Consider the following 283,640-nt stretch of genomic DNA (forward strand, 5'->3'; position numbering starts at 1 on the left):
ATAAGAACGTCTTGAATGATTACATTAGTGCAGATTAAAAATGAATGGGTGTTAACCTCGTAAAGTTTACCTCATCACTTGGCAACAAAAGTGTAACCTAATGAAATGTGACTTCTTTGCCGTGCTTATATAGTGTAAAAAAACAAAAAGGATTTCTGAAGCAATAGCAGATCAAAGAAGCGAAGTCCACACTGCTGTTTTATTTTAGCATTCATTACCATGTCAGTATCCCGTTGATTAATGACTGGACGTGAAAATACCGACTTACAAGACCTGGTCAAGCCTTACTTGCTCTTTTGAGGAGCTCACACACTTCACTAATGGCGCCTACTCATGTGCCTTAACTCACTGGACTCGCTTTTCCCTCAGCCTTGCTGTATAGTTCACCATGAAATACACAGTTTACTATGAAACACTCACTGTCCTGTACAACTAGAGCCGTTCCCCCCCGCACTGTTCCATTTGGAAAAGCAGTGAAGTTCTGGGGTTTTGCAGCGGGAACAACAGACACGTCCTGACACGTACCATTATTTACTTGCTAAGCAGGCAACCCACACATACATTGACTGAAGCCGCTTGTCCCTAACGGGGTCGCGGCAAACTGGAGCCTAACCCGGCAACATAGGACATAAAGCTGGAGGTGGAGGGGACGCACCCAGGACGGGACGCCAGTCCGTCACAAGGCACCCCAAGCGGGACCTGGTCAAGCCTGCTGTGCCACCATGCCCCCCCTAAACAGGTAACCATGCAGATAAAAATTAAGAAGTTACAGCATTTACTGTACAACTATTGCTATACAACTGGACATTTCCTGCAGCAGGTCCTCTGGCAGACATTGTTCTTTGATAGAACAGCAGCACTTAGTTTGAGGTTGGAACCTGCAGCCACCTGGCCACTAGTTTTTATTTTTAATCATTGTCCTACAATGAATTCTCCAGACACACTCGAAAGGAAAAGTGTCCAATAATCAGGAATACCCCATACCCCAATCAGAAATATCCATTCTATTTGCATGGCATAATCACTATAACCACTTGGGATATGCATACTAGTCCACTTACTAAAATATAGGCACCTTTTTGAATTAGAACCTTAGCATAGTCTGACCTTGAAAACAAAAGAGGAGATAAGCACCCTTGTATGCATTCTCTAAGTCCCAAAATAGACAAGAATAGAAGCTCCTGCCTAATAGCCAACATTCCTAACAGAGATAGGCATGCTGTCAGGGAGCGGCCCGCCGTTAAAGAGCCATGGCACTTTTCTGGAATACTGTAAGAAGTAAAGATGCAACAAAACATATCCTCAAAATGTGCTTTACCAGAACATGAGAGTGTAAAGCACTACTTTAAAATTCTCTAAACACTTTCTTCTTCCACATCAAGTATTACTGGGTGTTCACAAATTGTAAAAAGGTGTTCGTAACTTATTGAATGCAAAGCCATATCTTGGAGATCTAAGTGGATTTGTGAGAGAAACAATGTGGAATACTGAGGTCGAAAAGGTGTAGAGTGAATCGAGCAGCATTAGTAATAATGGGGTGAGCAGGTCATCGTCTTTGCAGATGACCGTATCTGGCATGGGCAAGCACTCTGTTTGATAGCTGGAGCCTCAAGAATTGATTAGATATAGACAGCCTAATTCTGGGTGCTATTCTTGGATGACTCTTCACAAGGGGAGCTGTGCAGTGTAAAGATTCACAGGCAAGGAGGTCTGCATGATTAAAGATAAAAGCTGGCTTGGAGATGAAGCTGAACAGGGATAATGAGAAAATCCTTACTGCTGGATGAAAATGCATTTAAAAATTCAATTTTCTCATAAAGGTAAGAATGCAGTCTTCAAGCTGAATTTCAGTCTTCAGTCATTTGCAAGAACAGGAAAATCTTCTTTTTTCACATTCTAACTATTGTATTATCCTTGTTTACCTTCTTTAGTTATCCTTTTATTTACTGAATGTTAATAATAATGGGGGCAAAATACACTCCTGATACATATGTACATAAATAGAAATTGTAGGAATTAAGAATAGATGGTGTTTATATGTTTAAGCTGTTTGAAATCACCAAATACCAGATAAGTGATACACGTGTAAAGAAAATTGCAAACAGCCCAGAAATTTGCAGCAAGACTTTATTTTTATGCCTTTAGAAAGATATTTGATCATACTGACTCAGTCATATTCTTGGAAGAAAGTTATTTGTTTGTAAAATATACATGGAGACAGACCAGCTTTGCTTTGATGGTCATCTCTAACTCACTCTATGGTGTAAATTAATGATTTAACTTCTCCTGTTTCGATCTGTTTTAAAAGAATGTATATAGTACCAAAGGGGCTATACTGAAGTACATATCCAAAGAGCAGGTTTTGAAGGATAACAAAATCTTTCCTGAAACCTAAGACAATGGTCACCCCTTATTGGCAGACAAAAGTAGAGCTAATCAGACATTTAGCAAGCTGTTTAAGAGTGATGCGGAGCCTCGCAGCCTATCTGCACTGTGTTAGTCTCAGCTCTCAGCCCTCATATGGCACCTTCAGCTGTCTTTCTATTTCCAGCATGCTGAGGCATACTTCTGAGCCAGCACCCAGTGCAAACAATGGACACACACTCACATACTTACAGCTCAGTCAGAGACAGAGCTGATTTTAGAGTGCCGCTGCCCTCCATCTGCCACCCCTCATTAAGCTCAATGAAAACAGTCCGATAAAGGCTAACTTTTACTACATGTTGAACGAGATATTTTAATGGATAATGGACAACAAACCATTTCTATCCAGTATACATACATTATTACATCCCTCTGCCTGTTGGTGAAATGACTTTTGTTTTTTTCCCCCAAGTTGTACATTTCTTTGGAGATAAGTGTCTTCTAAATGAATAAATGAAAATGGTTAACCATTATAATACTACCAGTACGATTAAATGTAATCAGATCTCACAAAGCTTACTGAAATTAAACAATTTAATGCTTTCCTGTCTCACCTTTATTGTATTTAACAAGAGAACATTAAACAATACCTCCTTTTTTCAGTTTCCCTAGGGATTATCACACATGTAAAAAACTGTTCAAAATAGTTTCTCAGATAGTATTACAGGCCTATGGGATCCTGAAGTGACCCACAGGGCTGAGAGACATGGTAAACTGGGAATGGCGCTGCATTTGTCCCATGGCCACAGCACTTTCCCCTTGATATTTAGATAGGAAATCTCTGCGAACAGTGAGGCATTCCTCAAAGCTCTGGCCCCACTGCTCTTCAAAGTGCCAGGGAATGCAGGGGGCTCGAGAGAGCCACTTCGCGGCTTACACAGAAGCCCCCTGGAGACGACAGCACCTGTCTCCCATGGCAACTGTTCAAGCACAAACGCAGCGGCCCTACTGGTGGCTTCAACGCACGCAGGCGTGTGGCCCATGACCTGGTCACCACACACTTAATGTATGTGGAAAATGGGACATGTTGTAATGTTCTTCTGGAGCAATACATACTGAATTTTGAATGTAAATGATTCATGGAGACAAGTGTATTCAAAGCTATAATACAGCACATGTGATGACAGGGGCTCTGTGTTCTATGGTACGTTGGCAGGATAAGCGAGCAGGCACTGGCTGTCTCACTGTGACAGGCCTGCAAAGGCCAAGCGCTCCAGCCAGAGGAATGTGCCTCTGCTCCGCCGTCGACTCCAGCCAGCTTTTCAGTGATGGAAGATGTCTTAATTAATTTGCATTCTTCTTTTTCTGAAACATCTCCTTCCTGATGGTGACAGACCGAAATGTGCACCTGGTGCAATAGCTGAGAAAGGGAACAGTAGTGGGTTCAGCGGGAGTGTCTCTGAAACCAGACGCCTCCCTTCCCATTGCCCTCGTCCTCCTCTTGTGCGGGGAGCTGCATGTCCAGCCAGAGTGGCGGTGCCCTGGAAGGGGGTGTGGCTTCACCGTCCCTGTGGCAAGAGCTGCAGAAACACTGAACTGCTCCCGGCAGCAGGCAACACACTTGACCGACCATGTGTTCCAAAGTCACCTCTCGCTGCATGCTGTTCCAAAGCCACACCTCTCCAGAGCAAATGCATGAAGATTTACTGTCATTTTAATGAAAAGCCAAGAAAAAGTTAAAGGTGAGAAAGAGTACTAAGACAGTATTGTGAAACATTCTGTTTCTTCCGGTGCTCTGTAAGTCAATGCCATTCTAAAGAATTAACAGCCACTGGACATGGCAAACAGAGAGAAGTGTGAGATACCTGTGGTTTCACACTTAACTGCTCATCACACATGACTTGCAGCCATGAGCAGAACTACTTCCCTCTTTATTACAACTTGGCTTTGGCCTCTCTTGTATGTATTACATATACAGATACATATAATGTTCATGTTCATAGAGACATATATTCAAAATAGAAGTTACCGGTTAAGTTGTTAGCCTTTCACAAACAGGCTCTGTTGGCATGGAAATTAATTTACAAGCACAATTTTTCTCCAAACTGGTATTATATATGGAACAATGGTGAGGTCCTGGGGGGTGTGGTGGCGCAGTGGGTTGAACCACAGTCCTGCTCTCCGGTGGGTCTGGGGTTCGAGTCCCGCTTGGGGTGCCTTGTGACGGACTGGCGTCCCGTCCTGGGTGTGTCCCCTCCCCCTCCGGCCTTACGCCCTGTGTTACCGGGTAGGCTCCGGTTCCCCGTGACCCTGTATGGGACGAGCGGTTCTGAAAATGTGTGTGTGTGTGTGTGTGGTGAGGTCCTGTATAAGGGTATGAGAATCTTTTTAAGGAGTTGGTTCAATGGAAATATTCAAGATTATACACAAATTCTACCCTATAAAGCATTTTCTCAGGAAATTCAAAGATATAAATTGTTCTTTTTGTAACTTGCACCCAGAGATGGTGCCTCACCTCTTTTGGCACTATTGTTATACCAAAAAGCTGTGGAGAGATGTCTCTAAATTTATCTTGATCAACTGTGTGAGGATTTTGCTTTGGACCATGAATATGTAGTTTGGATTCTTACATTTTGATAGAAGTACAGAGAAACAGGCATATATCACTAATTGTCACGTCCCACAGGGTCACTGCCCCTCCTGGTCGGAGGCGGCGCCACTCAGTGCCGCTAGGTAACACCCACGTATCACCTCACAGTCTCATAGGACACGGAGGTATAAAAGGAGCCAGCGGAGCAGAACCAATTTCAGATTCTTAATCAGCGGTTCTATTGTGCTCTCTTGGCGATTACACACACACACACATTTTCAGAACCGCTTGTCCCATACAGGGTCACGGGGAACCGGAGCCTACCCGGTAACACAGGGCGTAAGGCCAGAGGGGGAAGGGACACACCCAGGACGGGACGCCAGTCCGTCGCAAGGCACCCCAAGCAGGACTCGAACCCCAGACCCGCTGGAGAGCAGGACCCGGTCCAACCCACTGCACCACCGCACCCCTCATTCCTCTTGGCGATTAGTAGTCTCTTATTCCCTCAGTCTGTTTCCTAGGTGTTCATGTTCCAGTCCCGAGTGCCTGTCCTGTCAGTTCCTGCCTCTTGTTCTCCAGTTCTGGTCCAGTGTTCCAGTCCGGTATTTCGTCACGTCTCGGGGTTGCAGTCATACTCACAGAGTAGCGTTTTACTGTTCACCGTAGTTCAAACACCGTGTGTGTGTTTCCTGTTTCACTTCCACCGAGTTTCTTACAGTACGCACAGTGCACTTTTAACATCACCCTGCACGTGAGGTCATTTTACGCTTCGTCCGTGTTCGGACGTAATAGCAACGTGCCTCCGTGTCAGACTCCAGTCTGGACGCTGCAGAAGAATCCGCTTGCTAATATGACTTCAGCAGAATGGCGTGAACTGGCTGAGCTGACAAAGGTGAACCAAGAACAACTCCAGGTTTGTACAAACGTCGCTCGCCGCATAACGGATTGCTTGGAGTGGTTGACACGACTCATCAGTCGCCATGGGCATGGCGCCAATCCGACCAGTTCACAAACACATTTTTGGCAGACATGTCTTCTTGCTGCCTCCTCGTGTCCCGCGCTGAGCCTGCGGCTGCCCTATGTGACAGTGAGCTGGCACAAGCACGCAACACTGTCAGCTATGTAATGCTCAAAGAACAGTGCGTCAGACAGGGAGCAATATGACTCAGTAACAGGCGTTTGACAGGAGGCGCCGTTTTCTGCAACGCTTGTGCTTTTACTGTGGAGCTGCAGATCACGTTCAGGTTTCCTGTCCAGTGCGGCCATCCCGTGGATCCCAACGGACCGACTTACTGGTAAGTGATGTATCTCTCAGTACCTCCCTGTTGATATTACCAGTTACAGTATCCTGGGGTTTGAAGCGGCAGGAGACAAAAGCTATGGTAGACAGTGGCGCTGCGGAGAATTTCATAGATTGTGATATTGCTGTGTCCTGGGGCTTGCCCTGTGCCCCATGCTCTAAATCCCGGGCTATTAAAGCTATTGATGGCGCTCCAATCGGGTCTGGGCGTGTAGAGCAGCACACAGAGCCTGTTACTTTGCAGGTAGGGCCTCTCCATAAGGAACAGATATGGTTTTATTTGATTAAGTCCCCTGATCACCCCATTGTTCTGGGATATCCGTGGTTAGTCACCCATGACCCTGTTATTTCTTGGAGTGCTGGGAAACTGCTTTCTTGGGGAAAGCAGTGTCCCAAACATCTGGAGATGTCTTGCAACTCCACATCCATAGAGAGTCCTAATGCAGATCTGCCCCTGCAGATTCCGAGGGAGTACGCAGACCTAGCGGTGGTGTTTAGCAAACACAAGGCTGCAGAACTGCCCCCTCATAGACCTTGGGATTGCGCTATAGATCTTTTGCCTGGCACCACACCCCCTAGGGGACGGGTATACCCTCTTTCCCGACCTGAACATCAGGCAATGGAGGCTTATATAGCGGAGGCACTAGAAGCTGGACTAATCCAGCCATCTACTTATCCAGCTTCTGCTGGCTTTTTCTTTGTTGAGAAAAAAGACGGGGGTTTGCATCCGTGTATTGATTATTGGAGGCTAAATGCCGCTACTGTGAAGTACCCGCACCCCTTGCCCCTTATCATGTCAACCCTCGAACAAGTTTCCGGTGCTAACATCTTTATGAAACTGAACCTTAGGCGCGCATATAACCTGATTTGGATTAGGGAAGGGGATGAGTGGAAGACCACCTTTAGCACCGCCCTAGGCCATTATGAGTATCTGGTCATGCCTTTTGGCCTGGCTAATGCGCCTTCCGTATTCCAGGCTTTTGTCAATGAAGTACTCCGAGAGCTGATTAATCGCTCAGTGTTGGTGTATCTAGATGATATTCTGATCTTTTCTCGGTCCCATGAGGAGCATATTGTACATGTCAGGGAGGTTTTGCAAAAGCTAGCAACGCATAAGCTGTACGTGAAAGGGGAGAAGTGCCAGTTCCATGTGCAATCTGTGGATTTCCTGGGGTACATCCTAACACCCAATGGGGTTACGATGGATCCAAAGAAGGTCTCGGCAGTTCTGTCATGGCCCCAGCCAAAGACAGTAAAGGACCTGCAACGGTTCCTAGGTTTTGAGAATTTCTACAGGCGCTTCATAAGGAACTTCAGTTCCGTTGCAACCCCGTTGACTGCTCTGTTAAAAGGAGCACCTAGTCGCCTGACCTGGACCCCTGAGGCTAGTCAGGCCTTTGAAGACCTAAAGAAGCGTTTTACCTCTGCCCCAATCCTGAAGCACCCTAACCCCAAACTGCCCTTTATCGTGGAAGTTGATGCATCTGAGGTAGGGGTAGGGGCGGTGCTCTCACAGCGCCAGGGAAATCCCCTGAAGCTCTATCCATGTGTGTATTTTTCACAGAAAATTTCACCTAGTGAAAGGAATTATGATGTAGGAAACAGGGAGCTCTTAGCCATAAAGATGGCCTTGGAAGAGTGGAGACATTGGTTAGAGGGGGATACTCACCCGTTTCTAGTGTTGACTGATCATCGGAACCTGGAGTATCTGCAGAAGGCAAAGAGGCTCAATTCTAGACAGGCGCGGTGGGCCATGTTCTTCACCAGGTTCCGTTTCACGGTGACCTATCGTCCTGGCTCCAAGAACGGCAAGGCCGATGCGCTGTCCCGCTTGTTCGAGGTATCACCTCAGCTCTCCCCACCAGACACCATCTTGTCCCCGGCGCAGTTTGTGACTCCCATCCGTTGGGCTTTATTTGACGATATCCAAGCGGCCCAACTTCAAGAACCCGGTCCCAATGAGCAGCCCCAAGACAAAGAATATGTCCCGCCCGCTGTCCGGTCCGAGCTCCTACACTGGGCCCATGATGGTCCCAGTACAGGACACCCAGGGGTCAACCGAATGTTGAAGCTCCTCTCTGAACGCTTCTGGTGGCCTTCCATGAAACAGGACGTAAGAGACTTCATCCTTGCCTGCACCACATGTGCCCAGGCCAAAGTCCCACGACAGCTGCCAGCAGGGTTTCTTGAACCACTCCCAATTCCAAACCGTCCATGATCCCATATAGAGGTGGACTTCCTTACTGATCTACCATGTTCTGATGGAAACACCACCATACTGGTGGTCATAGATCGCTTTTCCAAAGCCTGTCGATTGATCCCTCTGAAAGGTCTGCCCACTGCCCTGGAGACCGCGGAACTGTTGTTCCAACATGTCTTCCGGCTGTATGGCCTGCCAGAGGATATCGTCTCTGACAGGGGACCCCAGTTCACCTCAAGGGTCTGGAAGGCCTTCTTTGCCCGCTTAGGAGTCTCAGTCAGCCTCTCCTCCAGTTATCATCTGCAGTCTAATGGGCAAGTGGAACACTTCAACCAAGAGACTGAACGTTACCTGCGGAGTTACTGTAATCAGAATCAAGCCGATTGGAGCAGATACCTCCCCTGGGCAGAGTATGCCCAGAACTCCCTGATCTATTTGTCCACAAACTTAACTCCTTTCCAGTGTGTGCTCGGTTACCAGCCTCCGCTATTCCCGTGGACGATGGAGACCAGTGGGTTGCCAGCGGTGGACGACTGGTACAAGAGGAGTGAATCGGTGTGGGAATCCGCACATGTCCGTCTCCAGGAGGCGGTGTCCAGCCAAAAGTAGAAGGCCAACAAGAGGCGCAGGACTGTATTGTACCAACTGGGGCAGAGAGTGTGGCTGTCCACCCAGGATCTCAAACTGCATCTGCCCTCGAGGAAGCTCGCCCCCCGTTTCATTGGCCTATTCAAAATCCTGAAAAGGATCAACCCGGTTTCTTACCGCCTTCAATTGCCCTCTCATTATTGTATCTGTCCCATGTTTCATGTTTCGTGCCTCAAGCCCCACTGTGTTTCCGACCAGCAGAGCTCGGGAGTCTCTCCACCTCCACCATTAGATGTGGACGGTTCTCCTGCTTACTCCGTCAGGGCCGTCCTAGACTCCAAACAGAGACAGGGTATACTGTACTATCTGGTTGACTGGGAGGGCTATGGGCCGGAGGTGCAGTCTTGGGTACCAGCACGGGACATATTGGACCCAGCTCTTATAGCAGACTCCAATAGGTCTCACCCAGATCCATGACGGCTGGGGCGGCCACCTACCCGCCGGCGTCCTGCGGCTGGAGCCGCCCCTGGAGGGGGGTCACTGCCCCTCCTGGTCAGAGGTGGCGCCACTCAGTGCCGCTAGGTAACACCCACGTATCACCTCACAGTCTCATAGGACACGGAGGTATAAAAGGAGCCAGCGGAGCAGAACCAATTTCAGATTCTTAATCAGCGGTTCTATTGTGCTCTCTTGGCGATTAGTAGTCTCTTGTTCCCTCAGTCTGTTTCCTAGGTGTTCATGTTCCAGTCCCGAGTGCCTGTCCTGTCAGCTCCTGCTTCTTGTTCTCCAGTTCTGGTCCAGTGTTCCAGTCCGGTATTTCGTCACGTCTCGGGGTTGCAGTCATACTCACAGAGTAGCGTTTCGCTGTTCTCCGTAGTTCAAACACCGTGTGTTTCCTGGTCTCGTGTTTCCTGTTTCACTTCCACCGAGTTTCTTACAGTACGCATAGTGCACTTTTAACATCACCCTGCACGTGAGGTCATTTTACACTTCGTCCGTGTTCGGACGTAATGGCAACGCACGTCCGTCTCAGACTCCAGTCCTGACGCTACAAATATTTTATTAATGTTTTAGCCAAATATCATGTACACACTCTTCCGTGAACCGCCACCTTACCGTGGTGGAGGGGTTTGAGTGCCTGAATGAGTCCAGGAGCTATGTTGTCTGGGGCTATATGCCCCTGGTAGGGTCTCCCATGGCAGACAGGTCCTGGATGACAGACGAGACAAAGCGCGGTTCAAAAACCCCTTATGAAGGAAAAATCAAGGCTTTCGTTTACCCCGCCCGGTATGGGGTCACCGGGGCCCCACCCTGGAGCCAGGCCTGGGGGGGGGGGGCGCCTGGTGGCCAGGTCTATGCCCACGGGGCCTGGCCGGGCTCAGCCCGAAGCCATGACGTGGAGCCGCTCTTCGGTGGGCTCACCACCTGCTGGAGAAACCGCAAGGGGCCGGTGCATTGTGATTTGGGCGGTGGTCGGGGCCGAGTGCCCGGCCGACCCAAACCTCGGGCGCCAACTCTGGTTTTTGGGACTTGGAATGTCACCTCACTGGCGGGGAAGGAGCCTGAGCTGGTGCGGGAAGTTGAGAGATACTGTCTAGATATAGTCGGGCTCACTTCCACTCACAGCTTGGGTTCTGGAACCACTCTCCTCGATCGAGGGTGGACTCTCCACTATTCTGGAGTTGCCCAAGGTGAGAGGCGGCGGGCTGGTGTGGGCTTATTAATAGCCCCCCAGTTCAGCCGCCATGTGTTGGAGTCTACCCCGGTGAATGAGAGGGTCGTCTCCCTACGCCTTCGGGTCAGGGAACGGTCTCTCACTGTCGTTTGTGCTTATGCGCCTAGCGGCAGTGTAGAGTACCCGGCCTTTTTAGAGTCCCTGGGGGGCGTGCTGGAAAGCGCTCCCACTGGGGACTCTGTCGTTCTACTGGGGGACTTTAACGCCCACGTGGGCAGCGACAGTGATACCTGGAGGGGCGTGATTGGGAGGAACGGCCTCCCTGATCTGAACCCGAGCGGTGAGTTGTTATTGGATTTCTGTGCTAGTCGCGGTTTATCCATAACGAACACCATGTTCATGCATAAGGGTGTCCATCAGTGCACTTGGCACCAGGACACCCTAGGTCGGAGGTCGATGATCGACTTTGTAGTCGTTTCTTCTGACCTTCGGCCATATGTCTTGGACACTCGGGTGAAGAGAGGGGCTGAGCTGTCAACTGATCACCACCTGGTGGTGAGTTGGATTCGATGGCGGGGGAAAAAGCTGGACAGACCTGGCAGGCCCAAACGCATAGTGAGGGTCTGTTGGGAACGTTTGGCGGAGGCCCCTGTCAGAGAGGTCTTCAACTCCCACCTCCGACAGAGCTTCAACCAGGTCCCGAGGGAGGTGGGGAACACACACACACATTTTCAGAACCGCTTGTCCCGTACAGGGTCACGGGGAACCGGAGCCTACCCGGCAACACAGGGCGTAAGGCCGGAGGGGGAAGGGGACACACCCAGGACGGGACGCCAGTCCATCACAAGGCACCCCAAGCGGGACTCGAACCCCAGACCCACTAGAGAGCAGGACTGTGGTCCAACCCACTGCGCCACCGCGCCACCGCACCCCCTAGGTGGGGGACATTGAGTCTGAATGGACTATGTTCCGCGCCTCCATTGTCGGGGCGGCGGTTCGGAGCTGCGGCCATAAGGTCTCCGGCGCCTGTCGCGGCGGCAATCCCCGAACACGGTGGTGGACACCGGAAGTAAGGGATGCCGTCAAGCTGAAAAAGGAGTTCTATTGGGCCTGGCTGGCTCATGGGACTCCTGAAGCAGCTAACAGGTACCGACGGGCCAAACGGAGCGCGGCTCTGGCAGTCGCCGCGGCAAAAACTCGGGCTTGGGAGGAGTTCGGTGAGGCCATGGAGGAAGACTTTTGGTCGGCCTCAAAGAGATTCTGGCAAACCGTCCGGCGACTCAGAGGGGGGAAGCGGTGTTCCACGAACACTGTTTACAGTGGAAGTGGTGCGCTGCTGACCTCAGCTGAGGATGTTCTCGGGCAGTGGAAGGAGTACTTTGAGGATCTCCTCAATCCCTCCGACACACCTTCCGTAGAGGAAGCTGAGGCTGGGGACTTGGGGGGGGACTCGTCCATTACCCTGGCTGAAGTTGCTGAGGTAGTCAAAAAACTCCTTGGTGGCAAGGCTCTGGGGGTGGATGAGATCCGCCCTGAGTTTCTCAAGTCTCTGGATGTTGTGGGGCTGTCTTGGCTGACACGCCTCTGCAGCATCGCGTGGAGTTCGGGAACGGTGCCTCTGGACTGGCAGACCGGGGTGGTGGTCCCTCTTTTTAAGAAGGGGGACCGGAGATTGTGTTCCAACTACAGGGGGATCACACTCCTTAGCCTCCCTGGGAAAGTCTATGCCAGGGTACTGGAAAGGAGAATCCGACCGATAGTCGAACCTCGGATTCAGGAGGAGCAATGCGGTTTTCGCCCTGGCCGTGGAACACTGGACCCGCTCTATACCCTCACTAGGGTGCTGGAGGGTTCGTGGGAGTTTGCCCAACCAGTCCATATGTGTTTTGTGGACCTGGAGAAGGCATTCGACCGTGTCCCTCGTGGCATCCTGTGGGGGGTACTTCGGGATTATGGGGTTCGGGGCTCGTTGCTACGGGCTGTTCGTTCCCTGTATGACCGGAGCAGGAGCTTGGTTCGCATTGCCGGCAGTAAGTCAGACCTGTTCCCGGTGCATGTTGGACTCCGCCAGGGCTGCCCTTTGTCACCGATTCTGTTCATTATCTTTATGGACAGAATTTCTAGGCGCAGTCAGGGAACGGAGGGTGTCTGTTTTGGTGGCCGCGAGATCTCGTCTCTGCTTTTTGCGGACGATGTGGTCCTGTTGGCTTCATCAAGTCAAGACTTGCAGCGTGCACTGGGGAGGTTTGCAGCCGAGTGCGAAGCGGCGGGGATGAGAATCAGCACCTCCAAATCCGAGGCCATGGTTCTCAGTCGGAAAAAGGTGGATTGCCCCCTCCGGGTTAGGGGGGAGTTGCTCCCTCAAGTGGAGGAGTTTAAGTATCTCGGGGTCTTGTTCACGAGTGAGGGAAAAATGGAGCGGCAGGTTGACGGACGGATCGGTGCGGCGTCCGCAGTAATGTGGTCATTGTACCGGTCTGTTGTGGTGAAGAAGGAGCTGAGTCGTAAGGCGAAGCTCTCAATTTACCGGTCGATCTACGTTCCTACCCTCACCTATGGTCATGAGCTCTGGATCATGACCGAAAGAATGAGATCGCGGATACAAGCGGCAGAAATGAGTTTCCTCCGCAGAGTGGCTGGGCGCACCCTTAGGGATAGGGTGAGGAGCTCGGTCACCCGGGAGGAGCTCGGAGTAGAGCCGCTGCTCCTCCGCATCGAGAGCTCGGGCATCTGTTCCGGATGCCTCCTGGACGCCTCCCTGGGGAGGTGTTCCGGGCTTGTCCCACTGGGAGGAGGCCTCGGGGCAGACCCAGGACACGTTGGAGAAACTATGTCTCCCGGCTGGCCTGGGAACGCCTTGGGGTTCCCCCAGAGGAACTGGAGGAGGTGTGCGGGGAGAGGGAAGTCTGGAGGACTCTGCTCGGACTGCTGCCCCCGCGACCTGGCCCCGGATAAAAGCGGAGGAAGATGGATCATGTACACAGGTCCAAATTTGCTAATAAAGACCCTATAGTTTACGTTTTTCTTAAAGAATTTAAGCAGCACATAAACCCTATTGAGCAATGCATTACTGTAATAAGAAGGCCATTAAGACTGTACATTATGTAATATTTTTAAGGCATTCATGTAATGTACTCTGGTTATTGGAGTGTTTTTGTCATTTTTTTGTGTATTTATTTTTTATTTATTCAGTTTGTTTATTTCCCCTGGGCTAGGTTTGTTCTGGATTGTTCTTGTAGTGTGTTTGAATTGTTTAATTAAAAAAAAAAAATAATGTTTTAAAATTATTCCAATCCATGTCTCTGTGCAATTTGTTTCGATTTTATAATACGGGATGAGAAACTAGCTAAATTATCTATCTTGAAAACCTAATATGTTATTCAAAAAGCGTTGCAGTGTGACGTTCCCTCCCCTTGTACCGCTTTCCTGCTACTGTGAGGCGCGCTAATATATTTGACACGTAGTACGTGAGGCGCACGCGTTCCGGTTTCCGTGCGTCCTGCGGGCAAGAGAGAGCCCATTGGCTGACATCCAGAGACCCGCCCCCTGATCCTGGCCGAGTGTAAAGTGGAGACACGTGATGGTGCACCATCTTGCGTGAGAGCATCGGCGGTTGTCCGGTAAGGCTTGGGTACCTTGCGCTCTCGTGAAATAACCAATGGCTGAGTCAGTTGTTAGTGTGACGTATGTGGCTGCTCGCGTGCTGCTGGGCTTGTGCCGCAAGTTCAGTTCCTAGCTGCTGGCCGTCTGAGTCGGCATTGATTGATTTGTCGTAGTTGTGTTCCACACACAGCCGTGTCGTTACTGGTTTTCTGTCTGTGCGTGTGTACTTTTTTTTATAAAAGATACGCGATCATACAGCAAGCTCATACGCCGTACGCAGCAGGTGAGTGAGGTGGTTTTCATATTCTTAGCTCCACCTCGTAGTTTTTATTGTCATTCATTTCGTCCTGTCTAATGAATGAAGTGTCGATTCAGTACGCAGGCGATTTTAATAAAATGTGGAGCTACTGAGAATTTGAATTATCTAGTTACTCATGCGGAGCAGTTCTTATCCTGAGCTTGGGCTCTAGCCTACCGGGAATTCGGACCTGCGACCTACTAGCGCTACCTGTCGGCCGCACTGACTCTTACGGGGACTCTCTTGTGTCAGGATGAGTTCGCAGTTTTCTTGAGGCGCCGTCTGTAGGCGGCACGAGTAGCGCTGCTCCCTCACTCTGTGTGTGGAGTTTGCATGTTCTCCCCGTGTCTGCCTGGGTTTCCTCCGGATGCTCCGCTTTCCTTCCACAGTCCAAAGACGTGCTGTTCAGGTTCCCCATAGTGTGTGAGTGACAGAGAGAGTGTGTGTGTTCCACTGATGTATGGATGAGTGACCCAGTGTAAGTAGTGTATCTAGCAGTGTAAGTCACCATGGTGAATAAGGTGTGTGGGCTGATAACACTAAATAGAGTTCGTTGGAAGTTGCTTTAGATAAAAGCATCTGCTAAATAACTGTAACTCAATGTGTCACAAAACTCCTTATTCACTCTTTTAAATGTCCATGTTTCAAATATGTCCAAGTTGGCAGTGACTTGTACTGTACTCATGTCTGTGTATGATGTGATATTACATACAGTGTAGAGAATTGGTCTCAGACATAAAGCCAGTGGAGGTGCAATGGCGGCCGAAGCGGTTCCAGAGGAGGTGCTCTTGAACAATGACCTGATCAAGGAGCTGGTGGAGGTGGCCAAAGACACGGCTCTTCTCCATGGGCTGCTCTTAAGGACCAAGGAGAGCCCCTACTCTTCAGAGGTGAGCTTCTCTGCCAGCCCAAGCGCTGTACCTAGTACACCTGTCATCTTCACCATCCCCCTAGTTGAATGAGTGTGTAAACAGGTGCAGGATAGATTAGTGCCTACAAATATTCACTGTTGGCCTTTCATCTCCTGCACTTGCTTGTTGTTTTGCTTGTTGGAGTGTGGCATGTTGCTTTTCATGGAGTGCAATGCTGGCTTCGACTGAAAGTATCAGCCATTGATGCAAAGAATATTAACAGCCTGCTTTGTCCAGGTTTGAGTTGCAGTACTGGTGTCTGTCATTGTGCAACTGAATCCACTCTAGTCGGTGGGGCGTCTCTAATGTAGGCACACCCCTGGAATGTTGTTGATTTTGCCTGTTTTCTTTGTAGGTTTCTGAAATAATATGCCTTTCACTCTACTTCAGCTCACTGAGAAATCTGTTAGAATCAAAAACATGCAAAGGGTGTGCAATGCATGCAGAAATTATTTGTAAAGGCTACAGCTATGTGGGTTGTGCATTTCTTTTCATATAATGCCTGCAAACAGACCTACTGTACCAAAAGACAAAGATACAAACCACGTTTGTTATTGCAGGTGGTGAGCTACATCCCGTTTACCCTTTTTCCGACGCCAGTTCCCAGAGACCTCTTCCAGCAGGCACTTCAGGTTCAAACCCTCTTCAACCAGCTTGTGGACAAGATCAGCAGGGATTCCTGCTTCCTGGAGGAGGCTCTGGCTGGGTACATACAGCACATGCACAATTTTAACTTCCTTCATATTGCAGCACATAACTGATCTGTCATTTTGGTTAATATAATGCTAATAATACTGTATTATATTTTCTTAACATTCATATGAAATGTCTTACGATGACAAACGGCAAAGCACGTAGTGCCTGAATGAGGACTATGGGCTGATATATGAATTTGGCAGTGGTAGTAATTTGTTATTCCTTGCCGGTCTGTATATTTGCTTGGCTAAACACCTAAGCTATGGTCTAGTTACATTGTTTCTCCATTTCAAAATTAGTCCCCCTTATAAGCCTGCTGCAATCAACCCTCTCCAGACAGATGTTGAATTATGGCATCAGCTGGAATTAATTGGATAAATACCCTTTTGAATATTTATAGATGATGTATCTAACCGCAGAACCACTGGATTAGTATTCATTTTGCCCTGAGAGGGTTATGGGCACGAGCTTTTAACCAGAAACTTACCAGATTGAGCCACAAATACTCCTACTGCTTTAGTATCATTGAGCAAGGTATTTACCCTGAATTGTTATGGTAAGAATAACCTGCTGTATAAATGGGTCAGACATTGTGATCCTCTTTGGGTCGGAGTCAAGTGAGCAACAAAGTAATGATTTGCACTAGTGATTGAGAAAGGCAGAAGCTAGTGCCTCCCAACTGATATTTACATTTATTTATTTAGCAGATGCTTTTCTCCAAAGCAACTTCCAATGAACTCTCTGTAGTGCTATCAGCCCACACACCTTACTCGCCAAGGTGACTTACACTGCTAGATACACTACTTACAATGGGTCACTCATCCATACATCAGTGGAACACACACACTCTGTCACTCACACACTATGGGTGAACCTGATCATCATGTCTTTGGGGTGTGGGAGGAACCCAGCAGACAGCATGCAAACTCCACACAGACTGAGTGGGGATGGAACCCATGTCCTCTCACACCACCCAGGCACTGTGAGATAGTAGTGCTGCGCACTGTGCTGCCGTGCCTCCCAATTGAGCAAAAAAAATGACGGCTTGACCTTAAAGAGCATCAGGGCAAAACAGAAAAATACAGAGCACCCTCTTTATACAGTGTGTGTCTTCCTGAACTCAGAAAAAGGTTTTTTTATATAGTGTGTGTGTGTGTGTGTGTTTCAAGGAGTTTGAGGTCCAAGCCCTACCTCCAAACAAGTGTTGTCATTTGAAAACATAGAATTCCTGACATGAGATGTGCGAGGACTCAAATCTGAAGCATTTTGTTCTTACTGAATTGTGTGTGTGTTCATGTTCCCAGGCCGATCAAAGTGGATATGTTCACAGCACGGCTCTTCCAGATATACCGTACTGTACAGCAGGAGGCCTGTGCTCAGGTATGGAAAATGTATTCGATTTTCTGGTCTTTGCAACTAACTGTGTGACCTGGTGTGTCTGTTACATGTGAAGTGAAGCATTGCCTCTTGAGAGCTCTCCGCTGTCTGTGCTTGGGTGTAAGCAAGTGGTAATCCCAATTAAATTTACTCAGCTGATGCCTTTCTCCAAACCACTTATGCCAAAGTACCTATAATTGTTTACCCATGTATATAGTGTAGCTGGGTCATTTTTGCTGGAGCAATTGAGGGTAAGTGTCTTGTTCAAGGGTATGACAGCTAGAGGTGGGATTTGAACCTGTAACCTATAGGTCTAAAGGCAGCTGTAAACACTTTGCTACCAGCTGCCTCACTTAGCTTTTGATTGTTTATTCTTAAACACTTTTGCTGTAAATGTGTCAGTAATTTCCCCACATTTCTCAATGTTTTCCTGCACACAGTAGTGGCGAAAGCATGCATTCGGTCAGCTTAATTTTGCATGAGCAGTCTAGCATTAACTCAGGACACATGTCCATTAATGTGGACTTAACACAACGAAAAGACAAGCAGCGTGAAACATTTGCATACAGCTGGATGTTGTGGCCATTTAGACTCACAAGGACCCAGAGTAACATGAAGACGGGAAACTAGGTGTTCATAGGTTTATCTTGTGTGGATTTCAGTTTTTTTTTTTTTTTTTTTTCTTCTTTCTTCCAGGACATTTTTATAAATGTGTTTATGAAAGTAATGTCCATTTTGATTGGATTTGGTGATATTTTGGTATAAATGTGTTACTTTTGGGACTTTGGAATGCAGTTTTTTTTTTCTTCAGTTGGAATTAATGGTAGTTATTTATTTGAGTTATGACAATTCACCTGCAATGGAGTTTTTCCAGGAACTCATTTCCTTTGTAAGGTGGGGGAAGCCTGTAGTCCTAATTTTTATTAAGTGCTGATGCAAAAATACCAATGACTTCTCACTGAGACTTTTATTTTTAAGTCAATAGCTTTGTGCTTGAATCGCTCTGACTATATGCTGGACTTGAGACCGGATAGAAACGCCACGCTGAAGCAGATTGAAATCAACACCATCGCTGCCAGCTTTGGTGGGCTCGCTTCACGAACCCCAGATGTTCACAGGTGCGAAGGGGCTCTGAAGCTCAGTGTAGCTTTGCAAAATTTTTTGTAACCAATTAAGTAGATGAAGAGAAATACTGGTTGTTGCAAGAGTGGCTCGTCTGCCTGCCTAATTAGCTGACGACCTCTACTTTCCAGACACATCCTGAAAGTTGCGGGTCTGCCGGAGCACTCGAAGAGAGTGCTGGACAACAACCCAGCAGCTGGGCTCGCTTCCGCTCTTGCCAAAGCCTGGGAGTTGTATGGCTCGGTGAAGTGAGTACACACATTTAGGCAAGGGTTCCATGAACAGCCTTAAATGAGATATTTTGGGAAATCTGTTAGCAGATCATGAGGTAACATAACATCTATTTAATCTGTTTTGACGAAGGAAGGGGTGTTTTGAGACCTTAAGGTGTCTAGTTTTGAAGTTGCATTTATGTTTTCCCCTAGTTCACAACATAACAAAGGGTTCCCAACAACAGAGAAGGCCAATACAGAGAAATCTAAATGCACACAATTAGAGGTCAATTACAGCACAAGGGCAAACAGTTACAATATTTTAAAGGATGATCATGTACATTTGTCAAAGTTTGAAAAAAAGGCTTAAATATTAAAGGCAACCAAATATTTGTGAAGAGACTGGTTTCTGGCGTTGACTATCAGAATGTTTTCATGACAGATGAGATTTTTTTTAAACTTTATGTAAAGTTTTATGAAATTCAGTATCAACAGTTAAAAGGAAAGCGAAGCTGCATACATGTTGACATTTTTCATTCATATCATGTCTGTAGTTTACATTCTTTGTTTTGTAAAGAATGCATTGTTTGCTGTCAGTGTATTAAGTTTGCAATTCTTAATGCAAAAAAATGGGGGAAATTGTAAGGCCTGAAATACTTCTGCAAGATTCCCTGTGTATTAAATTCTCTCCACTACTGGTCCTGATTTATCAGTGTAACATTTTTCACAATGTAATTTTAATTTGTTACAGGGCTGTGGTTATGTTTCTGGTGGAGGATATCCAAAGGAATATCTTTGATCATCGATGTATAGAAAATGAGCTATGGAAGAGGTGAGGCAAAGTACCCATCTAAGGGTACAGGAAGTTATTACTCAGTGTCATTTATAAATTAAAGGCAGCTCCAGTTCTAACTTCTATAACTAAACTTTTGACATAAGGCAATAAAGTTATATTTTATTCATTACCATATTTTTTTTTCTTTTTTTCTTTAATGTATATCTGCAGGAACATTCCAGTAATACGGAGGCGGTTCAGTGATGTGTTTAAGACAGGATTGCTGGATCAGGACAAGAAACTCTTTGTGTTGGTATCCAGTGTTAATAAGAGCATTCTTTTAAAAAAAATTCTTTTTAAAGAATAGTGTTTTTCTGGGTTTCTGTGCATGTAACTGCTCCTTGTATAAGTATCTTTATCACATACACTCTAGCACGGCGTAAATATATTGATATTTTTTAATTATAATTTGCCATTTTTGAAAGTGAAACAAATTTGTTTTTCAATTTGTGCAGGGATGGCAAAGAGGTTGCAATTGTTTATTTTCGCCATGGTTACATGCCTGATAACTATACAGAACAGGTATGGATGCAATTTCTTGTCACCTACCTTTTCCTGTAGCTGTAATTCTCTAATCCTATCCTTTTGTGACTGTAATGCAAAGTATGACACAGAAGACAAGTTGGAGTCTGTGAGCCCCAGTGTAGAAGTGTGCTTCTGTGGTTCATTGTGCATGCAGAGCTGGGAAGTCCGTCTTATGATGGAGCGCTCTCAGGCTGTGAAGTGTCCTGATATCGGCACCCAGCTGGCTGGCACTAAGAAGGTCCAGCAGGTACTGGCCCAACCTGGAGTTCTGGAGAGGTTCTTCCCCAATGAGCCAGAAGCTGTTGCCCGAATCCGAGCAACCTTTGCAGGCCTGTACACCATGGACATTGTGAGTGAATGAAGTCAGGTTTGAGTATGTCTATACACACACACACACACACACACACAGATATCACTTGCCCTGAACAGGGTCAGAGTGAACCAGAGCCCATCCTGGCAAAAGGGGGCGCAAGGCTGGATGGGGAGGGGATGCATGTAGGATGGGACACCTGTCTGTCACAAGGCACCCCAAGCAGGATTTAATCCCCAGACCCACCAGAGAGTAGGCACAGGCCAAACCTGCCAGTGTTTTGCCTAAAATTTGGATGTAATTTGCCTTCAGAGAAAGTAATGAGCATCTGGATACTTGGTCATTGATCTTATTTACAGGGAGAAGAAGGAGACAGAACAGTGGCCATGGCCTTGGCAAACCCTGAGAAGTTTGTTTTGAAACCCCAGAGAGAGGGTGGTGGTAAGACTCAGCCATTCCCATCCCCCTCCCCCCCTTTCTCATTAAATTGTTCAGTAGTGTATGTGATTCCTACAATTATGGCTCTTGTGCTACATGTCTGCTTGAACTGACGACAACAAGCTTGCTGCTACAGGAAATAACATCTACGGCGAGGAAATCTGCCGTGTGCTGCAGGAGAAATCTGAGAGGGTAGCCTACATTCTGATGGATAAGGTTAATCCCCAGCCATCAAGGAACTATCTGCTGCGCCATGGCAGTCCTGTGAAACTCGCCACCTGCCTGAGCGAACTGGGTATCTTTGGTGCCCACATCAGGTTAGCACCACTGTCGTCAAGAAACTGTCAGCAAAGCTGTTTTGCTGAGCTTGTGGTGACCTTTATGCTTAAAGTATGTCATATTTCGAGTGAAATGCCTAAACTTAATAATGTATCTGAAAAATGCCTGCTATTATTTTGAGCCAGATAACCACTGCAGTGTCCCTTTAGTATACAATTAAAGAACACAGTAGAGCGTAGTTAATGCACACTGCTAAATTGTTGCATGATTTCTGTCTAAAAAGACAGGGGACTGATGTGGTGTGGAACCAGTGTGCTGGACATCTGCTTCGAACCAAGAGTGCTGAATATGCTGACGGAGGAGTAGCAGTGGGGGTGGCTGTGCTGGACAATCCCTTTCTAGTCTGAGGAGTTTTCACACACTAACTTCACATCATGTCTAACGGACCAGAAAATACCAAAGGTGCTCTTTTGTAATCTGATGTAGTGCCGATGCATCCTGCAAATGGTGACAGATAAGCGTGAAGAAAAATCACAATGAACTTTTTTTTTTTATATATATATATATATATCAAGCACTTTACCATTAATGGAATTTCAAAAATTGACTTTTTATCAAGTGCTTTACCATTCATGACATATTTACCTTCTCTTTAGAGGAAAGCAATTAAGACCAGTTAATTGTGAACAACCTCTAGTGTCGAACCACTGCTTAACTCACCATGGACGTCATATTTCTCCATGTCTATAAACAGTGATTGTCTAACGGTTAAGAGTTTGGTAAAATAGTAGAAAGGCAGCATGCTGTGAGCTAAAGTGGTGCATCTTATTTTAATGCTGAACACACACGAGTCATGACATCACAGGCATTTTTACTGTTGCGTTAATCCTTATTTAATTCGCATCTCTTTCTAAGATGACTTAAAATGGTTCATGTGTACAGTACAGAAGTACTACTTACAAGGTCAACCATGAGCTGCCTTTGTGCAACCAGAAAGCAGTCTGACAGTGCCTCTTACATGCGGTAATTGTACAACTCAGAACTTAAGAAGAAGGTGGGGACTTTAACATTAATTTTGACCTTTTTCTCAGAAAATGCATGACTAGAAGATGGAAAAGTTTTGTAAATGCTGCAGAACGTGATAAAGTATACAAGTAGTCTTTAATGCCTGATTACCGTTCCATCTGCTGTACGATCCGCTGTCAGGTTAAACCCTTGTTAGTGTCTGTGGATTGTACAGTTTTGGTGGTGTAATGGTTTAATCAGACATGGAGAAATTGTGTATAAATTTTATTGATTTTGACATCTGTCAATCATGTAAAAGATTTGACAAAACAGAAAAATGAAGAATAATTTATTGAAAATTTGTAGTGCGGCTTAAAACATTTCTGCATCTGAAGATTTTGTGCCTGTGGGCTAATACAGCACATTCAGAAAGTATTCAAGACCTTCACTTTTTTCACATTTTCTTTGTTGCAACCTTATTGAAAAATTGTTTAATTTTTTCCCCTCAATTTATACTCTACCTCAGTGACATGGTGAAAACTGAATTTTAGCATTTTTTTTTTTCCCAAATTTATTAAAGTTATATCCCATTGCCATAGGTCTTCAGACTCTTTGCTATGACACTTGAAATTTAGCTCAGGTACATCCCATTTCTATTAATCATCTTTCAGATGATTCTATACCTTGTTTGGCACCCACCTGTGGTAAATTCAATTGATTGGACACAATTTGGAAAGGCGCACACCTGTCTTTTGATATAAACGGCTTTTCACTTATATGAGCAGACAGGAGTGGAAATTCTGGAAAAAGCCGGTGAGTGGGAGGTATGTGTTTTACATAAATGAGCAATGGTGTTGTCAATATTCTGTTAAACTGGTATTATGTAATAATGACTTTGAACTGCTGGGTATTGGGTTGAGACTATTTTACCTTCCTCGGGAATTTGGTTGCTTATGTTCCACCAAGTAGCGTAGTGCATCAGGCTGCTGCTTCAATACCGGGTAGTGTGTGCAGTTTACAGCTACAGTCTCCCGATGCTCCCACCATTGTCCTTGGTGATTTTAACACCTGCAACCTGGAGAAAACTTTGCCAGGATTTCAACAGGTGGTAGCGTGCAGAACGAGGAAGGATAACATACTGGACAAATGTTACATAAACATTAGTAAAACCTACCAATCTAGAAGCAAACCCCCAATAGCCAATTCTGATCATAATGTGGTGCATCTTCTTCCAACTTATCGGACCAAACTAAAAAGCAGTAAACCTTTGAAAAGGGTGGTAAGGCACTAGACACAAGACAGCAAAGAGGTTTTGGGAGCCTGTTTTGACTGTACGGACTGGGAGGTGCTGAGGGAGGGCACTTTGGACTCAGCATGCTCAGTTACAACTGATTAATTTTTGTGTTGAGTCTCTTTTTCCTATAAAAACAATTAAGGTGTACCCTAATAACAAATCCTCCATAACTAAAGATATTAAATGTATAATGTATCAGAGGGAAAATAGCCTTTAAAAATAAGGACAAACTGGAGCTGAAAAAGAGGGACAAGGAGGTGAGGCAAAGAATATTCATAAGAGATATCTAGAAGAGTCTTTTAAGGCTAATAACCCCAGAAAAATGTGGGAGACCATGAAAAGCATGGCAGGTATGCCCAGCAAACAACGGAAGTCGTTGGTAACAAACAACGAGGTGGCCTCTGCTGTAGAGCTGAATACTTTTTTCACCTGGTTTGAGACCTCTAGGACTGTAGAGAGTTGCAGTGATGTACTGAGATCAGTACTTATAAGGCCTGGTGATAGAGTGAAAATCTCAGTAGGACAGGTGGCCAGCGCATTTAGAAATCTTAATGAACGTAAGTCCACCGGCCCCGACAACATCAGTGCCTCTGTTTTGAAGAACTACAGGGAGGAGCTCGCCCCTGTGTGGCAGCCCATTTTCTAGCAATCGCTGGATATACACACGGTCCCCACAGCCTGGAAAACTTCCCATGTAATACCACTTCCTAAGAAAAAATGTCGTAAAGAGTGTAATGATTATCGACCTGTAGCTCTTACTTCTGTATTGATGAAATCTCTCGAAAAAATTATCTTCCATTTGCTCTCTGTCTATTCAGGGAAAATTAGACCCTTACCAGTTTGCTTACAAGCACAAGCGCAGTGTTGAAGATGCAGTAGCCACCCTCATGTATCTTGTTTTAAAGCATTTGGATACACCAAAAAGCAAACCCTAGGCTAGGGTATTGTTTATCGATTTTTCTTCGGCATTTAATACAATCAAACCAGACTTGCTGCTCTCCAAAATGCACCAGTTGGGGATAAATTCATGTCTCATTCATTGGTACAGTTCTTTTCTCACTAACACATCAGCTGGTTAAAATTAATAACACATACTCCCCCTTGCGTATAACAAGCACTGGTGCTCCTCAAGGTTGTGTCAGTTCACCGCTGTTATTTACTATTTACACCAATGATTGTGTCATCAGTACGCCTAATCATCTCATCAAATTTTCTGATGACACAGCATTGGTAGCACTGATGACTGAGGGGGAGAAGCCAGACTCTTATTCTGACAGTGTGAACACAGTGGTCCAATGGTGTACCCAGAACGCCCTTATTTTAAATCCCCATCAAAACAGAGGAAATCCTTTTTGGATCCACACGGTTCACATCAGTCCCCGTCACCATTCACAACAAACCTATAAAGCAGTCCTCAACTTCCAAATAGCTGGGAGTGTATGTGGATAATGCCCTATCTTGGTCATATCATGTGGATTACATGTGTAATAAGGTCCAACAGAGAATCTACTTTCTGAGGAGACTCATGTTTTGGTGTCAGCAAGGAGATTCTTTATTCTTTTGTTCCACAATTTGCAGCATTCTGCTATATGGAAGCCCGGTTTGGCTAAGCAGAATTTTTCTAAGACTGCTGAGTATTTGCTCAAAGATGGTGGGTCATTCTTTGGTAAATTCTTTCTTCGACAGTTGCACCAAGCATACCCTCAAATTGGTGGAGAAGATCAGTTCAGACCATTCTCGTGTTCTACGTGAGCAGTTTCAGCTTCTGCCCTCTGGGAGGCGTTTTAGGGTGCCAGACTAAGAAGAATAAGTACAAACATTCTTTTATTCCTCATTCTATCACATTACTGAATCAACAGAGCAGGTCAAGGAGGTAAACCCCCCCTACCCTATGCATGCATATTTGCGCGCGCACACACACACATATATACATGCACATACACCCCATTGATTGTTTGGATTTTGATTGATGTATCTGCACTAAATGCAAATGCATATTTATTCATGCTGTTTCTGTGGATTTGTATTTATGTAATGGCTTTTTATTGTTTTGTGTGATGTCTGAGGTAAATTGATTGCTGAGCTGGTGAAGCAAGACAAATTTCTGTGCAAACAGTCTTATATAAGGTCCCACAGTGACAGTATGTATCAGAACAAAAGCTAAGTGATGAGGTCAAAGGAACTGCCTGCAGTGCTGAGACAGGATTGTGTTGAGGTACAGATCAGTGGAAGGCTACAACAAAATTTCTGCAGCATTGAAGGTTTCTGAGAGCCCAGTTGCCTCCACAATTCTTAAATGATAAAAATTTGGAAGAGCTACAACTCCTCATAGAGCTGGCTGTCCAGGCAAACTGAGTACTCTGGAGAGAAGGGCCTTGGTAAGAGAGGTGGCTAAGAACCCGATGGTCACTCTGGCTGAGCTCCAGGGATGCTGCGTGGAGATAGTCCTTTTAGAAGTTTCTCCTATCATCACTGCAATAATCCATAGATCTGGGCTTTATGGCAGAGTGGCCAGATGTAAACCTCTCCTCAGCAAAAAACAAAATTGCGCTGTTTTGCCTCAGTCCTAAGTATCATGCCTAGAGGAAACCAGGCACCACTCATCACCTGCACAATACCATCCCGACGAGAAGCATGGTGGTGGCAGCGTCATGCTGTCAGATTGTTTTTCAGTCGAGGGAAATGGAATGGATGGAGTAAAGTCACAGAGATTTCCTTAATAGAAACCTGCTCCAGAGCACTCTGAACCTCAGCTGGGCCAAGGGTTCACCTTCCAACAGGACAGTGACCCTAAGCACAAAGCAAAGATAACACAAGAGCGACTTACGGACAACTCTGTGAATGCCCTTGAGTGACCCAGCCAGAGCCCAGAGTTGAATGCAATTGAACATCTCTGGAGAGCCCTGAAAACAGCTGTCCAATGACAGTCCCCATCCAACCTCACAGCTTCAGAGAATCTGCGGAGTAGAATGGCAGAAAATCCCCAAATCCAGGTGTGCAAAGCTTGTCACGTCAGACCTATGAAAACTCAAGGCTGTAATCGCTGCCAAAGGTGCTTCAGCCTTTGAATGGCATGCTGTCTCTATCACTGCCACAGTCGCTCTTGTTGTGGTTGTCCTTTATCGCTCTCCTGGCCCTCATGGCTGCTTCTTGGATGACCGTGACATCTTGTTGAGCTCTTTGCCAGGGGACAATTCTCCACTGATTCTCCTGGGTGACTTCAATCTGCATGTTGATGACATTCATGCAAGCGGCCTTCTGTTGCTCCTACAGTCCTTTGATCTCTCTCTATCTCAATCCCCTGCTACTCACAAAGCGGGCAACTGTCTCGACCTTGTATTTTCTTGCAACTGTGGCTGTCCCGTTCTCTCTGTCACTCCGCTGCATGTCTCTGACCACTTCTTAATTTCCTTTCAACCCTTCCTCTCCACTAACTCTTCGTCTCTTCCTGCACCCGTTGTCACCTTTCACCGCAACTTAAAATCTCTCTCACCTTCCTGCTTTGCCTCTCCTACTCTGGCCGCTCTCCCTTCTGCTCCACAATTCTCAGATCTATTTACAGATAATGCCACTAACGCTTTCCTCTCCACCTTATCTTCCTCCCTTGACTCTCTCTGTCCTCTGTCTTTTAGACCAGCATGCCCCATTGCTACCCCATGGCTCTCTGATACATTATGTGCTAACAGGACCAAACTGCGGGCTGCAGAGCGAAGATGGCGTAAATCCAAAATTCCATCGGACCTGGATGCTTACCAGTCACTCTTAGCTGCTTTTCAGTCTGCTGTCTCTTCAGCTAAAACCTCCTTCTTCCACAACAAAATACAATCTGCATCCAAAAAACCACACAGACTCTTTGCCACCTTCTCATCCCTTCTGTGTCCCCCGCCACCTCCTCCTCTCTCTTCTCTCACTGCTGAAGACTTTGCTTTGTTTTTCAGAGACAAAGTCAAAGCGATCACTGATAAATTCTCACCATCAACCTGCCTGGTTCACGCTGGACCTCTCTGCAAAGCTATCCTCTCCAACTTCAAGCCGCTCTCCGAATCTGAAGTCGCTGACCTCCTGATATTGCACAGAGCCACCACCTGCTCGCTTGATCCGATCCCATCATCACTCCTTCAGAACATTTCCCCGCAACTCTCCTCCTCCATCTCTAAGATCATCAACTCCTCGCTCTCCTCTGGCTCTTTCCCAGCTGCCTTTAAAACTGCTCTCATTTCACCTCTGTTAAAGAAACCCTCCCTGGATCCCAACTCGGTCCAAAACTACAGACTGGTCTCCCTCCTTTCCTTCCTGTCTAAAGCCCTAGAGCAGGCGGCCTGTGATCAACTGTCTGATTTCCTCACCCGGAACCATCTCCTCGATGGTTATCAGTCTGGTTTCAAAGTTGGTCACTCCACTGAGACCGCCCTTCTGGCGGTATCTGACGCTCTCCAAGCTGCTAGAGCTGCCTCCCTCTCCTTGGTCCTCATCTTTCTTGATCTGTCTGCAGCGTCCGACACTGTCAATCACCGGATTCTACTCTCCTCTCTTAACCAGCTTGGGATCAAATGTGCAGCACTAAGATGGTTTGAGTCCTACCTCTCCGCCAGATCCTATCAAGTGGTCTGGCGGAGCTCTCGTTCTTCTCTTCTGCCTCTCTCAGCCGGTGTTCCGCAGGGCTCGGTATTGGGTCCTCTTCTTTTCTCGATCTACACCTCCTCCCTCAGTCCTGTCATAGCCTCCCATGGATTTAAATACCACTGCTATGCTGATGATATCCAGCTCTTCCTCTCCTTTCCACCTGGTGCGTCAGACATCTCCGCACGCATTGCTGCCTGCCTGTCGGACATCTCTTCATGGATGTATGATCACCACCTCCAACTCAACCTCTCCAAAACAGAGATTCTTTACCTCCCAGCTGGCCTGTCCTCCTGTCATGACCTGTCGATCAAACTGGACAACTCACTCATTTCGCCTAGCTCCTTTGCTAAGAGTCTGGGAGTAATGATAGACCCGTGTCAATCATTCTCTCAAGATATCAAAGCCACAACCCGGTCCTGCAGATACATTCTGCATAATATTCGTAGGATCCGTCCCTACCTCAATACTGACTCCGCCCAACTACTTGTCCAGACCATGGTGACTTCCACTCTGGACTACTGCAACTCTCTAATGTGTGGCCTTCCTGTTAATGCCATCAAACCTCTGCAGCTTCTACAGAATGCTGCTGCACGAGTTGTTTGATTTGCCAAAGCGTTCCCATGTATCTCTACTTATTTCTCTGCACTGGCTTCCTATAGCTGCCTGGATCAAATTCAAAACCCTGGTTACTGTGTACAAATGCATCAATAGAACTGCTCCCAGCTATTTACAAGACTTAATCAACCACTACACCCCAGCTAGGCCCCTTTGCTCGTCTACTTCTGCTCGCTTGGTGGTCTCGCGCATGAATGGTAAAGCTCGGAGGTTCTCGGTTCTGGGTCTGTTGTGGTGGAATGACCTTCCTCTGTCACTCAGAACTGCGGAAACTCTGCCTTCTTTCAAGAAGGGTCTGAAAACTCACCTTTTCTAGATCCACTTCGCCCAAGATCTCTCCAGCTCATTTATGGCGTAACTGTTCACGCATCGTAACTCCATAAGCATCCCTAGATACAACCTTTATTCAGCCACTTCTCTGGTATTGTACTTGCCTATTTGTGTATCTTATAATATTAAAAAAAAATAAATAATATTGGTGGGAGGGTATCAGGATTTGTCTATCCTGTGTTTTATACACCTACTAAAACGATGAACCTCGGTGCAGCTTGTGGTAGGTAACAAACTAGGTTTGCTTGAGACTTTGTCTGCAGCTATGTCTCCTTCTCAATGTAATGCATAAATTGTACTTTTGCTGAGATGTATGTCGCTTTGGACAAAAGCATCTACTAAATGAATAAATGTAAAGTGAGTACTAAGTAAAGCATCTGAATACTTATGTCAATATATTTCAGTTTTTTATTAATAAATTTGCAAAAACTTTCTAAAACCCTGTTTTTGCTTTGTCATTCTGAGGTATTGGATGTAAATTGATGAGGAAAAATGAATTTAAATGATTTTTGCATATGACTGCAACGTCAAAAAATGGAGGGGTCTGAATACACTGTATACAACTTTGCTCACCACTTAAGATATTAAGATGACATGGGTTGCTGCTACCATGCAAACAAAGTTTAGTGTGGGGATTAAAAGCAATTGCAGCACACTCCAACGCAATTTTTTAGAAAATGTTTTTGGCACATAACCCCTGATATGAATGTAACCTAGTATTGTCATGTTAATTTCTTACATATATATGTTGTAGAATATAATAGATTTCAATATGTGACTGTATGTGATACACACACATTTTGTGAACCACCTGTCCCATATTGGGTTGTGGGGAACCGGAGCCTGCCTGGCAATACAGGGCATAAGGCCGGAGGGGGAGGGGACACACCCAGGACGGGATGCAAGTCTGTCGCAAGGCACCCCAAGCAGGACTCGAACCCCAGACCCCCCCGAAGAGCAGGACCTCGGTTCAACCCACTGGGCCACTGCACCCCCATTGTATGTGATACAACTAAAAGTAAATATCTGTGAAGATGTATTAATTCATGACATATCTTTGAGTAAAATTCTAGATTTAAAGTAGAAAAAACTCGAGTCATTTTTAATAACAGCATTTTTCTTCAAATCTGGGAATGGATACATAGCTTATTTAGATACTGTAACTTCAAAATGCTGTTTAAGTGAGAATGTTTTGGTATCACAATTGAACTGTGAAATATTATTATAGTGGGGTGATTTTCTAATAATGCCTTCATTTATGTTTAGCTGCTTTGGTTTTTTAAGTGTATTGCTACTCTTACTTTGTAGGAATAATTATATCTAACTTCCTGTATGAAAAATCACTATTATAAAGTTTCATGTGCCTGATTCATCAGTATAAATCCTATAAATAGATGACTTCCTCAAATCATGTGTGACAAAATTTTAATATTAAAAAGTTGTCAGCTTTATCATAAACTTCATTAATGTGTCCAGAGGTATTTGCAGAGTAATGATACTGTAATCTTCACTACACTATACAAGTATGTACATATACATTGAGTCTACAGTGGTACTTATTCACCCATACAGCTGGGTAAGTGCCTTGTTCCAGGGACGTGGTACTCCAACCTGTGACCTTCCACTACATGATTATGTGCTGCCCTGTTTGATAGTATTGTAACAGCGCTGAGGGGAGTAAATGTGTAAATAGTTGGCATTAGTGTTTATGTGTGTGTACATAGTTGTGTGTGGTTTCTGATTGGTTGTTGTTCTATTTATGTTCGGTGTTCCAGAGTGGAATTCTGGGGAGTCTCCGGGGGAACCCCTTAACCATGGGATGCAGCAGGGGGGCTGGGAGTGACCCAGGGGGATTCTGAAGTGTCCTGTGTCTTGTACTGTCTGAAGCGTCTTTGTTAAGACTGCTGCGGGGAGATATGTACGTTTCTTTTACCCCGTCTGTCGAGCCGGTTTCTAGTAGCTCTGTGGGGGGACGCTACAGTATTTTCTAACAGAAAGGTATATTATATTTTTCGAAATCAAATAAGTTGTTTTTCCCTACATGTCCTGAAGTCGAAAGCACCGAATAAAGCCTGCAACGCAAACTGTACAGCTGGTGAGTCCTATTTTTAGCACACCATTTACGAAACGTCAAAACGCTTCAACGCAGATTGTACCATCGGGGCCACCGTAGTGCACCGTTGTTTGTCCCTCGCGAAGTGCTAAAGAAAGAACAGGGTGCCACGGGAGTTCTTCGCTTCAGACCAATGGGAGGCTTAAAATTTGTCGAAGGTGGAGCTTCTCCGGGTGCCGGCAAAATTAGGCAGCTCTGAGCGCAAAAGGCGCTCCTGATTGTGCAGCGCGCGAAGACGAATGGATGGCAGAAAGCGTCCCCGGGATGGAGCTTCGAGCTCCGACTCCTTCTATACCCCGAAGAAGCAGCTGGCTGACTGCCGCCCGCCCATCCCCGACTTCAGGGAGTGGGATGTTGAGGGAACGTGCCGGTTTCTGCGGGAAGAGGGGTTCGCCGGAGACCTCGAAGGGAAGTTCCGAGGTGTGTTTGTTTTACTTTTTTTGCTGTTCTCCATAATTAGCCGAGCGCGGTGAGAGTCAGTCGGCACGGTGTGGCTGACACATTTTAAGTAGCATCGAAAATGGACCTTATTGCATTGATCGTGCGTGGTCGCGGTGATGGCGTGATAGCCACGGGCGGCTGCGCGCGCTGCGCTGGAGTGGAGGTGCGCAGGTCCGAGAAGAGACGTACGTACTATACGTTTCGCCGCGTGCCGTGTCGCGAGAGCCGCCGGTGTCTGGGGTTGCTGTTGTTGACGCGCTCCGGAACACAAACGCGCTGCTGTGATGCAGTTATGTAATGCACATCGTCATTGTGTCTTGCTTAAATAATATGCACAAAATTTGTGACAAATCATGACGAATGCACAGCTTAGTTTCACCGCCTGCCGTTAATTCTACGGGATCCTGCTCTTATTGTCAGTTTTATTTCCGACTCGAACCGGTTCAGCACTTGGCTTCTGTCTGTGTTGCACGCAGCGCAGGGAACGAAAGGCTCATATGACATATAATAATCTTAGTATTTACTACACGAGTCCTGCTTCCAGTTTAATAACAATCGATCAATGTGAACTGAAACACAAACTCTTGGTTTGCGTTTTTTGTGCCGAATCGCACTCAGCACTGGCTGGTCCGCGGCAGTCCCGGCGACGACGGACGCTTTAAAATTCATGCATTTTTCCTGGCTATGTTATGTATGCATATGAGAACCTTGTTTACATAGTCTGGCTGGATAAAAACTGTTAAGACATTTTTATTCAACTGTAAAACTGATGTTTGTAAAAGAGGAAACGTGCACAGTGACGCAGTTTCCAAAGCTCTGTCATAATGTTTCTTCTTGTCATGTCTTTGAAAGAACCGCAGTGGAGCCTTTGGGTTCTGTACCCGCCTTGGGTGGAAAGTTGAATTAGTGCCAGTAAGCCACTTACATTATTTATTCATTTAGCTGATGCTTTTCTCCAATGCAATTTACAATGATTTACCCATGATTTATACAGCTGGGTAATTCTACTGGAGCAATTCAGGGCAAGTACCTTGCTCAAGGGTACTGCAGCTGGAGATCGAACCTGCGACCTTCGCATCCAAAGGCAGCAGCTCTAACCACTGCGCTACCAGCTGTCCCCGTTCGCCTTTACGTTTATTCATCATAAATGAACGTACGTACAGTACTTTGTCTAACATTAACCTGTGAAGTTTGACAGCCAGGAAGAAGAAAATATGCAGGAAACGGTCACATCCCAAATAGGTATAACGACATAGAGGTATAACAACCGCGTTTGTCCTCCCTGCCTCTCCAATGATCTTTCCCCTTCTCCTGATGTCTTCTCTCCCCACAGCGGAGAAGATCACTGGGGTGTGCTTACCGTACCTCACGGAGCCGCAGCTAGAGAACATGGGTATCGGGTGAGTGTCGTAGCAGCGAGAGGAGATCGCATGCATGTGTCTGCATTGTGAATAACTGATGATTTCCGACACCTGTGGGAGGATCTTCTTTTGCTCTTATTTGTATTTCCGTGTCTATTCATCTTTTTATCTTTTACCAACACAGAATTCTTGTACAATGACTCCTCACATTAGGAACAGATTCTTTTCAAAGTTTCATTTTTTTTTTTTTGTAAATTCACAGTCAATTTTACACAACAAACTCAGTCCTATAAGCCTGATATCTATCGGTTCAACTTAGGTGCTGCAAAAACCTCAGATGAAGCTGTAAAAATTTTCAATAATTCAGTGAGACTTTTTCTTATTTTATACAATGCATAACTGTGATTTAAAATTAATGAAAATAAAAGCTCTGTTCATTCTGAGTGTTGACTCGTTAAAAATGTGCAACATTCACCATTTTATTGCTCCCCAGCATCTGGTGAATGACAGAAACACAAGTCACTTTCACTCCCAACAGAAATTTTAGAAAAAAGCAGGGTGAACAGAATACAATCGAAAATGAATTGGAAAATGTTTGCATCTGGGAGATTCGTAAGTCATTTAAGAGACACACTTCTTTGACAGTAGTGTATAAAAAAGGATGTTGCTGCTATAAGTGGCATTTGTCTTTCTCACACACACACACACACACACACACACACACACACACACACACACACACACGCAACTGCTTGTCTTGAGGCGAACCGAAGCCTAACCTGGCAGCGCAGGGCCGGAGGGGAGGGGAGAGGACACACTCTGGGCGGGGCGCAAGTCCGCTGCAGGACTCGAACCTTAGACCCACCGCAGAGCAGGACCTGGCCAAACATGCCGCGCCACCACATCTCCCCAGTATTTGTCACAAAGTGAAATAATATGTGAATCCAACAGTTAAGCCAGATGTTATATCCTGCAGGTGCATGTAATTTTTATCTAAGTTGAATAATTGGCTAAGAAAACTACAGTCTCACAGGGACTGGGATTAAGACCCACCCTGTTAGATGTCACACTGCAACAAAAAGCATTCGTGTAATACGTACGTAACACTGTTTAACACTTGAAGCTGGATGATGTTTTGGTGTGGTTGCTCTTTGGTTTCATTTGTCAGTATTTCATGTTTCCTGTGATTTTGCACCCCCCCAGCCCACTAGGGGTGCGGTTGCAGCTTCTCTCCTCCTTGAAGAAGCTCTGGCAGATATTTGCTGATGCCATTAAGGTAAAACTAGTAATTTATTGAAGCGTCACAGTGACACCACTGGTGCATGTCGGGCGAATCCTCCGAATCCATTCTCTCCTTACAGGTGTTCAATGACCCCATCCATGGCCACATCGAGATGCACCCTCTGCTTGTGCGCATCATCGACACCCCACAGTTCCAGAGGCTGCGCTACATTAAACAGCTGGGTGGCACCTACTTTGTTTTTCCTGGAGCCTGTCACAACCGCTTTGAGCACTCCATCGGGTGTGTGCCTTCGCTTTTCCTTTTTTCATCTCCCTGTGGCAGAAAACATTTCTTTTTATAAGTCACAAGCCAGACCTCTCTAGTAAAGTCAAGTCACAGAGAAGCCATGGTCTTCGACACTACAGTCCCACCTCCCTGTTTAAAAATTGATATTTGTTCCGATGTAATCGATTTCCATTTGAACGCATGACAGAACTGCACTTGAAATCCAGCGTACGCCTACAAGCACTTAATAAAAGCCATTAAAATGGTAGCTGTTTTTATGGGAAAACAAAACTGCCGTTGCAGCTTGCAGTGCCTTCAGCTGGTTTTATTTTCCCACGCTTGTGTAAGTGCTGTCTGGGTAGGAGGATGCCGAGTGCCGTGAAACCTGAGACCTGAACGTGTCATAACGTGCACTGGTTCTCTGACAGGGTGGGTCACCTTGCTGGCCGCTTGGTCCAGGCCCTGAACGAACGTCAGCCGGAGCTGCTCATCAGCCCCAGGGACATGCTGTGCGTGCAGATTGCCGGCCTGTGCCACGACCTCGGTAATTTGCCGCCAGCAACTCTCCTCTCTGGCACAGCCACGCAGGGACGCATGGGTTACTGTTTTCCACCAATAACACTTTAATTATATTGCTCACAGTACATCAGCTTTTTGCATGCTTAAACTAGCTTTATGAAATTCCATTGCTGCTGTAAAAATCTTTCTTTAATAAGTTGCAGCGATATGTTGCAGTGACTGATTTGTTTTTCACTGAGACTTAAACAGCGGTATTGCAGTTTGCAGTCAGTTATACCGGACTCTGCTCTGTCATTTCATAGCAGCTGCGGCGCACCATTTGATTATGCTTGTTTTTCTTCACTAAAAATAAATTGGTTCAAATTATTATGTTCTTTCTCCTTTCTTTACTTCTCATACTTGCCTTCAGGACATGGCCCCTTCTCTCATATGTTCGATGGAATGTTTATCCCAAAAATGCGTCCTGATTACAAGTGGAAGGTAAACGAGGGAGCAGATCATTTCTTCTTTTATTCTTAAATTTGTCTTTAAATCATTATCTGCACAAATTTTTTTTTTTTTTCTGTTTTACAGATAATTTGTACTGGATTTATTGTTCCACATTGTTTAACATACAATGGTAGAGCTCTCCAGATGAGTGCATCTAAGTGCCTAAATTCAGCTCTTGTTTCCTATGCATCCCAATTTTGGCATGTGTGCATCTGTGCGCGCGTGTGTTTGCATCCTCCAGCACGAGATGGCGTCTGTGCAGATGTTCGACCACATGGTCAAGGTGAACAGTCTGGAGCCTGTCATGAAGGAGCATGGTCTGGTACTTCCGACGGACCTATTGTTCATCAAGGAGCAGATTGCTGGACCCCTGGACCCCCCCCACCCAGGGACAGCCAATCAGATGGAAGGAGTGAGTCACTACTAAGTTTAGAACAGCCAAATTACAGAGAAATATATCTACACTCATAATGCTTTTAATGGAAAGTATGCTATGTAAAAGAGCCATTATTCAGAATAATCTGTTCTCAATACTGACAACTCTAAAATATGTAAGTAGCCAACCTGTGGCACATCAGTATAGTGAACCTCAAAGTGTCTGACATAACCATTGTATCTCTGCAGCACATGACCGTGATATACTGGTCACACCTGTTGTCCATGTGCACAGCAGTATCCCAGAGCTTTTAAAGTTATCTTGAGACATATGAGGCGTATTACTGAAAGAAACCAGCCCTGTTTTCTGCACTGGTATAATGTGGAATCGTGACTCTATTGCATGAGTCTAAATCCTGTTCTGTGGGCCTCGTTTTGCTTTGTTTGGTTCATCCTGTCTTATCTTTCTGCTGCTTCATCTCCCCAGTGGCCGTATCAAGGTCGCTCAGAAGAAAAGGGCTTCCTCTACGAAATTGTGGCAAACAAAAGGAATGGCATCGATGTGGACAAGTGGGATTACTTTGCCAGGTGAGACCGTAGAGTCTGTTTGCCCTGGACTGGAACAAACAAGCACAGGTGGTCTGTGACCATCACAAGTCATCAGATCCTTAAGCAAGGATTAGAAATATCACATGCACCTTTTATTTGTTCTGCTGTCAATATATTTATAGTTTAGTCTCCTTTTTTTAAAAAAAAAAAAAAAAAAATCCCTTTATCGTGGCATTTACACACACACATTTTCAGAACCGCTTGTCCCATACGGGGTCGCGGGGAACCGGAGCCTACCCGGTAACACACGGCGCAAGGCCGGAGGGAGAGGGGACGCACCCAGGACGGGATGCCAGTCTGTCGCAAGGCACCCCAAGCGGGATTCGAACCCCAGACCCACTGGAGAGCAGGACTGTGGTCCAACCCACTGCGCCACCGCACCCCTCATGGCGTTTATTGTGACTTAACTTACACACCCCTGTGTGTTTATGTATGTGAAATTAATATCGATTTGTAACTGCTGCAGGTATCATTTGATCTTCTTTCCCTCATCCTCTGTTCCATTAGGGACTGTTATCATCTTGGGATCCAGAACAATTTTGACTACAGGCGCTTCCTCAAATTTGCACGTGTTTGTGAGGTGGACAACAAGAAGCACATCTGCACCAGAGACAAGGTAGTTCTCACAGTATTAATGAATCACAGCAACAAGAACACACTCTGAATGGGGGTTAAATGTAATTAACTGGGAATTAATGTATTCTATAGAAGATCTACTACGGGATACAACTACTAAGAACAATTTCCTTGGTAATCGGTACTTCTTCACATGAATTTCTACAAGTATGGATTCAGCAGAAGGTTTTGTTCCAGGCCGCATACATGTCAGAAAAATACAATGAGTGCATTCCATCAGCAGAAGGAGAGATTTGGATTCTTCCGAGTACAGTCAATTTGTCACATACTGCCATATGGACCAGTATAGATCACACAAATAGCTACATGAAAGTTTATCCATTAAACAGTTTATCAAAAAAGTTCAACCACAAACCCTTAGAGATTACATGTTTATCATGCACAGTCAGCCAAAATCTTCTCTTCTACTTATTTATTTTTTAGAATTATGACTCGCACTTAAATCTTGACCTTGTTGCGCCAGTATTTTTCAACATTCTCAGTGAATTGCCTCTATAGCTTTGTTATAGAGCTGCATGTGCCGTAGTGCAGCAATGAAATAATGAAGTAACTCTGAGTTTGTGTCACTAAAAGATGTCCTATTCTGGATTGGATAGTATCAGGATAATGTAACTATGGCACGGCGAGTAGCGCTGCTGTCTCACAGCGCCTGGGTGGGGCGAGAGGACATGGGTTCGATCCCCGCTCAGTCTGTGTGGAGTTTGCATGTTCTCCCTGTGTTTGTGTGGGTTTCCTCCCACAGTCAAAAGAGATGCTGATCAGGTTCACCCATAGTGTGTGAGTGACAGAGAGAGAGAGTGTGTGTGTGTGTTCCACTGATGTATGGATGAATGACCCAGTGTAAGCAGTGGATCAAGCAGTGTAAGTCACCTTGGTGAATAAGGTGTGTGGGCAGATAACACTACATAGAGTTCATTGGAAGTTGCTTTGGAGAAAAGCATCTGCTAAATAAATAAATGTAAATATAACTGAATGATTATTCTTCCAAATGGTTTATTTTCCAGGAGGTGGGGAACTTGTATGACATGTTTCACACCAGAAACTGCCTCCATCGCAGGGCGTACCAACACAAAGTGGGGAATATCATTGAAACCATGTGAGTAGAGCCACTCTTCAGGTCCATTTGCTGCATTCTTGGAGAGAGACCACTCCCTCTTTTGTCTGTCTGGGCAGCGGAAATGGAAAACTGTGACACATACACTCAAACGTCAGGATTTTTTCTGTGTATAAAAATAACATTGTGCGTGACATTAGATTCTCTGTGGCAGCCTGGAGAAAACTACCATCCGAATTTATTGTTTTACCGTTCTTCTCTGTTCAGGATAACAGAGGCTCTTGAGAAGGCTGATAAGCACATCAAGATTTTAGGCTCTGGGGGCAAGATCTTCTCCATCTCCACTGCTATAGATGACATGGAGGCCTACACCAAGCTCACAGGTTTGAGATTTCTCAACTCTGGGAATCCTGGGCATTTTTGGAGTGCCATGGATAAAGGGGAAGTGTTGAGCTGTGAGGCTCAGCCTTGTTCCCAAGTCTCCACACTTCTCTTGTAATTAAGTAACCATTGATTGAGTTCCTCATTGAAACAGCCCCACATCTTAAACCTCACTAAACTCGGTGAGCTGGCTGAGCGCTCACTATAGTTTGTGTTGGCCAAAGAATGCCGATTATAAATAGGAAAACATGTAGTTATGAAATTATAAAAATTAATGATTTAAATGGCTCTGTGGTTACAGTGAACATATACTCCACTGCTATTAGGCTTTGATCATGTAAAATAAATCTAAATTTGTTGTATGGAATCTGTGCGATTTTGTTTGGAGTCACTAAGTTTTTGTCAAACTGTCTGGAATACTCAGTGACTTTCAGAAGACTTATTATCAATTTATTAATTTATTCAGCTACAAGTTTTATATGCACAATCCTTTAACATCTTGTAAATATCACCGACAGGTTATCCTCAGCAGAAGTAATGTTTATTATTACATAAAAGTTATAGCAGTGTCTCAGCTAACATTTATTTTTGCATAGTTAAAATTGTCTGATGGATTTAGTGAACAGTAGAGTCACACTTAAATGTATAGTTATTATTAATTATGAGAATTAACAAGAGTGTACATAAGGGGGCTGTGGGACCTGGGCTGCGTGTGGTTGTACAGAACAGTAAAATAAGGGTTAGGGTTTTTTTTGTTTATTTTTCCTGGATGAGTGGTTATCATGGTAACTTGCTGCTTGTTGGCTGGCTTACCTTCCTGTGTCCCTCTCCTAGACCATGTGTTTGAGCAGATCCTGTACTCCTCAAGCAAGGAGCTTGCTGAGGCACGGGCCATCCTCAACAACGTCGTCGTTCGAAAGCTCTACAAATGTGTGGGCCAGACGCAGCCCAAGCGGCCCCTGGACATCACAATGGTGAGGGACTCGGAGGGAGACCTCTGTTTCACGATGGCGTCACAGGCTTTGTCTCCTACACCCTGAGCAGTAGGATGTGTGACAGTCACGCTTCTTTTACCCACATTAATTAAAAATGTTTTCTCTCAGAACAACTTGCTTCAGTGGGCCAAGGATGTTTCCGTTGCCAAGCCTCGTAGCGGCACAGACGTGACCTTTCAGGGGGAAGACTTCGTCATAAGTGTAAGTCATTCAGACAGGGAGGACCGAGGGCTCTTGCTGGCATGCTTCAAAAAATATACTTTGTTTGCAGTTTGTATTTCTATTTGTTCATCTTTAGGGCTCTTTTTTTTTGGCTTCTTCATCACAACAAAAGTAACCGCATCTGCCTGTGGTTAACCAGCAACTTCACACACAGACATACAGTTTCCTCCCACATCGGGGCACCTGGCCAACAACCTGTCTGCGCTTCTCTCCCCTTTCAGGTTATCGACATGGACTATGGCATGAAGGAGAAGAACCCGATTAATAACGTGCGCTTCTACTGCAAGAATGACCCCAGCAAAGCTATCAAGATCCGGAAGAACCAGGTATATGTGCAGTCAGGCTGCTAAGAAAGGAAGTGCACTGCTTATATGATGGATTTAGTGAAGAGGGCTTTACAGGATTGAGGCTTAAGAGTCTGGCTGCGCTGCGCTGCTCTGCTACTTAGTAAATGTATATTTATATCTGCATAAGTAAGATCATGTAAATGCTGCCATTGTCACCTTGGTAAGATTCTTTCGGTCAAGTATTCTATGAAGCAAATTTGTATGAATTATTTCAGAAACAGCTGTGATGTTAAAGCAGTATAAATTGGCATAGTCCCTCCTACTGTCAGTATGCACATGTGTTGCATTGCGTTTTTAGGTTTCCATTTTTTTAGTCTATATCCACTGGTGTTTTTTTTTTCTCCTCCCCCCCCTCCTTCCTCTTGCTTTAGGTCTCCCAGCTCCTGCCTGAGAAGTTTGCGGAGCAGCTGATCCGTGTGTACTGCAAGCGGACGGACGCCAAGAGCTTGGAAGCGGCAAAGAAGTACTTTGTACAGTGGTGCATCAACAAAGACTTCATTAAGCCGCAGGTGACTCATTAAGCCTCTGGGCTCTCTTCTCCTTCTGTCCCATGACTGTCCCTCAAAGAGGAACAGCTGTGCTTAAGGGAACACCATCACCCCACATGACTGGGGCAGCAGACAGTGTTGTGGTCAAATAGGTGAATGGATACCCAGAAGGTAGCAAATTCAAGCCGTGAACAAAGCAATGTGGTCATATTGAAGAGTCGCTGTAATTTACACTTTGTTTCCTATTTACAAACTTAACTGGGACTGAGGGTTGGTTTGTCACTCAGTCTGTACATCAAATGTAACATGGCATGGACCACAGGCTCATTATCAATTCTGTGTGTCGCTACTAGTCTAATGTGTGTGGGCATGAAAGAGTGGTATTGGACTGAGTCCCTGTGCTTGGAGAACCACGGGTCGGCATCTATACCGCTGTCTCTTGATGAAATGCGCTTTTGTTGTACGGCTTTGGAGAAAAGTGCCTGATAAATGAATAAATGTACATTTCAGCAACTCTGACAGCTCCACAGGGCAGGAGGTAAGTTGGAAGACGCTTTTCTCCAACGCAAAGTACAGTTTGAAGCAGTGCAGGTGAATTTCAGCTGGTATGATAGCTGTCGTCTTTATGTAACAATAAATCCTGAGTAGTTCAGTAATGACATCGGTCCTGCACAGCCACTGAACTTACTCAGAGTGCGCTTTGCATTGAATGGTAGAAGGAGGAAACACAGGAGAAATTATGTGAAAGCGCAAGCTATGGAAGCCATTCCTGAATGGCCTTGTAGGGGGTGACACATTCTGGGGTGCGAGTGTGTGTGCTGCAGACCTGCAGTAATTCCAGGAGTCGGTGTAATTGCTCATTGGTTCGTTGGTTTTAGGCTGCAACCACCTCAGACAATGTGTGTGGTACACCAGCCAAAATTAGGTGAATTTTTCCTTCTGTTGGTTAATTTTGTTCCTCCATTCCACGGCTGCAGAGAAACGGACGTTTAACCAAAATGTCTAAACATCAATCTCGACTTTTACTGGCTTTTTTTTTTTAAAAAACTCTCAGGATGGGGATGTGATCGCACCTGAGCTCACCCCGCTGAAGGACAGCTGGGTTGCTGACGACAACAGCGATGATGACGGCAACTCCCAGGATAAACACCACCACCCTTCCAGGAACGGCATCCATAGTGTAAAAGTCCGACTTTTCTAAACGGTGGGAGATGTGTTTGAGAGGGGAGAGGGGGTGAGAGGAGCAGGTGACTGGGGGAGACTGCCACCAGATGGATATGGAGTGATAAAGAGAAGGGGTGGGCCTCTTCTTCAGGGTACTGATAAAGACCACAGAACTGAAAGTTGAGTGGGTCCCAGCTGGAACAGTGCCCTCAGCTCATTTTTCTAAGGCATGGTACTTTACCATGTTTTTATTAAAAAATTTATGTTCGATTTTTATTTTACGTTTTTGGTTTTATTGAGTTACTGTGCAGGGAGCGTGTGTATAGTGTCCCCAGCAGAGGGACTGAGTTTTATAACCCAGAACACAGGGGTCATCTCAGGTCTTGTTCCCTGTTCTCCCAAAGCAGGACAGAGAGCAGGAAGCACGAGCAGCAGAATGTTCTATGAAACAGGTTTCACTCCCACAGAGTGAGTGGCGTTAGATTCAATCCTCCAAGGTGACTGGCAGGGGTTTTTCTTTTTTTAAAGTAATAGTCTTACCTTATTTTATGTTTGGACTAGCATGCCTGCATTTAAATTTGTTTAAATGTGAATGTATATTTATATTTTAAGCTCACTATACCCTTTCCAGGGGCATACATTATAACTGTAACAGGTGCATGTTTATAAAGGGTTACTTTTTGTGCAGTTAGTGTATCTGCAGTTCACTTTTTTGGGAGGAAATATCCTGTCTGTGTCTAAGTCCTGAGTTCATTCAACTTGGGTTTGAAATGCATCTCCCAATGGAATGGGATCCAGAGGCAGCAGCACTTCAGTATGTAGCACTTAGTGAAGCACAATTGAGTTTACTGTGGTGTTGGGAGTAATGGGTACAAGGAGTACTCTCCATTTAGTTTGGACTATGCGGTAGTTGTGATATAACAACACTGCTTGTGTGTTTGGGTTTTTTGTCTCTTCTCTGCTGATTCATTTGGTCTCTTCTGCTGCCTGTTGGTGCTGTCTGGGTTTTATCAGGAGACAGAGACTCTTGTGTCTCAGGGGGAAAAGGGTTTAAGCTCAAACTCTACAGGCCTTTCAGTAGACCTGCCACTGGTGGGCTGCACTTTGTGGCATAAAACGTGGTTCCTTGTCAAAATTATGCATTTTAAAGATTGGTATTTAAAAAACAAAAAAACCCGAAGGGATAAAAAAAGCTAGAGAGAAGTTTTATCCAGATTTATATTGACACAATCATCTATAAGTGAAAATATACTTTAAAAATGTAGATTGTTATTGGAAATATATGATGTTAAAAAAAAAAAAGAAAATCAGTGTGAACTGCTTTGTTTCAAATTGTAACCTTGACTTGGGCTTTTCTTTCTCTAGCCGAAAAATAAAATCTCATCCTGTTGCCACTTGTTTTGGTGCATTTTTTACTAATGGGCTCCAGGTGGCGCTGTTCCCAAGACACCTTCTAGTAGGATCCACTGTCAGAGTCCAGTGGGGCAGAGGTAATGAATGACTTCAGGGTCCTGCTCAGTGATTTCTGTTTTTTTTCTTCCCTGGCTGGGATTTTATAGCATCTGAGATTTTATTTTGTATTTTTCTCATTTTTACACTTCAAACCCTTTACCTCCCAAGAAGGAATTCATTAAAGTGAGGCTGTCCAACCTTCAGTAGAGGGCAGTACTCCTTCAGTTGTTGTCTCAGACCCTTTTTCCTATTAGAGCCCTGTGTCCTGAGCGAGTGTAGGACAAATAATTAACAAAATTTTTATTCTTCTGATTATTTGTAGTTTATGAACACTTCTCTGAATTGTGAAGTATTACATTTATTATATAATGAGACTGCAATAGTTTATTTGGAAAAGATTTTCCTCTGTTGGCTGATAACCCTTCTGTCTTTCAGGACAATCATCCTGAAGTTTTTTTTCCCCCCCCCAGTTAAAAAAAAAAAAAAAAAAAAAAAAAGGAAAAAAAAAAGGATTTAAATCTGGGAGTTTGAAAATAACAAACATGTGACGGAAATTATAAAAAATGTCATTTGGGACTTTTTGTGTTCTGACACCAGCAAGAAAAAAACTTGGAAACACATCTGCTTTTCAAAAACCTGTGATTGAGTCCCTGTAGACAAAGTGATTGGATCTGTTTTACAAACATCTGTTTCATGTGGATCTGGAAGGCAGGCAGTGGTGTAAGAATGCTGACATACGGACCATATGGAGACGGTCCTGAAACACGGTAATCACATTTTTCCTACGGTCTCGGTAAGCTGTAGCTGCGAGGCAGTCGCTCAGGTAATCGAATGAAGCAGGTGGTTCGGCCGCTGAAACGGCACAGGTGACTCGCTGTTCTGCCAGGTCTTAAGCCTGCTGCTCCTCTGTCCCCTTCTCCGGCCAGTTAGCGCACTGACACACGCGATCCCAAGTCAATCTGGAGAGTCATTATTTTTTGAAGACCGAGATTGAGGCGGACTGGGTTTTGTTATGTGGACAGGAAGGTGCTATCTGGCAGGAAATGGAAGTAAAACACCACCCAGCGCACACACTCCCCCTCCCTCCCTGCTGTCTCAACATCCTGTGGCACTGATTCACTGCACCAGGCCAGGAATACCCTACCAAAACACACACACACACACACACACACACACACACACACACACACACACACACACACACACACACACACACACACACACGCCTGCTGTGCACCTACCACAGGGCCAACTGCCTGATTGTATTTTGATAATCTTCATCCTCCCTGACCTGTTGCCCCCCTCCTGGCGCCAGTGGTCTATGTCTCCCCCGTGTCCCCCCCGCACCTCCGTTGCCCCCTGCTTGGATAATGGAGACCAGCTGTTGCAAGGTGCCTTCTCTCCGGTACGGCCCCCTAGCCACCCTTTGCCCCCCCCCCCCCGCGTTTTTCCGGGCAGCTCTTTCCTCGTCCGCTGCCCTCCCGGGAAGCCGTGTCTCCTCCTCGTCCTCTGCCTGGGACCAGTTGCCCTCACTTCTGACCAAAAGCATTCACAGTTTCACCCGGCGGCCACTTCCCTCCACTGACCGCTGTAGGGCGTGGTGTGCGAGTGTGGTGCGAGTGTGCGCCGGCCGCTCGCTGCAGGGTAAATGTGCAGTTCAAAAGTCCTCCCAGCTCTAGCTCTGGCGGAAACAGGCCTCTGCTGACAATTAGCTGAATGAGCACACACACACACACACACACACACACACACACACACCTCGGAAGGAATGTGGTGTGAGCTGGGGGAGGGGAAGGAGCTGCATGCCTGTAACCCCCGTTCCTCCACACCCCCTCTCTGTGGCTGCAAGTGCCGGGGTGCCGGTGGGCGAGGTGGCTCTCATTAGCCCCTGTGGAAGGGCTGTGAGGTGAGCCTGCCGTGAGCCCATCGCTTTGATCGCCACCTACCCCCCCCCCCCCCCGCCAAGTGTCTGATGAGGGATTGTGCTGGATCTGCGGGGGTGGGGGTTGACTCAGCCTGTGGGGTTGGCCTCAAGGGAATGAAATGCAGGCGGCAGAAGAGGCCACCAGAAACCTGTGAGGAGTCAGGGAGGGCCTAGAAGGGTATGGAGGTGAAGTGTGTGTGTGGGAGTGTGGAGGTTGACGGGTAAGGGACGGTGGTTGGTGTCTAACTCGTGGAGCTGGAATGAGGCTGGAAGATGGATTGGCATCCGTGTATGTTGAGGTGGACGGTGGCTGAAGCAGTTTCGGTCTTAGCCCTTGCCCCAGAAAAAGTCACCTTTGGCACCTGCGGCTTTCCTCAGTCGATGGCTTTTGTGAAACTCCCTCTTCGGCTCCGGTCAGATGCAGCTCGTCGATCCGGCGCAAAGTGCGATTGATCCGGACGGCATTGTGTTGCAGGCGGAGATAAGAGTAAACGGAGCGATCGGCCCCAGACCAAGGCGATCCTCCGGAGTTCACAGGCAAGCGATTACGCGATAAACGTTGATCAGCGTCGTCAATCTGATGCAAATTTCCCAGAAAACGGTTCGTAATGTAATGAAAGAAACCATTGTTGAGGCTGTCATTTCCTACAGAACAGACTCATGCACGTCTGCTAAAGTCATGGAGCTCAAGGGGAGCTTTTGTCTTTAATGCAGGCCTCACCTCTTTGGCATGGGCCTCTGTAATTTCTGTTCCTGCGTTGATATATGGGTGTTAAATAGGAGCTGCAAATTTTTTTTTTTTTTTTTTTTTTTAATAAAAAGAAAAAAAAAAAAGGTAGACCAGGTGGGGGGGTGCAGTGTCCTGGCTTTATTGGTGCTTTGATCTCAGGTGTCACTGTAGGGACGGGCAATCAGCCGTTTGTTGTTCATTTAGCACCCTGGTGAAAGCGGCCTTTTCAATCGGCCGCCCGTTGTGTCTACAGCGGGAAAGGCTCCCATGTCGTCTGCTGAAGGCCAAAGCTGCGAAGCAGATGAGCGTCTCCCATGGCAGTCGCATCCCACAGCCTGCAGGCTGCCAGCTCAGCTGGAGTGGCTGTCTGCCTTGTTTCCTTCCAAATACTTGAAGGATAACATCAGGGTGGACGCACAGAGCGGTCCTAGAAGATTCGGCGGAGGAGGCGGGCCGTGCTTGGGGCGGCCGTGGTCGAGGTCGGCGCCGGATGGTCCGTTAGGACACGGAACCCACGGTCACCGGCCTGCAGCGTGACGCCAGTCACAACAGTAGGGTCAAAATTAATTCTTCATCAACAAGCGCTTCTCCAGGGCAGGGTCGCTGTGGTCAAGAGCCTCTCAAAAATAGCGGAAGGCCGGATAAACGCTGAACGGAAAGTCGGGCCGTCGTAGGGCAATCGGACATACCCGCTCATTCACGCGCGCGCACCGAACCAAATTCGGACCCGTGTCTGAACGCACTCCCCAGGCATTCCGAGGTATCGCCGCTACCTGCGGAGCTATCGTGCTGTAGGGTCACAACGCTTGGAGTAAATGTGGTGAGGAATGGTCACGCCAGCTCCAGTTCATACCCCTGCCCCTGACAGAAGGCTGCTTCCTCCGAGGCACCACGTGGGCGCCCCCGGCATGTGTGTTTCATGCGTGTATGTGTGTCGCTGGTGCCGTAGGACGGATGTGAGAACATCTGGAAAGGCTTTGTCTGGAGCCGTGGGGGTTGCTGTCCCTGCACGGCTCTTCTGTCCCAGCAGTCGTGTGGGAATTCTCTGAATGTTCTCCTTCAGGGGCTCTTTTGAGCTGGGAAAAAAAACAAGCTGCACAATAATGACTTCAGTGTGTGTGTGTGTGTGTGTGTCTGAAAGAGAGAGAGAGAGAGAGAGAGAGATGGAGAGCAGCTCCAGAGTACACCTCTCGGGTCAGTTTGTTCATCTGTCTTTCTGACATCATGTTTATGCGAGTTCTCTGGCAGGGGTCCACCTCCTCTGCCCGCGCTGCCGGGGGTTTTGCGGACAGTGAGGTGAACTCGTGTCTCAGAGGCTGGGCTCATGGCAGTGGCCTCTGGGGCACGTTTTGCACGCGGAGGAAAAGGAAACCAAAGGTACTCCGCAGGAGGCCCGGCCGAGCGGCAGCGGCGGGGGACGGAAACGCTTTTTTCCCCAGTTTCGCTCTCCCGTCGGGCTGCGATGCGGTTCCGGAGCGGGTTTTAAAAACGCATTTCAAGATCCTGCAAACGTGGCGTTTAAGCTGAAGGCTCCCGAGACGGGGTGCGCTGCCTCGCCGGTCCAGGCACGGCGGCCCACGCTGCGCCGAGGTACCAGGCGGGGTCGGCGAAGGGGGGTCGGCGTGAGGAATCCTGCCTGTTGTTTTGACTCCCCGAGCAGACGGCCACCCGTAAGTGGCCTTCGCTCAGGTGGAGAAGGAGTTAGTGTTTCAGCGTGACAGCTGCGGCCATGCTGTTGGGGACTTCAGCCAAGCTGGCGGGTTCCGAGGACAGGGTGGGTCTGTTCCAGCTCAGCGCTCCTCCTGTGAGCCTGTCAGCCTGTGTGTGTGCGTGCGTGCGTGCGTGCGCGTGCGTGTGTGTGTGTGTGTGTGTGTGTGTGTGTGTGAGCGGCGCTCCCGTTGAGGTGTTTTTTCTTCCAGCTCTCCTATGTAACTGGAGTCCTCTGTGTGAGCGGGGACAGGTGGGCTCCAACCTGGCCACACCCCAAGGCCAGAAGGCACCTCCTGTCTCCAACACCTGTCTCCCGCTTGCTGTGAAGGGACCTGCTCCGCTCTCGGCGCCTTTCTCACAAACACCGCTCTGAGATTAACCCTTATTCAGGCACTACGTGTGTGCTGTGCTGGAAGAACAACTGCGTCATCGTAAACATAATAGTTTCCGGTGGCGCATTCGGATCTCGTGCGGTATAAGATCTCAGGAATCGGGTTATAGCCACACTTTCACAGTCTGGTCATGTGAGTAAAGTCTGTGAGGATTCTCAATTATCCAGATCATGATATATCTAAAAGCAAAGCTAAAACAAAGGCAACTGGACTTGCATGAGTAGGAGTTTCCTTGAAGATGTTTCACCACTCATCCAAGTGGCTTCGGTGAAATGTCTTCAAGGAAACTCATGCAAATCCAGTTGCCTCTGTTTTAGCTTTGTTTTTTTTTAGATATATGTGACTGAAGATTTACCAGGATTTGTCTGCGGGGACTGATTATCTGGTTTAGGCTTCATGTGTCGTCCATCAGCCAATTGCAAGCGGATTAATTTAACGCTCATTGGATATGTTAAAATGTAATCAATTCCTGAGAAGTTTTTGCTTCTGCTGCAAGGCAGCTTTTTTTATTTTGTGTAAATAAGGAGCTCTTTCCACGATTCATTCGTGACGCACGGGGTGCGGAAACTCTTCGCTGTATTTGTCAGAGTTCAGGGCAGTTATATGGGCCGAGCTCCTCTGAATCGATCGAGGAGGAATCCCGGACGAGGAGAACGTTAAATTCGACAGCTCATTTGCCTGGGTGCCTGGGGTGAGAAAACAGGGAGGATAACTTGTTCTTGCGCAATAGTTTCTTTTTTTTCAGTTTTTTACGGCCGCTGCGGCCGCTTCGCGGAGACGGGCGGCGAGGAAAGGGACCCTGTGGCGGTTCCGCGGCCCGTTTCGGGCACGTTGGGAAGGCTTGAGGGTCGAGAGCTCAGGCGCAGGTTCTGGAGGTTGGATTTCGGGCAGGTGCGTTCGTGCCCGGGACGGCGGGGGATTGCGCAGCAGTGAATCTCTTCCCCCAAGCGTGTCCTGGCCAGAAGCCCAGCTCCTCACCACACGTTGCCTGTGTCCGCGTGTGCGCAGCAGAGTGGAATGCAGCAGAACAATGGAGCTCGCAGCGCTCCTCCTTAAATCCCTCCAGGCCTCAGCAAGCAGTGACAAGAGAACAAAAGTGCACCTTGCGCTTTCACCACCCCCCACCCCCCCACCCCCACCACATCGCCCTGCTCTGCAGCACCTTCACCACCACCAGCAGCCCATCCGTTCCCTCAGCCGCACCAGTATCTGCCACGTTCTCCAACTGCGCGGTACCAAATTATAGACCTCGTTCTTGCCAGGTGCAGCAGAGAGAACAGACCTTCTCTTCAGAGCTTCACAGGATTGTGAATCCTGGGGCGGGGGGGGGGGGGGGGGGACAGGATGCTCGGAGAGAAAAACTTCTCTCTTCCTTTTTTGGTCCTCCTCTCATTCTGTTGCTCCCCTGTGCCTCTCCTCTCTTCCCTCTCGCAAAGACGAGAGATGATGTCACGGCCTGGAACAGCCCTGAGATCCTGTCTGTGCAAAGCTGGAGGCCAGAGTTCCCAGACTGAGACTCTGCAGCTGAACTTACATGTGTATAAGTAGTTATAGTTCAAGCAAGGCATCTGCCGCAGATATCAGGACCCCCATATCTATAGACAAGTTTCGTTCAGGGTGCACGTAAAGCTTTCTTAAATTAATTTCTTTTGCAGGTGCTTCTGTCCAGCACCTCCAAATAAGGCAAAGACTATTTGAGTTAAGCGTAAGTGCACGGGGAGGTGCAGAACCAGTCAAAAGTTTGAGTACACCTGGGCAACGTGGGCATCATGGGACAAACTCTAGAGATGCGTGCGAGCAAAGCTACTGAAAAGCATCCTACATCTTTAGGGAAGTGCCGCACAAAAGGTGAGAAGACGTGTTGGCCAATTTTGTGCTCAAACCAGTTTCTATCACGCGTTCTCATACTTTTCCCTGCCGCTGTATTAAGGTGAGGGGGGGTGCGGTGCCACAGCGGGTTGGGCTGGGTCCTGCTCTCCGGTGGGTCTGGGGTTCAAGTCCTGCTTAGGGTGCCTTGCGATGGACTGGCGTCCCGTCCTGGGTGCGTCCCCTCCCCCTCCAGCCTTATGCCCTGAGTTGCTGGGTTAGACTCCGGTTCGCTGCAACCCCATATTGGACAAGCGAGACGTGTGTGTGTGTGTGTAGAAAGGTGAATCAGAGGATAAAGTGGCTTGACCAAAGCTTGTGACAGAGCCTCAGTTTGCAAGGCCTCAAGTGTCACAAATGCAGTTTAAGCAGTGCACTGCAGCGCAGTGTAGAGCGTCCGCCTTTGGTCATAATGGCTCTGTGCGACACAGGAAGCAACAGCGAGAGCGCGGGGGCAGGATGCAGAGCGAACCCCCCTTCACTTTGTCCGTTTCCTGTTTCTGTCTAAATTGGGTTTATTTGTCCAGACAAAAGAAAAAAAAAAAGGTGGATGGCTCACAGCACGCGCAGTGCCGAGATGGCAGAGACGTGGTGCCCCAGCAGAGGTTTACGTTCCCCTCGGAATGACGGGCTTTGCTTCAGCCAGTCACTCCTTTAATTACGCTTTGTTGTACTGGAGATAAACGAACGCGTGGCGGAAATTTTCAGCAAAACGTCTGTCTCTTGAGCCCTTGATCAAACGCAAGGAATCGCTGCAATCTGGGAGAGAAAGCAGGAGAGCCCTGGAGTCATAAGAGACACCTGCAAGGAGGGAAAGGGCCTGTCGCTGGACTGCAGTCATTAGAGCAGGAAGGGGGCAAATTTTTGTGGGCTGTGACATGGAAGGGCAGGGCTTGTGGGAGCTCCACCGAGTCCTGACCCTCTTGGCTTCCCGCTTCCCTCACCCCCACACCCCCACACCCCACAGGAGCAACAGGGCTTCTTGAAGCCTGGCCAAAGCTCTTTATCAACTGTTCAGGATGAGCCTTGTTTATAGGAGGCTGACAGGCTCCTTCCTGTGTCCCAGGCCTTCGCACAAGGCACACGGCTACTCTATGCTGGAGAAAAAGTTGAAATTGCCAAGTGCCGAGATGAAGGTTGATCTGAAGTGCTTATTTCCTCCCTTGGACCCGAATCGCCTCGCTGAGATCACCGAGAAGCTTCAGATCACGTGACGTAAGATTAACTCGAGCAGAAGTGCGGTGAGGTATAGATGCAGAGAAACGCAGAAACATGTATGGAGGTTCAAGTCAAGTGCTGTTTGACATTAAATTAAAAAAAGGGGTGTGAAGGCAGTAAGGTCAGAAGGGTTAGCCATTGAATAGTGCCGTTTGGGGGGTCTTACAAGAAGGGCCAAGGGTTTTTCGTGTGGATGAGCTCAGAAAGGCTGAGCAAAGTCTTCAAAAGACGCTTTGTTGTCCGACACAAGCGTGGCAGTAAAAAGAACCGTGCCTCTGTGAAATACGGTGTTTGCGGGGAGATACCTGTGACACGTCAATGATGACCCAGGGTGGTTGTGTTCCGGTACGTGATGTAGTGATACCTGAACAAAAATTCACACTGAGTGAGCTGGCCAGCCTGATCTCCCACACACTGTGTACACTTTCACTCAGCATGCAGCAATATTCTGTGTGTGAGCTAATATTATTATGGTTTATCATATAAACAGAAATTTATACTGACCTACAGCAGTGCATATACTGTATGTGTGTGTGTGTGTATAGATATATATATATATATATATATATCTATACACACACACACACACACACACACACACACACACAGAGATTGAAACCCTTTGTCCCAAGCGAGGTCAAGGCGAGCCAGAGCCTGACCCAGTAACACAGGGCGTAAGGCTGAGGGTCCATCACAAGGCACCCCAAGCAGAACTCGAACCCCAGACCCACCAGAGAGCAGGCACAGGCCAAACCTGCTGGGCCACCACAACCCCTGTGTATGTATATGTTTGTGTAAAACATTTTCTGCTGTGACTGTTTGGAATCAATACATTTTATTCTATATATAATATTTACAATCGCATCAGTCGGTTCCCCGGTGATAATCGGAAGTACACTCAGTGGCCACTTTATTATGTACACCTGCTCATTAACCAAAACAGCCTGCACCTTCAAGCAGCAAATCATGTGGCTGCAACTCGGTACATAGAATGAATGCGGCCGGACCGGAGAACTTCAGTTGCTGTGGGACTATGCATTAGATTGGGTAAGATGAGTTATCTAAGCGGTTTTGAATATGGTTTGATTGTTGGCACCAGATGTGGTTGTTTCTGATGTTCTGGGACAGCCACACCCCTGAAGTTTTTGCACACTACAGCATCTAGTTCAAAGAATGTTGTGATAAAGGGAAAAAAACTCCACTCAGCGGCATTTCTGTGGGCAAAAACAGCATGGTAATAAGAGAGGTCAGACGAGAGTGACCAGGTTTGTTAAAGCCATATATGAGAAAATAACAGCTTAGTACGGTGGAGTGCGGAAAGGCGCAAATTTTAACGTTGATATGCTACAGCAAGAGAAGACCGCAACACATTCAGTTCTTGTCAAGAACTGGATCAGGCTGAATTGGATAATTACAAAATCTACAGGTCTGATGAATCTTAATTTCCGTGCAACATGCTGTTGTTGGGGTCACAATTTGACGTCAACAGCATGAATCTTCGATCCAGCCTCCCTTGCGCCAAGGTTCAAGGCAGTTGGTGGTGGTGTAATGGTGTGTTAAATGTTTTCTGGGCACACACAAGACACCGGAAGACCAACTGAGTATTATATGAATGCCAAGGCATTCCTAAGTGTTGTTGCTGACTAGAGCACCCCTCATGTCTACTCTTTCACAAATAGATAGTTCCTGCAATGACTCCAGTGCTATGTCCCAAAGCTCACATCTCAGGGTGGGTCCAGAACATAAAAGTGAGGTCGGTTTACTCCAAGGTCTGTGCAGCCCTCAGATTTTAACCAAGCTCAGTATCTTCAGAACAAGAGATCTGCAGCATGAATGTGTGCTGGAAAAATCTGCAGGAACTGCTTGATATGCTCAAGTCAGTATGGACCAAAATGAATAAGGAACGTTTCCAGTTTCGTACTCAATCCATGCCTGAAGAATTCAGACTCCTTTGGCGGTGAAAGGGGTCCTACCCAGCTCTACATAGGTGTACCTGTATAGTAGGCACTGAGTGTAACTGTTGCGCTCATGAAATGAGAGCACGTGTATAACATTTTCTTATGGTATCGTAATATAAGCAGTAGAATGTGGTTATGGGTCATGTTTCTTTCGTTTGTCTGAGGAGGAGAGCTTTGTGGCTTTGGAAGCCCAAGTGTCGGTGTTGTGTGGATGTCACGCATGCAGGCCTTGACTAATGTGACATTCCTAAGCCATTAGTGACAGACATGTAATACAGCCCCCTGGGACAAGAGAGGACTGAACAGGCCTCCTACATGGTGGGCCAGGGAGAGCCCAGACAGCCAGCAGCTCTCACATACCACACGCACCATACACTGCATCTTGCTATGTTTTCTTCTGGGAAAACAGTTTTTTTTTTCTCCTCTTTTTTAAAAGCCAAACAGGTGCTTTTAAGTCTCAACGAAAGGTTTTACAGCAGGTCCCTCGCCCACACGCTCTCTACTGTTACCAGATTCGGCGCTGGTGGTTCCACCATGTCTTAGTCACTGTCTGCGACTGCCCTCCACCTCCCTTCCCAAGGGCAGAGCTAAACTTGAGACCCACAGCCTGGTGCATTAAAAAATGCTTTGGACATGCAGGCGGCAAAATTGTTAGATCACATGTCAGACAAAGCAGACTTGGCCTTTGGCCCTATACTTGAAGCCAAACCTTTCATCCTGGAAGGAAACTCTTTGTTACTGCGCATGTCTTGGGTCAGGATGGGAGTCTCCAAACCTTGGGGAAGCAGTGTGATGGTAGGAAGAAGGTTGGGATTTCTGGATTAGAACAGTGGTCCAACTGAGAAATGTGCAGTGTTAGGCACCGTATGACTGTATGTACACTTGTCAGCAGACCACTGCTCATGTCCTCAATGACTGAAAGTTGGAAAATGCCGCTTGACAGCCCCGCAACACAGGTGTTCTGTCTGTCGTTCCACCAATTCACCTGCTCGCTTCCATCAAGTACCATCTCTACCCCTTCTATTAGCCATTTCTGCCGCTAATACGCATTATAATACATTTTTTGTGTTGTTACTTTTTATTCATTCTAGGAACTAGTAGTTCCACCAAGGTTCCAGGTTCAGCAGCCTTGCCAAGGGTACCGGTGCCTAGAGCAGGGTCAACCATAATCCCACCAGCCATCTTACACTGCATTATGCTCCTGAATGCTCAGATAGCTAGGATGAAGTTTTCGTAAATAACAGAACCAGGCAGTTTAAAAACATAAATTATTTTATTGGCTACTACAGTAATTCAATACAAAAAGTGTACAAATCTAAAGTGTGGAAGAGATTGCACAGCATTTTCAAAATGCCGCCCCTATATAACTTACACCTCAAAAAGGAAGAATAAAAAGCAAACCCACAAACACATACCATCTTAACAAGCCTTACTAACCCTAATTTGCATAGTTTGATAGACACATACAGTCAAGAGAGCAAAAAGTAACCTTTTCTTGTATGGTCCACATCTTGGCCCTCAACTCGTCAGCCTATCATACCACGAGATAAAATACTGCAGTATTAGCAGTTGTTTAAGACCAGTACTAACAAAATGTGATAATGTCATCTAAAGTAAGGCACATCTTTAGCTGGGGTGTATAGTCAAGTTAAAGGTAACTGAATAGTGTTGGGGGGGAAAAAAACAGAGAGGCAAACCCTTTCTGTTCATCAAGGATTTTAGAAACAAAGGAAAATGTTAACATGATGTAACCCAGAGAGCACTATAATAACCTGGCTTAAGAAACCAAGACACAACAATATTTGGAAGATGTCAAATAGTGTTCACACGCATCTGGACTTGGCTCAACACAGGAAAATGTGTTGAACTGTACAGCATTTGGTCAGCACCGACAGCTCAAGGAGAGCAACACACGTTACACTGGACGAATGGCCAAATTTCCCCATGAGGGCTCAATATTTGCTTCCTGAAGGGGAAGGATTAAAAAAAAAGCAGGCGGGGGGGGGAGGTCACCTGTTGGTGGTGCACTAAAGGTCAGGGCTGGTGCATTTGTCAGCACCCAGCCTCCACAGCACTGCACCAGAGCAGCTGTCTCAATAAATTCCTGGATGTGTGTGGAGTATGCCCCCCCCCCAAAGCCCACACTCCCACACACTTCAGCAGCTGCACGAGGCCACGGTCCCGGGCCAGCCGGCAGCCCCAGGCATCATGGGACACGCCATGCATCCTGCAGTTAGTGTTCCAGCCAGGCTTAAAGCAAACTGTGCATGAGCACGCTAACAAAAACCACGGTCCTCCTGTGTATACCATCTATCATTATGCAAAGTTTTCCTTTTTCCCCCCTCTAGAGGCTATAGTGTAAAAAAAAGGCACTTGTGGTCTTCACAACTGGCGGTGTTCCTGTTTCATCATCCGGGTCTCCGCTGTGAGCCCTGGCCAAAGACTGCAGTCTAGGTGGAGGGACAGCAGCCGCTGACCGTGTGTTTGTGCAGCAGGGACATACGGCTGAATGTACGGGAGCAGGTGGGGCACTGATACTTCTTCACCTCGGAGTGGGTCTGCAGGTGGGCCCGCAGGTTAGAGCGGTCCGCAAAGGCACGGTTACAGTGTGGGCATGAGAAGGGACGCTCACCTGGGAAGGGGAACAAGGGTGTCAGTGATGGTGGGGGGGGAGCCATCTAGCAGGACTCTCTAGGACTTGTACTGTCCATTTACACACATGCAGGACCCCCCCCCCCCTCCAACCCCCAACCTGACACAATGGGAATTAACACAGCAATCGTTGTAAACTAGCAAGCGTCCCACTGCACGGGACTAGTGATTCAAATGCGCGTAGGAGATAAGATTACCCTGAGTGGCATTGTAGCCTGATGTTGACGCAGAAAGCTATCAATGAATAACCAGCCACAATGCTGATCTCACACTCAACTGACAGACACTATGAGCAAATCCTGCTGCACAATCAATGTCTCCCCCAACCGCGGGGCAGCTGGGTACTCACCTGTGTGAGTTCGAATGTGGCCTCGCAGCAGCCAGGGCCGGGAGAAGGCCTTGCCGCACGTGGGGCAGACGCAGGGAAGCGTGTGGGAACGGATGTGCATCTTCAGAGCCCCCAAGCTGGTGTACTCCTTGGAGCAGTGCTTGCAGCGGAAGGCCGGGCAGGTGGCGGGTGCGACCGCCTTGCCTTTCCCGCAGCGGGACAGCTGGTGCCGAGACAGGGCGGCAGCCCCGCTGTAGCTCTTGCTACAGTGTTGGCACCGGTACACCTCGACCGGCTCCGGGCTGGGGGGGTCTGACGTGCGCCCCTCGTCCTCCTCGCTGCTGCAGGACTGCAAGCTGCTGAGGTCCAGCGGTCCCGCAGCAGGGGGCGCAGTAGCGGGCGTCGGGGTGTAGAGGGCAGGCAAGAGGCCAATGTCCCACACGAGGCCAGCTGAGCTGCAGCCTGCAGACAGACTGTCCTCCCCTGTAGGGAGCGTGGCCAGAGGGTACTTCTCAGGCACACCTGCTGAGGACGGGCCTAAAAGCAAACAGGAGCGAAAGGAGTGTCAGGTAACAGCTTTCGGTTTGCTCATTCATTATCAGCATCAGAACTTAACAGCTCCTACTGACCTGCTTATTACTACAAAGAAAGAACCATAATAATTACACTATATAAACGTACGTGACACATTCTACTGTACTTGACATACTTTCTTACATGGATGCTGGAGTTCTTCTAGAAGGAATTTTACAATCAAGAACTAAAATCAAAAGGAAAAAAAATGATACATTTCCAAGCGCAGAATTCTGATTCATCATGTCTGACTGCTTATTTGTAACGGGACATTTTAATATGATTCATGTTTAAAAAAGCAATGTCAAAACAAACTCTTCATATACCGGCGGTTACTTACTAGTTTGGCTCTCCAGCTCACTGTAATTCGGCTTTTTGCTGCTGAAATACTTCTTGATGAGGAAAGATCGAGGCATTGTGATGCGTCCTTCTATCTAACGGTAGGAGGAGTCGAAGATGTGCTGCTGGGTGGTGGATCTTGTTGTACCAGCAAGATTTTCCGTTCCCGCAGTTAGTGCGAAATAAAAGAAGGCCCAAGTGATAAAATTTCCAAACATGAAGTCAAAACCCCGCTCTCGCTGGAGGAGCTGTGCTGTCTGAACGAACGTTGCTCATCGGATCCATACGGCGCTCGTACAAAGACACGTTATAACTCGTCCGCCAGTCTCTCTCATATAGCCACGCTGGATGGTCCCAGTCCCCGCCCCCTCGGACCGCCCACCGCGGTTCCGCAGCCAATCAGAAGGTGCGGGCGGCACTCATAAAACAGGTGCCCCGAGGCGCGACAAGGTTTGAAGTCTACATCCGTTTTCGCGTGCGCGGAGCAGGGGAGGATGGTCAGATGGCAGGGTTTCAAGCAGAGGAAATCGTTACCACCAACAACACTTATATTTTGTCGAATTGCTTCTGGCCACATAATTTCCTGCCAATAATCAACATAATGACGTCATGACAAAGAAAAGACGATTTCCCTTCAGAAACAAGCAAGGCATAAGCACAAACACCAACAGGTTTTGTTAATTAAATGCTAAAGAATCATGTATAATACAAAAAGCCAACACTAAATAACAAATCCGACTGCTTTAGCCTTATTTAGCTGATTAAATATTTAAAACGCTAATTTAACTTTGTAATATTTTCTGCAGTCTACATGTCAAGCTACACTCGGAACAAGAATAATAAAGCATCAGGAAAAGTTCACGTTTCTTAGCATTTTCAGACGTATGAAGTACAGAGTCGAACTAAGGATCCAGCGTGCGAGGTGCGGGTTTGAGTCGAGCGCAGGGAATACAAGTGCTGATGGATTAAACTTTGCTGTCACACTAATTTAGCAGCAGCAGCACTAAGCAATTATTAATTTCCAAAACCTGCAGCGAAAGACTCGCAGGTAGGTGTCCTCTAAGCTCCTGGCGTCCCCTGTCGGTGCCACCTAAACTGTTTCTCGTGTCTCGCATCCATATAACTGAGTGTGTGAGTGTGTGAGCGTGATTTTCTTTCTTCTTTTATAAAATAAAAAAAGAAAAAAACAATTGCAACCGACGTGCTGACTGTGACTTTTAATTAACTGGCTCGCAGCTGGAATGGAAAACGGTTTGACGCCCGACGCACGACTGCGACACTCAGGGACCCACCTGAGGGGTTCCAGCGAAATCAGATGTCGCTTTTTTTTTTTTTTTTTTGGTCAAAGACAACGTTTTGAGTGCGGCCCCTGTAGCGGGACATTTACATTCTCCTGCAGAGCCGCCGAAGTCTTCAGACTCTATTGACATGCAGCCGAGTGCTTTCACGCACACGCATTCGCGCAGACCGAGTGGATGAGATAACAGCTGTAAAAGCAGCGGGCAGTCGCTCCTCCACAATCGCGTGTAAACAATCCCCCCCCCCCCCCCGAACTGAACAAATGACGGGTGCAAATAATAATAGGCACCCCCCCACCCCGGCCCTTCCCCAACACCTCAATTCCTCTGCGGCCATTTGGAAAAGAAGCGGCCGCCGCTGCATCTCCACAACAAGGGAGGGGCGCGCAGGGGCCAAGGAGCCGGTCAGTCACTCAGTGTGTGAAGAGTTCCAACTGCGCTGCACCTCGCATTGGCATTTCTTAACATTTATTCATTTAGCACCTTCCAGAAGAAGCGAGACTCTCGGCGGGTGAACACCACTCGCTACATTTCACTTAAAATGACAATAAAAAAAAAAAAAACCAAACAAACAAAGCTGCACTGAGTCGCTGGCAAAGCAGAATACGACAGAGTTTATTAAAATGGTCAGAGATCAACACGTGTAACAGGAAATTGCGTTTTAAATATGTAAAAATGCCTGAAAATATATCTAACTAATATATATAAATATATAAAAATGTCTGTGTAATGTTATAGATGTGTAATGTTAATGCATCGTTAATATATGTATATATATATATATATACATTAAATTAATAACGATCTTTCCAGCTTTCTGTGCAGATCTTATAATAACTCCTTCCTTGGCTTTGACTTTAGGTTTTGTATTGCTTTAATAATTCCACAGTTATTCTAGTAATTAAAAGTATAGTCAACCTTTTATTTATATTAATCCCTCTGATTCTTTGTTCAGTGCTGTGTGTCTGTGTGAGAAGAGGTATAAGAATAAACTGAACTGATTTAAATGTCCTTAGAAAATTATGTGCAAAATTCAATTATGTACATTTTATTTAGCTGCAAATGTGAAACATCCTAATGTCGTTTGAATAAGTATGACACTGAAGGTTCTTTTGTTTGGTATCATTTGTTTTTCAAGATTTTGTTCTGTGTCTGCAAGTCTGTCTGGATAGGAAGGTCTCGGCTTCAAGTGGCTGTGTTTAGCATTTGAAGGGGAGAGGTGCTGAGCGCCTTTGTCGGCTCAGTGTCTGTTTGAGGAGGAGGCCACACCTGAGGAGCCCATTGTTCCTGTTCTCGGGAATGTTGGCCTCGGCATGGCTTTGTGCATCTTTCACACACCTGAAGAGATATTACAACCAATGGGTCTCATGCATATACATTTCTAGCTTTTTAAAAGCTTCATTGTTTTGTTTTCTATATTAGAGTCTTACATAACAGGCGTATGTTGCATAATTTGTGCACAGCTGTGTTATAATACATTCGTGCTACAGGTGGTCTCTATGGTCAAACCAGTATGTTCTCCATTTCCTTAGAGTTATTCAGGCCAATGCTTATTCAAGCGATAATGGTCACGAAGTACAGCAGGAATGTCTCTCCTAAGATTTTATCCTTAAAACTTTGGCACGATTTCAGACTCTTTTCTGCTTTTTGTCCAAAACCTTACAATTTTGAACTCAAAGTTACATTTTTTTTTCAGAACAAGGAGTGGATAGAGAATTTAATATCAACAATCAATTAATTTCAATACAGGTGCTGAAATACCTGCGAATAAAACCAGCAGTTGCCTGTTATCTACAAGCAAAGAGTGCAAACATGCTTTTTGCAGGTGTGATGTATTTTTAAATACAATGTTCTTGTTACAGACACTGAGATCTCTGATGACTGCAAGAACCCCTACAAGCAACAGTCAAGCCATTACATCTTAAAATCACTCACTGCTTTTACACAAACTTTTAGGCACATATTAAATCTCTGCTTTCCAATCCAAGGAACTGAATATTGACCCTCTCTTATTAATTGCACTGTTACAAAATAACAACACACGCACACGCGGGTGTCTTAAAACAATTAAATACCCTTTATCGTAACATAAATACAAAAGTGCATCAGTGCATCTGCGAAATAAATTAAAATAACCAACATTAATCTCTCCTAGTGCAAAGAGTATTGATAAGCGGATGAACAAACTGCGCCCCCTAGAGGACTGTGAGTGTAACACACATTGATCCCTGGCAGGAGAAAAGCGACCAGCGAACCCAAGCAGATCTTCGTTAATTCAATGCTCATTAATTACAAAAAGCCAATTAATTGCAATAATTTTTAAGTGTTTTTAATGTGACGTTTCTTTTTAAGAGCTTTCATTTTGATAAGTCGAAATCTGCTTTTGTGTTGCTCATGATCAATTAGCAACAACAGACATTCACTGCCAAGCACTTCAATTCATTTTGAGTCCTGCTCTTATGAACACAATAATATTAAAATAATCCTATAGAGGCATGCAGCGATATGAAAATAGTAATCAGAAGCTAATTACAGAGGTACTCCCTCTTTGCAGACACGCTTTGAACTTCTGGCGCTTTGGAGAAGAGCAGACTGATGAATTGAGACTCCAGAATGTTCCTTCTTAGGCCCAGGAGAGCAGAGCACTCTTTCTGAAGGTCTCACTTCAGCTGTGAGGTTCTTATAAATGTGAACCTGTGCATCCTTCCACATGGAGAAGGTTCCAGAACAAGTTGGGACAGCTGGTAGCATAGTGGTTAGAGCTACCTATGGCCCCAAAGGTCACATGTTTGAGTCTCACCTCTATCTGTAGTACCCTTGAGCAAGGTACTTATCCTAAATTACTCCAGTACAAAATTACCCAGCTGTAGAAATGGGTAAATTGTATGTAGATTAACACTGTAAGTTGCTTTGGAGAAAAGGATCAGCTAAATGAATAAATGTACAAACCTAACACTGTTAGTTGGTTTGCCTAAGAAATCAATTAAACGAATAAAAGAATGGCAAGGTACTTACCCTAAACTACTCCAGTCAAGTTACCCAGCTGTATAAATGGGTAAATAATTGTAAATAGCTTAACACTGTAAATCGCTTCGGAGAAAAGCGTCAGCTAAATGAACGAATGGGAATGTAAGCTGCAGATGAGTTCGCAAGCAGGTGTGAATGAGTGCTGCACGACGGGTGTGCTGGGGAGCGCTGATTTAAATGAGGAGGAAGAAACAGGGCGGACAAAATGGAACGAGCCGTTTCACGAACCCGCGTTCCATTTATATAGTGGTATTTCTGAGGCTGGAGCTGCACTGCTGTTTTTATGATTGTCAGCACATGGTGCTCGGCTGGTGGCTGTGAGCTGGCGCATGATTCCCAGTAAAGGTTCAGCTGGACACGGCGGTGTGTGGGCCAGAGGAATGCACGCGCTGGGTCAGCTCAGACTTTTAACGCAGGACTGACTCACTGACGCTGAAAACAAAGGAAACAGCCACTTTCATGAGTCATCTGGGCAATTCAGATGTATGAATGCCCATGTGTAATTTTGGTTTAATAAAAATGTTCCAACAGCTTAAAGGAGTGGAAAAAAATGGGAATAAATGGCCTGGGAAACCAAACTTAAACTATATTTAGTTTAAATGTACTGTTTTATTTGACGAGCTGTTCCTCTGTTCCTGCAGTCAGTTCCCAGTCAATGAAGCGGCTTGTTTCAGAGAAGCTGTCCTTTAACAGATTTAAAGATGAAAATAAGTCGTCTGGAAGGTTGAACCGCTAAATTATTAAACTGTCATTGGCAGAGAGGTGAGAAATAATGAGAAGAGTTCCCTCGGTTATTTTATGGTAGGAGTTTTTGGACATTAGTTTTAACAAGATTTTATTAGATATGGATGATTGGTCACTGATATTACATTTACATTTATTCATTCAGTGGATGCTTTTCTGCGAAGCAATGTACATCTCAGAGGAAAATACAATGAGTGCGTTACATCAGCAGAAGAAATTGATGTTGGGTATTGGCTTTTTTGTCCCACTACCTTTCACTGCTGACCGGATTTCATGGTTTTCTCCACAGTACCATTTCCTCTGCAACGAGCAGCTGCATCTGCGTGACTGAGCTCTACATTCTGTACTCTAAAAGTTTAAACAGTTTACAACAAAGTGTTTTTTTAGCATCCCAGTGGGCCACCACACATTTAAGTAATGATTCACAGCGATGGAAAGTCTGCTGTGGTAAAAGTCCATGGTGTGACACCCTCAAGCTGTACTAATTTCAGCTAATTAGAGAGCAGGACCAGAAAGAGCCTTTCGTTCAAATTTAGGACGGTGTCCTTTCAAAAATCATGCAAGATCGATGTGCATGTGGGCAATCCGTTTCTCTTACAGGAGATTGTGTTTCAAACTGTACTGTAAATAAATGCAATGAAGCAGTATATATGCCTATATCGTATCATGGAAAGGGCCACAAATACTAAGGTGGAGTAAATGTGTATGTAAAATGAAGACATTTTTACAGAAATATTTATATTCATTATTTTTAAACAAGAGGGGGCACAGTGGCGCAGTGTTTTGGACCGGGTCCTGCTCTCTGGTGGGTCTGGAGTTCAAGTCCTGCTTCGGGTGCCTTGTGATGGACTGGTGTCCCATCCTGGGTGTGTCCCCTCCCCCTCCAGCCTTGTGCCATGTACTGCCAGCTGGGCTCCGGTTCACTGCAACCCCACTTGGGACGTGTGTGTGTGTGTGTTTGTTTGTTTGTTTGTTTATGTACTTTTAAACATATCTATAACATTTTAAATCCAAACATCATACAACTGCAAAGAGGCAGTTTTTTCCCCCCAGTAACTTTTTTTTAATAAAGTTAATCATTTCCACATTAGAACTGAACAAAGACAGATACTGAGAGGCAGTATGCTACTCTCAATTTACTTATCCAGAGCAGGGACGTGGTGACCTGAAGCCTATCCCAAAAGCATTGGGCGCAAGGCTGAGGGAGAGGGGGGCGGTTACACCATGGACGGGACACCAGTCCATCGCAAGGTAGAGACACACAAACACACACAAAGGGGCAATTTAGTGTCGCCAATTCACTTGGAACTGCATGTCTGTGGACTGTGTGTGGAAACCAGAGCACTTGGCGGAACCCCATCCCGCACAGACACGGGGAGAACATGCAAACTCCACACAGACTGAGCAGGGATTGAACCCATGTCCTCTCAGACCATCCAGTTGCCGTGCACCACCATGCTGCCCTCTTTGGATTCAAACGCAGAAACCGTTTGTTGTGAAATGGCGCCACCAACTGTCTCCATCGGCACGATGGAGCTATACATATATACAGTACGTAGGCACAGATACACTTGTACCTCAATTTAAGAATGCAATTGGGACTGGACCTGTAACTGTTCCTAACTTGGAAATGGTCCTAACCTAAGCACGCCCACTAGGTCACAGTCAATAAAAGCATACAAATACAATCCTTCAATTTATTCATGGGTTAGGCACTGTTTAAAAATGTCAAACAAAGGAAGCTAAAAAGATTAGATATTCCCTATAAGACTTTTTTTTAAAATTTCAACAGTTCATATAATGCAGTTCATATGATGCAGGGTCTGAAATGACTAAAGTAAAGGTGACAATTCTCCACTCCTTTATATTCAAAGCGTTGTGTTGTGTGACACGGAAACAAGTTCCTCAGACAAGTGAGTTAAAGAGTGGAGTGCAGTCGGGACGAGTGGAGTGTAATGGGGCATCGACTGGGGAGAATTCATTTTCAAAAGTGTCTCGTGGGAAACTAACAAAAAGAGGCTAAGGGGGGGGGGGAAATCTGAAAAAAACTGATGATAAATTAAAAATATGCTTTACTGTCTCTTTAAGTTCCATTTTATGTGGGTGCGTTTTGCTGCCCCTAGTGACCAAAAAAAAATGGAGGGGGGGGGGGGGGGGGACACTTGGCAAGTGAAATTTTTGTAAATAAAGCAAATGCAAATACACACACACACACACACACACACACACACACACACACACACACTGTGGCTGAAACCACTTGTCCCAAGCGGGGTCACGGCGAGCTGCACCACCGCACTCCCACCGAATGCAAATAAATAAAGAATATTTATGACAGCTACTGGGATGGATTGTAACAGGAACTATTTGAACATAGTTACTGGGACTGGCAGTGGGGGATGTGGTGGTGCAGCAGGTTTGGCTGGGACCTCCTTTCTGCTAGGTCTGGGGTTCAAACCCTGCCTGGGGTGCCCTGTGACAGACTGGCATCCTGCCCTAGGTGTCCACCCCCACACCCTGTCCTGCCAGCCTAGGCCTCGGCTCACCGCAGCCCCACCGGGATGAGTGTCCTCGGACAGTCTGTGTGTGTGTGTGTGTGTGTGTCTGTGTGTGTGTGTGTACGTACGTACTGGGACTGGCTGTTACACAGCTGCTGAGATGTACTGTAACACAGTTACCTCCAGAGCCACAAAGTGGTTCTGAATATGTGTATGTGCTGCTGTCAGGACTGTTGTTTGAACAGGTTACAGCGATAATGTTAATAAATTTTTTTTTCTGTGTCTATGAAAGAATCTACACCATTTTCCACATGAATACCCAGTAAATCCAAGTTAAAGATAATGCATACTCTTATACTGAAAATAATCTTACATTTTGGGACTAAGCGGTAAAATTCATTTTTATTAACTTCATTACTTTAAGTACATGTGGGTGACAGCAGGTAGGTGCAGTGGGTTGGACCGGGTCCTGTTCTCTGGTGGGTCTGGGGTTCGAGTCCTGCTTGGGGTGCCTTGTGACGGACTGGCGTCCCGTCCTGGGTGTGTCCCCTCCCCCCCTAGCATTATGCCCTGTGTTTTTGGGTTAGGCTCCGGCTCCCCGCGACCCCGAATGGGACAAGCGGTTCAGATAGTGTGTGTGTGTGTGTGAGACAGCATTGAGTGCATGGGAAAGAAACCTAAATCCATACAATAAAAATACTTAATCTCCCAGATGAAATGACAGTACTGCAGCTAATTTTTCATTAAACATTACTTTTCCAACTGGTGTTTCTGGTGATAAAGTGTGGGCTTTCTACTGTGTTAGAGATGATTAAAAAAAAATAAAAATTTTTGAAAATTAAATGAAAAAATTTAAATTATTGAATTTTGGCCTAATTTAGTGGTATGGACTTTTTTTTCCATGAAAAAATTATGAGGATCTATGCATGTATGCGTCCTCACTGCCCAGACAAGCAGGCTACTTCCATGTGCAAAAAATATGTAATAGCAGTGCTTATCTATGACTGCAATGCAGTCTTGCGTGCATAAACGGAAAGTGTATTTGAGGTGTTGGCAGTCCGGGCAGAGGAAGGACATGAATCATCATAAGCAGAAATGTCATCACTGTGATGAACACACCCATACAGAGCTCTCCTGCAGCACCACACCTGCTGTGAGAGGCCTTTACGTGAAGACAAAAATACATGATGAACAAAGACAAGAATGTGCATTAAATTCCTAGCCTTTCCCCTGCAACATAACAAAATTATTGCATCAGAAAAACAGTGCATACATTTTCTGAGGTTATATTAATCATTAAATAGCAGGATTGTATTTTTTGGGTATGGTAATGCAAGCTTCATTCAGCATTCTGCACTGGGTTTTTGGATGGGAAAAGGGCAAGCTATGAATCTATAATCTGCATCTCCTGTGTTTTAATGTGTTTACGTTGACTAAAAATTTATGTTCGTTTTACTCTTCCCAAAGCATTAGCTCTCATTAGTTTTGTTCAATTTCTCAGTGCTAAGCCACCATTACCTCTTGAGTCATATTTACATTTACACGAGGTCTTTTGCATTTGTGAAACTAAAACGGAGCAGCGCGTAGTGTACCGGTCAGAGCTGTCATGATGAAATCACAAGGTCCTCACTTCTAATCCCTTCTCCTGTTGGGTAACCTTCAGAGACTTACCTTATATTGCGCCAGTAAAAAATCTGTACATCATTTTGTTTCTTACAATTCACTTTTTAATTGCCCCTGAACAAAGGCAACAGATAAATAAAAGTTAATAATAATAAAATGCACATCACTAAGCAAAGCGCATCATTTTGGTTTCACCTAGTTATCTGTGACTGGTTAAGAGTACTCTGTGGCGAGCAGTAAGTGAAGGAGTCGAAACGCATGTAATGGGAATTATCTATTATTGATGGCATACTCCCGTGTAGCTGTCTCACCTAGGTGTGCCAGAAAGTCTACGTTATAAATATGTGTAAGGGGAGCTGGCTGACCAGCAGAGATATTTTAAGCCCATCTGAAACAGGTTATGTAATATGAGGCTGGATCTAGGCTGCTTTGAACTCTTGCACTTATAACTTAATTATAACTCTGTACAAATATATATGTTATACATATAAATATTTGTACAGAGTTATTTATATATATATAAAATTATAACGGTTTAAATATATATATAGTTATTTGTAGGTATTCATTCAACTTATACAGTAGGATAGAACAATGTAATACGAACCAGTTGCTTGCTGAGGGAGCAAATAGTCTGTTTATTACAGTTGAGAGACCCTTAATCCTACAAGGATTAAAATAGCTTGCTCTTTAAGTTATTCCCAGTGGAACTGTGGTTTGCAATTTACAGTGCACCATGTCAAGGTCAAAGCCAAGTCAGATCACCTTGCTGCCCTTGTAGGGTGCAGGTGCTGTGCAACTTTAGAATAAAAGTCATGTACGGTAAAAAAAAAAAGAAAATTATACATTATGACACTGTTGAGATTAGACAGAAAATTAATTTTTGTTTAATAAAAAAGCATATTTAGTCGAATGAACGGTGTTTATACTCTTTAATATAACACAGCTTGGATGTAAATACACACACACACACACATTTTCAGAACCGCTTGTCCCATACGGGGTCACGGGGAACCGGAGCCTACCCGGCAACACAGGGCGTAAGGCCAGAGGGGGAAGGGGACACACCCAGGACGGGACGCCAGTCCGCCGCAAGGCACCCCAAGCGGGACTTGAACCCCAGACTCACCGGAGAGCAGGACTGCGGTCCAACCCACTGCGCCACTGCACCCCCCCTGGATGTAAATAATGTACTAAATAATTCTTGTTTCTTCCTTACAGCTGGGATTATTATTAGTATATTATTATTGTACCCGTTGCGTGGCAGGTCTGGGGGTTTGAGCCCCACTTGCGGTGCCTTGCAATGGACTGGCGTCCTGTCCTGAATGTGTCCCTCCCCTTTCAGCCTTGCGCCCTGTGTTTCCGGGTAAGGCTTCAGTTTGCCGCTACCCCCACTCGGGACTGGCGATTGCAGACATCGGTTGGTTGTTAGTGTGCGTTAGAATGGAGTTTGCATGTTCTACCCGCGTCTGTGTGGGTTTCCCCCAGGTGCTCCAGTTTCCTCCCACATTCCGAAGACATGCTCTCCCGCTGGATTGGTGACTCTAAAAAAATTCACCCATAATGTGTCAGTGAGTGAGACAGAGAAAGTGTTCTTCACTGGTGTATGGAGTGACTCATTGTAGGTAGTGTATGCAGCACTGTAAGTCACCTTAGGTGAATGAGGTGTGTGCTGATATTACTATATACTGTTCATTGAAATTCGCTTTCGAGAACAGCGTCTGCTAAATAAATACATGTACAGGCAGTCCCCAGGTTAAGAATGTCTGACTTACGTACAACCCATAGTTACGAATCACCCCCTTACTGACCGGAAGTTAATTTTTTTGTCACCCTTAAGTAACAATCAAGTGAAAACTTCATATTAAGCCTGTTATTTTAAAAATTAAAGTTACATACAATGATTCGCAATAATGAACATTGCTACTTTTGCACGGGTATCAAAACATTGTGCATCTATAGCGGTTTGTCGACTTGTGGGGGTGTGAGCCCAAGGAAGGACAAAGACTTGGTTCTTTTCAGTTGGACCATGTTGCTGTTAACAGTGACTCGTGTGTTACTGTATTTGGCTTTCATTTTTTTATACCTCTAACCATGGCACCAAAGCGTAAATGTGATGCAAGTGATGGTGATGATGCATCAAAGAAAAGGGAAACGATGACGACTGAAACTAAAGTGGACATGATAAAGCAATCGGAAGAAGGTGAAATGCCAATAAGCACTGGAAAAGCAAACATTAAAGTTTCTTTAATGTTTTGCGTGCACACACACACACACACACACACTCTATCTCTCTCTCGCTCCCTCTCTCGCGCATCTCAAACAGCAGCTTCAGTCGAGGCAACCCCCTAAAGACACTTCTTAATCTCTTCCCAGTTGCGGAATCTCACTCGACACAACCGTCCCCTCTGCGTTCTCAAACCTACCTTGCTTTGCTCTTCCAAGTCCTGTCTCTCATCGTTCCCCAGTCCTGTTCCACATCTTTTTGATGACAACTGCCCGCCTTGTCCCTTGACCGCGATTTCGAATCCTCGCCTCTGTTAGTTCGCCGATGGACCGACCGAACATTAGCCCATCCCCAACCACGAGAACACGTCTAGTCCTTTGATTCTGAATAAACGATCCCGCACTTGGGCCCAGCCTCCTGTCCTCGTGTCCTCTGTTGATCATGACGGTAGTAACATTTATTGTTATCTCTTTCTGTGTCTCTCTCTATGATAAATACTGTAGCTATAATAATAATAATAATAATAATAATAATAATAAAGATGTTTTAATGTATCCGGAAGTGTTTCTTTAATATTTTTTACACATAGAAAGGTACATGATATATAATATAATAAAAGAAACATTTGAGAAACTGCTGTTAGATACCCACCATACCTAAGTTTTCTGACTTATGTCAAAATCCGACTTAAAGACAGACTGAGGACATGGAAATCGTTCAGAATCCGGGGACTGCCTGTACATGTAAATGTTCTACATTTGTAGAAACTTGTTGCTTAGCATAGTATGTTGTAAGGGAAATTTATTTGCCTCACATGCATTTCCCTGTAGAAATATGTGTACCTGGATATTTTTACTGAGGCCTGCATTTTAATATTTATGTTTCTTTATGTCTCTAAAGAAATTATCTGCCTGTTAGGTTTTGCTGCAGTTGAGTTTAGCGCTGAATAAACTGTTGCCTCCCTCAAGTCACGTGTGCAAAAAAGAAAATGTCGTCAGGTTTACTGTGACCCACCAGGGTCTAAGGCCCAGAGCTTTCGCAACTTCTGCTCAGCTGTGAAAATCCAAATCAGTCTGTTTGTAACTGGATGGGCTCACTGAGTGTGACAGCAAAAGTTTTTAGTGTTGGCAACCTTGAGGTATATACAAACTTAGAGGGTTACGTGACTTGTTGTTGCTGGTCCTGAGAAGTCAATATGTGCGAAGCTATTGCATGAGCACCTGTAGAAATTAGCGATGTCCTCATTTTAAGAATTTCACATTAAATCGTCAGACCAGCACATCAGCAGACACCAAAGGAGCCTAAAGAGCAATAAAAGAACAAAACAAGAAAATATCACTCTCAGCAGTTTCCAGTATGTACACACTTTTTTCTTTCATTTAAACAGTTATTTTTTATTTGTTCTACATTATACAGCAATGCGCCTCCACCACTACCTTAACCTGTAGAATAGCTTCCTGTGTTACAGAAAGTGCAAAGTTATACTGGCAGTAAATACTGCCTTGAGGGAGAAAAATTGTTTAAAGGAGAGTACAATAAAGAAGTATTTCTGTTCACCTCAAGTGCTTGTTGCTTAGCACCTGGTCAGTGTAGAGACTGAAGCCCATTGTAGCATAGTGTGATCACATTGCAGCAGAGTATAATTAATAGGACTAGAGCTTTTCTTTTTTGTGTATGGCAGCCTTGAGGGATGCAAACACATACTAAAAGACAAAGAAGAGTTTAACATTTAACATTGCCTTAGCTTTCGTTTGGTCTGGAATGGTTTCGATATAGTCAAATCTAACATGAGACTTGTAAACACACACACACACACACACATACACACACACACAAACAGGCATGCATAGGTCTGAGAATCACCATAAGCAAAGCTGAGAAGATTGGCAGTGTTCATTTATTCAGTGCTTAGGTACTTGAATATACACACACACACACACACATTTTCGGAACCGCTCGTCCCATACGGGGTCGCGGGGAAATGGAGCCTACCTGGTAACACAGGGTGTAAGGCCGAAGGGGGAGGGGACACACCCAGGATGGGACACCAGTCCGCCGCAAGGCACCCCAAGTGGGACTCGAACCCCAGACCGACTGGAGAGCAGGACCTGGTCCAACCCACTGCGCCCCCCCTACTTGAATATACCATTAGCATATTTATTAGTGATATTATATACAGCTAAGGGGAGCTACACTTTAAAGAGAGCACTGAATTATTTTTACAGAACGCCACTTTACAGCAAAAATATATGTATGTAGATAAAAAGAGTCTGGAGACACAAAATAATACATTTAGTGACTAATAAAACTATGTTTTCTTTTGGAATGGCTTCGGCTCTTCTTGGAACGTTATTCTTCCTCTTACGTCTTGATCTGCCCTTGTTGGTGAATTTGGACTTGTGATCACTGTTCGTGTTATAAAACCCAGTTGTCTGATATATGCTGTCATTATTCTTGACCTGTTTAAATAAATGAAGTAAAAATTTTAAAAAAGTCCAACATCAAACATCCGAGACTTACTATATATCTTAGGGAAACATTATGAAGCCATGAAGTAAGCTGACATCTACCACCACAGTAGGGAAATACTACTCCTATTCTTGTTCAGTTTGCATAGGTTATTAGCATCACAGCAACTGGTGAAGGACCTCTTTTGGAGTAGGTGTAGGTTTTTTAATGCTAAACACTGGACCATGTCTTACTTATGATGAGCAGACCCATGACCCCTGACTGCTAGCTACTGCTTTCTCAAATGATTGCAGGCAGACCATGAGAGATGGCTAAATAATGCAATCGCTTTGTTGAGGGTACCAGTTCTCTCCATTTCCACATGGATCTTGTCACATAAACCAGTATCTTGGAGGAGGTAATAATACCCTGGCAGTCTCCAGCTAACTTTCAGCTTCAGTGAATCATGTTTGTCCTTCCGTTGAGCCCTGACAGCTGCACGAACTGTATAATCTCATCTTAACTTAATGTGCAGGGTGGGCCTTGACTTTCTGGACATTTGTCAAGGTAAACACTGAACTCTTGAAATAAAGTACATGACTGGTGTTCAGGATGTGGTTTTGTGAATCCAGGATTATTTATTATTTAAGTTTTTCTTTGAACAAGCTTTATACTGTATATACTGCACATTTTTAGTCGACTATTTTGTCTGTAGCGGTCAATTTAGTGCTTCAAGACATTCGCGGACTGCGGTAGAAAGACAAACACTGAGCACAAATTGCTTATACAACCTTGACAGCTTATTGGCTGCAAAAATATTTAATTGAAACGATATTTTTGTTCAATTGGTTTTTGTCACGGGGTGCGGTGGCGCAGTGGGTTGGACCACAGTCCTGCTCTCCGGTGGGTCTGGGGTTCGAGTCCTGCTTGGGGTGCCTTGCGACGGACTGGCGTCCCGTTCTGGGTGTGTCCCCTCCCCCTCCGGCCTTACGCCCTGTGTTGCCGGGTAGGCTCCGGTTCCCCGTGACCCTGTATGGGACAAGCGGTTCTGAAAATGTGTGTGTGTGTGTGTGTGTGTGGTTTTTGTCACCAGCAGCAGTGTAGATCCCTCCAAATGACATAGGACAAAGATAGAAGGTTAACAGAGATTGTACACAAATATAGTTTAAAGCAACAGTACATTTAGCATTACTCAGCTCTGGTTTCTGTGGGTCACAATGTTTGCAAGATTTTCTTCCAACATTCATTACGGGACATTGCACTGAAGAAAGCAAATGTTTATTTTGCTCAAGAGCCAAAAATAAAAATGCAATCGAAAACTAAATTTTCATGAAATTACACAAACACTTTATGCACCAAATCCAATCTTCACCTTGAAAATTCATTGTTCTAATGGTACTGGCAAGATTAGTACTAAAATGAAGTTCTAACAAAAACTCCCATGTGCTGTGGAACTGAAGCAATAAGATTTTTTTTTTTTAATGGATCACCAGCCCACCAAGGGTGTCTGGTTCAAAACACTGCTCAACTGGACAGGAATAAATTTCTCCATTAGAATTGCTAACTTGTAAATATATCAGGACTTCTTTAAAAATTTCATCAACCGCTTGTCCTATGCAGGGCCACAGTGATCCAAAGCCTGTCTCAGAATCTCGTGGTGTGAGGCGGCGAACACCATGGCATGGCCGGGATACCAGTCCATCAAGGGCACCCATCCCATATGAACACTCATTCACACTCTGGATTTAGAGTTAAGTAGTTTGCTGCTGTCTTTCATCATTGTTTCAACAGAACGGTGCTTTCAACGTCTTTGAAGACCCTAATGACATAATACAGTATTAGACGTTGCAGTGTTGCTGTGCGAGTGAAATCACGTGACTTAATTAGGGAAAAATGTAGTGGATTTTTTAATTACTTTGACATTTTAGTCAACGGAAAATTATGTACAATTACAGTTTATTATAAACTTATATAAATAAAATGGGAACAAGGTGAATTGGTATCGCGTAATAACATGGATTACTTTTCCAGTACAACGTAAAATTAATTAAATTATTAGAATGTTAAAAAATTTAAATGTAAAAATTTTAGTTCACTTAATAGATACTTGTAAATACTCGTAATGTATAAATACTCGTCTTCCCATGCTATTCAGGGTCGCAATGGCTTCCGCTCTCTCTCTTACGTCACACAAAAAGCCGTTCTATTCAACAAACTGCGAATGACAGCTTGCTCTCCCCTCCCCCACCCTCTCAAAATGGCGTCCAGCTTTTGGTTTGTGTAATATTTTGATTGGTTGTGAAGCTCCAGTGGGCGGGGAAAAGGGCGTTACTACGAGTGCTGTGATATCACAATCAGCTGTTTGGTATGTTCTCAATTCTGATCCAAGGATCAGCTGGCAGCAGCAATAACAGCACAGAAATCCGCAGAAAGACGTGTAAAACTGCGGGTTTTCATAGTATGACCCACAGTATAAATGCAGTTTAACGTAATTCACTTCTTCTAAGAAGAAGCCCTTTTTTTTAAAAAAAATTTTTATTTTTATTGCAGAACACCTACCTCATTTAAGCTACCTAAAGCTGTGCTTTAAGATATTTTCGTTTTTACTGAATCCGTTAGGGTCATTAAGTTTACATCCAGAGTAAATTTTGCGGAGGCAGGTAAGCCTTGTTTCATATTTTGGAATCGATTCTTTTCCTCCGTTGATGAGAATATTTTAAAACCACCGGCTGTTTTATGTGTTGTACTGAAAAGGTCCGTATCTGACCGGCGGAGGAATGCAAATATCCGGAGTGGTGACATGATCCGTCTTGTACGATATACACAATTCCTCACAATTCGAAGACTGTGTGTATCTTTTAATAAAGATCAGTTTACAGATATGTTTACGCATATATTGTGACGAAAAAAGGTTTAGCTTCTGAGCTGTTATGTCACGGGATGCCATGATGATTTAATCCGCTCGAAATACTTTTATATATTACATATTCATCGTACATGAAGAATAGTGGGAACATAACAGATGGATACTTATCGCCTGTTAAATAACACTACAGTGTTGACGACCCTAAGTAGTCTTTCTCTTCAATGGATCGCTTGTCTTACGGGGTGTGTGTGAAATGGTTAACCGTCAATTTTCCGTGAAAAGCTATAATGTGCATGAAGGGCAGAGTAGGACCGTCGACGAGGCGAGGGTGCTGTGTGGTGTGAGTCTGTGTCATTGCCTTGACCCCTTCTCCCCGTCAGCCTCTTGGGATAATTCCTGTTTATCCCTCTCTGTATTCGACAAGAAACGATCGATTTTCTGTGTTTTGCTATGAAATGTATTGATGACAGGCGGAGTATTCAGTTTCCAGACCTGTCCGTCTGAGGGTTTCTGATGTAAACACTGTGTTCGGCTCTGCAGTGCATCAGACTGCATTTTCCCTTTTTTTATCCCATGGGATACACGGACACACTCGATCAATCATCACGAGCTCGAACCGGACTCACTGAGTGACTGACACAATTCTGCCCTTCAGAGAATACGGTTCTCAGGGTTAGTTTTCGTCTTATTTCTGTGAACTGTTGTGACAGAAGCCTCTCTTCTCTTTTTTTTCCGTTTTTTTTCCCCCTCGTTTTATTTTTTTCCCCGGACTACGGTAGGCTGGGCTACAGCAGTCTGGGTGACGTTTGACTGTCGTCACACCATACGTCAGAGGTCTAGTTTGTGTTTAGGCTCCTCCCACTCAGTGGTTCAGCAACTCCTCCCACTGTGACGTATTCCGTCAACGTCTAAACAATAATTGTCACAACTACAAGAGAATGAGAGAAATGTATATTGTGTGTATATACATACATGCACACACACTCGCACTTTTTTATATATTGGGCCGAGTTATTTACGTTTTAGTTTATCCGAGGATTTTGCCTGTGTTTTACAACGGAACCTTTTTAAATTAGCCTTCTATAGACTGTTTTAATACAACACATGGCATATTTGTTTATTACATATTATGAAATATATATTTAGTACTGCCATAATTAACGTATAAATTTGATCACATTTATTATCTTGAAATTTACCTTTGTACCACCAGTTAGTTGATAATTGTTAGTGTAATAATGCTAATACACTGTGCTTTTGGTATTTCAACTTTTGACAATGAGTATTAGGATGAAATTTTTAACAAATAACTTCTAAGAGAACCATGTTTTTATGTTTCTCTTCATCAGTGCTCTGGAATGTCTTCTAGAAAGAATGTGACAAAAGGAAGGGGAGCAGAAATTAATATAAATTAACATTTCTCGGTAGGATGAATAATTCAAATTGTCACAAGATTTTTATTTTTAATTTTGTTTCTCTGTGAGACTTGTCATGGGTCTCCTCAGACTTCAACATTTTTAAAAATCTTTTTTTCCATGCTGACTGTTAAAGCCATCAAACTCCCAACAGAAAGTGGCTTTGTTTCTTTGGTATGGGGCACATGATTACTGCACATTTTTAAGTGTTTACCAGTCAACAGGTCAAAATTGTCTCCAGGAATACTGGTCCACAGCTTGTCATGTGGTCTTTTTCTGGAATTTGGCATGAAATTCTGACTGAATACAAGAAGTATCTTTTTGAAATGGATGAAAAGTGGAGGAATTGCTAACTGACAATGTACAGTGTAAGAGAACCTATGTAAATGGTCTTGTTTTCTGTACTAATAGAGGCCTGTGATCAAGAAACTGCTGATTAAAGGAGGTTTGCAATTCTATTGTGCTTGAGTGACTTCAAAAATGTTATTTATTTTTAAATGTACAATTTCTAACTGTAACTGGGCAGAGTACAAAATAGTATACCATGTGCTAAGCAACTAATAATAGTACATCTTCTAGTCATTCTCCCACACACACACACAAACTCCATCCCCCTGTTCAATGTGGTTCTGTTTCAGAATATGCTGTACTTTCCAAAGCAGAAGGCCTGAATGTTCTATTACATACTGACAGGAGCATCACAAAGGTTTCCATGCAAGAGTGGGTGTTTTGAATGATTTAACTGGTCTGATGGTGGTATGATAATCCACTGTAAGGGCAATGTGTGGAACCATAATTGCTCCTGGCTGCAGATTAGCTCCTCTTTCTGCTGCTGATCTGCAAACTATGGGATGTGGCCTTGATGCCGTTGATTGACATCAGCCAAAATGTCTGCCTGGAGGTGGTTACATGATGTGCACAAAGCTAAATTCTTAATTGGTGACCGGACTTGGTGAGAATAGACACTGGGGACCTTCATATGTATTCATTTGTTTTATTAATTTTAATGCATGTACTGTTTCCTGGCCAGATGGGGTCAAACATCCAGGCTCTGTTGGGCAGAGTCCTTTACCTTTTAGACCTTGTGGGCTACAGCACATTTTCTGTCTTTGTTTATTCCACTAGAAGCTTCCAAATGGGGTTAAAATGGTTTGAGGCAACAAGTTGAACCAGGTGGTTCATCATCCAAATGGGACAGAAACCTCTTGGACTGCAATTGGATAGCCTCATGGTAGGGACAGAGTATGTATTGTCAACTTTGAGAGAGCATGTGGTGGTCTGGGAATGTCTGTAGATTTGCATCTGAGTCTTCCAGGATTATTTTCTCCATCAGCTGACTCCCTGGAGCTGGTCAGAAAGGGCTAGGCTGTCATTGCATATAAATGGCAGCTGTATTTAACCTCTCCTGTCAGGTGCTCCACGGTGGATACCAGATGAGCTCAGAGAGGGGCACTGTAGGATCACTGCCCACTGTGATCCCCTTCACTGAATGTGTCCACTCACTTACCATGGAAAAAACCAAGATGTTCTCATTCTGTGGGCAAGCCAATATTGGTACACAGCTCATAATTTCTTGCACAATCTACATTATCTCAAACCTCAAATATAGTTGTCCACACACACTGAAACCACTTGTCCCAAGCAGGGTCGCGGCAAACCGGAGCCTAACCTGGCAACATAGGGCGCAAGACTGGAGGGGGACCCAGGATGGGATGCCAGTCTATCCCAAGGCACCCCAAGTGGGACTCGAATCCCAGACCCACCAGAGAGCAGGCACAAGCCAAACCTCCTGTGTCACCATGTCCCCCACTATAGTTGTCTAGCAAAAAAATTTAACATGTATCACCTTTGACTATGACATGTTGGCTAAGGTCCAATATTTAACTTATGTGTCTCTGAGGATTTCTGTTACAAATCAGAAATGCATTAAATTATGCAGTCCCTGATCACTGTAGACCACATCACATGCCCACAAATGATTTTCTTTTTCTCCTATGACTGTGAAGATTATACAGCTTGAAACTCATTTTGAGACTTTGGAGGGGGTGAATAATTCTAAAGGCTGCTTAACACACAATCTTCAGGGATGAAAGTCACAAGATGAGATGGCCATGGATATTTTGGGACAAACCTTGACCGGTATATGAAAGCCTTGCAGGACACCATCTTAGTAGCATTAATTTCCTGCACAGACTGTAATTCCTTCAAAATGAGGTATGTGTTAACACCTCCAGATAGAAGTTAGCCAAGTTCAAGGTAGGAATAATGGCTATTCCTGTTTTCATAATTATTGGCCAAGAGGTAGGAGTGATGGAAAATAGAAGTGGACTGATGCAGAAGGTATGATTTGACTGGGTTGTTGTAATCACCTGATCATCTTCCCTTTGCTCACCCTAAACAAGAACTCCATGTTTAGATTCACAACAAATGCCTAAATATGAGTCCCTCCCTCTTACCATGGTCTGAGCTCACTCTAGTGAGAGTACAGTTTAACTCTAGTTTCATTGCAGAAGTGGGAGGAGATGCATCCTCACTTAAATTTTACCTCCTAGCAAAGGCACAGCAAAGGAGCTGGCAAGACACAGGATTCAGATGTGGGGACCCTGTGGGGTCATAAAGACCTGCTTTTGGGCAGCTTGTTTTGGGTTTAGTTGCAGAGTGAATAGATAACATTTATGTAAAGGTGAATCGAAACTGTTTATCCCAAACTATAAAAGTCATAAAGGCATACCTTTATTATGTCTGGACTGAGAGATGTAAGTCATACACTATAATACTGAGGTTAAAAAAAAATTGAACCACTGCATGGTGGTATAAGAGTAACACATTTATTTTCTCTGTTTTGTCTATGAAACCAACAGGCCTTTGCACTGATACCACAAGAAACCTTACTTTTGCACTACCAGCATCCAAGCTCCTTCGTGATCTTGGCTAAGAAGACCAAGAAAAGTGCTCAAACTGTGTGGAGAGGAAGAGAGAGACTGCAGAGCAACTTGCTTGACTTCAGCTTGTCCTAGAAAAGAATTTTAGCTGAACATCTAAAGCAGCTTTCATCAAGGGCCACCACAGTCGAACCCACAGCACCATCAGCAGGAGCCAGAATGTTCAAGAGACTTAGCAGCCTTTTCTTCGGTGAGGTGGAGAATGTCTCCACGGAGATCACGGGACCCAAGCCCTGCGTGACGGAGGCTGACGAGGAGGGCTGGCTTCTTGTCAACTTGCCCGGTGAGTGTTTGGGTGGTAGTGGTGAAGTGTTGAGGAGACCCTTTCCGCACGTGTGCCTGCCAATTGCAGTAACTCTCTGCAGAAACGGGCCTGCTTGCTCGCTTCAACAGCTCTGTCCATTTCTCTGCCTTGACTGGTACAAATTTTTGTGTTCTGGATAATATCCAGCTGTATCACAGTGAGGGGCATGGAAAGCAGGTGAAGGGGAAATGAAATATGTGTGAAATCAGGAAAAAAAAAAATGCTTATTTCCTTGTATGTTCTTTTCCCATGTTTTTTTTTTTTGGTCTCAAATGGAATTCAAGCTGAAATTATGCAATGACAATAATTCCTCTTGAAACTTCCTGTTTTACAAGTAAAAAATGATTAAAGGCTGATCTTTGACAAAAAGAGTATCAGTTTAAAAATAATTATTGTGTGTGTGTGTGTGTGTGTGTGTGTCTGTGTTTTTAAAATCCTTTTCCTGTTTTCCTTTCATTTTAATTGTACCCCATAATTCAATGCTTGGGGGTGTGTGTGTGTGTGTGTGTGTGTGTGTGTGTGTGTGTGTGTGCGCGTACTTTCATTTTGCTTGCACCCCTAAACCTGCATGGCTTTTCATATTCTCCCCTTTTTACCACACCTGGAAAATGCAATCACATTAATGGATGCTCCCTGTCCGGTTGCTTCATCCCTGGGGCCGTGTGTGTTAGGGCATGGTGACTGGGTGGAGATCAGAGAAGATGGGGCTGAAGCACCGGCATTGGCATGTTCTTCTGCCCAGTGGGACTGTCTGGGTGTGGAGGTGGACAGGCCTTCCTGGACAGAGGGATCAAATCTTCCCTCTTGCAACCACCGCAGGACTAAAACGGGCAGCTCAAAAGCAACAAGCCTGCCCTCCCTTGCTTGTCCAAATCCTTTGGTGGACCAGGCGGTGCTGCCTGGTTCCATTCCATTCTCCAGAGGCTCCACCCCTGTGTCCCCAGGCTCTCAGAGTGACTGTAGCTGTGGCCCTGAACGCTGCTGTATGGATGAGAGCTGGTTCGTCACCCCTCCCCCGTGTTTCACTGCAGAAGGGGCCACTGCTGAGACCAGCCCCATGGAAGATCTCCTTATTGAGCATCCCAGCATGTCCGTCTATGTTTCTTTGGGAAACCAGCCTGCTGTTGAGGAGAGCGGGCCCAGCCTGGCTGGCAGTGTCAGGTGAGAAGAGCTGCCAAGATGTCTGAGAGAATGACAGCTGTTATGGGAGCACATGCCTATCACGTTTTCCAAACTGTACTGAATGAAGGCTTTTAGTTTTTTGCCTTCATTACATGCTTCTGAGCTGCTGTTACACTAATTCCCACTTCCGCTTGTTATCTCTGCCTTATCCTTCTGATCTGCAACAGGGCAACAGAGACAGCGCCCTCTGCTGTGAGGAGTGCCATGCCCAGCAGGGTTATCCGTGGGGCAGCCTCCAAGGCCGGTGCCCTGGCTAAAGTAACCCAAGTTACGCGCATCCAAAGGGCAAAGGCGGGGGCCGATCGCCGCCATCTCAGCCGCAACCGGCTCCAACGGCAGAACCGCACCCGGGAGCAAGTACCTCGCCACGCTGCCCGCATACGTGGCACTTTCCTGCACCAGCCAAGCCAGCGCAGCTTCTGTCACTGAGGCACCTGGATGGGGGCCTTGTTTACACTGAGGGCATTAGTACTCCCACCCATCCCCTTTGCCCCCTTGGTACCTTCCTCCCTGAGCCCTCTTTTTAATCCTTGTAGTTCTGTTAGTTTTAGCAAACCTAGATACACTTTGGATCACGTACTGTTTAATGCACAACTAACATGTTAAAGATGTCCGTTTCATTCGAGTAGCTCGATTTCCTCTTTCCTACACTTCTCCTCCTCCACTAGGGGGCAGGCAGTTGATCATAACAGCTGTTTAATTTTGAATGAGTGCTAGAATTAATGCGTTAGTAACTGTATAAAATTCGTGTTCTTCTGACATGCCATTGACACAGCTAACAGTTAATTTGGAGGGGGACTGAGAGATGGTGGCAGTCTCTGTGCAATGACAGGCTTCCCCCTCCGACACAAAGAACTACTAGTGCGATCGTCTTTCAAGGTAGAAACAGGTTCTTCATGAATGGCTAAGATAGCCGTCCCAACATTTTTAAGTACTTTGTGGCAGTTTCAAACAGGGTTTTGATTTTCTTTTTGTATTAAAATGGAGGGAAAAGCATAGCATGAGATGCATTTTTTTCGGCTTTTTCTGCGTTCCTTTCAGATGTCTCGTCTTATTTACTTAAGTTGCCTAATCTCTACAGACCAGGAGATGTGAGATGTATTGTAGTGAGAAAAATGAATACATCCCAAAGAAGCACAGATACACTGGTTCCTTGTGCTACAAACAGTGGAGTTATGGATTTTCAAAGTTAACATTTTTCAGTTTTTGATGAGCTTTTCCTCACCAATTTTGTAAAATTTCTAAATTAGCAGTTGGGTGGGTACATAAACTGTTTTCCAATAAGTGGCAGTAAAATGCACTCGAGAGTGTGGGACCGATGAATATTGTACATATTTATGGGAGGGATCCATCAAAAATCAGCACTGGATATTAGTTTGTGGAGCCATTTTTATTTTCAGTAATTTTCGACCAGTTCCAATGGACCTCCAAGTTAATATTCAGATTGACATTGCTTTAAAAAATTGGTTTACAGTACCTAATTTGATAAATAAGTGAAAGGACATGTATTCTGCTTTTATTAATTGTGATTGAGTAAAAATGGTGTTTGTTGGGTGAGGAGCCAGTATGTAGGCCTTTTTAATGTACACGGTTGGCAAAAGCATGTTGAAGAAGGTGAGCGGAAGAATGAAATGGAGAGAAAGGGAAGGGTGAAGCAGTTAAGTGTTCAGTGTAACTCTTTGGGTGGCTAACATTTTTTAATTCCTTGCTGTTTTTTGCATCACTGCATCTTAACAAGATGCTTGTCATATCTTAAATGTATAAATTAAAATGAAGCGAATCTTTTACAAGATGAGAAATGTTAGAGAAGGTGAAGGATGATATAGAGGCCAGATTCTTATTTTAGCATTTTAATACTTCATACATGGTTACTGAACTGCCTACATTTTCACTATCCAGTGATAACATTATAAAAGCCTGTCATTATAATCAGAGGTTATTTTCAATTGCAGCTGATACTGCAGGCAGGAAATGTGCTACAGGTTAGCTGAGCTCACTGCATCACTGTGAAACTTCAAAAGTAAAAATGTGTGGTTTTTCTGAGGCCGGGGTGGGGATTGCTTTCGTTTTCATGTACTCGCTTTCATACACACCGTCCATGCTGACATTAGGACTGTCCCGTTGTGTCATAGTATATCGTTGCGTAATATCGCCAAACTTCCATCTTTCTTTGTCAGTATTTTAGGCATGTAGGAAGAACAGAGGAAAGTCGTGTTTTCTCCCTTTCTGATGATTTTCCATAAATTGACATCTTTTTTGTTCAAGGTTACTGACTCTAAGAAAAGAATGTGACTGATTTTATTCCATGTTCTCCCTGTAATAGGACATCTAAATGTGCAGTATGAGTTTGATGTATGTTGCATTTATAATGGCAACAAAAGCTTACAGTTACTATGGTGCTGAAGTAATATATACTAAAGTTTGTGAATTAATGAGCTATGGATGTAAGTTTTGCACTGTCATACATTTGAGTCAAAAGTTTTAGAAGTGTGATGTGCTGTTACGTTCCCTATAAAAAAATGTATAAAAGGGTAGGTTGACATGTAGAAGTTAAACATTAACTTAAATAGTGAGACTTGCATATAAAATATCAAATGTTTTATTGTGTTTTTAAAATATTACCCCACCTATTTAGCGGTGACACCCTCAGGAGTTCTCAGGAATTAGTTTTTGCAACATCCCACTTGATCATGTTTGTTAGTACTGTTTTTCAAAAATTTCAAATGCAGCATGCCACTGTGGGTCACCAGGATCAGTGAAACGGTCACTGATCTATGTGCTTTAGTGTGTTGTAAAAGCACTTTCTAAAGTACCCTTAGTGGTAATGATGGAACAAAGTGAAATCTTCTACCCACCCTTCCCAAATTTTGAGATGCCTCAAACCGTACAAAATACTTTAAATGGACATTTCTAGGGGCAGCAGGCTTGGTGGAGGTGGGAAGTTATTTAGCGGTGAGTCTTCTGTATTTAGAGTAATATTATGTAATTTCTGGAGAATACATTTCCCTAAACAATACACTAGCAGTTCTGTTCCAACTCAATCTTGTCAGTGAATGTGTAGCATTAAAGGTTGAACATCTTTTTTCCCTAATTTTGAAAAAAATTTTTTTTTTTTTTTTCTTTTTCTTTAAATGACACAGTGGTGAATTCCTTGGCAACAAATTCTTGTAGCACTATGGTTTCCTTCAGTCATATATCTACAACCTGATGTTGGTAGAAAAACTAGTGTCTCCCAATCTTTGAGCGCTTTTTCACTCTGAGTGCTAAACCACAGTGCCTCTGGGATGGAGTCTATGACTTGTCCAATAGAGATTTATTTTCACAAGAGTGTCTGGGAATCAAAGGGCAGGGATCATGGTTATGTCTGCTACACTTGTTCACCTTGGGCCCACCACAGTGTGTTTTATTTTTTATTTTTTAAAACTCCACTTTTAGCACCTCCTTTCTTATATAGCTGTTTGACTATGTTATGTGGGGAAAGGTGATGGTGGTTGGTCCCATAGCAGTACCTGTAAATATGTGTAAAAGGTGTGATGCAGGAAAATGGGAATGGGTGGTAGACTTAACATGTAAACAGAATAGCTTGTTTTTTTTTGCCATACTGTTTATAGAAGTATCTTGTGTTTAGAGATGGAGATTGAATGTTGTGTGTTTTAATTGCTTTGCACCCCAAACACATGGCAGCTTAAACGGTTAACGTATAGGACTGAGCTGGTTTGGGATTTATGTTTGTGTTGGTTACTCCCTCATTGGATACACAGTTCCTTCCATCAAAAAAGTATTTATAGAAAAAAATTGCATATCTATTTATGGTGATTGTGCCTTTCACTCTTCTGCATGATTTTGTGACTTTTACTGCAATGATTTTTCAGTCCCCAATGGAGAGCAGTCTTGAACAGGAGAAACCTATGCAAACAAAGAATGGGATTCCAGCATCCATTCTGAAATGCAGGTACCAGACAAAAAGATCAATAAATGCTCAGGTTGACACCTGAATCTTGCCTCATCATTGTCAGCCCTTTATACAGGAGAACAAACATGCCATATTACTCATGTATAAATTGGTGAATGGTTGCAGTTTATTTGTATGCAGCAATGCAAGTCACTTTGGATAAAGGTGTCTGTTACTTGTTGATCATTGTAAGTCACTTTGGACAAAAGCACCTGCTAAAAGGAGAAATGTGTAGTAGTGCTGAACAGACAAACAGCTTTTACATTCTAGCAGATAACCACAGAGATTATCATGGCCAAATAGTACAAGTAAATTCATTTTTAATAGATGAAAAGGGTCAAAGTTAATGAAGGAATAAGGAAACTTTTAGCCCAAAAGGGAAATTTACTTGATGCAACAGGATACAGTGTACAACCTACATATATACTCATACTTACTTGCTTCATTGTGTGTGACTGTAGCAGAAGAGGTAGAACACAAAAGAATTTGAAGTGAGGTTTCTCTAGATCACAGCGACCTTGAGAGTAGCGGGTAGAGACAGAGCCAACCCTAGCTTGTTGGGGGCCCTGTGCAGGATTTTAATTTGGAACTCTGTGTAATCAGTACTCCGATAGCCTAAAACTGAGTTCACATAATTACAGTACACAGCCTCAGTAATTTGTTAAAAGCCCCCTGGCAGCCGCTCATTGGGTAGTGCTGGCTCTGGCTGGAGATCACACCCCTGTATGAAATGCACCTGCCTTGGAAAACAGAACAGTTGAATCGTCACCTCCTTCAGCTCGGCATCCAGGCAACGTGGCTCCTTTACAAATCTCATTTCAAGACCATCAAAAGTTGCTGCATTACCCTAGCAAATATGATTCACATCAAAACTCAATTAGCATAATTATCAGGGGAAAAAAAGAAGGAATGTCATAAAGGCACACCCTATGCCCATAGTGTTCCGGTATTTAAACGTTACCAAAATAATAGGCATTTGTTTAATGTAGAATGTCAGTCCTGCTAAGTGCGACTGTACTGGTCTTAGGAATAGCAGACCTGATGAATATTATTTAAAAACTGCCAAACAGAACAAGGTCATGAACCCCCCTGCCACCTTTCCTTCTCTTCCCATCCTCCACTTTTTGTTGGTATCAACAATGGGAGAAGCTGCAGAACTTGTTCTTCAGCTCTAGCCGGAGGGAGCTCGTTGTTTCAGCGCAAGAGCCAAGGCTGTAGGTTATTGTCGGGCGCAGACATTCTCCGCCAGGTCCAGGTCGACGTGACCCCGAACGCCATCTGACCGCATCGGTACACTCGGCAATCTCTCTGACTGTGCTTATAATACAGCCCACAGGACGGACTCCGGAAAGGGCGCTTATGAACGCGAAAACGGGGCAAACGGATAAAAGCAGTTAAGAAGGCCAGTGACTGTGACACGTTGCGAGTGACTCGCGTGATGCGTGATGAAAGCGCGGCGCTCCTCCGAGCTGCTCTGCGGTACCTTTAAGGCCGCGTGCAGTCAGCTGATCGCAGAGAGAGACCGTCTCTCCATGGCTGCAGGTTGAAATTCCGCTCGTATCGCACATCAGCAGGAGCCAGAACGGCCGGTGCGGTGAGCTGCTTCGTCATTCTGCTCGGAGGTGAGCGGCGTGGTTCGTTTTTTGTTATCTTATTTTATTATTGTCGTGATGAAAACGGTGAAAGACGGGTCGGCGGGGGCAGGTGGGTGGGAATCTCAGCCTTTCTCTACACATAACATCGGATCCCTGTGCTGCATCCTCAGCGGAGTAACTCGATTCCATACATTTTGCTGCACGTCGTACAGCTAGGACAACGGGTATTGTGCGTTTTTCATATAATTATATACACGTACTCACAAAACGATTTTTTTAAATTAAAAACAATGAGCTAAAAAAAGCATAAGGAATGGCATAAGCCGTGCTCCGACGTCGTCATCATAACCGAAGCAACGCGGCAGTCGTCATGATCATGAATTCGTTGAATTACACACATTTTATTTAAGCTATGCCTCGAATTTATTTGAAGAAATTATTTTCAGGTGGGATACATGTCATTTCGTCGTAGTAAATGTATATATAGGTCATAATATACACATACAGGTATAAATAAAATTTGTAAATTCTCTTCTTTTTTTAAGGTCTCGGAATGGATGGTCACATCGCATCATCAGCGTGCAGGACAGAAGTCGTCCATCATTTCTAAACGCCACAGGAGTAGTCGTGCGCTGTTCAGAGTACTCCTCGGCGCGACTTGCGCGCGTCTCAGTCGGTGCTGTCGCCGCGTGGGGCGCGCACGCGACGCGCCGTCATCATCATGTTCTCGCCGGCCGCCGACACCGTGAGCGGCTACGCGGGCGGCAACATGGCAGACAAGGACGCGGGCCAGGACACGACGCTGGGCAGCGCCTACTCGCCCGTGGACTACATGAGCATCACGAGCTTCCCGCGGCTGCCCGAGGAGGACGTGCTTTCGAGCGAGAACGCGCTGAGGTCCCGCAAGGACGACGATCACTTCCTGAGCGAGCAGGATACAGGTGATGAGTGACCGGCGCGCGCACGGGTGGGGGGGGGGTTGGAGCTGGGTGGGGTCATGTGGGCGTGCGCGGGGCACCACATCAAAGAGCAGCCGTCATTCGCGCTCTCCTCCTTCCGTATCGGGATTGGCGGGGAGGTTGCTGGTCGGAACAGCTCCTCTCGACACGTCACATCCATTCCCGTAGAGCGAGTTAAGTTTCAAGTTTATTGTCATAAATTCAAGTGCCGCGTACGTGTATCAGGAAGATCTTCCTGAATGCTTCTCTTCAGACTGTGGGCAAAGACAGTAGAAATACTGCACAAACAAGCAATGACAAAGAGAACTGTGTCAATGACAGTAAATAACAACAATAGCAGCAATGACACAGCAGTAGCAATAAATAATGGTAACAATGGTAGCAGTCAGAGAACTCAGAAGGAGAGCATGAGAATCATTAATTAATCATGTCACAAAACAATGTAATTGTGCTTGGGTGGAGCAGTCCAATTCTAGTTACTAGGTAGCACATTGCTTAGTGTTGTATACTCTTAGAGCAGTGGGGTAAAAGCTGCTGTTAGTTACTGTACCTTGCAGTGCGGGTTCGAATAGACCTGAGCCGCTTTGCAGATGGCAGAGAAGAGAAAAGTGCCCATGCGGGGTGACTGTGATCTTTCATGATGCACATGATGCCATGGTGCCATGTAGCTGGAAAATTCTTATCGACTAGCGACGTCGTCGTAGCGTAACGAGTTACTCACGTGTTCGTGCTGCTGTAAGTAACAAACCTACTGCGCTGACACTCGACTCGAACAAAAGTGTAGCGCCTACTATTATGTACAGTACATAATACTTGATGATAAATACCTGTGTTACTGGCTAATGTACTTTTATCGTTATTTTACAGTGTACTCTTAGGTCCTAGATACCAGAGTATTTAACGTTGTAAGGCACCCTGGCCTGGAGAAACGCATGATGATGAGATAACTGTAAAAGTGTCATCCGAGCAATTAATAACACATTTTAAACCCTTTTTTTTTAAAAAAAAAGTAAAATCTTCTCTTTTTATGGGGAGGCACGGTGGCGCAGGGGGCTTGACCGGCTCCCACTGTGTGGTGCGTCTGGGGTTCGAGCCCTGCTTGGGGTGCCCTGCGATGGACTGGCGTCCCACCCTGGGTGTGTGTGTGTCCCCCACCTCTCCCCCGCCTTTGCCCCGTGCCCTGCATCGCCTGGCTAGACCCCGGCTCGCCGTGACCCCGCTCGGTACAAGCGGCTCCGTTATGCTGGCAGCAGCATCACAAATCTCATATTTACCGTGTCTTCTCACCGCATCGTTTTTCCTTAACCTTATACAAGTGTACCATTTTTTTTTTTATGTTTTATTTTATACTGTATCTCTATTGTACCTTTTTATATTTAGATACACAAATGGATGTATACTTTCCATTGTGTTATATTTGCCTACAGTATAAACGTGTGTGTGTGTGTTCAGTAGAGTAACATAGTGTACAGGTTTGTAGCCTAGGAGCAATAGGCTATACCATAAAGAATAGGTGTGTAGTAGGTTACACCATCTAGGTTTGTGTAAATACACTCTATGATGTTCGCACAACGACGCATTTCTCAGAACGCATCCCTGTCCTTAAGCGACAAATGTCTGTAAAATGACTGCCTATATTCAGAATCATGCAGGTAATGTGCTCAGTCACATTACTCAAAATGAGTAACAGACTAAAACAGACTATTCCCTTTTATAATACTTCATTCTCAGGCAGTTACACTTTAGCTCTTGAACATAAACATTAAGAATACAACACTTTGCCAAATCATTGTATGTCATTTTGGAGAAAAGCATCTGCTATATGAATGAATGTAAATATGAGAGATTTTTTTTTTCTGTTTATGTGTAGATTTAAACAAAATGTAAATTGATAACATTTATTTACTAATTCTTCTGTCTAAACACTACTGCAGCAAATAAAATGTACGCACAAAATGCATGCTGTGTAGACTGGATGAGAATTACATGTCCGGGCTGTGCTGTACAAAACAGTTAGATCTATGTAGTCTGCTGTCAACCCATCTGATTGTTAGTGTACTCAATGTACATCATATCACCAACTATGGAGATCTGATCAAAATACCTTTTCTCAGGCAGACTAAATGTTTCTGCTCCACAGGTAAGGAATACTTGTATTGAAGTTGCGTTCAGCAAAATCAGATTTCAAGAATTGCACTCCCAGTTTAATGAATTTATTTGTTACATGCAAAACAAAGATGGTCATGATCATCAAGATGCTCATTTCTATGAGCCAACATTTAATCGAATTTAAAACACGTACAATGATGTTTTGTGCTGGAAAAGTGTTTTTAGAATACTAAGAAACCTTTTCTTGTTTCACAGGGTAATTGTAATGAGATTATTCATTTTTGAGCGTTGCATGAGCTGTCTGTGTAATGCTGGACGAAGTGGCAGGCTGTCAAGACGTGACTCACGCATTTGATTATCTGCTTCTACCGCTTTTTACACAGCCCACCAAAAATAAAGCCATGTTTAGAAATTGGTGCGAAGTTTGGTTTGCGTGGAACACAAAATACACCTTTCATAAATGTTTTCATTTGATAATTTTTGTTATGCTGTGTGACAAATATTTCTTCCACTACTGTTCATGCCTGAGTTGCAAGACAGTTTGTAGCACTTTTTGATGATCTACCTCTTTTGGCTTAACAGGTGTACTTGTAATCCATTACAACCGAACTCTGTGTGTGATACTGTACATCAGTGTTTTTACAGTTCCTCCTCTTTGCCCTCTGAACCCCCACACAGACCCTGACCTCTTCCTGAAGTCTGCTCGACTGCAGAGGCTGCCTTCCTCGGCGTCGGACTTGGCCAGCCACGATGCCACACCCTTGCGCGAGACGCACCGTGACCCTTTGGCTGAAGACTGCACCTGCCGACAGGATGGCCTCACCATCATCATTACTGCCTGTCTCACCTTTGCTACCGGGGTGACCATTGCCCTCATCGTTCAGATCTACGTTGGAGATCCTCAGGCAAGCTCCTCAATACAATTATTTTAATGATCCTAGTTTTGCCATTTTTACTGTCATCAACCATTCTCTCTGTTATCAGTAACTAGTTGCCCCGCGCAGGCTCACGGTGGTTCTGAGCCTGTCCTGGAAATGTAGACTGGATTTGAGCCCGCGTCCAAACCCAGAGTCCACGAGCTATGATGCACCAGTGCTACCCCTGCTCCACTCTGCCACTGCACAACCATTATTAACACCCAAAATATGCTCGTAAAGAAAATTAACATTTTAGAAATTTTTGTTTACTACCCACTGTTACTCAGCCATGCAACCTATTTATGCTGTAGGTGTTGTGGACTTAGAAAGTCCTTTATCAAATGGTTCTACTCCACACGTATTTTGAATTTTAATCTTGTGCAGGTGGTGTGTGCTGACATTGTTTACTCTATGGCAGCCAAAATGCAGTAGGTAGAATAGTGATCAAGAACATTAATCTCAGGAGGTGCCCTGCTGCAGTACCCTGAAAATGCCACATATGATATGAACTAATACGGGTTTTAATAAAACAGTTTGTAATAAATTCTCATGGTCAGATTTTTGCTATACATTTGAACCTATACGGGGCAGCTGGTGGTACGGTGGTTAGAGATGCTGTCTTTGGATCCGAAGGTTAGCTGTTCACACTTTGCCTACTGCTGCAGTACCTTTGAGCAAGGTGCCTCCCCTAAGTTGCTCCAGTTAAATTACCCAGCTGTATAAATGGGTAGGTAGTTGTCGCTAGCTTAACGCTGTAAGTTGCTTCGGAGAAAGACATCAGCTAAATGACAATTTTGATATTTTATGAGTAATTTACCTATATGCTTACTCTGCATTGTATTGTTTTTCCCTTATCTCTGTGTTAGATCTTCAACCAGGGTGCGGTGGTGACGGATGTGGCACAGTGCACGTCTCTGGGTTTCGATGTGCTGAACAAGCAGGGCTCTTCAGTAGATGCAGCTGTTGTCGCTGCTCTCTGCCTTGGCATCATCCACCCACACACATCTGGTATTGGGGGGTGAGTCTAGCCTGCTTCCACAAAATGCCGTTAGCCATAGAGTATGAGCTACGGCGTATTGCTATAAAGAAATGCATGCCTGCTCACTGAACTTCTGACCAGGTTCTGCTTGTAAGTTGAAGATGACCTGTGGTTGAAAACCTCAGTCGCACGTTATGAAATGGTATCGTGATGTACAGCCAGTGTTCTCAGCAGGCTTTGAAGCAGCAGCTCCAGAAGCCTGCCTCTAGTCTTCTTCTGTCCTCTTCTGTTGATGGCTTGTGTTGCACAGTGGTTGCGGAGAGTCTGTTTGTCCTCTCTGCAGCGGAGGAGTAATGCTAGTTCACGACATCCGGAAAAACATAAGTCGGGTGATTGACTTCCGTGAAACCGCACCATTTGCCCTCCGGGAGGAGATGTTACAGTCCAGTTTAGAGCAGAAGGTAAGGGTGTTTCAATGTTCCTATGTCTTGCTGCTACCTCACACACGTGCACCTATATATATTATTCACTCAGACGCCATGCTTTTAGGAGGTTTTAAAGACACTGGCAATATTTATTAAAAAAGGTTTTTAGAAAGTAAAATGCTTCAGAGTTCTGATGTTGTGCTGATTTAAAGTGCATTATAGGCAGCAGCAATCAACAGTTGTAATGGTTTGTCTGCATGGTTGCCTCTTTGTTTCAGCCAGGTCTGTTGGTAGGGGTTCCAGGGATGCTCAGTGGAATGCACCAGGCCCATCAGCTCTATGGAAGGTATGGTAAATGTTGCAGCGAGCACTGTGTACTTAGTGTCAGCTCTCAAGAATCTGTCTTCTCAAATATTGTAGCACTTTGACCCCTGGTTACTGTAATAGGATTTGCTTAGGATTAAAGAATATACTAGATAAAGGACATCATGGCTGATTGAAACAAGAAGCATCAACATTAATCGCTAATATATGTGTTTTGCCAGGTTGTCATGGAAGGAAGTTGTCACCATGGCTGCAGATGTTGGCAGAAATGGATTTAATGTTACCCATGATCTTGGTGAGACAGGTTATTGGTTGCTTTTTACTGATGTCTTGCACAGGGTTTCATTTGTATGAATGTGTGTTCACATATACATACTGTATAAATATCATGTTAACATATTTTCTCTTATGTCCTTTCTATAGCTGAGGCTTTGTCCCACATAAAGGACACCAACATGTCAGAGAACTTCAGGAATGTGTTTCTGCCAGATGGCCAGCTTCCACTCTCAGGCATGTTTGTACGACGTCTTGATCTTGCGGCTATCTTGGACTCGGTTGCGGAGAATGGAGCGTCTGAGTTCTACAATGGAAACCTGACCCAAGAGATGGTTGCTGAAGTAAGTGAATTTTGGATCTGCCTGTGCCTGCAGTTGTCGGTGTTTATAGTGGTTCCAACTTGATGCTATAATAGCTTTCACTGTTGCAACCTGAAACAGATCACCTCATTCCTTGTGTAACTGGTGTTGGCTCATTGGAGGTTAAGCACCACTAGCTCCATGTGTGCCAGGGCATAGGATTATCTCGTTGCACTGAGACCAAGTTATCAGCAAAGGGAGATACTTGAACTCTGAGCTTGACCACTGGTTTTTCTTACATAATTGTTACATCTTAACATTCATCTATGAAGGGATCCGTTTAAAAAAACACTGGCACTTGTAAATGCAATGTTGTAATAACTATAAAAAGACCTAATGAGCACCTTTTTCCAATAGATCAGGGCAAAAGGAGGAGTTGTCACTGAAGAGGATTTCAGTAATTACAGCACTGCCTTACAGCAGCCGGTCGAGAGTCTATACCAAGGTATGATTTGTGGCTTTGGATACTTAAATATAATTTGTTTCATCTGTTGCGTTTATGGTAAACATTTCTGATGTTGCATACGAATCTTGTCCTGCTTTTTAATGGAGTATTAATTGGCACATCATTATACTTTTTTAGAGTGTTCCGTTTAGACGCAAACAATGGGTGCAAATTTAAAAATTTGTTTTTAAAATTCAAGTTTATTATTTTAGCCAACACTGTTCTTTATAGGGACAGTGTTAAGTTTGCACAATAACCTCCCTATAGTAATTTCCACATTTATAGACCAGGGTATTTTTACTGTGTCAATTCAGGATGTATATTGTTCAAGTGTACTACAGCAGTAGCAGGAAATTGAACCTGGGGCCCTTTGATTGCAGGGCAGTAGTCCTCACCACTGTGCCGGCTGTTCCATTGTTTTGTGGCTGTTATGCATGAAATTTTGACACATTTATTTTACACTTGTTTTGGTTCGTGCACTATGATAAAACTTACTGTTAACAGGATGCTAACTATTTTTACTGAGTTCATCAGCTCTTTTCCCATCATTAAATCATACATGTATCACAATATATCAGATATATACTGTACTGTTTTATGCAGGCCATCAGATTCTAGTGGCCCCTGCCCCTCATGCTGGAGCTGCGCTGATCATGGCTCTCAACATCCTAGAGGGCTTCAATATCACCAGCCAGGCCCCTAGGAATAACACCTATCACCTAATTGCTGAGGTACTGCTTTCTCCTATTGTGGGGTTAATATCAACTGGGTTTGACTACAGGAGCATCTGTTTAAAAAAAAAAAAAAAAAGAAAAAAAAATTCCAGCTCTGTATTATTTCCTAACATTTTATTTGTTAAAGGGGAAAAAAAAAAGTATAATTTATAAACCATTGTGGATTGATCTTTCATTTACCATATAGTCATTGAAAATTGCCTTGTCCATGGCGCGTGGTTTGGGAGACCCCATGTTTGACTCATCAGTATCTGAAGTGGTGGCTCAGATGATAAGGTATACCACTTTGTCTTGTGTCGCTGATAATCTTACTTGTTATGGACAAAGTTGTATTGTTGTATTGCATGTTTTGACATACCGTATGTTCAGTTTTTAATCTTTGATAGGTCTATTTTACGTTCTGTAATAGTTTCACAACTTGCGTGTGTTATGATGAACAGGTCATGGTCACACACAAACGAACCTCAGCTCTTATGCTGTACTATAGTCAAAGGGAAAATGTAGGTTTTTTTTCTTTTTTTCTAATACTGTTACTACAAGACATCACGGAGAACTTCTGTATTTTCATTGCTTTAGCAAATCCCAGGCTGCCTTGCTCCGTCAAATGATCAATGAGTCCCAAGCTGCCCCACCAGGACATTATACCTCCTTTTACGGCATGGAGAGTGGTGGAGTAGCCAGCCAGGTTATGGTTATGGGACCAGATGACTTCATTGTGTCAGTTATGAGGTAATATCTTTAGGTTGTTTGCATGTATGTGTTCTCACATTAGTGGCCTTTATTCTTGGACTTTGATTACCATTGTGGGGATAAACAAAATTTCATTTAATAAGATGATTAAATAATTTTCATATTTTTCAGATTCAATATAGTATTAAAATTAGAGTAAGTATAGAATTTCCACAATGATAGCAAGACAGATAGCAAGTGTGGATGTGTCTGTGCAATTGTGATGAATGGGTTTTGTAAAAATTGCTTAGAACCCTTGACCTTACGACTAATGGTTGTATAGTACAAGAGAAAATAATGCTATAGGGATTATCATTTCACTATCCTTCCAGGAGGATGTAAAATTCTGTTGTTACAGGTTACTGTGAGATGTGCACAATCCACCTGGAGATGAGACCGACAGTATCCTTGCTTCTAAAAACATGGAATCTTGTTCTTGTTATCTACCAGCTCACTGAACAGGCCTTTTGGCAGCGGAATTGTGACATCTTCTGGAGTTCTTCTGAACAGTCAGATTCTGGATTTCTCCTGGCCAAACAAGACACAGGGTTCTTCCCAACCAAATCCGGTACTGATAGTTTAGCTGACTGTCTTTGATACTTTACTGAACTGCAAGGAAATCATGTTTTTTATTTTTCTTTTTTTTAAATCGTTCCATTTACAGTGATTTTCTGTCACTGGAATGTTTAATTTTTCAGTCAGTCACAACACTTTTTTTTCCTCCTTGCTAATGAAAGTTAAATTATTTGGATAGAAAGCAGTGTGATATATTCTAAAGTATGAAGAAGTAATCATAGCAATAAGTCTTATTAGGGTACAGTGCTGAATATGCTGAAGCAAAGGGCTTATTGAAGTTGTGCAAAATGTCTCTTTGCAGAAAAATGCTATTCAGCCTGGGAAGCGGCCCCTGTCCTTCCTGTTGCCCACTGCAGTGAGGCCTTCTCTGGGGCTGTGTGGCACCTATGTGGCTGTGGGCTCCTCCAACTGGGACCGCGCTCTCAGTGGCATCACCCAGGTGGGTGGAGACTCAGACTGTTTGTTTGTCTGTTCTTTCAGTATTAAGCAGGTCAGATTATGTTTCTCCCACTGGGGATGTTTCTGTCCTGTACTGACTGGTGGCTGTTCTCTGTTGTAGGTGTTAACAAATGTCTTATCATTTCGCAAAAACTTGAGCGAGAGCCTGTCTTATGGGAGGCTTCATCCTCAGCTGGATTACAATGTTCTGCTGGTTGACTGTAAGTAGTTTCATGACCGCTTGTTCTCTTGGTATTGTCTGCCACTTGAAAATTATTATTTTTTGCATGGAAATGGGTGTGATTACTTCTGGTGACAGTTTGACAAAAGGGGCTCTATGGTACTGTCGACTCTTTAAACACTGATGTTCTCACATTAAAACCTGTCATGTTTTTCCATATGGCCTCTGGTTCTGCCTCATGTAACCATCTAGCGGAGTTTCTTGAAGAGGACATAGAAGTACTCCAAATGAAAGGACATGTGGTGCATAAAGTGGACGTGCTCTCACTGGTGGAGGGGACACGACGGACCAACGACCTCATAATTGGGGTGAAGGATCCCCGCAGTGCAGATGCCTCTGCTATCACCATGTCCATGCCCTAAATTTCCTGCTCTTGGAGAAGCTGGACTGGTTGGGAGTAGAACTGATCTGTCTTGAATATGAAACAAAATTCCACCCACCATGAGAAAGGGAATGTTGTCTTGTGTGGTGCACCTGCTGTGAATTTACACTGGAATGTCCATGAACATCCTCTTGTAGACAGAACAAAAAAGTTATTATTCTTGCCATAAGCGTGCTAGCATGGACATACACTCACTTACTTGTGCACTTCCACACAGACCCTAGTGTTTGGGCACCACTGGCTGCAACTTGTAATAACATGTATCACTCAGCTCTACAACCTCATTTCCTCATTGATTATCAAAAGTCCACATTTTTAACATGCTTGGAGACTCCAAGGAGATTTGGATTGTGGCTGTGCTTTTAGAAGTTGTTACTTCATACAATAACTGATTACCCAGCAGCAAATATTATGTTTGTTAGTTGCCTGTGTGTTTTGGACAGTTACAGCTAATTTTAAATTCTTTCGGTTGAAGGGTTCTCAGACTCAGCTCCTCCTTTCTACACAAAAATCTGTAATTGTGAGATGTGTTTTATTTGGGGAAAAAAAAAAATAAAAATTGACACATTCATCAGAACATTCTAAAGTACCTAAAATGTCAAATTAAGCAGAGGGGTAGAAGGAAAAACAAATATTCACCTGACTCTTACAAACTGAGACACCCATTCTATATAACCTGGGCGGACCTGTGCCTCTTCATGCAATTTATTGCATTACCTAAGAAGGGGAAAGTATAATTGACTTTTCTGTAAAGGCAAATTATTCCTCAGTTTAACATGAAACCTGTGTTAGTGCCTGAAACAGTTGGAACTGCAGAAAGCGTAAGATACTTGAAATTGTTGGTTGTACTAATACAAGACTGCAAAGGGTCTTTGAGAGAAATGTATTTATTGTAATTCCATAATTGCCTATGATTTTTTTTTCCTTTTTATAATTAATGAAAGGAATGTGTTCTAATTCAGTGACTTCTGTTACCACACAATGGTTGTGATCTAGACCCACTGTTAACCTAAATGTACTTTGTGCTCACAGGTTTTGATAAAAAAGGAGGAAATGTACACTGAGATATTAACATGTCCACGAGCTGTCACGAAGAACTAGTTTACCTTCACGTCGCGTTTTATGGTCTGACTGATACATGAAAATAGCAGAAACACTAAGAATATGAAATAAATCTTAAATTGCACAGGTGTGGAGTTGCGGTTTAAGTATTGTATTGCTTTTAATAAAGGTTGCATTTGGGACTGTACCTTTGTACTCGTGTGCAAAGCGCTAACTGCCACTGCAATCATCAGGATTGATAAATGGAGGGTTTGTTGCCATGCACTATTTTTCATGGAAGAATTTGGTTTAGGTACCTTCCTTGAAGGTACTCAAACTGATGCCTGTCATGTTACATTTCTGTGCCCTTAACGATAACCATTATAACGCTAAAGCAAATGGAGTATACAACTGTACCAGTCAGTACCTTCATAAACCACCCCAGTCCTGTTTGTACAGTGAATACATTTGGTGAAGAATGAATTATGTTTGATGTAAATTTGACAGATGGTTATGCTCTTTGTATGTAAATATCTACTTCTCACTGTTGCTGCTTTGTAAATTCCTGTGTTTGCTATGTCATTTACTGGTTTTATTCAGCTATAATTTATGAGTATCACTGGACTTCTGTTTTAATTCATTGAAGCATTGTAGGATCATTTTTCCTCTTAATAGATATGATCTTAACTCCTTTCTTCTTGCCCATCACAACACCATTCTGTTGTATTAATAATAAAGTCACTTATTTTTAGGATAATGAAATCATGGCCAGTTTAGATGAGCATTTGCAAATTTGAAATTTTCAATTGGATTCTTAAAAATGGTAATAATTATGCAGTTTACAAATTTTCTAGTACTATTTGACTGAGATATATTGGTTCCTGTAAAACGTCTGTTTGCAGGCTAGTATAAGCTGTTTTTGATTGATATCTGGAAAAACTGTATGTACAAAAGGGTGACGGCTCACTGGGAGACTTAGGGCTTGAGTTTTTGTTACAGTGAGTTTTCTGCCCTTCAAGTTCCATCACCTTAGTTATTTAGAAATGCATCTTAATATTGGTAATTATGGTTGTTTCTGCTGCTGCTCACAGGCCAGTCTTTACCTTTTGAATCTGTCAGCATTCCTTCTGACTTCTTGTTTAACATTTGCTTTATAAAACATAATCCTGTTGTATGAATTGTGACAGGAATCTGAGTTAAAACTTGCAGAATGAAAGCTGTTCTCATAACAAAAGTATACTGTATTCACATGAAACTTTAGTTTTGCGTTTAGCTTCAAACGTACTGGAATACTGTCAATGTTTAAATGAAGAATATTTGGGGAAGATGACCATCATTAAAACGAATGTCACACCATCGTTATTGTTTAACACGTGCTCACATTTTTGTACAATAAAGCGGTAAAACGAAGTGTCTTTCAGATTAATAACCATAACTATGTGCATATTTTAATAGTAAAACATTTTATGTAATGCGCAAAACTGCCCTAGTGAAGACACGATATTATCTGGGTCCAACTACATTTTTAAATTTTACAAACAGCTTTTTCTTTACGAGGAAAGCGCAACATGACTATTGGATCAGTCTTTCTCAAATCGTGTTTAACTTTACTGGAGCGTTGGGTTCATCACAACCAATGAAGCTCTCGGATGTTGGAACGCAGCGGGCTTTCCGCTATCCAATCGCATGCAAATACAGCAACACCTGAAGCAAATTCTTGCGGAAGTCACGGGCCTGCAGCGCTTCGCCGGCGTCAAGTCCTCCGAGAATACAGAGAAACACGGAAAGGGGCGGGGAAAAAGTTGAGGTGGTGATGGGTGCTGTTGTCACAGCTACACGGTCCGTGCTCTCGTCATGAATACGAGGGTTAAATTCTAAATGGCATTACCCGCTAAGGGCGAATTCATTCCCCGCAGACGTAGACTGAGATAAAAAGTAAGAAAATGTTCGTCTCACCAAGAAGACACAGTGACTGAAGGCAGTGCGCTGCACGACGTCGAGCTCAGCTTCTCAGTTAGTTTGGAGTCGTTGATGGACCGACCGGTGAGAAATGACGCCGGGCGGGGACGTCACCTGTCCGGACAAGCACACGCGACACCTTAATCGAGTAACTAATTAGGCGATCGTGACACAAAGATACACTTAATGGTGGCGAATAGGCACGAAAAGGCCCTGCCGAAGCTGAAGCCGAACATTTGGATTCTCGCATAAACTTTAAATCATAATGATAAATGAGGCAAAAGGCCTATGTCACAGAATTGTGGGGGAGTTGGACGTTTAAAGCTTAAATATAACACTTGGTTGATGCAATTCAGACAAAATTAAGTAGTATTGTATTAGTTATGCTGGTAAAAATGATGATTGGTTGCGATCAGGACCTGTTGTTTCTGCTTACTGTTTGTTTATGTCTGCTTTGGGGACTTATTGTGATGTTTTTTGCTGAATATTTTAAAAATAATTTTTGTATGCTTGGGTGATATGATTGTCATTCTTGCTTGGTTCCAATCGGGACCTCTTTGTGTTTTACTGGAAAGCGTGTTTGTATTAAGTTAACAGTGAGGTACAGCTTAAAAACAAAAAGTCTGGACTGCACTGTTTAAGTTATGCTTAGTATTCGTTATAAGCCGGTCAATTGACAATTCAGGAAAAATGACATGTTTAAATGAGATTATTTTTGCTAGAGCATGTGTACAATTTAATATTTAACATACTGTACTTTTATAATTACACGTTTCTTATGCAAATCTCCATATTTAACAGTCGCAAGCCTCCAAATCCACACTGTACTACTTTGTGTATTAGGAAGTGACATTTCCAAAGACAACAGCAATTTAAGATTTAAGCCCAGCGGCTGTTAAAATGTAATGAGAAGATGCAGTGTCCTGTATAAATCAAATATTTGCTTGTTCTGTAAAGCTGTGTATGAAAGATAAGAAATGTCCTTATCCTCAATATTTGCTGTTTTTAGTATCTGCTATGGGGATTCCTCCTTGGTAGATTTGTTTTTGAGATTGTTTTGTAAACCCCTTGGAGAGAAAATTTTGAATGCTCCTTAATCTCCGTTAAATGACAGTGTGCATTTTCATGTCCCGGCCGAGTAGCTGAAAGTAGACTGTGGAAGGGCTGGAATTTTTAATTATGAAGTCCTTTGGAAAGCTAAATCTGGATCTCTTATGCGGTGTGTTATCAAGTTTGTTTTTAGTGCAGTACAAAATTAAAAAAAAAAAAAGAAGCAAAGCTGAAAAATGCACACAAGTTTTGTCAATTTTATTGCCCTGTGAGATATATTTTATTGATAAATTTAAGTAATTAAATGGATTACGATACTATAAGGTAGTAAGGTGCAAGACCTTGCTGTGAGAAATTAACCATAGTTCAAGACTATAAGCAAACTGTCAAAGTGATTCTTAAATTTAGTGAAATGAAAAGAATGATTGATAATAAAAAAAATCAATTCAAACATGAAACTCTGTCATCAGAAATTCAATTGGTTTTTTTTTTGTTTTTTTTAAATAAAGCACTCTTCCCACACAGTGACACAGCACACTTGAGCATAGGCATAGGGCAGAGAAACAAATACATCAGACAAGGAAACAAAGAAAACAGTTGACTACAGGCTAGCGTAATACATCATCAATGCTTTTATAAAGCTGTAAGTATGCCTACTGGCCATGAAGGAAAGGAACAAAAAACTCCCAACTGAAAGGTGAGGGAGAAAAAAACCTCTGGGGGTCCAAGCGCCAGTGGGAGCCCACCCGTCCTGGGCATTCTAGATTAAATAAGATTTCTAAGTTAGTTTACAGGTAATAATGGCTTTGTTGCTGTATGGTAGCTTGATTCCCCAGTTCAGCAAGGTACATCTTGTCCATCATGGTAGTTGGTCATCATCTTCAGTCAGCATGGGGTGCTTCTGTAACAGCCGGCCAGCCTCCTCAGATTTTATTGTAGGGAAACAATCCTCAACAAGAAGAAATTGTTAGTAACTTATAACTTAAATAAGTTTAATACGTTTTGATACACAGGTGGGAAAAACTGAAACACAGCCAAGTGGAGACATACACAAGTGAACATGTAAGTCTTTAGTTTGGATTTGAAGACTGAGACAGACAGGAAGAATTGTAAGAACTTATTATTATTCTCATACTTCACAGAGCTAATCTTACATAATGTGTATGTACCATAATTTATTGCAGATGAACAGATTGCGCATGGCGCACTTGAGGGAATGAGGCTCCTCAGCACCAATGACATGCAGCACAGTCCAGCACTGGCAGCTGAATGGCTTGAAGCCCTAAGGGTTCATACTGAATGGAACAGTCTTTGCACAAAGAAAAAAAGTCCGCCAGCTTCGTTGCCTTCCAGGGGTACATGGGTGATGATGTCCATGAGAAACTTATCTTTAAAAGCATACTTAACATATTGCAACTGGGTATGAATCAGTGGGACACTTTTTATTGAATTACACTGGATCCTTAAGTTACAAATACAATGGGACTGGAAGGCTGTTTGAAACTTGATTTGTTTGCACACTGAAAATCATTTTTACCATGTAAAAATGATGCAGTAGATGAAAGCTGAATAATACATATGTCCATCTGGTTTTCATGACTTAGGTTCTGTAAAAACTTCAAAGCTGTACTTAATAAAAAAAAAAAATGTGTGTAACACTTCAAATCATCCATTATCAAGTACATTTTGGTCAGCGGAGTGTTGCAATGTCTCCAGCCTACCCTGTAAACGGCACAAGACAGGATAAGCTATACCCCACCACGTGATGTCAGTGCATCCTAGTGTAGCACTGATTCCATTACCTTTTTTAATACTTAACTAACAAAAATGATGACTTAAATTGCAAAAATAAAAAAGACATTGCCTTCTAACACATAACCTGCCTTTATGCACGTCCCAAGAGCATCATACACGTCGGCTGAAACCGCTTGTCCCAAGCGGGGTCGCGGCGAGCTGGAGCCTAACCCGGCAACACAGGGCGTAAGGCTGGAGGGAGAAGGGCCACACCCAGGATGGGATGCTAGTCCGTTGTAAGGCACCCCAAGCAAGACTCAGACCCCTGACCCACCAGAAAGTGGGACCCAGCCAATCCCATAAAGGCATATTGTCCCTTTACCTCTACGTACCTCTACGTACCTCTACCAATTGATCAAGAGATTCTCCAACAATGTTGGAGTTGGATAGGCCATGCCCTTCGCAGACAAATTTCTAGCATTACTAGACAATCCCTCACATGGAACCACCAGGGGAAGAAGAAAAGAGGCCATCCAAAAAACACTTGCTGCCGTGACCTGGAGACAGATGCCAAGAGGGTGAGCCATACCTGGGGGCAGCTGGAGAGACTGCGTCAGGACAGAGATGCTTGAAGAGCACAGGTTGGCGTAACTAACCTCTACCAGTTACCCATATTTTAGTGTGAATTCAGCTGGAATCTTGAAAACCAAGCTGGATGCGATGCTGTAGATGGTTGCTAAAACAACTGTGTTTAAATGTTTTTTCTTTAATCTGCTGTGATGTTCTTAAGATAGTTTTATAAGCATCTCAATGCAATATTTACTGTAGGGATGAATATTATAATTCAAGCAAAACATTAGCTGAAAAACAAGTGCTGTAGCTCTTTTTTAAAAATTTGGTCAGCCTATCACTGATCAGAGGAGTCTACTACTACTGTAAGAAGATTATGGTTCTCTGTCTCTGATGTTTATAAAATTTAATCTATGTGCAATCAAGAACACCAGTCATAATATTCTGCTGCAATACCAGCAGAATACTATGATTGATCCATTGGCTGCCAGTCAGATGATTGCCAGTCAGCAGGATAACAAGCAAGAGTTTGAGGCCTAAAGTGATCTTTGGCTAATGTCAGGTCGGATGATGGCGTCCCCAGGTGTGCAATGCAGCCACTCTAGTTCAAACAGCAGCAGGATATGCATCAACAGCAGCAGCAGCAAACGGCCCAACATCAGCGGATGGCACAGGGAAAGTTGCAAATGCAACAACAGATGGTACATCAACAGATGCAATCACAACTGCAGATAACACATCCTAAGTAGCGGCAGGTTACACAATAACAACAGCATCAGACTGCTCAGCCACAAAAACAAATGACACATTAACAATCACAGCTGGCCTTTGGAGAAAAGCAGCTGATAAATGAATAACTTGAAATGTAAACTAATTAAAAAATGTAGATGATTCCTCCTAAGCTCCTCAGGCAAAGGTCAGCTGAAATTGCATATGCTGTAGTAGGCATGTTGGTATGTTATCAAAGTTTACATGATCCACAGCTAATACTTTTATGGAAACATGATGGAACTGGAGGTATATTAACCAAATATATTCTTCCCTCATCTTGGATCAACTACTCTAACTGAACAGGGCTTAGGTATTGTAAAAAACTGATTTCTGAATGATATATTTTTAAGTGTTCTGTTAATATTTAATGGCACTTAAAACTTACTTGTTGTCGTGAGTCTGTTGTATAATATCTAGAATACAGATGTTTGAAGCATCAGAAGTAATTTGGATGACGAGAAGTCTTGCAGATATTTTTATCTGGAGGAACTGCACAATTACCTTAGCATCTGTGGAATGTAAATGATTTGTTTGTCTTGTGATCACAAAGTCTCTATATTGGTGGGGGGTACAATTTCTGCTATAAAACAAGTTACATTTTATTCTGAATAACTCCAGATATGCTGAATCGCTGGGTTAGCAGAAAACCTTTAAGAAAGGAAAAATGTTGCTCTTCGAATAGATTTTGGCTGCTTACTAAAATGTGCACCACAAAACATGGTGGTTTTAAAAAATGGGTCCCGTTAAGTAGGAAGGTTCAGGGGTGAAACGATTTAAAAAAACTTTTGAAATTAGGCTTTACAGACTTGAGTGCAGATACCATGTAGTACATATAGTAATATTTTGCCACTTAAAGTAGAATAAAAAGCATCTAATTTTTTTGTTTTTCGATAATGGATGAACTTTGGGAATTATTCCATCTAATCAGTTGAATATTTAATGGTTTTTCCTATGGACTTGTTCTCAAGATTTTTATACATATGGTGTGTATTTGAAACATTGATTTTGTACAGAAAATTGCTCAGCTATACAGTAGATCACTGTTGCTTTTCCACTACTACTGACACTTTCCACTTTTAAAAACTTAAAAATAAACATTAGACCTACAATTTTTACTACTGTTGTGCAAAGATGGAGAGCTAGAAAATACACAGATATGCTAGTTAGGTAGAAAAAACATCAAGCAGATATTTTACAAAAATGTTAAGCAGGATTGAAAATTGGTAAAAAAAAATTGTGATTTAAATAAGAGGAAGAAGATAAAGGATAAAAAGCTTCAGCTGCAGAGTGTACAAACTGCCCTAAAGTATTTGTACTTACTGATGGTCAAGCCTTCTTCTCTTCACCCACTCTTACTGAGACTGGTGTGTTTAAGGGATCTGAAGGGTGCCCTGCAAAAGACTAAAGGCTCCAGAGGCTCCAGTGAATGTTAAAGGATCAAGGTCTTGCAGCGCTTGGCGAGGTACTGCTTCTCACTCCACTACTGTTCCCACCACCACCACCACCACAGGGAAAGGTATGTTATACTCTCAGTGGCAACTTTAATAAATACAATGACCTTACACTGGGAAGGTCCCCCTTTTGCCTGCAGAACAGCCTTTACACTTTGAGGTATGGATTCAGCAAAGTGCTGGAAACATTCCTTATGGATTTTGGTCCATGTTAAGTCACAAGCATCACATAGTTCTTGCAGATTTTTCTGCCACACAATCATGCTGCAAATCCCCTGTTCCACCTCATTAAAAAGGTGCTCTATTGGGTTGAGATCTGAGGACTGTGTAGGCCACTTGGAACCACCTTGAGGTGATGTTTGCTTTGTGACACGGCATATTATCCTGCTGGAAGGATCCATTTCAAAAAGGGCAGATAGTGGCCAGAAAGGGATGCACCTGGCCAGCAACAATGATAAGACATGATGTGTCATCAACATTCTCCACATCATTGCACCACCAGCAGCCTTTACACTACTACATTACAGCAGCCATTATACCACCTTTGACACAGCCGAAAGGAGTGGAAACTAGGATGTTCTTCCACTACAGATGAACGTGACTTGCCCCTTCTAATGCTTTGCCCAGCAATACCTGAAATTCTTCACTAGTACCTGGCCAGTACCAAGCTAGTACCTGAATGCTCTCAATGCAAGGCAGTACATGTAGAAAGCTCAAACTGAGTTAAAGAGCTAAATGGATCAACAATATCAACTTTTTTGGTTAATTATAAATTAATTTCTTGCTTCTGTTTACATGTTTCCTGCTCAGAGTACTGAGTAAAACACAATTTCAGGTTTGTATATAGTAACACCCTTCCCAAAAAGTTGCCTCAGAGGGTTTAAAAAACACTGCGCACATGCAAAAACTAACAATAGCTACAAAATCATCTACAAAAATTAAACCATTTCATTTGACTGAATTAGCAACTTTCTGTTTTTACAGATGCAAACACTGGTACAAGTCTGACACTGGCTAAGCAAACTAAATCAAAAGGATCTATCTCTTGTTGACCTGTTAATTGTAAAAGTTACGCAAATGGTAACAATTTTTCAACATTTCTTAGTTATGTCATTTTTAAATGGGGGAAATAATCATGTACAGAGAAATTCATGGAGAAATTCTGCCCCAGCAGTTTGTTGCCTTTTGCGACGTGAGTCTTTCAGAGAGGTTAACCAACCAATCAACCAATGTCTATAACCGCTTGTCCCAAGCAAGGGTTGCGGCAATCCGGAGCCTAACCCGGCAACACAGGGTGCAAGGACGAGGGGGGGAGGGACACACCCAGGACGGGATGCCAGTCTGACGCAAGGCACCCCAAGCAGGACTCAAACACCAGACCCACCACACAGCGGGCACTGCTCAAACCCACTGTGCCCTCCCTTCAGAGAGGCTGAATAAATTTTGTTGTTACTTATGTTATTTAATCACAAAATTGGAAAACTACATTTTGCTTAACAAACTTATCCCTATGAACATGGGAGATTTTCATTTCATTTTCATAATTTAGGAGTTTGTGTGGTGCACAACAGTAACATCTTAATAACCTTCCGTATGAAATGTGACCTATCTCTTCAAGCTCATGTGCGGTCTGCTAAATGCTCCATGGATTATTTACTCTGTTGTACTGAGATGCAATGCTGCTTGACCAAGCATGTAAAATTAATGTGATCATTACTGTGGAGCTACAGTGGTGCTTGAAAGTTTGTGAACCCTTTAGAATTTTCCCTATTTCGGCATGAATATGGCATAAAACATCATCAGATTTTCACACAAGTCCTGAAACTCAATAAAGAGAACCCAGTTAAACAAACGAGACAAAAACATTATACTTGTTCATTTATTTCTTGAGGAAAATGATCCAATGTTTGTGAATGTTTGCTTTTAACAACAAGTGTGACCCCTTTGTGCAGCAGCAGCTAAATGTTTCCAGTAACTGTTGATCAGTCCTGGACATTTGCTTGGAGGAATTTCAGCCTATTCCTCCTTACAGAAGAGCTTAAACTCAGAGATGTTGGTGGGCTTCCTCACATGAACTGTCCACTTCAGGTCCTTCCACAACATTTCTATAGGATTACGATATGGGGGTGGGTGCTGCGGTGCAGCGGTGCAGCAGGTTTGGCTGGGTCCTGCTCTCTGATGGGTCTGGGGTTCGAGTCCTGCTTGGGGCGTCCTGCTCTGGGTGTGTCCCCTCCCCCCCAGGCCTGTGCTGCCGGGCTAGGCTCTGGCTCGCCCCGACCCTGCTTGGGACAAGCGGCTTCAGTCAATGTGTGTGTGAGTTGATACTCTGTCTTTATTCATAAACCTAAAAATTTTGCAGAATGAGTGATGTGATTTGTGATACAAAGGTTAACAGAGTTAGAATAACACTAGTTCCGTGCATTCTGAGACACAGTGGTGCCTCACAGATCCTAGCCTGTGATTTCTTCCCCTGTAACATTTTATGTAACTGCCTAAATAGGATATTTTTCGAGTCCAGAGTCCAGGTGAGTGTGATTTGGCGAAGACAAAACTAAAGAAGATATTATAAGTGGAGTTTATATGTATTCAGTAAATAAGGTAGCTAAATGTTGTATGTGGCTTTGGAGAAACAAGTCAGGTAAATTTAACATTTTCACAGTAAACTTGTGGTATCAGTTGCTTTCACTTGTGAACAAATGACTTCATTTGTCCAAAACAGTTTTGTTTTTCTCTCTTCCATTGATTGGTATCCATCTACCTGTAAACACATTCCTCGCATCAGACTTGCTGTGTCAAGCAACATATTAAATCCATAACTAACAGCGTTTCACAAAAAGAGATGCTGCAGTTTTTTTTAGACCTGAAAAAGGCAAGAGCAACTTGGAAGAAGTCAGTAATCTAGTTTTCCCATAGTATTTTCTTCAGAGCCCAAAGATCTTAAAGCCCCATTTACTGAGAAAGGAATTATTTTTTTAAAACAAACTGTTCAGGAACAGAACTCCAACAACCCAAAGGTACCAACGGTTCGCGCGGGAAAACAGACATCAAATACAACATGTTAGTCCACACAGAGCAGCTAATAAAACACGTCAGGTTAAATTCTATAATTTCGCAACGTAAAAAACTAGTGTTATAAAATCTATAAATTGCAGCGTAATAAACTAAGTAAACCGTGTGTCCTGAGCATTTTTTGTGGAAGATTAAACATAACTCGGTCTGTCTCGTATAATAAACAGCCATCGTAAAGAGATGAGTGACATGTTTAATCTAACCAGCCAGGTGATAACGGTTAAGATAATTAGGGGACGACGTGTCCATTCCTTCCTTAGACGGATGCTATCGCTCCAAACATCGTTAAACTTTTATTTATCCCCTCATGGTTCCGTACCTTTGGCCCTCTAACTTAGCGTGGCGCTTCTGCTCCGAAAGTGAGAAATAAGCAGTTATTTTCTGCGCTCGCTCGTCTGCCTTTACGTGCTATATAGAACCTTCTTGTGTTGTGTTCGATTCTTACTAATTCACTTGCACTACAGCGTTTGGGCTTTAATCGAGAGTTAGAAACTTCTCGAGCGCCATGGAGATTTAACCAGCGAGACACAGGTGCTCGCATGGAGCCCGCTGGTGAAATGGAGGCGCTTTCGGCTGCGAGCTCCAGCGTTGAGCTCCGCCTCGGCGAGATCCTGGAGCTGCAGGGCGAGCCCGTCACGGAGGAGCAGGCCTGGGCGCTGTGCTACCAGCTGGCCGCGCTGCTCTCCGAAGGGCCCGGTGGCGTGCATGTGCAGGCGGGAAGGCGCAGGGTTCTCCGGCTCCGTGGCGCCCAGGCCGTCGTCCTCTCGCACGATGGCAGCATCAGCCTCAGATTGGAAGACGACACGATAGGTGTGATGCGTTTAATAATCTGCTGGGATGGTGTTCTTAGGGGGGGTTTTTCCATTTTTAAATTTCTTTTTTCCTTTTTAATGTGGAAAAACATGCTGCGAGGAAGCCAAGACCAGTGAGTTTTAGTTCACTGACTCACTGTAGATTCAAATATGTTGTCTTTTAATTCTTCTTGTTGTGAACTTCTCCTTCCAGATGATTGTTTTACCTGTGACACAGAAGACAAGGTAAGTCAAATCCACTCAATTTTTTTTTTGTGACTTTAAAATTTAAACAGGCTTATGACTGCAGCACCCTGAAAATTTTTAGTTGCTTCTTCTGTGCTTTGTAGCTCAGATTTTCTGGGGGGGGAAGGTTCTGTCAGCTTCACTGTGCTTGAAATGAGTGGCCTGGTGGTGTGAAAGAATGTGGGTTTGATCCCCGCTTGGTCTGTGTGGCGTTGGCTTGTTCTCCCTGTGTCTGTCTGTATGGGGTTGCTCTGGTTTCCTCTCACAGCCCCAAGATGTGCATTGTGCCCGATGATTCTGGGATGGACTCTCTGGCTTCTCATGACCCTACTCAGGACAAGTAGTTATTGAAACTGACTGGAATGGTGAAATTAGAAACAAAATAAGGTTATAGGTTGGCTGTTAAAGACAATCATTGGTGAGGGGACAGCTAGAAGTGTAGTGGTTAGAGCTGCTGCCTTTGGACACAAATCCCACCTCCAGCTTTAGTACCCTTGTGTAAGGTACTTACCCTGAATTGCTCTAGTAAAGTTACCAAGTGGTATAAATGGGTAAATTTAGTTGTAAGTTGCTTTGGAGAAAATCATCAGATACATGAGTAAATGTAAATGTCTTCCCCTGCCTTCTGTTAAGGATGGAAATTTCCCTGTGCAGGTTGTAGATTTTATTGGACGACTGATCTACTCCTGTCTGGACTGGGGTCTGAGAAACGACGTGGAGCGGGAACTGAACGAGAGCCTTGAAGGTCTGGTCTGTCAGATGACCAAGGTCACCCTTAGCCAGAATATGGAGTCCTTTCAGCCTGTGAGCACCCTTGCTGAAGTCATCCAGGTATAAATTCGAGTCACCTTCACTGAGAAGTACCTAGTTCATAGGATTTAACACCCATGCGCTTGATCGTCCTCATCCATTGCTGTCAAGTCTTACATATTTGGAGCACAGGTTTGCTCGCATGCCTGAGCGTGGTGGAGAAATCTCCTGTTTTGCAGCTGAACCTTGGAGTTGCAGTAAGAATGACATTTGATGGCAATTGGTATGTTGCAGGAAAAAACCTTGTACACCTTGCTCCTGCAGTTCAGGCTGCAAATGTTGTTCAGCAGTCCAGGTGCATATCTCCCTTTATCTGAAAGCCTTTCTACTTAAGTAGAAATTCCAGTGTGTCGGATCTTGAACTATAGCTTTGGTTGAGGTGTGACCTGTGTATCTGTAGCAAGCTAGAAGTAAAGAGATGGTAGCAATGATGTAAGCACTAGTCCTGAAGACTGTAGAAGGTTCCCTTTCCATCAGATCTGCAGGGATCGACTGTATGACCCGGACCAGGCACCGCGCCACTACAAAGACGTATGCTGCACCCTCTTCTCAGAAACTGTAGAGCTTTGTCAGTACCGTCACACCATCCAGCATACAAAAGAGGTGAGTTGAACCTTGAACATCTAATTGGGGATGTGTCCAAATCCCCTCCATGATAATGCTGTCAGCTTGTAGAAATACACAGCCCTTCCCTGGTAAGTCTGAAGTGCTGTGTAGTCTGATTCTTGTTGTAGGGGAAATATGCATGGTCCATGCATTGTCTTCGTGCTAACTATACAAACTGAGATGGAATTCTCTGATTTTATATAGTTAATGTTACCAATTTTATGTAGCATGTCTTCTAAGGTAATGCACAAATCATATTTTCTATGAGATGTATATCACATTGGAGAAAAGCGTCTGCTAAATGAATAATTGTAAATGTTACTGTTTTAGATTTTTACAAACTTAAAAACAAGTTTAGTTTTTCTTGCATGCAATTTTTAAAAAAAAAAAAAAAAAATCTACCAATCAGCAGACTCTGCATAAGTTTGTTATGGACCCGGAAACAAGAAGTGTTCAAATAACAACTGATTGGGTGAGTGAAACTGACACCCCAACCCAAATAAAAATTCTGAATTGTCATGAAAGGATTTTCAGCATAGTCAAGTAGTGAGTTTAACAGTCAGTGCTCATACCCTTTCCAGATGTTTGTGTGGAAACGCCTTGTGGAAGAGCTAAGCCGAGGTATGAAACTTCGGCCCAGTGTGGATCGGCTGAACCTGAGCGCTCCCCTACCTGTTGCGCACTCCCCTTCCAAGCAGCTGTTGGCGGACATCCAGCTCCAGAGGTTCAAGCTTCGCAAAGTTGAGGTTGGGGGTCACCTGTGTTTGAGTGTTCCCTTTGCAAGTAAACTAAACTGGTTTCCTCTGCACTGTGGGTCCATTCTGGATGGAATGGATTGGTATTCTTGTCTGATGCTCTTTTGGATTAATTCCAACCCCCATCCAGTTAGAATGTGGGGAACGGTCCTCCAACCTTAGTTTCTGCTCCATTTTTCTAGTCATTCCTAGTATAGGATATAGGAGAAAAGAACTTGCTTAACTCAAGCCTCTTATTTCAGTATGCATCCTTACCCCAGTTTAGAAGCATAATGTACTCAATAGCTCAGATTGGTTTCTTAAATTGTCATTTAGTTAGAAAAAGACCACTCAAGCCCAGAAAATTCATTGTGTTTTAAAATATGCCCAATTTTACCTGGTTGTGTTAAAGTGCCTTTACATCCCTGGTTTATTTAGGTACCTTGTAAGGCTCAACTTCAGATTTTGTGAGGAGTGATTTGTGGGGGATGACACATTTAAAGTCAGAGAAATGTTGGTATTTAAGATTTGAAACAGAGGGCCTGACACTTCTTGTATTTGTGTCAAAGAATGTACAACCCTTAATGTCCCCAGCTAATCCATCCAGTGGTATTGGTTTTTTCTTTGGCAGACTGTCAGCAATAGACATAACTGGACAGACCCTCACAATTCTCTCCTGGAATTTGTCCGTTCAAGGCCCAAACTAAGACCTGTGAGTAATTGATTGGAAAAAATGGCCTTAATTCAGTTGGCTTGACTCCAATATTCTAAATCCACATACTGTTAGTTTGGTATGCATCCCCCCCTTTCTGTGTAGGCCTCACATCGAAAACTGAAAACTCTTCCCAAAGAAGAAGCTAGCATACATGAACTCCTGATGGAGGAAATCCGTACAGTAGATCAACAGAAGCTGTTTTCTTCACATAAAAGGAGGTTGGCATGTAAAGGTATTTTCAAATCCTTCATGTGCCCTGAGTACATGGCCTTTATGCCCCTGTATAGGGTGGGTTTTGTTGTACCTGACAATTTAATAGACTATTGATGCAATGTTATGTTTTTTTTTTTTTTTTTTTTTTTTTTTTTTTTTTAAATATAAACTAGCTGTGGCTTTGTTTTTAGATTTTATTTCAGGGATATAATTTTGGGATAGATTAACAAAGGTTTTTGTTCTCAATGTTTACCTGAAATAATGATCACTGTATAAACAGCTATGATCAATTGTCAATCCTTCCAAATAAAATTCAATACTATAGTTCTGCCTATGAAACACTATACTAAACTTTCCTACTACCACTGTAGCAATTTCCTTGAATTCAGATAAACTTCAATAGATGGCAAACTTGAATCTGGTTTAAAAATGCATATTTTTGATTTGGATTTATTCAGTCAAGCATTATGTTCAGCTACAAAATGGCATATGGAGGGTTCTTATGACTGAGACCCACTCTTCTATATAACATTACATGGAATTTCATATCCAGCCAAGGTGACATTCTGTTCACTTAATTACATCGGTATGGTAGTTTGGGTTTACGCTAAGCAAATACAAAACTGCTTGAGGACCTTGTGGAGCTGTTTTGGACCCTAGTATTAAAGGGATTTCCTACCTCTTGTATTTCACTTGCACCTCTGATTTGCTTCAGTGAAAACATTCAATTGTATAAAATACTTTGGATGAAAACTAGGGTACCAATTACATGTATTATACTAGTTAATACCAGTTTATTCCCATATTTCAGTCAGTGTAGACAATATAGACTCCTCTTCTGAAGATACCTCTTTCCTGCTGAACCCAAGTGTAGTACCTGAACTTCAGGAAGTGGACTGTGAGGTAAGGCCTGCCTTTGACATGACCAAATTAGCAGTTGCAAGAGTTTTGTTTCCAAAAAAGTTGGCAGGGAGTGATGTGTATGTGTGGTGGTTTTCTTTAAGTAGTGAAAATGCTGTAATTCCCTGGAATATGGTGTAAGGTGTATTGGTGACCTGTTTTTTTTTTTTATTAAAAAAAAAAAAACCCACCACCGCTGTCAAAGAACTTCTCCTTTGCCTCATAGGAAGATCTACATGATGAAAAACTACATCCAACCAGCAACATTACAGGTACAGGATAGTCAGTGCTGTACCTGTGGCTTTAAGACAGCCTTTTTTTCTTTATACATCTTGACTACTAGATTAAATGCTTTTAAATAAGTCTGGGATTTTTCCCTAGTACTGCTAAAAGTAATGTGGTAGAATGATTACTGCGTTTTCACTGGTTTATAGTTGATTTAATTTTCTGGGGAGTTCAGTGGACCAGGAACTGAAGTTCTACCCTGTGTTGGCATCCTCTCCAATGGACCCCAGCTATCGTTGCTCAAGATCAAAGCAAAGGTCCCGTTCGCTCACTAACAATGGCCGACTTAAATCGGTTGGTCTGGTTTTGTCACCTTCTGTATTTATGTGGCAAGTGTTTAAAGGCTTAGAACCCTGCATTGTTGAGCTACAACTTTAACAGACCTGACAATCTTCTCATTTTAAAGGAGAAGAGCAATGGATATGTATGTGTTCCACTCACTATTGCTGAACTCATCAAGGAGCGCCAAGAGGAGATGAAAGCCTTGAAAATCATATCTTGTGATGGATTTATAAACTGGAGGGTGAGTTCAGTCCCCATTGACTTGTATTTCTTGAAGATATTCTTTGGCAGAATGTTGGCGTTTTGTAAATGGAGGTCTTGTTTTGCAGGTATGCTCTTGTTGTTCAAAGAGGAGTATGTATTTCACCTGGCATAACTCATGCTTCCTTTGCAACAAGTAAAGTATTCCTCTGCAACTCCAAGTTCCAAATGAGACACTGGGGTTCTTCTATACCTCTTGTAATGACAGTAATGTCAGTAATGTTGTTGTGAAAGTACCACTAAGTGTGAATGATATTGAGAATATGTAACCTGTTTGTATGTAAACTGGTTTGTGAGTGTAGGTCATAAAGGTTTATTTCAACAAGGCTGCTGTTTTTCTTACAGGGTGCTATGTCCAGAATGCTGCATTGAGGTATGTTGTATCTTCCTTTCCCCAGTGTTTAACGACTTGTTCTGCTTCCACTATTGTAATATCCAGAAGGCAGATATAGGAGCCAAGGCAGATTTAGATATTTTTATCAATTGTCACCAGTTCCTAGGAAGAGAGTAGTTGCAGTTTACTTTAAATCTATGTTCATAGATGAGATTACCTTTCAAGGGGTGTATGAACTTGCCTGTGAGTTTCTTCAAGAAGATTGTGCTGAGTAGGGATAATGACCAAGGGAGGAGCCAGTTCTGGAAAGAGCGCTGGTCGTGGGACTACTCCAGGTGAGCAGACAACACACTTTGCACAGACTGTAACAGTACACATTACTGGCTCTGTAGACACTATCAATAAAATAGTACTAAACCCATTCCTATGAGGGTTAATGCCATCCCATTGGTTTGGCTGCTGAATATTTATCATAAGTCTGCAAAGCATGTTCTGTGTAGTTTTACTGAGATGTTTGATGCTAGATCTTCATGTGATTGCAAGAGTAAGGCTTTGTTCCTGCTAGGTTAGAGATATTCATGTTGCATCTTTAATTGTAGCCGTGAAAGCAGAGGCACAGTGGTTACTATGAGTAACTGACTTTGTAGTTGCATGGTGTTTATTATAATGGACTGAGGATCCAGGTTAGTATCCTACTATTTGCTTTAGGACTTGAGCAAGTTATGAAATATGAATTGCTACAGCAAAACTTACCCTACTGTAAAAATGAATACACCACTAATCTTAAATTGCTTTCAAGAAAAGTGTGAGCTAAATAGTACTGTACTGAACTTGCTGGTTCAGTTGTGATTGGATTGATACTGAGATTCAGTATGATGGGATGTTCTCATGTTGCATAGTGCTAAGCATAACTTTCTGTACATAGTTAAATATTTTGTGTTCATCCCATGTTTACTTTGACTGCTGCTCTGAATCAATAACATAGACAGGAGTTCTGTTAGGAATCACCTGTGTGTGGTTAACTCACTACAACTACCCATGTATTTTTCTTTGAGTAGGACTTCATGTGAGGGGATGGATGTACTTGAGCTAGCAGCTATTGGATGCATGTTAATAGTTTCATGCATGCTACCTTTTTAAAGGGTTCCCCTGGTTCTGGAATGTCAAGTCATGTCCTCTCTCCCACTGCACTGCCGAGCCATGAGGGACTGGTACACTCAGGACATTTGCGTGGGCTGCAAGGGATACTTGCTTGATGCTTGTGACTCTGTAATCAGACTATGTTCCAACTCTAGCCCTCAAGAAATCTGACAACACCCTCCTCCCTCCAATGTTGACTGCCTACATTTTCCCCATAAAACTCAGGCTTGTCTAACCCCCCTGCCCCATCACCACTGCACACTCCTGTGATCCTTTTGTAAACCAGTTTCAACACAAGTGGAGTTTTTCCACTTTGCGGTATACTGTAACATCCAAGCTCACATAACACTTAAGCTTGTTAAACCTATGTTCTATGACTTAACAGTTGGAATGTTAAACCTTTTAAATTGATATTTTAAGGTTTTTTCCCTCCGTCTAATAAATGTTAATTGTACCTTGTCTTAATCGTGTTCACTAGTTACTGATTGAAGTGGAGCAGTGGTAACTTTTTTTTTTTTTTTTTTTTTTTTTTTTTTTTTTTTTTAAAACCAGCTGACAATCATACAAGCTGAATTTCACATTGAAATGCTTATTGGCTGCTTTTGATTTATCTGGTAACTTATCTGACTTTTCACAGATGAAATCGGTACACCAGTTTTGGAAATCTACCAATTTATATAGACAACTAAAACTTGGAGATTAGTACATACAAATGGATTACACTTTTTCATGTACTGTGGATATCTGATTTTATAGAAAACCTGACTTCAGTGGGTGGTCCCCCCCCCCAAAAAAAAAAAGTGACCAATAAAAGGACAGTTTTCATTTTCTTGATGAGACTAATTTCCTAGGCAGTAAAATGAAGTGATAGCATTAGAGATGTAGTATAATTAGGAAGCCAAATTCAGGAAGTGTTACATCTTGTTTAAATCAGATGTTTACCCAGTCACCCATCTGGGTGATGAGAATTTTTCACTGTTGATTGACATCTTCATTATGTTTAGATGCTGAAGGTATATTAGTAATTTACTTTGAAAAGAACAAAAAGTAAATCATTTCAGTCCTATGAAACAAACTTAGGTCATCAGTACAACCTTAGCAGTTGTGCTAAACATTGAAATATTTTTGGCATTTAAAAAAAAAATGATGGCAGCAAAATCAATATAAACTTAGTCCAGGGTGCACTCTGACTTCTATACATTCTTTAAAGGTTTGAACAGAATGATGGAACATTGTTCTGTAATTGTTAGGACTGGGCTTTTCTGGTTTTACATGTTAGTGTTTCCACTTCTGATTTTGGACATGAAATATTTTCAAATCATGAAATATGAACAACTTTATATAATTGTATTGACTGGTTGAAAAATTGATCGTGACCAATATTGCGGACTCAATTTGGGGCAACTACAGCAGCCGTGAAGTACATAAATATGTAACTCCCCTATATGAAACTGACTACTTTGGTCCAGAAAAGTCATGCATACGTAGACGTGATGTTTATAATCTTTTACTGTTGGGGTGGACTTGGTACAACCTCCCGCTGTCAGTATTTACATGATGTAAAGCCTTTTTGCACAGCGCTTGCTGCTCTTCATGTGTGTGCTGCCTCCTTTTGTCTGGAAGTAACTACAGATTCCCCCCCACCAACATCTTTTATTTTGTGGCCATGTGTCCCTGAAAAGTTTGTTTTTGATTTGCAGCCTTATGAAAAATGGGGGGATTCATCTTTAAATGTGGTCCTAGTTTTGCCCTAGTTGAAAATACACAGCATGAGCGTAACCGGTACAGATACCTTTCCTTTTACGAAAGCAAGTTATGTGCCTTCAACGGAATCCCTACATCATATTTTTTATGAAAGTCAGCAGTTTTCACAGAGGGAAAACAGAATGACTTTACGTGGATTCCCTGTGCCAAGATACATATTCCATACAGAAGAAAAGAGGACCAGCTGCTCATTGGATGCCCTCTGAGATCCACTTGAACGATGTTTTGAAGCTCCAGAGGGGCCCCTGTTCAGGCACTGGAGCACGACATACATCCCCGAGTTTGTCCAGTAAACAGTGCGCGCAAATGGGAAGCTTAAATTAAAGTCACGTGCCTCTGAGTGAAGTGAAAACAATGGTGGTGAACTTCAGTCTGTACTTCCTGTTTAGAATTACGCACCCACGCAACATTTCGCCCTCCAGTACCCACGCCGTACGAGTGAATTCGCATGCGGAAAGTTCTGGTGCTGATGCACAAATTGTTCCATCTACACATTGTACTTGTGGCGTTTGGCTGCTTCTAAGTATTTAATTTAGCACAAAATAATTGCTCTGAAGGTTAAAAAAAAAAAAAATAAAAAAAAGCAAGGGGAATTGTTTATGGAATGCTGTAATACAACTATTCACGTAGTAGAGGGCAAATATTACAAGAATTTGAAAAAAGTTTTGCTAAACTAGTAAATACTGCTAACTATACATTACTCCCACTTGGAACAAATACAGTCAGTAAGTTCACACGTTCGGATAACTGAAAACAACCGCGGTACAGCCAAATGAAAAACTGCATTACTTTATACTTTCGCCAGAGTTTCCCGTTCGTTGTCCGTCTTCTGTAGGGGGACAAAACACAGGAGTTCGGCCGGACTGCTGACCCGTTTGTACCCGCTGCACGCAGCCCGTACTCGTTGTATGACAGAAATGAATCTGTGCACTACAAAGTGGGCGGGGCTACGGTGGATGGGCTCCTCGCTCTCCCCATTTAAACGGGCCGGCGCATGCGCATTTGGGCGATTTTCGGACTTAGTCTGTTACACAACTGCTTCTTGCTACATTCTGCCCAGCGCTTCTTTGCCGGCATATACTCCGATATATTTTCATATTTTATTTTTTAAACAAAAAAAGAAACGACACAATGAGTGGCGATCATGGACATAAGGACTCCAAGGTAGCTAGTATTGTTTATATTTTGTTATGTCATAGCTGATAAACATGCTTTGTCCGATGATCATATTAAGTAGAGATGACAATTTTATCGCCGGCAATGATTTTGTAAAAATGTCTTTTTATCAGAATTGACACAGTTACTCAGGTTTTACATTTTAAAATACATTCGTTATCTAATCAGTTGCTATTAAAATGCAAACTTTATCATGAGTTTTAAGGAATTTTTGACTGTAAAAATATATTTTCATAACCTGGTGGTAGTAGTAGTGAGCTCGCTGGCCGCAGACATCATGTATTTTAGTGGTGTGTGGTTCTCGGAGTACATTTTGAATATATAAACAATTTGGGACATGTTTCTATTTTTCAGATTGATTCCGGATCCCGGGTTAACGGTAAGTGTTAGATTCTATGTAAAATTGTGTTGAAACGACTGTTAGTGCCTTTGTTTTTCACTCCAAATCGTGATCCGTCTGTGTTCGGCAGTTAGTTTTTCGAGGACAGAAATGGCGTCCCAGAGACTAAGTCCCTTCTCCGTTACTCACAGGCGCCTATTGTTCAAATGGAGGCCTTTTAAATCGCATTTAATACGGTTAAAATGCCGATTTGAGCTCGCGGTCCGATAGAGCTGGACGTTCTTTTTCCGAAAACGGTGTTTCCTGACTCGAGGAGCGGGACTATACGGTGTATTTTGGTGCCGAAAGTGGCGGTTTGGGGGGTTGAGGACTTAGTCTCTGCGCCATTTTCTTTTTCTCCGTCGAGCGGCCGGAGCGCCGAGAACACGAAGAGCAGATCGCCGCGATATGGAGGCGGCGCGTGGAGTGGGAGCGCGAGCCCGAGCGGGAACGGGAGCGCGGGGAGGGAGAGGGGGAGGGGGTCCGGGATGCTCGGCACCTTCCCCTCTTCATTTCCAGAAAATGTAAAAATAATAATTGTCAATGGAAGAATAGTTCAGTGTACCGCACACACCACACCAGTTCCTTCGTCGTGAGCTTTTTAACGGACCAGTTACTTAGTTAGTGCACTTGCTGCCTGGTTTGGATGTCGAGTTTCTTTTTTTTTTATTTGAACATAAGCAAATTATATTTGAAATAGTGGTATAAACTTAAGTACTTTAAAGTTCAAGAAGCAAATTAAATCTGAAATTGTTCTTCTAGGCTTTGTCTTGTAACTCCCACATTTGAGGGAGCTGCAAATTATGATTTTGAAAACTTTTCTTACACTGCTAAGTATAACTGTATATCACAATTTCTGCACAAATTGCTTGGAAAGTACTTTGTTAAGATGTCCTGTATAAGTGTTTGTTCTGCTGAAATGTTTCTACTGCCTCTGTCCTAAGGCTAAGATGGGCCCACGTGCTGGAAAGAAAGAGTACATGGTGCTCAAGACCAAGTTCAAGCTCAGACAGGGCTCTTAAGTGTTGTTGTCCCTATTTTCTGTGTGCAATATAAAACCATTTTGGACCATATTTGTAGACAGACTGATGGATATGTGTATGACTTTAACCGATCAAGTGGTTAGTAACAATTTTTGTGCATTTGTTTTTAATACTAAAATGCTTGAATCATTTTCAATCAAAGCCGTAACCATATTACCCTTAAGTTTTGGTGAGTATTTAGATTTTAGTCACTCGTCGGAGTCACCGACACTGCTGTGTGGATCTTGTTTGTGTCACAGTTCAAATAAAGACATGACATGCCCTTTTAACTGGAAATGTGAGAGCCTGTTATTACCTGAATACGAAAAAAGCAGAAGTTAACGTCTGTTTCTCATAATATGTTTCATCAGTGTTGTATGCAGCTGCAAACTTATGAAATCCCTGTTGGCAGTAATGAAATTTTCTGCCTCTGCACGTTGGTGTGCACCAGTCATCCCAAATGTGCTCTGCATCATAACCAGTCTATCTAACTAGATGCAGTCGACTGTTGTTACCTGTGGTGGAGAGGTGGCCGTATCTCAACCGCGCGGGCGCACAAAGGCATCCAGGCCGCATGGTGAGGCTGAGCAGCAGAAAGGCTCTCTCTCATGTTTCACATTGATAACATGTAGGTAGACTGGCTTGGCCGACCGTTTCTTTTGAAATCATTCGGTGGTGGGTTTTTTGACTCCCCCCGTTTTCTTTGGCACTTCCAGTTGTACAGTTGTCCGTTGTATGTAGTTAGGCAGGGAAGTGCAGTTGGATGTATAATTTTAAAGACATCCCGAGCTAGTTCGTCCTAAGAGCTTTCTCGTGGCTCGTGCGACCTGTTCTTCAGGAACTTGTATAGTGAAATTTTGTTGTCCTGTCTTTTACCCTGTTTGATGGAACCTCTGCTGAAGTTGCCAAGAGATGCACTATTCTGCCTTTGTTCCAGGATGCCTGCTGACGTACTGCTGTAAGGATGAACCTAAATCTAATTGCAATCCTGGCATCTTTTACAAGGCCAAACATGCCAAGACCTCGGCTGATTAGACAACAATGGGTAGTTTGGAGCAGATTATTGTGGGCTTAAATTGTACTAAATCTAATTTGATAGAATGAATTCATAATAAGACTTCCACTATCTGCAATAATAAATATGCTAAATGGTTCCGCGGTAGTTTTGTTGGTGAAAATCAGCACAGGGGACTGAAAACCTGTGTATTAAATGGTATGAAATGTATTCATCTTTTTCTCTCAGCTTAATCAGCAGTTATTATTCATAATTCTTTCAGTAAACATAGTTACACTGTAAGGTGTTTGGTCCCAAGACTGTTTGGAAAAAGAAACTGTGATAGTTAGGGGACCGAGGAGGCCTCCCCAGTAAATTTAAACTGAAGTGAAATTAGTAATATTATTGTCTTGGTCTCGCAAGGGAATGCATTTAATGTTGGGTCAACATAATTTCAACTAGACTGTTAGCCAGATGAAAGAGACTTTGCTCTGATACACCATTGCAGACATTCCCTAAACATGGAAGTGCTTGATGTAAATCCACTCATTTGGCAGGGGGATTTAGACAAGTTATTTTGCAGTAAATATGTGTTCAGGCGAATGCCAAAATTTAATTGGTTCCCAGAATCAATGCCCTATTTGCACATTTTTGTCACTTGCTCTTTTATAGTTACATTGTTATGACATTGTAAATAATCATCCGTTCACATACAAATGTGTTATAGGCAGTGCCACTAAGAATGAAATATAAGAGCTGGTTGTCAGGTTTTAGTCTCTTGATATAGAGGCTGTGAGAAAAGTTCATTTGCACTGTACACCTGTTATAGTACTCATTTATTTGGTAAATTAAACATTTGCTTTGGTAGTTTCCCCATACAAAGAACTTGCTGCTTTTTTGAAAGCCTGAAATACAGTCACAAAATTGTTACACACTTGTTTCATGCTGTGAAATGTCTGGAGTGCTTGTTCACATCATTTGTGTTACTTAAATGAAATATAGGAAATGTTATGAAGTGCCAGCCATTGCAGTCTTTATAAGGGAATATTTAGTGCAGTATGCTCAATACAACAAATCATTATAAACTAAAGCAGCTGTTTCTGTATTTTCAACAGGCCTTGCTTGATAAGGGGAGAAAAGTAGTTAAAACCCTCTGCTGCTATTTTTCATGAGTGTAGAGCACAAGATTGTGAGATCTATATGAAGTCAAACATTGTTTCAAGAATACCTGTTGTACTCGGGTAAAAGTTTTTCAGACGAGCAAAATATATCTAAAAGTAAATTTGGGTCAGTGGCATGGTGGCGCAGCAGGTAGCACTGCTGTCTCACAGTGGCCTGGTTGTTTGGGTGTTGACTCAAATCCGGCTCAGTCTGTGTGGCGTTTACACGTCCTTCCCATATCTCTGTGGGTTTCCTTGCTTTAGGTGAAATGGTGATGTTAAGTTGTCCCTTGTGTGTGAATGGGAGTGTGTGTGTGAGAGCCTGCCCTGTGATAGATTGGCATCCCATTCAGGGTGTCCGCCCTAGCCTTTTGTCATATGATTCCGTGATGGGCACTGGACTGCTGTGATCCTGAACAGGACAAGTGGTTAGTCTGACTGAGTAGATTTGTTAAATATGACTAGTTATGCAAAGCTGGTTTCCTAAGATCTAATATATTTTTCCTCCTCCTAAGTACATTTATCATGGTATGCTAAACTCAAAAAAGCGATTAAAAAAACCCAGGCAAGTGATTGCAGTCTGTGGCAGTTTATTGTGAGACTTGCATTTTTTTCATGCATGTTGCAGTGAATTACTGCTGTCATTTTGTGATGCACGAATGAATTTTCACACCTGTCATTTTTTTACTGGTATTTTTTAAAACTTTATTGTAAAAGCAAATTGCATGTACTGAGAGCAATAACATTGGAATAAGAGAATCAAAAACAAACATCTTTCCTTGTAAATAATGTTTAGTAATCTTTGTACAGGTGGTCCCTGACTTACGATGGGTTACGCTCTGCAAAACCCATCATAAGTTGAAAATATTGTAAGTTGAAAATGTATTTAATACAACTAATACATAGCTCCGCATGACAGACTGGGAGATGCGGATCGCTGCTTCTGCCCGGCATTGTGAGAGTATCACACCACATATCGCTTGCCCGGGAAAAAAATCTAAATTCAAAATTTGAAGTACGGTTTCTACTGAATGTCTGTTGCCAGCTCACTATCATAAAGTAGAAAAAATTGTAAGTCGAACCATCGTAAGTCTGCACTAAATAAAATTCTTGCTTATTTTACTCCAACTCTAGGTGTTTTTTGAATTGTTGCATTGTGTTTATGAAGAAAAGCAGCGATGCATGACATCTGTTTTGTGTAGTTATAACAGCTGTAGTGGAACAGTTGAGATTTTTTTTTTTTTTTTTGTGGGACATTTCACAGATTCATTCTTAAAATACATGGTTCCTTCTTGTTTCACTTCTCTCCAGCTCTGTGTTCATCATGGTGGAACCAAAGAAAGTTTCTTTTATGTCATTGTGGGAATGCTGAACTATTTGTATTTTTTCACCACAGCAAGACGGATGGTCTCAGTGTTTAAGAGGAAAGGTTTCTGCGATGCTCTTTCCATAGGGATGATGGAAGAGAGGTGGACATTAGTGTCAGTGCACCTGCTAGTGTTGTGTTCTGAAAGACATCAGTCGCAGCTAGGGTGACTTCCTTCACTGCAGCTGATGCACAATGGTGACTCAACTGCAACTTAATTTAAAGAAATTACTCTGATCTCTGATTCTCTTCTGGGTGTAAAGTAACAGTTTGACATAGACTTAGGGTGAAACAAGTGAAAGCTAACAACTGCATTCTGGTGGTTTACCTAGGTTTAAACTGAGAATGGGATTAAGACTCTGGGATTACTAAATGTGTGGTGTTGTTGAGGAAGTAGTTTAGATCTCATTAGATGAAAGCAGAAGTTTAAATCCCTTGTGCTTCAGATGGAAACATCTTAATTTTTATACTACTTATCCTGTTTTTCCCAGTCTGCCTTTTTGTTTCTTGAGTATTTCATTGAATGTTCATTGCGTGTGACGCCCACTTCCCTTTAAATTGGCATTTATGCCAAACTCGGCTACATCACCAGTGCGTACACACAAATACACACATGCACACCTTCCACCAAGGCAGGAAGATTTAAGGCAGGAGGGAGATTACTCTGCTCCTGAAGTCTTCAACATGCTTCCAGCATTAGCTCCACCTAAAGCTTTAGTCGTGTAATTGGATCAGATATTACTCTCAGTTAATACAGCAACCATGTGTCTCAACTGTTCAGGGTTTATACTGCAGCTTTGAGATGCTCCAGCAACACTAATGGCTCCTGCTGTTGAAGCTCTGTGCTGAGCAGGCTGAGAATGTGGATTCTGACTGTTGAGGGGAAGAGCACAGTGTTTGCTGTGGGACAAGGTGAGCACTTTGACTCAGGACCCAGAAGAAGGAGACTGTTGTCATTGTAGGGTGTCACACCTTGATGCTGGGCACTGAGCTTCCTTTAACTAAGAAAGCACAATATGACCATTCCTTATTATCACGTTTATTCTTCTCTACTGGTACCTTAATGTTGATTCCCCTCCCCTCTCTTTTACTGTTGGTTTTTTGCCATTTCCTTCGATCATCAGACGTACTCTTAAAGTTGCCTTTCTACTTTGTGTTCATGTGTGTTTGTCTCCATCGCTACCAGTGATTAGATCTGTTAAAAAATAAAGCTTAAAATGTATAACAACTACTACAATCTAAAATGTTTCCTCTGAAATTAACACAGCACAAACTACCAGATGAAAACTGGGAAGTTTTTGGCCCTTTTTGAGTTATGGAAGAAGTTTGTTTGGTCTGCTCATGTTATTCTGAAGGAATTGTATTTGTTACTAAGTCATGGAGCCATCAGGATTGTCACTGATTTATTGTGCTGCCATTAAGTAACAGGATCTTTAAGTGAGTTACATCTTCAGAAGATTAAATTTGAGTAGTGTAATAACTTATTGCTGTCTAATAGGCATGGTTATGTAGGAAGCAGCACATAATTTTAAAAAGCCACCAGCATTGCAGTGTATAGCCTGTGTTTCAAATGTGTGCATTTCACAGGTGAAGACATCTTTAACATTTGTAGTATTGATTTTGGAACTCAGAACTCGAATATTTTGAGGAGAGATCATGCATTGTGCTGGGGACTATCTGGAGTGGTTACCAGGCTCAGGCTAAGTTGAAAATTATTGTCTTTATTTTCCCTTCAAAATGGCATGTTTGCAATACTTATATCATGGTAATACTGCTTGAAAAATGTTTTTGTTCAGTTGTGCAATGTCAAAATAAGTCAGTTTTTTCCTTTTTAGTTCATGAGAACATCTTGAACATGTTCTTGATACTACATTGTGTATTGTGTTGTTCATGGGGTTGCAAGAGCTACGCATACAGTATGTTATAATAACCTTCCTATTATTGTGGAGCTGTGCTGCCTGAGGCCTGTTAGCAATTTATTCCATTCTCATCACATCGTAATCGTACTGTGTGGCTGTGCTGCAAGCAGCAGTGTACTTCAACTTGTCCTGCTGCACTGTCACATTTTCTGGAACTGAAGCCTGCTGTTTTTACCTTTTTATTGGTGTCTCCAGTAAAGGTGATGCCATCCTCTAGGTATGACTTTTATTTCCTTTTTTCTAAACCAATATGTGAAAAATAATCCTTTATCTATTCTCAGAATCTCACAAACACAAAGACAAGCATAAGGACAAAGAACACAGGCATAAAGACCACAAAAAAGACCGGGAACGGGAGAAATCCAAATACAGTAACAGGTACGTTTCTCTTCTCCGTGTGTGAACTGCTGTTTGTCAACTCACCTGTTTTCCAAGGTTGTCCCCTCTGTTCACCAACCTTTTCTCTTGGAATCCTAGAATGCACAAACCCTCACTCTTGTTCCCTAAAAGTCACCTCATTTGACAGCAGCATGTTCATTCACAGGAAGTGTGTTTTTCCCTGATACATGTGTAACCAAGTAAGCAGCAAATGGATTGACTGTCCCAGCTGTCACCTTGTCCAACTCCTCGTTTTCCCCGTACTCAGTTATGTGCCACTGTCTGCTCAGAAATGGGTTGTATCAGACAGGAATACAGTGACACTGATGAGAAGTTAGTACAGAGTGCTGTCTTGTTCAGGACTCATCGCAGCCACATGCTGCTACTTGTGGCTGCCTAGCCCCTGTCACAACCAGTACTCTGTGTTGGAGAAAAATGATGAGGAGACTTGCCTGGGGACAGCAAAGCGTGAAGGACTTTGTGTCCTGAGATCCAAAAACACCCCCACACGCCCATGCGAGAAGACAGGTTTTTCATTGCGCTCTTTTCACTGTTTCAGTAATGTAAACAGTGTAGCCTGGTTCTGTGTCCTCACTGCAGGGAGCGGGGGTTGGGTGGGGTAGAGTTGGGGGACTAAGTGAGAGTCATCTAATAGGAGTTCATGGTCTTTGTGCTGAACTTGTTCATAATGGAAGCACCTACACACAAACAAGAAATGTTCAGATGGTGTAGAAACCGACATGCGAAAGGTTGTTGAGAATAGTCTTTTCTCTTTGCTGATATCCATTGCTTTAGATCCTTTCTAGAACAAAGGGTTTTTTAATGGCATCTGCAGGCAATCTGTCAATTTTGTTTTCAGTACAGTGTGGTCTGTGTTTCTTGGCTCAGCACAAAGTAACACATATGAAACTAGAAACTGGGGATATCATGGCTTAGTTTTAAGCTGAAATGAGCAGGATTCACAGTAAATATAATAAAAAGTAACTGTTCTGTTCTCAAGAAGTTTGTGAGTCTTTCTCTGTAGTGCTTTTCGACCGACAGTCTCTGTGGTGTCCACCACTTCTAACTTGGGAACATCTGACCTACCTTTCCCCATTTCTTTTTTTTTTTTTTCTCTAATGACATTCTAGTGAACACAAGGAATTCTCAGAAAAGAAACACAGAGACAAAGACAAAGTGAAGCACAAAGATGGCAGCTTGGAGAGACACAAGGAAAAGCACAAGGAGAAGAGGAAAGAGGAGAAGGTTAGTTTCTTTGGCAGTGTGGTGCTCTGGAGAAGAAGCTCTTGGCTTGTTTCAGCTTCAGCTGGGTTGTTGAGGGCCAGGTGCAAGTGCTGCAGGTTGACTTGAGTGCCCTTTGGGCTGCACCATGATTTGAGTGCCTTTCATTATAGATTCGACATATTCAGTGACTTTGGTACATTCCATCCCACTTGAAAATATGGAAAAAACGGAATTGAATAGAAAATGCTTTCTTTTTCTGGAAGGAAATTGCATAAGGTTACAGCAGTGCACATGCTACACAGTAATGATGCATGTGCAGGAATGTGCAAACAGAGTGCAAATCTGCCGACAAAGTAAAAGAAAAAAGCAGCACTGAGAGTTCAGCTGGACCAATCAACTGCTGAAAATGTCCCCGGAGACACAACTGAGTGATTTCAAAAAATTATGCTAAGGGTATTGAAGGGTAGCAAGGGTTAGGGGCGGTCATATACTGGACTGTTAACAGAGAAGTTCTTGTACATTTTACTTTTTCAACACCCACAGTATTTGAAAGTACCTTGTCATGATCCTTGGTCCAAAAGTGGTTCTGGAATTCATAACATAACAGCTCATGTAACATAATATATTACATACTATAAATATGTTCTCCAGTGTCATGAACAATTTACCTCACCTACCGTACTTCATTGCAGCGTTTCTCATTTTTGGTCCTGGTAACCCTTGTTCAGACTGACCTTGTAATTAAATAGCCTTGATTTCTTTTGCTTTTATAGTGACTTGCATTGTTGAAATAATGTTAAACAAAAAGTGCTACTTTAAGATTCACTTTAAATTGCATAATTTCAGCAATACCCATGGTGAATAGGCAGGTACCTTAATTAAATTAATATTGTCTCATAAAATCCAATAATCCTGTGTGTGTGTGTGTGTGACTTCAGCTAATTGGACTATTAGAAGGAGACTTTAAACACGATGGTAGTTAAGCTGTGATTAAATAAATGATATACATTAGTCAGTGTTCTACGTTCAGTATTAGTTTTAAGTACTGTTGTCCGTAAATGATCAGATTCAAGGAATATTTTATTTGCTGAAATGCTTCTGCAAGTTATTTAACATCTTTGGGATAACCCAGAAATAATTTACTTGAAAATGGTCCAAAATATTACATTTGTTGTACATTGAAATGCTTTGGGTTTCATTGCATTAAAATCCTTCCTGAATGTAAGAATATAGACCCTGAATGATTAGTGGGCACATTTCATATATTAAACTATACTCTGATAATGTATGTTTAAATGCATTTCTATTCTATGTCAGAGGAACTCTTGGCAGCACTAATTTAGTTTAACGTGACTTTAACTTCTCAGTTTCTCTGGTAGAGTTTATCAACTGAATCAAGCTGTCAGACTGAGATGAACCAAAAAATATTAGTTGTAGTTATACACAGATGTCACTGTAAGGCAGTAGGATTCGCTGTGTTTTTTAAAACATGATTTTTCAATGAATAGCTTACTGGATATACATTACAGATCAATGGAAATGCAACTCATTGTAAGCAGAGGGTTGCTAGAGAACTGGTTCTGGTAACACACGAGTTTTAGTCTTTCCATCTTCCTTTACTGTCTGGTATTGACATGTGCTTTTGATTATTCATTATATTTACATGTATGCATTAAATGTGTTTGCACTCCCAAAATGGTACATGTACTACTCAACAAGAAGAAGAATGTGTCCTGCTAAGATAACAGACATTTCTGATTACAACCCCTTTGTGGTCACATCCTTTCTTGATTGTCGCTGCATTAGGTTACTGATACAAGTGAAATGTTTTATTTGAGTTTGGATGAAAAAATAATGTAACTGCTCAGTATTTACCTCTTTGGTAGCAGCAGGCTTCTTGGCATTAGGTTGTAAATTTCCTTCCAACTGCAGCCTCCATTCTGATTACTCCATTTCTGGATTCATTTTAGCTCAGTTCAGTTTGATTTAGGTCTACAGTACCCTTTACATACAAGGATGCTTAGAACACAATGTAGAGCACAAAGTACAGTGGGAAAGGCAATAAGTAGCATTAGGGATAACAGTGGTACTCATGGTTTTTCCAGTTGGCCTTATAACTTGCATGTTCTTCTCACATGTGTCTGTCTTGCCTGATGGCTTCGATCACCATGTTTTTTCTGTACAGTATAGTGTGCGTAGTATTCTTCACTGCAAACCTGTTTACGCTGCAAGTCAGAGGTGTTTTTTTTTTTCTTTTTCCTTTTTTCACAGATCAAATCATTCAGTTTTGATGAAAAACCGAAGAAAGAGAAAGAAAATGGATTTGCCAGGTGGGAGGAGTTGTTCATGTGGAGCGGCGTTTATGGCAAACTATGAGTCTGAGATCATTAGCATGACCTAGTCAAGGCTTCTAGCCAGATATCTAGTGTTGCTACATCTTGATCCAATTCTTGAGCCAGGCATGCAAATTCTGTGATTTCAGAAGGCTGATTGTGTCACTTAATGAAAACTCTCATGTCTTTCAAAACTAATTCTTTTTTCTTTTGTTAGCCCTCCCCGTATAAAAACTGAAACAGATGGTGATAGCTTCTACTATTCTCCCAAATACGAGAAGTCACTAAAACGGGAACATGATGACGACGAGTGAGTATACTGCAATTTTTCACTAAGGAAACAGAGCTCTGTTACAGTAAGTCTAAGAAGTTATTCAGTCTCTGCTTTCAGAAGAAATCTGTACAGACATTACTGGTGATTTAGTGATATCACCATATTACATATTTCTTGAAAGATGCAGTCAAATTGGTTTGAAATGCACATATTTATGTGGGAGTGGATTTTGAAATATAAGTAGGTTTATATATTTCAGACATCACTGGATTTTTATGCCATGTGAGGTTGTTTCTCTACATGTATGTGGGTTTTATATGCCACATAATTTTAATTTTTGAAAGATCAAAACACATGACAATTTTTCTTGTACGTGTATTAAAACTGGAACTTGTATATACTTTTCAGCATTGAATTTAAGCCTAAAAAAATTAAGGTGGAGAATGAGAAGAAGGCAAAAAAGAGGAAACAAGAAGAGGAAGTAAGTCGGATTACTTTTTATTATTATTAAATTTTCCCCTTTGGTATTTATGCAAATTCTAGAGCAAATCAAAATTCAGTACAAACAATTTTTTGTCTTTTTTCCTCTGGATTTTGCAGGACATAGAGCCAAAGAAGAAGACAAAGGACAAGAAAACAGATGAAACTGATGGCAAGAAGAAGGCTAAGAAAGAGCCAGAGGAAAAGTGGAAATGGTAAGCTCTTGGGAAAGGCCACAGGCTGATATGTGGGTGATGGAAATGCAAGTTTGCATATACTAAAGCAGTAAAGCATGAGAGCTTGTCGTACGTTTAGAATAAACTCACAGCTAAAGATCGTACAACTCAAAACAGAATGGTTTTCGCTTATTTGAAACAATAATGACGTGCTGTACATAAAAGTTTTTGAAGTTTAAATTTATTACATAAAAACATTTTACCCAGAGGTCACAAAGGAATAAAAATGGTCATGGTTGCTAGGTAACCAAAAAGGGCTAATGTATACCAAACCCATACTACTGGCTGGCTACCTACAGACAACGGCCCTTACTGTATTCGTATTGAACGTTACTCTTGAGATTTCATTGTTTTGCTTACTCAAAATGTATCCTTGGTATTCATTATTATATGTGTGACTGAAATAATGAACTGGCTAATGAGAAAGGAGAACCAGAAGTTTTGGTTTTGTAAGGTACAACATAAACACTGTGCCAGATTGTACAGTGCTGTATGCTCACAGTGTTGTCACACTTGGTCCAGATATAGCCTTTTTGGCCTCTGACAAGTAACAGTTTGAAAATGCTCAGTGCCGTGTTCAGCTTTATAATCAAACTGATGTGTGCCCTGAAAAATCATGATTTAATAAGTCCGTCAAAAGGAATTTTTTTTTTTTCTATTTTTGTTGTAATGGTATGTTTTAGTTGTCACAGAGGCACATGCTGACACTTTAAGCCAGTTTCATTTGTTTAGAATTTGACCAGTGTCTCAAGGTTCTTTCTCTTGTTATAATTATAGGTGGGAAGAGGAGCGGTACACTGATGGCTCAAAATGGAAGTTTCTAGAACACAAAGGTCCTGTCTTTGCCCCTCCCTATGAACCACTTCCCAGCAATGTCAAGTTTTATTATGATGGTAAGGATTCTGAAGACATGAGGCCTAAGAAGTGTTTTCCCATGAAAGGGTGCATCAGACATTGCGGTAATGCCTTGTAAGTAAATAGTGGAATGTGCTGCATCTCTCCAAGTTCAATCAAATTTTATTTTACCTCTGTTTTTCTGATTCTCAGGATTTCTCTGTACATATTGCTGATTTTGTAGACATTTTTAGAATGTTAAAACTCATTCTGCCACTCAGTAAAAGTATTTGAATGACATGAGTTGTTGTCTGGTCTGGCTTTGACTCACTGTGGGTCTCCCACAGGGAAGCACATGAAGCTTAGCCCCCAGGCCGAGGAAGTGGCCACATTCTTTGCCAAAATGCTGGACCACGAGTACACTACCAAGGAAGTCTTCCGCAACAACTTTTTTAAGGACTGGAAGAAGGTAGAGGAATTTCTTGTACTGATGATTTGTACTTGCAAAATTCATCTGAACATTTTTATTTGAACAATAGATGTTCTTTTGCCAAAAGTGTCACTACAACTTGCTATTTTTTCAGAAGTATGTCTGTTACATGATGTATTTGTTCTCTCTTTGCTTTTCAGGAAATGACACCAGAAGAGAAATCCAAGATAACAAACTTAAGCAAATGTGATTTTACTGAAATGAGCGAATACTTCAAGGCTCAGACAGAGGCCCGAAAACAAATGTCAAAAGAGGAGAAGCAGGTGAGCAGTTGTTGGTTTGTATATAGACATGGGTCATGAAGGCCATGATTCCTTGTAAGGTTTAAGAATGAGTAGGATGCAGAGATATAAACATGAATATGATCATTGTACAGAGGTTCACCATGTTGCCTGACATTTTTACTGAATAATTCTTTAACAGTTTTCTTCTTGAATAGGGCTCATAATAAAATGACCCTTTAGTCTACTGGGCATACTTCAATTCAGCAAAGTCTGTACTCAGAAAAGAGCAATTAAAAGCATAGGCACATTCTTTGAAGAATATTCAAGTAAATCACACAGCTATTGAATGTCTGGTTTGTTTAAAAGCTGACCTGTTAGAACAAGCCATGTAAATACGGTTAACTGAAGGCCTGTTGACTTGGCTCATCTCACCCTAGAGAGAGCTAAAAAGTATCACTTAACATAAACTATTGGTATCCTCCAGAAAATAAAAGAGGAGAATGAGCGGATCGTGCAGGAGTACGGCTTCTGTGTGATGGACAACCACAAGGAGCGAATTGCCAACTTCCGTATTGAGCCACCAGGCCTGTTCCGTGGCCGAGGGGACCACCCCAAGATGGGCATGCTGAAGCGACGCATCCGGCCAGAGGACGTCATCATCAACTGCAGCAAGTGAGTGCAGCCAGCTTGGGCCTTGTCAACTTAGGAGGAAAAGTATGCATCCCTGTTCTTGGCCTCTTGACAGACCTCTTAAATGTTTCTGAATACACCTTTGGCAGTAAAATGATGTGTGTCCCATTCAGAAAATGCAATGTGCATGCAGAATTGTCGCTGTTCTGCCTTTTTTTTTTTTTTTCCTTTTATGTGCTGAGGAAATTTTTTAAAATGGGATCAAGACTCCTCTAACTTCTGCTCATTTATAAACATTTAGTAAATTGTGGGTAAGAAAGAACTTGGTTTATTTTCAGTGAGCTTATTGTGTTGAAAGATAAATGAAGATTACTAAAGTTATAGTCTTGAAAATAATTTCATCATACTTGTATATATTGATGTTACAAGCTTTTAGATACTTTGTAACATATTGCAATTTACACAGTAATTTTTGAATATGTATTTTTTCTGTTAGTACTGACTGGGGCAGCTGATAGTCAAGCGGTTAGAGCTGCTTTCTTTGAGTTTTAAGGTTGGTTCTTTGAATCTCGCCTACTGCTGTAGTAACCTTGAGCAAGGTGCTTGAATCTGTGAAATTTCCCAGTCGTGTAAGTGGGTAAATTTTATGTAGCACTACATTGTAAGTTGCTTTGGAGAAAAGCACCAACTGAATGAAAAAGTATAAGACTGCAGTGTGTAGCTTTTGCTGGCTACCTTTCCATACAAGAAATAATGATTTGTTGATCTGCTTTAGTCACAAGGGGTCGCTAAAATACTGCAGTTTTTTTCGCAAGTTCCATTCCTAAATTTGTCTTTAAGTCAGATTTCTATTAAGTCGGAACAGTTAGATACTGTTTGTGTCTAATGTCAGTTAGTCGAGTGTTTGTTTTAGTACATCGTGTACCTTTCTATTCTATTTCTATTCTATTTCTTTTCTTCTTCTTAGTTTCAGCTGTGATTGTTGTCCTTTTCTTTGATGCATCACCCTCACTTGCATCACATTTACGCTTTGGTGCCATGGTTAAGAGAATAAAAACAAAAAAATGTAAAGCCAAATACAGCAACACACACGAGATACTGTTAACAACAACGTGGTCTGCGTCATACTGAGCGGGCAGTAGACTGAGGTCAGTGTGTCCGGACCCAGTCGCGGGATCTTTATTGTTGGTACACAAGGGAGCAGGTGAGATTCATGGTCAGGGACAGGCGTGGCTCGGTCGATGTGCAAACGTAGGTCTTGGGGAGAATCCGATGTCGTGGTTGAGGAGGCGATGCAAGCGTTGGGAGCTGTGGACGTCAGAGGCGGGAACGAGGGACTGGGAAGGACGGGTAGGTTGCCGTGGGTTCACTCGAGAGCGCTGAAGAGATGGATTTCTCAAATGAGATTCTGCAACCAGGGTGTGCAGGTGTAGCTTCTTTATACCCCGCTGCTCTGATTTCGGGCAGGTGTGGACGTTCCGGGTGAGGTTGTGGGCATGACAGTCCGACTGAAAAGAAGGAAGTCTTAGTCCTACCTCAAGCCCATGCGCCCACGATCCGACAAACCACTGTAGACGTGCAATGTTTTCATGTGCGTTACAAAGTAGCGCCCGTTTGTTATTACGAAACTGTATATAACTCGAGTTTTTAATATAGTAGGCTTTACGGGTGGGTGGTTTGTAACTACGGGTTTTATGTAAGTCGGACATTCGTAACCCGGGGACTGCCTGTATAAAACTAAAAACGCTTTGGGTTTAAGTGCGGTGGTATGTTCGGTTCAATAAATAGAAACGTAAACAGATTTTACTGGTGGTAGTGCAAGGAAGTAAGGTTTTTTTGTGCAATAATTGTTTGTGGAAATGGGGGTAGTTTGACCTAATGTAGGTCGATATGGAATATATTTAAGAAATACAGCAGCTATACTTGAGATAGACACTGATTTAAGTGAGGTTTCAGCAGAAGCTGTCAGTGGCATAAGAAAGATATTCTCTGCAGTCTGTGTTGAAGTGACTGGTGTCATTCTGGATGGGGGATGTGGCTTCTGAGGTCGGAGTTCAAAAGTCAGGTATGTTAAAGGTGGTAGAGAGAGTTCAGGATCCTGACAGCTTGAGGGGAAAAGCTGTTGCACGATGTGGTGGAGCCGGCTCGTATGCCCCTGTATCTCTTGCTAAACGGCAGGATTGTTTGCCTGTTTTTAGTTGTTTGGCGTATTAAACACTCAGCAGTAATGGCATTTTTGATGGAATTTGATTAACTTCATTGTTTGCTGTGCTTGATTAATTGGTCGGTTCATGTTTTTGTGCTACAGCTGTCTACGCCTAAGCTTGCATTCTCACCTGCTTCTTTTCTGAGTCATTGCATGGCTCCTCTCTGAGGGCCTGCCGCACTTCTGGCACGTTCATTGTTGTCATTGTCATCACTGTTTTGTTACTATTGTTGATGCTGTTTTTAGCTACCAGTGTCCTGGCTCGTGTTCAGCGAGCACGGCAGTGCGCCGGGTCACTTAGTTTGTTTGTCTGTGCACTACACCATGATCCTGTTTCGAAGGTGGAGCTCAACCAGTTGAGCTCTCACGAATCAGACCTGTTTCTTAGTCGCATGTATCTGTTCTAGATGTATGCAAGGGTTGCAGAAGTTTTTTTTACTCCAAAGTATAATTTTATATTGATGGTCATATGGTCAAATAATGACATTAAAATTTACACATTTAATATTTGGTTTTGTTTAGGTTATTTTTACTGAAAAAATAAAATAAGTAAGAAAACATGCATTATGTAAAGCAGTGTTTCCAAAATTATAGAACTTGTGTTATACTGTCAGGACTGGCAAATGTAGTGTAAAGTACTATACAGTGTTAATGTATAGTACTGTAGATTAAAAATATACTTTTTTTGATTCTATGTACATTTAAATTCCTCAGAAATTCTTATGAGGCAACATTGATCAAAGGAGTAAGAAATGATACAAAAAATACGTAGTTTTGATCAGTCAGTTTCACGTTAAAGCAAACGGACATGTTTAAGCCATTATGAGTAATTTTAAGGTTAAGCTGCAAACTCCTTTTTTATTGTCTTGGTTTGAACTGCTCTGCACTTGTAGGGATTCCAAGCACCCTAAACCTCCTCCAGGCACCAAGTGGAAGGAAGTGCGACATGACAACAAAGTGACATGGCTTGTATCCTGGACAGAAAACATTCAGGGCTCCATCAAGTACATCATGCTGAACCCCAGCTCCAGGATCAAGGTGCAGAAGGAGGCTCCTTCTGTCTGAGTTTTAGTGTCTCTCAGCCGTAGTTATAGTTGTTCAGTGCAGTTGCTACATTTGTACAGATTCTTGAGCACACTGATACCTGTGCTTGCTTGTGTCTCCAGGGAGAAAAGGACTGGCAGAAGTATGAGACAGCTAGGAGGCTAAAGAAGTGTGTGGACCAGATCCGAGCACAGTACCGTGATGATTGGAAGTCGAAAGAGATGCGAATCCGACAGAGAGCCGTAGCACTTTACTTCATCGACAAGGCAAGCTGAGTCGTGTCAGCAGCACCCGTAAAGAAAAGTAGCGTTCTTCAATGTTATAAACAGTATTGCAGTACACAGAATGTAGTGCACATTATGCTCAGATTTCATCTATATTTCTATGCTTATGTATAAATGGAAAGCAGTAAACAGTGAGTTGAAAACTGAACGTGTATGATAGGGTAACTTATCATATTTTGTCGAGTGGGAGCGCCATTACTCTGTTATTTTCACCTAAAATTGAATATATACCCTTTTTTTCATCCATTTTGTAGATAAATTCAGGATCTGCAAAAAGGAAAGTTGATTTAACATGCTGGATACTCATAGATTACTTAAGCAGTGGTAACTAGACGATTTTAAACAATAGCTTATTTATAGAGTGCATTTTGATGTACAGTTTAATGTTTCACATCTTTTCAGTGTGATTACAACATCACATAATGTTTGAAATTACACCATGTTAGAATCCTTACACACACAAACACATTTGACATAGCTGGAAACAACATGTAGTATATATACATATGACATGTATTTAAAAATTTGGCAGTTTTGATGAAGTATAGGCATTAGTGTCAGAGTAGTGCTAAGACTAAGTCCCAAATTGTTATTTGAAAGGTCTTCAAGATGCAGCTGAAAGCCAAGAGAGTGTGAACAGATCAGTTGATGAAGGAAATCTCATTCCACAACGTGGACGCTAGCATTAAGAACAGAGGAAGCATGGCAAATAGGGAGCCTGAGGCAGAATGGAGGTATCATGGAGGATGGTAAGAGAGCGATGAGAGACTGGAGGTAGTGAGGATCAGAGCATGGAGTGAGTGAGGGCGGTCCCAAGCTTTCCACTGGACTCTAGTAGCAGTAGGAAGTCAGTGGATTGATTGTAGAAGAAGGGTTGTGTGGCGAAGAGAGAGGAATAGAAAAGCCTTTAAAGACCCAGCATTCTGGAAGAGCTGGAGAAGGTGGATTGCAGATGCCTCGTTGAAGACATTAACTGTTTATGCTGAATTTATTTTGTATTGCTAGCAGTGGCTCCTAAACTGTTGCCAGTCATAACATCTGAATTTTTATCTTGAGTCCATGGAGTCAGTGTTATGGAGCCTATTAGTGAGTATTGAAAACCACCAGTACTGTTTTTTTTTTTTTTTTTCTGATGTAGCTTTATGAATATCTTATGAAATACTGTAATAAAAAGCTACTTAAAGTTAGTTTCATATAGTTTATATTCCAAACTATTTCATTTCAAATGACTGAACGTCATTTACCTTGTCCAGGGGCACATAAATGACGTTCGTAAGATTTAAAACTTAAAAGTGTATTAAAATCACCACTTCTGCCCCTACTTCCAGGGTGCTGCAAAGATCTTGTATTTCTTAACATTACACTGGCTCTTCAAATTACAAACACAGTTGGGTCTGGAAATCTGTTCATAACCAAATTTGTTTATTACTCAACTGTCTTGTACTGTTAAGTCATAGTAAAAGCTACATAATAGAGGCATCCCTCAATTTATTCATGGCTTAAGTTCTCTAAAGAAAACTCAGACAAAGCTATAATAAAGTAAAATACTATACAACAGTTTCATCCATTCGTTAGTTATCAACATCTGCTTGTCCAGTGGAGGACAGAGATACCAGTCCATCGCAGCATAACACTTTTATTATGTCATTATTAATTTAAAACTACATTCATTAAACTTTCTTTAAAAATAATTCAAGTAAAAAATGCTTCGTCTCCCCAAGGTCGTATTTACTCCCGACCGCTGTCCAATCCGTCACATAAAGCACGTCCAATATTTGTTAGCTTCTGGCAGAATTTCTTCTTTCTTCATCATCTACTCAGTCAGTAAAAGCTAAACTACGCAGTCAACTTTAAAAGTACTTTGTAAGACTTTCATTTTTATTGCGCTGTACGTTTGTGATGTTTGTCTTACACTGGCCCTCTCTACCTACAGCTGGCCCTGAGGGCAGGGAATGAGAAGGAGGAGGGAGAAACGGCAGACACTGTGGGCTGCTGCTCACTGCGGGTGGAGCACATTAAGCTCTACCCCGAGCTGAATGGCCAAGAGTTTGTGGTGGAGTTTGACTTCCTTGGAAAAGACTCCATCCGCTACTACAACACCATTCCTGTGGAGAAGAGGGTAAGAAGCATGTAATGAGCTGAATGGAAAGAGCCCAAGGCTGATCTTGCACTGTGTATGTATTGCATGGATTATATCAGTTTTGCAGTTAATCTGACATTTACTGGCATTCTGTGATGTAGAGGATTCTACCTGACTTTGTGTATTGTTTAGCTGATGTTTTTATCCAGAACATTTTTGTAATTTTTGCTATTATTTCAGTAGGTAATTGCACTGTAAATTTTGCTAAGCACCCCTTCAAGGGCAGACCTTTTCTATGTCTTCATCCAACAACCATGAATCACTTTGTGAAACACTGAAGGCTGTGGATGTTTGGTGTGACTGCCACTTGAACTGGAAAAATTAAATGGCTTACGTTCAGCAGTTCATTTCTGACGAATTTTATGAACATGTGCTTTGATTGAGTAATTTAATTTTTCCTTAACTGTGTGTGTGTGTGTCTAATATATACTAATAGCGAAAACAGTGTAGGATTCCCCTAGAGAGTGATAAATAAACCGCATGAAAAGTAAAAACGAGGCAGCTAGTTATATTCTGGATGATTAGGGGAAACAGAAAATTTAATCTGTGCCATACATTAAAGTCATGTTTCTGATAGTCTTCAGATCTCATTTTGGCATTATGAATTATTTATTAATTTTAATTCATCATGATTCAGTTACAAAATTATTTTTTTTAAATCTTACATCTGAAATGCAGGTGTTTTATTCAATCTGTCGGGATAATGAATTCTTATACTATTGCAGACACTATGTTAAGACGTAGGGTGCTCATTAGAAACATGAACACCCTGTCCTTCTGTTTTCCAAAATAGACTTGAATTGGTAAACAGTGTATACCTGCCTAGAAAATGAAAACACTTACATGTATGGAAGCCAGCTAGCAGCAGACTTATGTTGGTGCAGCCAGATACTGTAGCTTTGGGGCTTTACCAGTACTTTTTTTAGCAGTGTAAAAAAGCATACAATTTCTCAAGTGGCCCAGATGCACCATGTCCTTGATATACTTAACTATGAGTATCTACAGTGGTGTTCCTGGCCAGGGCGGGAACGTTGCAAGGATGTTTGCAACTGTGGTGGTCTTGGCTCTGAAGCATTTCCGTCAACAATGTTTCCTGCTATTACTGGCACAGGAACAAGAAAAAAGTGAGCGTGCATCTCCGCTGTCAGGCACACTCACACATCTTGACAAGGATGCAATATGAATAATAGCGCTTTGCCAAAGATGCATACTTCACTGTTGTTTTCTGTCCTTTATAGCATTTGTACTATTGATAATTTTTTTGGGTCATTTAAATTAGGCAGTCCTTATTTATATGTGTGTTATTTTTTTCAGGTTTTTAAGAATTTACAGTTATTCCTGGAAAACAAGCAGCCTGAGGATGACCTTTTTGACCGCCTCAATGTAAGCAAGGGTCTCTAGTCCTTTTGGAATTTTTCCTACCTTGGTCTGGTAATAATAATGGAGAATGGGCAATACCAGTTGTCTGTGTTTACTTATTTAGCTGATGCCTCACTAGGGTGGACGTGTACTCATGTGCAGTGTTTGTCTTTACCTACAGACCTCTATTCTTAACAAGCACCTTCAGGAACTCATGGACGGACTGACAGCTAAAGTGTTCCGAACCTACAATGCCTCCATCACCCTGCAGCAGCAGCTGAAGGAGCTGACCTGCCGTAAGTGAGCCTGGGCACGTTCATGCACCTCCATCAAAGGCCCTTTGACTGGCGTCTTTCTCTGTAGAAGGTGGGGGAAATGGGAGAGCACATCTAATACTTTACCACCCTTGTCGGTTGTCCCCATCCCTGCCAAAACTTTATCTAGTATTAAGAACCATCTCCATAGAGTATCGTAAGAATTCTAGTTGAGATGTTATGGTCACATTGAAAATCTAATTTTTCATCTTCCTAATTGTTGACTTTAAAGGATGTAAAATTCATAAATACAGTTACAGAATTTTTGAATTTCAAAATAAGTTCATTTAACTAGCCTTGAGCTGTTCGTGGACTGAATGACACGTTTCAAATCTTGTAACAGTGAAAGATTAAATACATCTATATTTGTAATTGTACATTATTCTGTGATTAAAAATAATGCAATGCATTGTTTTCAGGCTTCCATGAGCCATAAGTGATGTTAGAGTAGCCGATCCTTTAAGTTTAGAAGCTACACGTTACACAAATGCGTAATTAATGGGAACATATTTTACTATCGCCAGCAACCCTGAAACATAGTTTTTTTTCTGCCTACACCTTAATGGGTATTCCTCAGCACCTAGTTTTTTCAGTATTACTAAAACATTCTTTAATGTGATTCAAAACAAGTTGGACTAAACACCATTATAATACCTAGCTGGTAGCATAGTGGTTAGAGCTGCTGTCTTTGGACACGAAGGTCACAGGTTCAGTTCCCACCTCCAGCTGTAGTACCCTTGAGCAAGGTACTTACCCTAAATTGCTCCAGTAAAATTACCCAGCTGTATAAATAGGTAAGTAACTTAACATTGTAAGTTGCTTTGGAGAAAAGAATCAGTTAAATGAATAGCTGTAGATCAGTATTGAGATCTGCTGGTTAAGGTCTGTCTGTTTGTTCATAGGACAGTATAGAATACTGCAGAGGTAAATTCTGCTGCAATTATCTTACACATTGTGTCATGCATATTAATTGATATTTTCTTGATGACACTTTTTTTGCTTAGTTATGTCCTGCTTTCTAATTAGAAGCATCATTAATCTGCTAATCTATTTATTACTCTTCATTTGTTTTAAATATTAATATCTGAATTTAAAATTCAGTTCAATTAACAATATCTGTTTAAGATAACATGACGCTCAAAGTGTAGTTAACATGAATCTAGAAGTATGATGTGTCTTTATGGAACTGATTTTCTCAGGCCTGAATGGGTTTTTTTTTAATCAGTTACTGATGTCTTTCACTATTTGGTTACCAGCTGAAGACAACACACCTGCAAAGATCTTGTCCTACAACCGGGCCAACCGTGCTGTGGCCATCCTGTGTAACCACCAGCGAGCCCCCCCTAAGACCTTTGAGAAATCCATGCAAAACCTGCAGAGCAAGGTAACGTCTTGCTAAGGAAGGTTCTTCACGATAGGGCACTTCTTCTGTGGCTGTGCTCTTCAACCCTCTTTTGTTTCTCTGTGTCACTCCAGATAGATGCAAAGAAAGATCAGCTAGCTGATGCCAGAAGAGAACTAAAAAGTGCCAAGGCTGATGCCAAAGTACGGAAAGATGAGAAGACCAAAAAGTAAGTGCTAAGTTCGGTCATTGTGGAAAACTGTAGGCAAAGAGGTATGAGGTCTTAAATTCATTCAATTTTGTATATTTTACTCAGTTAACAATTTAACTTCAGGTACTCAAGTGCTCATGTGGCCTTCTGTGACTTGGTTGGACATCTGTGACATTATTTCTTTGGTTTGTAGAGCTGTGGAGACCAAGAAAAAGGCTGTGCAGAGAATAGAGGAGCAGTTAATGAAGCTTGAAGTACAGGCAACCGACCGTGAGGAGAATAAGCAAATTGCTTTGGGCACCTCTAAACTCAATTATCTGGACCCCCGGATTACAGTAGCCTGGTAAGAACTTCACATCATAGACAAGTGATGTTAGATGTTATAGTAAGTCTTCCTCATCTGATCATTTATTCTGATTAATTTGCAAATTAGCATGCTAGTGAAGTTTCAAATGAATTAACTGATAGTCTCCAATACTGCAACTACTTCAGTAGTTTTAGTCATTAAAGTTCTGTGAAGTTTGAAGAATATATCACTTTTCACAGTTCTTTTTTTGCCAAATGACATTATCCAGTGCAACTAACAATGTTAGACATTGAATATTAGTATTAGTAGATATTAAATGGTTAACTCTTTTATACAGTATGGTATTCCTGCTTTATCAATCCATAGAAAGTTCAGAGTTAGTACCTTGCTCAAAGATATTACAGGAGGAGTGAGGATTCAAACCCAGGTCTTTCAGTTTGCAAGGTGAGAGCCCTAACCACTACACTAAGTGCTATAGTAGCTAACTGTCACATTAAAAACAGAATAAACATTGAAAGAGAGTTGTAAAAAAAGGCTTTTACCACCATAAAGCTAGGTGAGCTGTTTGTGCATTTAGGCTTTCTTTTAGGTGTGCCTCACTCTACACACACAGCAAACTGCTGTCCATCCATCTGTTTGTTTAACTATTAGACTAAACAGTCCAGCCCAGAGGTGAGGATTTGGTTTTGTTTGGCAGCTGTGAGATTTAATGAGTCCAGATGTATTGTTATAACTGACTGAAAGAAAATGTCTTTCATTATGATTGAATTTCACAGTCTTGGGCAAGAATTGCTGATGGTTTCTTTGATAACATTTCATCGCAATTTGTTCCTATTATGACATTACTGACTATACATAACTCAGAGAATCTGCACTGAATTTATCTCACAATATACGAAAACACTGCATATTTTTAATAAACTCAGAGGGCTGCATATAACAAATGTATTAGCTGAGATCTTAATTGAAAAAATGTCATGAATGTACAATACAAAAAAACTGATTTAAATATATTTTGGTAAAGCTTTTAAGAACCTCAGTCCATAGATGTACAAAGGCAGTCTGGATAGCTCCTGACAGTACTGATGGCAGCATATGTAACTGGAGAACATGTGAGCCATATTTGCATTCCCACACCTGTTTTGTCATGTTCTCTGTAAAATGTATTAAATATGTGCTGCACTCTGTCTGAGTATCATCAGTTTAAGCTTATTAAATTAACTGTCAAGCAAAAGCATACCTGGGATACTCAATATATTCATATATGCAAGTTATATTCTAATGGGATGTTTGAATAAAACCAGAATCAGTGCAGATGTTGATCTTTCTACATCAGAATGAATAATTTCTGTTATGTGTGTGATACCACCCAGCTCTTAAACTGGTGTGGTATCACTGTTTAGATGAAAATGTTACGTGAAAAGTTTAGTTCTTGTCCCCCAACAGCTGTTTTTTTGGAAGCTGAAGTTTCTCTTCGAAAAATCTCTTAGGCAAATAAGATGAATATTAAAAATATGATTGGAAGGGGAGCAGTAGGTAAAATAGAAATTAATAACATGGACTTGTAACCTCAAACTTGCTGGTTCAAGACCCACTCTCTACTGTTGCTGTATTGCCCTTTAAGCAAGATCTAAAAATGTATAATTAATAAGATTTAAAAATATCCATCTTATGTGTGTCAGTTGGTAAAAACTGAAGGTTGCCTTGTTTAAAAATGTTAGCTAAGCCATGACAGTGTTAATAGTAAGCAACACAAAAACATCACAGCCACACATTTTGTTAAATGTGACAAAGAATTGTAGCTGTTCGTCAGCTTTTTTTTCAGCTGAATGAATGTCAGATGTAGTCTTGTGAATAGAATTTGGTCCACCCTCTCTCAGGCACTTCAGTTTATTTTGGGAACGTCTTCTGTGTCAATGGCAGCAGGACCTTGCTGAGCCAACTGGCTGTAGCCCAGCTCTCCATCTTCTTGGCCTCTTAGTACAGGGTTCCTCCCTTATCCACTGACAGTGTCTGAGCTGCCTGTGCCTTGTGTATTCTGGATTTTACCCTGGTAATGTCTTTCTTTTCTTTCTCTGCTATATCTGCTTTAGGTGCAAGAAGTGGAATGTGACCATTGAGAAAATCTACAATAAAACCCAGCGAGAGAAGTTTGCCTGGGCCATTGACATGGCAGACAAAGACTTTGAGTTTTAATCCTATTTGCTGTTTTAACTGTATATTTTTTATTTAACTTTAAATATTTTAGCATTACTGATTCCAACATGTCGTCAGCCTGGCCAGGTATGAAGTGGAGTAGTGAGGAAACAAAGGAGGGATAGGCAAGGGTGGAATAGAATATTCAAAGTTAAAATCTGTGTGTGTGTTTGTGTGTATGTGTGTTTCTAGATGGTCAAGGGGAAATGAAGAGGTTTTAAATGAGAAGGGTTTTAACGTTTTTTAGTAATCTCGGGTTGGGGACTGAAAAAAGTGAGGGTCCCAAACCATATCCAACAGTTTGCTACAGGAACTGGGTTCCATTAAAATATCTCACCTTAACTGGTTTGATCATCAGTGGAAGGGACACAATGAACTTTATGGTTCATCTCTGCTGTATTCAGCAAAAGTTCCCCCCCCCCCCCCCTTTTTGGTCTGTATTTTTAGCCCTCTGATTTGTTAAGAAATTGTATATTTTAATAGAAAAGCAAAGTTCCTTAAAATACAACTGCGCCTTGTGAGACAATGAAATGATAGACCAACTGAGATTGAACTGACTGCAAAAGCTGTGTGTTTGGCTGGGTGTGGCTGAAATGTTAAGTGTTCATCTGGGTCAAACTCAACTGTGGCATCCTGTTCATGACATTGAATGGGGATGTCAGAATCATTGTGGTGAAAATATTTCAACTATGTTCTTGTAACTAGCAGACAGAATGTGAATTATCTTTCCTGTTTTACAGTTTTTAATCAGGGATTTTTTTCTTCAGTGTGTATGTGAACCAATATTTCCATTTTAAGTGCATCTTCAAAACCGTATGATTTTTTTCTGCATAATTATGAGTGTAACCTCGTTTAAACCTCATTTCACTTCTGTTTTTTTTTTTTTAAAAAAAAAAATCCTGTGTCTGTTACTTGAAGAAATTGATATATTTTAACGTACCAATGTGGGTTTGTCATGATTTTTTTTTTTTTTCTTCTTCCAAGTGGTTGATAAAAATGTGAGGGATATGTTCTTTGCCAAAAAATGAAAACATTAAATTGCAGATAAAATACATTTTAGAGTATTTTTTGTAATTGTGTAAAGACTGAGATAAGGAATAAAAGATTGTAACATGAATTCATACAAAGGTGAATTGTCATGACTTACTCATAGCAGAATGGTTAGGGTAAGCAGCTGATGTTGATACTTTTTCCAGCTCATCACTCTCTTGCCATATTCATCAGTCATGGTCTTTGGTTCTGTTTGCTTTTATGCAACTGTAGGTTATTTAAAAATAAAACCTCATATAAAGTCTGTTGTTTTCTGTGGTGATTGAAAGTTTGGCTCTGCACTTCAGCCCAACAGCCACAGTCAGATGGAATAAAAAAAAAAAAAAAAAAAATCAAAATTTTAATAAAAATGTACACCTTGTTAGTTAAGCAGTACTGATTCAACATGAATGCGTTTGGATATAAATAATACATTATAACCTAAAGATATTTTACTTAAGAATACACGTGATGAATGGACACCAATCCAGTCTTTATTATCCAAGACACCCCGATGAGACAGGATACTTGTACAATAGCGGCCGATTCAAGCAAAACATGGGAAATGTCATTTTCTTTTTTTCCCCAAACTTTATTTAATAAAAAAGTTATCAATAATACACACACAACCAAAACAATACATTAAAAATCCAATCAAACAAACAAACCCAGCACCATTTTCCTACAGTTGGTCAACAAAATTACTAAGCAACCATTACATAAAATACAATTGTCAAGACAAAGTCTTTCCCCATAACAATCCCATGTCATTTTCATGGTGAAAATTCAGGTTTAACAGGAGTTAACAAAGAAAGAGTAGAACACCTGATGTGAAGGGCCAATGCTGTAAAAAAAAAAAAAAAAAAAAAAAAAAAAAAAAAAAAAAAAAAAAAGTCTTAAACGCCCTGCCCTGGTGGCTTCTACACACACAAAAAGAAACACAAAGCATTTAGTCGTCTGAACAGTGAAACAAACGTAAGCGCTTTCGGCCACGTTACACTTTGGGAAATACGTTCAAACAGCGACAATTACGTCAAAGTTGTAGCTTTTCTACTTGCTGCCACACGAGGTCTCCGCCGCCGCCGCCGCCGCCTCGCTCAGGGAACGACGTTGACCGGGACCGGGACGCGTTTCCCCCAAACTTTTGTCCTTCACAGAGACACTAGGTTTTCCCAACGCTGACGGCACCGACACGCTTCATTTTAACCACAGTGAGTGTGTGATTGTCCACTTAACAACATCGTCACATTCAGTGTAATTTACAAACGACTAAATTGGTTCTTACCTCTCAGTCAACTTATGTTTGGTTTGCGAAAAAAAGACTAGATGTGTTTCACAATGAAAGCTGAAATACAGCAGATTCACTGTATGTAGTGTTAAGCAATTAATCCCAAGTGTATAATTACTGTGAAAGTGAATGCAATGAATTCGCTGAGGAAATTATTTAGCACGACAATGTAGCTCTCGTTCAATCTTTCACTTCAACGAACGAAAGCGCTCACGCGCGGAAATGTTGCATTGGGACGGAGTGCAAACGGACTCCGCGTTTTAGTCCGAATACAAATTAGGACGAGACGAAATCACGTGTTCGTCAAGAAAAAAAAAAAAAAAAAAAAGGGGGAGCGGGGGGGTCTGACGAAAAGTAATTTCGTCACAGCAGTTTGTGGCGTGAACTCAAGACAGCGCCATGTTTTGCGGTTTAGGAAGGCTGCTGTGTCAATTTTTTCTTTTCCTTCTTAAAAAAAAAAAAAAAAAAAAAAGCTATTATCTTCCATGTCTGGCAGTTAAAACCCCTTGTCCTGCGTCGATAGACACCAAAGTAACATCCAGGTTTATTGAGATGAGAAATGCCGTCCTATGGATTGCAAAAGAGGTCAAACCAAGAAAACTGCTGTGAAGCAGTGGGGTCCAGTACTAGTTGGGAAGGTGGGTTTCATTTCACTCAGCGGTTCCACTCGTGTCCTTCATTTCTGTACCGCTGCCTTGGGCTTAATTCATTTTAGGCCTGTTGTTTAAACCCATCCTCACTGTTACAAACTATAACTTTTGGTTGTCAACGTCAGCTGTTAGGGAGAACAGGGACAGAGTCCCTCCAGAAAGTTCCGTCCTTCAGCTTGATAGAGTTGTGTCCATTGTCATTGTGACTGAGCCCACCCTGTGGTTGCTATTCTCCTTCGGCTTTTCCAAATATTTAGTCTTTTCGGGATAATGCAGTCTTTCCGTGATGTATCTAGATAATGACTACATCATTTGTAATTTGTCCTTATGGCTTGTTTTGATCCACAATCAATTCTTTATTCCTGGCTCTCCATGGTATCATAAGAAGTTGTATCCAAGATCACAGTTCAAGGTAGTCTTTCTACACTGGCTCCCCCTGTTATGAGTTATTGAGTTATGATCTTTGAAGATACAAACATACGTCACTTATTTATTTATATATTTAGTTACTTTCTGCTCCATTCATTTTCTTTCCATTTCTGTGTGCTGCAGAGCAATAGTAACCTGCGTTTCTGCCTCAAGGTGTTAGTCGGCAGTAAAAGGCACTTGAAATAGAAACAGAATGACAGAATGGGAGTGTGGGACTGCCTTCACTTTTACCGTGTCTGGTGTCCTTTAGTGTTGGTGACCAAAAGGATGACAATTGTTGCACATGTTAATATCATGAATGGGTCAACAGTACAATAGGCACTGAAGGAAAGTTTATCGAGGATTTATTTTTATTTTCATTTCTTTTATTTTTTACTTTAGCTTGAATCTTTAGAAATGTTATAACGAAAAGTCTATTTACTATAGCTATGTACAACATTTTTACATAACCTAATCGTTAAATTAATTTATTCATGTAGCTGATGCTTTCCTCCAAAGCAACTTACAATGAATGTTAAGATACCTAAAATTAATTAAACATGTTGCTCCGGTTCCCCGTGACCCCGTATGGGACAAGCGGTTCTGAAAATGTGTGTGTGTGTGTGTGTGTGTGTGTGTGTTTCTCTATTTCTGCTAATGTAATGCACACATTGTATTTTCTATGAAATGTATGTCACTTTGGAGAAAAGCGTCTGCTAAATGAATAAATGTAAATTAAATTATATTTATACCGGGTGGCACAGCGAGTAGTGCTGCTGTCTCACAGTTCCTGAGTGGTGTGAAAGGGCGTGGGTTCGATCCCCGCTCAATCTGTGTGGAGTTTGCATGTTCTCCTGGTGTCTGCATGGGTTTCCTCCCGCAGTCTAAGGACATGCTGTTGAGGTTCACCTATAGTGTATGAGTGATACAGACCCATTGTAAGTAGTTTATCTAGCAGGGTAAGTCACCTTGGTGAATAAGGTGTGTGGGCTGATAACACTAAATAGAGTTCATTAGAAGTTGTTTTTTGAGGAAAGTGTCTGCTAAGTAAATAAATGTAATTACTCATTTATACCACTGTGTTACTTTACTGGAGCAATTCAAGGTAAGTACCTTGCTCGAGGGTACTACAGCTGGGATTCAAACCTACAGCCTTTGGGTCAAAAGGCAGCGGCTCTAACTGCTATGTGACCAGCTGCCTCTCAAATAAACTGAGGACCTGTATTATTAAGCTTTCATTGCAGATGCTACTCCTGGCTGTAGTACCCCTGAGCAAGGTAGTTATCCAAAATAACTCCACTAAAACCATACTAAACCTGTATAAATGTGTAACTCACCATAAGTTCCTTAAAACTATAAGTAGGTTTGGAGAAAAGAGTCAGTCAGCTAGATAATTAAATGTAAATAAATGCAGTAAATACATAAATAAAAGGCATCTGGATGTGGCAAGAAGCTAAGAAATGTTGTGTATGCTTATGTGATGAATTCATAACTGGGATGGAATAAGGGATCGAGCACGATGATGTAATTTTTTTATTTTTAGTCATTTAAATTTCTAAGTTTTAGTGTTAAAATAGTTTAAAGTTAATAAAAGTACACTGTTTACTCTCCAATTTGTATTCTGCCCTATTATTCTGGGATAGACACCATATTACTGGGACCGTGCATGGGCAAGTAGTTATTGAAAATGGATTGGCGATTGGAAGTATTACATGGGATTTTTTAAAAAATTATACATTTATCTTAAATTTGTGCAGATTCTATCCTGTGAATACACTGAAGGATGTCTGTATTGCATGGTTTTTTCACTGTGACACAGTAGGAGTTATGTACTAGTCAAGTTATGAACGGATTTCTGAGCCCAGTTGTTTTCAATTAGTTCAGGACCCAAAGTACTTATTTCCTGTCCTGCCTCTCCAATTCCCAGCTTTCAGATCTGTATAGTGTTAAAACTATAAATACATTGCATGTTGTAGCAATATTGTGACGAAATTGCTAGTTCAGTCGTACCACCATATGGTCAGATGTTGATATTGGACAGAGTGGGTTAAACATGTTAAATGCTGGATACGTTTCGTTGGAAAGTGACAAAAGTTTTAGCATGTTTTTTGGAAATGTTTTATGTGGACACAACTCAACATAAAAAGTGGACTTTACAGAGTGAAGTAAAATCCTTCAAACTGTGTCTTTAAGATTTGGTAAATGGTTTCATTTTGGTCTGATTCCAGTGTAAAGTCCTTCCTCATCTGTTTTGATCATTTGTCAATCTTAATTCAAGTCAGTTTTTTCAAAATGCATCTGTACATTGTGCAAATTAAGCCTTTTACTTTACAATGTTTGAGAATGCTGCTCTTGTTGACTCTGGCGACCAAATCTTTAAGATTGTTGCTAGAGTTGAGCATGTTGTCCTGACATTACCAAAGCTTGCTGAGCAATGATTATGAATTAGAGTGTTGTTAATTGTAAAGAGAAATGCAATTAATATCCTTAATACTAAAATTTAACAAATTTATAAATGCTACACAACTAATTGCGACAGCATGCCTTGAATTAAAATTACTTCTCATACAGTGAATTAAATGTATGTTGTATTAATGACTTTATAGCTGAGTGAACTAATAGATATGCGACTATGACTAACAGACATTGTAGTTGACACAATGACAAATTAATGATATTTTCAGACCCATGAATGGCAGCATAGTTAGTCCATATTTTTATTGCCATGCTTAAAAAATTAAATACTAAATTAATCTACGGAGAAATGACCTGGTTAGTCCTTTGCAAGTGCTGTGCCTTGCTGAAAAGTGAGTGTGGACCCAATGTTAATGCTCTCTTTAATGAGAAGTTTCACAAGGATTTTTTGAAAGGCATGTAAAAGAGCCGTAGCAGTGCAGCTATCAGACTTCTTAAATCACTAAGGGCTGTACTTTTTCCACTCGTTATCAATAACCGCTTGTCCTACTATACGGTCAAGGTGGTCTACAGTTCATCCTGAAAGCACATAGTGTGAGATTGGGTACACCTTGAACAGGAGAACAGCATATGTCAGGCCAAGGACACATATGTTCAACATACTTCCTGTCTCATTTATTAAACATCTGTTAACTGAAAATGAGATTTAAAATATGGTAACCGTTTATGTTTTTAAAATGGGTTATTCTGAATGCCAATTTTTTTTCTGTCTTATGGAAAACAATAAGAAAAGGATACAAATATAAAAAATTATGGATGAAATCACAATGTGCCTTTGGAACTAAAATGACCAGTTAATTTTGGCAAATAATTTTGAATTCTATGTATGTCAAGTGCCATTATACTGAGTTTTACCAAAATAACTCAGGTGCAAGCAGCAACAAAGGCTTGTCTGGAAACTGCAGGCTTCTCATCTGGGTCACTACATCCACTCACATCTGAAATATTTTTAGCTTGTCATAAACTGGGGGACCAAAAATATTAGCAGTAGCACAAATACTAGAGGACAAATGAGACTTGCTTGAACACTCCTGGAGACACACCCTCTTACATCATGTGCACAATATGATGCGGTATATTTGGGACACAGCGTTATTACCCTGGTTGTCATTTTCCTCCAAAGGAAAAAAAAAAAAAAAAAAAAAAACAAATTAAATTTTAAGAGATGGTGTTAAACTTGGTTGACATCTTACTGCAAAGCATCTTTCAGCACTGGGTTTGTATACTAAGCTACTGTCAATTATTTACCCATTTATACAGCTTAGTAGTGTTTACTGCAGCAGCTTAGGAGTACTAAAGCAGGAGGTTGGATCTGAACCCAGCAGCTCTTTGGATCGCTCTACCCACTGTGCTGTTCCCTACTCGTATCCTAGTACGTGGCATCAAAGTAACTTAGAGAACTGCTTATTTTCCTGGAGTACTTAGGAAAGTACCTAAGCGTAGTACAAAAGGAGGGAGGATTCCAGCGAGAGTACAGCAGGCAACAGCTCAAACCCGCTTCCCTAGTAGTTCAACGCAACTGGGGACTGAACCAAAAACATTCAGGTTACGAGTCCTTAACCTCAGACTTCCACTGTACACATACTGTGAATGGGTTCGAGGCTTTTACATTAAATCCAGTACAACTTATGAAGATGGGGGGGGGGGGGACAATATTTTATTGCCCAGTGGAGGTCGGCCCGGACCGTCCCGGTATAACTAGCAGTGAGGGGTCGAGAAAGTTGCCGCTGTGTCTTTAAGGGGCCCATCCGATCCGTTCCGATCCGGCGCGATCCGCTGCTCGGATGGGGGAAGGGCGCAGCTGCCGCGTCTGAAGCAGCCAGCGAGGCTGCCGTGTGGGGGCTGTCGGCGGGACGCCACGGGAAAACCTCGGGAATAGACTTCGTTGGCTCCGCGGGGACACGATGATTTAGGGCCGGCGGAGAGAAGGAGGAGACCGACACAGCTGGGTTGCTGTAGCGATGAGCGGGGCCGAGATTGCGGCCAGACGACGCGCCGCCGCGCTTTGTGTGGAGCCCGCCGCGTTCTGAGAAGGTGAGGCTCGCGCGAAGTGGGAGTAATACCTGGGCGATGGCGGCGAGAGACTTCCCTCCCCCCCCTCGCGGTCCGGCGGCTCCGGCGGCTCCGGCGTTTTCCACAGGCTCTCATTCGCGTCACTTTTGCGCTAATTCTGCGTCGTGACGAGGTGCGGGAGCGCGGAGCCTCCTCGCTGTTCCCACAGCGCGAACGACATCATGTCTCTGTCTGCGCTAGTAGTAGCAGTGAGCTCGGCTTGGGGGGGGGGAAACCTCCTGAAGCGGGTTGAGGAGAAGTAACCGCGCCTCCTGCTTCGGGCTGCGGGCAGTCGTCGAGGCACTTCTAGAAAAGAGACAAAAAAATGGGTTTATGATGCGGACGCGTATTTGAGTGGAACTCGCTCGCGTTTCCTCAGTTATTTCTCGTTATCATGTTTGTTTGCCAGCTTCGTTCGTCCACCGTCACGTCAGCCAGGCACCGACATTCAGCCCCGCCGCCGTTTTTAGCCGCGCGGCGGCTTTCTGTTCTTCTTCTCCCTCAAGAGCTCGCCGTTCGTTTGCCCCGCTCTAGGTGTCCTCGTGCAGCGGGGTAAGTCCGCAGTGCCAGTGGTGCCCGGCGGTGGCCAGAGGAGCAGCTCGGCATGGCCTTCCTCCCGAACGGGCCCGGCGGCGGCGGCGCGGCGGCAGCGGCGGCGCCCTGGGCGGACAGCGACGCGGAGGTGAACCGGCTGTACCGCGACCTGGAGCTCGGCACCGTGCTCACCGTGTACTCCTCCAAGAAGTCCCAGCGGCCCGAGCGGAGGACCTTCCAGGTGAAGCTGGAGACCCGGCAGGTGATCTGGACCCGGGGCACGGACAAGATCGAGGGCGAAAGTGAGTGAGTGCATCGTGATCGTGGGGTCGCGTCCTCCTCCTCCTCCGCGGGTACGGACCCAACAAAGTGCTGGTCACGTGTGCTAGTAGTATTACTTCATTAACCTGTGTTGTGCTGACTCGAGACTGCAGACTGTTTGATAAATTTGGTTTTACGTGGATCCCCCCCCCTGTGTACAGCAGTGGGCCCTTACTCATGAGCTGGGGGCAAGTGCCTGCTGCCTGGTCATCGCTGCAGCGGTGGGACCGGAACCAGGACCGTTCCGATTGCAGAGTGCCAGCGGTAAACGCCCCACGCTGCCTGTCGGCCCAAGGGTAACGCGTGAAAGCCGTGGCCTGCCGCCACCGGGAGTCACTCGGTGTCCGTGCATAGAGGCGGTTGTAGGTACGGTACTTTAAAAGTCCTTGGGACTGTTGCAGGAGATCGTGGACTAGCAATCTGAAGATCGAGTTGCGAGCCGAACCCCTCCCGCTGTCATGGGGTCCTTGAACAACAAACTTAGACTGAATCACCCTGGTCAAAATTCCCGACCGTATAATTGGCTCGCGTTGTGCCGCATTTTATACTGTGCTGTCCTTGGCCTGGTCTTTCTGGCGTCGAAGGTAGCGGTTGGGACTGGAGCCTTGCGGTCTGAAGGATCTTTGCTCCAATCCCACTGCTGTTGTAGTACACTTTATCAAGATAGTTGCTCCGAATTACTCCAGTAGAAACTGCTCCGCTGTATAAATGGGTAAATGAGTGCAAGCTGCTTAGTGTGCAAACCATACATGGCACACCACCTTGGGCAAATGTATCAGCTAAATAAAGGATAAAAATAATAAAAGGATCATGTACGCAGCTTAGTGATATTTATTACTGGCTGTTCTTGAGTCTGCTGCACTCTGCACGTACTGATGACAAAGTGTGTTTTCTCTCAAAGTTGTGCAAAGACAAAAACAAAAATAAGTGTTTGTACCAGGGTCAGCCTGGTTTTTTTTTTTTTTTTTTAAAAAACCCTCTGGAAAGGAAATATGACACACGACGGTCAAAAGGCAGTCTGTCCGTGTTCGTACGGAAACGAGCAAGAGACATTGGCATATTTCAAGGTAATGATTTGAAAGTTGCGCCTGTGTTTGCTGTGTTAACAACAGAAATTCAAGTTCGTTGTAATGGCTATGGGTAAAATATAGTTTTCGTGGTTGTGTGTCATGTATATTTTATAAACATACTTGACTTTGAGTGTTATGCAATAACTCGCTGGCTTAGCATACTGCTCTCTGTCCTTTTGCTTGGGCTTCGCAGGATGTCTGCTGAGCGGCTGCACTCTGCTCCGGATGCAGCGGAGTAGGGACACAAAAACATCTTTAACCATTACAGACCCCCCCCCCCCTCCAATGCACGTGAGCTCACAGCAGCCACTTGATACCCCGAGTGGGGATATATTGGTGAATTCTGCCCATCAGCGTACAGAAATAGTTCCAAGGGCTGCTTTTACAGGAAATGTAGAAGTGCTTGACTGGTGGGTCCTGATTGTTTTCTGTTTTCATGCTGACAGGCAAAGGGGTGGAAATGTGTTTTCTTTCATCCGTACCGCTCAACACTGGGACATTTGCTCCACGATGTTTCTAATTCAGTCTTGAGCATTTTGTCTTTGGATATATAGAGTTACAAGTAGCCGGTACAGTTATTGAGTTTTGTCAGATATTGGCACTGCAACAGACATTAATTTTCTGTCACTGCTTTCATACGGAGACGGTTCAGATTTCTGGAAGATTACCTTATATTTTGAACAAATGTAAACATTCCACTGTTAACATTAAACAGTCATCAGTAAATGTATTTTATGCAAGGTAGTTTTGGTGTAGGTGGTAGTAATATGTATCTTGTTTGTGTTTTGAGGGGGAACTGAGTGACAGCAACCGACAGTTTTAAAATTTAAAAACCCTCCTCATTTTTGATTTGAGCACGAATTTTGACACGGCTCCGTGCCAGGTAAAGGTTACAGGTATTATACTGAGAAGTGTTGTCAAGAACAGTTGTACCACCCGTGAAACCAAATGTTAGATCAACAGTGTCTTGTTGGCCATGCTGTCTGCATCTCAACTAATTATTAGCATAATGATATGGCACTTTTTCCAGTCACTATTTTCATTGTTTGCCTTGAAAGGTTTATTTCAGCCAGAACACCCGACATGTGCCTTTTACACACCTACCAGTAGCAGGGCATTGTTCATGGGTCTCATTATTAAATCTCTCCTTGCTCCCATGGATGCTTATTGCACTGGCACGCTGTAATTGATATGGTGGTCTGAAGACAGCAGTCTGCTGGACGGGGTAGGTACTGGCGTGTATATTGTGCTTTGTTGCGCTACACTTGGTAATAAAGTGGCCGGTCTTGAAAACTTGTTGGTATGGTTCCTAGTGGCTGTAATGTAACATACTCTTTAGGTAGAGTCTGGTCCTCACCGAGACCCTCATTTAGCATTATACCTGTCATATGTACCTTGTAGATGTACCCTACCTGCTGCTCCTCGTTGCTCCTCAAGCTAAAGTAAGAAGCTGGTTGGAGAACGGGTACAGGTGAACTTTTTTACCCAAGGCTGTTGGGTGACCGCTGGAATCCAAGCTGCCGCTCTACAGGAGTATCTGCTGGGGTATGTTGACCTGCTTCATCTGGGCCTCTTCTGCTGAGGAACTTCCCTCTGTCCTGCACTGGATGAGAATTCCCCGCTGGAAGATGGAAAGATGAGTGTGTGTGCCTTCCTCTTTCAGGACAGGTTGAGTACGTGGCCACATGGCCACAAACCCACCTGATGTCAGAAGGTGTTTCTCCTGCCATTTATAAAAGCCGTCTGTCTGAGAGAACTGAAGATTATCTGCTGGCCGAGGCGGGAAGAGAGATTTAACTTTTTCCGTTTCTAGGCTTCTGTAACAGTTACCTAAATGTGCCCCGTCCCTGTACACCTTAATAAACTTTAGGTAGTCTGGTCCTCACCGAAACCCTTATTTAGCATTAAACCCATTATACAGTATGTACCTTGTAGGTGTACCCTATGTACTTCTCCTCGTTGCTCAAATAGATCTTATAATGAAATTTAAAGAGGTTTAGTCTTAAAAGCCAAGAAGTAATGTTATACTGATCTGATGTGCTGTGATGTTTGTCGGTATTCTTGTCAGGATGAGTGTGAAAATGTGCGGAAACTCTCCCTTTAACTGGCACATCTGTTGCAGCTGGATTTATCGCTCCGGATTTTTTGACACAGTTTTGCCTTCCGTAAGCGTGCAATTTGCAAAATGGGTTACTGCATCTATGGTGGACTGTCCCCCCTGCCGCCTGCACTCTGTCGCTCTCTGCTTACTTTCTCTTGTAGTGTGACGGTGAAAGATGCGGCTGCATCTCGCCTCCCGACAGTACAAGATGAACGTGTGTATGAGTAGTAGGCAGATGTAAAGGCCCACTTGTGAGCGACATAACCTTTTCCTGAAACTTCTGACTTTTTTGAAAAACTTGAAATGTAGGGACTTTTGTTAGTTGCCTGATAAATTTAGGGTTGGAAAACACACCATATTAAATGTTACTATGTGAAATAGTCCAAATGCAAAAATCAGTGAATTTCCCATTAAAAGATGCTGCTCATATGATGATTTGCAGTCAGATCATACTTGCTACAGTTAGAATACAGTACAGTCCCATGCTGTAGGACTTTATAAAAAGCACTGAGGACTAATTGGTACAGCGGTACACACTGGCTGGAATGGCTACCCGAAAATGAGCTGTAACCTCATTTATCCTCAAAGCGTGCGTCTCGCCAAATGTGTACTGTAGTTTTACAGCTGATGGACTTTGACACTTGGTTTGCAGCAGCATTTAGCACAGAAATGGTCTTTGGGAGATGGACTCTGTTCTATTCTTGATGTTATTTTTCAGATTCTGTGAAAAGCACGAGTGCAGAGAATGGGGGTGTGAGTTGCGTGAGGGCTGCAGCCACACTGGAAACTTTGTTGGTCACATAAGGTTGTTAACCACCTCATTCTCAGTGTTATTTATAAATGTGCACAAATGGAAAAAATGGATCGTGAAGCTTTTGTTGTTCATTGCAGCTGGGATATTTGTGTTAGTACTGAATCTAAGCTCATGCATGTAATTAAAATGACAACTGCAGCTTAATCGCCGATTCAGCTGAAACGCACCTCTTTGGAGTTTGTGAGGAAATGTGAAAATATGCAGACTGAGCCAGGATCGAACATAAGTCTGAACCCATATCCTAGGCCCGCGAGGCACCAGCACTACCTGCCATGCTGCCACGTGGCCCAAGAGCTCTGCAGTGCACTCAGATCACCTATATTAAGGACAGGCCATCTCTAACAGATTGATAAAGTACCCCACCCCTCCAAAAAAACAAATGCAAGATGGAGACCTATGGACTTCATTAAAATAGCAGAATGTATCCCAGAGTGATTTGTTTTGGACGCAGTCTTTACTTGCTGTTTTTAGACATGGAAAAACTCAAACCTTGCTTGTACTGCACTTTGTCTCTCAGGAAAAAGGATCTAAAAGTATAGTGTTAAAAAGGTGTGTGTGTGTGTGTGTGTGTCTGTGAGAGACAGGACAGGCATGTTTGGTCTGTGTATATGTTTAGATGATGGGGGTAGAGACTGTGTGTGTGTGTGTGTGTGTGTGTGTGTGTGTGAGACTTGGACAGAGTGCAGCACAAAAAAGGCGTGTGTGTGTTTTTGGGTTAAGTGATATGTGGAAAGGTTGTGTGTGTGTGTAAGGGTGGGAGGTTGAGACAAGGATGAGTGGGTTAAGGAGCGAGCAGTTGGCCTATGCCAGCGCAGTGCAGGAAATGTGGTCAAGGCAGGAAAGATCAGGAAGCTGCGACTTCTCTGTGCTCTATGGCGCACCCCTGGGCCCCCTGTAGTAGGGAAAGACTCACTCTCACACACACAGATGTGTGAAAACTGTGCTCTTGCCCTGCACTTCCAGGCTTTTTGTTGCACTTTGTATGTGCATTTCTGATGTTTTTTGTGAAGTTTGTCTTGGTGTTGTGGAAGTGCAAAATCTGCATGCTGCATGCCCTGAGTTGCTTTGCACGCCTCTGCCTGCAGATGTGTTTCGGTGTCGTCCCCCCCCCCCCCCCCCCGCAGCACCTTACCATTAAGTCGCTCTGGAGAAAATGCTAAATGAATGAATGGAAATGTAGATCCCCACCCAGGTGGACTTGCACTTTTAACTGGTACTGTACTTTCTGCCATCATGTCTAACTGAGGTTTGTCTCCTCAGTCTCCTCCTTAACTTTATCCCACCTGGCAGCACTGGCCTTCTTAACTGTGTGCTTCGGAACAACAGCACACATTTTATTTCAGCAGGAACAAAAGTTTTCCCTTTTGTTTCTGCTTATACCTGTGTTTGAAGAGCTCAGTGTCTGACAAAGTACGCTTCTCCTGCCTTTTACGCATTGTCTGCTGTGCAGTTGCGCGCGCGCGCGCTCTCTCTCTCTCACACACACACAAAAACCACATTCCCTACTCTGTATACCTTGGCCATTGAGACTCCTTCAACTGCTCTGGGAAATCAGTACCTCTGTTTGCATACGTGTGTGTGTGTGTGTGTGTGTGTGTGTGTGTGTGTGTGTGTGTGTGTGTGTGTGTGTGTGTGTGTGTGTGGGGAATACATTGTTTGTCATCGGTTGCACTTTCAGTTTTGGGTGGGCTGTTGTTCGTCTTAATTGAGACACCTTTATTTCCAGCTCTATTCTTGCTACAATATATTATACGCATTTTTGAGCACTTGGTGTTGAGGAATACCTGTTTTTACACAATAAATTAACACACAAAATGTGAAAACAGCTCCACATTTCAAGTACTTATTAATTCTAAGGTTCCCAGGTAATTAAAGGGTTTGTTAAGCACATTTTCCAGGTTTTCTCCCGAAAAGGACTTATTTCTTCGCGCAAATTTTGTTTGATAGAATAAAGTGCAGGCGGGATTTCAGTTAATTTAGTGTAGCACTGTTTTACCGTGGTTTATTTGTGCTACAATGAGTGTTGCTCATTGTTGACCGGGTGGGGGGGCTGTTTAAACAGAGCCTCTGTGTGGCGTTGATGGGCCGTAACCATGCCTCCCCCTACCCTCACCCCATGGCCTTGGACAGAGCCCCTTTGTGATGCTCAGAGGAGCTCTGTGTAAGCACACAAACAAACAGTGGCGTCCAGCTACACCCGCCCGCTCTAACCGGGACACTGCGTGACCTAGCCGTGGCTCCGGCTGCAGGACGAAAAACCCAAACACGGACGGGGCCTTTAAGACTTTTCCGTATGTGGTGTTGCTGGTCTGCGTGGCGGACGGCTTCCTCAGTTGTGACTCCACCCTCTGGCTCTGCACGTGCCTGTTACGTAAGAGAGAAAGACCCGAAACATATTCCCAGGTGAGATGGACCCATACGTGTGAAACCATTTGTGGCAGTCCTTCTACAGGGTTTTTTTTTTTTTTTCTTTTTTTTCCCCCCCTCTTCCTCCAGTCTCCCATGCTAATTTGCCTAATTCTGGGTTGCAGTGGTCTGGAGCCTATGCTGGAAGGGTCCACCTTGGACAGGTGGCCAGTCTGCCGCCGGACAAGCGCTCGCTCGTTTACTGAAATGTACAGACGCAGGGCAATTCGGAGGCTCCCATTCACGTGAAACGTGTCTTTGGGTTGTGGGAGGAGGCCGGGGCTCCCAGAGGAAGTCCGTGTGGACGCAGCAACAGGTCAACTCCACGCAGACTGAGCTGGATTCAGGGTCACATCTAAACCCACTGCTCAGGAGTGACTACTTAGGCAGTAGGGTTACCTGCTGTGCTGCTGTGCCACCCTCTCTCAATTTTTTTTATTCTTATTTAGTTTAATTTCATAATGTTCAATTGATAGATTTGAAGACTTCATGAGAATAACTTTGCCATTTCCTCAGAGGGTCAGATTCCCTGTAAAGGGTCTGGGCTGTAATGAAGCTATGTGTATGTAAGTCAGGGTGAAGACCTGAGGTGGTCATGGCTACCGTTCCTTCGTTCTTCTGGGGCTTTTAGCACAGATTGGACTTTGAGGTTTTCGGATTGTGCGCTAGATGGTAGCTGTACAGCTGCGTTGACAGCTGAGGGCTGAGAGAGCCCCGTATGCCAGGAATTAACAGGAAGGAACCACAGGAAGGCACAGTGAGCACTGACAGTGCCTGTACTTAACGGAACGGTTTTTTTTCCCCTTCATTATTTCTCAGTACGTTCATCTGTGGCCTTCTTACCGCAGTTGACATCCGGGAAATCAAGGAGATCCGGGCAGGACAGAAGTCCAGGGATTTCGAGCGCTACGTGGAAGACTCTGCGGGTCGGCTGGACCAGGCCCACTGCTTTGTCATCCTGTATGGCACCGAATTCCGTCTCAAAGCCCTCAGTCTTGCAGGTGGGTCTTGCCGCAAACACGTTTGCGCTATAACTCTTGGGGCGCACAGACACGCACGCAGCTCTCCACGTTGTTGTGTGTCTTGTTTATGGCGCTCTAATTTTTCTGCCCTTGGGTGTTTCAGCGATGTCGGATGAGGAGATGTCCATGTGGGTGAAGGGCCTCACGTGGCTGGTGGAAGACACGCTCCGGTCCTCCACGCCACTGCAGATCGAGAGGTTGAAATCAGTTCCTTCCTGCTAGTAGCCTTCGCTCTCATCTTTCACATGAGCAATGGGAGGTTGTACAGACTCACTGTATTTTAGCGTGGAACGCGTAGCGTGTAGATCAGGTCAATTTTAATAGGTTACATGGTGGGAAACTTGTGGAACAGCTGAGGATGTAATGGTTAGAATCACTGCCCTTGGACCCAAAGGTTGCAGGTTCGAATCTCACCTCCGGCTGTAGTACCCTTGAGCAGGCTACTTACCCTAAATTGCTCCAGTAAAATGACCCAGATTATAAATGGGTAAATAATTGTAGGTATATTAACATTGTAAAGCTTTGGAAAAAAGTGTCAGGTAAATGTAAAAAGTAATTTTGGAAATACTATAAAAACAGGTGTATAAACGCCTTTACATGACACATTTAAAGTTGACCCATATTTGATGTTCTGCCACACAACTCTATTATTTAGTGAACATTGCAGGTATTTTGAAAACAACCTTGTTTTATGATATATGTCCACAAGTTATGCATCATGAATTCAGTTTGTCTCTTTCTCGTACCCAGGTGGTTACGGAAGCAGTTTCATGCTGTTGATCGCAGCAGAGAAGACAAGTAAGTGAAATGTGTTAAGTCATTTAAGGGAAAACAATAACAATTGGGGGGTGGGGGGGGGGACTAGTGCAGCATCTGTTAAGTGCAGGGTGGGGTTAAAACTACATTTGCTTAGAATGGGCTCTTCCTGTAGTGGAACAGAGGAAGAGGGGCTTTTTGTGAGGTACTGTCAGTGCTCTAGGCTTTAGCTTGGATGTGAGGTCCACATGTCAACTGTATGGGGTGGACACATTTCAGGGCAGATTTTGTTTTGGCCAAAGTGATTGGTCAGACCCAACTTTTTAGAACCTGACAGGCTGTGGAATGTGAAAAGTTCAAGGTGGTTTTTTTGAGGATGACTTTTGACACTTGTTGAACCTGCTGCTGTAGGAGATCTTATCTTTCCTTTCTGAATGAACCCAGTATGGCGTGCGTGCGTGCGTGTGTGTGCTCTGATGAGAGCTAATCGGGTAGGATCACAATGCATTTCCTTCCAAACATATTCTTGTGCATGCAGATACTTCTCAAACTCATTATTTTTAGAGAAATGTGTAGAAAACAAATGTACACAGGTGCTATGACTGTAATGGTATTTATGAAATACTCCAAACACTTGTGCATAGTTTTTCATAATGAAGGTAGGACGTTGATGTGAGAAATGGTTGAACTGGCACATATCTTGACTCCTGGATCAGCTTCTGCTACCACGGCGTACGCTCTTACTCCGAGGAAGTGGCATTGCTGTGAGAGAGAGCTGGGGCAGATGCTGCTGTGGGTTCATTTCAGGGTCACTGGATTTGGGATAAGTTACAGCTGTCCGAAGACCTGTGCGTCAGGCTCGGCTGGAGTGCGATGGGCTCCAGCATCGCTTGGCGCTGGGTTGGAATGTCACACTCATGTCAACATTGGTCCAATACCCATAGCAGCACCGCTTTTATGAATAAACACCCTAAGATGGGCATGGAGGGCAATGCGCGTCTTTGCGCGTGTGCATATGTACGAGTGACCTGCGCATTGCTGAGTTTACATGTGGTTTACTCACATGTGAATTGGTCTCTTGTTTTTCTAAAAATGTTGATGCATTTGAGTTGAGGATAAAAAAAGTGCCACTGTGGTGTGTTCTTGGTGAAGTGTTAAAGATGGTTTAGTCTTGTTGCCTTTAGTTCAGAAATATTTAATGTGCAGGTCATCTCTTCTGTTGTATAGTCTGATTGCTTTGCTTTTCTGGGTTGAGCTCATGCAGATGGGTGTTACTGGTCATTGAGGCTGATCACTGCTGTTTTTTCATTGATTGAAAGCTATAGGCTAATGGTGGGATGCATTTGGCTATAGGTCAATACCAGCATGTAAAAACTGAGTCACTTGAAGGTTATTACTATACTGTATCACCTGGATCAATGCTTCCACTTTGGCAGCTCATGCTCTAAGACTCTGGCTGGTAGGAAGTCAGCGAGGCTGCTGGGCTCAGGGCTGTGTGACACTTGTGCTGCGGAGGTGAGAGCACTGCACCAGGTTGGCATGTTCCACCCCGGCACTCTTGGGACACCCCCTGGTGTTTCCGCTGCTGTCAGGTGCTGAGATGCTATCTGGCTTGGAGCTGGTTACTCACCAGCCCCCCCTCCTGAATGGAGGCCAGAGGCAGCATGTCCTAGTCCAGGAAGTGAACTGGAGAATCCCTTGTGCAGCTGGGGAGGAAGAGTGGGAGCTGCTGTTGTGTTGAGGACTGCAAGAGGGGGAGGATGGGATGGAGATATAAGTGGCAGATGCATCAGAAATGAGCTCCTCCGCTGCACCACACCCTCAGTCCAATGTCTTTTACGGTCCTGGTCGAGCCTCGACCGTCAAATGTCCATTCCATTGCGATTGGCTCGTTTGCATAACGTGTACAGTTCCAGTCTTCCCGAAATACTCTCTATAGTGAAAACATAGGACTTGTATTTAATTCACTCTTTGCTCCTTTTTTCCAGTCAGTTTACACTTCCTTCCTCCAACATGTCATCCTAAACAGACTGTACCCTTTGAGGTTCGCCAATACAGCGATGTCCCGTAACCACAGTGAAATTTTTTTTTGGTCCTCGCTGAACTGTTCACAGAGAAGAATCGTAGTCATCACTGAAGTAACACTTCAGCTCGGGGCTACGGTGAAGTGGAGTGATGAAAATCCCATCTTGTCTGCTGTGGACTCCTTTCATTATTTATACGTGTTTTCTTTATTTTAGGATTTCCTGCAAAGATCTGAAAAGCATGCTGGGTCAGGTCAACTACAGAGTCCCCAACATGAGGTTCCTGCGCGAGAAGTTTCCGGTAACTTATACAAGTTTTTAGGTTTTATTTTGTCTGCCTCTCCCCAGCAGCTTGGTCTATCCTCTCCACCTTCCTGTTGTTGTTATCAATTAATTATCTTTATTTAGCTAATACATTTTATCGAGGAGACTCAGTGTTAACTTTCGTACAGCAGGGTATTCTTTCTGTACCAGTTCAGGGTAAGTGATCCAGGGTGCTACAGGAGGAGTGCGATTTGAACTGGAGACCTTGACATTGTAAGAGTCTGGTCTCCTAGGCTAAAGGTTTGCAGCCCCCAGGCGCCATCTCTTTACCGCTGGTGCCTTTGTTTTTAATCTGGTGGTTTATCTGTTGCCCTCAGGAGGTTGAGTTGCGCAATGGAGACGTGACCTACAGCCAGTTCGCCCAGCTTTACCGCAGCCTCATGTTTGATGCTCAGAAGTTGGTGAGTTTGAAACGAAGGTTGAGACTGCAGGGGAGTGGGGGAGGGTGTTGGTGGCTGGCTGTAGATTCTGAAGGAGAATGGTGAAAATACACTTATGTGTGGTAGATGCCCTCAAGTTGTATGGCCACAGGGAACAAGCTGAATTCGGCTGGTGAGGGTGATGATGGGTTTGCCGCTACAGCTTCCTGACCATCTGTCAACTGGTTATCTGTGTCCTGTCCCTGATTCACCCCCCACCCCAAGAGGGTTGTCCTCATCAACACCGCTCAGTCCCATGGAGCGCCGCTGGCTCATGGAGCAGTACTTGGGTTTACGGCACCAGCCATCATCACTCACTGGTTCTTAGTTCGGCGATGCACCTTTTTATATTAAACCTGCTTTTTTTCTCTGAGTGTCGATGTCTTGTACTTGGTTTTATTGTTTAGCCAGTGGTCTGTTTTTCATACAGTTGTGAATTTGAATGACTTCCATTTAGTCACTTCTTGGTTCCAGGATTTCTTTGGTCTAATTCATGTTTAAGTTATTTTATCACAGCCAGATTTAACAAAAAAAAGAAAAAACGGGGGGGGGGACGGACGACATGGATTCTCTTCCCTGCCTGATGGTGGTGGTGTGTTCTATAGTTTGGACCAGGAGTCACTCCATTTTTTTGTATGCATGAAAGATACATTTTGCTTTTTAAAATGTCTGTGTGTGATGGTTATTCTGTTGAGTGTGTGCGAGTGTACAGTGGTCTTTTGGCTGTGATAGACTATGTACGCATAACCTGCGTTAATGTGACTAGCTGTGCATTACTCTGTTTCAGATGGAAATACCCTTCCTGCAAAGGTATGTTGCGTGGTCCTCCTTTGGAGTGCGGTGCTCTGAAGTTGCGGTTCTGCTCTCTGTCTTCGCTGTGAAGTGGCCTCATCTCATTTCCTTTCCTGTTTCCTGCAGATTTGTAGACAGACCTGACCTCCTTAAGGTCACACTGGAAGACTTCCAGTATTTTCTCTTGCAATATCAGAATGTAAGTAACTGATGGATCAATGATTTTGTTATCCAGGGTCGCAATGTTACTGCATTCAACAAGCGAAGATGGTGTTGGTTGACCCTCACATCAGTCTGTGTCTGTGTACGTAGGAGTCATGGGCCTCAGACAATGGAGATGTTCAAAGGTTCATGTTTGCCTACCTGAAAGATCCCCTAAGGGAGATCGAGCAGCCCTCCTTCTACCCGGATGAGGTGAGCGCCCCCTGCAGATCCACTGACGAAACTTCCTAAACATTGACAATAAACACTGTTTTTCTCCTCTGAAATAACTTTACAGCTGCATCATTTTATTGATGCTTCATGTTCGGTAGGAGAAGTCTTGCGTATCTTCCGAAGCTGGGTTGCTTCCTGTGAAAATAAGTAGAATGGAGCAATATTACTGTGGTGACTGGTGCTGCCTGGGAGCTTTTGTTCACAGACTGGGGAAAACCTGTGCTGCACTTGCACAGCCCCGCATTTTCAAAAATAGCAAAACAAACAGCAACGCCGGGGGCGGCGGGTGAGCTAGCAGGCGGGGAAGAGGCAAAAAGCCTCACTTACCAATACGGTCCGTCTCTGCGCCATCCTGCTGGAGTGCGACATGCATTTTCTCAAACCTTTGAGACAGAAAGTCATCCATGAGGGGGCAAGAGGAGGGTGCGCCTCTGGGTGCTCGGAAACCTCAGCTGTACCGTGTGAGACAACATTGAGGGGGACACTGTCGCCCAACACGAAGCCTGTTCATTGGGGTCATGTGAGAAATGTTGGGCTTTGAACAAAGAGGGCAGCCATAGTATGGTTATTCCAAGGAGCTGAATTCGACCCTGAATTACTATAATAAACATTTCCCAGCTGTATACATGGGTACATCATTGTAAGTAACTTGGTCTACAAACCTTAAAAAAATAGTGTTAAATAACAAAAACAGTATCTCTAATAAGTGGTTCCTTGTCTGATAAGCTGCTTCCACAAATGAATCCTGAGGTTTGTTATTGAGGGGGGTGTGGTGGCGCAGCAGGTTTGTCCAGGTCCTGTTCTCTGGTGGGTCTGGGGTTCGAGTCCCGCTCGGGGTGTCTTGCGACGGTCTGGCGTCCCGTCCTGGGTGTCCCCCCTCTCCCTCCAGCCTTACGTCCCGCGTTGCCAGGTTAGGCTTCGGTTCGCTGCGACCCCACTTGGGACAAGTGGTTTCAGACTGGGGGTTTGTTATTGACTATCATACTGAGGAAGATTCTCACTTTTGTTTTCTCCTTAGTGGGGAAAAGTCACACTTGCAACTCATTGCAGTTTTGCACTCATGCAGTCTCACCTTGTAGATTTTACAGGACATCCTGCAGAAACTGTCTGGACACTATTGATATCTGAACTGCTTCTGTCAAAGGTGCCGTCAGCTGTAATTTCCCGACAAGTGGAGAGACTGGGGGCTCTCGCCCTGCTGTGGCCTTGTTTCTCTAGGCTCGGGTGAGAGGCTGAGAGAGGATGGCAGCGTATTCTTTGTGCCACTGTGGTCTCGCTGGAGCCACCGCTACGTGTTCTGCCTGTTCTGATTTGTTTGGGCTTTGACATGAGCCCACAACAGCTCGCTTATCAGCCGCGATGCTCAGTACACGTTGCTCTGTCTTTGAACCCTGGTGTGCTGGGCCCATTCTCAAGTCCACACACACACACCCCCCTTTGACTGTTCATGTGGTTTGCCTGTCAAACCAAGCCACCTCTGGGGGTTTTCTGCCATTGCAGCACTGACCTAAATTCGTATCATCCGTAGAGAGAACTGGAGCAGCACAGCCGCTGCCAGCTGAGACAAATACAGCTGCTGGAAAGTGTGTGAAGCCATTGTGTCCCTTGGTCTTACCACAGATTGGTTATTTAATAAGAAGAAATATTTCTCATGGGATATAATCAGTGTGTAATGACTACTTCCATATGTTGCTTTAGAGGAAATCGTGTGTGTAGTTGAAGTGCAGAAGTAGTGCAGGTGCTAAAATACACAGCTGGTAGTGTAGTGGTTAGAGCTACTGCGTTTGGACCCAAAGGTCGTGGGTTTGATCCCCACCTCTGGCCTGTAGTACCCTTGAGCAAGGTACTTACCCTAAATTGCTTCAGTAAAAATTACCCAGCTCAATAAATGGATAAATGATTGTAAGCGTAATAATTGTGACCTTAACATTGTAAGTCGCTTTGGAGAAAAGCGTCAACTAAATGAATAAATGTAAAATAAGTGAACCCCAAGTTGCATTGGTTAAACCAAGTAGGTAAGTAGAATCAGGTGTGTAAATCAGTCATTTATTCATTTCATACAAGAATAATGACCATCCCCGTAGGGTTCAACTTCACATAGTAACACGAGTAGTACTCAGATAAAGCCCTGTTTTAAACTATCAAGTGGCTATTGAGTTATGCCAGTCAGAGAGGACACGCGAGAACGGATAAGGTCACATCTTTGGTTGTGCTCGGACAAAGTCAGAACAGGTATGCGCCATTTAACGACGGGGTTACATTCTGTGAAACCAGTCGCAGTTCGACTTTGTCGTTGAGTGAACACCATGGAGTGTACAGTACTATCTTACATTACGGAACTTTAAGTAGAAAGAGTACACTAATAAAAACTACTGTACAGTAAATACATAAACCAGTAACAGTTTATTATCATGTATTTACAAAACACGCTTAAAACATGTGAGCGATGCATTGCGTTGCGACCCATATGACGACTACGACGTCGCTCTTTGATAGGAATTTTTCAGTCTTTTTTTTTTTTTTACGGGACCACCGTCTCGTATGCGGTCCGTTGCTGCCCGAAACATCGTAAAGCGGCGCATACCTGTATTTACTGAGAATTTCTCTGGGTCACGTTTCCTGCTCATTAAAAAGCGCACGAGATCGATGGACATGAAGAGTATCAATTTCATGTGTCGGTACAGTGTGAACATACAGGAATGTGTGTGATGCGCTCACCTGTTTATTGGCCAATGTGTGTGTCACTCGTATCTGTTGGGTAGCTTATAAAGGCAACTTCCTACTGCTTTTTCTGCAGTTTCTCACCTACTTGTTCTCCAAAGAAAACACCATCTGGGATGGCAATCTGGACAAGGTTGTCCCTACGAGCATGAACAATCCCCTGTCCCACTACTGGATTTCCTCTTCCCACAACACGTAAGGGCGCGGTTTTATAGGCTATAATTAAATGTGAGGAAGGGGAAAATCCAATTTTGGATTTATGTTTGTTTTGATGTATTTATTTATTTATTTCCCCCCCTCCCCCCTCCTTACACAAAACTTGTCCTCTTAGAAAAGTAAGAAATTTCTATGGCTTTGATGCATTACTGCTCATTTTTTTTTTTTACCCATTTTAGTTACCTAACAGGTGACCAGTTTTCCAGCGAGTCTTCCCTGGAGGCGTACTCCCGCTGCTTGCGAATGGGCTGCCGCTGCATCGAGTGTGAGTGACGCTGCCTCTCCCCTGACCACTATAAACACTGCTGTTAAACTACATCTTCAAGGATCATCTGTGTGAGGGCCTCGTGTGTGTCTGTGTGTGTTTTACAGTGGACTGCTGGGATGGCCCCGATGGGATGCCAGTGATCTACCACGGACACACTCTCACCACCAAGATCAAATTCTGTGATGTGTTGAACACAATCAAGGAGCATGCTTTTGTCACCTCAGAGTGAGTTTTTTTTCTTATTCAGTCTTTGTAGATGTGTATTTAAAATGGTATTTAAAATGAAGCCACTTTAGTCAAAACCACATATGGGGAAGAATCCAAATTTTATACTTGTATAGTTTACCTAAAAATCATTCAATATTTGTTTTATTAGTTTAAATGTTACTAAACTTGTCTGAATTGTGAGCAATGTGACAGATATTACTAGTTTTAGAGAGCTTACAGAATACAGCGATTAAAGAATCTTTATTAATCACGTTTTGGTTTTTCACCATCAGCTATCCCATCATCCTCTCCATTGAGGACCATTGCAGCATCGTCCAGCAGAGGATCATGGCCACGTTCTTCAAGAAGGTCTTTGGGGATATGCTGCTGACCAAGGCGGTGGACATCTCAGCCGATGGCCTCCCTTCACCCAACCAGCTCAAGAGGAAGATCCTCATCAAGGTGAGGCTGTAGTAGGTGACCAAGCCGGGTGAGAATGTAAGGACCGCAACTGTGAAGAGTTGAGATTTATAAAGGAAGAACCAGTTGTGGAGGAAGATTGTGAAGTGTTAGGACAAGGAGATGCTGTATCACTTTTAATGTTGGATGACCTCCCATGTTTAAATTTTGGAGAATTTCTGGTATCCATCCTAGCAGTGCACAAGGTAGGCAACATAAGGATTACATTTTATTATTAATCTGTTTATCTGACTGCTTTGCACAAGTTGACTTAAATCACTAGAAAGTTGATTAATATTTTACTAATAAATACAGCAGGCTGCTGTAATAATTTGAACCGGTGGCTTTAAGAGTTCAAGGTGACAGCTCTCACCACCTTGCCTTCTGCTGCCCAGAGTGATATTGTAAGACCAGGCCATTACAAGGAACCTCATTTTCCAACAGATTTTGTCACAGATCACTCATCACCGATGAAGGGGAGTGAATGTTGTATGTAGTGGCTGCATGCACTGCTGATCTAGAAGTAATGGAGCTGGACAGTCAACAGCTGCTCAGCGTGCTCATTCCATCAGCATTGGTCTACAAGGAAAAGAGCAAGATCACACATTAATTTTAAGTGGAGCAGGTGTTTTTGACCAACACTACTTTCGTTGCTCCTTGTTGTGGAAGAGCTTTCCAGACAAGTGGTCATGCTCCATCCATAGCTCTGTAAACCTTACATCAATCTCTTTTCTCCCGACCACACATAGTACAGGCCTGAAAGCCTTCCACTCGTCTGACATTACAGGTGTGACATGACTATATTTTACCGGTTCTGGTTCTTAGGACCAGTTATTTTCCACATCATACTACTAGACTGTGCACCTCGAATGTACTAGTATGCACTGGGATTCGGTAAAGTGTTGTCTTCAGTGCCGCACCATTGTCCTCCAAACAGCACAAGAAGCTGGCAGAGGGCAGTGCATATGAGGAAGTTTCCACATCCACAGCTTACTCTGAGAATGACATCAGCAATTCCATAAAGAACGGCATCCTCTTTTTGGAAGACCCCATAAACCATGTAAGAAGCCTCGCTTATCTTACCCTCACTAAAAGTGCAATAATCATCAGAATCATAGGATAATTTAATGTTAAGATGTGAGTAAATTGTCAGATTTCATTAGTGTAAGAATTGGAATCAAGCTACCCTCTCTAGTGGAGGCTTGTCGAACACTTGGGTGTGTTCTTCATGGGTGACAGGTTCTCCTCATGTTCTCCTGCAGGAGTGGTACCCCCACTTCTTTGTCCTGACAAGCAGCAAGATCTACTACTCTGAGGAAACCTCTAGCGGTCAGGGAAATGAAGATGAGGAGGAACACAGAGAGGTGAGAGAGAAAGGCAGCCTGCTTTGACAGTTGTTTAGAGTTGCAATACCTTCACTCGCATACATTTTTAATGAATCTCCTTGCACTGAGCACTGTTTTTGTTGGTAGAAGATCTGGTATTAATTTTACTGAAGGCAAATACTCCTCTCCTTCAGCTAAATCCCTTGCATTGGTTCTAGCTTTGAGACCTGTTGGGTTGTTTGGTTTCTTTCGTCATGGAGAGTGAAGAAGCAATCTCATCACGGCCACTGACCTTCCTTTGTGCCCCTGGCAGGTGTCCAATGGCATGGACCAACATGTGACTGAAAAGTGGTTCCACGGGAAGCTGGGTGCGGGGCGGGACGGGAGGCAAATCGCTGAGCGGCTCCTGTCCGAGTACTGCCTGGAGACGGGTGCCCCCGACGGCTCCTTCCTGGTGCGCGAGAGCGAGACCTTTGTTGGAGACTACACCTTGTCCTTCTGGTAAAAACCTTTTACGAATCCTTGCGAAACGTGTCCCAGTTTTAATATAGATGACTCTGAAGTTCAGCTTGAAGAATCACCTAGCTGAGTCTGCCTCCAGTACCAGTCATGGTTGGGTTACAGAGACCTGTTACACCTTTTTATTTATGTATTAATATTGATTTATTGCCACTTATCTTTCAACATTTCTCTTATGGAAAGGTTATACATTTATCCCTGATGTCGTCAGCACTGTATGTTACTGTAATGGTCTTGCTATTGTGATGGGCTATATTTTATTTTGAAACAGTGGATGTGGCTAAATGAGTGGAAGGGATTTGGGCTTAATGTACTGCCTACCATTTATTTTTGGCTCCTGTCCTGCTGATATGCTGTCCTTTTTTTTATCTTGAATTTAATTGCACAGATGAGCAATATTAGGAAAGCTTAAGTTGGCTTTGTGATGCACATATGTTGTAGTTGGTATCTGATATGTTGTCTGTTTCCATTCCTTTCCTGCGGTGCAGTCCTTGGGGTTTTGGACTGGACCTTCTGTTAATATTTGTGCCTTCTGTTCTAGCTTGTAGGCTACGTGGGACGGGTGGACACACAGGGTCTTGAATGTGTCCTTGAACTTTAATAAACAGTTACTGTAAAATATCAGTGCAGTGCTGGGACAATGACCTGGACTAACCTAGGCTAACCTGTAGCGCTGTAAAGGATACCCATGTGTCTTTAGTGTCTTAGCTGTTTCTGTAATGGCCCCTGACTGTCCGAGTTGTGACTGACAACGCCTACGACTTCTCTCTGGCCCGCAGGAGGTCCGGCAGGGTGCAGCACTGCCGCATCCACTCCCGTCAGGAAGCTGGCAGCCCCAAGTTCTACCTGACAGACAACCTCGTGTTCGACAACCTGTTTGCGCTCATCACTCACTACCAGCAGGTGGCGCTGCGCTGCAATGAGTTTGAAATGAAACTGACAGAACCTGTGCCCCAGACAAATGCACATGAAAGCAAGGAGTGAGTTCCTCTAATGTACCGTCCTCCTCTCTCTCCATGTCTATAAAATCAGAACCAACTGGTCCTCTCCTTGGTCCCCTGCAGAGACCCTCCTCACCACCTGTGTCTTCCAGGCATTCCTCTTCCACCCCCCTGTTTCTCATCATCTTGGTGGTGTCTGTGCTGCTGCTGCTGTAGTTGACAGAGGAGTTCCCTCCTCAGGCAACATAAAGCTTCTGCTGATGTATTGGCGTTTGTTTCAGGTGGTACCATGCGAACCTGTCCAGGGGCCAAGCGGAGAACATGCTGATGAGAGTCCCTCGAGATGGAGCCTTCCTCGTGAGGAAGAGAACAGAGCCCAACTCCTTTGCCATCTCCTTCAGGTGATTCCCATGACCCCACTGCACCTCCCACTAATTTTACTGTATTGGTTTTACTCGGTGCCGCTGAATCAAAGTCAACTGATGGTAACGATCAACGTGGTTTTCGCAGTAAGTGGGGATTCAGAAGTGCTTTTGCATTGCCTTCGTACACATGTCTTTGGACTATGAAAGGGGAACCATAAACCCCATGCAGACTTCTCACACATCACCAGATTTCAGCTCACAGCTCAGATGATGTGCTGCATCAGCGCTACCTGCTGTGCCATTCAATATTGCTGTGAATCAGGCACTCTATACTATGTCGGCTCTCTGGGCCCAGACATTACCGTACCCTCAGCACATCACCATACACTCAGCTCTGACTTTACTCCTGAGGGCAGTGGGCTAATGTGTGACAGCTGTGTTCCATCAGTTGTACCAGAGTAGATGACCTCCATCTGTTCTGCTGTGCTCCCGAAGGGCCGAGGGGAAGATCAAACACTGCCGTGTGCAGCAGGAGGGCCAGACCGTGGTGCTGGGGACGTCGGAGTTCGACAGCCTCGTGGACCTCATCAGCTACTACGAGAAGCACCCGCTGTACAGGAAGATGAAGCTGCGTTACCCCATCAATGAGGAGACTCTGGAGAAGATTGGCACAGCGGTCAGTTGTGAAGCCTGTGTGTATGTGTGTCCAGGAGCTACTGACACCGCCACTACTCGATCAGACCTTGACCTCCACCCAACTGCTGCTCACTTTGTACAGCTGCACTTCGATGTTTCTGAAATTTCAGCCATGTATTGTTTTTTTTTTTTTATTGAATATGGTCACCTTAGAGAAGGATCACAGATGCAGTGCTGTACTTTCTATGTATACAGGTGGTCCCCGATTTACGATGGTTCGACTTCCGATTTTTTCGACTTTACGATGGTGAGCTGGCAATAGACATTCGGTAGAAACTGTATTTGGAATTTTTTGAATTTAGATTTTTTTCCTGGGCAAGCGGTATGCGGTGCAATACACTCTGTCTGTCACATGGAGGTGTGTGTTAAATACTTTTGACTGATGATGGGTTTTCCGGAATGTAACCCCATTGTATATCAGGGACCACTTTTGTTGCTTCAGAGAAATATTCAATTAAAAGAAAAGAAACAATGTTTTTAACAACTTGTCAACAGGAGCCTGATTACGGATCTTTGTACGAGGGGCGCAATCCTGGGTTCTACGTGGAAGCCAACCAGATGCCGACTTTTAAGGTGGGTTCCACAAAGAGTGAATTGTTCATTGTTTGTGGCTCCGCTCTGTTCTTGTGGAGGTGCGTGCGTGCGTGCGTGCCTCTGTCATGCCTGGCTATCCTGCTCTCACTGCAGTGCACTGTGAAAGCCCTATATGAATACAAGGCTCAAAGGGATGATGAGCTCTCCTTCAGCAAGAACGCCATCATTCAGAACGTGGAGAAGCAGGAAGGAGGCTGGTGAGTGCTTTCAGGTCCCTCTCTGACACACACACACACACCTTTTGCTGTCACTGCAATCTGTAGGTGGGTGCTGGTGAATTTGAAATTATTCCACGCTTTATGGAACATCTGCACAACACTGAGGATGTGGGCTGCGTTGTGTGGCCACAGATTGCATTGGTCAGGTGAGACATGTTTGTGTTTATGGCAACTCTGCTCAGGTGGAAGGGGGACTGCGGGGGCAAAAAGCAGTTCTGGTTCCCAGCCAACTACGTGGAGGAGATCAGCCCCATGGCTGTGGAGCCGGACAGATCGGTATGCCTGCGTCCCGCCCTCGTTTCTACACCTGTGTTCATGTCCCTTCTGAGGGAGGGTTTCTGCAGACTGCTTACGTATGAAATGGGTCTGGAGAATTCCGCTGGCATCGTTGGGCTTTATGCTGTGTCCTTTTTGTAAGTGCGATGTGCGCCTCTCAGCGGTGAGCCTTCGAAGCACACTGACCTCCTTCTCCCATCTATCCTGTTCTAACAGACGGCCACAGAAAACAGCCCCCTGGGTGATCTCCTGAGAGGCAGTGTGGATGTGTCTTCCTGTCAGATTGGTGAGTGGTGGCCTGCTGGCCCGCCTCACACAAACCCCCCCCCCCCCAAAACTAGGGCCAAATGGACAGTATGTTCTGGGTCACCTTGCTCTGGGCCAGACATCATGGTCATGTCCCCCAGTCTGTATTGAGTCTTCAGAGTCAATAAGCAACCATTTAAATATATTTGTGTGGTGTTATGTGACAGTGTGTCATTTTTAGATCCTTTTGCAATGCACACATTTAGTATTTCTAGGAAAGGCAGACAGACTTTCTTCTCACTGGGGGGTAAAAGTCATAGGGAAGCCCATGAAAATGTGAATCAAGACTAATCCTGAAGGAAAACAATGTTTTCTGGGCCGTTGGGTGAACTTCCGTAAAGCAGCTTGGGATTTCAGCTTCAGTCAGCGGTTCCACTTGTAGTTCAGTTGTATCCGGGCCGAGTCCCTCCTGACCGTCCCTCCGCTCACTTCTTTCCTCCAGTGGTGAGACCGGAAGGGAAGGGCAGCCGACCGTTCGTCTTCTCCCTGGTTATGGGTTCGAGTCCACGGCCCAATCACGTGCTGGACATTGCTGCCAGCAGCCAGGATGAGCTCAAGGAATGGGTCACGAAGATCCGTGAGGTCGCCATGACATCTGAGGCCAAGGTCTGTTGCCGGTGCAGAAGTTCATCCCGCTTTGTGACTGTTGGATTTCATACTTGTGCAGGACTGCAGCCCTCCTCCAGCATGTCTCCGTTCTTTGTGTCAATCATCTCTCTCTGGTAGCTCGAAGAGGGTAAAATGATGGAGAGGAGGAAAAGGATTGCCCTGGAGCTGTCGGACCTCGTCATCTACTGTCGGCCGGTGCCATTTGATGAAGATAGTAAGTGTGGGTTCATTTCGGCCCTCAACCCGCACATCGCTTCATTTACGCAAAGAACAGTGACTCTTGCAAATGTGAATGGACATGTGAGAGCAGTAGGCAGCCCCCATTTCCATGCTAAACCTGTGATGTCTGTGAATTTCCCTGTGGCGACTAATAAAGTACCTATCCGATCGTGTCCTGCGCTGGGACTGATTCCCCTGCCTTGCTTGCTGTCACCCTGACAGAAATCGGCACAGAGCGGGCTTGTTACCGGGACATGTCCTCATTCCCTGAGACCAAAGCGGAAAAGTACGTCAACAGGATTAAGGGCAAGAAGTTCCTCCAGTATAACCGGCTGCAGCTCTCGCGCATTTACCCTAAGGGCCAGCGGCTGGACTCGTCCAACTATGACCCGCTGCCCATGTGGCTGTGCGGCAGCCAGCTGGTGGCGCTCAACTTCCAGACTGCAGGTGGGCTGCTTGCAAAATGCTCTGGAGGAAAGGAACCTCCGAGTTTCCCCTTGAACGTCTCGCATGCATTCTTTAACCACCACCTCTCTCTTCCCACCTGCAGACAAGCCCATGCAGATGAACCAGGCCCTGTTTATGCTGAATGGGCGGAGCGGCTACGTGCTGCAACCTGCCATCATGAGAGACGAGAACTTTGACCCGTACGATAGGAACTCCCTTCGGGGACTGGAAACTATGACTCTGCACATAGAGGTATGGTCTGCTGCACCTCCAACCCCACACCCCAAGCTACAGTGCATGATAAATTAAACTTGACCCCCTCCTCGTGTGTCTTTACTTTTACAGTCCAAAGTTGTGTTTCCAGTGGACTAGTGTCCCCTAATTGCTCATATAGTTGCTGTGAATTAAGAAGTGCGTGCATGCGTGGTTGCTCTGGGGTGGATTGGTGTCCCATGCAGGGCATGCCCTGCCTCAGACTCTATGCCTGTTGAATAGACTCAATGCAATGAGGAAATGGTTGTGGTTGAATGACTGATTTCCACCCTTCATCTACATACATCCTTGCTGCCTTCTTCCCTCCACTGATATCCATTTGTTTTAAACTGCTCACCCCCCTCGACTCCCTTCGACTGTCGATTTACATCGATTTAAAGGCACCGTGCAATTCCAAGCAGACATTAATGGCTTTTGAGAAGTCTTCCTCTGAACTGATGCACCTGCAGTCAGATACGTGTGATTTTTACGTTTGCACAATGTCTGCTCACCCGCAGGTGTTGGGGGCGCGTCATCTGCCCAAGCACGGCCGGGGTATCGTGTGCCCGCTCATTGAGATCGAGGTGTGCGGTGCAGAGTACGACAGCGCCAAGCAGAAGACGGACTCGGAAGGTGAGAGCAGGTGCCGATGTGCATGGAGCAGCACATGAAAAGAGGGTTTGCTGCTGTTCGCAGGCTGGCTGTCTGTGAATCGTGTTCCATGTATTTGGCAGAGCAGCAATAGCTGACAGTACAGAGAAGATAAAATTAATGAAAATGTTCTATGAAAAGGATACTGTTTGTCTCTTGGTGAATTAATAAAACATGCTGCGTAAAATTGTATTGTGCATCGTAGATGAATCCATTAGTCATCCAGAAGGTTTTGTGCAGACCATGTTGATGTTTACATGCATCAGTTCAGATGGTTTACTCCAAAGTGACTTACAGTGATTTACTCATTTGTACAACTGGGTAACTTTTCACTTTTGTCAATTTAGGGCTCTCTGGCAGAACTCATGGTTTGCTGACTGGTTGACAGATGCATGTTCATAAATGTGCTGTATGACCTTGCGCATGTTGTGAAAATGTCAGCTTCTGCTATTTGTGCTAACATTTTATGAACGCCGGTGTTCATGTACAGTTCGAGAAATACTTTAAAAGTATCCTGCTGCAGCAGATGGTAGGAAGTGTTCAGAAAAGTCCTCAAGTATTGCTCCTCTCTTGTTAATGTCAGCAGCTGTTAAAGCAGTGTGTTGTGCACCACAGTAACACTCTTCAGGATGTCACATCTCATGCTGCTGCTTTCCTCCTGTTTAGCGGACAACGGCCTCAACCCCACGTGGCCAAGGAAACCATTTCGCTTCACCATCTGTAACCCGGAGTTTGCTTTCCTGCGGTTCGTTGTGTATGAAATCGACATGTTCAATGACCAGAACTTCCTGGCACAGGCCACCTTCCCCGTGTGCGGCCTCAAAACAGGTACATGAACCGTACCTTGGGCACGAGTGTGGCCTGCCCACTGGTACAGACAGGGTAAACCGTACCATCCGCAGTGGAAAGGAACAGAAATGGCGGCATGGTGCGTTGCTCAGGGCGACCCCTACGGTCGGTCAGTTGGCTGCGCGAGGGGATGCGGTGGAGACGGGTGAATAGCGCCCTCCTCCAAATGTGTTAGATCAGCTGATAAAGCCTGCAGCCCACAGGGTGTAGAGGTGAAGATTTTGGTTCTGCCACCTGGACCAGTGCTGGTGGGCATCCTGCATCCTTAGTAACAAACAGGTGGGACGTGAGGTGTGGTAGCAGAACTTGGTTTATGTGGTACCACCATAAAGTGCAGTACAGCATATTACTCAGGCAGCCTGAAGGGAACCGTCCTTTTTCTGTACACAATGTGTTTTTACTTGTTCTTGATGAGTAACCAGATGTCGCTGACTCTGAACGTGTGTGTGTATCAGGCTACAGGTCAGTCCCTCTGAAGAACAGCTACAACGAGGACCTTGAGCTGGCCTCCTTGCTCGTGCACATGGACATCATCCGTGGCAGAGTGGGTCCCGTTCCGTGGACTATTCTTGGACACGTGCAGAGGTATGTCTGTGGGCCAGTCTAAACCCTAATGGTGTTCTCTCTCCCTTTCCAGCAGCAGGAGAATGGCGAGGTGTCCAGCGCCCTCCTAGGGGCTACAACAGCAGTGACTGGCCACGTGGGCAGGGAGAGGCTAGGAGACGCTGTGTCTCTGTCTCCTGCCACCTCTATGTCCCCCTTGCCCTTGTCACCCAGCCAGGCCATGGCCTACCGTGGCCGTGAGGGCTCTCTTGAAGCACGCTACCAGAGTCCGCTGGACGAGTTCCGGGTGTCCCAGGAGGTATTGCTGGACCACATGGATCCTCAGAGCAGGAGGTTGGTCCACTGCTCAGGTCAGAGAGAACTGGTGCAGCTGCTTTGGGGCTCTTAGACTTCCTTCTACAGTGAGCCTCCCAGCTGACATATTTGAAACAATGTTTTCCATTATGCTTTTTGTCCCGATAACATTATCCATCACTCTTCAATTGTTGCACTTCATATTCAACCGTCTGTACCCACCTTTACCTGATCATTTCTGTTCTAAAAAGAAAAAAAAAACATGTTAAAATGAAACAACAAACCTTTTTTGTTCTGGCTTCCGCAGGTTACTCCGCAGGGCCAAAGTTGGTGGAGAGAACAGAATGTAAACGGAGGTCTGGCGACATCAAGGTTTTTCTGAACTGATACCACCGGCGGCTTAGAAAACAGTTTCTATAGAAACATCACTGCATCAGTCTACATTGCAGACGGCCCCTTCTCCACACTCTCCTTGTCACTGTACCCCTCCCTCCCTTCCAAAAAACTGCTGGGGGAATGGGGAAAACCCATTGATCAGAGGAAGATGAAAAGAACTGCAGCACATAGGGCCTTAGGACCCCTGTAGAGGACCTTTTTTGTTTTGAAAGACAGGTGTTGCAGACTGCATGAGAACACCTGGGGTTGTGCTCACATCAGGTCGATCCTCTCCGGGTGTGTATACCCCAGCGTGTGTATTCATCTCAGCTCATTGTCTGTCAGCGAAATGTGGGAACAGATGACCTTCTCTACAAGAACTGCCTTTGCCACATTTGATTTTTAATTATTTTTAATTTAAACTTTTTTTTTAAACAATTTTTTAAAGGTAACTTTTTTTAAGTAACTTTACTCGTCGATGTGTCTGCTACTGAATATCGAGCGTTTTTGGCTGGTTCGTGACGCATACTAGCCCATGGATTTCAAGGGGAAACAAACAGGAACCGCAGTGAACCGGCATCAGGAAGGAGCCTCTGTCTGTTTGTGTTCGAGGCTGTTTGTGCAGGAAGGAGGAAGTGACCTCTTCCAATCACGCTCCTTTCCCCATTCATTTCATTGTAGACTAACAATCAGTTTGTTTGAAATCTGACACCCCTTAGGCCAGAACCCATGCAAAGCTGATGTCTTGCTGAAGGATGTGCGCCTCACCGAGTTGTGTGGGAAGAGGCTGCTCCTCCTTGCCTGTGATGTCCCTCGTCTTCATCTCATTGTTGAAGACTCATAGCAGCGACGGCGATTTCAGTACATTAAACTGAACTGTGAAAAGGGAATCTAACAACATGCTAAGCAGAATAGTTTTGCTCAAGCTGTCATTTTCTGTGGAACTTAGAGAAGTGATGTAACCAATATTTTAAAAACTTTCAACTAAAGGACCTTTACAGTTCTCTGCTTCATGTGCTTTCTCTTTTAGTGCTGCTGTTCGCCTTTATAAAGTTTTCCTTTGTTTATTTGATAAGTAGCAGAAGCATTACTTTCACTCAACTTACAATTCTGGTTTTACCCAGCTGATAACCAAAGCCATTTCATAGCATCGTGATGTCTGTGTGGTTTGATCAAACTAGCTGGAGTTCTCCACCTTCACCTGTGTCACTAGTTAAGGGGACACATTTTTAGCTGTGTTATTTCAGTACATGCACAGCTGCTTGTGCCTTGGAGACTTATCTTTTCAACATTTGTGGCCCTTTATCACCATTTTTGGTGATGTTTTATCTTCATGAACGGGCTGTGCCTAGTCCTGTTATCTGTGAGATGGTTGACACTAAGAAATCAGAGTAGCGATTACTCTCCATTGTTTCATTTTCTCTTCGAAATTGTGGACCAGATATATTGGAAATCAGAATTTTTTTTTTAATTTAAAAATGTTCTGACTTTTGTCCTTTTTGTATTTTAAAAAAAAAAAAAAAAAAAGATGGAGGATCAGGGCACTGTCAACGCTGCTGGTGAATGATCTCCATGGTCTGCTCTGTGTTGTAACCATTATGGGTACTGAGGTGGTCCATACAGTGGAATAGAACTAGCCATTGGACATCATATCACATTTATTTATGAGGACGGGTTTTTTTTCTTTTCTTTTTCTTCTTCTTAAAGCAACAAAAAAATCTAAGCTGGTGGGCCAAGCCCCCTACACCTTTGGTTCCTGTCTAAAAACACATAGCTCTCATGTTACAGAAGTTACAGGGAAAATGTTAACTTACCGCTGCAATAGTTTAAACTTTAAAATGTGATCGAGGCTAACAAGACAGTGCGTTGGTGTGTTGCTCCATAAGTACAGCTGTGGAATGACTACACTGGCAGCAGAACTCTGGAAAAAAAAATGTGACATAATATAAATCATGCAGCAGTTAAGTCTTTTGTGTCAGTATGGAGGTACAGATCATTGGAATGTAGGTAATTGTTTCTCTAAGTCTGAAATGTCCACAAAAGCCATATAGTCCTGTTTTGTGTTTACCAGATTCTGTATTCTGGTTAGGTGAAGCTGAACATCGAGAAGTGAAGCAAAACATAACTGTCCCCCCACCCCCAACAGTGTGACTCACTGTTCCGATATTGGTAGAACAAAGATGATCATCTACAGTCAAGAGAGGGATACGACAGCACAGGTTAGACACTGTACAGTAATGCTTTGCCTTACGTCATTAATGGGTCGATCAGCCAGGCCCTTGCGTCCGCATGTTCAGGCTGTCCCTCCAGGTGTAGCCCGTCGCTTTGTCCTCGTGACCCCTATTAGGTTGTGCGTGTTCGTGGCCTCTCTGACGTAGCAGTTTGCATGTGGATGGAAACGGAGGCTTTTGTATTACGCCACTTGCTGATGCCTGCTTTTATGTGCCTTGTATACATAACTTTTTTTTTTTTTTGTTTTGTTATTGCCATTCTATTTACAAAGTGTTTCTGTAATGTGCCTAAGCTACAGGGGGTTAAATTTAATTTTACCTTTCATATGAAACATATTCAAGCCTGAACATTTAATAAAATACTTATTCCAACAACTGTTTCACCTTTTGTGTGTAATAATAATCATGTATAAATATGGCTGCAGCCTGTGCTTGTATTTCTTATTAAAGATGCTCAGGAAAAAAAAACATCCTACTCTGATGGTGTTATAATCGGTTTATTCTGCAAATAGTCAGATCTGTAAAAATGATACAATAGGCCTAGGTATTTTGAGTTCTGGTAGAACTTTGACATTGTATACGGTCATCTTAATGAATAACGGATGTTGGAAAATCCAAGATGAGGAAAACTTAAGGTTGTGCTAAGGTATGGGTTCCTACAATGTAAGAAATGCAAGACACTTTTTCTAGACACTTGTCACGCATGATGCAAAACAATCTGCTCCAGTTCTTACTGTGCACCCCGTACTCTTCACAAGAGTCCTTCTCCACAGTCCTAGGGGATCCTTAGCTAGGACTGACCTACTCGGCATCCATTCCATCTGTCTTTCCTCCATGTGGTATATGGAGTCCATGCCTCTGCCCCTCTCAGCAGGGACCCCCCAAGCAGCTGGAGGCCCCTGTGCTTCTTGAGAAAAAGGGTGAGTATAGGGGATCGGTCCTTCCAGCCATCCTGATGGTTACAATCACGCATGTTGCTGTTCGTCTTTACGACGAACACTCTCTGAAGGCCTTCTACAAACCCCAGGCGCTCCTGTCCTCGCGGGCTCGTCTACGGCTCCACCTCAGTCTGTCCCTGAAGCACACAGACACCGGCAGTCATTTTCCATCTCTGCACACCACTAGGAAGACTGCAGTACAGCATGCAAAAAGTCACTTTTTGAGCTCATCACTGCGCTGATGTGTACCAGACCCTGTGCTGGTTCACTGCTGAATGGCTGTCACACTTTGCCATTTTTACAACCAAACCAGAAGTGGAAAGGAAGCTTTCCTGCCTGGACATGCTGTTTGGTGTGAATTCTCTCTGCTGCTTTTGGTTATCTCCACTTAATTTTCTAAAACAGCTGTGCTCCCCACTCCAGGACTGACTGCCAAAATCAGAAATATAAGACTAGAGAAGTCCATGTGTAGCTTCTGCTTTTTCCTGAAAAAGACTCAGGCAGTATGTAGGGAGAGTGGGATTAAAGGTTGGATCTAAAACCATCACATAGGAGTGTCATCCACTAATTGGACATGTTAAAGTGTACCAACCTTACCTTGTTCGGGATTCACAGACTGGGCTTCGGTAGCGTATGCCGTTTCCTCATTTGTGACTGGGGCTCTGGGGGAACCAGCGCTCTCTCCGTGGCTCTGCTGCAGTGTCGTCGTCGGCTCCATGCCATCCAGCTCTTCGGCATCTTTACCCTCCATCAGGGCCGATCGTGTGGCAAACCACCGCCGCACCAGCTCCTCGTTGAGATGGCTGGACTCCACGAGTCCCTTAACATGCTCCTCCTCCAGCTTCCCATGGGTGGTCAGGTGCTTCTTCAATACTTCTATGTCACCCCTCCTGTAGTCCTCCTCCTCTGCCATTTGCTGGTAGCTCTCGAGCCATTTGAGCTGGCCGTTCTTGTAGACGTAGCGGCTGTCTCCGAACCAGCGCACCACCTCGGGCCGTGGCAAGCCGGTCTTGGCAATCAGCTCGTCGTACTGAGGGCTGCTGGGCCACTGGGTGCGGGCGAACACCTGCTTCAGCAAGTGCAGCTGGTCGGGGGTCTTTTTGCCGCGGGTAGACATGGAAGAAGGTGGAGTTTTGGGGCTCTCTGCCCGTCTGGGTGGACTGACCTCTGCCTCAGCCTTACTGTTGGACTCGGTTACTTTGAGCATTTTCAAATTTATCTTTATGGGATTCACTTTGGGCTCAGAGCCTAGCGTATCGTCCTTTTGTTTCTCATCCTTGGTTTGCTGCTGCCCCAGTGCATCTTCCTGTGAAGACGATGACTCTTCTTTTATCGCCATATCCTCCTCTGCGATACCCTCACCGTCTTCCTCCCTCTCTGCCTTCTCCGCTTCCTCCCTCTTCTTCTCAGCTGCTACTTTCTTCCGCCGCTCAGAGAACCAGCCATCGATCTCTCGCCGAGTCATCTTCGTCTCGGCACGCAGTCTGTCGACCTCCTCGCCAGAGGGCATAGGATTCTGCGAAAAACTAGCTTCCAGGGCCCGCACCTGGTGAGGGTCCCTCTCCTTGTAACGGATGGCAGTGAAATCTGGGGTTTGCTGCCGGGAGACCCGGCGTGGGTGAGGGGCTGGTGGGGACATCTGCTGCTGCTGCTGCTGCTGCTGCTGCTGCTGCTGCAGAGGACTGTGGGATTTGGATGTGTCTGAGGAGGTGGGGCTGTCGGCAAAGTCCAGGAGGGAGTTTCCACTGAAGAGGCTCCCTGAGCTGGAACGCGAGCCCTTCAGGTTGCGGTAGTGGTAGCGCCGGTCACTAAACCACTTGCGTACCTCTCGGACCGTCAAACCTGTTATTTTGGTGAGCCGCTCCACTTCCTCTTGATTGGGGAACTGGCAGCGGATGAAGCTCTGCTTGAGTGCGCTCAGCTGCTCCTGTGACTTCTTGTTCTTATAAAAGCTGGGGTCCAGAAAGCTGCTGGGAAGCGTGCGGGAGCTGTGGGTAGTGTTGAGCACAGGTGGCAATGGGTCAGCCATCTTTTCCTCACTGCTGCTCACGCCATCGTCGTTGCTGATTTTATTACTCTTGCTGCTGCTGTTACTACTACTGCTGGTGTCATTGCTGTTACTGTTGCTGCTGCCATTTTGGCTGCTTTTACTGCTGCTGTGGTTGTTGATTTTGCTGTTTCCACTGCCAATGCTAATAACACTGGTGTGGCTTATGGTGCTGGTCGTAGTGCTTTTGGTGCTGCTGGTGGTACTGACACTAGTGCTGCTGCTGCTGCTGTTGGCAGTGGTGCTGGTGCTGCTGCTGTTGCTAGCTGTGTTCCCGGTGGAGCTAGCAGTGTTCCCGGTGCTGCTTGCCGGATTTCCGGAGCCGCTGCTGCTACTGATGATAACGCTGCTGCTGCTTCCCGCAGCCGTGCCCGCTACCTTGTCTGCAACCAACGCAGCTGTAGGTCTTGCTTGCATCACTGGCTTAGCCGCCACCTGTGGTTTTGGGGTGACCGCTAGGGCCATGGGGGTGCTGCTGACCTGGATACCGTTGGCCACCATGGGCTGGGTAACAATCACCCCACCCTGACCCACCAGGCTGCCCTGCAGAATATGAGGGATGTTGCTGGGGCCTAGAGAGGCAGGCAGGACAGTGATGGTGGGCTGGGCAGCACTGTGGTGGGAGTGGCGCTGCTGTGGCTGTTGAGGAACAGGGGGAGCTGTTTGGATGATGGTGTTGAACATCTTTCTGCGCGCATCCTCAATTTCTTCTGGAGACCAGCTGATCCCTTGCTTTAGCCGCTGAGCTGTAAACCAGATCTTGATCTGCTCCTCGGGGTACTTGGTGACCACGGTGAGGTAGCAGAGCTCAGCCTTGGTTGGGTACGGGAACTTACTGAAGGAGTTCTTTAGGAAGCTGCTGGTGTCCATGGCGGCATTGTAGGTGGGGATGCTGCTTAAAGGGATCATCACCTTTGGGAGATTTCTGGAACCTGTGGAGGAGGAGGGAGAAGATGAAGATGATGTTGTTGCGGAGGCTGTCAGGGGGACTGACTGCTGGTGAACTGTTCGGTTCTGCACCACTGACACCACCTGGGTGATGGCTGTTTTCAACATGGGTAAAGCGCCAGACCCATTAACAACCTGTAAGGCTGTTGGGACTGAGCTCTTTGTGGAAGCGCCATTGTGCACTATGGTGGGAACGTGTGTTACAGCTGGAGGATCCATCTTCTCTGTCTCCTTGCTGCAGAGAGTGTCCAAATCGTCTGCAGCGTGGGACACCACTATCCTCTTGGGCTCTGACTTGCCCTTCAGCATTTTCATGATAGGCGTCTTGGTGATGGAGATTTCGGACTCTTTGGACCCCTCATTCATGACCAGGATCTGCTCCACTATAATCCTCCGGTCTCTTTTCTTCACCTGAAGGGTGGTATTTACAGTACTGGGGTGGGTGTGGGCATTGTGTAGAGCCAAGCCTTCGAACTTTGTAGCAGACACTCCACAGTCCACGCAAATAAAGCTAGGCTCAGCTCGGAAGCCAGTGTGGCTGCTGTAGACATGGTCCAGGAAGAGGTTTAGGTCATGGGATTCAAAACTGCATGGTGGACATGTGTATGCTCCTCCTTCCCGCTGTGCACTTCCACCTTCAGATGCAAAGGTCTCGCCGACCTCCTGGGAGCTCATGCCCTCTCCAGCGAGGAAGGTGGTCGAATGTGACATTTTACAGTCCGACAGGCTTTCCTCCTGCTCCTTATCCTCCTGCACGTGCATCGTTTTCAGCGGAATCATGCAGGGGATAGTGGATTTCCTTTTGCTTGCCATCGCTTTTACAGAAAGGGCTAACAACTGGACAAAAATTCCTTTTAGAATTGCGACAATGTGCAGCTGGTATTTCCCATGTCAGGGACCAGCTATTGGGAGGTAGTAGTGTTCACACATGGCCCTCAGTGTCTCCGTGTCCGTTGGCGGACCTCTTTCACTTCTCAGGCCTCTTTCGAGCAGCAAGAAGGTAACCTATGAAAAAAATTGAAAACGATAGTTGTGCTGCATGCGTCCCCAGAAACTACATCTCTTTGGAAAATAATTTGATCAGGGGGTCATTCCATGTCAAGTCACCTGAGGAAAGGAGGCTCTGACACCACTGCCCACCTAAATGATGGTTCATAGTGATGTAAAAATTCAAAGGTTTATATTTAAAAAATATAAATTTGTGGAATAGTGGTACAGTGGGTATCACTGGTGCCTCACTGCACCTGGGCTCTGTGTTCCGACTTGAATCCATTCTGTGTTTAAATGTTCTCCCAGTGCTTGCGTGGGTTTGCTTCCACAGTTCAACGTGAGCAGAAGAAAGTAATGGCAAACCACTTCTGTTCCCTCCTTTACCAAGAAAATAACAAGTGGTCACCAAGAGTTGATTTTGACACTGACTCTAACCTATTCTATAAGTTTCAGTTGGACAGCACTCACAATTTTAAATGAATTTTGATATTATAGTCTAACAATGTAACAGAAATGTACGATTTAATGTGTACAAATCACCCATTTGGCCCTGTCAATTAGTTTTACAAAACAGCACCACCCAGTGGACAAACCTTCTGTCATGGTATAGTGCGAAGTTTTAAAACAACAAATGGTGAAACTGAGGTTTACTTGAAAGGATGAAATAAATGTAATGCGGTTGTACATGTTTGTTTTACTTGTAACATACTTTCATTATTCCTGAATCACTTTAAAACATTTTATCTTTGAGTTGGACCAAATCTGATCCCAATCTCTTTCAGGAGATTTAAAGATAAAGAAAATGGAATGAAGATTCTCAATCTGGATTTTTATTTTTGAGCCACCATTCAATATTTTCATTAAAAAATGCTTGAACACCACTTCTGACATCAATGTGCACCATCTGGTGCTGTGGCTCCAAGACCTGTGACAGGTGGTGTTGAGTCTCTCTGATGTGACATGGACTGACCCTCAAGGTTTGCATATGGAAAAACCGTTGCTATGCTTAAGTAATATAAATGGCAGTGAAATTGCATACATGTTAATGAGTATTTAATAAATGTTCAATGGAATATTGTCTTACATTTTTTTTGTCTTAATTTCATGGCAATTACACTTCTGTGACAGGACAGAATGTGAGAAAACTTGACTCACAATTTCTATGTGGCACCGTGAAGTTTGAATCAACCCACCACAATGTTGAGAATTCATGTTTTGGTATGGCTCCATAAAAAGCAAGGAGAAAACATCTCTACCATTTGCAAGTATGACCTTACCTCCAGGCATTGGATATTCTGAGATCACATAATGGAGATACTAATGAGCAAATGATTCATATTTTCATAACCTTACTTTCTACTTCTGACTTACAAGGATGTTGTTCAATAACTGCATGTTCTGACATTTTGAATAGTCCAGCTACTGTGCTCTACTATCTTCCCCAAGATCATCATCCTTTATGATCAGAAACACCCTTTTTACTCGCAAGAACACAGACAAACCACAAATCACATCCTCAGTTTTGCACTCGGTCCACTAAATGTCTCTCCCTTCCTGCTGCTCAGCACACCATCTACATAGGAATTATAGGCTAGGAGTTCTAAACTGCCAATCATATGCTCACCTTCCCGCTGGGATTTTTGCATTTGTGGTTTGTGCCCTGTAGCTCAGCTAATCACCCATCATTCCTTTCGCCCCCTCCATGCCATCCTTCCAGCTGCGAGGGGAAGCTCTTTTATAAATAAAGGACTCTGCCAAAGGCAAGCGGACAACTTGACGTTGAGCTTCAATGTGCATACGTATTGCTGCAGCCGCTACCTATAAATAAAAAAAGGAAACCGCCCCTGAGAAAGAACAGGCTGACCATGGTGCTGTTTACTGCTTTATGGTCGCCTTCCTGCCAAAAATCTAGGTCAGCGCCATCTTACCCTCTAATCCCAGTTTGCCACATCCAAACACATTCATTCGCTCTGCCAGCTGAAAGGTCATGGTACATTTAATCAGTGCGCCATTAACCCCACCAAGGGAGGCTGATGTGACAGGAGAACACCGAGACCAAGTCTACAAGATCCTTGTGCAACAGAGCTGTACCTGTTTCTCCATCTTACATTGTGCACCTTTAGTTGACTCCCACTAAGTCTGCAATGTATCTGCTCTGATCTTCTCCATCACAAGATTCTCTCTCTTCAGGCAGCAGTGTAGGCCAGTGTTGGTTTTCGACATGATATTTTAGATGTGTCATCTGAAACTCTACAACTCCCCAGTGACTGAGAACTAGTTGCAAATCTATCCAAATCCTACTATAGGAAATTTAAAGGCTGATTTCTGCTCTTTGTGAAATAACATGCAGGAAAGGTGCACCTTGCTGCAGATGAAATGGGATGCTAAGATGACTTATGTCTCTTGCAGTGGCTCACTGATCATGCATAGTTCCATTTTCTCAACGGTTTTAGTGTTTGATTACTTATGTTCTTATTCATTGTGCACTCTAAACCCGTGAAAACCATTTTCATCATCCCTTCAGCCAAACACCAGCCATGTAGGGAGTGATGGGTATGCTTCACCCCTAACAGAGTTTTACATTTTGGAATGTGCTAGACAGTACCAAACGTAAGTGTGTGGTTGGTAGTTTTGTCAATGTTGATGTGAGGAATGATCAGGTCATTACATACTAAAGATAAACAGTCTTTAACTATCAGAAGGTCACCTATATCTTCAGCAAGTATAAAATCCATATGTATGGTTCATGTAAACAAAAGGTTTTATTTAAAGTCATGATTGATGTTAGTGATCGGTACGATGATCTCAAATGCTTGATTTAACTAAAAAAGAAAAATTATGGAAGTTGCACAGAAGTTCAAGGCCACCGGGACAGCTGCTACTGCTGCAGGAAGAGGATGTAATAAAAGTGACCACAACCTGCTGAGGAAGAGGATGCTACAGAAGCAGGGTTAAACTTTGAGGTAGTTAAAACACACAGTCTTGAGTGGATCTAGCATAAAGTCTCTTTGAAATTCAAGCAAGCAAGAGGTTTCATTCTGCCAAACGGTGCCTTAACTGCACTTGGGGCTATGTGCTGTGGTCAGATGAAGTGGAAATCAAGCGCTACAGGCTCCTAACTGACAAGTGTTTCATTCAGAGATCTTTTGCAGTATAAGCACTTAAACTGAAGAACATCACACACCTCGTAGAGAAAACAGCACATATTTCGTTTAGGGCATCTTTGACAATTACTTACGATTCTTGCTGTGGATTTGGATATATCATTTTAGAAGGCTATATCACCATAAATTACCACGTTCAGCAAAGGTCAGGCATCTCAGAAAAAGAGATGGAAAAAACAAGACTTTAGATAAAGAACTGCAGGCTTGAGAGCCAATCATATCTATGGGTCAAAGGCACAAACAATTCACTAGCATCCACCAAAAAAGCGGAAGACAAAATTCAGTGAAACTCAATGAAACATGCTCTGCACCGTTTTAATGCGAAAAATAATTGGATGTTTTCTGCTATAAATCAGCAGTGGATAGAGGCAGGATCTATATAATATATATATATATATATATATATATATATATATATATATTTGAAAGGCACAACAAAATATCAGATTAAACACCTTTCAAATTCTGAGTCTATATGGCACAGGCTTCATGACAGGACACAATGTATGTGGTTCAAGACTAGAATACAGGATTTGTACCATCAGCTATCACTAATAATGGAAAAATAAAGGGCTTCCAAAGTGTCAGCTTGCACTTATTGGCAGTTTGTACTGGTATCCTAGGCAATAACTCTCTACACCTTACTCTTCTTGGCAAATGATCTGCAAATCCAGGAAAAGGAAACAGCATCATATATTGTAAAAGAGTCCATAAACTTCATACAGGATCCACAGTTTCTCAGTGGGTGAAACACTAAGCCATCAGCTGAGTTCTATCTTGAGGGTAAAAGCAGCTTATCCTCTGTCCAGGCAACCATCGAGGAACGTCCAGTTTCAATACAACACAGAAGCTTTTCATCTTATCTTTGTTGGTAAAAAAAAAAAAAAAAAAACTTCGAAGCCTGAATTAGGCTGAATGAGCAGTTATTGCACTGATCCCATTCATATATTTTACCATGCTCTTTTGTGGCCTCCTGTACTCTGTGAAATGTTACAACACTTCTGCTTGCAGAAGAAAACCCCGTTGAGTAACTCCAAAGGTACGAAGGAAATAAATGAGCCAAAGTGTTAACAGAGCCGTGGAGCTACAAGCTTGTCCCACTGACCGTTGCTCCACGCTACCAAACCTGAGAGCGGCTCATGGCGCAGAAGGGGTTAAACGAGGTGGCGCCAGACCGAGGGAACATAATGTTCCACGGCAGAAAGAATTGCCCTAAAGCCGGCCTTACTGCCCCACTGCCACTCAGTTCTGCATGAGGGGGCACAACCCTGCCAAGACGATCATGTCACGTGACCAGCACAAAGGCTTGTGGGGAGGACCTGGGTCCGCGAGACAGCAGTGTTTGCAGGGGCCGAGCAGCAGGGCTCGGAGGCGGGAGTGCAAACTGACCGGGGGTGTGAGTGACTGCAGAGGAAACGGTGCAGTGTTTCGGAGAGGAATTTTCTACCCCACTGCCCCCCCATCGCATGCAGTCACTCCCTCTGCTCCGGACCCCTCCCCTCCTCCCCCCCTTCCCTCCCTTCCGCCCTCCCTCCTCCTCAGCTAACTCCAAAGCTTCTGGAATTTTCCTCTCCGAACCAAACTGCTTGTGGTCAGCCTGAACCAGGCTACAGCTTGTAAGCCGTATCAACTGTCCAGGGCAAGAGGATCTCTGGATCAGGTCATGATGACAACATGGAAGTACTCCCAAAATACATACCTTTATTTAAGTCAAAATAATAATAATAATAACAACAATAATAATAAGAAGACAAGATATAGCTACTTCCGACTTGTTTCAAGAAAAATGGGTATACATAGATGAGCCTCAGTGCAAAATAAACATCGTTTTCACAGTATGGATGGCACTTTATGATATGATGTAGGTGATGGTTGTTTCTTAACTTTGCCTACTTTGGGGACAAACTGCTTTTGACCTTAAAAGTAGACCTCAGCAATGGAAATGTTGCTATATTTCTCTGTTTCTGTCTGCTCCTGCAGACTCCATTCCAAATGGTTTACCTTCACGCCCCTCCCCCAGCCCACTTCCCTCTCCCTCTCCAAGTTCGGCCCAGTCCATGGGGAGACAGGTCGGCAGCGCTACTGATGTGTTACTGTCCCCATGGCAACCACCCCCCCCACACACACACACGAACACAGCCTGCTTCTCACACATAGAGGCGGCCGCCGATATACCACCAAGTTCCTGGCTCTCGGCACCTTGTTTCTCGTCACTCCCCTGTGAGCAGCGATGCCACTCAAAGCCACAGTCCTAGTTATGTGCCTTGCGACATATATGTGTCTCCAAGGTGTGGCCGACAGTGGGAGAGGTTCCTTCGCCAGCTGCTCACAGCACTACCACGCACTTTCTATTTGCTTAACTCAAAGGCTTGACTTAGGTTCTTTATTTATTATTTTGACTTTCTTTGCTCTGAACAGGGTTAAAGGGAGACTCGAACGTATGCCACACTTCACACACGGAAGTAACACGGGGTCCCACGGCAGCCGGTGCTGTTCATACACAGCATCGTGCACTGAGCACTACGTTCTTTTACCACCCTTAAAACAGTCAAGTCGGAGACATTTATTGCTTTCAATTAATGTTGCTCTGCCAATCTTTTCATTAACAGTGACAAAAATCTTGGAAGTGAATGTACCTGATTTTATATTTGGGTCTTCAATACAATATGAAATAGCATTTTTGGTATGTGAATTCTCAAAGCAGGGATTTGTTTATTAAAGTCAAAAGTGAAAAAGGAAAGAGCAGAAAAGGGCGAGTGCCTGCGTGCTGTCCAAGCTAAAATGGCTGACATGGTAGCCTCCTAACCAGTGAGGCACCATGATGCCAGTCATTGCAGCGGCGACCCCGGTGCGCGCGCACGCACACACACACTCTTTCACAGGCCTCTGCGCTCGCACGCCTTTTAACTCATTTTTTTGGGCTCTTCTTCTCAAATCTGGATGATGCTGTGATGCTGTATGATTTGTAATTTAATAGAAAGTGACTTAACGTAAAAGAGGAACATGGATGCAGCACTGAGTGCGAAGCATACATGGAAGACCTATGCATGCGTGTGTGGTGCTTTCTAAACACAGCTTCATAAATCCAATTTGCCCACACCTCCAATGCCAACATATATCAAGTGTTCAGGATCAGGAAGCCAGCTGTTGTAGTGTAGCTGTGGAGAAATTAAATGGACAGGACAGAGTAAATGGATGAAGAAAAAAGAAAAAGTTTGTGCTTCTACGACAGCAATAATATAAAGCTTAATTAAGCAATGTTTAGTACTCAAAATACTACAAGGCTGCCTCTGCACCACCGAGCCCAAAAAAAAGAAAACCTTGTACTCCATGCTAGCAAAATGTAATGAAGAAGAAAAATAAAAACTGAAACTGAATATGGTTACTTGAATTAATCCAGTACAGAAAAGGAAAAAAATAAATAAATAATAAGTCTTCTGCTATATCTAAAATAAAAAGGAAGATGGCCTTAAGTGACCCTGAAGTCCTGCTCCAACAGTCTGAACGAACCTGGCCTTGGCAGTTTTTTTTACGTGGGCAGAAGGACACTTAAGCAAGCCCAGCGTACACTGACTCAGAAACAAGAAACAAAAAGTTCACCTCAGAAGAACTGTATACAAAAATAATAGTGGTTTTAAAAGACAAAAAAAAAAAAAAAAAAAAAAAAAAAAAGGCACTACAGATAGACGAAAATATAACGGGCATGTGCCAGAAGAAGAACTCAACAGGCCGCGTGTTTCAAAGTCTCGGAGAGTTTTGCTGAGAGCTGCATTGCCCACAGGGAGAAGGTACCGTCAAAGAGAACCACGTTGACCTGGTCTATGAAGAGAGGAAGGCGGACTGACGTTTCCAAATGACCACGCACAAGACCGCCTGTGTACTGTGTGCACCAGCAAATATGATGCATGCGCTCAGGTGTGTGCGGTACTTGCAATGTTCATTCATTATTTTGCCTGTGACTGACAAGCAAAGCCCAAATTTGAAGTTAGCAGGAGTGTGGCGCGACATGATGGGAAGGCAGCAGTGGAAGGAGTGTGAGCTACCTCAGCATCCCGCGCTGGACAGAGCTGCTCCTGATTCCACCAAACACACGCACGTTTCAGTCAGTCAGTGTCTGTGCTTTCATAACAAACCGGTTAAAGCTGAAGAGCAGCCAGTGCTGCAGACATCTCTTCGAGCTTCCAGGGCCGCCACGGTGAAGTGTGAACTCAAAGTTTTTTTTTTTTCCCCTCACTGAAAATACTCATCATAGCTGTGGGAAAACTCAACAGTTCTCCGCTCCCGGTGACCCCACGCGTGTTCCGCACCACAGAGCAGCCACGAGCAGCAGTGTCTCTCCCTCCGTCCGAGGCAGCGGACACCGATAACGGACACAGGGGACCCCGGCCGGACCAAGGGCTTCCGAACCCGAAAAGTGGGAATTTTCTTCCAAACGGAGCGGAAAAGAACTGAAGAAGCGGCGGCGCGTGCCGACCCCTCTCGCGCGCGCTCTTCCCCCTTCTTTTTGCGCTCGAGCTCCCCTCCCTCGCCTCGCTCGCGGAGTTAACCGTCGGCGGCGGCCGGGAGCCTGCGGATGACAGTGTCCAAAAGGAGGGGACGGGAACGACACCCCCTCCAAAAAAATAAATAATAATATTCACTACGTGCCCCCCCCCCTTCCCACCTACTGTCGCCATTTTAAACAGGCGACTTCATGTAGCCAGCGAGCTAAAACTGCCCTGCGCTGCTGCACAGCGGAAAGGGGACGTTAACGTAACTTCACAAAGATGAAACTCCACGGCAGCGCAATAAGAGACATTAAATATTGAAAGAGAACTTACCTCGCGCCCGATCCTGGCGGTCGGGAGATGGAATGGGTCCACAATAAATAGCTAGCTTTACAGCTATATAAATAAATAAGGATATTCGGGCTCCACTTGGTGCCAGTTGCGACGAGGGGGTGGACCCTCTTTCGCGAATAGTCTCGTGCGTGGGGAGAAAGCCCGCCGCGAGCGTCGCAGCAAGGTGTAACGGCCCCCTAATCGTCTTGTTTATTACGAATCGGTGTGAGCAGAAAGAGAAGGCAAAAGAAAATACTACGTACGTACCCAGTGCGGGAGCACGTGATCCAGAGCGTCACCCGTCGGCGGAACCCTCGGGTCGGCGCGCGCTGCTCCCCCGTCGCATGCGCCGGCTCGACTCGGCTCGGCTCGCGGAAAGTTTGTCCCAAAGGCACAGAAAAAGGCCCCATCTTTGCAGTATGTGAAAAATAGCCGTTAAATGTGTGATTCGCAGTCCCAAAGTTGGAGCGAATCGTAGTCGGTATGATAATTAGCCACATAGTGCACAGAGCAGAGGGCTCCATTGTTGAGTGGCACAGTGTGGACATCCTCCGCTCGCCGTTATTTATCTATCGGCGCTCTCTTATCTCAGGTACCTCAGTGCCATACACCTGCTGCTAAACTGAGCCCCTGCTGCTGCTGCGACTCGGGTCACTTGTACGCAGCACGCAAACATCACATTACGTAGACTAGTGCACCTATGTACTAGGCAAAATCGTCTGAACAAATGAAATACTTGTGTAAAGCAGAAAGATGAGCGAAGCCTCACTGCCGTACGAGCGAGTGGTCGAAATATGAGAGGTGCAGTTCTCAGTATAGAACTTGTTGCATACGATGATGGCAGAGGGGAAACGGAGCGGATCTAAACGGAAAAGGGAATAAAACTTGTGTCTAACGCGTAAACCCTATTGTACAATGTCAGGGACGGTGCTGCACCTCGAGTCGATGGCGACCGGGATCAAATTTCCAGCAGCGAAAGGTGAAGGATTACCTGAGTGGACTGACTTCTCAGCCAATCCTCCGATACTGATATTGCTATAGGCTATTGTAAACTGGTCATTTAAGCACACGTAATTATTAATTGTCAGATGTCTCAGTTTGAATATATTACCGTAACCCTGACAAAGACAAACTCGTTAGAAATTCTAGTACTAAACAGACACGTGTGCGCTTCGCCACCGAGTGCTACTTCAAATCTGTTTGTCTTGTCTAAAGTTTTTAAAAGACTTGATTGATAACATGCAAATCATATATTAACTTATTCTGACAACAAAAGCCAGAAAATGGAAAAATCAAAGTAAAATCTTGAACTTGTGTAGATTAACATAATGACTGTGAGTATTGAAAGGATACAGACACACACACACACAGACACACACGTTTCCGTGTATGTATAAATCTAGGTACATGTGCCCACACTGTAAATTTTAAACGTGCAGCCGTAATGGGGACGAGGTGATGCTGCTGTTGGACTGTTACGATCTGTGTAGCCCAGGGATGCCATGACTGTATTGGCCTTTTTTTTTAATTAAAATAACATGCACGATGGCTTAACCCACACCTTGATTAGCAAATCATTGGTATTTACAGTGCTTATCATATGTAACGTTTTAATAACTTTAATAACGATTAAGAATGTAAGTAAATTTCAGAAAGTACACATGACGATAACGGATTTAAAGTGCAAATTTTATTTAATAGGATATTGCCTGTCATCTTTTGCGGTATTATGCAGAAATAAATAAATATTGAAACCACATAGAGTTTCACACCAGAAATACAATATTTCACACTACACATCCTAGTTTATTTCGGCTGTGCTCGAGCTTCTTCACTGATATCGTTCGAGCCTGCTGCTCTTCGGGGTCTTGTTTTTGGAAGTCTTGACTGAACATATACAGGGCTTGTACTCGGACACTTCCTATTGGTTCAGTGCGTGAACTACGTGCTGTATGATTGGCTGCCAGAGTCAAGTCTTTGGGACGCATGCGTCGAATATGAATCGAGGCAATCCTCACAGTTGGTGCCGGTGTCAGTCCGAGGTCGAGTTGAAGGCTGATTGAGTAACCCAACGGAACTTCTCATCCATGCGTTACATACACAGTGTCCGAAAAGTCAGCAGCTAAAGGAAGAAGCCGAGCGAACGCAGCATAAGTTTACCTGGAACCTGTTTTCGCCGCGTTTTAAAACAAAATTGTTCAGTTCAGGGACGACTTCACCGGACCTGGCGTAGGTAACTTACTCTGTTACCTGAGGATCCGATATGAACGGTTCAAAACGGAAGGGTGTACAACATGTCGCCAACGGGGGCGCGAAGCAGCCCGTGTGGAGCAGAGCGTTCCGTGCCCAAGCTACGTGGGACGATAAGGTTGGTCTCTGCGCACATTTTGACTGATTAAGTAGTTCTTTAACGTTCGGTTGGGTTATATGACGCTAAAGTGGATGGCAGTGGAAATTAACTCGAGTCGAGTCTAGAGTTGAAGGTTCACTTCCCGCGAGGCCGAGGGCAATGAATGTTGGTGGGAGCCGCCGGTGCTGCTGGTAGTGTTAAAACATGGGTGAGGGAGGTAAAAGCATCTGTTCAAGAGACCACTCGTGTAAATATGGACAAATAGAGATTGACTTTTGGTCGTTTACTGCGTCATTTTACGACGTGAGTCTTCCTCAAGGACACTACAGTAGGAAAGTATCATTCATTGTTTGAACCCGTAACCTTCAGTCCCTTTTCTTAACAACTACTCCACCCTCTGGCCAGTCTTTGTAGATTGTGCGCAAAGTAGTTGACAAATGCAATTTTTGAGCACCCTGGCCTGAGCGCTTTCTCTAAATGGGAAAGATGCTTGTGTCAAATGAACCGACCCACCATGATGTTGGGTACAAAGCTAAATGAAGAAATGTAAACAGTAAAAATGAAATGTTCCTACGGACTTTAGCGTGTGCCCCCAGTATATTGGAATTGTACAATTTTTGATATGAAATGTATGAAAACACTGTTGGGGGAAAATGTATTCCCTTTCTTTTTGCAGGAAGAATTTTTGGATGTGATTTACTGGTTTCGGCAAATCATTGCTGTTATTCTTGGGGTGATTCTTGGAATTGTGCCATTGACAGGATTTCTGGGAATATCCACGTAGGTACCCTTTAACCAGTTTTCTGTATGGTCCACAAATTGATTTTTTTTTTTTTCCTTTTGGTAGGCACCGAGTGTGGCAGACATTGAAGTGCTGGTATAACATTAGACATATTGAAAATATAAGGTTTTAACTTTTCCTATGACATATTGATAGGAACATTATAAAACATATCAAAAGCAGGCAAACATGACCAGTCTTTATCCTGTATGGTTTGGCAGATGTTTAAAGCTCACTGTAAATCAGGGTTACTTAGATGTTAATTATATGCAAATATAAAATACAGTGGTAAATATGACTGTCCTCTAACTAAAAGGACATGAACATGCTAAATTTTTATATTAAATACTTAAATTAGGGGCAACCGATACTGTAATGGCTAAGGAAACAGACCTGCAATCTGAAATTTGCAAATAAGTTGAGGAAAAGCTGCAGAGTTGTACTATTGTTCATAAAAATTAACAGAAATTGGTCCAGTACAATATCCAGCTATATGAATGGATGAAATTGAAAGTGGCTTTGGAGGAAAATCAATAAAATGTTATTTATGAACACCAGTGGTGACAAGCCTACGGGCTAATTGGCAGCATTTGTTTACTCTGACTGACCTACCTATGGTCTTCTGTGTGTTAAGATAATGCTTCATTGGCCAAGTATGTTTGCACATTCAAGGAGTTTGATGTGTTGGGTGCTCATTCAGTCACATTTATCATAACAAAAAACGTCAAGGACATGGAGTAAGTATAATGTATCAAAGTTTGAATGAAATACAATAAATACTATATGAATAGTGCATTTACTTACAGAAATGTGTATATTCATATTTAATATTAGCACAGAATTGCAAATAGCAGCTGCATTAAATGTAAATAGGTGTAATTGGTGACACTTTAATAAATATATTAATTTTGAGCCTTTAGAGCGGTTGTTGAGTATCCAAAGTGCATTTCTGGATTGTATATAAAACTGAGGGCTTTTTTATTTTAACCTTTTTTTCTGATTCAGATCAGTTCAGTTGAGATCAATCCTGTCATTGTTTAAGACTTCCTTCTGAACATGTTTCAGAGTGTTTATCATCAGGTACAAGTGAGACATGCTGCAAGTATGAGATCACTATCCAGTACCTCTACAGCCAACAGTTGATTTACTGTAAAGATTACAAGAAAACTTGCATTTCAGTATGTTCTGCCTTTTACATGCTAATGAGTTTTGATAAATAACTAGAGGCTGAACTTTTCAAAGCTATGCAGGTGAGCAATAAGATTAAAATTTTCCTCTAAACTCTACTGGGCTTTAGTCTAAGACATGAATATGTTGTTATGGATTAGTTTAATTCTAAGTGTTTTTTAGGAAAAGGTTTTGGCAGTAAGTTACTTTTCATTTCCTTCACCAGATTCTGCGCTGTTAATGCAGTTGTCCTGTACCTCTACTTCAACAACTTCCAACAAATTGACGAGGAAGAATATGGAGGAACATGGGAGCTAACCAAAGAGGGCTTTATGACATCTTTCGCTTTATTCTTGGTACCACAACATCCACTTTTTTGAGCATATACGTAATAAGTTTGTGTACAAGTATTACTATACATTGGCTCTTTGTGTTACATTTAAATATTGAATTTTTGAACATGAGTGTAGGTGCTTATTAACAAGTTAGGAATGTTAGATGTTTACTGAATGAATCAGTCAACAGTTTGCATTCAGGAGACTTTTGGAGAGAATTTTTATTTTCAGTAATTTTAAATAGTTTGTGATGTAGCTCAATGTTAAAATTAAAAATCTTTGAAGTGTTTATTTACTATAGCTAAATCAGTTTTTGCAAAACCTAATGCTTAAATTATGGGGAATATGTTTTATTAAGCTTTTATTGTCATGTAGATAATAAAGCTATAAGTGGTCTAAATGTAATGAATGTGACTATGTGATGAATTGGTCAACAGCATTGAATAAGTGGTTGTGGATATGGATTTTTTTCAGTAATTTTTAAAATTGAAACATTTCTGTAGTTTAAGTAAAAATGTTACACTGCATTGTGGTGGTATTGCATTCGGGGAGCACCTTGACTCGTGCCCTGTACTGATGGGATACAGCAGACCACCACAACCCTGTACTGGACAAAGTGTTATTGATAATGGATGAAAGTGCTGAGTATTTTTTATTATAGCTTTGTTTGAGGGTTTTACAGAACCTTACTCCATAAGTTGAAGGTTGCCTATCATTAATCTTTTATTGACTGTGACTTAGTTATAACAGTGATTTGCGATACTTCCCGTCCCAGTTTCATTCTAAAGTTGTGGACCAAGTATATTCGTCAATATGAGGAGCTGTTGAGTTCTTGCAAGAATACATTTAGTACATGTCTTCAGTATGGTAACTACAAAATCCTGTCTTTTTTACTTAGTTTTTTTTTTTTTTAAAAAAATCTTGAATATAGACTGTAAGAATTTAAGATTTAACAAAAATCTCTGTGTCTATATTGCAATATATTCTATGTTGAAAACTAGACATACAGGATCTAGGATAAAAGTATCTCCCAGAAAAAAAAAAAAAAAAACTAAAAACTGGAAGCTTCTCTTTAAAATGTTATTTTTTCTAACCTATGTTTTTCTTTTTCAGGTGACTTGGATAATATTTTACACAGCCATACATCATAACTGAGGACTACATATGAAAACTGAATTACTGCAACTTTTTTTGTAAAAAAAAAAAAATTATGAATTTAAATAACTAAAATGTTAAAGATTAGTTGACTTGGGTACATTTTTTTTTCCATGTTTGGAAATGAATACCCTTCTATGCATTGCCATCTTTTATAGCTTAAATGAGTGTTTATCATGAGACTTGTAACTTGAGTGAGTTTTTGTTCCTCAGGTATTTAAAATTGTTAATGCTTAATTTTATAAATGAAGTATTTTTAATTTAAATAACGATGTATTTACATTTCATGTCTCTTGGTTAATATATTTTTTCTAACTGCTGTAAATGATGTGACTGAAATGAATAACTTTGTAATAAATCTGTTTAGTAGTGGGATAAAAAAAAAAATATTTAATAAAGGGCTTTGACTTTTTTGTGGGCTGTCCCTATTCCTTTCCCTTTACAGTAAGTTTACTCCATGTGCTGAAGAGTTCTTAAGGATCATAATAACCTCAAATAATCTACATGTCTCATTCTCCAGCTATGAGCCAAAATTTCTAATTCATGGGCCTGCCCTGAGTGATATAAAATTTAGCAAAATTTAAGTACTTGTTTTCATGGAGGGATGGTAACAATACCAGTTATATATAAGTCTCGTGTAGATGGGTTGTCGGTAAAAAATATACATAAAACCAATGAAAATTTCAAAGTAAAGAAATCGAAAGGCATAATCCCATGGTTCTCATAAACTTTAGTTAATGCATATAATTAATATTTCCAGAATTATTCAATAGTTTACCGTGTAGCCCGTTTTCTTCTCATGACTATGAGTTAAGGTGTGACCACTTGGCATTTGGAACGTAACCTGAACGTTCCTGCAGCGGCTCGCCGGGCCTGACAGTGAGTGACACAAAGCGTTCGCGTTAACGTGAAAGTTTTAAGTTGTTTCGTGGCTAAAAGTGGGAAAAACTACGCGGCGCGGAGTATCACTCACGATAAAGGCTGAAGATCGGGGTGAGGTAGAGGGGGCGGACGCCCTACGGCAGCCTTGTACACAGTAAAGCGCCTGAGGAGCAGCGCAATTCGTTTTGCCTCCAAATTCAAACTGAGCCAATAGCGGGCCGCCGCGAGCCCAGAGGCCGCCCTCAGACGCCGAGCCGCGCGCTCAACTTTGCGGCGAAGCCACACGGACCGCTTCGGACAGCCGTGGGAAGGGAAAGGCGGGCGGCGGCGGCACCGTTCCGGGCGAACTTTAACGGACACCGTGACCGTGCGTGGCGGTGGCGAGCTGAAGCGCAAGGGAATGGCTCTGTCGCAGCGCCTGGACGACTCGCCCGACCCTCGGCGGCGTGGCCGCCGGAGAACGGACACAGTCACGCAGGACGTGTACAATGAGAGGCACCGGCTCGCCCTTGAGGAGCTCGTTTCGGGCGGGAGAGACTCGTACCTGCGCTTCCTGCAGAAGGAGGGGATGCCCAGCTTCCTCTCCGACGAGGAGGTCCGACGGGTCAGCGCTGCGGCCGTGGTGCCCCGGTGCGCGTCCATGAGCGGGGAGGACGCCGGCATGGAGCTGTCCTTCAGCGGCTCCGTGAGCTGCTCCTCGCTCACCTACTTCCCCGAGGCGTCCGACGTGGAGCCCCCGGAGCTGGAGCTCGGCTGGCCCGCGCTGGCGTCGGGCTCCTTCCGCGGGGTCACGCGGGCGGTCGCTCACTTCCAGCCCAGTTACGGCGCGTGCATATACAGCTGCAAAGAGGCCGCGCGCAGGATGATCCGCAGCGCGAGAGAGGTGACGGGCGGCGCGCGATCCCCTGAGCCTCATCATCATGCGCCCCAGTTACTGAGTGCCTTAACCACACGGTGCATCAGGCCTTGTGGAAGGCAGATTATTATTATTCCTACTTTGGTGATTCTTGTGTTGGTTCGCATTACTTTTCGCTGTGTGTGTATGTACTAAGGATGTAAGTAGAGTCCCCCGAGTGGTGACCTGTGGATGGAAACATGGTCAGCAGGCTGAGGGTCAGAGACATTTTTCATTGGCTGCAGCATTGCTCCTCGAAGTCTCCTGATGATCTGCTGGTTTTGCAGGTGATCGCCATAGTAACGGACTCCCTAACGGACCTGGACATCTTTGGGGACCTACAGGAGGCCTGCTCTCAACGCAGGGTCCCGGTGTACATCCTGCTGGACCAGTCCTGCGTGTCCTCCTTCCTGCAGATGTGCAGGGACCTCAGTGTGTCCCTGGACAGCTTACAGGTACCTACGTAGGGGAGATCCTCACCTGCTTGAGCCCAAGCACAGTATTGCACATGTACATGTAGTCTGACCTCATAGTAAAAGTTGAACTTATCACAAGTGTCGTGAGGTATGAAGCAGCGGCTCCTGGATTTTTGTCAATTTACTCGTTTCTTACTTTAATCCTTTCTGTAAATCTGTTTTGTTTTTAAAGCACATGCGAGTGCGGAGCATCACCGGGGCCACCTATTTCCTGCGATCTGGAGCCAAAATTGTGGGGAAAGTTAATGAAAGATTCATGCTGATTGATGGAAACAGAGTTGCTACAGGGTCATACAGGTACGAAATGTTGTCGAGGGGAAAACCGTTTACTCACCATGGTATTGCACCAGGTGGGTTTTACTGACACAAGTACTCATACTGATGTGAAGGCTTTTAGGCAAAACATTGAAGTTACCAGCACATTTCTTCCCCGGTTTTTGACTATATGTGTTTTAAACTGCTTCTTTTTCATATTTTTCTTTCAGTGTTCTATGTATGCCATGGGGGTGCGGTGGCGCAGTGGGTTGGACCGCAGTCCTACTCTCCGGTGGGTCTGGGGTTCGAGTCCCGCTTGGGGTGCCTTGTGACGGACTGGCGTCCCGTCCTGGGTGTGTCCCCTTCCCCCTCCGGCCTTGCGCCCTGTGTTGCCGGGTAGGCTCCGGTTCCCCGTGACCCCGTACGGGACAAGCGGTTCTGAAAATGTGTGTGTGTGTGTGTGTGTGTGTTCTATGTATTACTTAAAGTGAGGCAATTCAAATAAACCATTAATCGGAAGTATACGTGCTTGGTGAGGCAAACTAGTCCAGGTCACAGTTATGTTAAGACCTGTACTGTCCTTTTGTAGTACATAGTTCACATACTACTTGGCACATGCACACAATTTGTTTTAGTTGATGAAGATAATTGATATTTGACTGAGAATCACATGCTCTTCAGGTTCAGCTGGACCGATGGGAAACTAAACAGCAGCAATCTGATGGAGCTATCAGGTCAGATCACGGAGAACTTTGATGAGGAATTCCGTATTCTGTATGCCCAGTCCATGCCTGTCAGCACTCAAGCCATGTCCACTTTTCAAAAGACCAGCACCACTGATCATCCTCTCCTCAAGCAGTCCCAAACCCAGGAGTGCCCCCAGGCATCAGTGTCAGACTCCACAATGGGGGGAGTTGTTGAGTGCAGAGGAAAGTCTGGAGATGAGAACCAACAGTCTCATCTGGTGTTAGACACCTACACTATTGTAGAAGACGGCATGGAGGAAGGTCATGTTCAGCAAGGTGTGGCTGTGGATGTTTCCGAGCATACAGCTAAAAGGACGGGGATGAATTTACAGCCTCTTCATCTCCACAAGCATTATGAGGGAAAGCGCACTTTACTGGATAGAGGGATACAGACAGACCCGCTTGCCCTGTTTGCACAGCAGGCTGTCTCTATGACCGCCACTGAAACGTGTTCCCAAGAGAATACCTCCTCTGGGGAGCTTTCAGACTCCGAGTCTGGCCTGACCACCAAGGCAAGAAGATGTTCTCAAGCCAAGTACTCTCCTGAGAGCGGCCTGAGGGATTGCTTCCAGAAGCTGACCAAAGAGCGGCAGCATCACTACTCGAGGATTCGCTCGAAGCTGAACCACATGGTCATGCTGCTCTCCAGCCGACGTGAGCTGGTGGAACTCACCAACTTGACCTTCACCCCACCCACACACAAAGTATTCAAAGAACAGGAAAATGGTGCTAACCCAATGCTGTCTGTGGATGAAGCACTTGCGTCATCTTGGACAAGGTCAAAAGTCAAATGTTTACAGTGAAGATGAGGAAAAGTAAGCTGGAAGGACAGATGCAGTTCATTGCTTAAGTCTAATAATGTATTATTGCTTTTTTTTTTAGGATGGAATGGAATTGTAATATACAAAAATGGTTCAAGGCACAAATGGATTTTACCATAACAATGTGCTGTTAAAGTTATACAACTTGTTATATATTTTTAGAATTTTTATAAACATGTTTAATTTAGGTTTAGAATTGTGCTCTGTATGACCATGGAACCACTGTAGGAGGTTTTTTTTAAAAAACTTCTCAGTGTGTCTGGTCTTCATTCTGTATCTATATTGTAATGTTCAGTGCACTTTACATACTGGAGGTGACTGGATACTATTTACATCAAAGAAGTGCCAAAACCTTTTAATTGTTAATGTGAATTTATAGTTACAATTTTGAATGTACTGTATTCTGTAATTAACTATGAAACACTAACCTGTAGAATATCCAATAAAGTAACACAAATTGCTACGTATAAATTAACATTTTGTTCTGCATATACTGTTGCTCTTAAATCAATCATCCAATGCCCGTTGAATAATTTAAACCGGTTGAGTAGAGGTAAGTTTAAAATTTATTTTTGTGCCTTGTGAAATTTTTCATAATTTCTCATATACTGCAACACTAAGGATGTATGACTGTATAAGTATAAAATAAGGGGAACGTGTTCATCAGCATTTTAAAAACATACACGTAAAGTATAGAGTTTTGTAAAGAGTTTTGGGATACTTAAGGATTTTTATTTTTAAAGTGTTATCTTTCTGTCTGGTGGACGATAGGGAGTGTGCGTGATACACGCTAACCACACGGCGGCGGTGTGGTTAACACGTGGGCCTCATATGGAACGTCAACGCTGTAAGAGGTGAGTTTTGTCAATAAAGTTTTAATTATGACGTCAGAGCAAAATGGCGGCGCCCCTGTCCACCATGAAGTTTTGGAAGCCCGGTGAGTGCGTAACGGCTTTTCTCATTCAGTAACACTCGCCAAAGTGTGCACTGCGACATCATGTTATGTTATATTATATAATTTAGATGGAAACAATAGAATAGGGAGGCAGAGGGCGGGCGTGTGCGCGCGTTGAATCAGACTCTGACTCACGTCCCCGCTAGTACTACTGATGCCATGGCGTGGGGACCTAAACAGAGTAAGGAAGGCGGGCTCGCTGTCCACGAGACGGGTCCCTGTCGGGTATGTCTACAGTGGACAGTGTCCCCGAGAGGAGCGGCGACAGACTCGCAGTGACACGGCTGAACTGTGTGGGCGCCGAACAGGGCCAGGAACAGACAGTACTGACTGTGACACACTCTGTGACTGTCACTCGTGTGTGAAACCTCTCTCGCTGTTGCACACCCACACAGGATACTGTATCATGTGTGGTAACAACGAGACAAGGGTTTTGGAGACCTTTTGCCCTACAAAAATGGTATCTGATAGATTGTGTGAGATATTTGGTACAGAACCCCCCCCCCCCCGTTTACATTACTCACTGCACATCTCACCTGCAATGAAAAATAAGTGTTACACAACAAAGGATGTCTGGAGTTGAGAATCATGTGTTGATGTTTTCTGTGATTATCATACAGCGTTGGTGTAGGAACGGGGTCCCTAATTGTCTGTGACTGGGATTATTAGTGCTGTTTCCCCCATCATACAGATCTCATCATGTCCTCGAACTTTGACCCTACTAAGCTTTATTGATCTTACGTTAATTAGTAGTGTACTGCCCGTGTTATTAGTCTTCATTACATTTAGCTGACATTTTTCTCCAAAGCAACTTGCAGTGTTGAGGTTACAGTTATTTACCCATTTATACAGGTGGGTAATTTTACTGGAGCAATTTAGGATAAGTACCTTGCTCAAGGGTACTACAGTGATGTATGGATGAGTGACCCATAAGTAGTGTGTCTAGCAGTGCAAGTCACCTTGGTGAATAAGGTGTGTGGGCTGATAACACTACATAGTATCCATGATTGTAAGTCGCTTTGAAGAAAAGCATCTGCTAAGTGAATAAATGTAAACGTACAGCTGGAGGTGAGGCTCAAACCTGCGACCTTTGGGTCCAAAGGCAGTAGCTGTAACCACTACACTACCAGCTGTTCCCACCTAACCTGGGGGCTAATCGTTAAATAGGTAATACTCATACATATCGAAAAAGCTTTTTTCTTTGCTCTGAATTTAGTCCAGAGCTGTTCCAACTCGCTGGCTGACGTATATCACAAAGAGGTTTCATTCAGCTCACATTTTTACACTGCCCCTCAGCCGCTGGTTTAGCCCTTGGCTGTTTTTGGATTGCAGTGCTCCTGCGAGGTACTGATATAGATCTTCTCTCACATAACTATGTCCTGTAATTACACTGTCTTCTGTATTCCGTTACATTCTCATATTCTGATGTGACAGTAAATCTAGGTAGCAGAATGTTGTTGGAAAATCAGCAGGTGTTAATTTTATGACAAATTTTTATACATGCAGTTTTAACATGGAGAACATGCTGTTTCAAGTTTGCAAGTCAATGGTGTGGAGTAGCCATTGTGTTATAGTAGTGTTTCTGTGGTCTCAGGATCAGATGGCCCTGGGGTGTCGGAGGAGAGGGAGCTGTCAACAGAGACCACAAGCTCTCCTGTTATATACAACCCTCACACCTCTATGTCCATAGAAAAGCAAAGGCAGAAACTTCCAGTCTTCAAGGTACTGTGTTGTGATTTCAATTGTGAAGAGAATAAAAGGAGAAATTTATTGCTGAAAATTTAATTATTAAATATCGTGATTATTATTTTCGTAATTTCAGCACAGAAACCACATCTTGTACTTGGTTGAGAGCTACCAGACGGTGGTGATTGTGGGAGAGACGGGCTGTGGGAAGAGCACTCAGATCCCACAGGTGAGGACAGGTTTTATAGCTCATTTCCAGTGGGTGTTCTTGTGAAAGCATGACTTCATACAGCAATGTGCTCTTTACACTCTGCCTTTATTCAAATCTGTCTCACTTTATTTCTGCAGAAAAAAATGTTGGAGCTACAATGTTGTCAGAGATGTACTGCATGGCTAGATTTGTGTTTGAAATAGTGCTGAGAATGATTTTGTTTATGTTTTGGTCTGTCGGTGTCTTCTGGCAATGGTTGTTAGTCATGTCTTGGCAGGTCACTTAGCTGCAGAGAGCCATCCTTTGTCAGGTGACTAAGGAACTATTCTAATTAGCCTGCTTTTCAGAGTTAGCAGGTGCCCTGGGCTTTTTAAAATGTATGTAAATTTTTTGTGCATTGTTTCAGATCCTTGGAGTCAATTGATATTTACATAATTCAGCTCTGAGCATTATTTAGTATTCTTCTTCATACTTACTGAGGCGTTGCAGTGAATTCTGCGTGCAGAGCACAGTGCATTTGTACTGCCTGTAGCAGCTGGAGTCCTTGTACTAACTGGTGTCACCTTGGTGAAGTGGAATTGGCAGGATCACATTGTGAGCCACATTCTAAAGTGTATGTTTATTTTTAGATGAACAAACTGACAGTTTAGTGTGTTTCTTGCTGTGCTAATCTCCCCCTCTACCTCTCAGTACCTGCTGGAGGCAGGATGGGCAGCTGAGGGGAAGGTGATCGGAGTGACCCAGCCACGGCGGGTTGCGGCTATTTCGGTATGTTGGCTGCTTCTCCTTTAGCCTGGTGTTATTTTTGCCCAGCCTGCTATTTATAGGGCAGATTCTCTTCCTCCCACGGTTTGCTTTGACACTCAGCGTTGGGATACATTTTTTGCAACCCCCCCCTTTGCTTCCGCCCCAGGTGGCAAGTCGTGTGGCAGAGGAGCGTGGTGCCCTGCTGGGTCATGAGGTCGGCTACACTATCCGATTTGACGACTGCTCTGACCCCCATGCCACCCGCATCAAGGTTGCAAAACCCATCGGCGTTTCAGGCTGTGTTATTCAGATACCCTGAAGCCAGGAGGGCCGTGTGGTGGTGGTTCCAAAAATAACTCCTCCTCTTGTCCCCTCGCAGTTCTTGACTGATGGAATGCTGGTCCGTGAAATGATGGCCGACCCCTTGCTGAAGAAATATAGGTAGCTCCTATGTCTCATCACCCTTATTTTTGCTGCAAGATAGCCTGTTTTATGTTTGACATCCTGGGAATTGCATGATGGCTATGCACATTCCTGCAAGAAGGAGCCAGAGATCAGTGGAATGGGTGTCACGGTGCTGTTCCCTGTTCTTCTCTGCAGTGTCCTGATGCTTGATGAAGCGCATGAGAGGACACTGTACACGGACATTGCCATCGGCCTGCTAAAGAAGGTCACTTTGCTAAGCTTTATCGTCTCCTTGTCTAACATGGCCTGCCCTCATGGTTAGCATGGTGCTGAACAAAATTCACCCTGCACAGCTGCTCTTTTTGTGGAATTTAAGTCCTGTTTCTCTGCCCTTTACCAGATTCAGAAAAAACGGCGAGACCTTCGACTGATTGTGGCTTCGGCCACTCTTGATGCCAAGGTAACGGGGTAACCTTCTTCAAACCAGAAGGTTACTTGGGGAGATTTGGAAATAGACAAGGATGCTGAGCTAATGGTGTTGCTGTAGTTGTGCGGTTTTCTGAGCAGTTAACTGTCACATGCTGTTACTTAAACGAAATCTGAGGAGTTTTTCTTTTAGGGTTGTTTCAAATAGATTTCAATAATATTTATAAAAATTGTCTCATTTCAGCTTGAGGTTTGTTGAACACGTTACATAGATTATAGAATACATCTCTGTATTTACCCCCCCCCCCTTGTACCATTTTCATTGTATTATGTTAACCAGTCTGAGGAAATGCTTAAATGTGAATATATGTCAACTGGAATGTGAATATATTGGAGGTAACTATGATTTTTTTTTTTTTTTTTTCTCCCCAGACTGGGGTTTACCTAGTAAAATTTCCCTGCTAATGTAATGGTTCCATTTTCTTTGTTTGCCGAAAGAAATTTCAAGAATTCTTCAACCTGAATGAGTCCGGAGACCCTGCCAAGGACACCTGTGGGATACTGACAGTGGAGGGCCGCACCTTTCCTGTTGATGTGTTCTACACAGTCAGGTACACTGTGCTACTGTGTCCTACTGTGGATGTTTTTCAATGTAAGGGATTCATAGCAAGTTCACAGGAATGTGCAACGATAGCGAATTTATGTTCTGCGCTGTGTTTTTGTGTTTGGTGAGCTTGTTTTTGATGTCGTGTGTGTGTGTAATGACAGCATGGATATCTTTGTTTCTTTTTTTCCAGTCCTGTTCCAGATTATGTGAAGGCCACTGTAGAGACGGTGCTAAAAATCCATGAAACGGAGGATGATGGTGACGTCTTGGCATTCCTTACTGGACAGGTGGGATTGCATGAGCGATTTTTGAGTGAATATTTTCGCATGAGCCATTTAGACAAGGAGATAATCTCATCTCAGGATCTGACAGGACTGTTGTTATAATGGCATCATATTTTAATCAACTAAATATTGCATTCCTAAATTGATGGTATAAATCAGGTGGATATGAAAATGCATTGTTCAAGAATAAATGGGGAAACTTGTAGAATGATGAGCTTCTGGTATTTGATTAATCTTAAAAGCAATGCTCTGCTTGCAGGAGGAGGTGGAGAAAGTGGTCTCTATGCTGGTGGAACAGGCCCGGGCACTGTCCCGCTACGGCATGAAGAAGCATCTGCGTGTTCTTCCTATGTATGCTGGTCTTCCGTATGCTGAGCAGATGAAAGTCTTTGAGAGGGTGCCCCCTACTGTGAGGAAGGTAAACTACTTGGGCTCCAGTTAAGAGCTAGGATTTATGATTACTTCAGTGAACAAGCTGTGGTGGATGAAAACTGTGTTGGTTTTCAGTGTTACAAAGCTTTATGTACATTTGCTGCTTTTGTATTTGTGCGGTAAATAACTTGAGCCTCATGTTTTTTCCTTCTTTGCCAGGTGATTGTGGCTACCAACATTGCAGAGACCTCCATTACAATCAATGGGACTGTGTTCGTCATCGACTGTGCATTTGTTAAGATGAGAGCCTACAATCCTAGAACAGCCATAGAATCGCTGGTGGTCACTCCCATTTCCAAGGCCGCTGCTAATCAGAGGGCAGGCCGAGGGGGGCGTAACCGCCCTGGGAAATGTTTCCGTCTCTATACAGGTATGAATTGGTGAGGGAATCTCATCAAATGGGTATGATCACAGGTGATTTTAGTTGCTGATTGCCGTATTTTTGCATTTCCATCATTTCTGTCCAATCCGGTCTTGCCCTCATTTACCTCAGAGGAGGATTTTGAGAAACTTCCTCCCTCTACTGTACCTGAGATGCAGCGCACCAACCTTGCACCAGTCATTCTCCAGCTGAAAGCCTTGGGCATCGACAACGTCCTCCGCTTCAACTTCCTCTCCGTGAGTGTGTCTTCACTTCATATTTTGCAGTATAGAACTTGCGTGATTTTAATAAATCTTGTCTTTTACCACAATTTTCTCATGCTTTCTCAGTCACCCTTTGTCATTTCCGAAATTATGTATACTTATTAAGTGTTCCAATGAAATCATATTTTTCTGTCTGCTGTAGCCTCCCCCAGCCCAGTCCATGGTCCAGGCCTTGGAGCTGCTCTATGCTCTGGGTGGTAAGAACCTCTTATCTTCTTACGTTGTTGTCCGAATTCGACAGAGCACCTCTTCATTGTTGCATCTTGCTGGACAGTATTGACAGCTGAATTAAGCTGAGACAAGCACTACTGAATATAACACTTTCTTAATGCACCCGGTTAAAGGAATACCTTGCTCTTCAAGTTGAGTTATCTAGCATCCCTTTGCAGGTCTGGACCAGTACGGTCGTCTGACTGACCCCATGGGTGTCCGCATGGCTGAGTTCCCGCTTAGCCCAATGTTTGCCAAGATGCTGCTGGAGTCGGGGAACTTTGGTTGTTCCAAGGAGATTGTGACCATTGCGGCCATGATGCAGATCCAGAACATATTTGTGGTGCCAGCAAACCAGAAGAAAGCAGCTGTGAGTTTATATGTTTGCAGGGCAGGACTGGGTGGAAGGGCCCATCTGTGCTGCAAATGAGAGTGATTCAGTGCTTGCATGTGTTTTGTGTGCTGGAGGGACGAAGGTCATGGAGATGTTAACCTGATTCTGAGGAAATAACACTCCTACTGTAGAATACAGCTGGCTTTCTGATGGAATATACAGGGAGCCAAATCTGAGGTAGCATGTGGTTTTTGGGATCAGTCAGTTTTATAAAGAGGGTTATGAACTTCATACTGCTGTCACAACATGCTGTTGTGATGATTTTTTTGCTGCAGTATGGCACACCTGGCTTAGTGTTCTCCCCTTCAACGGGCCGGCTAAGACCGTACCGTGTCCTTTGAAAACCTGCCATGTGCACGTTCAAGCACAGTTTCACAGTGGAAATGTTCTCTCTTTGTTGGGAAGCACCGTTATTATCAAGTCGTCAGTGTAGATTCTGCCTCCCAAGAACGCAGGGTGATGTCCACCTCTAGTTCACTCTCCTGCATCAGCAGCTCCTCTCACTTCCTCTCTCTGAACTAAAAAAAGGCAAGCACTTTTTTTAAAGTCTTCTCTCCACTTCTGTGCCTGCTTACATCATCGGCATACATTGTCTGTTCATGACTTCCTGTAGGCTGGATTGACCTGGTTGTTTGGATGGAGCCTCTGTTACTTGAATGCGTCATCTAATATTCAAGTGTAAATAGTTAAGATCTAAAACTGCAACACATAAGTGCATGTGACAGATGGAGACTGAAGTGTTTCTCTGCAAACTTTTTGTATATTCTCTGCGCTACTACCTGCACAAGGGTAACACAACGTGAAGCAGGTGTGAGTGAGAGCAAAGTAGAGTATATGCTGGGATTTGTTGAATATACCCTGGGCTCCACATTAATGGCCCTCTGATTGTCTGGGGCAGGTAACTTGCTTAAATTTTCATAGCTGGCTCGGTAGGATCATTCTAATACTTGACCGATGGTTAGGAACACAGTAAATCCAAGTAAAATATTAAGAAATTAAGTGGAAAAAGTATAATGTGTATTTTCATTGTAAAATAGTTTTCTCGCTAGATAGTGTCCAAATTTATCAAAAATAAAGAAAAATACCTGCAACATCTTGCTCTCGTGTGGTATTTCTTGTAAGGAAATGCTGTTAATAGTACTGAGTAATCTCTTTTAGTGCTTTATTTATATTTATGTCCAGCCATTTAAATTTGTTGTAAGTGAAGTTTATTTTTCTATTAAAATGGTATCAAAAGCAAAATTGTCATTGGTAAACTCATGAACAGCAAATGGTTGTGTTGAGTTGCTACCCATTTACTTATTTTTGTCTTTCCAATATGCTCCAAAATTGGAATGTCTTGTCCTAGAATTTGATGGGACAAGAGACATGTTGTTGAGCCCTGACACTGTGTTGAAGTGTAGAGAATAAACACAACTCCCTCCATAAACTTCCACTTAGCCATGATTGGCAGGCCACAAGGCTAAAGGAATGTCTTGCTGCTTGACATCCATGTCTTGACATCACCATCATTGACTGCTGTTTGTCTCTGTTTACCTTATGTGTTATGTTAAGTCTTTCCATACTTTGAGGGAATTCTCCCGCTGCTTCGTGTTGTCTGATATTCATATAAAATCTTCATGTTCTGACCCATTGCCCTGTGTTTTTGCCTGTGTGTGTGTTTGTCTGTTTTCACCTTACTTCTCAGGCAAGAGAGCACAGGAAATTTGCCGTGGCTGAGGGAGACCATCTCACCATGCTGAACGTATATGAAGCCTTCATCAAGGTGAGAGTTTTCCACCCCATATTATTGAGATGGTGTGATGACCCCTGGTGTTGTGCTGAAATGTTTCCTTTGCGTCCACAGCACCAGAAGAGCTCCCAGTGGTGCCAGGATCACTTTCTTAACTACAAGGGTCTTCTCCGTGCTGTGACAGTCCGAGAGCAGCTGCGACGCCTCATGAATAAGTTCAAGGTGCCCCGCACATCCAGCGAAGGTGGGCCCTGCCTATCGTCATTTCAAGATTGTGTTGTGAAGTCATTTCGGGTTGCTGACTTCATGTCCTGCGCAGGTGACCCTGATGTGATTCTGAAGTGCATTGTTTCCGGTTTCTTTGCTAACGCCGCCCGGTTGCACCACTCTGGATCGTACAGGTGAGCTCCTGACTGTTAACAGGTGTGGAGGGCGCTGCTCTCCATCCAAGGGTAGATGGGCCCAGGAGGGGTTGAGGGCTGTGACCCAGAGCTCTTTATATGCAGAGTTCTCTAGCTGTACGCTCCTTCACCTGCCCTGTGTATATTGGTGTGTGAAATCGGCCAGAGTTGTTCGCGTTTTCCACCTGCGAAGTTCATTTGTTTCTGGATTGAAAGGCCGATGATTCCTCACCGCAGTGCCTTTGCTTCAGGACTCTGCGAGATGACCGGGAGCTGCATATCCACCCCACCTCAGTGCTGTATGCCGAGAAGCCACCAAAGTGGTAAGATCACCTCTATCCATTTCCTTATTTATGTGTTCCCGGAACTCATGAAAATGGGATTCTTGGTCATGAGAAGAGTTTAAAAAATACACATTTGGCTACACACAGGAATGAGCTAAAAACAAACTCACCAGTGCAGTATTTGCTTCGCTTTGGTTTATGGTTCTGGGTTTCACAATACAGCAGTATTGTTTTGCTCATTCACTGTGCTCTTATTTAAGGGTGGTCTACAATGAGGTTGTGCAGACCTCCAAATACTTCATGCGAGATGTGACCGCTGTGGAATCATCATGGTTGGTGGAATTAGCGCCACACTTTTATAAGCAGGCCAAGGTAGGGATGTCAACAAGAAAAAAAATGTTTTTTCTTTTAATTTTCCTATGACATGTTGTGTATTCTTGATTTATTAAAAGCATACATCTTTGCACACACTTGTTGATAGAAAGCGTAAATATGAAGTCATGTTTTGAGAGAAAAGTTCCAGAAACAACAGCCATGCATGGAATTACTAGAGATGTTTGTTCAGCAATGGATTTTTGGTTTGAAAAATGAGTCCAAAATTAATTAAATTAAATTAAAGAAGGGACATGAAATAATGACTTGGTTACACATCAGTAATTATTTTTGGTGCAAGTCCTATACTTTTGAGAATTGAGAACTTAAATTTGTTACTGGTTTTACCAGACTTGCTAGAAAGAAATTTTTTTTCACAATTGACATTTTATTTCATATAAGTGTCTGTAACTACTTCAAAAATATACTGAAAATTGTCTCAGTTGAGGAATTCCTTGAAATAGCTACCCTTTGTCTTGCTAACAGTTTCACAGATGTTCAATTATCAAGTTTTGGGACATGTACTCAAAATTTAAACGGGTACAAGTATGCGTTACCACTTAACCACTACTCTTCCAGCTGCTGTTCCCTCACTCTCATCTAACCTATGTTAGTGAGCTGGAAGAAATCTATGGATGATATAGTTGGTGTATGCTGCAATTCATAAAAAGCTCAGTAAAAATGAAAGACTGTGTATTAATGATGCCAACATCACTCACTTCACTCTCTTACTCATTCACTCGTTCACTCTGTCCATTCAGCACGGATCGCTGAGCAGCAAAAGGAGCAAGGTCATCTGAGCAGGTCACCGTGGGCCCCATGCTGTCACGCTGTTTGGGCCCCAGGCTGTGGGGGAAGTGACTGGTGCTGGGGCAGCGGGGCCTGTGAACCCAAGAGAAGTATTCAGTCAACACTGTGGTCCATCCATATGTACATAGAGATGTATTATATACAATATTTATTTCCTCATGTCCTCACACACCTGTATATAGAGACAGACTGGTCTTTGATCTGGCTGATACTGCTACCTCATCAGCCAGGCCAAAGCTCTATGTTTATTTTTTTATCGTTTTAAGTTATAGCATGGTGCGGTGCATAAAAAGGGGAATGCGGCATTGGGGCATAGTTTTGAGGGAACTAGTAATTACCTCTGACACGGTGGCCTGACCGCCGGAGTATGGGAATACGAGCTTTGCAGCCTTAGGTTTGCTAAACTCAAAAGTTTATTCCCAGAACCTGTACAATGTGTGAGCAGTTGTTTGTGCTCTACACACTTAAGTAGTGTTTTTGTTACCTTTATACAACCTCTTAGCTTTTCTCTTTTTGTTCTTGCTTAAGTCATATGGCCTTGAACCATTCAGTGCCAAATGTTGCTGGACCGTTTCAGTGTGCAGTGGGAAAGTGTCAAATTGAATTGTGTCACTCCTAGCAGTCATACACATCAGGCTGCGACATGAGCCAAATTTTGTTGGTGAAACATTTTGTCTTGTTCTCTGCTGCCAATTTTCCACTGTTATTCAAGCCATTAATGCAAAATACTTCTCAAATATATATGTTTTTCTTTAATTTTTGCTTAATTTTCTTAAAAAGATTACTTTATCTCTGAATATCCCTACTGAAGCTTTCAGGATGATTTGATTCCTGAGTGACAGGTTTCTGAGAGCAAGAATAACAGGATGTGCTGTTTTATTCCACCTAAACCTGCTTTCATTTCAGTAAGGTTAACATTATAACTTTATTGATTAATGTCCGCATGGTTATATATTGATTAGCGTCCTATATTAGGCTAGAATTAACTGTTGTTAAAGACAAGAATTACTCAAGAAAAGTGAAATTAAGCGAGTACAAATTTATATTCTTGCATGTTCAGTAAATCTCAAGTTACATCTGAAGATTACATCTAGTTAAGTATACAAGTAGTTGACTGCAAGAAGGATACGTATATATTAATATTTCCTGTAACCTGTACTCAGCCTATTTGTTGCCCAGGTTCTGAAGTTCCCGTTTTGTGAGACTCATCCCCTAAGGTCTGTCCAGCTCATCTCAGAATAAAGCTATAAGGTCACACACTGAACGTCGATCCTCTGACCACTGTCCTTTTTTTTTCCACTTCTCTGAAACAATTAACGGTGAGCACATGGTGCATTATTAAGCTGAAATGTATTAATGTTTTATAAAGTATTCAGAACTGTCAGAATTTCATAAATCATTTAAATATCCACAAGTATTAAAAAAATATACAAATTTTGAACTGCCCCACATAATTTAGATTTGTTTAGAACTTGAATATTCTCAGTTTTCTTTGAACAGAAGTTAGAACAGTTTGATAAACTTCTGCACTTTAGGTTTTATACAACAAATGAGGTTTACAGGGGTGAAAATCTGAAATGCTGAGAAAAGTTCTGTGATAGCCTTTTTGGTTATGGTAACTGTCAGTTACTGGCAAAATGCAGATTAATACAGTAATGCCCTCACATATAACCTACAAATGATTAACTCTGGCATATTGTTTTCCTGACAGACTGCACTGATTTCCTGGGCCTTGATGACAATTTTTTTTGGTTTCTAGTTAGGAAAGTTCAGCACTCTGAGTCCCAGAGCAATATAACAAAGTCAAGAACACATTTGTCACTTTTTGTAGTAGGACGATTTGCTTCTGTACTCTGTGCATAGCATTATGGTGCAATTGCTTGTATTATCATAAGTAATACCATATACAAGAGTGACTTCTTCATAAAGGTTTCTGCAATTTATGAACCCTACAACTCTCTATTAGACCTGGAGTAGATGAAAGCAGTAGAGCTGTATGAAGGAAACCAGCTGTGCATCTAGCTTCAAAATGCAACTTAGGACATTAAAGATTCCCTTGTATGAGAATTCAAGGTTGTGATTCATAGTAAGAACTCACAAAACAACTTGACTTTTCTGTCTCTTCAAACATATGACCAGAGGTGGGTCGTAATGAGTCTCACACACACACACACACACACACACACACACACACACACACACACACACACACACACACACACACACACACACACACACACACACACACACACACACACACACACACAGAACCGCTTGTCCCATACGGGGTCGTGGGGAACCGGAGCCTAACCCGGCAACTCAGGACGCGAGGGGGAGGGGACACACCCAGGGTGGGACACCAGGCCATCACAAGGCACCCCAAGTGGGACTCGAACCACAGACCCACCGGAGAGCAGGACCCGGTCCAACCCACTGCGCCCGCCCCTCCATTACTTCTACTCGAGCACATTTCTGAAGAAGTTCTTTTCAGAGTAGAATTTTACATCAATATGTTTAGTACGGGGGTCGCGGTGGCGCAGTGGGTTGGACCGGGTCCTGCTCTCTGGTGGGTCTGGGGTTCGATTCCCGCTTGGGGTACCTTGCGACAGACTGGCGTCCCGCCCTGGGTGTGTCCTCTCCCCCTCCGGCCTTACGCCCTGTGTTGCCGGGTAGGCTCCGTGACCCCGTATGGGACAAGCGGTTCAGAAAGAAAGTATGTTTAGTACTGCAAGTACATTTATAAAGAAAAAAGTACTTTATGTTTATCATGCTTGTTAGTTTTTTTTTTATATTTTTATTTTGTAACCTTCAGTTCCTAAAACTAATCAAGTCTTTTTACTACAAACCATTGAGTGATGCCTCATCACACCCAACTTTTTTTTGGATTTCCCAGGCCAGGAAAAGCAGTGAGTCACAATCCCATTTACTGTTAAACTTTTGCAACACTTCCTTACTGTAAGATGACTTCTCTTGATTTCATTGACCGTTGTTTGCCATCACTCACAGTATTCCCCTGCAGTGAGACCAGTCAGAGTTTAGTGGCCATTTTTGTGCTGTCTTGATTGAAAATTTTGTTCACTCATGTTTGTTTTTTCCATTTTTTGAGAGTTGGATTTTATAAGCATTAAGCAGGTCTTTTATTTTTTTAACTCAGTTATTAGAAGAATTACACTATTAATTTACGCTTGTGGAGGCTGCTGTCAGAAATGGCATTTTTCATGTTCCTAACATATTAAGTTAAATATTTGACACGAATGGTAAAAAGTTATACAGGTTAAAGCAATGACTCCTCCTGTTAAATATACTGAAAGTATTATTGGCATGAAATATATTAGTTTACTTATGACTACTATGAGAGAGCTGATAGTAAACACTAATTGTAGAACTAAGTTTCAGAAAGTGTGTAAATATTGTTAATGTTACTTGATTTGTTGATTAGTATACTAATTGCACATGCCCCAAACTAGAGAGTGTGATTCAGTTCAGTTTATTTTCATAGAGCACTCTTTTCACAGTGACAGAGCACTGAACAAAGGTACTAGACATTTTATTTTTTGGAGGTTAACTTTATGTATTCTAGTAAATGATCTCGTTCCATTTACTAAAGTTTGCAGGCAGAATAAGGCTGTGAAAATGATAATGTCATAAAGTGTTTGCTACATAAGGTACTGTATATATTGACAATATGTATTTGGCTTATAGATTATCCTGTTACAATTTCAGACCCTTAAAAAAAAAACACATGAAAAATTAAGAACAAAGGCTGTAAGCAGATGCAGTGCTGGGTTTTATTGTTTTTTTTTTTTTTTTTTTCCCCCCCCTCTGGTTTTACAAGCATCCCGGTTACAACAGCATACAAATACATAGTACACCGAGAAAATTCAATTATGTCCACATATGTAAAACAAATGCTCAGGGTCAAAAGGTAACAATATATCACAGTTATGCTAATGCAGAACCTTCTATTAACTTCCAGAAGGGTCTCCTGACATTCCACAATTTGTTGGATTTGTGGGAAAAGTGGGAGAAATTTAAACACTTCAGACATCCACATGTTCAGACAAAGAACTTCTGGTGTAGACCACAGCATCAAAATACATTTCTTTGCCAAATGTAGAACAATAGTCAGTCTACATATCATAACATCATTAAAGGAATTTTGGTTGTAATTTGGAAATAGTATAATTAGGAGAAATCTTTTCTGTTAAAGGTTTCTTGGATAGTTGTGTGTACCCCGTATTTTACTTTCCACACGTTGTTCATCTTATGGACTGGCGTCTCACCCAGGTCTACCCCTCTTAGCCTAGCACTCAGCGATTCCAGGATAGGCTCTGGACTGCCGCCACCCTGACAAAGAGAAGTGATAATTGAAAGTGAGTGCTCCATCTTAATGTTCCGTGTTATGTTTTATTTTTCTGTTATATGTTCTGTATCAGTTTGTACTGAACTTTTAGCCACTACATTTGTAAACCTGGATTGCTGTCAAAAAGTGCTTTTTCTATATAATTGATTCAAATTGCTATTTAGGTGATGCCTTCATCCAAGGCAACTTAGTTTCAGACAACATTACAATGAATTACCAATTTATACAGTAGGTGCTGTAGAAATTGAGTGGAAATGTTCTGTCATAATCAAGGGTTATATAGCAGGAGTGGGATTTATACCAGGAGCCATGCAATAGAAAGGCAGCAATCCTAAGTGATACACAGTTTACTGCCCTGCATGTACATTTATTCATTTAGCTGATGCTTTTCTCCAAAGCAACTTACAATGTTAAGGTTACCATTATTTCCCATTTATACAGCTGGGTAATTTTTACTGGAGCAATTTAGGGTATGTACCTTGCTCAAGGGTACTACAGCTGGTAGTGGGGATCAAACCTGCAACCTTTGGATCCAAAGGCAGTAGCTCTAACCACTGCACTACCAACTTGTCCTCATGTAAACCTTTTTTTTTAAAAATTTTTGTAAAAAAAAAGCTTCTCCAGCAAGCATTTCTGTCCAAAATACTTGTTTATTTTCTTCCCGAGTTTGCAGCAATGAAATAATAATATTCAGTCTTATGACTACACTTTAGGAAGATAATTTTAGCATATTATGCTTTTTCCCTTCTTGCATTTTCGAAGAATATAGTTTAGTAAATAATTCCTGTCGGGTAATAGTATTGGCATAAGAAGTCAGGTGATGAAAAGATATTTTATTGTATTCTATCCAAGATGAGAGCATCTTTGCTGCAGCAGATGTCAGGTTTCGACCATTCCATCGATCGCTTTAGCAGAGGAAATGTAAATACACCCCCCCCCCCCCAGCAGCATGAGAGAATGCAGCTGACTTACTTACTTAGTTTGCCAATCGGTCTGAAGTGGCGGAGAGCGCATCTTCACTGTTCCCTCGGGAGCCCGTGGCAAACTGGGCTGTGCGGAGCGCATCACAGTTTAAATTACTTCCGCCCAGGAGTAGTGTGTGGTGGGCTGACCCGGCCGGGGTATGGCTGTTTCCATCACCCGTGGCTGCAGATTGAATTAATAGACGGATTGATGGGTTTTTATGCAATTTCTCACCATTGACCTTAGTAGATCCCTCCCGGAACATTTATGAAGCCATAATGAGAATATTATTCCTATTTTTTAATTGACTTCTATTGATTTATGGCATGTAGTATGGCCTGTTTTCATCTATGTAAGAGTGCTGAAAGCAACAGCATCTGGAGACAGATCATTGTATTCCATTTGGCTTAATGCACATAAAATTGATATGTTTGTGTTTAATTAAATATTCAAAGCATTTTACCCCTTAATTTACTGTGCTATACATTTTGTACAAGTAAAAGAGATACGGGAGGATTTAGCCAAACGTGTAACCTAACAATTCCTCCGTTTTTATTTTTATGCACTTTGTTTTTAGTTGAAACGTCTAACTTTTTATTCATCTTGATTTAAGTATCTTGCATATGTATAGGACAAAAATATAATCTCTGAAATTTTACATTACAGCTTCTGATCTTTGTTACATAATATATATCAGTTTACTTATTGAAATGGTCTCAGCAGCACTTTGCTGCGCAGTGTGCTTACAGAATTTAGGACCATTGCTATATAAAACCGAAGGAAAACTTGTATGTTAATGTATTATTTTTGAAATGTGCTTATTTCACCTATTCAGGTGAGGTTGATTTGAGACACTGAGGAGTGATTGGAGGGAAAAAAGAGGGGAGCGTAAAATATTAAAAAGAAAGAAGCGAAAATTTCAAGCCGGAAGAATTTCAAGCAGGGAGGAATCTGAGCGTTTGGAGATGCCATCGGTTCATAAAGCTCCCCGGGTCTTTGACAAATTGAAAGTGTCTCAGTCTAGTTTATAGCCCTGATCAGGTCAAACGAAAAATATTGGAGGTCTGGGCAAAGAGACAGCCAGCCTGCTTCAGATAAATGGACTGATCATTTCTTATTGAGAAACAATTCCTAAAAGGTAGTTTACTGCGTGACTGGGAAGTAGCGGGTACTCAATGTGGCTGGGCACTCCTACCCTGACCCTTCCACTGCTCCTGGAATTAAATGGATAGAGAGGACGGCGTTTTCTGATGGCAGAATTCTGTGAGAAAGACACTCCATTTGTTATGAAGTAGGGGTCCTGATGAAGTGTGGGGCGCTTTTTTCAGGCACACAAGGCCGGCCTTCAGACGGCAACTTGGAATGGATGGAAGAAGCCGATTGAATTTTACACTCCCTTGGTCATGATTAATGTGCCTGGGCTTTGCTGTGGGAAGATGTTGCCACTGAGTGGTGCTGGTGGTCCATTTGAGCGCGTGGTCCGTCTTCTCGCAGGACACGAAGCGTACGCTTCTCTTTGGCCGCTCTCCTCCCCGTCTCTTTTACTCGAAGTACCTCTTCCCCTGGCGTGCTATGATTTTATGGTTTGTTTCTCAGCACGCCTTGCTGTGCGACTTGGCGAGCTCACAAAGGATGTCAGTTGTTCGCTTAACGCATTGTAAAAGATTGAACGTCGCAATAAAAATCAAGCAGCCGACGTTACCGTGCTACACGACCTCCGTTTATTGCTCCGTTTTACATATTCAGAACTCCGACATGAAATTGAATTCCCGTAGGCAAAGGGGAATCCGTCGAAGCCACGTTTCAAAATTTCTTATGCATTTCCTGATAAACTCTTAGAGGCATTTTTAATTGAAATTAAGAGGAGGCACTTGTAAAAGCTGCAGCAGGGTCAGCTTAGAGCCCAGCGATTTACACCTGATCTCCCTAAATCAAGCAATGATAAGACACCGCACACTGTGCCATTAAGGTTGGGAGAGGGAAATTTATGGAAACACCTCAAGAAAGCGATCGATAAGCACTGAGGTGGTCCGCAGTCGAGGCAGTAACCTGTTTAATTTTGCATAAACAATGAAATAAGCCATCCAATGCTCCAAGCCCAAGGTTTGGTGTTAGATGTCAGCTGAAGCATTTGAGTGGACAGAACTCACGTGCTCTGAAGGTTAACGTGAACAAGTTCATGGTCAGTTCTTCTGATTGCTTAATAAAGCTTTCCTAGACACCAGTAGGTTGTAAAGGAGTACTATATAAAATTTTAAGAGAGTACATTTTACAGACACCTTAAATAATTATTTTAAATCTCAGCAGTGCTTTAAACTAACCATGCACACTTTAGCGGATATATTATTTTGCTAATCAGTTTTTATGGCGTTTTTAACGTAAACCATAACGTTTATTTATTTAGCCGACACTTTTCTCCAAAACAGCTGACAGTATTCAAGCTACTCACAGTGATCCCCATTTTTACAGCATGGTCATTTTTACTGGAGCAATTCAGGGTTCTTTGTTCAAGGGTACTGCAGCAAGAAGTGGGATTCAAACCCAGGGCCTTTAAGTGCAAGGCAGGGGCACCAACCCTATGCTACCTGTTGACCCTGCCAAATACAGTCAGTCTCCTACTGCACTGAAAACTGTATTCGCTCTTTCTTCTGTAGACATGGCATACAAAGCACAATTCATTGCCTGAACATCTGCAGCTGCTATCCAGAAAGTCCCCCAGTATGAACTGGAGCTCCATCTCAAGGCATAGTTAGGTGATGATGGGCAGTCCAGCATTTGCCTTGTTCTTGACCTGTCTGGAGAAGCGATATAAGAGCAAATGACCCCTACCATGAAGACAGATTGTTATTAGCTGGAAGAGCTGGTTGTTTGTTACGTAGAACAGAGACAAGGCATAACCAGGCCGAGGATCAGCCGCTGCGAACTGTCTCGTCACATTTGGTATCACATTGATTCTGACTCTGAGTCAGGCTCATCTTAACTTTCTGTCTTATTTGATGAAGTTTAGAAATTCCTGAGCCTTTTCTGCAGGCCTTTCTTAAAGTGCTCTTGTTTTGGACTTTAGAGCAGTGGGAGGAAATTGTTCTCCAACAAGATTTCCCAGGACGGCGCTCGTGAAGCTGAGGGGCACCTTCCACAGGAATGGCAGCGTGTCTGTCTCTTTAAGGTGGAGGAATTGAGGAGATAACTGGAGATAAAAACAATGCAAGACTGACGGGGCGCGAGACGGTGGAGTGAGGGAGAAATCAATAGGAAATCAGCGTTTCGGGAGGCCTTGCTGTTTATCAGGTGACGCGGTTAAACAGCGTTAAGGCACTAAAAGTGAGAAAAATACGGCCCGTCCCAGCACCAGTATTGATCACACTGGAATGGGGCCGCAGAAGGCCGAAGCCACTAATAAAATAAGACGTATCTGAGAGGGAATCAGCCGAGATCGATCCACCCAGTGATCAAGGCCAAAAACATCTTCACTGGAATTTAAACCCATTCCACTGGCCCGGACCCCTATACATTTCAACGCCTCGGTGCCACTGGCCGGAATGTCCCTTTCTCACATGACCACTCTGGACTGCTTTGTCCATATGGCAAACTCATGGTCACCTGGTGGAGAATAGCATCCTTGACCAGCTGCCTCCTCTATCCAGAAGCAGTGTTGAAGTCCCCAGACCTCATTCAGAGAGAGTCTTGGACATGATGCTGCAGATAAGACACTAAAAGATATCCATGAATTATCTTTTACTCGTAGTTACAAAGATGGTGGCATGGTGTTGCAATGGGTTGCTCTACCACTTCACAGCGCCTGGGCTGTCCAAGCATTTGAATCCAGCTCATTTTGTATTGAATGTGCAGGGACTCCTCATATCCGCATGGATTTCCTCCTACAGTCCAACAACATGTGTTTCAGGTACACTGATGGCTCTAAATTGACTATATTGTGTGTATGTGTGAGTGAGTGTGTGCATGTATGCCTATCCTGCAATATACTACCCTCATGTCCTTGGTGTACCTTTCCTAGCCTAGTACCCAGTGATTCTGGGATAGGCTCCAGACTGCCACGACATTGAGAAGGACAAGTGGTTAAATGAGAGTGAGTGAGTTACAAAGACAGTGGTCAAGAATTTCAATTTGTGAGGTGTTTATTTGGTGGTTTTGCCACACCCAAATACAAATAATAATAGGAAATAATAATGAATAAGAGAATACAAATGGCTCCACAGTGGATCAAGTGCAGTGTGTTGAGCAGTACCACCACTTCCAACTTCCATAGTCAGGAGCCAGATAAATTTTATACCCACCAACAAAACACAGTGGCTCTGTTCCAACAGGTTGTTGTAATGTTTAACTGCTTTATAGAATCACAATACTATAGATACATTTTTCTAGTTTTTTCAAGCAGGTAGCATACTGTTGATTTTTTTTTATTTTTTTTTTATTTTTTATTTTTTATTTTTTTTTTTTAAACCAAAGACAGAGGCTGTTGGTAGACTACTAGAATACTGTGAATTAATGTATTGCATGTAGCCCAGCATACATAATGTTTAGTAAATTAACATGAATACAGATTCACATTGTTACAGGTTTAATAATTTTAACATATATCTACAACTATGCCCTCTTATGTGTCTTCCTTTGCTGTGGAGATAGGCAGCTATGATCTTGTTGTCACAGGGCTCTTCTCCATCTCTTGGAATTATTCTGGTTTACAGGAGAGAAATATTGTGAATTGATAGGGATTCATGAAAAAAAGGGAAAATTAAAATGGCATGTAATTTGCAGCGGCTTTAGTATGACTGGTTGAACTTCTGTCTTGACCATTTCTTGATGACTTTAGTTTAGGGTCAAACTCTGTCCCTTTAAGGCCATGCCATGGGTTTTCCTACCGTGTTACATCTGTGAACTCATTACTTAAGTGCTTCAATCTTGTGAGCTAATGAATTAATTCACTAGTCCTCTACAAAAGTTTTAAATATGCTTTATGAGTATTGTGGCCTGTTTCAGATTTTGTTTTAAATCATTACATGCAAGAAAGCCTCTCTTACATAATTACATTCGTGCCAGTAAAAGTTTAATAGATTTTCTAATGTTCTTCATAGACTTCTTAAGTCATCTTTCAAAATGATGACTTAAAAAATTAAACAATGTAACAAAAATTTTGTTCTTTTTTTTTTTTTTTTTTTTTGCATTTTCTGTTCAGTTTTGTCAGATTAAGCATACTTTTAGCGTTAGTTCATACTATATGTCAGTTTTTAGAAAAAGTTTTCCACATTCTTGAAATTAGCAAATTTTGGTACCAGTCTGTTCTGGTGCCTTCTAGAATCTTCTGTCTGGAAAGTGCCAAACTAAAACTGACGCTAGAAGAACTAGTGGTATTTTTGTAATCAGCGGACTTGAACTAATCATAACGAACAGAAAAATCGACAAAAGCACCTTGAAAAATTTTCTTCAGTTGTGTTAATGTTGTGATTTATTCTAAAAAATGCTTTACAAAACCGTGTACTGTTCTTGAAAGATTACATGCTTTGGATACACTCTCTGTTTGAAAGATTAAATGTTTTACATATCACACACTAATTTCTGATGTAGAAAGGTAACACGGCTGGCCTTTGACAAATATTTAATAGGAATGATACAAAACTATATTAATAGGCCAACCCTGGGAACAGTCTTCAATGCTGCATGCCAAGTACCCGGCAAAAAAAAAGGAAATCACTCTAATGACACTGAGAGGAACGGATTTGAAACTCCTCAGAGCAAGTCCAAACTTTTCTTGTGATGCAACACTAATTCTGACATCAAGTGAAGCTTCTGGCTGTACTGTGGTTTACTTGCTTAATTCTTCTCAGATCGGATTGGCCACTGAGACTCTGTCTTGCCCTCGCTCTCCCCTCTGTGTCTCTCCCTATCCTTTCTACTCCGCTCACGACGAATGCTATCTTTCATACGCAGCCAGCCCTTTAAAGATGTGTAAGTCTGTTTCGTTCTACTGGCTGCAAAGCTTTTTTGCCTTAATGGTTGGTTGCTCTTTCTTTCTCCTTGAACTGGTGCCTAATTTACCGCTGTCGAACTGTGCTCCCATGTGCTACTGCGCTTACTCTCTCTGTCTCACTCACTCACACACATGCTCTCACTGCTTCTCTCTCATGGTCTTAAATGTAAAAGAATGGATGTTTATTAACTCGACCCCTCAACTTTTTTCTGATTTAACTGTAGTCTTCCTAATTCTAGGTAATATGAACCCAGAGAACGAAAAGAGAAAGCAAAAACTAACTAATTCAAAGCAAAGCCAAGTGACAGAGGCATGAATCTACCTGTTTGTTTCCTGGTAGTGGACAGTGTTCTTCATTAAATAAATGTTCCTGCTAAATCTTTTCAATGTAGAGGAATCAAATTATGACAACAGGCAGTATTGCGGACAGAGCCATCACCTTGCAATTGAAGGTTACAGGTTAGAATCCTACTGCTGCTATAGTTCCATATGTAATCTTAATTGTTTGGTTAAAACTGCCAGGCTATAAAAATAGATAAGTAGCTTAGTATAGAAATCTATCGCTTGCTTTGGAGAAATGCTTGATGAAATTAACTTCCATTCCTAGTAAGGACAGGATTTATTCTTCAAAATTTGTTACTGTGAACTTGGTAATAGCTAATATTCAAAGCAGTTTCCACAAAACAACACATGGCCTCCACGCTACTGAACTTTTTAAAACCCTCATGACAACACACACACACACAAAGAAGAATGCTTCTTTTCTTTCTTATGGAGTCAACACCCCAGTGATGTGCCTTACTTTAGTTTGCTCTTGTTTTCTTACAAGGTTTTTCAAGGCATGACCTTCTAAACAATCATGGTCAGGTCACAAAATGAAAATAGATATATAAAACATATAAATTCATTAGCATGATGGAATAAGCTTGAAAAGGATTTGAAAAAAAGCCCTCAAGACCCTCTGACTCGCAAGCAAAATGAATATCCACAAGTTTGCATTTATTGTTCATTCATGGGTCAAATTATTGAAAATAGCTCCAAATGACGCTCTTTGCACCCAGCGAGAGGGTCATGTGGTATGAGGAATAAGGGAAGTTTTTCTGAGCACTCCGTAAACCACAGACATCTTTCTGAGACTTCCCCACCAGCCTTTCTTGCACCACAAACGAAAATAGTTTTTGCAAGCGGAATATTGTCATTAGAATTCTCGGAAAAGGAGATGGGTTTGGACCAGAGAAGCCATGTGGTTGCCTTTACTGCTGTAAATCAACAATGACTTGTTATAGTCTCTATGGAAGTCAACTTCCTACAGGACCATTTTATGCACAGGTGACCAACTTGTGAAGTTGGCTTTAGGTGTTTGCTGCTGGTGCGACACAAGTGAGTTCATGCCTCGTGATGCTCGACTAACACACTGTGTTTTTACTTCCCAGTGAAGTTACGAACACGGCAAATAAAGCGGGGAGTGTGACAAGTGGCACTAAATCATGCAGATAATTTACCACACCATACAGCATCCATGCTGTCGGCTCTGAGTGTTTTGAATTTCTCAGAACACATCTGTATGCTGTGTGCTTTCAGCAGGCTTCCTTTGATCGTCTGCACAGCTGGGGATGGAGCTTAAACATATCGCTTCATTCTCTCCTTCAGAAAGTGTTTAGTGGACTAAAATTCCTGCTTGGTACTGAGTTTTTTGTGTCCTAATAATTATGAAATCCAATAAAAATAATTACGTGAGGACAGAATCAATAGGGGCCTGCTGTGAGTTGGGTTCTCCCAAGGTGGCGGTCAAAATCTCTGATCCCAAGACTCTTCCCTTCACGGCACAGGGCACCGGGCCGGCCAAACAATCATTACCCAATGCTCCTCAGTGAATTCACTCCCTGCTCTTTTCGTAGAATAGCAATTTATATTTTGTTGACTGCCCCGTGTAATTTGATTCACCAGCTACTCATTTTTGCTAATTCCACCCTCTAATGTTACGCCTAATGTACCCTGAAACCTTTTATTGCTCGTATTTTATTTATTTATTTTTCGTTTGACTTTGTGGAAACAAATTGCGCACCGGGATTTTTCTGGCAGTGGTTCGATTTAAAAAAAAAAAAAAAAATCAACCCGGAATTCTGTCTGACAATATTATTTGTAGTTTGCTCTTTTTTTCTTCTCCCCTCTTTTTGAATGTTGTATTTGACAACAGTGTCTGTAATTATACCGTGCACTGGGAATTGGGATAAGTCTATGAACATTTAAATTGTTCTGGTAATGTGGTGCTGTGATTTTTTTTTTTTTTCTTTTGCTTTGATTTGACTGAGCTTTTAGGTTTGAACAGGGATTCGTGCTCTTTGAAGCACGGCATATTTGAATCTACATAATCAAGAATTGAATTCTGTAGTAACAGGTGTTAATTGTGGCATTGTTTTTTCATCATATTCAAGTGCAGAATCCCAATCTAAACACAGAGCGGTTTAATCTCTTATCGGATCTGCCACCCAAGTGCCTGAACTCCTGGAACACCCCAGGCAAGCTGTCCCTTTTCAGGAGTGAAGTTCATCACACCCCACTGATAGGCTAAAAACTCAACAGCTGAAAGAGGAGTGATAACCTCAGACCTTTTGTCTCTGCAAATTGCGCACTGACATGGCACCGCTTTGCGAAGCCTGGCACACACTGGGCACCTTTTCATTGTAAAAACAGAGCTGTAACAGACATGAGCAGAACCAGGCCACACACTTATGCAACCCACTGAAACCCACTGGCCAGTGATCCAATGGACACGGAAGGGGTCTGGGGCCGCCGTAAGAGCTGGGTGCCAGTAACGGTAACAAATGAGTTGCCGGCGAATGGGCAGAACCTCTATCTCAGAGCCCTGTGCCCTGCCCACTGGTCGGTATGGTAACGGCCCCTTATTTAGCGGAGAGAGCCATCCGTGTCTATGTCTGGCTATTTGTCCTTGTCTAATTACTGATCTTGGCTGCTGCTCTCTGCGTGCTGATGACTAATGGAGGAGGGCGATCAGGGGGAGGGCTGGACGGGGCAGTGGCTGGTGATTTGTGGGCCAGGCACTCTGTCATTGCCCTGCTCCCATTTGTCTTCCTGATGCTGGGGTCTTCTGGGCAGAAAATGGTTTAGAATTACTTCCATTTTCCAGCACTTTCATCCTTGGCTGCGGCATGGTTTGCCAGGGATGGCCAGTGATGGAAGATATGACAGAGGGTTTGACAGCTTTTTCCCGTCTCTGAAAGCGGCCTGGTGTGTTTCCTCATTGATAGAGGGAGGTAGAGGATATGTATGAAGAACTCCTTCCCTACACATGGAACTCATTTGGGTTGTCCAGTGTCACTCAACATGGTTGGAGCCATGTTTGGATGTTGGGTGAAGATGCAGAAATCCAAACAACCAAAAACACATTCATACGTTTTCAGTCACAACAAAAAAGTGACAACAAAAAAATTTTAGTGAGATCCTGCGTGTAATTCACAAATACCCAGTCAAGTTTTCCCTTGACCCAAGGTGTGACAAAGCCTTGATGTTCTTTTCCCCTTTCTGACATTGTGCCTGATGGGTTGAGAGACTCAACGTGTGTGACATGCCTCCTTCTGTTGATGCGATGCACGTTTTGCGTTGTTCTCCGAGATGTACATCGTTTTTGAGAAAAGCGTCTGCTAAATGAATAAATGTAAATGTCAGCGTAATGTGCCTCAGACACAGCAGTAAACCAGCTTTGGTCATCAGCATACCTAGTTTGTTGTCATAGCAGAGCTAGTGGAATTTTCTTGTTTGAGTTGTGATATAGAGAAATACTGAAAATGCCAAGGAAATTTTTATTTATTTATTTTTTTTTTAAAGAAAAATGCCCCGCTGTAAATGAACCCTTTCTCGAACAGGAACTGCACACTGTTAGTCTGTTTCAGGAGTCCGATCTGAAAGCAATGACCACACTCCTGCGTCTTTAAATCCACACGATTCGGAGGTTAACCGTGCTACGGATGCTTGTAACACAGCCTCGGGTACTAAAACTAAAAGTGGTGGCTAGCTGTTGTCTGCAGTATTGATTTTCGGGACTTTTTCTTGGGTTTTTCTTTTTAAGTAAATAAACACCAGATTTGTCATGTTTGTGTAGGGAAAAGGCCAGCTGCGGGTCAGGCATGATTCATGCTGCCATCTTACGGGCAGATAGTTCAGGGCCCGCAGCTCAGCTCTGACCTGAGCTCCTCGCCTCCGCGGTGCTAAATCACACCCTGTCAGAGGCTGGCAGAACAATGGCCATCCCTGACGGACGGTTTCCTCCGTAGTTAGTGTGAGGGTTTCTCTGCCTACCTGGCCCTCTCCGCTGGGACCTGGGCGGCCGGAAGCCAGCAGTGTCCCCAACTATCTTCAATCTGAACTCTGGGCCACTAATGTTTGGCGCACGAAAAGAAGATGCTTCCTTTCACTCTTTCTTCAATAAATTACTGAAAGATAAATAAATTTTAATAGAATAAATGGCAGAAATAGCATTTGTAGTCTGGTGGCTTCGTGTTGGTACAGATGTGGCCCGTTCGGATCCCGCCCGGTTTGTTTCTGTGGCTGCTCCGTCTTGCTGGTGCCCCTGTGCTCTCACCCCTCAACCTGCAAAGACCTCTTTGTGTCCTGCAGTTCTCCCCTTAAGTTTTTGAGCACAGGCCATGACGGAGCCTAATCTATCAAATCTCTTAACTGAAGGAGGATCAATATGTCAGCGCCCAACGCCAGCAGGACGCAGTTATGATGATGTTCCCGGGGACTGCGTTACAGGCCTGTGAACAGGGATCGAACAAGGCCTGTCGGGATTGCTGACGGAAAGCATGAATCATTATTGGGGGGGCTGCTGTTTCCCTCTCTGCTGCGTTAATAACAGGCTGGACCTGCTGGCGGAGCGAACAAGAAATGGATCAGCTGTTGAGCTCTGGCACAACCCAGTGACTTCAGAACTTCGGGGAGCATCATGAAACCACGAGTTTACATGTGAAGCTTGTTCTTCTGTAGTGTATGATGTTACTTGTTGGGCCAGAGGTAAGGAAAGCTCCAGTGATATTCAAGTTTTAAGAATGTAATATGTTGTAAATGTTTCAATATGGCCATCATGCCATCCTTAATTCCACCTGTAGACATAATTTATTATGTGCTGTCTTTGGCCAAAGCAACATATTTACTTTTTGCTTATTTATACAGCTAGGTATTCTTACTATATCAATACAGCATAGGTACCTCAGTCAAAGATACTACAGAAATAGGATCTGAACCAACACAATATGTATATGGCTTGTATTTTATTTCATGAAGTCCAGTAGGATAAAACCTTGTAAGACCAAATTTTCTAATATTCTTTGATGACCAAGTAAATAAAAATAACAGCCTATTTGCTAATAGCTGTTTCAGCCTCTGAGAGAATCAGATGTTTTCTTCAATTCACTAAGCTAGTTAATTGGATAATATAAAAATGGCTTTCAACATAAGAGGAGGAAGGTAGTATATTTAAATATATGTAAGAAAAAATGAAATGCTCTGTACTCCCTCAAAGGAAAAAAAATCTTACTTTCTACTACAACACAAAGACACTGCTCAGTGGTATATGTACATGTAAGGGCACTTGTCAGGTATATAATAAACAACATGTCAGAGTAAGGGTACTACTCAGGTATATAATGTACACCAGCTCAAAGTAAGGACATTACTCAGGTGTATAATATATGTGTCCACAGGGTACGAAGTACAACCAGCAGTGGGGAAAAAAGCAGCCTGTCCGTTTTGCCCCATCCTTCTGCGTCAAAGGCCGTTTAACCGAGAGAAGGGAACCCGATCCTCCCGTCTCACAACTTGTTAGTCGGGAATGAACTCGGCCAGCTTGGGTGCAGGTGGCTCGGATTTCCCTCGTAATCTCATTTAGCGCCTCCGCCGCTGCGCGCAGCCGCCTGCGTGTTGGACAAATAGCCGAGGTTCTAATAGCTGGCGGCCGGCCGGGGAAGAACCGGCGTTTACAGGATGCAATTTTCTTTAATACAAACGTCCTAATGCAATTTGGCGGCTGTGGTGCGTCTGTTGGCTGGGTGTGTGTTTCTGCTGACTGCCCGGTTTTTTTATTTACATGGATGAGTGGCTCGGTGGGAGTGCATTATGCATCATTTTCTGTGTTTAAAGATTATGTGTGCGGGGGGCATTACGCAAACAAGGAAATATGTCTTTGATTAAAATATCTTCTATCTCTTTATTGATTAAAAGGCTCAGTTTGGTAATAGAATGTCTGCACCCCTCCTCCAGGCCCAGGAGCGCCGCGCGGTCACATGTTAGGCTGATCGGAGTGGAAGAAGAGCGTCTCACACTTTCGTGACGCTGATGTTGATCGGCACATCTCTCAAATACACCTTTGGTGAAGCTGCATGAAATCGTATGTTTAAAGGTCAACCGATGGACTTATTCGGCGAGCCCAGATTTCTTCGTTTCAATATCATGCTAATGATTTCTATTGCAATGTTGACCAGAACATTACCAGTGACCAGAAGCCCTTACACACGCAAGGGGACATTTGTATGTCACAACTCTTGATGAACGATTGCTGTTCTTGCTAAATTTGCCCTCTAATTACTCCAGGACATAAGAGTTATGTCTCGCTTCTCGGGGTAGCTCCGTCTCTGGTCCGCGGAAGGCATGGCAGGCCCAGGTCTCGTTCTGAGCTGCCCAATGAGACAGATTAAGGGAGTAAACGAACGTTTCAAATGACATTTTTTTCACACCAACGGCTCATGAGAACAGATGGAAGTTCACTCTCTAATTAACCCGTCAGAGTCAGAGAGCTGGAAATGGACCCTGGTCCGTGAAGAACATTCTGGGTATGGGGGAAGGGGAAGATGGGCTGTCAGACCCCCTTGAGCACCTCCCCTTCTTGGTGTGCTCAGTTTTATTTCCCATTAGCAGGCAGCAAACTGCTGGGGGATGAAATCTGCTAATGGGAATTAAAAGTGCATTAACACATGGGACAGTTTCATTTCTGCTAATAGTTTTATTAACAGTTTGACCTTTAGGTTCAACAAAGAGCTTGTTTGGACGCAGTTGTCACATGAGGGTCAGCTTTGGAGGTGCTGTTTGCCAGAGCCGACAGATGCCGTATTGCACATCGCTGCTCTCCAGGCAGGACACGAGGGCTTTGGACTCGCTGGGAGAATAGGCTGGATCGGAATGAGGATTACGCTTGTCATCGGATTCTGTGGGGGTTTGCCCCCAACCTCGATGTCCATATATGATTGCCGCCATTGTGTCAACCCCCGAGAATCCGCAGATCACGCCAAATTGTTAATCTCTTGTGTTTCTTTGAGGGATGATTCTGTCCCGTAATTCCACATGTCTATCCCACAATACACTAAAAGACATCTTTCAAGCTGAGGTGAACCCCTCGCAGGTCTGGTTAATTGTTGATGGTCTCCTAGAGAAGCCCGGAGAAGAGGGACACAGCTGGCTAGAAGTGACATGTTACCGTTATTTCGTATTACTACTAATTCAGTATCGACTTGAACTGGAACTTGAGCTTGAATCAACTGTGTCAGTAGTCGCTGACTTAGTAATGCTTGAGATGTTTTTGAATGCTAAAGATCCTCTTCACTGGCTGCTACGGAAATGGAAAAAAATGTTTATTTTTCTCTTATTGGAAAACTACTGAGAAAGTTACAATGCAATTTGCTTTCCCTGTTTTCTGTAATTAGCACTTTAACAAAATAGAATAACATTGACACAGAACGTCAATAATCCTGATCTATTGTTAAATTAATCCTCGCATCGACATAACACGGAAACCATACAATTAAGAAAAAAGACGAAAAGGAAATAGAAAAAAACAAGGAAGAAATGGAACTCTTTTTTTATCTTGTGAATTCAGTGTGTAGAAATCCTATGAAGGCATTAATTAATTCATGCATTGTTAATGAGAAGCTACAAAAAGGAACCCCAGATTATGTATGAGGAGAGAAGAAAAGCACAATTAGAGATAGAGTTAATGATTTTTTTCTCTTCGGTGACTGGTTATATTTATTGCCAATTTAAAAGAGCTAAAGCAGGCTGATTGGCGATCGCTCCCGATCTGTGAGCCTGGCCTTGCCAGGCTGTGAAGTGGAAGGACTGGTTTTCGTTTCCCGGAGATCGCGTGGGCGTGAACGCTGATGCAAAAACGGAGGGTACCCATCAGCCTTGACAGACACCTTTGCAACAACAATGGATTGAAATGTGCTTTCGTAAGTCCCCAAATCTCATAACTTGGATGATGCCAGCTGGAATTTATGTTGTGACCCTAGTGCCTAGGAGTGTCATGCAGAGGTCACTGATAGCTTTTACATTTACTCAATTAGCTGATCCTTTTTTTCCACAGCAACTTGTGATTCTGAGGTTACAATTATTTACCCAGCTGGGTAATTTAGGGAAAATGCCTTGCTTAAGGGTACTACTGCTGGAAGAGGGAATCAAACCTGTAACCTTTGGATCCAAAGGCAGTAGCACTAACCACTGTGCTACTAGCTGCCTCTCAAATCTGTAGGCATAATAGAAGGAAGTATTTTAGGAGATAGGGGGTGCGGTGGCGCAGTGGGTTGGACCGCAGTCCTGCTGTCCGGTGGGTCTGGGGTTCGAGTCCCGCTTGGGGTGCCTTGCGACGGACTGGCGTCCCGTCCTGGGTGTGTCCCCTCCCCTTCCGGCCTTACGCCCTGTGTTGCCGGGTTAGGCTCCGGTTCCCCGCGACCCCGTATGGGACAAGCGGTTCTGAAAATGTGTGTGTGTGTGTGTGTGTGTGTGTGTATTTTAGGAGCAACAGTTGTTGTATGAAGTGCCCTCTGCTCATAGCCACCCAGCCCAGGAAGAGCAAAAAAGGTCAGAGTATAATCTGAGTATCATATCTATCCATCAGTTCTGAACAGAGCAAAGAAGAAGAGATTATCTACAGTTTTACCAATAAAATTAAACAGTTAAAACAATAAAAACATAGAACTGGCCAAAGAGGAAAGTTCAGACTATACAGTCGAATGGTTAACCCAGCACTACACTACACCACAACTGCCCACAGCTCGCAGCCATGCCCGCGTCCACATCCTGTGTATTTATTTACTGTCTTGTACTCTGTTCTGTGTTGCACCGTGGTTTCCGAAGAAACGACATTTCGTTCCGCTTTACACAAGCTGTCTAGAGGAATGACAATAAAAACAACTTGAACTTGAACTTGAACTTGAACTCAGTTCCTCAGTTTCTTAAAATTCTGGAGGAGAAAAGGATTTTGATTGTTTTATTTTTCCCCCCAGGGGGTGCGGTGGCGCAGTGGCGCAGTGGGTTGGACCGCAGTCCTGCTCTCCGGTGGGTCTGGGGTTTAAGTCCCGCTTGGGGTGCCTTGCGGCGGACTGGCGTCCCGTCCTGGGTGTGTCCCCTTCCCCCTCTGGCCTTACGCCCTGTGTTGCCGGGTAGGCTCCGGTTCACCGTGACCCCGTAAGGGACAAGCGGTTCTGAAAATGTGTGTGTGTGTGTGTATTTTTCCCCCCTCTGAAAGGGGTATCGTCTGGCCCGGCTGCTGCTGGGGGGCTGCTGCAGGGATTTCTGGGTAATCTTCCAGAAGTGTGGAGTTTGTCACTTGACTCCCTGGACCAGTGGGGTCCAGCATGGCGTGGAGGCCAAGCAGCTGGAAGAAGGATGGCCCTTCAGGAGTTATGAGCCATTAAATCACAGCCAGGAAATCTCAAGGTTCCCCAAGACTGCTGCACAAGGAATCTTTACACAGAGAAATATTGTTTATGGTTTAAAAGCCAGCGACGGATTTATAAAAGAAACATTCATCATCGCAAGAAAACGGAACAAAACATTTCAGAAATAAATACTCACTCTATAGGTATACTTGTCACTCGGACAGCCCAATAACAAGTGAATTGGGCGGAAGATTCCTCATTCCCTGGCAGCTGGCCCCAAAACGGGATGAGTCCGAGTCCGGCCCTGTGTGGAGTGTCCGCTGTAACTAAGGTGAATCTCTACCTGGACAGTAACCCATAAACCATGGTCTGAACCCACTATTACTCCAACTTAATGGGTTTCTTCAAGACATTTTTTTCCTTTTTTTCTTTTTAAATTACCAGTATTTATTTTCCACATCGTAAAATGGTTTATCACTTGTCCTGCCACATGCCGTAAGCAGGTGTTTTGAGATTTCCAAGTTGCACTGCAAAGAGGCTTGCAGTTAAGTCTATAAATCTGCATTATTCTACACCTTTTAAAAATGAATTGTACTCATTAAGTTCAAGGGGGGGGGGGTGTGGCCGAGTCCCGCTCTCTGGTGGGTTTGGGGTTTGAGTCCCGCTTGGCCTCCCATCCTGGGTGTGTCCCCTCCCCCTCCAGCCTTACCCCTGTGTTGCCAGGTTAGGCTTCCGTTCATCACAACCCCACTTGGGACAAATGGCTTCAGTCAGTGTGTGTAGTTCAAAGTGAAATATAAAGTATCTAGTTTTTTTTTTTAATTACCAAATTTTTATAAATAGGAAATTTGTTTCCTCCTCTTGCTCACTATTTTAGCTTGCTCTGTGGATCTGTATTAGTAGATTTTGTTGGTTACGTACCTGCTGGGAGTGCAACGATCATAAATCAGATATTTCATTATTGAAACTGTTCAAAGACACTGAATATCACCTTTTATATTTTTGACATTAATTTCTTTGACATTCCTTCTTTTTGAACAGAAGCGCAAAGGAAGACTGGTCATAGCGTGATATCACTGCACTTTATTATAAACACTAATAAAACTAAGGGAAAAGGTGAATATTTGTTTGGCTATAACATTACCTCATTTTGAGTCATTCTGAATCTGGCAATTCTATTATAATTTTATTGCAACTGTGTTAAATAGAAGTAGAACGTGCACAAAGAAATAAATCAAGTATTTGCTTGAATTATGCACCCCTACTACTGTAAATTTTAACTTTGGTTTTATGTCTGAAGAAATTTTGATGTTTTAAAGATGTGTTTCAGCATAAAAAAAGAATTATTGATGTGCCAGTTTTTATGATTCTCACTTCGGAAAGGATCCCCTGTAAAACCCTGGCTGAATTGATTTTGTACACGTATTTTGGTGTGTTTTACCCCTGAGTGCTGCAATGGACTCTGACAGAAATACAACTACAGATTAATATTTATCTTGAGATCAGTTACGTAACCAAAAAATAGTATAACATTCTCCATTCACAATGTTCTTAACTCTTCAGGCAGTCATGTGGTCATGGAAAAGAAGGAATGTGGTTTCAGAACAAAATCAGACATTATAAAGAGCAGTCATGTCATGGTGCTACAGCCTGGACTGTTTGGGTGTGGGTTTCCGTTTAGCGCAGTCTATGACACGCTTCCTCCACATGCTCTGGTTTCCTCCCACAGTTCAGCGACATGCATTTAACGTGGACCGAGGAATCTAAATAACCTGTAGTGTATGATTGTAGGCATGTGTGACTACACTGCATGTATCCTGAGTAGCCCAGAGCCCTGTGCTTCCGGCATAGACTCTGGATCACTGTGACCCTAACTTGATAAGCAGTTAATCTGAATGATCGAGAGAAAAAGCAAGGGTCACTACATATGGACATAGTGAACTGATTTTATACTATAGGAGCAAGTGTGAAATACACACACACACACACACACACACACACACACACACACATTTTCAGAACCGCTTGTCCCATATGGGGTCACGGAGCCTACCCGGTAACACAGGGTGTAAGGCTGGAGGGGGAGGGGACACACCCAGGACGGGACGCCAGTCCGTCGCAAGGCACCCCAAGCGGGACTCGAACCCCCGACCCACCGGAGAGCAGGACTGCGGTCCAACCCACCGCACCCCCTTGAGTGTGAAATACTCAACATATTAAGGTGAGAAAGAGAGTCATCACTGTGTGGCACAACTGAAAATGCTAGAAACTGAGGGAAGGGTATTGATTGTGGGCATGAATGAGAACTTTTGCATGTCTGAGAGAAATGAGATGACTGGGTAGGAAGAAAGTGGTGAGGAAGTCAAGAAGAGATGAGGAGAAAGGAGAAGAAAGACTTGGGGTAGGAGGGAGAGGACAAGGTTAGAACAAGTGGGAGGAGAATGGGGTTGGAGGCAGGGAAGAAGGTGAGGTAGGAAAAGTAACTAAGGAGAAAAAGGAAACAGGAGAAGAGGGGTCAAGGGAAAGGACCAAAGGGAAGTGAGGGAATGAGAGAGGAGGAAGAGGTAGGTGGAAAAGAGAACGGCAGGAGTGAGGAGCTGGGCGCTAGGAGGCGAAGAGGGGATGGCCAGCAGGCAGATGTGTGTGTGATGGATGGGCCGGCTGGGCAAGGCCGCGGATAAGAGTGCAAACAAACTGGGTAATAAATGAGAGCGACAGAGCGGCGGTGATGGGGCCGGCTCCTCGCCCCGTGATGCATGCCGAGGGGAGCCGCCGGCAATTTGTAATGGAGAAATGAGGGAGCTGTCAGAGGAATGAAGAGACAACGCTCCGTAGGAGCAGGGGGGTATGGGGGGTGGCAGGCCGCCCGGCGTGCCCACTCACTGGGGGGTTAATCAGGGCTGCGCAGGGCGCTAATTCGCCCCATAATGAGTCGGATCGCACTGAAGGCACGGCAGCGAGCAGGTAGGATGGCTGCCCCGCACTACTTTCCAGCCATCATTGCCTGGCACTCTGTCGTCCGCACGACCTGAACACGGATCCACCGCACCATGCGGAGCTGACAAAACTTCGCTCAGCACCACATCCACGGTCCCACTTCTGTCAAAAAATGTGTCTAAATTACCCTTTCTTAAAGCTGCATGTCCTTTCTTTTTGCCCTTGTTGTGTTTCCTTGAGGGTGAACTTTCTCCATGAATGGGCTCTGTGCAACTTCATTGAGTGGCTGATTCACTTAATCTCGAGTTCAGCCATAGCTGTGGCTTAGTGGTACTCAGCGGAGCCTGGCTGTTGACACAACGTTCACGGGCTGTCATTAATCTCTGCCAAATGTGTTGGCTCAGAGGTCATAAATATCATCTGTACCTTTGTCTATTCGTTTGTTTTCCTGCACTTTTAGAAGAATCCCGCGTTCAGCGTGATCCGTGCCGTATAAATGTAGACACCAGCTGAAATCCAGCGGTCGGAGACTACAGTCAGTGGGACCCGGGTGTCCCGACCGCGTACCGAACTTTGTGTGGCCGAGGCGGTGAACTCTGCACTCCAGTCTGTCACTGTCAGCCGCTTACTTAGGGCAATAATGGCGATAATTTATTACCTGCGTTTCCCCTGGCTGGCAGTAAACAAGCCCTGCCTCTTTAAATTCCCAGAGCAATTACTGCAGCCCGAGCGCCTACATTAGCATTAATTTTCACAGCTTGTTCCAGCCTTAGTGCCATGGCATTGCCCTGCATCTTTACTAGTTCTCTTCACTTATTTTAAGCGTGATGATTCTTAAAGGCCAGTCTGGCACAGGATCATCTCCCCAGTACCAGTACTTTCTTTAATTACAACAGCGACAATATGAGGTATAAGACAAGTATAGATGTCATATATGATGGTATGGCGGTATAGATATTGTTGAAAAACTAGATGAAACCACAGAAACACAACTCTTCTATTAACTTTTCAAGCCACAACATGAGTTTCCATATTAACCGGCCCTAATTTGTTCTTGAAAATGGATCAAGTATCGAAAAACCGGATACTGTAATTACTTTATTATTTCTTATGAGGAAAAATCCCATTCCCAGCTCATCCCAAGTTCACCCCAGTGCCACCCTAAATGATGACTAATGTAATAAGGAAAAAATAGTGTAACACATTAAAACAGAATGAATAGCAACATTCTGCAGTAAGCCCTTCAAGTGTTGCACATTTATTCTATATGGTTTTACTTTCTTGTGGTTTATTCCCGGAAATTAATAACCTTTACATTTTTCCAAAGTTTTCTGAACCCAACACAGGCTTGTATTTAAAAAGCTTTCTCACATTCCATGTCTGCAAGTTTTTTTTTTTTTTTTTTAATAACATCTGGAATGGAGAGAGAAACAATGAATTTTATTTTTATTTCATTAAATTTTGTTTTTCTTTTTCTTTGAAATTATAAATTAATGCAGAAATTAAAGATTTATTATTTCATAGCTGCTATTTTTAGAGGTTTTCTGGGTCTGTTGGGTAACTAAAGTAATTTCGGTGTGGGGTGAATGTCTGGTGCACATGTCTAGGGTATACAAATTCAAAAATGATTTCATAAAGTAAAATTACTATGATAATGTGCGTGGATGTGGTTGAGGAAATTAAAGCTATATGTCACATGTGAATAAATGGATAATTAGAAAATGAAAGCAGAATGGTGCAAAACAGAGGATGAAAATGAAAACATATGAGTATGCACGTGAGACCGCAGAGTGCCCGACCGCAACTGAGAGTGTGGGTACATAGTTCCCAGAATGCAGTGCGTATCGGTCTCTGTCAAACAGCCTCTTGGTGTAATTTTCAAATGTGGCCTTGTAGCATGGGACTGAAAACTGTGGGGTCAGACACCATGTTGCACATCAGATACATGAAAATCTGGACCAACTAAGAGTAAATGGTAATTAAAATTTTCAGCTGGAAACATGAAACACTGGACACTGGGAGGCCAAGAAAGAGGACAGTAGTGTAATGTGCGGTGAGTAGAGTTTAAATTGCTTTTAACACCTCTGGTATCCCTATCACCTGTGATAATCAGGTGCTTTGTTCCAATCAGTTATGGGCTTTGATCCCTCAGTGACCAGCAACCTTGAGAATGCCCACACGTTGAATAGGTGCCACCTATTATTATTTATTAATTATCTAATTTATCTGAGACTTTTCTTCAAAGCAACTTACAATGCAATGTGTGTATATTGAACAATTTACCATTGCTTACCCATTGATAGAACTGGGTAATTTTTTACCTTATTCAGTGCAAGTACCTTGGTTACAGGAGGTGGAATTAGAATCTGGGTCCTTTGATTGCGAGGTAAAGGCTATAACCACAACTCTACCTGCTGCCACACACTTTGTCAGCGTATAAAGGCAGCTCTTTCGGTTTGTGTTGTGGAAATATGTTTATGTATGCACTGCAGACCATGAATGAAGCTATTGACGTTCTGGACCGGGGAGTTTTCTGCGACTGAGTCATACTGTCGTTGGGCATCTTGTTCACGTTCTGAAGGCCTCCTGTCGGCTGCTTCATCTAACATCAGTCTGTCAGCTGGGAGCTGGAGGTGACAGGTGTCCTTTGTCACGTTTGGTTTGCCGAGGTGACTTCCCAGAATGCCGCAGCAGAATCGACTCGTTGCGTACGTGGACTTTTTACTACTTTTGAGCCACTACCCCTTCTCTTCTGACACACAATAACTCTTCGTCATGCTCACACTTTGAAAAATTCTTTGCTGCTTTGAAGGAAAAAGACCTCAGGCTTCCTTTTGATCGGTTCCAGGAAGTGCTGTTGGGTAGGGCGGCCTGAGGTTTGGAACTTGGCGTAGGGTAGAAACTGGCACGAACCGATGGCATGGCACGCCATGTTTCTGCTAAATCTGGAGGTGCCATCCTTCACCGGGCGCCACCCAGACGCGGGTCCCCCACCCCATCCTCTGAGCGTCACTGGCCGCAGTGCTGAAGGGTGCAGCTGGGAAGAAAAATTGGGCCCCGCACCTGGACTGCCGTAATTAATACCAGCTTTGCAATCCAAAAATAAATCAGAACCTCAAGAACACTTTTCCGCTTGGGTCAAAATCTCCGCCTTCGTTTGAATTAATCATGCTGTTCGTGTTATGTGCGAATGTCGGCACCAGGTACGTGCTTTTGTTTTCTGCTCTGCCATCAGTTGGGGAGAAAGAAAAAACAGCCCACATAATTTCACATATTTCATAATTAGCCCCCCCCCCCCCCCCCTCCTTCTTCCCCAGCCAAATCTCCAGTGATGAATGGACAAACCTTTAACGTTCATTTGTCACGCTCAGCGGATTTGTGCGAGATGGAGAATCTGAGACTTTAAAGTGCACGGGTCTGCACGCTGGAGAGTGGGCACAGCTGCCACGACGACGCTGACTCAAGGCTCAAGGTCACAGCACGGAATGGAGAGCTGGTCAGGGTACCAGGCGGGTGCCTACGTGGCAGGTCCGCACTATCCAGTGTATGGAGTGCAGCAAGAATGGTGGAAGAGCACCTCTGATGTCACTGTGTGACTCTGTCCAGTAGCTTTGAAGAGGCTCATTGCATTATTTGCTTAGGCACTCCTCATTTTATCTAGTCCTTGCGGTCCATATCCCAGGTGCTCTTAGAATCCACTCCGACACATACACACGCCATTGGGCAAATAGTGAGTTCAGTCACCTCACTGATAACCGACACCCAACGCCCAAGGTCGCAGGTTCGATCTTCACCTCCGGCTGCAGTACCCTTGAGCAAGGTACTTACCCTAAATTGCTCCAGTAAAATTACCCAGCTGTATAAATGAGTATATAATCGTAACCTTAGCACTACAAGTCGCTTTGGAGAAAAGCGTCAGCTAAATGTAATATAAACACACATTGCCACCCTTGAGACCTGGAATTTCTCACATGTGCTCTATGTGGTTATTTATATGACACATTTCTCGAAAGCAACTTACAATGATTCACCAATTTCTGGAGCCAGGCAATTTTTACTAGAGAAATTTAGGGTAAGTACCTTGCTCAAGGGAACTACAGCAGGCGCCGGGAACTCAACCTACGACCTCTGAGTTCCGAGGCAGCAGCTCAAGCCAACTAGGCTACCTGCTTGCCCTTTATTTAAGTTCTTATTTCAAGGATGGTCACGTGGTCATTGTACAGCAAGAACGCCAGTCTCTACCTGGTCAGACTGGCTACAGACCGGCGTTCTTGCTGTACAATGACCACGTGAGTCCTTCTCCGGGTGCCAATCTGGGGCACTGAATGGCGTTACGTGTCAGTTCAGTGAAGGTCTGGAATAACAAACAATTCAGATGACTACGAGAGACTAAAACAGTTAATTATAATGAAATCCTGAATGTGTGAAATAAGAGAAGTCTTCGATTTTTCTCTTTGGATGGGGCAGAGTGCAAGACCGAGGGGTTCATAATTCAGCCCGTCCTGTATGTTCAGGTATATGTTCAGATTCTTCACTAATGCAATGCCATAATGCAGAGATGCTGCCCATTTCCATTCCTTTTATTTTTTTCTTTGCTTGACTGATGCCTTCCGATCGATCTCCTAATGTTCCCCATTCATTATTTATTTTCAGCTTTTATGTTTCTGAGGTACAAGAACAAAGAGACAGAGGAGCACCCATGCTGCTGCTTCTCGCTTGCTCGATTAGAGGCACACTCTTTTGTGGAGGAGACAATTAGAAACTAATTTATTTTCGCATTACAAGTCGACCGGCCCCAAACCTATATTTATAGATCTATCCTCCTCAATTGTGCCATTTGCATAATGGGATACAATGAGTTTGAAAATGTCGCCCCGTGGGGCAAAAATTAGATTGAAACCCTGGATGGAGAGAGAAATATATTTATTGCTGTTTTGGGAAAATTAATGGTGCATTTTTAGTTTTTATAATGTTATTTAATGATGCAATTCGTCTAATATAAAGAACATTTTTTAACATTTATGTATTTTCTTTTACATATCAAGAGACCCAGTGGGCCAATGCAAATATTTCTCTCCTCTTGATCACAGCTTCAGTGCTTGCGGCCTTTTTTTTGCTTCATAACGGAGCCTTTTTTTAAACTTTTTTCCCCTCCGACTGCTTGCGGTAGCGTGACTTGCTAACAGACTACATCCATCGAAAGCAGAAGTGTGTTTACAGTAGCTGTGTGAAGCGTCGTGTTTGCTCTCCGTGTTCGTGACGGCTGCTTTAAAGACTTTGCTTGTCTTCGGTTTGGTGTGATTTTATTTCTTGCCATGTCGTGGTGAAATTGCTGCGACGGTGCTAACGGGGCTAGCAGTGCAGTAGAGTGGCTTAAATAGTTTCTAAGGCCCGTGTGTTTCATGCTGCATATCAGAAGCAAAAATAATCACACACACACACACAGTGGCTGAAGCTGCTTGTCCCAAGCGGGGTCGCGGTGAGCCAGAGCCTAACCCAGCAACACGGCGCAAGGCCGGAAGGGGGAGGGGGCACACCCAGGACGGGACGACAGTCCATCGCAAGGCACCCCAAGGGGGACTCGAACTCCAGACCCACCGGAGAGCAGGACCCTCCAAACCCGCTGCGCCACCACACCCCCCCTAAAAATAATCAGAATGTATTAATCTACGCATGTGGGGATATTGGTATTGTTATTAATTAATTAATCAATGGTAAATGGATAATTAATGTGACAGAGGAACATCGAGGTGGAACATTGGGATTGCAATGATATGATGTCGATATCACTTGAGCAAAATCGCGCCATGCTTTTCTCTGAACCCTCCCCCCCCCCCACTCCATTTCTCTCTCTCTCTCTTTCTTTCTCAGCTGGGCTTTTCTCCATGCGGACGCGGCGGAAGTGGCAGTGGATCCAGTTTCCAGCAGCGCTCGCCTCCGCTGCCGCAGCGGGCAACACAGGAAGCAGCAGGGAAGTGAACTCAATTCGGGATCAATTGCTCGCTCCCCGGCACCTCCCCCGACCCCTGACTGGCCACGTACCTCCAGCTTGTCCCGCATCCATGCGCCTCCCTGGCCTGACGTGAGCCCCCCCCCCCCCCGCACCAGCCTCCAGCCTTGCGCCTGCCATGTAACCCGGCCCCGGTGTAATTGCTCCTCACTCACATCGCGCCTTGAACCCTGTGGCTGCACTGTACCCTGCTGACCTTGGCTCGGCTCTCGCTCGGGGTTCACGCGGCGGTCAAGCTGGCAAGTCAGATGGGTCCAGGCTGCTGGAGGCCAGGTCTGCGCAAGCCTCCTACCATTAGTTAAAGGAACAGATCAGAGAAGCCGAATGGAGACAGGAGCAACTTACTAAGAGAGCTTTAAAGCCTCTGTCTGTGTGTGTGTGTGTGTGTGTGTGTGTGTGTGTGTGTGTGTGTGTGTGTGTGTGTGTGTGAAGCCTAGCCATAACTATAAATGTGTGCTGCAGTACTCTGTGTCTATGACTTGTGGAAAGATACATAAGAAATGCAAGACAACGTGAATCTTTCTTCTTTTTTTTTTTTTTTAGCCGGAAGTTCCCATCACATTTTAGTCAGTGTTCGCTGCGTCCACTTCCAGCCTGCCAGCTCTGCGATGATGTGCAGGTCTGTGCTCATAACTCTGCTCTGTTAGTACAGCTCTGCTCTCCGTCTGCCCTTTTCAACACAGAGATCTTGACGTTTTGGTCCCCCCCCCAAACCTTTTCTCTTGGCATTTTCCCATTAAAAATATTTGTCATTCCTTTTCACTGAAAATAACACTCGTGTACGATCAGCGGGATTTTACCCAGCCTTGGCCAGGTGTAGTGGTGAGCTTTGCTCGAGCGGAGCTCTTGCGGTTTTTTTTTAGTGCGCAAGGCCAGGTTTTTGAGTTTGGGTTAGGGTTAGGGTTTGGCTTAATGTCATGCCAGTGTGGAGTGTGAGACACTGCTGCAGGAGGATGGTTTGGCATGCAAAACATGCTTCTGTGAGTGTGTGTGTGTGTGTGTGTGTGTGTGTGTGTGTGTGTGTGTGTGTGTGTGTGTGTGTGTGTGTGTGCGTGTGCGCGCGTGTGTGCCTGCGCGTGTCGGCCGTGGACGCTTGCCTTTGTTCCGGCCTGCGGACTCCAGCTGCTGCCCGCACACCGCCTGGAGGTGCGGCTGGCGAAAGGCACTTTGGAAATTAAAACGGTACCGTTCGCTGTAATGTGGCTTAAATGATCCAGAAAACACAAGATATATTGACCATTTAATGAAAGATGCGCCACCGTCCTTAATTCTCATCTGAACTTTGAGAAACCGAAGTTGTCGCTCTTTCTCCTCCGCAACAATGGCCGTTTCGCTGCCCACGTTAGGCCGAGCAACGCTCGGAAGGGCCTTTGTTATTTTGGAGGGAAAAAGCGAAGCGCTGATGAATCGGGCTGAAGTTCGCGCTCGGCGTTTAGGCGGTTAAGGGAACAGGCGGATCCCCGATCTCCCATCCCCGTGTGCAGATTCTGCCAGGACCGCTCTCTCTCTCCGCTGAGAGAAAAGAAACACTCTATCCGTTAATGTCCTCTGTGGTTTCCCCATAAATTATTTAAAAGGAATGATCTCTATTTTAAAGACTTAGACCCAACTGCCACCTGAACCGGCACGTGTGTCGGGGTGAAACCCTAGAAGCCCACGCGGAGCTGCGGGTGAGGGGACAGCGCCGTGGCCTGCGGGAGCCCCGGGACGGGGCGCTGCCCCAGGTGGGACCGCGAGAGCCCCTTCCCTTCTGGCTCCTGACGGACTCCTGTCTGCTCAGCCCCGCTCCGACGTTGCCGTGCGGGTCGCTGACCGACACGCCGGACTGCTGCACCCGGAGGATTTCTGCCAGCGTCCAGTTCATCATGTGCACGCATGATGTCACATCACATTTACATTTATTCACTTAGCAGACACTTTTCTCCAAAGCGACTTCCAACGAACTCTATGTAGTGTTATGAGCCCACACACCTTATTCACCAAGGTGACTTACACTGGAAGATACACTACTTACGTTGGGTCACTCATCCATACATCAGTGGAACACACACACTCTCTGTGTCACACACACTCTATAGGGAACCTGAACATGTAAGTGTTGGACTGTAAAAAATACTTCCCAAAGCATTAACGAACCACTCCTTCGCTGGAAATATGCTTATGGCTCGCGCCTGTTTCTGGAGCAGTCCAAGGACACCCCTCCTCGTCCTGTCGCCCCCTCCTCGGGGTCCACACATGCAGGGTGACACTGTGATGGATGACAAGCTGGCAGAGTGACGATAATGGCTGGCAACTAGAAGCAGCTGGAACCGTGCTCGCGCTCTCCGTGTGAATTCATGTGTTTGAGAGTACGCGCTATTACGTATGTGTTGTATGTATGTAATATGCACACACACGCACACACAAAACGCAGTTCTGCTGTTCAATGTGTCGGAGTTTCCTGTCGGATCCGACCAAGTTTTCCCCCGTGTGGCGAAGCTGCAGGTGGAGCTGCAACCCTCAGTCGAGGCTCTCGAGTTCAGATTCGAATTCCGCCTCAAGCCGCAGCACCCCGATCGAGGTTCTTACCATGAATTGATGCAGCATCAAAATTACACACTTGTGTAGATGAATAAATGACGGTAAGCAGCTCGAAGTACAAACCTGGCGTCGTCAGCTGGACGAAAGCGTCCGCGGCATAATGACGTTTTTAATTCTAAGTCGACGGTGTCTGTGTGGGTCACCTTGGCGAATAAGGTGTGTGGGCTGGTAACACTACATGGCATCCATTGGATGTCGCTTTGGAGAAAGGCGTCTGCTAAATAAATAAATGGAAATGTAAATGTAATATCTGTTGACCTAGTGGTGACTTCTGGTTTAGTCTTTAGGAAGGATGAGGGTGACCACCGTTTGGTACCGTGAGTAGAGACGGATAAAGAGGAGGAGGAGGCGTTCAGGTGAAAGCTCCTTGAGCTCATCCAAGAGGCGGAGAGAGAAAAATGTCGTGGTACGGTAATGAGCCGCAAACCGCGGGGCGAACCAATAGCCGTTATTTTATCGTTACCAGAAGTTTGTGCTTTTAATTTTGACTTCCTGAACGAAACCTCTCAGGTGCAGATCAAGAACAAGGCCCGGAAGACACCTCTGAAGGGCAAAAAAGGTGTGCGTCAGAGTGCTGCGTTTCTCACTCTCCGTCCTCTCCTGCGGTCTCCTTCCGGGGGGGAGAAGGACACCGTGTCTCGCAGAAGAGCGCCGTGGCTAAAGAGGAGCCCGACGCGGAGGGCACGGTAACACGGGTCCCCGCGAAAGGCGGGCGGCCCAACTCGGCGGGCCGGGTGCGAGCGCCCGAGACGCGGCCGCCCGCAGGCGCTTCCGAATTAGCGTACGATTCGGCGAGACGCTGCGGCACCGGTGACAACGCGCTCCACGTCTCGTGGCGGGTATTTGCTAATGTCAGTGCGCTGCGAGAGACACAAAGCGGCTTGCGCAATATCACGCGGTATTAATCATCCTCACATCTGAAGTTGGAAACGTCTGAAGTGGAGGGACAGGAAGAAGTAGGAAAAAAAACCTTTGGAGATGTAGCAGAGATAGAGGTGGGGGGGTTAGAAAGCCACAAATAACTACCATCAATCATGCCGCAGTCAACATTTTCACACGTTAGCCCCGGCCCTTTATTGGCAGGCGCCCGGGCTCTCCGGAGTGCCTTTCCCTTCAGGTCCGGCCTTTCTCGCTCTCCTTCAACCAGCACAACAAACATCCACAACAACAACAATGCAAAAATCCAGCTTGTCAGCAGGAATCTGGCAGGTGCGTTACGTCCCAAAGTACCAAATTAGGCTGTGCAAGATTGCAGAAAGTACGTGCCTGTGTGTTTTTTTTTTTTTTTTTTTTTTTTAAATTTTATTTTAATAATTGGGGGAAAAAAAGAAACATTATTGTAAATTCAAATCACAACACGCTTTCGACTCTCAGTTTTGGGGCAAGTTTGGCCCGTCTCTCTTCTGTCGTCTCGTTATTTTTTTCTCTTTCCGCAAACCGATTTTTTTCTGCGTCGCAGTCTTCTCGGCCAGTTCACTTTTAGCAATTTGCTGCGTGTTATGATTTTGTGCTCTTAGCGGTTCAAAAACCCGCAAATGCAAACTGTTTTCGATCCGCTTAAACACGTTCCGAACATTTGCGAACGTGTTCTCGGCAACGAATTAAGAGATAAAAAAAAAAAATCGGCTGCAACATTCGTATATGTATCGCATTTACCTATAAATGGCATTGTTTGCAATGCATTTTTTCTTTCATAAATAATTCTGGCTCTCAGATGATAACTTGGTGTCTTTGCCAGAGTCTTTGAGACAAAGGCCATCCCAAGTGTCTGTGTCATGACCCTATGTGGCCACCAGGGGGCGGCAGCGCTCTGTGCAGAGGCCCCCCTGGTCAGCAGCTCCTCTCCTCTCCTCTCCTCTCCACTCCACTCCACTCTTTCACCTTCCGTCCTTCACTTTCAAATCCAGCTTTCAGCACTGAGTGCATCCTGCTCTCGGCCTAATTCGCGTTGCTTCCCGTAAGCAGCTGTTTGGGAGGGATCTCTTCCACGATGAACGTCAGTGCTCGGCTCCCCATCTGAAAGATCCGCTCATTTTACCATAAAACCCATCACCGCTGCAGCAAAGCCCTCTCAGTGGGCAGCAGAATCGCAAAGAAAGGCAGATATCATAACTCGTATTCTCCTTTTCGTGCTGCCGCTATTACTATTTCACGCGCGTGTATTTGACCCCGGTGATTTCAGAGGTCACCCATCCCGTTCGCCCGAATGGAATCTCACCCAACCGGTCTCTTCCGTTCTTTGCGACGCAATCGTTTTTGCAAATCGAGCATTTGGGAGGGATGGAAGCGGAGTGGGAAAACGCGAGGGTGTGCGAGTCACACACGTGAGTTGGAGTAACGGCGCTGAAATGTAGTTTCAGCCACTCTTCGGACCCGTTTCGCACTCAGCCTGCGGGCGCTTCACCGAAGCCGAGCGTTGAATCCCGGCTCTCTCCGCCGGACGGCCCCGTTTCGAGCACCTGCTGCTCGGTCCGGATGAATTTGCTTAGGTTTCCTCGGAACAAAAAAAAATCCTCTTTTGGTGACCATGCTGAGAAAAATGTAAAGGCAAAAAGGCACATATTTAACAATTTCTCATTAGAACGTTCCCTTGCCAAAACAAACCATAAAAAGAGGGAATATTATTCACGGTTTTCACAATGATGACCATTTTTATTAAATTGGAATAGTTTTTATTTGAGGACCGGGTTATATCGTTTAGTCATTGCGTTTTGGTTTTAAATTTGTGCACGGAGAAGGTTATAAAATGTTATGAACTGTGCGTAAGGCCGAGTTTGCCGCACACACACACACACACACACACACACACACACACACACACACATTCAGACACAGAGAAATGAGTGAATTCTCCACAGGCCCTTTGGAGAAACTTTCCTTCCGCGCGTCTGGACCGATTTGCCCTCCGTGTCGATAGCGGCGGTTCCATCGTGCATCTTGTGTTACCGTTTGTCAATCAATTAGCAGCTCTGTTCCCGTGTAACGGCATGTTTCCCGTGTGGAGCCGGGTTGCTGCAACACGCGGGGAACACGCTAACGCCCTGCACGGCGCGCAGGCGACGCCGATGGGATGGACAGCTGGCAAATGTGATTTGTCTTACATGAAATAAAATTAAACCCGGAGCTGGAGATGTGAACAATCCTGTAATAAGAATATAAAAATATTGCGGTCGTGTGTACAGATGCATTACATCCCACCCAAATATTTCTCTAATATTTCATGCTCCCCAAATATTTCTCTAACGCAGGCAGTACTGCAGAAGCCAACCACGTGTGCACGTTGAAAAAACAGCCAATTTTTTAAAAGAAATAATAGTAAAACATTTTCTGTTTGTGATGATCTCTTTTAGATGGGTTTTACTTCCTCTGCCAATGGTTGTAAATGGGAATCATAAATTTTGCAACTGCATATTAAACTTTTTTAGAAAGGAAATATGAGGGTTTTTTTAGTTGATTTTTTTTTTCTGTTGTTTTGTTTCTCAGGAAAGGCATTTTAACAGAATATTTCGTTAAAAATTGCTTGGTTATTTTTCCAAAACCATAAATCCATAACTGTAAATGTACGTTTTTTTTTTTTTTTTTTTTTTTTTTGTGTCGCAAATTAGTTGTTCTTCCGCTCCTGTACTGCTAGTATAATTTACTGCTGGAAGCAATATGAATTTGAGATTTCCTATCAGAGACAGTCAGTGGGAATGATGTGAAAAATGGCAAGTGAGGCTTCATGTAAGAAGAGCCTTCGGGAGTCCGCCTGCGAGCATCTCCCTGTGTCTGCAGACGACGAAAAACCAAACTGCGACACAAAAGGTGTCTTTTAACTCATTCGCAATATCATACCTATTTCAGACTCTCACAGAAACACTAAAATATTTTGGCTTCTCATTGCATCATTAAGTTTACACTTACATAGTATCACGAATAAAGGAAAAACAATCTTTCTTGGCCATTCGAACGCTGCGTGGGAGACAGTCTGCATTTTGACACACAGATTATATGTTATGCCATTTCAGTTTTCTGCATGTGTGCAGAGTGTGTGAGAAAGGAAAGGATGCATGTCTTGCATTCAGCGCAGTGTTTTCCTCCGATAAGCTTATGCAACGAATAAGATATACAGAGCATGATATTACTCCTCAGAGCCGTGTTATTAAACATTTGAATAACACCCCGAAACATGAAATTGTAAGTTGCTGAAATTAGATTAAAAGGCAGAGACTCGGATGAATTATTTATATGCATGTGAAATGATGTTTTTGTTGAAGGTGTGGTACAGTGCTCCGGTACACCTGTTATGTATATTGACCGTTATTGCTTTCATTACAAATAACACTGCTTTAATTTCATTTCATAAACGATATTAAACGATCAATGAAACAGACACTCTCAAAATTAATCCGTCTTATCATAGCTTTTGTCAGCTAAACAATTTTTTTTTTTCTAAAAATTGCATTTGGAAATAAATGCTCAGCATTATATTAACAGCTTTCAGATGGTAATTGGCTTTACTTCTCTATAAAAAAAGAACATAAATGCACTCTTGTGCAAATAATGTTCATTTGACCGGTTGTGCAAAAACAGAAACATTAAATGCAACTGATATTTTGATTTTGACACACTGTACATTGTGGTATGATTCTGAAGCAATAATGTTTTGTTAATGCTAACAGTGTTTTATAATCTAATATCTCATTATATTTTTACCGATATTCTTTTACACCCTTCCGTATTGATTATATCATTTGAGGCATAGTGTCTGATGCTTCCTCTGCGAGATGCTTGCCGCCCACGTGGCTGCCGGGTTCAGCGGCTCTGCGGCTCTGCCGAACCCCCGACGGTTTGCCTGAACTGGTGGGTACCGTAGGTAAGAGCTCCGTTGCGTACGTGCTAGAATGATAGTCCCCTGCGGGCCCAGCAGCGGATCCCTGCGAGAAATCTCTTCGTTCGTCCCCTCGGCCCCTGTGCCTACAGCACTCGGCCCCGCGCTCCACCGCAGCGATCCCGTGACCCCGCCAAAATCGACGCGCCCGCGTTCGCCTTTCTTCCGGCCGCTGCGGGCTTTCGGAACAGAAAGTGAACTGCGGGCGCAGGGCGCGTGGATCTGCCTCATAATTCCCGCTTGGATTAAGAGAAACGCACTCATTTTGGCGGAGCTTCTTTTTTTCTTTTATGTGGTATTAATTGTTAATTTACATACCTGAATTGTCTGACCTCTGCTTTTAAATATCTCTGGTCAAGAAATACGAAACAGAACAAAAACGATGAACAGCATTTTCAGTTCCCATTCAAGCATTAACTGAAAAGGGTAAAATTTTACACAATCTTTCGTGATAATTTCAGTTTTAGGTACTAGAATTTACTATTTGCAGACTGCTGGACTTTTTTTCATGCCGGGAGTTTACTGGAAACTCTGAAAACACACACACGCACACACACACACACACAGTGACACAAATGATCCTATTACAAAACTAGATCAAATATCAAGACATTCAGATATAGCGCAGACCTTTATTAATGCAGCACGTCTGAAGAGAAAAGGTCATGCTGTGATTTGAGGGTAAATCACTTGTAGACTTCAGTGCTCGGTGTCACTGGGATGTTGACATGCAACATACATTTCAAAGCCATTTAACGCATGCAGTTTTCCCTGTATTTAAAATGTGTAAAAAAAGCTCCTTTTCATGCCAGGAACACGTGCAGCTGTGAGTGTGTGAACAAAGAAATATAACCATGTTACAATGCACAATGATTTCGATGATTAAAATGAATCAGTTGGACAGAACGATCACTGACTGATGCAGGGAGAGCTGGTCAGCCTCCGCGTCACTCTGTGTGTGCGCGTGTGTGTGTGTGTGTGTGTGTGTGTGTGTGTGTGTGTGTGTGTGTGTGTGTGTGTGTGAAAGAACGAGAGAGAGAGAGAGAGAGAGAGAGAGAGAGAGACAGAGAAAATATGACAAAACGTGTGTATTTAATTGCAAGTATCTCACGATATGTATGAGTGCCACTGCAGGTCTGCTGTTTATTGATGTGTGTTGCCCTGGATCCCTGAATTACCTGACCTGCAACCTGGCGGAAATTAGGAGCAAACGGAGTAATGCGATCCCAGCGGCACGGGGCACCGGGCCACGCTTCCAGGGCCAGCTGTTCCTTCTCGTCCCGCGCCGGGCCGCCGCGCCGCTCGAACAATGTTGACGCTTTCATTCTGCTGGATAGTTTTATAGCTCTCTCTCCCAGCCGCTGCCGGTGCCGTTGCCGCTGCCGCGCCGGGAGGGTGGACAATGTGCTGACACCAGGAACTCTCCAGGCAGGGAGAATTACTGTACGGCGGAGGAGCGCCTAAGTGATCACCCTTTTATCTGATCCGCCGCGCCGAGTCTGCCGGGCTGATCGCTGCAGCAGGAGATGCTCCGTGGGCTTCGCCTGTCTCGGCTAGGGGAGCGAAAAACGCACACTCGATCCTTTCTCGTAGTCTCCCGGTCCAGGCCGTGGATGCGCGTGAATGTACGCGCTTGCAGTTTCATGCCCGCAGCATTCAAAGTCACAGCGATCGCGCTCCTGACCCGTGTTGAAACACAAGTGGTTGTGTCTGGCTTTCTGAACACTGCACCCACCTCAGGTGTGCGTATCAGTCTGACTTTGCTGGGAGGCCCTGTCAGTTCTTTAGCTGGAGGTAAAATGTCTCAATAAGACAGCCCGGAAGGACCCCCAGCAGAGCTTATGGATCGGACCTGGCTCCGGCACCGGCAGAGAACGGTTGTGATGCAGCTGAGGAGCAAACACGCACAAGGAGCGAGCAGGAGCCTTTTAGCAGATTGGCTGTAATAGCCGTAAAAATGTAAAATATTGTGTGTGTATCTCAGTGTACGGTATGTTAAATCATGGTGGTGTTTGCCAATGAACTATTATTATTATTATTATTATTATATAACTCTATTTGCATGTTTCAGATGTTTCTAAAAAGTTTAAAATATTACGATTTTTATTAATATGTAGCTGCGCTCTTAGTCGCAATCAACGTTATGCTCGTTTTTGAGACGTGACCACACTGAGATGCACGGCGAACGGAACTACTAAGTCTCTCCTCCAGGCCCCTTTCTACCTTTTCAAGTGATTCCCAAAGTCATACTTAAGCAGAATTAGTTTAATAAATGAAGAGCAGAGCTACTATATTTACATATATTTACAGTTCCCGCTTTTCGAAGTGATCCTCCGAATAACGGAAGCTCGCCGCACTTCTCGGTGCTAACGTACAGCATATATGAGAGCCTCCAGCCACACCCTGCGCCGAGCACCCCCCGCACCCACCGCACCCCCCCCCCGCACCCCATCGCACCGCCCGTACCCAACTAAAGGCACAGCTCATTAATCACACGGGCCCCGCTGCAGGGTTTACACCAGCAGGCCAAAAATATTCATCTGCTCTCATTTCCACCCGACGTCGTGCCGTCTCCACGGCGCAAAGTGGCGGGAGACGTCAGAGCGCCGGAGCGCCGCTGACTGGCCGTCGACGTTCCTCCTCAGGTGTTTGTCGAGGAGCCATTGAGCGGATTAAAGCGCACCGCTGTTTTGCATGCTTAATTGCGCCATGCCAGGAAGCAGAAGAAAGTGCGAAGTTGCAGGTGGAGCCGCAGCCTGTCTGCTCGCTCAGCCCGCGCCGGTTTTCTGCCGTGCTGATGTCCGACACTCATTATCTCTAGTTGTGCTCCGTGGTTCAACTCCAAAATAAATAATCATACTTAAAAAAGGAAGGTAGGGTGGGGGTGGGGGTGGGGGTGGGGGGGAGGTGACACCGTTTGAGGTTGGCTTCACACGTCTCTATTTGCCTCCTCTGCCTAATTTTAATTAAACCCCTATCTGCCGGAAGCAGAGCAGGAGATTGGTGGAGGACGCGTGTTGGAAGTGCACCCATTCAAAGCGCCGCCGGGCTCCCCCTGTCAGACCCCCCGCGGTGTCAGTCATTAGCCCGCTGCCATCGCTGCTTGGACCTACGCCCTTTGATGGGGTTTAGTTTCCAATCTTTAAAAAAGTCTTTCATTATATGCATACCTTCTCTGTTTTTCCCTCCAGTCCTGATGACGGGGAGGCGTGAGCAACCCGCGCACCAGCGCCGTGTGAGTGGCTCGCCGTTGGTGCGATGGATGTTTGGGGGCTGGGGGGGGGGAGTATGAAAAGTGTTTGGGAGAGACGGCTGAGAACTCATGCATTATTAAACAATATGGCGGAGGACAAGGAAGACGGACCCCGTAATAATCTCCGGGTTTGATTTGCGAACGGGCGGCGGATCTCGGCCTCGGCGCCTTTGAAGCGGACGGGATGAATGCAGGGACGTTGATGACAAACTCGGAGCGGGACAGCGGACGGGAAGGACAGCCATCCGAGTGCGGCTCTCTCGCCTTTCAGTTTTGGTAAAAAGGACACAAAAATATTTCAGTCACGTACTGATGTACTTCATTTGTACCTTCTCAAGGGAAGTTGTTTCTTTGTACATAATCAGTATTTATAATAAGCTGATAAAATGGAAACGATTGGACGGGGATGCAGTCGATTTGCATTTTAAAGCTCCTATTCCCCCTCGCGGTTTGTGTTCGAAGGTGGACAGACTCCTTGGGTGCTTCGTGGGGAACTCGAGTGCAAAGGGTTGAGCTGTAACGGTGTGAAGCCCGGTGTGAAGCCCGGTGCGAAGGTGAGGTGTGACCGGGTAGGGGAACACACCAGGGGTCAAAGTGCCAACATAAGTGTCAAGCGGCACAGCCGCTTCCTCTGCCACGTGCTCCCGGCCGTGTCTTTCACACAGCAGCATTTTCAAACTTTAAGCCTTTGATTGTAGTTACAAAGTTGCTAATATATATATATATATATATATATATATATATATATATATATATATATATATATATATATATATAGATATGTATATAAATAATGGGGGCACGGTGGTGCAGTGGGTTGGACCGGGTCCTGCTCTCCAGTGGGTCTGGGGTTCGAGTCCCGCTTGGGGTGCCTTGCGACGGCATCCCGTCCCAGGTGTGTCTCCTCCCCCTCCAGCCTTATGCCATGAGTTCCCAGGTTAGGCTCCGGTTCCCCGCGACCCCATATGGGAAAAGCGGTTCAGAAAATGTGTGTGTCTGTGTGTGTGTGTGTATATATATATATATATATATATATATATATACTTTTCCATCTATATTTATATTTTTCCATCTAGAAACATCTCACAAGAAAATAAAACTTGAAAAAAAACTTGTCAGTTGTGCTCAGCAGGTCCGTTTCCTGGTTTTTAGGGAAATGTTAAAAAAACGGTGTAAATACTGATGTTTTTGGTAGCAGACTCTGACAGCGCCCAGGTCTTCTTCTCTATTAAGGCCCACCAGGTCCCAGGATTCCCCCCTGCGATGTGGGCCCTCCCAGTGTGCCACTCGCCTGAGAGAGAGGGAGGGTGCCGATCCGGGAGCGCACCGCTGGTGTCTGAGTGCGAGTCTGGCCAATGGCGCTCGTGGACCCGGTGGCCACATGGCACGACCTCTACGTGTGACCAGTTACCCTCCGATAATCGCCGCTTCCCTGTCTTCGTCAGGACTCTGACTGACGGCACTGGCGTGTCTGATTGACAGCTGCCTCATCCAATCAGAATGTGCCATACGCACACTGGCCACTTCGCCGGTCCGTTGTTTAAGTTGTCGCTTAATGACACGCACGTCTTCTTGGTCCTTCCAAGGGAGCGCACTTTCATACCCTCCATTATTGCACAACACTGAAATAGTACGTTTCACATGCTTTTCAGAAACGCACTTTGGTTGCTCTTCATCCGCTGTTGGCCCTAATTCACAATGATCTTAGTCACTGCTGTGATTTGAGAAAATCTGTTCGCTTCAGTGGGATCACAAGTGTAATAGCTGTCACTTGAGAAACTTATTCGAAAAGAGGACTGACCCTTATTCTCACGCTCACCTTGGCACGTCAATTATGGCCGCTGCCTTTGGTAATTACCGAAGCCGTTTTGCAGCGGTAATCATGCCGTACTTTTGTAACATGTATAAATGCAGAAGGAACCGGTTTCAAATTCAGCCAAGGTTTCCGTAACCAAAGGTGTGTGATAGAGTGGGAGGAAGAGAGGAAGAGAGGGGGATGAGAAGAACTAGCATCAGCAGAAAGTTGTTTTTCTGTGGCCTGGAGATTCTATTTAAAGTGGGGGAGGGACGAGGAGAGGAGGTGGTCTGGGTACGAGGGAGGAGGGAACGGGAATGAGGAAGGCGGGGGAGTTGGGCACGGATTGCCTCTTGTTTTTCGGTTTGGCCGAGCGGTGGAGGAGTGGGGGTTTGGGTGGCTGCGTGCGTGTGTGTGTGTGTGTGTCTGTGTATGGGGGGGTGGTCCGTGGTATTAATCTTCCTTGTCAGAAGAGCCCAGATGTAGAGTCCTTACAGCAGCAAACCTGGACTCAGCACTCTGGCAGAGAGGCGGCGGCGAGGGGGGAAAACGTGAGCAGGGAGCAGCGGGGCGCCGGCAGAGAGGGCAAGAGGGACAACACGCAGCAGATTAGCTAATGATATTAGCAACCCCTGGGCCACCGAGGAACCTCACGGGCAAAGCCCAGTTGTAGCAATTAGCGGGAGTTTCTGCTAGGATGCCGGACCACGCCTGGCCCTTCCCCCCCCCCCGGCCGGAGGCCCCCGTATCCCCCCACCTCCCAAGGAGGCCCCCCGCTATCAACCGCTCACCATCTCCTGTCACCCTCGGCCCGTGTCTGCGTGCTTGGGATGGCCGACACGTGCTCGGCATCAGAGGTCAAAGGTGCGAGATACGGCGCGGCGGAGGCTCGCGCCTCGAAGGGTTAACGAGAACACGTGTTTCGGTGCCGTTTATTTACACACATTGCATGGACAGAAGCCAAATTAATAGCCAGAGGATGAAGAATGGAGCATCAAACAGGATCTAATGCTTCCTGACAATTAATCACATTTCACGTGACACGGAGGGGTGTTGCAGTCCACGTTTTCAAGAAAAACACATGAGAAATTGCTCCGCTTCCTTCTTCGGAGAGAAATGTGAAGAGTCAACAGAGTGAAACCTTGCAAAATGAGAAGCTCGGAACCACGGGAATACGAAGAGCGATAAGACGAGACTTGAGAACTTCTGACGCGTTTCTGCTTTGTGGGACTTGCTGTTGTTGCCGGTGATGTGCGACTGCGACATGTATCCCCCCATTGTTCTTTAAAGGGTAAATTACTGCACTGAAGGCACTTTCTTTTACACGCGCCGTCCAGACGGGTGAATCGGCGAGCTCTCTGCATTTATAATGCGCATTGTTTAGAGAGGACAGCCGGCGCGCTGGCCGCCGCTCCTGCGGAGATTGGACAACTATATTGTGCTTTATGAAAATGCTGCGCTTCTTCATCTTTTCACTTGTAAATTATGCATTGGGAGATATCAGGCCCGTGTCTTTATTACTCAGAGCTAACGGTCACTCGGCTGGCGCTACATACCAAATGGGCAAGATGCTCCTCTTATTATTGCAGCTGATGCAGGATGAAACACGGTTTTGTTTGTCTGCATCTGCAATGTTCATGAGTGTCTCTCGTATGGTGACGCATTTGTATGTAGTTTCTTAAAAAATTTTCTTCCACCCTTATATTTCCTCTTTATGCCCAGCATGTTGAAGCAGAATGCATTGATATCTTTATTCTGTATAATGGACAGATGGTACTGCAGTGGTTAGATCTGCTGCCTTTGGATCCTAAGTTTAGGGGCTTGAATCTCACCTTCAGCTGTTGTACCCTTAAGCAAGGTACTTACCCTAAGTTGCTCCAATGCACCCAGCTGTATAAATAATAGTAAAAGTAGCTTAACATTATAAGTCTCTTCGGAGGAAAGCTTCAGCTAGATGAATAAATGTAGATATGAATCCTTTATAGGGGGTTCCTCCCCATCACACTGCTACTGTGGCCCCCTCTGGATTCCAGTTTTCATGTTGAAGCATTATGACTGTACTAACTTGAAGAGGATTGGACCGGATCCTGCTCTCCAGTGGGTCTGGGGTTCGAGTCTTGTTTGGGGTGCCTTGCGATGGACTGGCGTCCCGTCCGGGGTATGTCCCCTCCTCCTCCGGCCTTACGCCCTGCGTTGCCAGGTTGGGCTCCGGCTCCCTGCGACCCCGTATGGGACAAACGGTTCGGGCAGTGTGTGTGTGTGTGTGTGTGTGTGTGTGTGTGTAACTTGAAGACTAAGCATAGTGAAAATTAAACAGAATGAATTTATGTGACTGATGAAGTCAAAATTCAACAGCACCAATGAAATAAAAAAAAAATTTTGTGTTATTTGACTTAAACTTGACTTGAATTAAAAAAAAAAAAAAAAACTGCGACCACTGGAGTGCAAATAATATATAATATTGATATAATATATTAATGTATACATGATAAATAATACAATAGTGATGTAATCTGAGAAAAGTTATTTATGGCACTGACCTGACCTGTCTAAATAATTTAGTTAGCAAGCTTCCGATGAAGATGAGACTGAGCATGAGGTTAGTCCGCAGATCATGTATGAACAATACAAATTATTTGAATCTAATCTGGATGATAAACTGAAGGTGAGACATGCTGTCGATGATCAAATCTTGTGATAGCGAGACGAAAATCTTTGAGGAAACTGACATATTGAGAAAAGTCACGCGGGGAACGGCATCCCCATATCTGTACAGTTTTTCCTGATTTTACTCCCGAGTAACTTCACTGCAGCCCTCCACCTCAGGTCAACTGAGGTCATCCCCCCCAGATGATTCCTCACTGTGCTCAAGAAAGATCTCACTTCCTTCCTTTTCAAACACACTTCAACTGGGGCCTTCTGTTGACACAATGAATTTACTCCTGCCTTTGCTTTGTTTATTATCTATTACATTCAATAAGTGCCCGGGAAACAGAAGCACAGAACGAATGAGTTGCATGTCTGTACTTAACATTTACATATTGAACGGATGCTTTTCTCCAAAGAGACTTACAATGTTAGGGTATTTACAGTTATTTACCCATTTGTACAGCTGGGTGATTTTACAGGAGTCATTTAGGGTCAGTACCTCACTCAAGGATACTACAACTGGAGATGAAGCTCAAACCCATGACCTTTGGGTCCAAAGGCAGCAACTCCAACCCCTACTCTACTGGCTGCTCCAGCCACTTATACCTCCTTGTCTGTTGCTTAAAGCACTTGCTGTCTCCTCTAGGTCTTGCGTCACTTTGGAGAGAAATACCTGCTGAACGAAGAAATGTAAATGTGAAACAAGAAGTCAGTCTATTTTCTCCCTGTCCACTGACTTACACGTTTCCCTTCCCCTTGATCGTCCGTCCTCCCCGTTGACGCCGTGCCCTGCTGCCGTTTGTGCCGCCCCCGGGCGGCCTGCAAAACCCACCTCACTCGGCGCCTTTATCTGCTCCGTGCGCCAGGTTTGTCTGCGATTATGTGTAATTGTGCGCTCTGCTTTATTGTGCTTTGACGAAGAGATTGATGGCGCGGCCGATTGTTCCTCCGTCCGCTCTCTCGCTCTCCTTGCTGCCAGCGCAACTCGGGTCCTCGCAGAGCTCCCCGAACAACGTGTCACTTTGCAAAAGTGCCGTAACTGTGTGTGACGCAGGGTAAAAATAGATCTGCTTTCCCCCGAATTCCCCGTGTCACTTGGCTTGGGTGGTGGATGGTCTTACTCACTAATGCCAAGTAGCTCAGCCATAAAGATCCAGCAGTGTCCAAGCGCTCTTGAGGCCGAAACGTGGAAATCTTTGCCTTGTCACACGCATGCGGTTCTCAATGAGCTTCTCTTAGCTGCGCGTTCAAAGGGAGTCACAGCCATGACTGCTGTGTTTCGCTTTGCGGTGAAACGTGACATTTTGAGAATCCTTACCTTCTTGCATGTGAATTAAAACTCTGATCGATGCCATTTAACTTATATGAACTGTAGTCTGCTAGTCCGCTCAAGCGGTTCGCAGCGATGCGGGGCCCCGTGAACGTTTCCCTGGGAGCCTCTCTTTCTGGAATGTTCCGTTTTGCTGATGCTGATGGACGCGACGTGTTGGTGGTGCTCCGTCGCTCCGGGCTCGGGCTTCTCAAATAGGCACCTGAGCACCTGAGTGCGGCCCCCCCGCACCCACCTCTCCTCCCCCATCCAGGTCTCAAATTGTCTGTGCTCAGCTCTTTCCCTGGCAGGCCTGAGTGAGTCTGGAAAGGTGAAAGTCTGTGGTAAACAAGGTTAAACAAAAGGTAACGGCGAAGGAATTAGAGAAAATAAATAATTAACCTTGGAGCTGGCACTCGTCACATCTCGTTGCACCCCCCCCACCAACCCCCAGCCCCCATCACCCTCCCTCGCTCTCGCGCTCGCTGCCGCTTGCCGTTTGATTCTGTGTAAATGAATTGCTCATCATATGGGACACGACATGCGATTAGTCTCAATCCTGATAATGGTGTGTGTGGCTCTACCGGGGGGAATACGCTGCCAATTTACTCTGCATGCATCTGCCAAATGATTCGTGTTTACATGCTGTTTCCCCGGAGGACCGTTTGTCACCACGCGACTTCTTACGTTTCAATAACGCGCCGGCTTCCAGGAGTGACGCCGCTCCGTTGGGCCGCGGGGGACCCGGGTCGCCGTGCGAGCGCACGGCCGTGCGCGCGCATGCGATCTCGCTCAAATGCATCACTGGAAGTCGTGCTACATTTGCCTTTATAACATATCTGTTTATTTATTTAGGAGGCTTTTCGGTGCACGATAGCCAGGCATGGCGGTAAGTGCTCTGAGGATACAGAACAATGTCGTAAAGCTTTACGACACCTAACCGTAACACGCGGCACCGTACCCAGACGCGCGCTTGGACCCAATATTGGGCAGTAGCACAGTATAATTCAGCTGTGTTTCACGCAGCGATGTCACGTTCCTCTGTGAATTAACCTCCCTGCTCCTACTGGAGAAGTTCATTCATCTGACAGCTCGCTGGTTTTGCTTGCTTTGAGTGCGGTGTCACAGTCTGTCCAAAGACGTGCGGCGATCTTTCTGAGGTCGATTGCGATCCACCCCTGGAAAGCAACGGGCCTGCAGCAGGATCTCGCCCTTGCCGCTCCGACGGCGAGCGCCGAGGGCGGGACGCGGGACGGCAGAGGGAGATAGAGATACTCGCGCGCGGGGGCCGGGATCCGACTCGTGTCGCGGGACTCACAGTCACCAGCGCCTGTCTTTGCGAAGGGCTCCGCCACCGCGCCGAGGCGAATGCTAATCTCTTAATTATATCAGCGGCGAGGTGCCTGGCGGCACTCAGGATGGGAGAGTGATGGTCCGGGCGGTGCGGGGATGATTTATAACACGTCCCCTCCCTTCCGCTTGACACCTCGTGAAAGCGGCGGCCCAGGCGGCTGCCACGTCCCGCCTTGATGCAATATTTCAAACTCCCCCCTTGTCTGCACTTGCCGGGCTTCTCCGGGTGCCAGTGCAAGGAGTGGGCAGAGGAGCGGACCCCCGCACACTCTCACACCCACGTGCTCTCTCACACACACACACACACACACACACACACACACACACACGCTCAGACATATCGCGCCTTCGGTCCCGTCCCCCATTAATCACCCCGCCCTAATTAACGGCCCGCGCGTTTGATGCACACGGTGAGCGCAGCTGCTCGGCCGCCGGCGGCCAACCCGTCCGCGTCGGCTGCTCACGGGCCTGTTCTAGATCTCCGAGCGCAACTTGGGCAGAACCAAGAGAGGCGGTCGACACCGAAACGCACCCGAACGACAGCGGGAGGAGCGAGGTCCCTCGGTTTAAACCCCACGAGGAGACTGGGGAGAAGACGCCTTTTCGGAGCTCTGAAGTTCAGGCACCGTTCCTTCTGTTCCGGCGAGGCTGCTCCGGCCGCACAGTTCGTACCGTGAGCCGACGCCGTGCCGCACGTGTAACGCTGCCCAAACATCCCCTCCGATTAGCATTTCTGCTAAGCTAACACATTATAAAAATTAGCTGTTCTCTTTCAGATCACCCGCCGAACCGCCTTTAGCCGACGCAGATGTTGAAAGCGCAGGCGGACGTCGGCGAAGTTCAGCTGGACAGGAAGTCCACAGGTGCTCGGGGTCGTCGAGCGGCACCGAAAGCTGACGTGGCCGAGGACGGCGGGGGGGGCCGGGTCACGCCGCAGCTTCTTTCGCGCGATCGCGTCGGCTGCGTTTGGCCGTCGACTTGAGGGCCCGCTTAACGTTATCGTGATTTGCATTTTCTTTGAATATTTTGCAGGTTTTGGGCGCTTTGCTTACATGACACAGCTGAGTTAGCAGAGTGTAGTTTCAGGGCTCCGGCGTTTATCTGTTTATGCAAACGCTAATTTTACACTGTTTGGGCAAAAGTGTAAGCAATCCAAAGCACTACTGGCGGCGACGTGGGTGGGTGGCGGCGGGCGGCCGAACGTGGCGCCGGGGCTCGCTGTGAGAGCAGATGTCGGCCGGCAGCGCGGCCCGCCTGCCAGCCGCCGCCCCCCGCGCCGAGACCCTCTCGCCCGGGTGGCCGCTGTGCCGACTCCGCCGGGGAAACGGCCGCCGCGCCATCTGCCGGCACAGCACGGTCCGGCCTGGCAGCGCCGCGCACGCCCGGCCGCGGGACGTCAGGAGTACACGTCCGCTACCGGACCGAGCGCTCGACGCGCTTCATCTGTCTCCCAGCAGGTGGAGCTAGCGGACATCGGTCCCCGGCGGAAGGGGTGGGTACGCGCCCGGGACGAGCGGAGAGCTCCTGTATAAATAGAAATACACAACACCGATGCGCAACTTTTAGACTGTAATTCTATTCCAGTTCGAGTGTTGCCCTTAAAAAGGAAGCCGTCTTTGCCACTGTAAGCACTTATTAAAGAAAACTCACACAGGTATCATTAACTAGCACTGGCTCAGCGCGGCGGTACTTTTTCACACTCAAGTGTGGCGTAAATTGTTCTTCAGGGTTTTGGCCTAAAATATGACAGAAGACAGAAAAGGGTGCGTGGACAGCCTCTGAGGCTACCAGAGTTTTTAAAGAGGAGATCTCTGAAGTGGCAGTGCTTCGATCATTGAGCTGACATCATACCCCAAACCAACTTACAATGTTAATTGATTTACACTTATACAGCTAAGTAATTCTACTGGAGCTGTGTAGGGTAAGTACCTTGCTCAAGGGTACGACAGCTGGAGGTGAGACTCAAACCTGCAACCTTCAGGTCCAAAGGTAGCAGTTCTAACCACAGCACTGTCAGCTCTTCCCATGCTTTCTCACCCCATGTATGGGTGCGTGTGTAATATAGAGGTAATTTCCTCATGAGCTCTGAGTGTGGTGCGCATGAGTTCTGACTTATTTGAATACACAGGATTCGAGTAAAAGTGCAATGCGAATGCTGCCGTGTGCCACACTTTGTCGCGTGACGCTGCGGAGCGAGGTGGGAGGGAGAGGAGGCGAGCCGTGAGCAGCCACCCTGCGAAGCCCTCCTTTAGAGAGGATCCAGCGGAGGATGACGGGCAGGGGGGGAGCTCCGCTGACGGCGCATCGCCGACCTTCCCGGCGCGTCCTCTCCGCGCGGCTCCCGCCAGCTCGCGGCGCCGTGCGGACGACCCCTCGCCTGCCGTTTAACCTCGCGGCCTGCCCCCGTTCCTCCGGCCGGGCGTGCGATCCACGGCGTCCGCGGCTCGGCTCGCGGGCCCTGACCCGGGGCCTGCGGCTGTAAACATTGACAGAGCGAACGCTCTCGCGGCGCGGGGCCGAGCGAGGGGGAAAGTGAGCCGTCACCGCTCTCCCATTATTACCGCGTGTCAGGGAGGAACGTATTAATCCCGGGCTTCGGAGGAGCCCGCAGCGCCGCGCCTTCAGCCCGACTTCATTAAGTAGCGCTGCGGAGCTCGAGGAAGCAGGACGCGTTTAGAGAACAGCTACTCGCGCCGGATGAATCCAGGTGAAAAAAGGTGTTCGGCTGAAATCCTTACATGTGCCCGTTGTGTGTGCGTGCGCGAGTGTGCGCGTTTGCTCCCCCAGTTCCTGTTGACACCGTACAAGACAGGAGCAGAATTGATGGGAAAAGCAGCAATTAGCAAATGAGGTTTAGGTTGTGTTGCGGCGCGGCGCGGCGGCTGCCAGGTGCGAGCGGGGTCCGTGGCAGTATATTTATTAGCGGCTGTCACCGGGGTGACACTTTGATGAATGACGCTGGGTAATCAGGAGCTCGCTCTGACAGCCTGCACTCACAGCCTCCTACCTGCCAAACTACGCAATCAGCCTCTTTCACTCCACCGCCGCCTTTTTTTTTTTTCTAACCTTTACGAAAATAAGAGCCTTCGGAAAACATGTTTTCCTCCTGGAAATAAGCGCGGGGGGGGGGGGTTTACGAAAAAGCCCAGCACATACCATAATTTGATGAGGAGAAGGAAAGGGAGAAAATTGCAAAGCTTTGTAGTTTTTTAATTACTGGAGACACTCGGTTCCCCTAATTGGACTGTTTTTGTTGTTATTTTTTTTTGGGCATGGGGGTGTCGGGGGTACTTTTTTGTTCTGTTTAAATAGGTAATATGTTGCTTTTTTTTTTTTTTTGTTAATCAAACAAAACCATCCATCTCCCCTCTCTGGCTTTGATTTCACGTCGGACAGAATCACCCTCGGTGAAGGAAATAGTTCCCGCTCGTTTCCCCAACACTCCCAACGGTCTAGAAATGCTTTTCAGGCACTAAACTGATCCTTGACCCCCATCTTTTCAGGCTTGCGCTTCATGCACCGAATTCAACCCCGCTCTGCTCCGAGCCCTTTCCGTACACTGTTTACTCTACTTGCTTTGATTCATATTCTGGCAGCGATCGGCCCGTAATTGTCCACGATTGTTGCAGGACTTATTTGGACGACTTCCCTTCGATGATTTCGGTTAACGGGAAGAATCTGGATGCGGGGTTGGGGTTTCCTGCTATTCTGAAACGAAATCGTACGCCGATGATGCCGAAAGAGCTCTGGAGTGTCCCAGCGACAAAACGCGAGAGCCTTTTCCGATGTTCTTCGACAATCATCGCCAAGATAGTAGGATGTCAAGAGAACAAAGAGGCAACTCAAATTTCTCTCGATGCCGTTTCGTGTGGTTAGGGAGCATGATGTTTGTGGTGTCTTTAGCAAAGCATTTATTCCTGATTTAAATTATAGCCCTGCTAATAAGACAAGTGACGCAGATTGATAATGTCACCGTAAAGTTTCCTTTTCGAAAAGGAACAATACGTCCCACTGTATGCCTTCTCGCGATGTGTCCTGTTTGTCGGTGCCTCTCAGCCTATTCTTTTTTTTAAGGAATTCGTTTTTTTTGTCTGTTTTTCCACTTGGATTTTCCATGTTGGTCAGAATTTGATCGTTGGTGGTTTCAAGGCTGTCTAAGTGCGCGGGCTGTGGCCGGGCCTCTTACTCTCGCTTAGAGGAGGGGAGCGTGAGGTGGTCAGATGGCACACACTGGGCTCGGACACTGGGCTCGGACACTGGGCTCGGACACTGGACTCCTCCCTGAGCTGCTCCTCACCCCCGGAGCTGTTCCAGGGCACCGCCGGTGTCGGGGACAAACAGCGAAAGGATGGCGCAGTCCTTCCTGCACAGGGGAAGTCGAATGACCTTTTCCTCACTTGGTGCCACCTTTTGCCACGTTGGTGCGCTCGCTTTCGGATGCCAGCTTACTGCCCGTTTCCCACCAGTCCTCCTGCCCCCTGTCTGCGGAGTGTTGCGGGTTCTCAGCATTTATTACTCTTACGTTTATTTCTTTAGCTCATGCTTTTCTTCAAAACTGACTTACAGCGTGGATCTACTGACATTTCTTTACCAATTTACATTCGCTCATTGTCAATAACCCCCAGTTGTAAGGCAGGGTCCTAATGGCCTGGAGCCTATCTTGGAAGTACAGGACACCAGGCTAAGCAGGGTACGCCCTGGACGACACGCATACCTTGGGCGGCGTTCATACAGCAGTCATTTTTAGTGGAGTTATTCAGGCTAAGTATCTCGATTGAGGGTACGACCGCACTGGGTTGAAATTCGAACCGTGGTCCTTCGAGTACAAGATAGCAACCCCAGTGATATACTACCTAAGCCCCTTCCCTGTGCTGACGTTATTATCCCTTGCATGTCAGCCCCCTTCACAACTTTGGCAACAGAGGTTTTTTTACAGTAGAGAGTTTATTCTGAAGCAGTTCAGGCCCAGTATCCCGCTCTGGCTTCCGACAACCTTTCCCCGTCTGATTTAAAGTAGCAGCCTTTTGCTTTCCAGTTTAGCTCCTTAACTGCTGCCAGGTGCAGTGTCCACTTGGCAGTTGTTGTACACCTTCACTTTCTCTGCTTATGTCTTCCTCTTGGCCTCTCATGCGCGTCTCTTCTTCTCCTCCTCGTCCGCTCTCTCTCCTCATGCGTCTTCCTCCCGCAGAGGCGTGCCGTGGGATTGCTTAGTGGCGTCTGCAGCTGCCGGTCTCCCCCGCGACACTGGCTGGGAGGCTTATTAATGGCCTTTGCACTGGCACGGTGCAGACAATGGGGGCAGGGGGGCAGCGGGAGGACCGCCGCAGTCCCCCGTGTCCCTCCGCTCGCGGACCGCCGACCCGCCTGGGCCCGGCAGCGTCCGCAGTTCCTGCCGCAACTGACGCTGGCCTGACACCTCGCGATACCCAAATTCACCGCGTGACCCCCGCCCCCCCCCAGCTTGGCAGCCAGCCGATCGAATTGGACGCCTTTTGGTCTTTCTCCGCTCCGCACGTGCAAAAGAGTCGCAGCCTGGTAATAAATGTCCGTGTGCTTCGCCGGGAACCTTGGCCACCTCAATGTTTGTCAGCTGCTCTCCGCAGCTCTGCTCACTTTACGGCCACCTTAAAACAGCCGTGGGATCGGTATTTTCTCTTGCGGTCTTCTGCACTCTTCAGTTTAAATGCGTCCTAATGTCGGTTGGAATTGATCAAGTGTAGCAGTAAAACATCAAGGGCACGGAGGTAACGGGACAGGACACCCTCATAACGGAGGGGCAACCAGTCCTTGTGCTGTGTGTGTGTGCGAATGAGCAAGTGACACCATTTCTTCTTGGGTACCAAGACAAAAAGTCGCACCTCCCTTTAATGTGCATCGTGGCGTCGCACCCGCAGCCTGACACCCGCTCTGTTTCCAAACTGCCATCATCATCATCATCAGCCGCCACTGTTGCTGTCACTGGCGAAGGGTGTCTGTAACTGTCCGGGGATGGAGATCTCAGCCCCAGCAGCGCCGCTGACAAGTGTTTTTCTCCTTTTAACAGTTGCCGCTCCCCTCAGACGCGCGTCGCGGGCCTGTCAAGTCCCTGACTCGTGCGAAACGAAGCCCGCCACTGCGGTCTCCACGCCTGATAGCTGCGACTGGGCGAGCACCTTCTGCTCTCTTACTCTCCCCCGCCGCTTGCTGACATGCCCCCAACGGCGCCGGCGGATCGGGGCGGGACGGGCCGCGCGCGCCCGCCTCGCGGACGCTCCGCAGCCCGGCGGAGCAGCGCACGCACCTCTCGGCGAGACCTCTCGGGAGAAGGGCGCTTTTTTTTTAATACCTCCTCCGCTCTCTTGCTTTGGGAAAGTGCAGTCAAGCGTGGTGTAACACGGCTTCCTGGGCCCATTTGCAGGTATGTATATGTGCTTTAGCTCAGGAGGGCTCTCTCTAAAGGTTATTAAAAAGATTTTAACGACGACTCCATTCATCACTGACACCGGCCTCATGCGTCAGTCCCCCGGGCCCCCAGGGGCCTCCTGTCGGGGGCCGCGTGGGAGTGACTGCCGGAAGATTAATACTCGCCTCTTCTCCGGAGGGCCAGGGAGGAAGGCCTGCTCATTACACGTCCGATCGGTCCGTGTCACATGAGCCGCCCCCCAGTCTGCTCCCCTCCCCGTTGTCCAGTAGGGGGTGCTGCTCCCCCTTGCCTCCCCTCGCCACACCTCGCTCCCCGTTTCTCTTTCTCCTTGTGTCTCTACCCATGCTGATGTTTCCTCTCCATCCCTCGCTCCTTCCTGTGCGCCCCGGGTCGAGTCGGCCACGGCGCACGCTACGGCGGGAGTGGAACGTGACTCACGCCGCTCAGCACGTAACGTCCTCGTTTCTCGTGGACTTGGCGTGTCTTAGGCTCCCTTATCAGGTGTTCCTAACAGGATGTGCTCTCCTCTCTGGGTTGTGCCGTGCCAGCTCTGCCGCCCCGGAGCGGAGGGTGGAGACGCCGTGCCGAGGCAGGCGACGCGGGATGGAGACGGGCGAAAGGCGCAATTACCGAACACATCGATTTCCAGGGCCGGGACGGCGATCAGGGCTTCTCTACCGATGTCCCCTCCCACAGACCCTGCCCCGCTGGTCCAGAGAAACAGCGCTCGGGTGACGGAAGGGGCTTCAGCGGCTCATATTTGCCGTTCATCTCTTCTTTTACTCACCTGTTCGTTCATTCGCTCAGTCTGTCGCTCAGCACGTTCCAGGGTGACAGCGGTAACTGCCGCCTGACTCAAAGTGTCAGCAGGGAACGCGGAGTGTTGGATCCCAGCCCCGCGGGTGGCCTGTCGCTAACTGTCAGTGTTATCCAGGGCCTGTCCTCAGCGCGAGCGTCTCCCTAGCGCCCCCTCGGCCGCGAGCCGCTCTCTCCTTTCACGGCAGCCTGGCCTCCCGCCGCCTGACAGCTGCTGCTGTGTTGGTTTTTTTTTCTTCTCCTTCTCCCTTTTTTAAACACACGTCCTCATTTTTAAACTATCTATCATGTCCGCGCCAGTGGGGCCTTTAAACTGTGCAATTGGCACTTTCTCAGCTGCTGAGCTGGAAAAGGCCGCGCTGCTGCTGCTGCTGCTGGAGAGAGGAGTGTGGAGCTGATCCGCGTCCAGCGGGCTGCTGGGACGCCCACATCTTGCTCCAGAGGGGAGCGCTTGTCAGGATGTCTCCCTCCGCTGAGCGCCTCCTCTCCGAGGCATCGCCACACACACGCGCACACACGCACAAGTGCTTGCGCACATCATCATCAGCATCATCATCCCAGACAGCACACACATCTTCACAAACACATACACGCAGCCACAGCCACGCGCACACTGGAGCCATGAGAAAATATCATTGCCATTTGACATACTCAATATTTCGTAACACTGAACCATAATTGGGGCTTTTTTCAAAAGCCAGGTTCAACCTTGGATACGGATATGTCTACCGGATGCGATTTTTATAGTCCATCGCTATTTGGAATACGAGTCTTTGAAATAAAAATAAATGAAAAATGAGACAAAATATTGCTGCCCTGACTAGCTGTGCTCTGTCAATTATTCTCTGTCATTATCAATATAGTTTTGGCGACGCTCTTGTTTCTCTTTCCCCTGAAAAGTACAATACCCTGTTTTGGGATTTTCTGAGCTGTTTTCCAGTTTTCCCAGTCTCGTGTCTTACCGTAGTACCTGTGTTTTCTATGCGCTGGAGGCGCAGTTATAGCAGTGGAGTAAAAACAGGCTGTCATCCAAAGTGGCCAACAGGGCTGTGTGTTATGCACCTTTGCCATTGGAATTGACCGTTGCTGGACAGCAAGTGCAGCACCATGTTGAGTAGTACCGCAGTAGAGACCCACAGGCATAGGGCCTAAACCGGCAGCTGTCCTGCGTGGGAGAGACCGCCTGTTCAAGTGCTGGAGGATCGTGGGTACGTGTGTGCGATGATGTCTGCGGCAGCAGGATCGTCCTCGGTCTCGAAGAATAATGATGGGACGCACTGGCCAGCATGAGGCGGATGGGACTGGAGCAGGACGGGTGGAGCGGGGAAACGTGACTGGGGTCGGGACGTCGGCATCTGACAGGTGGGTTAACAGGGCAACAATGGTGCGCCGTCAATGGGTCCATTCTGTCGCTGCCTTGGGCTCTACTGTGTGTGTATGTGTGTGTGTATGTATGTTGGGGGGAGGGGTGGAGGGATTTGGGGAGGGGGAAAGGGAGGGGAAGGGGTGTGATTTTCTCAGATGTCAACGTGAGATGACGCCTCACCGCTCAATCTGTGCTGCTGGCACTGATGGGAGAGAGAGACCCACAAGTGGGAGTCACAAATACGGATAAATAAATATATAAATAAATAGATAAAACTCCCCACGCGCCTCGCCACATCTCCCTGCGTGCGGGGCTTTTCCAGCATGCTGACAGAGGAGGCGTCGTTTCACGCCACGTCGCTCCGTCGCCGTCAGAGCGCAGCCCGAGGTGTGAGGTGATGTGGCAGCGTGGCGGGAAGAGGAGCGCGTCTCTCCCTCTCGCTCTCTGCGTCGCTCTCTCTGTGTGTCGCTCTCTCTCTGGCTGGTGAGATGCTCACGCTGTTCCTGTGGGTGTCCATCTCTGCCCATCTCCATCTCTCATTGATTGAAGAAACCTAATGGAAGCATTAGATATCAGCACAATAACAGTGTCATTCTTGTAAAAAAAAAAAAAAAAAAATCTTCTGGCCTATTTTCATAGCGGCAAAACATCATAAATGAAGACCATCCGAATTGCTTTAATTATTAATCTTGCACTATATGTTTATTAAATGTGATATTTATTTATTTACTTTTTATTATTCTTCGCAGCCCTTATGCTGGTTGGTTGGAAGGTCGCGTGGTGGTTTGAGCTCCGACCTTGTGCCGGAAAGCCCCGGGTTTGAATCCCCACCCCTGCTGTTGAACGCTCGAGCCTGGTACTTACCCGAAATTGCTCCAGTAAAAATGACCCAGCTCTAAAAAAGAGTAAGGCATTGTAAGTGGTCAACAGTGTGAGCTGCTTTGGGGAAAAGCATCAGCTGAATGAGTGTAAATGGAGGAGAGGTTACAAGGTGTTTGACCTTTTCCCTTCCACCAGTAGAGGGCGCTACCTTCCCAGCTGTTTTTGGCCTGCTGCTTGTTTGTGTGTTTGTTTAGTTAATTCTTCTACGTGGTGCCTGTTGTCTTGTGCTCTCATTAAACTCCATGCTCTGAGGTCCAGGCTGCCCCGCTCTCTGCGATTTGCACGAGGAATCGATCGCTCGCTCTTGCCAGCCGGGTAGTTAGTCGCGTGAGCGGCGCTGCCGCCGCCGAGCGCAGAGCCGCCCAAGTTTCGGAAGGGGCCCCGCGTATGGCTCTGCGTGTGTTTGCATCAAAGTTTCACAACAAAGGAAATCAATTGGGATGCGTCTCCGCTGGCGTGCATTTTGTGTGCTGCGCAGAGCACCGGGGAATAAAGGAAATCGATGCGAGTGTGTTCTCGCATGCTTGTGTGTAAGTGTGAAAGCGGGTGAACTAGCGTAGACGTGTGCGGGAGAAGCCCTGGATATAGAAAATCGATGAGCAGCGTGTCCATACAGACGACGCACCGGTTTGGTGACGCCGCACGGAAGCGGAAAGGTGCCCGAGGACGCAAGTTGGGCGCCGAGGACGCTTAAAGGGTCGGCTCCACCGAAGCCTCTACGGAGAAGAGACCGCCTTTAATTTTCCCCATGGTGGCCCATCGCTATCTCCAAACGATTCCTGGACAAAAATCTTGAGCCAAATATCGGCGACAAATCGCTCGTCAAAACGCGCGAGTTTAAATGCGCTCGTCGACGGACGGATCGACCGCAACGTATAGGTGCGAACGCGTGAGACACACGCCTTGGGCTGAACGGTGATATTTTTGTACACGCCAGTACTAACGCACACGTCCGTAAATCGACACGTGCGCTTTGCACGCTGCGGCACGGCGCCAAATTATCTGCCCGAGATCCTCCTGAGTAAATGTAAGTGCACGCAGGGCCTCCCGGTATGAGTCAAGCGATCGCTTCGCGTCTACTTCCTGAAACGGGGAACTCGGCGCCGGCAATGCAGCAGGGCGCTCGGCGGAAGTTATTACCGTGCTCCGCGTTGCCCTGTGAGCGCCGGTAATATCCGTGGAAAGCGCATTCGTGTCGAAGAAGAACCTCAAACCCTTCGGAAGGGCAGAGGCGGCAAGTCCAAACTTCTCGGCCGGGAAGCCGAACCGGTCCTTCTTCGAGGAGGGGAGTCGAGAGAGAGGTTCCCCCGGAGGAAGGAGGGGAGCTGATGGAGGAACTGGTTTACCCAGCGGCCAGTCCGGCGTACAGGCCGCGGGACAGTAACGGGCAGAAAAATAACGCTGAAACAGAGTGAAACAAAGTGAAGATTACCCTGCAAAAATACCAGGCCTTTCCATTAGTCTGCTGAAAAAATTGAGGTGATTTGTTCTCAGAAAACTTCAGTGTTTTTTAGCGTTTAAGCCGAGACTCCCTTTTCTGTTTATAGTTCAAAGTGAAACTGCTCGATCGCAAGGTTTCAGCGGAGGGCGAATTAGCCGAACAGCTCTTCAGATTGGAGAGGTTTTGAAATTTTTTCACCTGTGCTGTCCTTCACCTGCTGCACCTTCGCTATGAATTTGAAAGCAATTTAAATAAAAATGATTTAACTTCAGGGGGGCGCAGTGGGTCGGACCGGGTCCCGCTCTCCGGTGGGTCTGGGGTTCGAGTCCCGCTTGGGGTGCCTTGCGACGGACTGGCGTCCCGTCCTGGGTGCGTCCCCTCCCCCTCCGGCCTTGCGCCCTGTGTTGCCGGGTAGGCTCCGGTTCCCTGCGACCCTGTATGGGACAAGCGGTTCAGACTGTGTGTGCGTGTTTTAACTCCAAGCTGGTTGAACTGAATGTTCTAGAAAGAATGTTCCCAGCAGGCTTAGAGGAAGGGGGAAGGAAGTAAACAGCTGTGCAGCGTCAGCCTGGCGGTCTGTGGATGTGAAGGTGATGCTGATGGCCAAGCGGCAGACCACGATGACAGCGTGAACCTCTCTGGCTGCCCCTCAGGAGCCCCAGCGCAGCGAGCAGAGCTTTCCCTTAGAATCCCAACGTCGGGAGCACGCAGGTGGAGTCAGTGTTGTTGCGGTGGCAATTGGATCCCGGCGTGGCAAACCTTTCAGCGAAAACATATTAAATAGGCTCAATCGGCGGAGATGCTGCAAACAATGGGAGCGGGATTGCCGTGCGGCGAGGCCCGGCGGCGCTGAAATGAGGTTAATAGCCGCTATTCACAGGAAAACCATCTCTCTCGAATCGGTCCTGTGGCTACAGTCAAATAGCGCTCTCTGCTACAATGATGGGAATTATTGTAATAATGGGCTCACTTCACTGTATGATTTATCCAGGGCTCTCTGTGCCCGATCCTGCTCGACCGACCACGCGCACCTCGCTTCCGCTCTTCTGGCCCCCGCAACGGTTGAAGTCCGCCGGGCTGCGTGGTTTTAATGTCGACCTCGTTTGAAACAACACGTCCCTCGAAAACAAGCACATAAATTAAAAACTTCAATAAAGCCATATTATGGGATTTAATCATCGCTATTTATAATGCCGGAACGCTCATTTATCGACAAACTGGCATTTGGGAGTCGACTGCTATCCTTTATCGTGGAAGATAATAAATTTCAAGGTCTGGAATTTTGTGGGGGAGGGGCTGGTGCGGAGCAAGTGGTGGGTTGCTCTAGCGTTGCCCTTGCTGGAGGTTAGGGTTAGAGCGCAGTGCGGTCTGGGGAGATGCAGGACCATCAAGAATATGAGAAGGCACATAGGAGCTGGTGGCATGGTGGTGCAGCACGTAGCGCTGTTGTCTCGCAGCACCTGGACTGAGCAAGAGGACATGGGTTTGTTCCCTACTCAGCCTCTCTGAAATTCGCATGTGCTCCCTGTGTGCATGTGAGTCCGAAGACATCCGTTTTAAGCGAATCTGTGACCCTTAAAAAAAAAAGTTGCCCATACTGTATGTGTGACAGTGTGCTGCTCTGGTGTACCGATGAGTGGTTCGCTGAATGTAGTGTAACTGTAGTGTGCGTGGCACCTTGGGCGAAAAGGAGTCAGCTAAATACTACATAGCGTTCATTGTAAGTTACTTTGGGGAGAAGTGTCTGCTAAATGAATAAACGTAAATGAAGGATGCATGGTGCCAACGGGAATTACATGGAATTGTAACAAGCTATGCTACACATGGGGGGTGCAGTGGTGCAGTGGGTTTAGCCTCTGCCTGCTCTCTGGTGGGTCTGGGGTTCGTGTCCCGCTTGGGGTGCCTTGCGATGGACTGGCGTCCCGTCCTGGGTGCGTCCCCTCCCCCTCCAGCCTCGCGCCCCGCGTTGCCGGGTTAGGCTCCGGTTCGCCGCGACCCCACTTGGGATAAGCGGTTTCAGAGAGTGTGTGCTGTACATCATGCATTGCTCTGACAGTTGTGTATGACTGCTGTTCTCTACGGAACCACTGAGAATCTTCTGTGTAATTGTTTGGTTAAGAACAAATCTGTACCAAAACTGCTCCGTTTTAAATACTTGTCCAGATAGTCGTTCATGGAACCATCGTGCTTTTTGTTGAACACACACTTTTGCTATGCTTTATACGGGGGGGGGGGGTTATTCAGCTTGAGAAGTGATAAATTCCTCCTCTTAGGGCTATTAATACCCTCACTGAATCGGGCTGTAAGCTCTGGTGGCGGATGGAAGGGTAAATAGCTCTGCTGATTCTCATATTATGGAGGGAAGGTAAATGACATCCTAGATAGCCCTCAAATGCACAGCATGGTAATATCTGTGTGCCTTTGTACTGAAATGATAGGTACAACTTTGTAAGTGACATACACTCAATAAACACATATACTGTGAATTCTAAGTGCACTAGGAAAGAGCAATCATCTTCTCCCTACCTGGAAGACTGTTGCTTCCCCTTGTCATTTGGTTGAATGACAGCTGATTCTTGTCTCACTACATTGCCTCCCCACCAGTGTTTGGATGGTAACAAGTCCATATTTCCTCTCGTGTTAGGTTACATTACACTGGTTTTCATTTCTCATATTATTTATCATTTAGGGTCAGAGTGGTCTGGAGCCTATTCCATTAACATAAACAAAGCATGATGTAGGATACCCCCTACGGTCCGTTTTAGGTCAGTCGGATGTGTTGTCGGTCAGTTGCATACATTCACACACACACACACACACATTTTCAGAACTGCTTGTCCCATACGGGGTCACGGGGAACCGGAGCCTAACCCGGTAACACAGGGCGTAAGGCCGGAGGGGGAGGGGACACACCCAGGACGGGACGCCAGTCCGTCGCAAGGCACCCCAAGCGGGACTTGAACCCCAGACCCACCGGAGAGCAGGACCATGGTCCAACCCACTGCGCCACCGCACCCCCTCTGCATACATTCATTCATGGACATATGACTGAGAACAGTAAGAGAATAGTATTGATAAACAACGGATGTTATTCAGAATACAGAACATTTCACGATCGCATGAAGACAGAGATTAAGGTGAACTCGAGTGCGGAGCTTATTTGCAAGCGGAAGTGTGCTTGATGAATGTAAATCTATTGGAAGTGGGATGAGTGGTAACGTGGACTTGGGGGGACTTGAGAAGCAAGATGAAGTAAAGATGCCAAAGCTTGACAAGTAAGTGCAGGACCAGAACGGGAAGCACACAAGGAGCTGGGAACAGGAGTCGCCGAGACAGGTCATAGGATAAGCAGAGCCAGTCAAAGAGATACTTGTGTTGCGCTGTTCCCAGGGGTCATGACGGAGCCCCGCTAGGACAACATTTGTTTTTGTTTCACTGCCTAAGTGCTAAACTGCTCAAATGAGAGTTTCGGGGCCTTTGAGATTTAATAATTAATATTAACACTAAGGAGGCTGGATGCGGTGGTGCACCGGGTTTGGCCGGGTCCTGCTCTCTGGTGGGTGTGGGGTTCGAGCCCAGCTTTGGGTGCCTTGTGACGGACTGGCGTCCCATCCCGGGTGCGTCCCCTCCCCCTCCAGCCTTATGCCCTGTGTTGCCGGATTACGCTCCGGCTCACCACGACCCCTGCTTGGGACAAGAGACTTCAGCAAACGTGTGTGTGTGTGTGTGTGCGCCTGATGTTGGATGTAAGTTTAATGAAAACTTGACCCTAGAAAAATGTCAATCTGTGTTAATCAGCCGAATGCCCTTTGGTGTGGCATGAAAGCAAAGCACGACGGGATATCTCTTTCGGAAAGATTCCCGCTTCTTACAGGACAGATGCACAGACCGACCGGCAGACTGAAGAAACCCATTTTGTTCAGGTGTATTTTGTTTTACAAATGTCTGCAGTTTTGACTGCTGTAATTTGGGTGGGCAGTGAGGGGCTGGTGGGCTTCGCCGTAAGCAACTCACTCGGACCGAATTTGGTAGGAAAAAACTAAACCGCTCGCCACGTGACTATTATTCATTATAGCAGCAACACCCTCTCCCGCAGACAGCCGACCCCCCAACCCCCCAAACCTATTTTTATTTTGCAACCCCCCCTTTTTTCCCTGCCATCAATATTTCATAAACTTACAGTGACAAATTTATTTTAATGCGCTTCCCGCGTCGACGTAGAGATTGATTGGCCGATCAGGATGGTGGCGCGCTGGTGAACGGAATGCTACCAGGGAACTTTACCGCATACATTAGTCAAAGACCGACGGCTGGGATGGGGATGGGGGAAGGGGGGTCGCGTGGATCTGGGGAGTAAATTTATCATAGTTATAGCTTCCTCAGGCATCCATTTTCCTGCGGCCTGTTGACAGGTAGTATCTGCATGGACCCTCTATTGATTGACTGCCAGGTCCCCTTTCAAATGGGCCTGGTTAGTACCTCCGATGCCATGCGCTGATCAAATTAAGGTGAACTGATGTAATACTGATGTAATTGTTAGTTAAAAGACACCAAATGGCTTTTTAAGCTTGCTAACTGCATGTTGTAGTCATGTGTGCTGTGTCTTACCACGTTACTCCACACCCCTAGGCGCCTGCCCCCACCCCACCCCACCCCACAAGCCCCTGTGTCTTGGTATTCAGGAACATGTAGACCTATCCCGCTCACTTTTATCGTAGGTACAGGGAAAAAAAAAAAAAACATAAAAACTTCTCGGTACAGTTCCAGTCAGAGATTGATGTTTGTCTGAAATGGGGATCTTCAAGGAGCAGTAGAACATTTTTGAGTGAGTATAGGATCTCTAGTAAGTGCATTCTTTCACACAAAAACCTTTGCTCCACATTGTTGACCTGTTTTGCTCCTTGACCCAGTATGTTCTGTGATTCAATCCTGCTCTCAGTGTCTTGAGATGTTGTTTGTGACAGATAAGGAGGTGGTGGGAGACTCTTCATCATTGTGAACTATGGTTACAATTAGTCACCAGGAGTCACCAACGGGCGAAGACTCCTCATCGATTAGCCTTTGTTTTCTGTTTATCGGGCTGATAGTGGCATGAACTCTGATAATGATTACGATGAGCCATGGCGGTCAGGCGTTGCCTCTGAACTGACAGCGGACGAAGTTTACAACGTGGAGCACGCACAGGAAGCCGCAAGAAACGGTGCGGCGGTGAGCAATGTGTTTTTGTTTTTGTTCTTTCTTGGCATTTTAACTTTTTGCAGTCTCAGACATGTCGTCAATTGAGCTCCTCTCTGTTTGAATCCCTGCTCTGTCTCTCGCTCTCTCTCTTTCTGACTGTCTGTGTTGGTTTATCCCTGTGGCGAGTCCTTGAGGCAGTTTAAGCAATATGATTCTCTTAGCCTACTCATTTGACATTCAAAAAAAAGTGCTCCACTCCAAGTTGTACATCAAATCTGAGGATCATCATCTTCAAAAGCCTGGGCGACTGGCCAGATACGGGCTCTGTGTCTCTTGCCTTCACTTCATTGAGCCAAGATTTCGTCAGGATTTCATGCGGCCCGAGGATCTCTCTTGCGTCGTCTTATTTTGGGGAGTCTGGAAAGGCTTTATTTATTTATTGGGGAGGAAAAGGAGTTTGGGAAAGAGAGGAGGAGATCTATACATATTTCCTTGCGAAGGCCGATTGCTGTTTGAGATTATCCTTACCTCCCGATCTTTAGGCCGGCACCACGTGGGACCCGAAGGACCACACCCAGCACACACGCCGTTCGTTCGGTCTGGCTGCGACGTTGACGCGAGGTGGCCTGATGCGCCGCGGTGTGATCTCATTCTGCGCGCAGACGAGAATTGATCCCGGGACTTCATCCCACTCTGCCTCGTTGACAGATTGGAATGGCTGATTTGTTAATACATTCCATACGCGGCCCTGCTGCCTCGTTCGCGAGCGGTCGCAGTAAAAGAGAACCTCAAGCAATATGGCAAATGAGCTAATTTTATTATGTGTATTAAAGAGCTGGATATGTAAGAAAAACAATGACAGACTGCTCTATGCATAGCTACTCACAATCTACACATCTCATTACACTCTTGGTTTAATTTGAAATCCCGCCCCGCACAGAGCCACGTTCTGCTGTAATGCAATAAGAGGCTCGGTTAACACCCATCTTTCTGTCATTGTGTAAACAATCACATGACTGAATGACATTTCTCCCAGAACAAATGTGTTTCCGGGTTTTCCCAGTTTCACGTTTCCCAGCCAGCCGGCGGTGGCCAGATGCTGCCCAGCTGTGTGGCCATAAAGGGTCTCGGGACACTGGTGGAAATTTCCGTAATCTAAACGGGATCGCTACGCTGCTGCGGAGGATAGCTGGCACGGCACGCGGCTGCAGAAACGGGGTCCGTGTTTCCAGGGTACCGTGCTCACGGGACCCTGTATTCAGCATCTGTTTGGACGGTCCTGGACGCCTGTAAACTTGTCACGTACCAAACGTCTTTCTCCAGAAGTGATTCTGGAGAGACGCTGCTTATGCTATTTGACCCAATGAGCCCCTCTGTCATTTACGTGAATGTACATTTCTGTAAATGTATATATAATCCAATTTCTGTATGTCTGGACACAGCTCTCTGTTCCTAGATGACAGTGAGCACCCACGAAACCAAGCTTTACATAAGTGGACCCCTGCAAGCGCTGCCTTTTTCTGCGAAAGATCCAGGCACAGGTAAGGTCTCTGTACCTCCACACTCTAGCAGTCCGCAAGAAAGAATCAGTCGAATCGCTCGTTTATATCACATGAACGGCGAGCCGGGCACTGGCTCAACCGTGGGAAAGCTGAAAATAAATTTAAAAAGAAGTGCGCTTGCAACAGCAAGAGCTGTAGGTCTAGTGTTTCTCAGCACAAAGTTCAGGCTCTTGGCACCATGGCTACGAGAGACACGGTGACCATCCTGTGCGAGATGCGGGCCCAGTCCTCTCTGCTAGGCTGGAGAGTGTGGTCTACCTCTGTGATGGCTCGCTGACGTATGTCATCAACATCGCTCGGGAAACCCAAGTGGCCTGCTGGGGGCCTGCTCATGCACCTGTAAGGGAGAGTGATGTGCCGAGACTCATAGGTCAGGGCATTCTCTTATCTGCGAGGACTGCCTGCTACTACCTTCAAATGGCTCCACTTATTTATTTATTTTCCACGTCACTCTCGGTAGAGCGAAAGCGACAGTATGTCCCTGGCTCCCATTTAAATCATCTTCTGACAGAGGGAGAGATGGAGCGGGAGAAAGAGAGAGATAAAAAAAAAAAAACGGATGGCGGTTGCGAGTGTCTTACGAATGAACCTATCAATCCACTCTGCCTATTATCCAGTGTGAAATGCATTTCGATACTAGACGCCTAGTTAGTGCGCTTGTTCAAAATGAGTAAACGCCAGTCGGGCTGTCAGTGTCGGCCCCAGTTATTGATTAAGTTGTGTCAGAAAAATAGAAGTTGGTGCCATTAAAAGTACAAATTATGTTCTGTGCTTAGCAATGCTTGTTATTCATAAGACGTCAAGTGTGTAAATGGCAACTCGCTTCTGTTTCTCAGATTGTTCTTTTTATTGCTCAGAGTTGCTGAGCGCTGCTGTCGGGCGGGCTCCTCGCGAGAAGGCTTACTTAGCGGCCCGAACGGTTTCAACCAAGAGAACGAAGCGTTGCCGACTTACACGTTAAACGACAATTTCGTCCGTTAGGTCAACGCCACATGGCAACGCTTTTTGCGCGGATGCGGGTTCCGTAGCGGAGCTCGCGTCGAGGATGTGACGCCGGGTCAGGCGACATTTAAACCAACAAAGCGAAACGGACAACTTTAATTTTTATGTGCCTTTTCAGAACTGGAGGCGACAATCTTGGACCCGTGCGAACGGTCTGCGAGCCTTGGTCCGGGAATCCACGGCCACCCCGTCCCGCTCGGTTACATTCCGAGCCGGCGAACGAGCTCCTTGGCTCTCTCTCGCCAAGAGAACGCCGTAGTTCTGTGGGAAGCATTTCTTTGCGAAAAGAAGAGCGTAGTTGCATTAGTATCGCTTCCTCACAAAGAGAAGGCCATTGTTGTGTAATGTCTTCCTCATCAAGGGAACACTATAATTGTTTATATAACTTTTCCTCACCAGGAGAAGGCCAGGGTTGTGTAGGAGTCTCTTCCCCGAGAAGAGACGGAAATAGTTGTGTATATTTCCCTTCCTTGCCAGGAGAAGGCCGTAATGCCCCGTACCGCGTCTGTCTCCTCGGGAGGCGGCCATATTGCGGACGTTTCTCTTCCTTACTAGGGAGGCCCGGAGTTGTGTCTGTTCCTGTGTCGCTGCCAACGGAAAAAAGCCCAAACGAGCAGAATTAAGGGATGGGGAGTGGAAACGATGCGGCAGCGTTCCCTCTTCTGTCATTTTTGTATGTCCTCAGTGAAAAGCAGCCATTTAATCATGCAACAAATCAAACCATATTATTTTGACACGGAGCCAGATGGCACGGCTTTGCTACTCTTCGGCGCGAAAAGTGATTGAGGGGGAGTGCGAGGGGAGGAAGAATGCGGGAGAATGAGGGAGGAAAGGGGCGAAGGGGAGCGTGCAGAGGCGCTAGGAGGTTGGCGGGGATGGGGGGGAAGTGAGAGATAAAAATTAATTTGAAAGGGCGGTGTGAAATGTGCATATGCCCGGAGTTTTCAGCTAGGGAGATTGCATGTGAGGGCGACAAGACAGGGGCGGTGTAAGCCTTCACTCAGTGTCAGGTCCTCTCGCACGAAGCACGGGATGAAAACAAGTTGAAAGCAGATTTGCTTGATCTTTTAATAATTCATACGGAGCACCTCGCGTCAGTCTTAGCGGAGGCGACGTACGCTGGAAAAGCCCGGGCCGGTGGCTGGTTGGCGCGCTCGCTCGCGCACGCGCGCGCGTGCGTCGCCTCTAATGGGCCTCCTAATCGCGGGCCCTGCTCGGCGGCAGGTCATTATCTTCGGGTTGCAGCGCGCCGTGCGGAACAACAAGAACAAGAAAGACAAAAGACGCAGCGCAAGGCCCCTCCTCCCTGCCGATTGTCAGTCAAACCTGCGAGACACAACTGCCGTTTCATGTATATTTAAAGTCGCTTTTTGATATGTTGTTTTCCCGTTAAGGCTAAACAGTCATGGATGGATCTTAGATCCTGGATGCATGAGAAGTTTGGGAGACACCAATCAGTCTTTTTGCTGCATGGCTGATCACTGATCAAAAGTCGAACAAGGGCTTCACATTTCACTTTGGCTAATGTTGTTATGCTTTATAAAATGAAAAAAAAAAAAAAACACTTTCCCCATAACTTCCGCTATAACTCTGATTACAAATCCGAGACATTCACAATGGTCTATAAATTTTTTTTTGTTCCTAATATATGACATTTACTTTGAGTGATTTTTACATAACTATGTATCATTTTTGATTCAACTGAATTTTAATTATAGCATACACAGTATAACAAGCAATTGTATTAAGTTCCCAGAAAAATACTGTATTTATTTCCAGGAAATTGGTAGTTTACTGTAGTTTATAGTAGTTTTTCTTTTTTGCCCTGCACGAAGGCGTTGTATTGGAATGATTGCAAACAGGCCATTATTTTACCATGTACAAAGAAAAAACATTATCCTCAATAGCCCTGCAGAAGGCGAACATCAGCCCTGGCTGTGCTGCGTGACCATTGATTTACGCTGGTCCTACAGCAGTCCATCCCACAAAGCCTTAATGACTCCAACAGAAATCTCTAAAGGGATAATTCCATTACAGCAAGCCAATGGAGAACAAAGCCGGGAAGGCTGCCGGAGCGAGGGGTGGGGTGGGGTAGGCCGGGCTGTATGTGTGTTTGTTGGGGGGGGGGGGGGGGGGTGAAGAGGCATGGAGAATCTTGACTTTTAACCGCCCTCAAGCTCATGTAGAAAAAGATTAGATCCCTTTCCTTACTCTGAACAAACACGTTGTTCAGTGTTGGGCTAATAAACTGTGACAGCTGGGTTTACAAACTAATCAGTTCCCTCAGGGTTTGGTGGGATTTCTCTTTAGAGAGAGGCCTAGTGGTTTGCCCCCCAGAGCCCCTCTGTAGAGCCTTGTATTCCACGTCTGAAATACTGTTTGGGAAGATCTGGAAAAGACCATCTGTGGCAGGTGGCTGTTTTCACATGAAATATATAAGACTCATCTCTCAGGTCTGTGAATCTCTCCAACACCTGCTGCAGTTTCGTCCCATGAAGGCCCAGGGTCTCTGGGAACAGCCAGCCTCTCTGGTTGAGCTGTTGTTTTTCCAGTTTGAAAAAGGTTGGGTCTGTGAACTAATCCAGCAGTCTACCTTCAAACCTGACAAAGCCGGGTTTAGGAAACTGCTACTCGGTGCCAGGTCCCCGTCTTCCGTCGTTCTCTTGTTAGCAGATGCCAAGAGAACAAGCTTGCGAAACTGAAGTTCCACCTTTACAGGTTCTACCAGCATAAGAGAAGAAGCAAAATTAGGCCAATCAACCAATTTTGTTTGGCTATGCTTGAAATAAAAATGTGTTGGTAGAATGTAATCTATTAATAAGCCCCATGATCACTGTTTTTGTTTGGTTGCTCAACTCACATTTACCTATTTATACAGAAGGAGCAACTAAGCACCCTGCTCCACATGTTGCTTCAACCAGCATCCATAGTATTACAAAGCTGTCTCCTTTTATTTTGGATCACTTGCAGTACATGCTGGTCCTGGTACCCCCTAGGGTAACTAGGGTAGTTTGGAAAAAGCACAATCTCACCTGTTTTAACTAAGAAAAGTAAAAGGAGCTTGAAACCTTCCTGTATATTCTAAAAGACAGATAAAGAAAGAAGGAAAAACAGAGATGTGGGAGATACAGAGAAATTGAACAGAAAGCGGAGATGTTTCAGAGAGATGGAAGCAAAAGCAGAAATTCACAGTCTCCCGGTTCTCTGCTTTCTTTCCATGACCCAGACCTGGGCCTTGCTCATGTTGTGACTCTCATTTGTGGCCTATCCAGACATGTGTTCCCTCTCTTTTGCCTTCTCCAGAGAGCTCCAGTGTGGCCTTGTGGTCTCAGTGCAATGCCCCGTGACCAAATTAGGGAGAGATCACAGAGGAACTGGTGACATGAGAGTTTCAACACCAGGAATCCCGTTGATTCCCAGTCGATTCTGTGCTAATGCGGCCGAGGTACGAAGTGTGTGTATAACACTGTACATTGTCACTGTAATCACAGCGAACCAAACCTGTACTGTTTGATGGTTTTTTTTACTGCTTTCCTAGAGTATGTGAATTGCAATGATCTAAAACTAGAGAAGCATCACTGTGATTTGATAATCACACACACACACGTTTGAAACTGCCTGTCCTGAGCGAGGCCACGGTGAGCCGGAGCCTAACATGCTGGAGGGGGAGGGGACGCAGCCAGGATGGGACGCCAGTCCATAGCAAGGCACTCCAAGCAGGGCTCGAACCGCAGACCAGCCGGAGAGCAGGCACAGGCCAAACACGCCGTGCCACCGCACCCCCCTCTACTTTATATATTACTTTGCAATTTGGAGCACATTGTCTTTAGCATATTTATTATTAAGAAATTATGGAGGTTACAGTAACAATTTCACCAATTTTTTCAAACTATCCAGGTAAAGTATCTTTCCCCAGGGTGCAACAGCAGGGGCCTTGTTTGAACCCGAAGTCATCCTTTCCTTTAACTACCACGCTACCTTGTACTCCTATTGTTTCAATGCCCTGGTTTTTGTCTCTTTAAGCGAACTCTTCTGCTGTCCTGCGAGTGCCGTCTACGTGTGTGCGAGTCCCTGTACGTCTGTGTGTATTTGTGTGTCTCCCACTGATGAGGGGTGTCAGCTGGCGGAGCGGTCCAACAGCCCCCCAGTGTGAGATTACGGGATGAGAGTGAGGGGACCGGAGCGGTGAGGAGGAGGAGGAGGGCTGGGGAGGGGACGGGTGTAGATGTTAGCGCTGAATCAGCGGGAAGCGATGCTTAATCGCCTCTGCTCATCTGTTAATGAAGTTAATGAAGAATGTGACAAAATGAAATGCGCTGAGATGTGAAAAGTTCCAGCACACTGAATAAGCTTCTGTTCCCCCTGTGCTGTCGCGTCTTCCGCGCGCACACACACACACACACATCCCACCCCTACCCCCCACCCTCAGCGCCACCCCGCTTCACATGCACCACTCACCTCGGAGCGAGGGCCTGCTTTTCACTCAGTCGAACATGTTCAGCTGCAAACGCAAACTTGTACTTTCTCACTTCCCGAATGTAGCAGACTACACGGTCCGTATGATCTTTAACGTCCGTGCGTATTTTCATATCTGTCGCTGGCTTCAGCTGGTTTATTGGACCAGAAGGAACATAGCTGTTACAAAGAGAAAAAGAAAGTTTTCTAATTCTGAAAAACAGACTTCTCCCTCTGACTTTTCAGAGTACTGCTTTTTCTATTGACATTTTTTTGGGACGTTGCCCAAATGCCAATCTGTTAAGTTTTTCCTTTCCTTTGAAAAGTCTCAAGGAAGCTGCTCCACTGATCCATAACCTGTGCATTTTGGACAGTTGTACATTCGGTTAAGGTCGCTTTATGATCCGTTGAGTTTTGTTTTTCAATATCAAAATGTTTCACACTTTAGCTTTATTGGAAATCAGTGTCTGCACAATGAACTGCTGCTCCTCCACATCTAGATGTTACCAGGGTTCTCAGCTCCCACCTCTGTACGAACATCCTGTAGCCCCTCCCTACACACTCACACACTCACACACACGTCTCTCGACAGCAGGTCGTTATCAGCAGATGAA

At 44.6% G+C, this 283,640-nt stretch overlaps 12 protein-coding genes across 22 annotated transcripts; 10 read left to right on the forward strand and 2 right to left on the reverse strand.

The window, feature by feature from the left end:
* Positions 1–14,302: 14,302 nt before the first annotated feature.
* On the forward strand, positions 14,303–25,563 carry gss (glutathione synthetase). 2 transcript variants are annotated; one of them, XM_018756529.2, is made up of 13 exons: positions 14,303–14,337; positions 15,333–15,508; positions 16,090–16,235; positions 17,530–17,605; positions 18,581–18,720; positions 18,856–18,972; positions 19,688–19,768; positions 19,943–20,020; positions 20,227–20,293; positions 20,451–20,645; positions 20,966–21,047; positions 21,181–21,361; positions 21,607–25,563. In XM_018756529.2, the coding sequence occupies exons 2-13, from the start codon at positions 15,374–15,376 to the stop codon at positions 21,728–21,730; spliced, it is 1,422 nt and encodes a 473-aa protein (XP_018612045.1). In that variant the 5' UTR covers positions 14,303–14,337; positions 15,333–15,373; the 3' UTR covers positions 21,731–25,563. The 2 variants fall into 2 exon arrangements, with proteins under 2 accessions (XP_018612045.1, XP_018612044.1); XM_018756528.2 differs by lacking the exon at positions 14,303–14,337 and adding an exon at positions 14,417–14,603.
* Positions 25,564–31,368: 5,805 nt separating this feature from the next.
* Positions 31,369–42,049, forward strand: LOC108936904 (SAM domain and HD domain 1). 3 transcript variants are annotated; one of them, XM_018756550.2, is made up of 16 exons: positions 31,369–31,723; positions 33,078–33,144; positions 34,309–34,381; positions 34,467–34,627; positions 35,041–35,156; positions 35,541–35,611; positions 35,862–36,032; positions 36,483–36,583; positions 37,112–37,220; positions 38,245–38,336; positions 38,562–38,677; positions 39,510–39,649; positions 39,779–39,871; positions 40,114–40,218; positions 40,611–40,748; positions 41,782–42,049. In XM_018756550.2, exons 1-16 carry the CDS (start codon positions 31,543–31,545, stop codon positions 41,926–41,928), a joined length of 1,881 nt encoding a protein of 626 aa, XP_018612066.2. In that variant the 5' UTR covers positions 31,369–31,542; the 3' UTR covers positions 41,929–42,049. The 3 variants fall into 3 exon arrangements, with proteins under 3 accessions (XP_018612066.2, XP_018612069.2, XP_018612067.2); XM_018756553.2 differs by lacking the exon at positions 31,369–31,723 and adding an exon at positions 32,003–32,033; XM_018756551.2 differs by lacking the exon at positions 31,369–31,723 and adding an exon at positions 32,841–32,986.
* Positions 42,050–55,121: 13,072 nt separating this feature from the next.
* Positions 55,122–57,360, reverse strand: snai1b (snail family zinc finger 1b). The gene is made up of 3 exons (XM_018756603.2): positions 57,035–57,360; positions 56,143–56,658; positions 55,122–55,773 (listed from the first exon to the last, which is right to left on the reverse strand). The coding sequence occupies exons 1-3, from the start codon at positions 57,108–57,110 to the stop codon at positions 55,592–55,594; spliced, it is 774 nt and encodes a 257-aa protein (XP_018612119.1). The 5' UTR covers positions 57,111–57,360; the 3' UTR covers positions 55,122–55,591.
* A 15,913-nt stretch (positions 57,361–73,273) lies between these two features.
* On the forward strand, positions 73,274–81,936 carry tp53inp2b (tumor protein p53 inducible nuclear protein 2b). 2 transcript variants are annotated; one of them, XM_018756757.2, is made up of 4 exons: positions 73,274–73,558; positions 78,041–78,404; positions 79,097–79,586; positions 79,775–81,936. In XM_018756757.2, exons 2-4 carry the CDS (start codon positions 78,281–78,283, stop codon positions 80,034–80,036), a joined length of 876 nt encoding a protein of 291 aa, XP_018612273.1. In that variant the 5' UTR covers positions 73,274–73,558; positions 78,041–78,280; the 3' UTR covers positions 80,037–81,936. The 2 variants fall into 2 exon arrangements, with proteins under 2 accessions (XP_018612273.1, XP_018612274.1); XM_018756758.2 differs by having other exon boundaries at positions 79,457–79,586; positions 79,775–81,933.
* A 39-nt stretch (positions 81,937–81,975) lies between these two features.
* On the forward strand, positions 81,976–95,589 carry ggt7 (gamma-glutamyltransferase 7). 2 transcript variants are annotated; one of them, XM_018756577.2, is made up of 16 exons: positions 81,976–83,559; positions 85,700–86,095; positions 88,901–89,127; positions 90,006–90,157; positions 90,462–90,579; positions 90,822–90,889; positions 91,089–91,162; positions 91,291–91,484; positions 91,860–91,947; positions 92,551–92,678; positions 92,869–92,957; positions 93,258–93,410; positions 93,861–93,978; positions 94,288–94,425; positions 94,546–94,645; positions 94,858–95,589. In XM_018756577.2, exons 2-16 carry the CDS (start codon positions 85,876–85,878, stop codon positions 95,025–95,027), a joined length of 2,037 nt encoding a protein of 678 aa, XP_018612093.2. In that variant the 5' UTR covers positions 81,976–83,559; positions 85,700–85,875; the 3' UTR covers positions 95,028–95,589. The 2 variants fall into 2 exon arrangements, with proteins under 2 accessions (XP_018612093.2, XP_029103181.1); XM_029247348.1 differs by lacking the exon at positions 81,976–83,559 and adding an exon at positions 84,016–85,181.
* An 11,544-nt stretch (positions 95,590–107,133) lies between these two features.
* On the forward strand, positions 107,134–114,349 carry LOC108936924 (protein spire homolog 1). 2 transcript variants are annotated; one of them, XM_029249812.1, is made up of 16 exons: positions 107,134–107,502; positions 107,698–107,729; positions 108,384–108,560; positions 109,017–109,142; positions 109,555–109,617; positions 109,727–109,891; positions 110,511–110,591; positions 110,697–110,826; positions 111,619–111,710; positions 111,934–111,979; positions 112,168–112,286; positions 112,399–112,515; positions 112,604–112,671; positions 112,881–112,908; positions 113,077–113,204; positions 114,012–114,349. In XM_029249812.1, exons 1-16 carry the CDS (start codon positions 107,232–107,234, stop codon positions 114,178–114,180), a joined length of 1,812 nt encoding a protein of 603 aa, XP_029105645.1. In that variant the 5' UTR covers positions 107,134–107,231; the 3' UTR covers positions 114,181–114,349. The 2 variants fall into 2 exon arrangements, with proteins under 2 accessions (XP_029105645.1, XP_029105646.1); XM_029249813.1 differs by having other exon boundaries at positions 109,558–109,617.
* Positions 114,350–116,791: 2,442 nt separating this feature from the next.
* Positions 116,792–143,416, forward strand: top1b (DNA topoisomerase Ib). 2 transcript variants are annotated; one of them, XM_018756729.2, is made up of 21 exons: positions 116,792–116,940; positions 117,304–117,328; positions 124,071–124,167; positions 125,298–125,412; positions 127,663–127,721; positions 127,942–128,034; positions 128,407–128,479; positions 128,599–128,693; positions 129,492–129,607; positions 129,896–130,017; positions 130,179–130,301; positions 130,747–130,934; positions 133,992–134,136; positions 134,265–134,408; positions 136,360–136,545; positions 137,881–137,949; positions 138,107–138,221; positions 139,496–139,623; positions 139,716–139,810; positions 139,986–140,135; positions 142,193–143,416. In XM_018756729.2, the coding sequence occupies exons 1-21, from the start codon at positions 116,905–116,907 to the stop codon at positions 142,293–142,295; spliced, it is 2,277 nt and encodes a 758-aa protein (XP_018612245.1). In that variant the 5' UTR covers positions 116,792–116,904; the 3' UTR covers positions 142,296–143,416. The 2 variants fall into 2 exon arrangements, with proteins under 2 accessions (XP_018612245.1, XP_018612246.1); XM_018756730.2 differs by having other exon boundaries at positions 116,792–116,937.
* Positions 143,417–144,441: 1,025 nt separating this feature from the next.
* On the forward strand, positions 144,442–178,520 carry plcg1 (phospholipase C, gamma 1). Of its 3 annotated transcripts, none has more exons than XM_029247381.1 (33): positions 144,442–144,535; positions 150,732–151,033; positions 158,292–158,444; positions 158,569–158,662; positions 159,216–159,263; positions 161,462–161,546; positions 161,887–161,970; positions 162,776–162,798; positions 162,907–162,979; positions 163,093–163,194; positions 166,013–166,131; positions 166,332–166,417; positions 166,525–166,645; positions 166,921–167,089; positions 168,024–168,146; positions 168,349–168,450; positions 168,725–168,912; positions 169,710–169,910; positions 170,153–170,272; positions 170,732–170,912; positions 171,428–171,505; positions 171,620–171,723; positions 171,927–172,020; positions 172,237–172,306; positions 172,769–172,932; positions 173,053–173,149; positions 173,377–173,601; positions 173,705–173,853; positions 174,372–174,486; positions 175,171–175,332; positions 175,809–175,897; positions 175,991–176,250; positions 176,519–178,520. In XM_029247381.1, the coding sequence occupies exons 2-33, from the start codon at positions 150,802–150,804 to the stop codon at positions 176,559–176,561; spliced, it is 3,954 nt and encodes a 1,317-aa protein (XP_029103214.1). In that variant the 5' UTR covers positions 144,442–144,535; positions 150,732–150,801; the 3' UTR covers positions 176,562–178,520. The 3 variants fall into 3 exon arrangements, with proteins under 3 accessions (XP_029103214.1, XP_018612144.2, XP_018612145.2); XM_018756628.2 differs by lacking the exon at positions 144,442–144,535 and adding an exon at positions 149,771–150,179; XM_018756629.2 differs by lacking the exon at positions 144,442–144,535 and adding an exon at positions 149,771–150,179 and having other exon boundaries at positions 175,994–176,250.
* Positions 178,521–179,222: 702 nt separating this feature from the next.
* On the reverse strand, positions 179,223–192,001 carry zhx3b (zinc fingers and homeoboxes 3b). 2 transcript variants are annotated; one of them, XM_029247389.1, is made up of 3 exons: positions 191,725–192,001; positions 180,353–183,755; positions 179,223–179,892 (listed from the first exon to the last, which is right to left on the reverse strand). In XM_029247389.1, the coding sequence occupies exons 2-3, from the start codon at positions 183,561–183,563 to the stop codon at positions 179,882–179,884; spliced, it is 3,222 nt and encodes a 1,073-aa protein (XP_029103222.1). In that variant the 5' UTR covers positions 183,564–183,755; positions 191,725–192,001; the 3' UTR covers positions 179,223–179,881. The 2 variants fall into 2 exon arrangements, with proteins under 2 accessions (XP_029103222.1, XP_029103224.1); XM_029247391.1 differs by lacking the exon at positions 191,725–192,001 and adding an exon at positions 190,948–191,491.
* A 1,737-nt stretch (positions 192,002–193,738) lies between these two features.
* Positions 193,739–197,652, forward strand: rab5if (RAB5 interacting factor). Its single transcript, XM_018756634.1, has 4 exons — positions 193,739–194,092; positions 194,751–194,854; positions 196,249–196,378; positions 197,471–197,652. Exons 1-4 carry the CDS (start codon positions 193,988–193,990, stop codon positions 197,510–197,512), a joined length of 381 nt encoding a protein of 126 aa, XP_018612150.1. The 5' UTR covers positions 193,739–193,987; the 3' UTR covers positions 197,513–197,652.
* A 1,022-nt stretch (positions 197,653–198,674) lies between these two features.
* On the forward strand, positions 198,675–202,010 carry LOC108936925 (protein FAM83D-like). Its single transcript, XM_018756579.2, has 4 exons — positions 198,675–199,277; positions 199,577–199,744; positions 199,938–200,062; positions 200,702–202,010. Exons 1-4 carry the CDS (start codon positions 198,795–198,797, stop codon positions 201,567–201,569), a joined length of 1,644 nt encoding a protein of 547 aa, XP_018612095.2. The 5' UTR covers positions 198,675–198,794; the 3' UTR covers positions 201,570–202,010.
* Positions 202,011–202,484: 474 nt separating this feature from the next.
* dhx35 (DEAH-box helicase 35) lies at positions 202,485–213,451 on the forward strand. The gene is made up of 21 exons (XM_018756541.2): positions 202,485–202,524; positions 204,137–204,264; positions 204,365–204,457; positions 205,130–205,207; positions 205,353–205,457; positions 205,566–205,627; positions 205,787–205,856; positions 205,992–206,051; positions 206,516–206,628; positions 206,815–206,911; positions 207,168–207,326; positions 207,500–207,710; positions 207,834–207,958; positions 208,128–208,182; positions 208,375–208,565; positions 210,277–210,354; positions 210,436–210,565; positions 210,641–210,722; positions 210,974–211,045; positions 211,267–211,378; positions 212,140–213,451. The coding sequence occupies exons 1-21, from the start codon at positions 202,485–202,487 to the stop codon at positions 212,176–212,178; spliced, it is 2,100 nt and encodes a 699-aa protein (XP_018612057.1). The 3' UTR covers positions 212,179–213,451.
* Positions 213,452–283,640: the final 70,189 nt, after the last annotated feature.

The sequence above is a fragment of the Scleropages formosus genome, chromosome 2, assembly GCF_900964775.1.
Source record: "Scleropages formosus chromosome 2, fSclFor1.1, whole genome shotgun sequence".
Taxonomy (NCBI): domain Eukaryota; kingdom Metazoa; phylum Chordata; class Actinopteri; order Osteoglossiformes; family Osteoglossidae; genus Scleropages; species Scleropages formosus.

What these genes read in the sequence shown, in the direction of transcription:
- top1b (XM_018756729.2), top strand. Translation starts at nt 116,905, where the DNA reads ATGAGTGGCGATCATGGACATAAGGACTCCAAGGTA. An exon ending in GACATAAGGACTCCAAGGTA is followed by an intron (nt 116,941 to 117,303) that starts GCTAGTATTGTT and finishes TCTATTTTTCAG; the next exon opens with ATTGATTCCGGATCCCGGGT. An exon ending in ACCTTTTTGACCGCCTCAAT is followed by an intron (nt 137,950 to 138,106) that starts GTAAGCAAGGGT and finishes CTTTACCTACAG; the next exon opens with ACCTCTATTCTTAACAAGCA.
- tp53inp2b (XM_018756757.2), top strand. Translation starts at nt 78,281, where the DNA reads ATGTTCAAGAGACTTAGCAGCCTTTTCTTCGGTGAGGTGGAGAATGTC. An exon ending in GCTTCTTGTCAACTTGCCCG is followed by an intron (nt 78,405 to 79,096) that starts GTGAGTGTTTGG and finishes CGTGTGTGTTAG; the next exon opens with GGCATGGTGACTGGGTGGAG. An exon ending in AGCCTGGCTGGCAGTGTCAG is followed by an intron (nt 79,587 to 79,774) that starts GTGAGAAGAGCT and finishes GATCTGCAACAG; the next exon opens with GGCAACAGAGACAGCGCCCT.
- zhx3b (XM_029247389.1), bottom strand. Translation starts at nt 183,563, where the DNA reads ATGGCAAGCAAAAGGAAATCCACTATCCCCTGCATGATTCCGCTGAAA.
- dhx35 (XM_018756541.2), top strand. Translation starts at nt 202,485, where the DNA reads ATGGCGGCGCCCCTGTCCACCATGAAGTTTTGGAAGCCCG. An exon ending in CAAACCAGAAGAAAGCAGCT is followed by an intron (nt 208,566 to 210,276) that starts GTGAGTTTATAT and finishes CTTACTTCTCAG; the next exon opens with GCAAGAGAGCACAGGAAATT. An exon ending in GCCGAGAAGCCACCAAAGTG is followed by an intron (nt 211,046 to 211,266) that starts GTAAGATCACCT and finishes CTCTTATTTAAG; the next exon opens with GGTGGTCTACAATGAGGTTG.
- snai1b (XM_018756603.2), bottom strand. Translation starts at nt 57,110, where the DNA reads ATGCCTCGATCTTTCCTCATCAAGAAGTATTTCAGCAGCAAAAAGCCG. An exon ending in TGAGCTGGAGAGCCAAACTA is followed by an intron (nt 56,659 to 57,034) that starts GTAAGTAACCGC and finishes GTTTGCTTTTAG; the next exon opens with GCCCGTCCTCAGCAGGTGTG. An exon ending in CCACATTCGAACTCACACAG is followed by an intron (nt 55,774 to 56,142) that starts GTGAGTACCCAG and finishes TCCCCTTCCCAG; the next exon opens with GTGAGCGTCCCTTCTCATGC.
- ggt7 (XM_018756577.2), top strand. Translation starts at nt 85,876, where the DNA reads ATGTTCTCGCCGGCCGCCGACACCGTGAGCGGCTACGCGGGCGGCAAC. An exon ending in CCTGAGCGAGCAGGATACAG is followed by an intron (nt 86,096 to 88,900) that starts GTGATGAGTGAC and finishes ACCCCCACACAG; the next exon opens with ACCCTGACCTCTTCCTGAAG. An exon ending in TAATGTTACCCATGATCTTG is followed by an intron (nt 91,163 to 91,290) that starts GTGAGACAGGTT and finishes TCCTTTCTATAG; the next exon opens with CTGAGGCTTTGTCCCACATA.
- rab5if (XM_018756634.1), top strand. Translation starts at nt 193,988, where the DNA reads ATGAACGGTTCAAAACGGAAGGGTGTACAACATGTCGCCAACGGGGGC. An exon ending in AAGCTACGTGGGACGATAAG is followed by an intron (nt 194,093 to 194,750) that starts GTTGGTCTCTGC and finishes TTCTTTTTGCAG; the next exon opens with GAAGAATTTTTGGATGTGAT. An exon ending in CATCTTTCGCTTTATTCTTG is followed by an intron (nt 196,379 to 197,470) that starts GTACCACAACAT and finishes TTTCTTTTTCAG; the next exon opens with GTGACTTGGATAATATTTTA.
- LOC108936924 (XM_029249812.1), top strand. Translation starts at nt 107,232, where the DNA reads ATGGAGCCCGCTGGTGAAATGGAGGCGCTTTCGGCTGCGAGCTCCAGC. An exon ending in CCCTTGCTGAAGTCATCCAG is followed by an intron (nt 108,561 to 109,016) that starts GTATAAATTCGA and finishes CCTTTCCATCAG; the next exon opens with ATCTGCAGGGATCGACTGTA. An exon ending in TCCAACCAGCAACATTACAG is followed by an intron (nt 111,980 to 112,167) that starts GTACAGGATAGT and finishes TGGGGAGTTCAG; the next exon opens with TGGACCAGGAACTGAAGTTC.
- LOC108936925 (XM_018756579.2), top strand. Translation starts at nt 198,795, where the DNA reads ATGGCTCTGTCGCAGCGCCTGGACGACTCGCCCGACCCTCGGCGGCGT. An exon ending in TGATCCGCAGCGCGAGAGAG is followed by an intron (nt 199,278 to 199,576) that starts GTGACGGGCGGC and finishes CTGGTTTTGCAG; the next exon opens with GTGATCGCCATAGTAACGGA. An exon ending in TGTCCCTGGACAGCTTACAG is followed by an intron (nt 199,745 to 199,937) that starts GTACCTACGTAG and finishes TTGTTTTTAAAG; the next exon opens with CACATGCGAGTGCGGAGCAT.
- gss (XM_018756529.2), top strand. Translation starts at nt 15,374, where the DNA reads ATGGCGGCCGAAGCGGTTCCAGAGGAGGTGCTCTTGAACAATGACCTG. An exon ending in GAAAATGAGCTATGGAAGAG is followed by an intron (nt 19,769 to 19,942) that starts GTGAGGCAAAGT and finishes GTATATCTGCAG; the next exon opens with GAACATTCCAGTAATACGGA. An exon ending in CTGATAACTATACAGAACAG is followed by an intron (nt 20,294 to 20,450) that starts GTATGGATGCAA and finishes TTGTGCATGCAG; the next exon opens with AGCTGGGAAGTCCGTCTTAT.
- plcg1 (XM_029247381.1), top strand. Translation starts at nt 150,802, where the DNA reads ATGGCCTTCCTCCCGAACGGGCCCGGCGGCGGCGGCGCGGCGGCAGCG. An exon ending in GAAATACCCTTCCTGCAAAG is followed by an intron (nt 162,799 to 162,906) that starts GTATGTTGCGTG and finishes TGTTTCCTGCAG; the next exon opens with ATTTGTAGACAGACCTGACC. An exon ending in CGTGTGCGGCCTCAAAACAG is followed by an intron (nt 175,333 to 175,808) that starts GTACATGAACCG and finishes TGTGTGTATCAG; the next exon opens with GCTACAGGTCAGTCCCTCTG.
- LOC108936904 (XM_018756550.2), top strand. Translation starts at nt 31,543, where the DNA reads ATGGATGGCAGAAAGCGTCCCCGGGATGGAGCTTCGAGCTCCGACTCC. An exon ending in CTAGAGAACATGGGTATCGG is followed by an intron (nt 33,145 to 34,308) that starts GTGAGTGTCGTA and finishes GCACCCCCCCAG; the next exon opens with CCCACTAGGGGTGCGGTTGC. An exon ending in TCAAGATCCGGAAGAACCAG is followed by an intron (nt 40,219 to 40,610) that starts GTATATGTGCAG and finishes CTCTTGCTTTAG; the next exon opens with GTCTCCCAGCTCCTGCCTGA.